General features: G+C 46.2%; 4 protein-coding genes across 7 annotated transcripts; 1 reads left to right on the top strand and 3 right to left on the bottom strand.

Moving 5' to 3' along the window:
- Positions 1–1,254: 1,254 nt before the first annotated feature.
- Positions 1,255–20,311, bottom strand: NCF2 (neutrophil cytosolic factor 2). 2 transcript variants are annotated; one of them, XM_006126913.5, is made up of 15 exons: positions 20,018–20,309; positions 19,010–19,092; positions 18,251–18,359; positions 16,079–16,213; positions 15,647–15,754; positions 14,673–14,732; positions 14,182–14,225; positions 11,860–12,001; positions 10,771–10,833; positions 10,318–10,396; positions 8,826–8,872; positions 8,014–8,165; positions 7,817–7,928; positions 6,309–6,480; positions 1,286–2,694 (listed from the first exon to the last, which is right to left on the bottom strand). In XM_006126913.5, exons 1-15 carry the CDS (start codon positions 20,189–20,191, stop codon positions 2,597–2,599), a joined length of 1,578 nt encoding a protein of 525 aa, XP_006126975.3. In that variant the 5' UTR covers positions 20,192–20,309; the 3' UTR covers positions 1,286–2,596. The 2 variants fall into 2 exon arrangements, with proteins under 2 accessions (XP_075792893.2, XP_006126975.3); XM_075936778.2 differs by lacking the exon at positions 15,647–15,754 and having other exon boundaries at positions 1,255–2,694; positions 20,018–20,311.
- A 20,090-nt stretch (positions 20,312–40,401) lies between these two features.
- Positions 40,402–46,197, bottom strand: ARPC5 (actin related protein 2/3 complex subunit 5). The gene is made up of 4 exons (XM_075936786.2): positions 45,946–46,197; positions 43,737–43,809; positions 42,253–42,429; positions 40,402–41,655 (listed from the first exon to the last, which is right to left on the bottom strand). Exons 1-4 carry the CDS (start codon positions 46,086–46,088, stop codon positions 41,593–41,595), a joined length of 456 nt encoding a protein of 151 aa, XP_075792901.1. The 5' UTR covers positions 46,089–46,197; the 3' UTR covers positions 40,402–41,592.
- Positions 46,198–46,384: 187 nt separating this feature from the next.
- RGL1 (ral guanine nucleotide dissociation stimulator like 1) lies at positions 46,385–196,327 on the top strand. 3 transcript variants are annotated; one of them, XM_014575423.4, is made up of 19 exons: positions 46,385–46,479; positions 81,294–81,452; positions 101,481–101,591; positions 127,496–127,704; positions 146,635–146,712; positions 158,561–158,745; positions 162,015–162,139; positions 163,063–163,278; positions 168,282–168,385; positions 169,894–169,978; positions 175,333–175,422; positions 176,920–177,006; positions 179,237–179,269; positions 180,859–180,980; positions 181,617–181,706; positions 185,040–185,226; positions 189,935–190,186; positions 192,358–192,472; positions 194,657–196,327. In XM_014575423.4, exons 2-19 carry the CDS (start codon positions 81,408–81,410, stop codon positions 194,842–194,844), a joined length of 2,322 nt encoding a protein of 773 aa, XP_014430909.1. In that variant the 5' UTR covers positions 46,385–46,479; positions 81,294–81,407; the 3' UTR covers positions 194,845–196,327. The 3 variants fall into 3 exon arrangements, with proteins under 3 accessions (XP_014430909.1, XP_089636723.1, XP_006126974.1); XM_089780597.1 differs by lacking the exon at positions 46,385–46,479 and adding an exon at positions 79,913–79,965; XM_006126912.5 differs by lacking the exons at positions 46,385–46,479; positions 81,294–81,452 and adding an exon at positions 100,220–100,459.
- On the bottom strand, positions 50,515–77,175 carry APOBEC4 (apolipoprotein B mRNA editing enzyme catalytic polypeptide like 4). Its single transcript, XM_075937113.2, is given in 4 exon segments — positions 50,515–50,769; positions 50,771–51,372; positions 52,023–52,159; positions 77,117–77,175. Coding segments are annotated over 4 exon segments (1,053 nt in total).
- Positions 196,328–226,044: the final 29,717 nt, after the last annotated feature.

Here is a 226,044-nt window from a genome sequence, read left to right as displayed (position 1 = left end):
AGCTGTTAAGTGGCTCCCAGTAGAAGACAATTACAGGAGCCAGGTGGGGAGATTGGTGAGCTGGAAAATCCCTTATGACCCAGGAAGGGTTAATGAAGAAGATGATGTGAGTTCAGGGTCCAGGTAGGAGCAGACTTATGTGAGGTCAGAAGTGCAGTGGGGCTGGCAGCTCCTTCGCTCAGAGAGAATTAATGGGGAACTGGGAACCCGAAGCCTTAGAACAAGAGTAAACTGGCTGAAGCTTTTTAGTGTTCCGGTATAGTCCCGGATATTCAGCTACGTCTCCCTCCCCCCTCTGCCTCTCTGCTCTTGGATGTGTTCTCACCACCAGAGCCCTCGTACACTCAGCCAGAACCTGTATCCTCCATCTAACGCCATTGGAGCTGGGAAGGAAATGGTGTTCTGCCCCGTGAGACGTTGTACTATTTCAGAACATCCCCATTCTGCATCATGATGGAACTGAGCTCTTCCGGAGTGTGTGTGAAACAGAGTGAGAGCCCACCCCAAAACCGCCAGTAACTTGGTGGGCAGGGCAGAGCGCTCACCTGGGATGGGGGAGACCCAGGTTCAGGTCTCTGGTTTGAATTTTAGGTTGGATGTCTCTCCTTTTGGAGCTGTTGTAGAAATAATGTTAGATATTCAGTGGAATAGGGATTGGAGCGTGTGTGTGTGTGTGTGTGTGTGTGTGTGTGTGTGTGTGTGTGTGTGTGTTCAAAAAACCAAAATCCTGACCAATTCTAACCCTCCTGGCCTCTAACATAGCACCCAGACTCCCCCAGCCAAATTCCAGATCTCACCTTAATTCAACGCTTCCTTTACTGGGTTTGTAAGTACTCCAGGTGAGCCTAATAGGGTCTAAAATAAATGTGCACAAAAGGAGAAGTGTGCACGTGGTACTTCAACCCTTAGTTTCATTTGAAGGTGGGATGTGAATCAATAACGTTTGGGATTGATTCCAATAGGCAGATCCTTTTTCCCCACAAGCCATTGTTCCAGATACGTACCAGGGTGGCATGAGGGATGTGTTGTCTCCGTTCAAGTCCCAGCAGCCTAGGTCTCGCTACCATTTTTAGAACCTTGTTCTTGCAATAATTCTAATTTGGGGCCAGTTCTTAAATGAGCTTTGGCAGCGGAATTGCCATGTCTGAGTCTGACACCTCTATCGGTTTTGGGGCACGTTAGTGGGGCTGTGCCGGCAAGCCAGCACTGTACTGATGTGAGAGCTGCCATGCTTCTGTTCTCAGACGTCTTTCGAAAACAATCAACTTGAAAACAAGTATCAATATTTACACTGCTAGGGGGGTGTAGGGTCAGAGGTGTCCCCTGTCACCCGTCGCCACCTCAAGTGCAGGACACCCAATCGCATACATATCCGTGCAGAGAGCGACAAGGGAAAAGGGTCCCTCTTAAGGGAGTGAGCAATCCCAGCTGCTGGTCAGTGAAGGTGAAGCACGGTGAAAGAGGAGCCATTTTATTGGATGATGGAGTACTACAATACATGCATGTTGGAGGGGGAAAGGCGGGGTTGTGTTGGCTGCACACAGGCAGGGTAGCAGTGTTGCTAAATTCTGTGCTGTTTTTCCTTAAAGCCTCATCTCCGGGCTTTCTTTTTTAAAAAGGCTTCGAGCCCTTATGGTTGCTGCAAAGAGCTTGAAAACATGATCCCAAAAGACTGAGTCTAGGTGGAATTTAAAAGCTATGAGCTACATCTACACTGGCATGATTTTCCGGAAATGCTTTTAACGGAAAAGTTTTCCGTTAAAAGCATTTTCGGAAAAGCGCGTATAGCTTGGCAGGACGCTTTTCCGCAAAAGCACTTTTTGCAGAAAAGCATCCGTGGCCAATCTAGACGCGCTTTTCCACAAAAAAGCCCCGATCGCCATTTTCGCGATCAGGGCTTTTTTGCGGAAAACAAATCTCTGCTGTCTACAGTGGCCCTTTTGCGCAAAAGTTTTTCGGAAAAAGACTTTTGCCTGAATGGGAGCAGCATAGTATTTCCACAAAAGCACTGACAATCTTACATGAGATCGTCGGTGCTTTTGCGGAAATTCAAGCGGCCAGTGTAGACAGCTGGCAAGTTTTTCCGCAAAAGCAGATGATTTTGCGGAAAAACTTGCCAGTCTAGACACAGCCATGGTGTTTGAGTCAGGCGGGGAGGATAATCCATGATGTCTGAATGCTGGGTTTGCTGGCAATGCTGTGTCAGGTGACTATAATGATGTGGCAGAATTATCCTGGTCTGATCCGTAGCTCTCAGCCACCAGCCCCTTTTCCGTTCTTGCTGACAGTGCTATAAATACACCAGCGCTGCCCTTGAGAAGCAGTTTTCCCCATTCTTGACTTAGGAGGAATAGATGAGGGGACAGCTGCTGCTTCTCAATGGTCTAGGAGCACGGCTGTTCAGGCATGGCTGGCTGGCTGGCTGGTGGTCTCCTTGGAAGACAGTTCATAAACCAGGTGCTGACTGGTACATCTTTAAGAGCTGGGGCACAGCAACAGGTGACACGCGAGGATAACATGCCTATTTGCAGTGGCTAACGAGACACCTCTTAAATGCAGCTGTTGCACGTCCTGGGATCTTTAGGCTTCTCTGGAATTAGATTTCAGGGTCTTTAGCCACACTTTCTTCAACAAAAGCTATGGGGAAAATGCCAATCTTCCCCTGGCACTGGCCTTCCAACCACTCTTCATTCACTAGAAGAGAAAATACAGGGAGCAGGTTTTTCACACGGAATAAGTTTAAGACCAACATGGGCTTCACACCCTACAAACGGATCTGTGGCTGAGTTCACAAGTGAGGCCCCCCCAGATAGGTAGGTAGATGTTGGTGAAAACGTGGCTAAATAAGGAGCTGAAGGAGCCAGGATGGACAGCTCCGGAGCTGGCAAGAACCGGGGAAGATGGGTACACAGTAAGGATGTTAAATATCAGTTAATTTACTAGTTGAGTGGTTAATGGAATTTCCATCAACTGCTCACTAGTCGATAGGCACCTCCGCAATCCTCCTTTGAAACGTACAAGAGTCTGAGCGGGAGCTCTTGTACATTTCAAAGTTGGAACTCCATGTGCAGCCTGAGCCAGCGAGAAGTCCCGCTGACTCCGGGCTCCACACACAGAGGAATGCACAAGAGCCCGAGGGCTCTTGCGTATTTCAAAGCGGAAGCGCCCGCACGGAGCCTGGAGTCAGCGGGACTTCCCGCTGGCTCCGGACTGCATGCAGGGATGCCAGCTTTGAAATGTACAAGAGTCCCCAGCAGGAGCTTTTGCTCATTTCAAAGCAGAAGTGCCAGCATGGAGCCTGGGCTCAGTGGGGAACTCAGTCCCCTGCTGACCCTGAGCCTCATGCTGTGCTGCCACTTTGAAATGACACATGGAGCCGGGGTCAGCTCGGGAGTCCCCAGCTGATCTGTGGCTCCGTGCGGCATTTCCATGGGACCTGGGATCAGCTGCGGATTCTCCAGCTGACTCCAGGTTCCGGGGAAATGCCGCATGCAGCCTGGGATCAGCTAGGGAGTCCCCAGCTGAACCTGGGCTCCACACGGTGCTGCCCCTTTGAAATGCTGTGGCAGCGTTTCAAAGCGGCAGCGCTGCAAAGAGCCCTTACTGGGCTTCATGTGGCACTGCTGCTTTGAAGTATCCCCTTTCCTCCCCCTGTGCGGCCTGTATGTAGACTAGTTCTTAACATCCTTAGTACGAAGATGGGAAAGCACGAGTGAAACACAACAGGAAACAAAAGTATACAGAAGGAATAAACGAAGCAGGCAGGCCCTTGGCAGAGGGGAAAGAAAGCAATCTCGCACTGTTCGCTTAAAGGAAAAAAATTAATTCGTGAGAGCCAAGGGCTGACTGGAAATGTGGAAGGGAGATACCAGAAGTAGGTGGATGCAGAGGTATTACCTTAGATACTATGGTGAGAGGCACTAGTGCTGTTCATTGTACTGGGAAGACATTCAGGCCTGGTCCTCAGTCAGCTTAAGATCCGTCACCCAGATATGCAAAATGCTGAGCTGGATTCGGCTTAACTTAAGCCGAGCTGTCACTGACGACATGGTGGGAGGCCAACGGGAACACACGCTTCCGTCCACTTTCCTTATCCTCACAGAATGAGGAGTACCAGATACCAACAGGGGCTGCCCATAGCGTTTGATTTTGGGGGCTTACACTAGACTAGTTTATATGAAACCCTGAATGTCTTCTGGGTAAAATCAATAGCAATAGCGAAGGCTCTGACTCCCTTTCGGAGCAAAATCTGATCTTCCGTGTAACCTTGTGCCCAGAACGAGGCGAGAACAATGAAGGCAAGCTCCTCAAAGGTACAAAAGCCTTTGTATAAAAGACAATGGAATGAATTTTAAGGGGCAAACCCCAACATGGTGTGGCCAGAGCCAGGTGCCCTGGGAGCTGCCTGTCACCCATTACATTGGAGAAGACAAACCAAAGCAACTGCGATGAACAAAAACCAGCGAGCGTCACAATGAGGAGAGCAGCTGGGGTGCCAGTCCAATGAAGCGGCGTGTGTGAATTTCTGAGAAATGAAGGGAAGGAAGAGGAGCTTTTTCCAGGCAAGGACTCAGTAGAGAGAAGCAAGAGGAGCCTGGGGTGCTGGAGAGCGTGTTCCCTGTGCAGTGTGGGTGGACATACAAAAGCAAAGCAAAAGAACCTGCGTGGGACAAGGAGGAAGACGAGACCCTTTGTTAACAGCCACCAAGCTCATTCTGCCGAGAGCGAGCGTCCGAGCGAAGATGCAGCTACAGGCCTCACGTACTGAGAGATTTGCTAAACCCCCAACGCCAGCCATGCTCAGTCTCTGCCAAATCCTCCCGCTTTGAAGCTGCGCTCTTGAGAGCAAGGGAGGGGCTGCAGCAGCCCCGGGCAGAGGACTTGGCCTGATTTGTGCCTGGTGTCGGCCCTGTTCCTAACTGCACTGGCGCACACCAGCCTCGCGTACAGACTGAAAGAGTCAAGGCCAAAGCGTCCCTCCTCGAGGCCCGTTCTGTAGCCTCACACGCTGTAAAGCTGGACTGGAAACGCCGTGGGTTGGTGTTGGGAAGACGAGGGGCAGACGCCGTTCTCCCCGATAACAATCTGTGCCAGAGACTTGGGGCAGCACGCACGGAATTTGATTAGGGGAGAGAGGACTTGGGGAACAATGGGGGGGCTTTGTGCCTGTGCTGGTGGGTGGTAGCGTAACACCGCCAGGCAGAACGGAGCCCGGGACCGCTGGCGCTTAGTGCGGGTCTCTAGAGCTTGAGCTAAAAGCAGCAGGCGCTCAGCTAAAGCTGTAGAGGAAGCTCGTTCTGTGTCTGTCTGTAAGTGGTCTAAGTGCCACTACCTGGGAGAGTGACGCACACCCACTGTGGGGAGGGGGAGGGGGGTATGGTAGCAGTGGCCCATCCTTGATTTCAAAAAGCAAATTCTGAGCAAGTGACTAGCAGGCTCAAGCATGAGAGTGCTCCAGGGTCTGACTGACGCCAGCTGAGCTTGGAATCCAAAGCTTGTGTGGCTGTTTCCTGGCCATGGGACAGGGCTGCTCGGAGGTGGATTGGAAAGGGAGCCTGGTGCCATCGAATACTGTTAAGGAAGCTGGGAAGTGGGCTGAGAACTGCAGGGTCAGCGTGTGGGCCTTGGCTATGGTAAAAAAAGTCTGCCACCGTGTCAATAAATGGCTGGAGTTACTGGTACGATTGCAAAAAACGATCCACGGCTCTAAAGCGGAGGCCACAAATTTGCAGGGTGCTAGTGACACAAGATTGTATCCACCTCTGTGAAAACGGTCTGTGGATATCGGCATTTACCTCTGCGCCCGCGGACACCAGCCAGCACCCTGCTCTGAGCCCCTCAATGACCTGAGCAATGCCAGGTAAAGGTGCGTGTATTATTGTAAGGGCCAGCGAGGGTGAAGTGTCACATGCAGCGGTGGCTTTTGCAGCAACGTGATTACTCCCTGCAGGCCGGCCAGAGGGAAATCTGTCCCTCGGCCGGGGGGCTGGAAGCAGGAGAGGTCAACTGGTCTCGATTTGATGTGTGGCTGAGCTGACTAAGCACAAAATGCAGGGCAAGACCCAACCGGTTGGGGAAGAGGCCAGAGAAGTTCTCGGTTGGCTTGTCCGTGCCCAGCAGAAAGGTGACCTGCTGACAAGCTACCATGAGGTGGCAGCTGGTGGAATTAACCCCCACGGGGTGTGCCATGATTTTTAGAGAAACTGGCTATTCATGACACCCGCTGAGCTCCCTGGCACCGCTGAGATCAGGCCAGTGGGCCACCAGAACTGGGAGCCCCTGTCAAGGTCACGGTGGCATAAACCTACCTTTGGATAAGATGAGTATCACATCTCCGGCCTGGAACGCCAGGTCCTCAGGCTGGGTGGCTTCATAACTGTAGCGTGCTACCACTTGGTTTGCTTCCAGCTGTGGAGAGGGTGTCTTCTGGGTGCCCTCCACAGTTCGGCTGTCTCCCGTGCTCAGTAAACCCTGGTCTCCCTAAGGTAGGAAACAGCCTGCTGAAAATGCCAGTTTGTTTTTTTTAATGTGCATCTCTGTAAGAAAAGCTGCTGGCTGAATTGCGCTGCGGGAGGTCGCAATGCAGCCACACGGCAAGTCCCCTGGAGGGGATTCCTAGGGGCAGGTGCCTTCCTCTATCCAGACAGACCCGTTTTGTAGTTCTTGGCCAATGCAACTGTCCTTGCTGACAGCCGCTCCTCGCGTGCCCCCAATCCGTTTGCAGGGGGAGGGGACGCGACTGTCTGCGCGCAGGCAGCTCTGATCCAAGTGAGTGTGCTTAGCACGCCGGCGCAGGCCGGCTCTGTGGTGCCCAAAGGGGTCGCTGCGGAAAGCTGCCTCAGGAACACAATGTGGGGGATCAGTTTCAAGGCCGCTCAGTGGTCAGACCCAACCGTAGGTGGGTGTGTGGCGACAGGCCAGCTCCTGCTCTAAACCACAGCGTTTGGAGGGGCCTGCGTGGTACAGCGGCGTGCTGTGAGCCTCAACTTCACACGCCCCCAGCGGGGGGCACCAGCCCCAGAGCTCCCCCACCACCCTGCAGGCAGTGGGGCCCGTTTCCCTTCGGACGGCGGGGGCCTGACTGCTCGTGGCCATTACAGGGCCCCTCGCCCTCTTCTGCTAACTCCCGGCCCCATTTCACCTCAGCACTGCCACTGGGGTAACGTTCCCTAGGGCGGTGGAGCGTTGCCTTTGGGGTGCAGCACAGCTGTGGGCAAACAGCACTGCGGGGGCCAGCGAAGCTCCTACGCTACTTTGCCCGAAGCGGGCAGCATGGAGCGTGCACACGGCGGCTTTGCAAAGCGGGCGGAGCGCCTGGGGGAGGCGTCACGTGGGCCCCTTGTCTGCACTGGGGAGAGAGTCGACTTGGGATGCGCAACTCCAGCTATGAGAACAGCGCTGCTGGAGTCGATGCACCTTAGGTCGAAGGGCGTCTTCCTTGTGGGAGGTCGATGGGAGAAAGGGTCACGCACAGCCCCCTTCTCCCCACTCGCACACCCCTCGGGATGCCCTGGTGAGCTGTTCCGAGCGCGTCCATGCCAGGGGAACTCGCTCACCCAGGCTGTGTGTTTGGGCCAGAGGGTACCACACTCTGAAGACCGAGGGGAGTCTTATGCAGCATCAACGTAGCACCTTGGAGTTGGGCCCACGGCTCTGGGTTCACCATGTTCACTCTCTCCCTGTCCCTCATTGGCTTTCCAATCTCCAGCGCCAGATTTCTCTCCCGCCGGCAGCAGCCAGGTGGGCCCAAGCTAGGCAGGCTGGTGCCAGAAGAGCTGTGCACAGTCAGCGAGGGCTACAACCAGCGGTTACTGACCTCGGTGACGTCGCACCACAGCGTCAAGCAATAGTCCTTGGCGTGGCTCCATATTGTCTTCATGCTGTCCTTGCTCAGCGTCACCAGCGCCTCGCTGTCGGCAGGCCGATACCTGTGCCGGGGGAGGGGGATTTGCATGAGACTAAAATCCCCCTGGAGATGCGGCTGCTGCTGAGACCGGGCGGTCGCTCACTCACCTCAGGTTGGTGTGCTCTGGTGAGAGCTCCAGTTTCTCGCACACCATCTCCAGGAGTTCACCGTAGGTGATGCCAAGCCAGACGGGCATTGCGACTGTGTACTTGTAGTGCACCTTGAGAACGTAGGAGCTCGGGGAGCCTGAGCCCGCGTCCTGCAAGGGGAAAGTGGAACTGAACGCTGCAAAGACTTTTCCACGGAAATCCGGCTAGTTAGGACTCGTTAAAAGAGGAGCACTGAGGCCTGCCTACGTCAGGGGACTGGCATGAGAAATGAAATGTTCGTCACTAAGCCGCTGGGTCCAGTCGGACTCCAGTAATCTGCCAGCTGGAGCTTGGAGTCGCTTTCGCAGTAGGAAAGTCCCAAAATTCACCATCACAACAAAGGCCAATTGGCTAATGCTCTGGCAATTGGGAGGGAAGCCAAGCCACTCGGTCACTCTGACAGCAACTCCCACTGGTCGCTCAGGGCTTGCTCGTGCAGATACATGTGTGTTGCTCTGGCGGGGCGGGGATAAAGGATCTCTCCCAAAAGGCTGCCCCAATCATGAACTTACCAGCACTGCACAGAGTCAAAGAGCGAGCTCAGAGGCACTAACAGACCCAGTTCCTGCTGGCCAGCTCCCTGTAGCCTGCCTATAGCTCCTATAGGGGACTATTGGTCTAGTCGGTGACAAGCTCAAAAAGGTGGTTGTGGCACTTGAATGAGTGCAAACATCAGACACGGTACATGCTTGTGTCCGATCGGCAGGGCTGTATTCACCATGCAGTGGTTCCTCTCCTCAAACCCACAAGCACACAGACACACCCATTACCTTTGGAACATCTTGCTGCTGTTTTTCAGAAGTACCAGGCCCAGGAACTGAATGGGAGAGCGAAGGGAAAAGTAGCTGAATGACACCAACCAGGTAACTACTGTCACCCTGCACGCAAATGTATCCTGGGATTCACGGCCGCCCTTTCACCACTCATCCCTCAGTACGTTAAACAATGACATTAGTTGGTTGCTGCTAAAAGGAGTGACGCGACTGAAGTGTTTCAGTGTTAATTCCCCACTGAGAGGAACGGAAGCAGCCTAATTTCTCTGACTCAGGCAGACGGCTTTGCCACGGCAAAGGTTATTTTTGCAACCGGAGGGCACAGAGGCTTAATTTTTAAAACAACGGAAGCCCACATGAAGGGGCGACTTAAAATAATGAGCAAGATGTGGCTGAGTGAGCTGTGTAACCGCTGGTTGGTGCACCCCGAAGAGGAGCTTGGCCCCCGGTGTATTTGTAACACTGGATGAAATGTCAGACCTGCTCATGGTTCTGTTTTTAATGGTCTCTCCTAGAGACTGAGGGGGCTGACGAGACTCCAAGTTCCAGCCCTAATGCGAGCCAAGTCCGCCCCAGAGGCAGAGGGCTGGGGTTTTGGAGCGGCGGGGAAGTTAGACTCCCCATGGGGCGCGTGTCTGTGTAGACCGATAACCTGGCGATCGGGGTGTAAAAACCTGCCTGTCAAACTAGTGACATTCTGTGTTCAGGGCTTGGGGTCTGTGGTCTCTGTTAATGGATGGTCTGGGAGCTGTCACAGAGCCACACCCCCTGGCTTCTGCTCCCCTGCCTTGTGGCGTGACCTCAGGCAAGTCACTGCAAAGTCCCCATCGCTCAGGGCCTTGGCATCTTTGGACCTGCTCTCTCTGTGCGTTTGTTTCCTTCTCCATGGACCACAGAGAACTCTTCCCGCACAGGGTCTGACAAAGTTAAACTGGTGGGCTTTGTGACTGCATTGTCAAGGCTTCACCAGGGGCTGGCTGCCCACAGGCAGGCTCCTGCGAGCAGCGGTAAGCTCCTTCGCTTAGAGGTAAGCTCAGGTGTTGTGTGTCCTGCACACGATAAGCTTTCTAATCCCCGAGGGTTGTGCTACTAGAGCGCGAGCAGGGGAAAATTCCAGTGATGCTGGACGTAAGAATGGGATTAACGACAGAACTAAGGATGGGGTGGTCTCAAGTGCCCATGGGATTTAGGAGCACACAGGCCCCAACGTGCCACGGAGCCATTTGACTGTTTGATTCCATTGCCAGTGCTATGATGAAGATCATGTCCCTTGCTCCAGCCTCCCTCTACTGCTCCAGTAGCGCCCAGGAAACAAGCAAGAGCTACAGCTGGCTGGGGATAAATTCCCCCGGTATAAACAGTTGTGTGGGGGCGGCTGGGGGCTGCAGGAGCGAGGGGGCACAACAGCTGGGGGGGGATACTAATGCCGAAGGCCTTTTTCCACCAGGTGCTCCCGTCTCCGCAATCCCCGAGCGAGACAGCCACTGACCTGATGCCGGAGGCCTGGGTTTTTCCGGAGCAGTGGAAGTGGGTGGGGCGGGGATGTCCGACTCTGGAGGGGGTTCCTCCTGTGTGGGGTGTGATTGCAGTTAGTGTTATCAGCAGGGGGCAGCACTGAAGAGCTGGGGCCCTGCCGCCCTGCCTGTGCAATTCCCTTTCAGCGCACCGGGCAGAGCGGCTGATTTGGGATCCTGGGCGGGTGGGGCTCACTGGCCACGGCATGGGTAGCCCTCGCTTAGCTCCACGCCATGCGTGGTAGCGCTGCACTGCTGGGCGGTGCCCTGCAGGGGGCAGTCTGAGCAGGGTGGGAAATGCCTTGCAGTAGCCGCTACATCTCTCGGACGGAGAGTGGTTGGGGGGGGAGGGGATGAGGAAACACTTGTCTGCCCCACTCCCAGCAGCCCTGGTGTGAGACCCCCCCCCCCCCCCCCCGCTGCCTTACCCGGGCCAGCGTCTGGTTCTGAAGCTCCATGGCCTCCAAGTAGTTGCAGGGCACGATCCCTTTCTGCGCAGAGGGGAGGCCCAAAGACAAAGGCGAGCGGTTAGGAGGAGCCCCGTTAACACCTGGGCAAATCACAGGCTGGGCAGGAGCAACTCGGCCAGGCCCATCAGTCGGGTTGGGAGGGGAGGGTCTCCCCTGCACCTGGTGCCTGGCAGAGTGGAGGTTTGTTTCCTGAAACCCTTGTGGCCTCTCGCAGTTCAGAGGAGCATCCGAGTAGCCCCGGGCTGAAGCTACTGTACCAGGAGGAGGGTCTAAGACCCGGCAGCCTGTCATCTGACCAGCCTGCTCTTGGCGGCCTCGCTCAGCTGGTGCCTGAGACTTGGCTTTCGAGTCCGAGATGAGCCTCCGGACTCTCACACTTTGGGTTGGGGGGTGCGAGGAGCACCCGGCACCGGAGCAGTCCCTGGAGAAAGGGCAAGGCGGGGTCTGGATGGCCTTGGGGTGAGGAGAGAGTGCAGGAGGGGGATACAGACAGGCCTGGGAGCCAAGAGCCCGGCATCCCCTTCCTGCCTTTACCCCTCACTGGCTGTGTTACCATGGCAATGCCCCGTCAGGCGAACCGGCCCTCCTGGGGGTGGTGTGCGAGGGGCTGGTCGAGGGCCCAGTGTGGCTGTAGCCATGCAGGCGAGGGAGCAGGCAGTGAGAGGAAAGGCACAAGCGGGAGGACCTGGGTGGAAATGCTGTGGGTGGGGTGGACGAGGGAGGCAGGCTGCACTCAGATGCCGGCTAGTGGGAATTGGAGGATGCTGGGAAGGAACCCAGAGTAGGAAAAGACCCTACCCAGCCCAGAAGCATGGCTGGGCTTGCATCACTTTGCAGCCCGGGCACCAAGGTGCAGGGAGACCCCCAAAGCACGTGGGTCCGGCAACAGGAGAAAAGCATCGACAAGGACCCCAGCAAACCCACCCAGGCAGTGGGGCTTGGCCCTGCCCCAGGGGCTCTGGCGTTGCCTTCGATGGAGCCGGAGCAGGCCCAGAGGAGCGCCAGCTCAGGCCTGGCAAAGCCGGGTGTGGAAGGGGCTGCGAGTACCTTCCCGTTGAATATCACGGTGGCCCAGTTGTCCTTCCCCTTCTTCAGCACGAAGACGATGTTTCCCGGCAGGACCTGCAGCTCCTCTTTGGTCTCAGGCGTGAACTCGTAGAGCACGCGGTGGGGGTCCCCTTCCAGGGCCCTGCAAGGGGAGGTAGCGGCAGAGTGAGTGCTGCTGCCTGCCTTAGCTGGCTCAGATCTCTTGTTCTCCTGGGCTGCTCCTCCCCTCCCGCAGGGCTGAGGCTGTCCCAGTCGCGGTGGCAGAAGAACGTCGCCTTACGCCCCAGTCTGCTCCCTTCACCCTGCTCCTGCTGCAGCGAGACCACGGAGGGCTGGAGTTTAGCCCAGTGCCCCCCTTCTCATCGCATTGGGGGTGCACCATCCCCATAGGTACACAGCATGCTTCATTCATACGCCTCCAGGCACGTCACAAAGCCGGCAAGGGGTGAGTATCTTTACCTAATGGCTCCATTTTACAGCTGGGGAAACTAAGGCAAAGTGACTTGCTCAAGGTCAGTGGCAGGGCTGGGAGAGAGCCCAGCACTTCTGGCTCCCACCCAGCCTCCCCTACATGAAGGAAGAGCTGACGGCCCCGTCTGGTCAGGTGCTGAGGTGAGAGGCAGCAGGAATGCTGGACCCTGGGAACTGGGAGGCCAGTAGTGAACTGGAGCATTTGATCTAGGAACTGGTGTCAAGAGTGAGAGAATAAATAGGGACCCCCCCCCCCCACATACACACACACAAGCCCTTTCTCTGAGTACAGCCAGGCTCCCGTTCCCCTGCTAAGCCCCTCGTCATTTCTTCAGCCTCTTACGTTTGGCGGCTTTATGGGGCCTTTCACCTGAGGGGTTTGCTGAGGTGGGAATACAAGGGTTGCGGCTAAGGAGAGAGGAGGGAGGCTGAGCTGGGGAAGGGCCAGGGAAGAGTAATTCTGGACCCTGAGGCGGTCAGCTTCCCGTGCTTGTACACAGCCGGCCGGCAGGGCACAGCTCGGGTTAGGAGAGCAGGGCTCTGGGGGAACGCAGGGCTGGGGTAGCATGGTGAGGCCTGGGGGAGCGCGATAAAGAGCAAGTGGGTGTCCATGGCACGCCGGGGGATATAGGCTGAGCCCCTCGGAAGGCAGAACCAAGGCCCCTGGGCTAGGGTGGAAGTTGCTAGGTCAGGCAAACGGAACAAGACCTTTGTGCTGTTGCAATGGGGCTACTGCCTGATGCCACCCATTACCCGCCATCTCCCTCCTTGCATCGCTCCCGCAGACAGCCTCCCGGGAGCTGAGCAGGCAGGAAGCGGAACCTGTCTGGCCTTACAGGTGTGAGTCCGTCACCGACTCCTGCGAGGGATGACGTCGCGGTGAACCCCACCAGCCCCTGAACAGGAAGAAATCCGGCAACCCGCGCAGCACGAGGGCGCGTGTCTCGGGGCCGGCCTGTGAGCCTGGGGCAGGCCCCATGGGCCCAGGGCAGCACCTGGCTTACACGGGGGTCTCCCGCGCCCCCAGGAATTTGGGAAGCATCATCCCCCTTTCACAGTGGGCTACGAGGAGGCGGAGAGTTGACTTCAAGGTGAGCAGGAGCAGTCAGTGGCGGAGCTGGGATGAGAACCCCACTTCTCTCCTGCCGGCTTTCACCCTTGCGGGGGTGTCAATCGACAGAGGGGCTCTAGTAGCACCCGGCGGCACTAGGGCTTCATTCTGTGGCCTAGGAAGACACTGGCTCCACAAGGGAGATTTACCCTCCCCCCCCCCGCCCCTCCCAGTTGCAGCTGGTTATTCCATTGGAATAGGTAGAACTAATCGCTCTGCCGTGCCTAGCACAGCTCACCAGCCCTCCCTTGCCCCACCCCGGCCGCGCTCTACTGCTGCCCCTAATTGCACATTCTCCTCCTCCTCACCCCTGCTGCTACAGCCTTCGCCAGCTGCCCCCGGTGGTCCTCTCCCCTCTCCTCCAGCCCAGGAGCAGCTGTCTCCTTCCCTGTCCGTGCCCTAGAGCCCTTCGCAGCACAAACGCCGCTCTCGCCCTGTCATTCCAGGTCCCTGTTGCCTCGGTGTCTCTGTTCTTGGGGGGTGATGGTGCAAGACGGATCAATTCACGCAGCTGCACGACTGTAGCCGTAGCCTGCTCGCGGCAACGCCAGGCTGGCTCCGTGCATTACTGTTATCCCTGCCGTTTTCTCGTGCCTTCGTCGCACGCTCCGACAGCCCATGGCAGAGCAGGCAGGAAGCGGAACCCGCCTGGCCGTTCAGCGGCAAGTCCGGGCCCGAGTCCATGACGTCGCGGTGAAACCCACCAGCCCCAGATTGGTGACCCCTAGACTTAAACGCACCTGAGGATTTCTGGGGTCTTTGGCCTGGGCGGAGGGCTACTCGTCTGTAAAAAAACAAAAACAACCCTGAGGAACCCTGCTCTCTGCAGAACGAACCCCGCCAGGCGCTCCAAGTCCCATCACCCTTCTTGGGTGGTTTCCTGTCTCCCAGCAGTTGTAGACGAGGTGATTCAGACTGACGGAAGACATCCAGGGGAGGCCTGGATCTTCCTGGCGTGTGGCTGCACCAATCAGGTGAGCCTGCCGCACGGGAGGACATGCTGCTCGAGCTAGTCGCATGACGATGGGAACGCAGTCCCGGGAGCAGCTCAGCCAGGCTGCGACCCGGGCTCCTGCACCTTCCCAGCCCTGCCGCTCGAGCTAACGCGGTGCGGTGGAGCTGCGGTGGCATCCGGGATTGCACTGCAGACCCGCGCCCATGTTCTCCCCGTGGCAGCGCTCGCTGTCTTGCGCTACGCGGGTGACGACATGCCCAGCCCACGCGGCCTCACCTGCGGCTGCAGCGCAGCAAACCCGGAAAAGCTGTCCTTGTCGACCACCGACGCCACCACCTGCAAAGAGGGGAAGGCCGTGACGGCCGGGACTTGGTTCTTCCTGGCTCTCCTCAGCTCCCGCTCCCCCTCGGGGTCCCTCACGCCCACGCTTTGGCTTCCAGCTCGCCGTAATCTACCCTCCCCCGGCCTTGCCTCTGGCTTTGGAAAATCCCGGCCGATTGCTCTGGCTCCCATGTACTCCTGAGTCCACCACCAGGAGGGGCCACTGTTCCTAGTGGTTCAAACCCCCGGCCCCTGGTCCAGGGCAGCAGGTCTTCAGCCTAAACATTTTCACCTGCCCTGTGGGCCTCTCCTGGGGGAGAGCTCTCAGGACCACTCAAAGGGACACTGATGCCTGGAATCTCAGCTATATTTTTAGCCTAAGCTTCTCAAAGCAGCTGGGGAGAGTGAGGATCCCAGTTCCTTTCAGTGGGACTTGGGTACTTTAACTCCCTTTGGGCTCTCTTGACGATCCCGGCCTTCGAAATCAGATGCGCTTGTGTGTGTTGCTGGCAGGCCGGGGGTTGGCGGATGGGCTTTGCCCCTCCATGGCGGCTGTTTTATTTTCTGGCTCAGATAGTGGCGAGGGAGTTGGCCATTCCCTTCCCAGATCCCGCACGCTAGCTCAGTGCTGCTGTTTGGCTCCCACGCGCTGAAGGGGGCCTGAAAACCTGGTCACCCACCAGCCTGTTCCATTGTTCTGCTCACGCAGCTTCCACATTTTAAACTGGATTTCCACTGACTTCCCTCCCCCTTCCTGTGGCTGAGCGGGTCAGGGCAGAGACTGTCTTCGACCCCCTGCTCTCCTCCCTGCTGCCAAGACCCCGCAGTAAGAGCAAAGGGGGGATCCCTGGCCAGACGCCCGCGAGTGGGCTCCTCTGCCCCACAGCCGAACAGCACATTAATTCCTCCCGACGGGCTGAATTCCCTACCGTAGCTTTTCCCAGGTAATCCTTCTTCTCCAGCTGAGCCACTTGCTTTTCATTGGGCCTGAACAGCTTCCCGGGGGGGATCACGACTGGCTCAAAGAGTTTCTGCTTCTGCGGCGCACACAAATCCCAGTGCTTTCAGGAGCATGCGGCTTGCTCCAGCATGGCCTGCTTTTCCGGTTAGCTCCCTGCCTGTAAACTCGGCCCATCGCCTGTGTCAACACCAGGTCGTCGCCGTCCCCTCCTGTCCACTCACTCCAACTACCCCCCCACACACAAACCCCATTCAATCCAACTGCCCCCTACCCCATGACTCAGCCCCTCCCCAGACCCTCCTGGAAATCCGAGTGTCTCTCGTCCCTACAGCTCCCTGCCTTTCCCCAGTGAGCTCTGGTAGGAACAACCCCCCGAGCAGCCCCTCATGATATTCTTTACCAAGATGGCTTCCATCGCCCTGTCAATCTTGCTGTGCCGGGGCTCGGTCTTCATGCTTATCGCCAGCGTCAGGTGCTCTTCGGCTTTTCTCCAGTCCTCCAGCTTGGCATAGAGCAGGGCTATGTTGTACAGCACCTGCGAGGCGGACAGGGAGCAGAGGATGGGGGATCTCCACAGAGCCACTCCTACAGCAACCCACCGGCCTGCGCCAGAGCCCTGGGATGGGCCCTCGCTGCTGCATCCGAAACCTGCTTCCTGAGGACACCGCTGAGCAGTCAGCTTGTCCTCTGGCCCCAGGCGGGTCCCGAAAGCTCCCTCTGGAGATGATGTGTGACTGAGGGGGGATGGGAAAGGAGGAGAGGACTCGCTTTGCTATTTAAGAGTTCTGCTCTCTGCTAGGAACCTTCCTAACATTTGATCGTGTGCTTTACAGGGGCTCACGTGACTTGTCCCTGGCGGGGCCGACTCTTCTCCCTTTGCAGGGGGATTTGGATATAAAGAGGCTAGTTTTACGTCTCTAAAATTACTGGGCCTAGAGAGCAGCCTTCAGAAATCAGCCCCCGCTCCCTGACTCTGCAGCCATCTCTTGGCTGTCTCCAATTCTGGGAGGCAGAACCTGCCCCGCAAGGGCAGGCTAGAGAAGACCCCTTTCCTTCAGGGTCTGCGTCTTCCTGCTGCCGCCTAATTGCCAATGATCATCAGTAGGGCCCTACCAAATTTACGGTCTAATTTCGGTCAGTTTCCCGGTCATAGGATTTTAAATAGCATCAGTGTCTCCGTTTCAGTTGTTTAAATCTGAAATTTCCTGGTATTGTAACCATGGAGGACCTCAACCCCAAACGGGGTCAGCGGGGGAGGGGGAAGGGCCGCAAGGCTATTGTAGGGGTCATGGTATTGCCACTCCGACTTCGGTGCTGCTGCCTTCCGAGCTGGGCAACGGCTCCTCATCCCTACCTCCATGGCCCAGACACGGGGCCTGTGGCAACACCCTCCACCCAAGGGCCACCCCTGCCCCACCTCTTCCGAACCCTGTTCCACACCATCCCACCCTCACTCCACCCCTTCCCCAAAGAACCGCCCCTGCTCCGCCCCATCTCTTCCCACCTCTGCTCCGCCCCTTTTGTCCCAAAGCCCCCTCCCCCAAGAGACGGCAAAGCAGGGCGCCTAGTGCAGGGCAGCAGCAGGGGTCGGGCCTCCAGCGCTCACCACAGCAGTGTGGGCCGAAGGAAACGGAGCAACGCAACCAGCAGCCGGCTCTGCTCCAGCACCACCTCCCCGCCAGGTTGCTCCGCTTTTCTGTGGAGCAGGAAGCAGCGCCCCCCAGCCTCTGCCCGCTCCCTCAAGCGACACAGGGCTTCTGGGGGAGCAGGCGGGGGGCTCTGCTTCCTGCCGCCGTGGTGAAGTGACCCACATGGCTGCAAGATGGAGATGGAGCAGAGCAGGCTGTTGGCTGCATTGCCCCATTTCCGCGAGTGGGGGGGGGGGGGGCTTGACCCCTGCTGCTCGCCCTAGGCCACCTTCAGGCTAGTGTCCATGTGGGGGACCATCCCATCCATAGGACAGTTGGGGTAACCACTGTGGGCCAAAGCTTGGGGCTGGGGTGGTCATCCCGAACTGTCCTGTGGATTGGATGGCTGTGGCTATTGATCAGCAGCTGCTGCTCTCCAACCGCCCAGCTCTGGGGTCCCCCCTACAGAGCCAGATTTCACGAGGGAGATCAGATTTCATGGCCCATGATGAATGTTTCCCAGCCATGATTTTGGTAGGCCCCTACTAATCCGGGTACAGAGGCTGATGTCTCGGGGGAGGCTCATGGTGGTGGTGGGACCCGTCCCGGACTGAGAGAGAGAAAAGACCAGGCCGCAGAGAGCTCTTCCGCTTCTCTCCCCAGATCTGAGTGCCCACAGCCAGCCCTCACTGGCTATCGCGAGGGGCTCTCTCAACCCCTTTTTGACCTGCCAACCATCCATGGGGGATGGGTGTATGTACCTGGAGTCCTGGGATTCTGCTGCTTTCACTACCACTGTGCTTTGTGTCCCCTGGTGACCCCTTGTGTGTGGCACCCACTGGCTGAGTGATGCTGGGTTAGCTTCCAACCCCATTCCCTCCCCTCCTGCGCTTCCCAGCTGCCCTTGCTTGTCTCAGGGACTCTCAGCCCCTGCACGCCCTCACCTCACAAGCAAACAGCCGGAACTGCAGCCCCAGGATCTTGTAGTCTATCAGCTGGTTCCCTCGCAGCTGGGCCAGTGCCTCTTTGAAGTCCTCAATAGCCAGTTCGTAGCTGTAGAGCAAAGAAAGGTGCAAACTCTCCGGGCACGGCTCTGGGCTGCCTGCCATCTTTCACGCCCTCAGAGCCCGGCTCTAGCCTGAGTTGCTGGGAGACGACCCCCGCCAGCCCGTGGAGTACTGATGGCCGTTTACCATTACCCGACTCCTGGGGCCAGCTGGAGTGGTTCTCTGCCTCGAGGGACTCAGCTGTCAGATATTTTTGGTGTGACTGTGTCCATGGCGGTTTGCCAGCCTGCTTGCCAGCTTGGAAGTCTGTCCCCCTCTTCCCTCCATCCAGGCTCTTTCCAAACCCACAATCGGGGTGAGCAGCATCGTCGCTGCGCTAGGCGGCTGTACAATGTGCCAGACAGGCCCTGCCCTGCAGGCTTTAGCCAGCTCATCGTCTTTGTTTTTGGGGGTGTCTTTAAAGGCACTGGGGTATTCCCCAGGTTCCCATCCCCACTCGCCACCCACTAGGCCTCCGCCTCTAAGAGAACCTGCTTCTCTTGGGAGGTGAGTCCTGGCTCTAGTTACTCAGCTTTGGCAGCACAACAGGCCGGCCTTGCCAAATGGCTGCTCTCAGCCAGCCGGGAACCAGAAATGGCTCTGTCTAGAAGCAGCACGACCCCCCTCCCCCCCAGCTGGAGATTGCCAAACACTCACTTTTCTCTCCTGTAATACACGGTCCCCCGCTGGAAATAGGCCACGGCCAAGTGCTTGTCGCAGTGAATGCTCCTGGAAAACGCCTGCAGAGAGCAGAAGGTGGTTCAGACCTGGCACAGGCAGACTGGCCGAGAGAGGCAGGAGGAGACCTGGACACTGACGGGAAGGTCAGGGTGGAGCCTGTGCCCATGCAGAGCAGTGGAACGTGCTGAGGGGAGACCCTCCCAGTGCTGAGGGGAGCCACGAGGGCAGCGTGAAGAAGAAAGGGGAACATGGAGAGAGGGGAGACAAGGGGAACCCCCCCACACACCCTGCCTGCCCCTCCGTTACATGCCTGCCGGGTTTCCCCTGACCAGTGTTTCTGATGCCCCAAGTGGAGACTAGAGCTGAGTGGGAAACTGGAAAGGCCGCCTAGGCCCACGTTGGAATTTCTCTCCCCGACCCCCCATTGCTCTAGGGCAGCCAATAGCCTGGTGCCCAAGGCACTCGCTGGGGCCTGGATATCTGGGAGCAAGTCCCTGCTCTGAATCAAAAGAAAACCATTTTCTGCCCGGCTCTTGCTGGGTCCCATGTGTCAGCTGAATTTGAGCCGAGCGGAAGGCATGAACTGGGCAAATGGAGGCACTGTCGGCTCCCTCTCTTCCGAACCAGGCCCATGCACTCTCAGGCCAGCAGTAGCTGAATGTGCACTGAATGCCCCCTCTCCTGCACCCCCCCGCCCGCGCTGCACACGGTCTGGCCAGTTTGCCAGCCAGCTCCTCGGGGTCGTGCCGAGGGCCCTGCTGCCCGTCAGGCGACAGCACAAGCCAGGGGCTGCACCTGCTTGTCCGCAAGTCGTCCCAGGGGCCAGCCACCCGCCTCAGTCCCTCGGCGTGTCAGGGGCGCGGTAGCTGCCGTCTGGGCTTTGTGGTGCACCAGTCAGACCAGCCTGTGGAAGGGGCCTGTGACAGGAGGAGTGTGTGTGGGTGGGGGTGGGGGGGGGGGGGGGTAGGGAGGGGGGGTTCTTACCTCCTCCGCCTCAGTCAAATTCCCCAGGGTCAGGTGGATGCAGCCAATGTTAAAGCAGAGTTTGGAAGGGGGGTTCTGCACTGTGGTGAAAGCACCCTGCGCGGCTGCCCAGTCCTTCCGGTCAGCCGCACACACTCCCTCGTTCCACAGTCGGATGGTCTCCGCCAGAGCCATGGTGCAGCAATGGGGTCAGGACGGGCCTCCCCTTGCTGCAGCCCTGCTTTGCTCTCTACAGCCTGCCCCTGCCCCTCTGCACCGCTCCTACTTGTACTTCTGTGTTTCCCCCGGAGCCCGCAGTGTCGCAAACCAACCAGGAAGTGTCCCCACTGGTAGTTACTGACTCAGCCCTGCTGTGATGGGGAAGTGGAGCAGATGCTGGCCAGGGTGAATTATTTCCTAAACGTATTCTTGGTGTGTCACTCTAACTGCCCCCCCCCCCCACACACACTCTCCCCCTCGCCACGGCCGCCCCCACTGCTTTCGACTTTGCTTTGCAGGGATCTTCAGCTGAAGTCATGCACATCTGTCAGAGGGTGGTTGTGACTTGGGGGGTTGTGCTTGTCATAGTGAGTGTGACCCTGAAGTCGTGGCTGAGTCACAGCGCACTGACAATGCAGCCTGGAGGAATCGGAGCATCAATGCCAAGGCCCCTTGAAAGGCAGCCTGAAATGTCCCCACGGCTTCCCCAGGCAGCACCTAGCCGCCCTCTGGTGCTGGGTGCATCCTCTTCACTGCCCTCCAGGTGTGGGAGGGGAAGTGCAACCCATCTAGCAGGCTGAGGTGACTTAAAACAGGGCTGAAATGCCAAGGTGTGTTTGCAGCAATTGTGGGACCAGGCCTGTCACTTTGGCTGAACTCAGCCTGCAACAGCTTCTCCCCAGAAATGAAAATGCTAAAACTCCTGCTCTTGTCCTGCTTTAATGCTGGTTTTTCACAGTATCATGACTCCATCGCTTCTTTGGCCTGTGCTTCAAGTGCACTTGTTCTGTCACTAGGGTTACCAGGGGGTTTCCAAAAAAAATACCGGACACACTTCATCTCAGATTGGGGAGGGGGACCAGCCAGGAGGGGAGTGAGGCTGGCTGGGAGGAGGTGGAGAACCAGCCAGCGGGAAGCAGGGCTGGCGGGGTTGGGGGCAGTGGGGCTGGCCGGGGGAGACCGGAGAGGGGAGGAAGTAGGGCTGGCCGGGAGGGGGTCAGGGAGAGTGGAGCTGGCCAGGGGAGAGCAGGAGGATTGGGGGGAGAACCAGCCGGCGGGAAGCAGGGGAGATCAGAGGAGGGGCGGACCAGCAGGGCTGGCTGGGAGGGGAGTGGGGAGAGTGGGGCTGGCCGGGGAGGAAGTGTGGGGAGAGAATTGGCCAGCAGGGAGCGGGACTGATCCGGTTGCACGCAGATCCCAGGGCGCTGCCCATCCCGCGCATGGTCCCGGTGAAGTACAAGCAAGTCTGGCCCCGGGGATTCCCTCCCGTCCTGGCCCCGTGCCCCCCTCGTGTAGTTTCGTACTGCCTGGCTGGTAGACATACTCACGCAGCGTGAACGTGTCTACAGCCAGGCAGTTCTCAACTACACACTGATACGCCTAATAATAATCAAACGTACCGAATTAGAAAATACCAGACAGTTTATACGTCCGGTATTTTCTCAATTTGTTTCCTGGACAGAACCCTCAAATACCAGACTGTCCGGTTCAAAACCGTGCACCTGGCCACCCTATCTGTCACGAGCAGCACAGGCTGGATCTTTTGAGGGCTTTGTTCAACCTCCGGCAACTCCTTTCTATGTGAGAAGAACCGTTTCCTCTCTTTTCTGTGCCTTGCATTCTTCCTGGCTCAGGGCCCAGCTCTGTTTGGGCCTACAGTTTCCATCACAAGATAAGAACCAGCCTGCAGAGGATTTTGGTCCTCAAAAGCTGTGAATTTGACCCTTTTTCCGAGCACTAAATTGACCTGACAGGAGGCAGCACAGACCAGTGCAGAGAATATTAACCTGGGCGTCCAGCAACCTGTGCTCTGTTCCCAGATCTGCCACTTACTTTCCTTGGCACTGGAGCCCTGTATTCTTGGGCAAATGACTGCCCCTTTCTGCCTGAGTTTCCCCATGTTTAAAATAGGGATATTTATATTCACCTTCCTTCCTAAAATAGTGTGAGATCGGGGAACGCAACTGTTGTTAAAACTCCAGCACCGTGGCTACATCCTAAGTAACTCTCATGCAGCCCTGGATAAACCTGTCAGAAATTCTTTTGTCTGATTTCTGCTTTTGCGTGGGTGGCGGGGGAATCTGTATTCCTGAGAAACGGTGACTCATTTGTAATCAGAAATACAATACAGAGCATCTCAATCTCTCTCTCTCTCTCTGGCTCTTAGGTAACAAGCTCAGCACCATCAGCATCTACTCAGGCACAGCTTGGGGACTATGATCTCCTGCTTCCGGAAAAGCGCCTTTGCACGGGTGAAGAGGCATCGAAGGAACGGGGTGGGAAAACAAACTCCGTGTGAGTGTGGAAACTCTTCTCTGTGGGGCCCGTGGTCGCCTTTTGTGCAGGAGTCATTTAAAATGTGTTTAAAATAGACATTTAAATGCTCAGCAGCAGCGAAGCTGCTTCTTACTTCCTCCTGACTGTTCCTTCCATCTTCTGGCTCGCCATGCAAAGCAGCTTGTTATTGGGCCCTGTGACGCTGGTCAAGTTGCTTCACCTCACTTCTGTCTGCCAGCTTCCCCTCCCGTCAGTTTGTGTAGGTGGTTAGCTCTGCTAGTGCCTGGGGCCCTGCGCTCAGCTGGCGCTGCTGGCTGCCACGGTAATAGAAATAAAATCAATACGAGAGACAAAGACCTTTCGTTCCAAAGGACCAGGAGCTTTATCCATGAGAGCAGCAGCTTTTCTTATGCCACATCAGCTGACAGAAAGGTGAGAGCATCTGAAAGGTACAGTACATGCAGGGGTGGCCAACCCATTCCGGACAAAGAGCCAAAATAGCAGTGGATACAGCGCGAAGAGCCAGGGCAAAGTAGTTGAGGAAAAGAAAAAAAAAAAGTCCCTCCACACCCCTCCCCCCAAGTTGTTGGGGGGGAAAAAAAAAGGACTGCCCCCTTAAGAAACGCATTTAAAGGCTCCCACTGGTCACCGCCATCTTGAAGATGCCATTTTGAATGGCCATGCTGGACGGCTCCCCTGATCCAGAGAGCACAGGGAGCCGGGGACCATTTTCAGAGGTGCAGGGGCGGCTTCGTGAGCAGCACTTTCGGGGGGGAAGAGCTGCATGCAGCTCGCGAGCTGCGGGTTGGCCATGCCTGGCCTAGTGCATCCATTTTCCCTCTATTAAAACAAAAACTAAGCAAACGACCAACCCCAGCAGGTAGGTATTCATCTCGACTTTCAGTGCTGGAGCGGGTGTCTTCCTCGTGGTACCTGCTTGACATAATTGATTTGATGTAATTGTTTCATTCTATGAGGTGGTAAACTTCAAGAAAACCTGGCACTTCCATTTGCTAGCATCTTGCTTCCTAAAATCCACTACAAACACTGGGGCTGTGTCTAGACTGGCAAGTTTTTCCGCAAAATCACATGATTTTGCGGAAAAACTTGCCAGCTGTCTACACTGGCCGCTTGAATTTCCGTAAAAGCACTGACGATCTCCTGTAAAATCATCAGTGCTTTTCCGGAAATATTATGTTGCTCCCGTTCGGGCAAAAGTCTTTTTCCGAAAGACTTTTGCGCAAAAGGGCCAGTGTAGACAGCATAGTATTGTTTTCTGCAAAAAAGCCCTGATCGCGAAAATGGCGATCGGGGCTTTTTTGCGGAAAACCGCATCTAGATTGGCACGGACGCTTTTCCGCAAAAAGTGCTTTTGCAGAAAAGCATCCTACCAATCTATACGTGCTTTTCCGAAAATGCTTTTAACGGAAAACTTTTCGGTTAAAAGCATTTTCAGAAAATCATGCCAGTGTAGACGTAGCCTAGGCTTCACAGCACCCCTGTGAGACAGCGTAGGCTACAGTGGCCTTCCTGAAATGCAGCCACTTCTGGGGCTAGAATGCAGCTGTTTTCTGTGTACACAGTGCAATACACAATAGCTGAGTAGTTTTACCTTTCAGACTGGTAAGGGGGGAGGGATGCAGAGCAGTGACACTGAAACCTTCCGCTAAGCGCTTTGTGTGCCATGAGTTTTATCTGCTAGGGATGATCGTAGACTCACAGGAGTGTAGGAGAAGCAAAATGCAGGACAATGTAGCACTTTAAAGACTAACAAGATGGTTTATTAGGTGATGAGCTTTCGTGGGCCAGACCCACTTCCTCAGATCAAATAGTGGAAGAAAATAGTCACAACCATATATACCAAAGGATACAATTAAAAAAATGAACACACATGAAAAGGACAAATCACATTTCAGAACAGAAGGGGGATGCGGGGGGGGGGGGGGAGGAAGGAAGGTAAGTGTCTGTGAATTGATATTAGAGGTGGGGAGAGTGGGATGTTTGTGAGTTAATGGTATTAGAGGTGATAACTGGGGAAGCTATCTTGGTAATGGGTAAGATAGTTCGAGTGTTTGTTCATTCCTTTTTGGAGAGTGTCGAATTTTAACATGAATGACAGTGTAGGACTGGAAGGGAACGCAAGAGGCTGTCTAGTCCAGTCCCCTGCCCTCAGGGCAGACGTACATAACCAGATTGTTCCTGACAGGTGCTTATCCATCCTGAAGCAAACGTGGCAACTACTTTGCTGCATGCTGGGGAGATTCAACGTCCATGCCATGATGCCTTTCTGAGGAATCTCTCCTTTCCCATTGCCCGGCAGATGCAAGCGGCCAGAGCAGACACTATGGTGCAGCCTGGATCCCTGGGATACCTCCAGGGTGGAGAGAGCAGTGATAGGTGCACCCAGCTGCGTCATTGGTACAGCCACCGACTTTCACCCCACGGACCCTTTGAAGGTCAGTGCCAAGTCCAAAGGCTGGGTATTAAGGACTGACAGGCTGGATTGGCCTGCTTCAGAATCTGCACCCATCTCAGCTCAGCCCGTGAGCCGCAACGAAAGCGTGTCTGGGTTGATTTGGGGAGGAGAGGTCGTGCTTCTGCCCCTTCCGCCACAGGCTGAATTCTGCGCAGGCTCACCCAGGGCTACCCGCCAAAGCTGATGGGCTCTCACAGGGCATAGGAGTTCAGTGGGACTGGGCCCTGTTCATTCAGCTGGGGAGTGCAGGGCCCATCAGGGAGGCACCCGTAATTAGTAAGGTTGTAAGAGGTTTTGGGGGAGGAAATGGAATGGGGAAGGGGCTAGTGAGAGCTAGTAGGGGACGTGAAGGGTGTGAGGGAAGCTGGTCGTGAAATAACAGAAGGAGCTGGCTGGTATATTGTGGGGCAGACCTGCAGAAAATATGGCCTGTGGGCAGGATCTGGACTGCCAAGCCACCAGATCCGGCCTGTGGACATAGCGGGGAGCCCCAGACAGGCTCCCCACTTGCCTCGCCGCATCCGCACACTGCTCGGAAATGGGGCTGCAGGGAGGTTTCACTTTAAAAATCTGTCAGCCCGGAGGGGAGGGGGAAGGCTTTTGGAGCTGCTCCTACCCCCAGCACAATCCCATTGGCTGGCTTTTGGCCAGAAACTGGCCAATGGGAGCTGTCTGTTTCAATAACAGGCAGACAAAAAGCTCCATGCCCCTCACCTCCGGGGCTCATAGTTATTCACAGCGCACATGGCTGCAGCTTGTGCGGGGATGGGGGAGGCTGATTCAGGAAAGTGCTGGGCTACTGGCTGGTAAGTCTCCTGGCCAGACCCTGCCTCTGGCACCCCAGCCCCTCACCCTACCCTTTGCCCCCCCCCCACTCTTGCCTCCTACTCCACATACCAAATCTTCTGCCCCATTCCTGCACCCATATCCCCTCTCAGATCTGGCTCCTCAATCCCCTGCCCCAGATCACAATCCCCTCCTACCCTAGCTCACAACCCAAATCCCTTCATCTCAAGCCCCTGCATCCCCTGCTGTACCCCAATTCCCTGCCCTAGGTCACAGTCCAACCCTCTGCACCCTAGTCCATTGCCCCAGGTCATAACCACCTCCTTCACCCAAACGCCCTACCTTATCCCAAGTTCCCTTCTGCATCTAACCTCCATCCCAGACCCCACACCTCCTCCATTAATATCATGGAAGAGTGCAGCCCTCGACCACTTTCCAAAATCTTGGAGTGGCCCCCCTGTCAAAAATTATTGCCCACCCTTGTTGTGGGGGGAACTCAGAAAGGGACTCAGTGGCGTGGCACTTCCTAGCGCACCTCCGTGGCAGGCTGGTACAGGTGCAGTGGTTCTGAATACGAGTGAGTCGTTCCAGATGTATATTCTGCACTTTCTAAACCCTGTCAAATGCCAGGCTATACTGCTAAAATCTCCCCCCAGGGAACCCTGAACCTATAATACAAACGCTCCTCCGCTGTAGCAATGCAAGGAGCATGATGGCAGGGGCCAAGAATAATGCAAGCACCCTGGGAGCAGGTGACTCAGAGGGACTGGGGCAAGGCCTGTTGGCTGCACAGCAATGGCTGCATATTTGGGCACTGCCGTTATCATTGCCAAGATGTGATGACTAACATCCCACATCTAGCATGAACCCTTTGGGCCAAAGCACTTGGCAAACTCCGTACCGCCCTCACTCCCAAACCTACCCCCCTAGGGTCACGAAGGAGCTCCCTGTTTTACGGCTCTTAACTCCTCCCGGCCAAACGAACTCACTGAATCGTTGTTATGCAGCGCTACTGAAATGTGCACTCTCAGGTGGGAAGAAAATCGATCAGCGCAAAGCGCGAGGGTGGGGGGACAGAGAGGGAAGGGGAGGATTTTTCCATGAACACCTGGGCTAATAATTTTGTTCTCATACGAAACAATGGGCTCTTCAACCTTTAGTCAGGGCAGATGGGACACACCTGAAACATACACAGCACCTGACATGAAACACAATTGATCTGCATCAGGAGGGGCTGAGTCAGAAAGGGCCAGGCCTTCCACAGTTTTATTTGATAGCTTTAAGGAAGCCAGGCACATCAAGCTGGAGTCTATTAGAGGGTCTCCTTCCACTACCCCAGGAGATGGCTTTAAAGTAACGGTGACAAGTGAGAATCTAGCAACCCGGAATGAAGCTACTGAACAGGCAACAAGGCAGCCCTGCTGAATGAGATACATGAGCAGCTGGGGCTGAAAGGAATGTTTTAACAAGACCATCTCTTGAACCTGTAGCTTATGTCAGTAATTACCCTCATGTCTGCCTGACAAGCGCATGGCCCGCGTGCTTCAATTCTGGCAGCAAACGTTCCACTTTGCACTTGGCTGATGCCAGTCACGTTGGTTAACGGGTCTCTGTCCGATCGGCAGGTACCACGGTGACGGGCGAGGGTAAGAAGCTGCACGAAAGGGTTGGTGAAGTGGCTTAGAGGGAAAAGGCATTTCCACTCCAGGCAAAATCTTCCCTTCCTGGTGGGCCTGGCAGCATTGCACCAAGCTCATATAAACCGTTAGAAGGAATTAGAAGCTAAGGGGCAGGTTTTCCGTCCCCTCGCAGTGAGATTCAGCATGGGGACAGGCTGGCAGGCCTGTGCAGGCAGCCTGGAAGCCAACACATGGTGTTCCCAAGGCAGCCCCACATCCACAGGAAGTCTGCTCTGTCAGCCACAGGAAGTTTGCTCTGTCGACCCGACACCTGTACACCAAAGCCATCATTGACACTCCCTGGCTACGTCTAGACTGGCATGATTTTCTGCAAATACTTTTAACGGAAAAGTTTTCCGTTAAAAGCATTTGCGGAAAAGAGCGTCTAGATTGGCACGGATGCTTTTCCGCAAAAGCACTTTTTGTGGAAAAGCGTCCATGCCAATCTAGACACGCTTTTCTGCAAAAAAAAAAAAAAAAAAAACCCGATCGCCATTTTCGCAATCGGGGCTTTTTTGCTCAAAACAAATCTGAGCTGTCTACACTGGCCCTTTTGTGCAAAAGGACTTTTGCCCGAATGGGAGCAGCATAGTATTTCCGCAAGAAGCACTGATTTCTTACATGAGATCGTCAGTGTTCTTGCGGAAATTCAAGCGGCCAGTGTAGACAGCTGGAAAGTTTTTCCGTAAAAGCAGCTGCTTTTGCGGAAAAACTTGCCAGTCTAGACACAGCCCCTTAGTATCAAGGAATCACAGCTCCCAGGTGAAGGCCTTTCCCAGTTTCCCTCTGCTTTGCATTGCTTCTTCTGCAATGAAGTGGGGCAAATTCCCCACAACTCCATTTCCCCACTTCAAGGAGGGGGTTGGTAACAGTGGGATGTAGCTGGGCCTGGCTGAACATGAGGGCCACGGGTTAAGCCTCAGACTGGGTGCTCTGCTTCTGTAGGAGGGATTGCAGAAGGAAATGGCTCTCTCTCTCTTTGCAGCAGCTGTGGGCAGGCGCAGCCTCTGACCCCCACTCCTGACTCATGCTGATATGGCTGCAAGCCTCGAGGGAGCCAGCTGTTCAAACACCGGCAGGGGGACACGGCCTCCTGGGGTTGCTTTGGAGTTTTCAAAGCAAAACGTGGGTGGTGATGCTCGGTTCTCAACAGCAGGAGCCCAGGCTGTCTGAGCACACAGGGCCCAGCCCAATGTCCGACTCCTGCCATCGTCAGAGCCGCGCTCCTAGCATAGCCCTTTTTCCTGCTAGTAAATGTCAGAGCGTCCTCCCCTGCCCTATACAAGGTACTTCAAGACGCTCAGTAAGTTCTTGGCCCTCCTCCACCTTCGAACTGCTAGGGGAATTTTTCAGTTTTCAGAATGGACGAGGTAACTAGTGGTGTCCCACACAGGGTTGCCAGATCCTTTCACAAAAAATCCTGAACATGGCGGGGAAAAAAATTGGTTGAGAAAACACCACCACCAACAAAAAACAAATGGGGAACCAAACTTTTTGAGAGAAAAAAAAAAAAAAAAAAGGACACTGCACCTTTAAATTCCCGCACTCCCTGCTCTCCCCAGACACAACAGGGGAAGAATGTCCCCTCCGGCCTTCTGTCCCAGAAAAACAGAAACTATTTTTGTTTTTGTTTTTTTTAACCAGACAGAAGACTCAATTACTGGACTGTCCAGGCGAAAACTGGACACCTGGCAACCCTAGTCCCACAGGGGTCTGTACTATGGATGTGAACAGGTAACGGGTTAATGGGTACTCAGGCTGTTCCAGCCCTTGGGGTAGCTGGCCCAGGGTCAGCAGAAGCTGGCTGCCCATGCGTGAGGGAGCCAAGAGACCCCCTCCACATTGGGTGGGTGGCTCCTGATGCCCCTCTCTCCACGCAAGAGGGGAGTGGCAGTAGTAGCATCATGCACAGGGTGGGGAGGGAATAGGATCCCGGTTAACCAGTTAAACGTAAAGTTTAATCAGTTAATTGATTAATCAGGATTTTACATCGCTAATCTGTATTGGGGCCAATCCTATTCAACACATTCATAAAGGATCTGGAAAAAGGGGTAAACAGCGAGGTGGCAACATTGACAAAATGGCAGATGAACTTTAACCTCGAGAAATGCAAAGTAATGCACATTGGAACGTAGAATTCCAAATATACATACAACATAATGGGGACTGAATTAGTTGTTACCACTCAAGAGAGAGATCTTGGAATCATTGTGGATAGTTCTCTGAAAACACCCACTGACTGTGAAACAGCAGTCGAAAAAGCCATCAGAATTTTAAAAATAATTGTAAAAGGCATGGAGTGTTTTTATTTTTATTTGACTGAGAATATCTTATTGCCTCTATAAAAATCCATGGTATGCCCACATCTTGACTACTGTGTGGGCCTCTCATCTGAAAAAAGATATCTCGGCTTTGGAAAAAGTTCACAAAAGAGAAACAAAAATGATTAGGGGTCTGGAACAGCTGCCCTATGAGGAGAGATTAAAGATTTGGACTTTTCAGCGTAGAAAAAAGAAGCTAATGGGGATATGATAGAGGGCTATAAGATCATGATTGGTGTGGAAAACGTAGGGATGTTAAATTTAGATTAATTGGCTAATCAAATAGTCAATGCAATTTGCATCAACTATTCGATTAGTCATTAAGGGCGCCTCCGATTCTGCAGGCGCCCCAGGCCCGTTGCTACACTTCAAAGGCAAAAGCGCTGCAGGGAGCACGGGGCCAGCGGGAGACTCACGCTGTCCTCCACTGGCCCCGTGCTCCCTGCAGCGTTTCAAAGCAGCAGTGCCACATGGACCTCAAGGTCAGCTGGGGAGTACCCCGGGCTCTATGCGGCGCTGCCGCTTTGAAACACGGCAGCAAGCCCAGCATCAGGCTCCACACGGCATTTCAAAGCGGCAGCGCAGCATGGAGCCAAGGGTCTACCCCTGGGCTCAACGCGGCACTGCCACTTTGAAGCACCCATTCCTCATCCCTCACCCTTTGTTGCCTCTTTCTGATAGAGGCAGCAAAGGGGGGGAAGTGACTAGTCAATTTGCTTATCAGATAGTCGACTAGTCATTCACATCTCTAAGAGAAAGTAGATAAGGAAAAATTATGTACTTCCTTCCATAACACAAAACCTAGGGGTCACTGAAAGAAATTAACAGGGAGCAGATTTAAAACAAACAAAAGGAAGTATTTCTTCACACAATGCACAGTCAACCTGTGGAACTCCCTGCCAGAGGATATTGTGAAGATCAGGATTTTAACAGAGTTCAAGAAAGAACTAGAAAAGTTCACCGAGGGTATGGCCATCAATGGCTATTAGAGGTGTCCCTACCCTCTAATTGTCAGGAGCTGGGAATGGTGACAGTGGAGGGATCACTTGATGATTCCCTGTTCTGTTCATTCCTCTGGGGCACCTGGCATTGGCCACTGTCGGCAGACAGGACACTGGGCTAGCTGGATCTTTGGTCTGAGACAGTCTGGCCGTTCTTATGTTTTTATGAGGAACCAGTTGGTAGAGAAGTTTCTCATTGGCTGTTCCAAGTGATAGTAAAGTGGCTTTCAGCAGTCTGTGCTCTGCCATTGCAGAAGAGGGCTGGGAAGCAGATAAGGGACTTCTGCAACATACCAAGGCCAATTGAGGCAGGGTAGGAAGTGCCCCTGCCAGAATCTGCAGGGCATCTGGTGCCATGCGAATCAGGCAGCAGGCAGGCTCTGTGCCACAGGTGTGCCCCAGATGTCAAAAATGATCTGAGCTGCTCGCGGTACACAAGATATTTCTCAAGAGAGGTGTAAAAAGGCACCAAAGCAACTTTCAAAAACCAAAACTATATTGGCTTCCAGTTTTTTCAACCCTGCCTCCTCCTCTTGCTGTTTTCCCTCCCTCCTCCCCTTTCAGGTTTTCTCCATTGCTTTGATAAAGTGCATCTCACAGCCTGCCTCTCCTGCTTCCCTGCCTACATCCAGTGAATCTACTCCCACTCCAGCTGTTATAAATAGCAGCCCTTTGTGCCTCTTCACTGCTTCCTGCCTCTCTCACTTTCTCACTGTAACTGCTGTTAGAGAAGTTCATGATAGGCACACGCCAGCCGGTTTAATCTGCACCACCTGGGTGCAACGACGAGTTCCCAAAACCAAAATGTTCGTGGCTTTGTTATCGACAACTACTCTGTGCAGGGTCCCTGATACAAAGTGTGCATCTTGTTCATGTTACAGTGAACTCAGTGCTTATGAAAGGTGCCACGTGCACAGCCTTGAAATGGGAAGCCCTGTGCTTATCCAGAGAAGAGGCACAGCAGGGACAGTGGCAGCTGACCACTAGCTGTGACCACCAGTTGTGTATCTCAACCTGTTTTGAGGGGAATATTTATAGAGGGGACTGGAGGAACATGGTCAGTATCCATGACCCCTCCAGTCCTTGGAGGCTCTGTCCAGAAGGGGTCACGCTACGATGAAGGATTTTGGTTTGGACGCCCGTCCACTAAGAACTGGGATGAAATCTCACAAACTTATGTCAGACTTATCCTCAAACTGCCAGTAAACTGTAACAACCACTGACCTGGACTGATATAGTGAGCTAGAGTTAAAGGCTCCATAGCCCCAAATCCCCTAAACTAGCCATTTCCTGCCAAATGTTGTTAGATTGTAAGGTTTTTTTTGGTGAAGGGGCCTTCTTTTAGTTCGGTGTCTGCACAGAGCCTCCCACGGTGGAGTTCTGCTCCATGGCTGGGACTCCAAGGTTCTACCACAAGAGGAATCTTACTATTTATTTTAGAAGAGTGTGTCCGTCTGTCCGTCCAAGAACTCCTCCTAAACGGTAAGAGCTACGACCACCAAATTTGGTAGGCAGCTTCCGCTTGTCATACCTTAAAGCGACGTAAGGGGTTGGTTGTGTTAGGACAATGGGATGTGCCTGGAATTTGATAGTTTCTCATAGAATGGACAGGCAGGGATTTGGTAGGAGGGAGTGATACTGCAGAATACAAAAGGGTGGCAGTAAAAGGCCAGAGATGGGGATTAGGACAACTATGACCCCATCGGGCCAGCGGGGGAAGGAGGGAGAGGACGGGGGTGGGTTGGACGGACAGCAAGTTTTATATTTCAGAGTGAGTCCGCTTACCTGTCTGTCTTCCAGTTGGGAGACTTGAACCTCTTTTCTAGCTGGCAGGTCAGTGACCAAGGAGAGGTACTTATCTGGCTCCAAGCTGGCCCCCGACTGAACCCTCATCCCTTGCTCTACCCCAGACCCATGATTTAAATGAAAAAAAAAAAACACCACCAAATTAATTGAGTCAAGGGCCTGAGTAACACTGAGCAATTCTTCCAGTACTAAATCACTTGTTCAATTCATTTCCCTCCGTGCTTGTGCTGCCAATCTAATAACACAGCCTGCAGGCCTCCAGCCCCCACTAATATCCTGACTGGCTGAAAAAGGGATTACTCCCATCCTCTTCCATTTTGATTAGCAGGTTTGATGGAAGGCCTCTGCGACCCATAGAGCATGTGTTCTCTCCCTTTCCCTCACAACCAGGCTTGACGCAGTAGAGCTCTGCCTTTGCTGGAGGGGAAAAGGAGCCTTAATAGGCTCTAATACTACTGGTAAGCAGTCAGGCATTTCCTGGTGCATGATGGGGCAAGCATAAAGCCCAACAATTCCACAGCTCAGGAAGCAAGCGTGCACAGCATGCCCAAAGGTCACATTAAACAACTTGCCAGGGACCCCAGATCACACCGAATTTGCTTAGAATGCAGACTGCAGGGCAATATGGCTTGTAGCTCCAGCATGCGCCAAGTGTCCTTCAGTTAATATATATATATATATATATATATATATATATATATATATGGAGATATACGTATCTCATAAAACTGGAAGGGACCTTAAGAGGTCATTGAGTCCAGTCCCCTGCCCTCATGGCAGGACCATGTACCATCCCTGAGAGATTTACCCCAGATCCCTAAGTGACCCCTCAAGGGTTGAACTCACAACCCTGGGTTTAGCAGGCCAATGCTCAACCCCTCCAAAGCTCAAGTGAATACACTGCCTGCTTGACCTTTCAGCCCAGGAGTCAACAGATGGCCACAACTGGTAGGAAGATATTATGGCTGTCCATGAATGTAGGGCCGGGCCAGGGAGTTGGGGTGCAAGAGAGGTTGCTGGCTCCAGCCCGGCACTGCTTACCTTGAGCAGCTCCAGGGTGGCAGGTTCCCTTCCTCCGCATGGCTCCTGGAAGTGGCCAGCCTATGTGGCAGTGGCTCCTGGGAAGTAGAGAGAAGGGGAAGAGGGCAGGTAGTTCTGTGCACTGCTGCTGTTTGCAGGCACTACCCCAACAGCTCCCATTGGCTGTGGTTTTCTGGGGCTGGCCAATAGGAGGTGCTGTGGACGATGCTGCAGAGACAAGCCGGTCACTTCTGGGAGCAGCATGGGACTACGGATTTAGCCCCACTGCCCCCCTGGACTGGTAATCCCACAGGCCAGATTAAAAGTCCCCAGCGGCCAGATACAGGCTGCAGTGTGCCCGCCCCTGGTGTGGCCTTTACAGATTGCAGGTCCATCGACGAGATGAAGAGCCAGGCCACACCGTAGAACTCAGGTTCTGATTTGTTCCCAGGGTGCACGTGGGTCATAGGAAGAGGTCCTGGCCATCCACTCCCTGTGCTGTATTAGTAAATTGGCCTCCGCAAGAGATCCCAGCAGAGACGGCGAAAGGTTCAGCTTGTCCGACTAAGAACAGTTTGATCTGCATGTTTACTGTCAGGCCCCAACTAATCTGGTGCGTGTTGCCCTTTTCTTCCTGCTACTCCTCCCCAGATGTGGCACCATGCGAAGCAGCTGCGATCTCCGCTCTGAAAAAACCCTCGCCACTGTATTGGGAAGAGCTGGTCGATATCTGCAGCTTACCTGACAATTCAGGGCTATGACCATCTGTTCCCAACAACTGCATCCAAAACCATTCAGACATGCTCAGGTAAGGTGATCCTCATTAATATCTATGTGTAGTAAAAGGAGATGGCCGAGCCAAAGGGAGCAAAGAATAGCACCACTTCATCCATCCAGGGGCGTTTTTGTCATTGGGCCTTCTAACCAACCCTGTGTGCCAACACTGGGCTATAGAGTACACGTGCTGGGATGCCTCTTGTTCTCACACTGATGGTGTCCTGTGGGAGGGAGGCCTGTACACGCAGCTGGCAAGTTGGTTACACTGTATGAGCAGGGGGTGGAACTGTTTGGGGTTTGAATGACAAACCATCTTGCCTGAAGTCCGGGGTGTTGAGGGAGCACCCTTCTCTTATTTCCATTGTGAAAGGCTTGTGGCGGGTCCTTTGTGGAGATGGATGGAAGGGCTGCTGCCTAGACCCTTGGGAACACGGCTGAATTCTGGGGGATGGGAAAATCAGGCAGCAAATTCAACTCTGATATTTGACTAACTGAAGTGTAGGAGCATAAGTTTTCGTGGGCAAAGACCCACTTTGTCAGATGCATGTAGTCATCTGACGAAGTGGGTCTTTGCCCACAAAAGCTTATGCTCCTACACTTCAGTTAGTCTATAAGGTGCCACAGGACTCCTCGCCGCTTTTGCAGATCCAGACTAACATGGCTACCCCTCTGATATCTGATATTTGAGTTGTGCTCAGGCCTGCAAACATTTCAGCTGTGGATCCCAGAAAACAAAGAGCCCTTCAGACACACCCAAGAATCTTCCTCAAAGCAACATTTTTATTTCTGAAGTGCCAACTCAGTTTTTAAAGATCCTATTTGTTTTAATTCCTTAGGCTTAAGAGCAGAGAATGATAAAACCCATTCTCTTAGGTTAAAAGGTTAATAATATTGTATGTAGCTAAATACCCTCTGTAATTTCAGTAGACAAGAGTATTCCTATAAAAAAATGCTGTTTTGCATTGTTAACAGCTGCTGCCTTTCATCTCAGAGGTGGCTGAATTTCAGTGGTGCACAAAGTGATCATTGTATACACTATGTCTTAATAAAGCCTCAACCGTCATTTAGTAGTGAGAACATGTTGCTGAAGTTAAAAATTACTATAGAATTTCTAAAAAAAAAAAAAAAACCTTATTTCCTCCGTTGGATTCTAGCAGATTCTTTCTTCTCTGAATCAACTGATTCTCTTATTTGTTTCAGGACACCAGGAATATCTATTTTAAAATTTGAGATTATTCCCCCTTTTTCTGATGACTAGAACTTTGGAGCCCTAACTAATGTTTATCCCGCGCTCTCACACATCTATACACATCTTCTCTTAATACATCACCACAGAAGACACACAGATATTTATAGAATGCATGTAATTTACATCCCACTTTGCAACCAATCCATGGAACCTACATGGTCTAAGGCAGAAAGGACAGCTACTTCTAGTGCCATCTAGAGGTAGCTAATATATCCTAGCATCAAGTTGATTCTAAAGATGTGTGCACGGCTTCCAAGGCCAGGATGACAAGCGTGACCATTTCGTCTGACCTCCTGTGTAGCACAAACCTTAGAATGTACCCAAAATAATTCTGAGTGCAAATCTTTTAGAAAAAACTCCAATCTTGATTTTAAAATTGTGAGTTACTGGGAATTCACAAGTCTTGGTAAATTGTTCCAATGGCTAATTAGTCTCGGTGATAAATTTACACCTTATTTCCACACTGAAGCTATGTCTAGACTGCAGGCTTCTTTCGGAAGAAACTTTTTTTGGAAGAGATCTTCCGAAAAAACTTCTTCTGAAAGAGTGTCCACACACAAAAGCGCATCGAAAAAGCGATCTGCTTTTTCGAAAGATAGTGTCCACACTGAATGGAGGCTATCTCGCATTTAAGTTGTGATTACTATAGACGGAGTGGCCAGCAGAGCACCTGTGCTTTTTCCTTTCTTCTTCTTTCGAAAGAACTCCCTCTTCCCCATCCATACATGCCTTTTTCCGAAAGAGCTCTTTCAGAAAAAGGGTTCTTCCTTGTTGAAAGAGGATTACCAATGCCGGAAAAACCTCTGTTCTTTTGATTTACTTTAGGAAGAATGCGATTGCAATGTGGATGTAACTCAGGTTTTGTCAGAAAAATGGCCGTTTTTCCGACAAAACTCTGTAGTGTAGACATACCCTGAATGTGTCTAGCTTCAAATTCCACCCAATGGATAGTATTAGACCTTTCTCTGTTAGACTGAAGAGCCCATTACTAAATAGTTGGTCCCTAGGCAGATACTCAGCCTAATCAAGTCACCTCTTAATCTTCTCTTTAAGCTAAATAGATGCAGCTCTTTGAGTCTACACTCTAAAGCATGTTTTCTGTTCCTTTAATCATTCTTGGGGCTTTTCTCTGAACTCACTCCAATTTACCAGCAACCTTCACCACTTGTGGTCATCAGAACTGGCCACAGCATTCAGACCAGTGCCAAATACAGAGGAGGAATCACCTTTCTGCTTCTACTCAAGATTCCTGTTTAGGTACCCAAGGATGGCATTTGCTCTTTAAGCCACAGCATCACCCTTGGAACTCATGGTCAACTGATTATCTACAATGGCTCCACTAAATCTTTTTCACAGTGGCTGCTTGCCAGGATAGTATCTCCCATATTCCTCTAGGTGCTGCTGTAGTAGATGTGTGCGTGTGAATCTCATGAGACAAGTTGGGTGTTTACACAATGTTATGTATAAAGATCCATCCCTTTCATCAGGTCTTTGCCTGAATTTAGGATGGAGGAAAGGGAGGCACCAATAACATTGACTAGAAGGAAGAATGGCTGAGTCAGGTACGATGGACTTTTGTGAGAGAGGGTGTAGAGGGATAGTGAAGAAAAAGCATCTAGTGAGGGTAACTAGCCAGAAGAGCACAAGCGTGAGCAAGGGTCAGAGGGAACAGGAGGTGAGGAGGATGACATATTAGGAGAGAGGAGCCTGCCTATTAACTTTGTACAGGTGAATGATTTTAATGACACTTTGGGAAGGAAGAATGAACTTTCCCTTAAGGAACTGGGTTTGAGTTGTATTTACCTTGCTGAAAACGTGGCAACCCTAAAAGCCTATGAATATGCATACAAGTTTCCCCCTTTGCTAGGCTAGGTCTGTCTTTTGTAAAAGGTGGATATGTTGTAGGAATACAGGAAGATCCCATTAGAAAAAAAACTGTGTATAAGGCAATGTGAAAGGCCTTGGTTCCTTAGAGGGTAAGTAGTGCACGTTACCAGACAGTCACTGCAAGAAAAACTGAACATTATAGGAAGGAGACAAATGATGCCATCTTTTCTCTATTAATAGAGCTTGGTTTGGGGCCATTCAGGCTACATCTAAACTACAATGCTCTTTTGGGATCTCAGAGTACCCCGAAATAGCTATCCTGTATCTTAACTGCAAGCTCATTATTTCCGGCTCGCTATTCCGACGTCCCTGTAAACCTCTCCATGAGGAGTAAGGGATGTTTCGAAACAGTGGGTTATTTCAAAATTTGGCACTGCGTAAACAGCGCCAAATTACAAAATAAGCTATTTCAAAATAAGATATGGAATTTGCGTAGCTCAAATTGTGTATCTTTTTTCAAACAGTGCAGCATTGACAGCCTCACAGAGCAACATGCTGTGAATTATCCTAGCCTGATTTCACATTAGAACCAGTCATTTCTTACCCGCACCCTCTTATTAGTCAAGAGTACAGCTGACATGTTGTAGCCATCTTCTGTACGTCAGGACCCGGGTGACCTTGTTACGCCTTACACCCTTGTTCTCTCTCAGCCATTCAAATAAAGGCAGAATAATTTCAATATTGAGTTTTTTCCTCTTTAATACCATGCCCTCAGAAGGGCAGTGTTCTTTCAGTAACGAGCTTCCGCACCCAACTCCTCACTGGTACCTCAAAGACAGCTAGAACTGCACCTGATTTATCGGTGTCTATGAATCAAATGTACTGCCAGTCATTCTTAAATAACTTATCTAATACCATTAAAATGAGCAAGAGACTACCACTGCATGACTTAGTGGAAGTGGGAATTTCTATTGTCCAGATAGGGTTGGGGCTAGGGCAAGCTGTAGATAAAACATGCAATAGATCATTCTGCTAGGAGAGTGGTTTTTGTGGACAGTAAATAGGGCAGAGAACTGTTCTCCATAAGTTGTGAGAGGAGTCACTTAATGCCTTTTGAGAAATACTGAACAGGGAAAATGAAAGACTTTAGCCTGGGAGAGAAACTTGATTTTGCCCAGTTGGCTTTTACCTTTAATGCTGTGTAATATGAACTGGGCCTTGACTACCAAAGCCTTCTGTAGCGTTCAACTAGCCAAAGGTATTTTGCGTCTAGCCCTGTTTGTGGTTTTCTTTTTATAATTTGTCAATACATTTTGGTTTTGTTTAAGGCAAGGGTAAGTGACCCTGTGGCCACCCTGCCACTCCCTCACCCCCCAGGCCAATCGAGACCTGGGGAAGAGGAAGCACACAAAGTCTCTATAAAAGTACACAGGTCTATAAAATCATGAGTGGTGTGGAGAGGGCTGATAAAGAAAAGTTATTTATTAGTTCCCATAATAGAAGAACTAGAGGACACCAAATGAAATTAATGGGTAGCAGGTTTAAAACTAATAAAAGGAAGTTCTTCTTCACACAGCGAGTTGTCAACCTGTGGAACTCCTTGCCAGAGGAGGCTGTGAAGGCTAGGACTATAATAGAGTTTAAAGAGAAGCTGGATAAATTCATGGAGGTTAGGTCCATAAAAGGCTATTAGCCAGGGGATAAAATGGTGTCCTTGGCCTCTGTTTGTCAGAGGCTGGAGAGGGATGGCAGGAGACAAATCGCTTGATCATTGTCTTCGGTCCACCCTCTCTGGGGCACCTGGTGCTGGCCACTGTTGGCAGACAGGATACTGGGCTAGATGGACCTTTGGTCTGACCCAGTACGGCCGTTCTTATGTTCTCCACCCATCCCTCGTTTCCTGCTCCTGCTCTGCCAGGGGCATGCAGTGCCTAGAGTGAACCACCAGCTATTTTGAACAGCTGGCAATTCTCTCTACGTGCCTGGAGGTTGGGGGCAGAGACTTCATGCACCCCTGCTCCCCCAGACCAATCAGGGTCTATGGGCAGTTAATCAAAGGAAGTGTCCTGGTCCCACCCCCTCTAAGGCCCTGCCCCTTCTGGGGGCAGCCCAAGGCCCCTTTACAAATTTGTGAAGTGGCCTCCCTTTTAAAATTCTTGCCAACCCGAGTTTAAGAGCAAATACTAATAGAGTGGGGCAAATCACTACTACAGGGATGGGGAAGCTAAGGCCTGGAGGCTGGATGCAGCCCCTAGCTTGCCTGGATCTGGCCCCTGAGGGTTGGGGCTACCCTCCCCGCACTGAGGAGCCTGTGCCGGCGCTCCAGCCTCCCCCGCCCCTGCCATCCTCCGGCAGGGCTTGAGCACACAAATATTCTAGCCTGGGCAGTGGGGAGCGTCTTTCTGTTCCTCAGTCAGGAGGCCACGTCAGTGACTAATAACTAAGTCCTATTCACAGAACAACTACAGTACATCCCTACTTGAAAGTGACAGTGCAAGGTTGCACGGAGTGTACTCCACTAGTCAATGATGGAGCATTTCTTTAGGAGTTAGGGTAGGATGAAATAGTCAAATAGACCCAGTTAGACATGAAGTAGCTACAAAGTTTTCAGTAGTTGGTGTGTTTTAAAAGATCTTCATAGTTCTTACTGACATGTCAGCCTCCCCCCTGCCCCCAAAAGTTCATAAATTGGAAAGGCCAATCACATTTTTAAATAGTGTTGATGTTCCACCTAAATCAAGATATGTGGACATTCAAGACTGCTATAGGCCTGAATCTTCCTGTAACAATTATTTACTTGTGCAAAGTGCTGCTGCAGAAACAACTGTGGCTGGAAAAAGAGATGAAGGGCAGAAGTTGAGTGACTATTTCTGCTTTTTTTTCCCCTTCCTCAATCCAATGTGGAGTTCCCAAGTTCAGGAATAAAGCTTTCAGAACACTAAATACCAAGGAATTTGAAACATTAGGTAAATATTCAGTGACAATTTTATTATCTGATCTTTTATCAGTTTACAAAAAAAGCAGGTATCAAAAAACAGCAAAGACTTTCACAAGTTCCTCACCAGTTTTACACAGCTGAACTGGTATAAAATGTGAATGCAAGACACAGGTTGGCTTTGCTCCTGGTCATACACATTCAAGGTTATCCCTGGGGTGGGATGCACTGGGCCTTCGGAAAATTTAAAAAAGCACCTGTGTTGTTTTGGGGTCTTGACTTGATTCATCCAAGTCACTTTGTACTGAAATATAACATGGAATGTGTACCTGTTGGGATCAGAAATTACTCTTCTGGATCCCATGTACCTGAACAAGGATCAAGCAGCTTTGCAATGAACACATTAGGCCCCAGTTTGCATTTCTCAGATTACCAAAAGGCAGCTATTATATTGCGATAGCTACAATCACTTTCTCCTCAGCCCCAATAGGTTACAATGGGATTTAACTATACAGCCCCTTCTACCTTTCCTCATCAAAATATCAGGTCCAAAACAGGAAAACTTCACTTCATCCTTACATGCGTCATATGACTGTGTTGTGATGCCTTAGAGTTTAGACAATTCTACAGCATAAACTCTCCCATTGGGGACTTGAATGATCGAAGTAAACCAAGATAAACCGTAAATGTGACATAGGAAAAAAATATTCAACTCACTGGATGGATATTCTGATTTTTGAGCCAAAACTTGCTCTTCTACCATATTTGCTGCTGTGGGGTTCAGAGTTTGACCAGGAGAAGCACGGCCCAGTTTCCATTAATAGCTGCACCATCTTCTCGAACATACAGCTTACAATGAACACTGCCTGGTTAGCCAAAGAATTAAGACACTGCCCTGAGTCCCTCAGCAACTGCTTGGAAAGTCAGGTCAAAATCTGCCATGATTATACATGAATGCAAGTCATCCTAAACAAAGACTTCTGTATGTGTCACTGAAATCTTTTGAGTACACCAAATACTCCTATTAGAAATAAAATGGCATCTCTTGTTACCCAAACAACAACAGGAAATCAGATATGTATATTTTGTCAGATATGAAAGAGGAAGCAAGAAGGCAAGCTGAGACACAGACCCTACCCCCAGGGCAGCAGTGGCATTTGGTTGTTTTGGTCATTGTACCAGCATTTTGCACACCCACAGCAAGCAGTCACTGGCTGTTGGACTTAAACCGTTTTTCTGGCAGTCAAGACACGGACAATGGACCCTACACCTCCAGCAGCGAGAGCCTGGAGGGAGAGAGGAGGAGGAAAGAAAAAAAGAGAAGTAACAGTTAATACAAGCCATGATAACCACAGATGGAAACAGTTACTACCTGGACTTCAGTGAGTTTCATCTGAACACTGCAGTGTGCTCTATAGATACTAAAGATCAGCTTTCTTCAATCAGGAAGCATTACTATATTCATTTTATATAGGGAAATGGACCGAAGCATTAGATAATTTGCATAAGTCAGTCACTGGGGGTATTGGGAGTCTTGGGTTCTATTCCCAGCTACGTCCCCTGTTTTAACCTTTAGATTAGTATGCTCTTGTACGGAGACAGTATAGCTTTTAGGAAATGTACAATGGATCATTTTCATTCGTATCTAATACACAATAAAACTTCATCTCTAGAGTTTATGTGAATCAATATATAATAGGAAGTGTGCATTAATTTCACATGGTTCTCTAGGGTACCATGTCCTTTCCACCCCAACTGTTGTAACATGAATAATAGACTTAAGGGAAAGAAGGATGATTCCTACTGGACTCAAGACAGAATCCTGGATGCCAGAGTCTCTGTCCATGCAAATTATCCAGCCAAAAGCAACAGACTTCACACACCTTTTCATGCCACTGCAATAACACAGCACTGCTGTTGTCAGAGGGGCTCTCAAACCCCTTGTAGATGTATTTCATTAGCAGATCAACTCCATTCTTGTCCAGAGACTGTACTGCCTTTTCAATATCATTGGCTTTGAATGAGATGAGGACTTTTAGGACGATGCTTTCTGCACGATCCTGTAAACAAGGGGAAAAGTCATAACTTGGAATAACATGACTGACAGCCAAATGTTAATGATCTCCCAGGAGGTAAAGCTTTTATATTCTTAATTCAAAAAGCCAAGGCAGCTCGAACACATACCAAGTTGTCAAGCATACTGTTCAACAGACATTCACCTCTGCCCTACGACAGTATGACCTCCATGGACTTTGCTATAGCCATTTAATTCTAAATAAATTTCAATTTACAGTTAACATATGCAATTAATTTGAAATCAAGTTTTAGATAAATTAAAGGGCAGCACATCGCCACTGAGGTGAAGGAAGCTAGTCTCAAACAAGAGACTCATTCTCGTCACTGCATTTGTAACAAGTTTGTTCTAGGTTTCTATCTTTGCTTATTAAGACTAGCTTTTGTTTGCAGGACTCCACCCATAGCATAAGGGTGGTACTGAACTTTCTCGACTGGACAGTTCAAAAGTCGTCGGAAATTACAGGTCTGATTGGCTTCCCTCTCACCAACTAAGCAACCTCTTATTTTTACATTGTCTAGATGGACAGCACTTCTGTGGACCAAAAGAGATCTTAAAGGAGAAGTATTTCTACTGAGCACTGAGTTCTGTTCAGCTGAGATCTGTTTTTACTCTGCATTATCTTTCTCTTCCCTCACTGTGTACTGTATTATAACTAAGGAAGTTAAAATGTGTTTATTTACGTAAATGTATAACCTCTGAACACTTCAGCAGTTACATGCAGGGGGAGGTGGCTGCCATCTGGACCCCTCTTCCCTCCTCCCTGCCAGAGAGGAAGCAGCACCAGGCCTGGGGTGAGGGGGAGCATGGAGGGGAAGTTGGCTCCCTGGGAGCTGGTACGCATGGGAAGCCAGCTTAAAAATTCCTTGTTAGCTAGAACTATGGACTGGACACAGCCAGTCAGTGCTTACTAGTCTGAGGTGATTTTTTTGGTAAGTTCACAGGCCATGTATCACTAAGTCCAAGATACATTACAAAAAAACCTTGGATTTATAGCAAAACAACTTGAAGCAGGGAATTCCCCCTCTCCCCCAGCTGACTTTCATTTGTGCATTTTTTTTTGCACAACTGAAGAGCAGGGAAATGAAAGGACTAATCATGCCTCTGTTCCTACAAGCTTAAATGACTTTAGTGCAGAATGGATGTGTATGAGGGATGCCCTGTACTTGGGCTGAGTATACAGGAAGAGCTTAATCACCTCAGAGAGGAATAGTGAGCAATCTGTAGAAGTCTTAGGGAATTAGGAAAGAATTTACAGCATGGCACATGAATGTGAGTTATTAACTACTTCACCTTTACTGCTTGGTTCTTGGTATTGATTGGAGGATTCTTTAGGGCTGCCTGCAATGCAGCCATCATGTTTCCTGTAAACATGAGTTAAGGAAAGATGGGGAAACAAGGACATAGAAAGCAGCAGAGATAGTCACAATAGAGTGGGATTCACAAGTAACCTGTTTCTTACTGGGAATATCAAGCATGGATTTGTGGAGAGAATATTTTCCATACTGTTGCACCTACTGAAGTGTTCAATGTAGCAAGTATTACCCAGTCATTTAAAGCAATGGGACCAATACTAAGGTGGTACAGTTGTCAGCATCAAAGTGCACCAAATCACACAACAAAGATCCAAATATAAATAATTCTAAGTTGACCTCTTTTATCTTCAAACTCCACACAGATTGGCAAAATATCATGCAACAAGTTATAACATGGCTGTTTGACACACACACACACACACACAAAAAGAAGAAGATGTGATTGCTGAAACAAGCTGGTGAATGAGAACATACTTTGTACATACATCGGAAAAATATCATCAGTTAGGGCCTCAGATTGAACATCAACAGGAAAGGAAAGGTCAATCTATCAGTCAATTCATCACACTGTAGTTGGTTATGATTCAGAAGAGTTTTCTATTAAGATTCTTATAATGCATCATCTAGAAACCTCCCAGTAGTGCATTAAGTGACACAACTAATGGGTATCACCAGGGCTCGCCGAACTACGGGGAGCCCTGCTTGCCAGCTGCGCTGTCTGGTGATCTGTGCATGGGCCTTCCAGGTTACCGTCTACTCACCATGGGCGAGTAGATTGTATTATTTGTCGAGCCCTGGGTATCAGAGGGGAGTACTCAACTTTGGAAGCCCCAGGAGCCACAATGATACATACAGCACATGCTAAGGGCTGCAACTTAAGTGTGGTTGCATATACATGCAAATTTATATGCAAATAGCTTCTTTCACACTGACGGGCATGAATACAAAGATTAAGGCAAGACTACATAACACGCAGGTCCCATTTAAGTCAGTTCAGGTGAATATTGCATTTTATTAATATCAGCAGATTTTCACCCATACGACAGCACTTTTAATGAACAATGAGAGTCCAGGAATTTAACTACTAACACATATCAACAACAGACCATTATATGGAGTTGCTGTTGTGGAGCATGTTCCTAATGGAAGCCCTGTTCAAAGGACCCGCAACGCTGAGCGCAAACAAACGGGCTGCATGCAGCCTACGGGGCGTGCGCCTTGAGTAGCCCTGTTATAGAACAATGAGATCCCAAGACTGCCTCCATTATTGTCATGAACTAGAACAAAACATGCTCTAGAAACACAGCTAATTCAGGCTTCCGGCAGATTGTACAGAAAAGGATACTAAGCAGCTCCCATTTGAATTTTCTTAAAGGGTCTCATGGTTTTGAGCAAACATTTCTCTTTTGTTTTTTTTTCCTCCAGGTTTTTCCCCTCACCTCAAATTTGAAACCATAAAACCCACTTACAAGCTAACCTTATCAAGTGCAGCCTCACCCAGAAAGGGCACATCTGAAGCTAAAGGCACTAATATGTGGAAGTAAAAAGCAACTAGATTATCACAGACTAGGTGCAATTATTCCCATAAAAGGAAAACTTCACAGAGAGCACACTTCCTCCAACTCTGCAGTGCAAGAGGGGTTTGGGGGCAGGGCTCTTTCGCTGGCCCTCCCTCCTGCTCTCGTGAGGTCAGACAGGACCACATCCTCCAGCGCATGCATGCCCATGAAAACTGGGAACCAAAGAGCTGGCGGATATGAACTTACATACAGGTCTAACGGTCTCTCTGGGCAGCAGGGCGCTCACCCCAGGGCCTAGACACAGGCAGGCCGGGGAATTGAAGGCTGTTTGTAACAAGTTGCATAGACGGGCCTGGGGGTGAGGACCGAGCACCCCTGGGCTGTCAGCGCCCCCCAGCCCTGCACGTCACTCTCTGGGGCCGGGCGGGCCGGCCCCGCTCGCAGCCTGCTCCCGGGGGCGCAGCTAAGAGGCAGGGCTGCGGGACGCGGCGGGGGCACGGAGGAGGCCGCCCCTGTCCACGCCGCAGAGCCCCGGCAGGCTCAGGGCCGGGGGCGCAGCGTCCCGCGTCCCGCCTGTGCCCTCGGGTCCCCCGGGCTCGCGACAGGGCTGGGCGCCCCTCCCCCGTCCAGGCCGGGACTCTTTCCCCGGCGCCCGCGGAAGGATATTGCCGCAGGCAGGAGTCCACCTCGCCCTCGTCGGGCCCGGCCTGGCCGTCGCCTCCCTCCTCCTCGTCCACGAACTTGTTCTCGTCGTACTCGTCCACGTCCACCCGGCGGAAGCGCGCAGACGACACCGTGTTCTTCGCCATCGCCCCGGAACCTGCCGGCGCCTCCCGCCCGCTCCCCTCCGCAGGGCGGTGCCCGCCCCCTGCTGCCCGCAGCAAGCAGCAGCGCGCATGCGCAGCGCTCCTTCCGCCTCTCACTTCCGATCATGCGCACTAGGAAAAAGTCGCTCTTGAGCGACTTTCTCTTCCTACGGTTTAGCCGCTCGCGCTTGACACTCGTGGGTGAGCGCATGCGCGTCGTAATGCCGTCTCTTTTTTTTTTTTTAACGCACGCGCACTTTAAAACCGCACCCCTTCTTCTCTGCGCATGCGTTCTGCACGGACTTCCTTTTTCCTCTGCGGCAGCCGGTGGGCCCTTGAGCGCAGACGCAGAACAGGCAAGTGGGCGGAGGAAGGCAGGGTCGGGGAGGAGCAGGTGAGTTGTTGCGATTGGTCGGCAGGGGGTGGTCACGTGCTCTCCTGGGCCGAAGGGGGCCCGTTTCCATAGGAGCGGCCTCCCGTCGCTAACGGGCGCTCGCAGTATGGTGGGTCGTGGCGGGCGGGGTGTGAAGCGCCGCTACCGGCCCCGCCGCGCTCGGCTGAGTCGCTGCCCCACACGTGGGTGTGAGGCGCGGGGACGCGCCGGGAGCCCCCTGCCCCCCTCCGTGCTCAGGGGCGAGCGCCCGCCCCCCAGGTCTGTCTCCCAGCGCCGGTCAGTGGGGCTCCCGGCCCGAGCGCTTCCCCTGCGGACTCCCCGCCTAGCCCCCGGGAGCAGGCCTCGCGCTCGCAGACCCGTTTTCTAGATGGGGAAACTGAGGCACCCGTTGAGCGCTGCCCCATGTCTCTGGTTGCCGCGGTTTCTCCAGGTGGGCAGGTTTCAGTGTCACTCGTCTCCTTTCGGTGCGGGCACGCTCAGCCTCGCTGGCAATCTCACCCACCGTGCCCCAGACCAGGCTCATAAATAAATTAGGTGCCCACAAGAAGGGGCCCCTTTGGAAATGTGGGTGGTAGTGAGTGGGTCGTGGTGAATCAGTGGTAGAACTGAGACTAAAACCCAAGCATCTGGACTCCCGGTTCCTGCTTTTTTCTGCAAATAGTAATCCCCTTCTTTATATTGCTATAAACATCTTAAATGATCTTTGAGGCCTATGAAGATCAGATTGAATTGAAGTATAAATTATATTAGTATTGTATGTAAAATAGACATTAGTAAATGTGAGTAAAAAATCTTGAGTTTACAAAAAGTATTTTGCAGAATCTAATACGAATCATGATACTTGCATAATACTCAAAACATACATTGTTTTAGCAGATTAAACTTTGTCCCGTGGTACTGGGAATCCAAACGCAAAAGCATTAGGTTAATACTATACAAGGAGAAAGTGAAATGGACTTTTACAGTGCAAGCTGAGGAAGTACAGAGAGTGAAGTAATATAGAAATAGTGAAAAGTACATTTTAAAAAAAACCCTCGATATTAATAACATAAGAACGGTGAGACTGAGTCAGACCCAAGGTCCATCTGTCTCAGTATTCTGTCTTCTGACTGTGGCCAATGCCAAGTGTCCCAGAGGGCATGAACAGAACACGTAATCATCAAGTGATTTCTCCCCTGTCACTCATTCCCAGCTTCTGATAAACAGGCTCAGTGCACTATTTCTGTCCACCCTGGCTAATAGCCAAAACTAGACTTATCCCCCATGAATTTATCTAGTTCTTTTTTAAACCCTGTTAAACTCCTGGTCTTCACAACATCTAGCAAGGAGTACCACAGGTTGACTGCATTATGTGAAGAAACACTTCCTTTTGTTTGTTTTAAATCTGTCAGTTTAATTCAGTGACCTTTCTTGCATTATGGGAGCAAGTGCATAATTTTTCCTTATCTACTTTCTCCACACTGGTCATGATTTTATAAAACTTTATCATATCCCAATTTAGTCTTCTCTTTTCTAAGCTTAGTCTTTCTTTTCCAGTCTTTTTAATCTCTCCTCATATGGCAGCCATTGGCAACCAAAATGATAAGGGGCTTACCTTTTCTGAACTTTTTCCAATGCCAATATATAAAAAAATCTTTCAAAATATTTTATCACATGTTCCCTTAACTGTATTTTGTCATGTTTTAAAAATACAATTAAGTGATGTCAGTGGGAGTTGAAGTAGGCCCCGGAGCACTTAACGTTGTTAAGATATAGAAGCAAGGAGTTCTACGGATGTAAGCAAGTAGTTGACTAGTTGAGTAACAGATAAGCCTAGGCTTATTGGTTAATTTAGTTGACTACTTGCTTCTTCCCCCTTGCTGCCTTTTTGAGGGTCTGTCTACACTTTCACCCTCTTTTGAGAGAGGGATGCAAATGCAGCTGAGCGAAATTGCAAATGAAGCGTGGATTTGAATTTCCCATGCTTCATTTGCATTATCGAAGTCTGCCGCTATTTTGAATTACCCTATTTTGAAATAACAAACGCTGTGTAGACGTGATTATTTCGGGAGAAAACCCTTCTTCTGAAATAACCCTTATTCCTCATACAGCGAGGTTTACCGGTTATTTTGTTCTGGCCGTGCAGGCAACCAAGCTCATTCTCATCTCCCGCTAAGTCTGGGACCTACTCCTGCTGCAGCTTTGCCATTTTAGGGTATGTCTAAACTACATCCTTTTTATCGAAAAAGGGATGCAGTTTAGACATAGCCTCAATGTACTAAGAGCCAAGCGGATAAGCAGCCCGGCTCTTCCTGCATCTAAAATGCAGAGCTGCAGTGGGGGTAGGTTCCAGACCTGGCTTAAACCGGGACTGAGCTGGGCTGCCTGCCCACCTGGCTCTTAGTACATTTAAACTGCAGAGCCACAGAGGGGGTAGGTCCCAAATCTGGTGCAAGCTGGAACTGGGCCGAGCTGCCTTTCTTTATTAGCTAATCAAGTAGTTGATAAAAATTCTGTCCACTACTTGATTAGCCATTAACCGCATCTTACCATCCTTAGGGAGTTCTGATACTGAGACCCTAACCCTTCCCAAACTACGGAACATGCTTGACTTCATTCAAGTATATTGTACAACTGAAGTGAAAGTACAGTAAAACTCCGGTGGTCCGGCATCCAGTGGTCCGGTATGCCTGATGGTCCGGCACCAACTGCAACCCGGAAGTGCTCCGGCAGTTGCTTCAAGTTGTTAGAGTAATTGATTAACTGCGGCAGGATCCACAGCCGACACGCAGTTAATGTAACTTTCCTCTCTACTGCCGGGAGGAGGGGGGGGGTAGGGGTCGGTGGGGGAGGAGGAGGGGGCGAGGGTGTGCCAAAGCAGCCGCATTCAGGACGTTCTGGTCAGTTACAGTCACTCCGGCTGGATCCACAGCCAACACGCTGTTAATGTAACTTTCCTCTCTACTGCTGGGAGGGGGGAGGATGGGGGGGGGGCAGGGGTCCCTCTCCCACCGACCCCTACCTTCCCCTGCCCCCCCCTCCTCCCGGCAGTAGAGAGGAAAGTTACATTAACTGCGTGTCGGCTGTGGATCCAGCCGGAGTGACTGTAACTGACCAGAACGTCCTGAATGCGGCTGCCTGCCTGTCACCGCCTCTCCTCTCCCACCACTCGCAGGCTCTGCCTCCCTGCAGCAGGAGGGAGGGTTTGGCACACCCCCGCCCCCTCCCCCGCTTCCCCTCTGACGAGACCCGCCCCTGCCAGAGTACTTCCTGATAGTCCGGCATTTCTGATAATCCGGCACCACCTGGGTCCCAAGGGTGCCGGATTATCGGAAGTCTACTGTACTCAGCAACTTGCAGTATCAAGCATCAGAGGGGATAGTGTGCATTTCTTGGATACAGAATTTGTGTTGCTATGTTGCATGGAAAAGTGAGAAGCTAAGTGGAGTTACCAACTTTTCTTTAGTTGCAGTATTTTATAACATTAAATATTAATAACAAATAATTGTATAGTGCTTTCAGTATTGTAATAATTTAAGCTTCATACTGTATATAATTTCAGCACTACCTTTTCAAACTTTATATAAAAGTTTCATATAATTCTGTTATATTTTTAAATATAACTTAAAAATCATACTGTGTGAACTTCTGGGAGGTGAGAGGTAGCAGCCTTGGAGGGTGAAGGCTTTTTTATTCACAGGATCGGTACTGAGAGCATAGTATTTCCCAGGTTATGCCCACTCTTAGCTGAAGGAATCATTTCTGCAGATCCAGGTAGAGTTTGGGCCATATTGTCCATTTCATCTTTGCCATATGCTGATGCTTCTAATAAAGATATTAATTATGCTGGTGTCTTGTATAATGTGGATATCTCTCTGGTGAAAATCGGATTGAGACCCGTCAATTCCATTTTTTGTACATCACTAAAAGTCATTAGTGGGTCCTGAATTTTCATCATTACTGGCCTAGTTTGGATTTAAATGAGTATTCAAAAGGTAAAAGTTTCCAGATCCACAACATCAGTTTTCTGACCCATCTAGACCCCCTGCTTGTATATTAACTTTCGTAAGAGATGCCTTTACTTCTTTTCCCCCCTTTGATATCTGTAGTCTTACTACTTAAAAGTCGTTCAGTGATTTCTACCATCTGAATCGGTCTTCCATGGGAAAAGGTTTGTGAATGACTGGTATCATTAGATAACCCCTTAGACATTTTTAAATGCCTTACAATATTGTTAGGTTTGGGATCTGAATATTGCCCCCCAAAGGGCAGAAACTTGCTTGCAAAAGGTACCAAATGGCTGTGAGTCAGTCATAAGTGGTGGCAATCTGCCATCCATCATTGCTGAAGGTGGGTGAGCAAAATAATATTTGCTGCAAATTCTACTGATCTTTTTGATTTTCATATATGTTGCCTGGGGAGATGCTTTCATGAAATAAGATTTCATTCCTGTTATGTTGTTAATTGTATGTGAATTTTGATGATCAGCTAACGCTCTTGCAGGTAAAACTGGATAGTAAAGGGTTGCTTCTGGCATACCACTCACAAAATTGCAAAGGAGGGAATGTCAGATCCTACCACATAATGGGTTTAGAGTCACATAAGGCCATAAGCTGGCAAGGCTTCGTAAAGCTTCACAGTTCCATATGGACACAGGGAAATCATCCTCAGTGTAATAAAGCTGAGAGAAATAAATACAGAAGATAATGTCTCGGTACTTTGTCAAGAAGTTGTAGATCTTGCTTATGCAGCAGTGCTCAGCCTCATTACAAGGAGAATAGTTTGAATAAAGAATTATATACCCAATGCCGTCATAATCGTATGTAACTACATGCAGATAACCACACATCTCAAACAACATAGACTCTGGATGGATGTTACACTTAAGGCAGTTGGTTGCATGGCCCTTTTGGACTAGTGTCCCAGTAGGGTTGCCAGATGGTTGAAACAAAAATTCTGAACACTCTTCTCTCCCCCCCCCCCCCAAAAAAAAAAAAACCACCAGGAAAAAATTCTGTTGAAGGGGGGGAAAAAAGGGTTAGGGTTAGAGACCAAAGGGTTAGAGACCAAAGTAGTTGAGCAAAAAATAAAATAAAATAAAACGGCATTAAAACAGCATGTCCCCTTTAAGAGTGAGTGCAGGGATAGGAACAGGGGAGGAGGTGAGCACTAAGACCCAGTGGAAGCATTGCTTCCCCTTGGTCGGCAGTCATTTTGTGCAGGCAGCCTTGTGGAACCAGGTAAGCATGGGGACTGGGGTGGGGGGGGGGGGGGGGGGGGGGGCTGGGTGTGTTGGGAGCCGGGGAGAGGGGGTGTCGGGGGGGGGGGGGAAGGCCAGGTGCTGAGTGTTTGTAGGGTTGCCAGGTGCCCAGCATTTTTGCATCCTGGCCAGGGAAAAAATCAGAAAATACTGGACTGTTCAGGTGAATACTGGACACCTGGTAACCCTATGTCCCAGAGAAGCTCCTCAGTTCATAGAATATGTTTGTTTTGAGGACTCAGTAGCCCATATGGGAATCCAAAGGCCATATGAAATTCCACATAAGGAACTCTTTCTTCTTCACCTGTCCGTATATGATAGGGGCATTTAGCACAGCTCTGTGTCTGCCAGTAGTAGGACTTTACTGCTGTTCCTTGATTTGTCAGATATTCCTGGAAAAAAGTTTGCCTTTCTGGGTTCATATTTCTGTAATTAACAATCCTGAAAGAAGAAAAAAGAAACTCATAATTTATCCCTCCCATTTCCTTTACATGTACACTGCTAATATAATGCATATTCTCCTCTGAATATACTGCTGCTCAAGTAGAGACTAGAAAGCTTTGTGGATGGCAGTCTCAAATTAAGAGAGGTAAAGTTGGAAGCATAAGATCCAAGATTGTCCTTGATTTTGTGGGCCTGCCTTCTTTGTTTAAAAAAAAACCCAAAACATAACAGAAAATGTCTCTACCTGCTACTACCCCCGTCCCATAAAAGTGCAAAGTATGTAATAAAAGCATTGCATACTGTTCAGAAATTGAATCACTAGGTTTTCCATATACAACCTGATTACATCTATGCAAAATCGAATAGTTTAAAATGTATAATTACCATCAGTACATCGCCAGACCAGGATAGTCGTCAATTTGTATGTAGTCCACTTCATAGTCTTTTCTGGGACCAATTATTGAGTCCAATTTTAGTCTAATCAATTTGTAAACTTTGGTGGGGAGAGGTTAGATAATTTGTTCAATGTAGGAAAAATCTTGTTCTTGTCGCCTATCTACCAACTTGTAGTTTTGTTGTATAACTTTGCTGAGGCGTGGCAACCCTGCTATAGTGTAGCCAGACAAACTCTCCCCCCCCCCCCCCACATCCATCTTATTTGTCTCTCTGAGGTTCCTGAAGCATACAGGGCAGAGAAGGAGCAATAAAATCAGCATAGTCTATGCTGGCTTATCTGTTCCTGAGAAGCTGAAAACATAGATATGAGAAAAGAGCGATTAAGGCAATAAGCTGACCTCGAGACTGCGAGAACTGCCCCGGCTGGCACCCATGTTGATATGATCACACACAGTTGTCCCTGGGAGAGGAATCTCCCACTGAGAAAAGAATCTCCAGTACTTCCAATTTAGTTATCTCTCTTACAAGTGTAAATTAAGTTCACAACTCCCTTGTAAGAACTGGTGTCATAAGACAGACCAGCATCATTTGGCATCACAGATAAGAAAGAGATATACGTGACCCCATGGGTATAAAGATGGGTCCAGCAGCACACTCACTTTGAGTGTCAATCTACAATCTACCTGCTGGTCGGGTTAGGTGTTTGACCTCCCGAGGTTCCACGGGGATGCCCACCTCGTATTTTCGTCTTTCCTAGGAATTGAGGGACTGGCCCTGGCCTGACACGCTGGAGTCAAAAGGCACAGAAGGGGGTAAAAATTGTACCTGGATGTGGTCCTTTGTCTTAAGTGTACACATAGACTTAGAGCTCTTTAAAGATTAATCTGTCACTTGGTAACATTATTTCTATTTTCTATCTTTATTTTCTGTGTAACCATTTTTTAAGAACTATATTTGCTAGCAGTTAAGAAAGAGAGCAATAGCCATTGTAACCATATGATTTATAAGCTTCTTTAATAAACCTGTAACTGATTAAGCTTTAACCTGACTCCTTCAGTTGCTGTAACAGAACCAAGCACAATTTAAAAGAACTTTAGCCGGTTGTAAGGGACAGGTATAGGAAGAACTTGGGCACTTGGATCGTGTCACTCCCAGGTGACAGATCCGTTGGGGCATCTCTCAGTCTTCCCTAGACTGCCCGCTGCGAAGGGATCCTGTATCCTACCAGCTGAAATCTGAGATGTAATAAGCTCTTCCTATAAACTCGGGGCATCTGTCAGCCTGTTGGCTGCCCTCTGCGACGGGACCCCGGTCCTAGCAGTAAAGTCACGGACGTTAGACTCTTTTCGGGTTGCCCTCCAGCCTCCTAGGCTGCCCACTGCAACGAGACCTTGCGTCTCAGCAGTTGAAGACTTGGGTGTAACACACACGCACACACTGCCCTGACCGTCAGCTGACATATAGTCATGGTGAAGACTCTAAAGGCAACCTCATTTTATTGTTTGCCAGTGGCAAATGCTAGGGTGCGCATGCACACGCACACACACACACACACATTCTCTCTCTCTCTCTCTCTCTTTCATTTGTGTTTCAAACTGTCTGTTGGGTGTAGCTTTCTTTCCTTTGCCTCTCAGCATTTCATTTTCCCCTTTCATTATTAAGTTCCTTTAATTTTTTCCAGATATTTTAGTACAAGATTTTTTTGATAGAATAAACCAAAATATTGACTTGTTCGGTGGTGACTTCATAGGGAACATCAATACCAAGTTATTATTTATCTGTAGCGCGAAATTGAAAGGGGCACCATCGTTTTAGATATTGTATACACACATAACACAAAATAGTCCCTGCTTCAATTTTGACTTTGCTAAAGTCCTTGCATAGGTGTAAGATCATTGGACCTCTAATAAATATTTCTGGTACACAGTGGGCGAAATCATGCTAATCATACTCTCAGAAAACTCCAAATTGGAGTTAATAGGAGTTTTCCATAAGGAAAGCAAGATTTGGCTTAAAAGATGCTCTGGCAATTTTTTTTCCTTAATCAGCTGGAAAGGGGGAACTCCAGTGGGCTCCCCCTTTTCCCACCAATTCAAGTTTAAATTTCCTATTATTGCTTTCAAGGCCTCGCTTGACTATCCTCCTTCCACTGCATCTTGGATCTTACTGTGTTCCTGCAAATCCTCTTTGCTCTGTTGACTTGTGCTGTCACTACTGCTTTTGTTTCCATGTCCCACTCCTGTCTTTGTGCCAAATTCCTTGCTCTTTTCTGTGCATGGAATAACTTCCTGAAGCAGGCCTCATCCGCTTCTCCTAAAAGGTCTCTTTTTGAAGCCCATGAACACCGTCCTTGTGATCTTAACAGTATTCACTCAGAGTGTCCTTTTGTGTTCAGTCTGGAACACCGTAATCAGGACAAGGACTGTCTGTATCTGTCTACATTCTACATTGATGTGCACATTGGTGCTTAAATAGAACTCAAAATGAAAAAGGGTGATTCTGAGGAAGAAAAAAAATCTTCCGTTTGGAGAAACATCTGTTGAGAGGCCTATCTTCACCTGTCCACAAGACCTCCTGCAGTTTGTCAATACTAGCACATGGAAAGAAGGTGAAACATTTGGACAAAGGTGTGCTTTACTGTTGCCTTCAATGAGCACCCAGATTGGCCACAGGATGGCAGCAACGCACACATGTGCTGATCGGCATTTTATACTCACCATCAGGGTGGTTTGAACTTTATTCTGTGTTGTTTGCAGAGTTGTAGCCATGTCAACTTTATTCTGTGTATGCAGCGCTACTGCAGCCAGGTTGGTCCCAGGATACTATAGATGAATTAGTATTTGTTATAGTCCAAAAAAAAGATAAAACTACACATATCTTGTAACTATTATACAACATTTAACAAGATGCTGCAAAAAAGACCTTTACTCTGATCTTTCCCCTTAAAACTTGCATTTTTATTTCAATGTAGCTGTGTGATACAGCAACAGCATATCTTCCAGCCTCCCAGATTAGTGCTGCAGTATTCTAACTGAAGAGCTGGGAACCCCAAAGAAATGCATCAAGGGCTCTGGTTTTAATTGGCATGTGTGCATGTGACTTGAGTGCATATGTTCATTAGCCCTCTGCTTCCCTGCCAGCTCTGTCCCTGTGAGCCTGCAGGGGCTTAAATTGACAAGGATTCTGCACTGTAGTGCTTCAAGCTGTAGCATTTTCATCAATTTAAATCCCCTGCCAGGTTAGAACAAAACTGACAGGGAAGCGGAATCCAAAGGAATCAGTGACCACCGCAGAGCTTTGCTTCTCATTTGCCACATACTTTATTTTCATATTAGAGGATTGTGTGTCAAAAGAGGAAGGGTGGAAAGAAAAAGCAAAATGGAACAAAACTGAGCACTTGGCAAGTCCTGAGGGGAAGTCAGTTTCTGTGCCCCGATTTTTTAATGGTCAAAAAAAAGGGTGGGGGAAAGGCTAGATGCAAGTGTAGCTGTACAAACTCTATATAACTTTCTTAAATACCAGGTCTGGTGCATAAAGCAGCTAGTGACCTTATGGAGCTCTCTCCACAAAAAGAAATCCTTGTCAAGTGTACAGCTGTCGTCAATAAAACTAAGCACTTACCTAGCACATCTCATTCTCACAGTGCTTTATAAACATTAGCAAATGATCTAGGTTAAAATACACTGTGCTTATAGGGGAACTATTCCCAGCATTGCCTCTCTGAGGCTAGGTCTATACTGTGGTGTTTTTGTGGAAAAAGCTACACAAAATGCACTCTACATTTGCATAGTTTTTTCCGCTTTTTTTTTGGAAGTTTTTCCACCATTTGGCCCCATCTAGACGTAGCCTGTGTGTGCCACTGGGGTAGATTGCTTATAGAGGAAATGTCAGAAGTGGCTTCTGATTCTGGGAACCAGAGATGAGATACTGTGGCTTGTTCATTCTTCTTTTGGTATATACCAAGCACCTTAAAACTCTAGGGCTACGTCTAGACTGGCATGATTTTCCAGAAATGCTTTTAACGGAAAACTTTTCCGTTAAAAGCATTTTCAGAAAAGCGCGTCTAGATTGGCAGAACGCTTTCCCACAAAAGCACTTTTTGCGGAAAAGTGTCCGTGGCCAATCTAGACGTGCTTTTCCGCAAAAAAGCCCCGATCGCCATTTTCGCGATGGGGGCTTTTTTGCGGAAAACAGTACTGTGCTGTTTACACTGTCCCTCTTGCACAAATGATTTGCGCAAGAGGGCTTTTGCCTGAACGGGAGCAGCACAGTATTTCCGCACGAACACTGACGATCTTACATGAGATTGTCAGTGTTCTTGTGGAAATCCAAGCGGCCAGGGTAGACAGCTGGCAAGTTTTTCCGCAAAAGCAGATGATTTTGCGGAAAAACTTGCCAGCTGTCTACCCTGGCCACTTGGATTTCCACAAGAACACTGACAATCTAGACACAGCCTAGCGGTAGTTAATGGATGTTGTGGGTTCCCAGGATTTCTGAAAATCAGATTCAGTGTGTATCAAATTGGACATTCAATTTGAGGAACTCCCAGTCCGTGATCAATTTTATTAGCCTCAATGCAATATTTTGCCATCTTTACTCAGGGAAAACGATGTTGATTCCAGTTGGATTTTTGCCCAATTAAAATGCCAGGGATTGGCCCTATAGTTCTGTGTTTGTTTCCTCTTTTATAAAATAGGGTTATAGTACTTATACACAGCACCTTGCAGGGGTGAGGAGTCGTGAGACCCATTAATATCTGTAAAGTGCTCTGAGTTCCTTAGATAATGCTGTAGAAATCTAAATATTTTATTATGTTTCTGTTTATTCAGAACAGTTAACCGATGCACAGGCTTAGGGAACAATTAGAGCCATCAGAAGTCTTTTGTTTTGTTTTGTCTGGCTGCCCCGGTGTCCAATAAAATGCTCCTGCAGCACCCTCTCTTCTGTTTATCCAGTTTCCTTATGGATTTAATCTTGTATTGGTGGTGGGGAAAGGGGGGAGTTTTCTATCCACAGTAGGCACACAGGATTTTTGGGCTGCAGTGGTGTAAAGAGTGGGTCTTGGTTTTAGAAAACAAGTCTGCAAGTGTCTCTAAAAATCATGTTGCATGCAATGTGGTTACATTGCATAAAGTACAGTGATAGGCATGATATACTCTAGGCATCCAAAAGTCATTCCAATAAAACCTTTAAATCATATCACACAAACATTTATTCTGTATATAGAGGGGTCCCTTTATCTATCCCTGAAATGCAGCCGTCTCCGGGGCAGAAAGTAGCTACCATTTAATGGTGCACAACACCACTATGCAACCCTTTATGAAAGGAAGTGAAGAGGATTACTATATTTAGTCAAAACAACAGGAGGAATTTCAGTAGTCATAATATAACTACTCAAGTTGGAAATTTGGCCACACCATAGATCACTTATTTTTGAGGGAAATATACCTACTGGTCTCACTTCCACATCTTCTCCAGGTACTAGATGCAGTCATGCATCTCTCTAGAATCTGTGAACCTCTTTATAGTCAATCTATCTTAAATTTGCCAGTTTTCAGTGAAATGACTGATACTGGTTTTATTTACTTAAAATAAGGATCACGTGGTTTATCAAGACATTTTTTGCATTAAAGATTAAGAGTTTATAGAAGTAGGCAAAAGTTTATCTCTTAATATAATGAGTTCCAGAAGTGTGGTAGTGATTTTTCTTCGTTAATTAGCCGAAGGGTTGTCTGCTTTCTTTAGTACGCATATACTTACGCTTACAAAAGGGTATCTAGTGTTCCTTCTCTAAGTAATGCCCTTTGTACAAGAATGGTTCTTTTTTAAACTGCTGAAATCTCTGACAATTGAAATTTCTTAGCATTGCCTGGTTCAAAATAATCTCCACTGGAAAGCATTTTACACATGACTTCATTCAGTAATAAGTTTATCTGGGTTCAAAGTACAGGAGGGTCATGTGGTCCTTAAGCAAGATAGGACAGAAACATTAAGTTTCCAATTTAGACTTTAAATATAAGGTAGAAGGAGGAGTGGAAAAGAAGCAGCATGTGATCTGAAGCTGGGTTTTTTTTTTTAATGGTTTAGTTTCATTTGGCGACTTAGTGCTGCAAAGTACTGTGTGCCCTCAAGTTCCATATATTCTGATGCTTGTTGTGTTTTGACACAGGTTACAAAGACTTCAGGGGAGTCGCTCCCAATATACACGGCAATAAATGAAATCAGAATCAAGCCCACTGATCCAAATATTATGGTGAACAGTGGAAGCTGTAACTAAGGGAAGATGAGATGGCATCTCTTTGATGTTTATAACAGCAGCAATAGGCAGTTAATGAAAATATAGTTGGGGGCTGGAGAAAAGTGAAAGCCAGAGTGCGTAGGGCATGCAAAGGTAGGAAAATGCTCTGGTTTTGAATCAGGAATGCCAAAGCTTCTTAATGCTCATCTATACTGCTCCAAATATTTCAGTGCTGCTCCTTTGAGCAGACTGTGCTAATGATATTTATGAAATTGATAGTGGAGACTAGGGTCGAGCTACTAACATTTTTACTGACAAACTGAACCAGGATTTGCAAATCGGACTCAGAATGAAAGGCTGGTGCAGTGCACCACGCAGGGTACGTCACACAGCAGTGTTATTTAGGAATAACTGACGTTATTCTGAAATAACATAGACCGCGTCTGCACTACAAGCAGTTATTTCGACATAATGTCGAGGTGAAGGGCTTCTTACCCCGACTCCCTTACTCCTCATAAAATGAGAGTTACAGGAAGTCGGAAGAGGAGTGCTCTTTCTCCGACTTTCTGCTGTGTAGGCAGTGCCAAAAGCTGAAATAAGCTATTTTGACTTAAGCTACGCAATTGACGTAGCTCTAGTTGTGTAGCTTATTTCGGCATTAGCCTTGCTGTGTAGACATGCCCTTAGGCTCCAAATAATTTAGCTTTTTGGGGAGAATCTGTATAACTACCTTTTTAACATAGTTTTAAAATCATCAGGTCATGTTACTATTTGTGCAATTTACACTAAATTTTTTTCCCCTTAAAGAATTAGGCTGTTCCCTTTACCCTGTGTTCTGTCCTCTTGAGAGAAAATACAAAAATATGAGAGATCTGTAGCCCTTCAGGCTTGGAAAAGACAATATATGAATATATGGACCAAAGCTTACTGTGGAGGGCACAGTGGAAAATGGGAGCCTAAAGAATTCAGTCTAGATAAATTTGTAATTCAGTGTAATGAAGAAATCACTATTTCTAAGTACGCTTTACTTTCCCATGCAAATTCTGATTAAGGCTCTGCTCCTACAAAAGAACAAATGTGTGTTTTCCTGTTGACGTCACTGGGACTGCTCACGTGAATAAAGTTAAGCACAGGTGTCTTTGCAGGATATGGGACAAAAGTAGTAATGCCATCTAAAGGGGGTTTGTTAATTGTACATGAGGTGAGAACAGACCTCTAAGAGCAGTAATAAATACAGGCAGTCCCCGAGTTACGCGGATCCGACTTACGTCGGATCCGCAGTTACGAACGGGGCCCTCTGCCTGGTCTCCAGCAGACCAGGGAGAGGAAGCAAAGCGGCGGAGCACGCGGGCAGCGGACAGCCCAGACGCGTCTGGGCTGTCCTCTGCCCGCGTGTTCCGCCGCTTTGCTCTGCTTTGCTCCCCGTCCCCCTGGTCTGCAGACCAGAAGGACGGGGAGCAAAGCGGCGGAACACGCGGGCAGCAGACAGCCCAGACCAGGGGGACGGGGAGCAAAGCAGAGCAGAGCCCCGGAGCCCGAGGGCAGCAGGACAGCCATGGCGTGTCTGGGCTGTCCCGCTGCCCCCGTGCTCCGCAGCTTTGCTCCAGACGCCTGTGGTACAGCAGCTGGGGCGCTGCCGGTTGGTCCTGTAGCGCCACTCTGGGCGCTACTGGACCAACCCAGCAGCACCCTAGCTGCTCTGCCCCAGGCGTCCTGATTCAGCCACTGCTGGTCAGTTTCAGCAGCGGCTGAATCAGGACGCCTGGGGCAGAGCAGCTTGGGTGCTGCTGGGTTGGTCCAGTAGCACCGAGGAGCGGCGGCGCTACTGGAGCAACTCAGCAGCACCCCAGCTGCTCTGCCCCAGGCATCCCCAAGTCAGCCGCTGCTGAAACTGACCAGTGGCTGACTACAGGAAGCCCCTGCCCCGGGCTTCCTGGAATCAGCCGCTGATAAGTTTCAGCAGTGGCTGACTTGGGGATGCCTGGGGTTCTTAAGTTGAATCTGTATGTAAGTCAGAAGTGGCATCCAGATTCAGCTGCTGTTGAAACTGATCAGTTTCAGCAGCGGCTGAATCTGGACGCCAGTTCCGACTTACATACAGATTCAACTTAAGAACAAACCTACAGTCCCTATCTTGTACGTAACCCGGGGACTGCCTGTAGTGCAGAGAGCTAGCCAAATTCATACTTAGAGATAAATTTGGCTCAATATGTGTAAATGGAAGCCAGAGGCAAGATACCTTGAATCACAAGTTCAAATTTCAGGATTCTGCGTCTTCTCAACATAAATAAATTTAGTGTGTGCATTTTGCTTTGGCAGAATTGCCACTCTTAAGCACTAGAAAAATCACAAGATTTAAAAAAAATGCCTGGGGGGAGGAAGACAGTGGTTTCTTTGCCTTCTGGTGTTGGTACACTTAGGCTTCACATCTTCAAGCTTTTTTCTTTAGCCACGAGGGCTAGAAAACTACCTTTTGGGGGGTTTGTTATTGTTGCTTGTTGTTGTTGTTTTTTAAGGAAAGCTGAGCTTCTTACATAGTAACCTGATTCCACCAGCTAGGACTCTAACAAAAGCACCAAAACATGTGAGACTTGCGGCATTCACATTACAAACCACCCAGAGCTTAAAAATCTTAGCCCTCTCCATGCTGTATGAACATTAAAGTGCCCGTGATATTTCTGTAATGTTAAGGATTTGCCAGCATTTTTCTTTTTCCACACTGTGGGTGGTGTATTGCTACTCTCACGCTGTCAACTCCAGCTTGGCTGCCTGTATACCAGTGTAAGGGAGGTGAGGCTGGAAGATCTGTTGCTATATAGACTGGTTTATCCTCCCCACTGTGATATCGGCACATTATGTATCTGGGGCAAATGCACGTCTATATAATTTCTTTTCTAAATGACTTGGTTGAGGATCTAGTCCCAGCTTTCCAGCGGAGGAGAGGGAGAGCTGTTTGCTTCACATCACTAGAAAAACAGAGGCTACGTCTAGACTGCAAAGTTCAATCAGAAAAAGAAACACAATTTGTGGTACACAATTGTGTATCTTTTTGCACTTAACTGTCGAAAGTCTTTTCTGAAATTTCCGCTTTATTGTCGAAAGAGGCTTTTCCGAAATTTGGTGTTTCTACATGGCGCCAAATTTTGGAAAAAACTGCTCTTTTGACACATCCTTTATTCCTTGTAAAATGAGGTTTACAGGGATGGCAAAAGAGCACATTCGCTTTTTCGGAAACTTTTTTGGAAAAGTGGACTCATTCCTTGGACACGGCATTGCTTTTCCAGGATACGTCCAGAATCCCGGAAAAGCAATGCAGTCTAGACGTAGCCTGATCCTGATTCTCTTCTTATTTCTAACCCAGGTATAAATCAAGAATAACTCCATTAAAGTCAATAGACTTACAGAATCAGATCCTGAGTGTGTGCCACCAAAGTGTTGCTTAGCCTTAACAGTCCATATGTATGTATTAATTTAGGATATTCTGCTTTCTTTTTATTGTGAACAGTGTCCATAAGTGATGTCACCAGAGCTGCTTGGACATTTTTCAACAGAAGATACTGATTTGGTGAATCTGAAACTTTTTATGGATACGTATTAGTTTCAACCCAGATTTTGTCAGAAAGGCTTCCTGGGTTCTGGATAGAAAACAGAGACCTTCATTCCCCTCAGAATAGCCAATTGTTGGGTTGTTTGGGTGCTCATCTTGTTCTCTTCTGCATCTCCCACATCCTAGGTAAGTGTCTCACCAATGGCATACTAGCTAAGGATGTAAATAGCTACCTGGTAAGCCTCACTCATGAATGGGTGAGGCTTACCAGTTCTGGTTAACTGGTGGGGACTGGAGCAACTCCCTGCTCACAGCATGCAGGGGGCTGCTCCAGCACCATGGGGCCTGCTGCAGGCAGGAGCACTTCAGATGGCCGAAGCAACTCCTGTTCATGGTGTAGGGGCTGCTCCAACCTGGTCACAGTGAGCAGAGGGGTCACTCCAGCTCAACCGGTCTGGAGCGGCACCCTCCCGCCGTTCACGTCCCCTTTAATCGGTTAACCAGTTAACCAACTAAATGGGATTTTATATCGCTAGAATTGGCTATTCTGGGGATGACTATTTCTCTACTTTAAATTTTTGAAAGGTTTAAGTTTTGTTCTGCTGCACAATGACAACAAATGCCAAAACCGCAACATTTTTTGTGAAAATGAATGTTTGTTTTCTGGCCAGCTCTGTATGTCACATCCATGATTGGTAAAGATCAGAACTCTGGATACATATTGTTTGTTTTAACATTACAAAAAAGCTGTCTTGTACTATCTATTTGGCTAGCCAATCTAAAATGAAATCACAGCAATTGAAATCTGTACAAAGAATTTACTGAACATATTTAAATGGGGATTGCTGAACAATGAAGTATGCTAGTTGCGTGAGAGCCCAAGTGCTAAGCTGATGAATTATTTGTCAGTGTCCTATTTCTGGCCAAGTATAATAAATGCTGTAGAAACAATATGGACTCATAAATCGAACCGTGCAAGGCTCTTCTTTTTACTCTGGCTTTTGCTTGTGCCATATTCGGATTTTGGCCACTGCAGGCAAAATGTGGAATAGCTCACTTGATGGAGTTACTCTGATATCAGGATCTGGCCTGAGTTTTTAGAGTTATGTATATGTGCTCTGAAATGTGTAATTGAGCACATTATACAAACCAATAAATATATTAAAATTATTGGCTGAGCTGAAACTGTGTTTGCCACATGATTTTATTCATTACTCTTCCAGCATTGAACAGACTTTTTAAACAAATAGCTGGCAATTCCCTCTGGCTGTGCACAGATATTCAACCTAAGGAAATGGAAGATGTGTTCCAGCTTGGAGAGAGTGGTAAAATGAAAAGGCACAAATTGTCCCATATGGTCAAATACTTTATAAGATGGACAGAAAAACTGAATTTCTGCATTTCTCCTCCTAACGAATATATGCTATCGATGTTCCGCTTAGTTGAAACTGACCTTGTTAAATCAGATTTCCCACTCTGCCTATGATAACCCAGTGCACCTAGGGCGTATAGAGACCTGGAGAATATTTAATTTGTTTGCAGCAGGAACCACGGTAATCTCTGTTGGCTGGATCCTGCTCCCATTAAAATCAATGATTAAAAAAAGACACCGTTCATGTGAAACAACAAAAGAGCAAAGAAACTGAAAACTAAGAAAAGAGAGCTGCTACCATTGTATCACTCTTCTATTTTAAAAAGGGGTGTGAAGGTGCTAAGGTGGTACTGGGACATGAAAACCAATGAGCCATACCTGAGTACTAGAAAAAATAATTAAGAAAATAAAAATCTGGGGTCACACACCTAGCTGGTGTTACTCAATGGATCTCCAATGAATCTCAGATATGGTCTAAACCGTAGTTAGGTTGACCTAAGGTCTACACTTAAATTTCACTCCTTCTAGCATAACTGCTGTGCTGTGCTGTCTTAACTCTACCTCCATGGGCTGTGTAGAATCAAGGTCGGTGTTGTCAGGTCAATGCAGAGTAGACACTGCATTGTGTATACTGACTGTTATGGGATCTCATGAGCTGTTCTGCAATGCACTACGCTACAAGTGCTCCTGGTGTGGATGAACACTGCCAATGCAAGGAACACAAATGATGTGTTCTCTTTTCCAGCTAAACAAGCCCAATTCTTTCAGTCTTCCCTCATAGCTCATGTTTTCTAGACCTTTAATCATTTTTGTTGCTCTTCTCTGGACCTTCTTCAATTTCTCACATGCATTAGGTCTGATGTTCATTTATAGTAAGGCCCCTTTATACCACTCTGAGCCATGATAAGATGCTTAGAATAATTGAGAATCAAGCCCCCTTGTCTTCATTTTACAGGGGAAAACTGAGGCACAAGTTCATAGCCTTGCAAATATTTGTTGCCCAGTGAGTTGGTGACTAGGCTAGGAGCAGAACTTAGGTAGTCCAACTCCCAGATTTGTGTGTCAACCATAAGACTACCCTGCCCCAAAACATACAGAATGCAAGTCCTTCCATAGACCAATTCTTATCCTTGCCTGGGTCCGTAGAGCAATTCTACAGAATAGGTGCTCATAGTAGATACAGGATGCAGATCTCGCTGGCATCCTACCCTCCTATCTGCTCACCAGTTTGGCCTTTGGGAAATAAGAACAGTTATTGCAGAACTAATCAACAGCCAGTCTGGATCAATATCAGATCTCCACCAGTGACCAGTGTTAGATGTTTCAAAGGTGCCCGTTGCCTTTCATAATTCACTGGATTGTGCATTACTGTCCTGAAGCAGGAACGTTGATAGTTCATATCATTTTCAGTATAGCTAGTGTAAGGCGGGTATGATTCTTATTCATATAAGTGTCTAATCCTTGATAAAGTTCACTAATCCTGCTTGCTACAGTTCTGGTTTTCAATGTGTTCAGACCATGTGCCCCCACCACCATGGGCTTTTTGTGAGTCTTGCGTTAATCAACACGATGCTTTCCACTGTTTATTATGCAGGTCGAACCTCCCTTGATTGGCACCCTCGGGACCTGAGTGGTCCTGAACCACAGAGTTTTCCAGACAAGGGGAGGTTAAGGCTGGGCCTCCACCGTGCCGTCTGTGACCGGGGCTGTCTCCCCCACTGGGCCAGCCCTGCTGCCTCTCGCCCCAGTCAGGGCTGTGCTCCTACGGTGTCGGTCTGGGTTGTGTACCTAGCTGCCAGTCCCGCTCATTCCAGCCCTAGTCGGGGTTGCGCACCCTGCTGCCAGCCCCAGCCACAACTGTGCTCTTGGCTGCTCACCATGCTGCTTCCAGCCCTGGCTGGGGCTGCACTCCACAGGGCCAGCCCTAACCGGGGCTGCGGCTTCCCCCCCCTCCCCCAGCTCTGACTAAGGCTGTTTCCCACCATGCCATGCTGGCTGCTGACCCCACTGCCTCCAGCCCTGGCTGGGGCTGTGCTCTTTGCTGTCAGTCCTGGCCATGGCTGTGATCCCTAACGCACCAGCGCCAGTGGGGATACGCTCCCCACCTCTAGCCCAGAGCAGGCTGTGCTTCTGGACCTGGCCATCTGGGGCTCTCTGGTCCAGCAATATCCATGCTGCTGCCAGACCACGGATGTTGCCAGATCAGAAAGTCCCAGATTTTAGAGGTTCAGCCTGTAATTACATGTTTTCAGTGATTTGTGTACAAAATACACAGCCTGATTCCCTCCAGACAATTGTACTGCAGCTTCCGGGGTTTGTTCACAGTGCAGTGCATCGTAAACCAAATTCATAATTCTCACTATTGTGCGTATGCAGCACAGCCTGCTAAATCTACCCCACAAAATGGAGAGGGAAAGCAGGGAGCACATCTGGAACCTAGGAGTGTGTGTGTGTGTGGGGGGGGGGGGGGAACACTGCAGCACCCCCTGGCTTGAAGTGGTTTCCATTATATCTAGGCTTTACAGTTTTGGTTCAATGGCTCTCAGCACCACCTTTATACAAATTGTTCCAGCCCTCCTGTATTCCCCATGCAAGAAGCAGGACTGGATATCTGCATGCTCTTTAGAGAGCTACATAAGAAGGACCATGCTGGATGAGACCACTGGTCCAATTAGGCCAGTATCCTGTCTTCTGGCAGAGGGAATGAACAGAACAAGGGAATTGTTGAGTGATCTGCCCCCATCATCCTGTTCTAGCTTCTGCCATTCAGAGGTTTAGGGACACCCAAAGTAATGGAGTTGCATCCCTGACCATAGTGGTTAATAGCTATTGATACGTACCTGCCGTGAACTTAAATACGTCTATACTTCTCATGAGGGGCCAGAAGCTTAATTCACTAATAATGCTTTAGAAGCGCTTTGCAATCGTCCAATAAAAGGTATCTTAGAAGTGCTTAATATTATTAATTATAAAAATAAAGCAAGGTGTGTTGTCCAGACTGTGCATTAGTTCACGGGGAGTGCTTTGTGTTGTGGTGGCTTGCCTACAAAGTCAGTGGATAACTGTACGGTATGTAATTCAGAGCTCTGTACGTGGTGCTTTGATACACTGCAGTGTGAAAAGTACCGTGTAAAACCAAATTCCATTCCAAGGAAAACTAACCTAGATTTGATAAAAAATTGCTAGACAGTCACCTCATACTGTCTGCAAAGAAGCCAGGACTGTTTTCCTCTTAGGTATGGGAGAAGGGTCTAGCTGTGATATGTTAAATGCTTAAAGAACTGGAACGTACTTCTTTTTCCTTAAGATTTCAAATGCTTGAGCAGGACTGTGTCTGGATTTCTCATCAGCTTTTCATAATACTTGGATAAGCCATAACAGCATTCTCAAAGGCAATGCAGAATGACTTGTGTGTGTCTCTGTTTGATCCTAGCTTATGTTTTCCTTAGGTTAAGGGTTAAAGTTTTGATAGATGTGGCTGTTCTCTAATTGGCCCCTTTTATCTCTCTTTTTATATACAAGCGTGTGATAGCTCAATTTGTGAAAAACAGCGTCTCCATTTTGGTTCCAGTCTGGAATGCACGCGATGGAATATTTTGCTGTCCCTCAGTTTCCTAGTCTGCACAGTATGGTTTATTACTTCCAGTGCACAAGACAGAGGATATTCCTGCTCTGTATCACTGTAACGGTGACACACGATTTCAGTTCTGCTCGCCTCAGGGTTGCGCGGGGTAAGATCATTTAAAAAAATGTTATGTGTATTTCTTCCCTTCCACCCACATCAGCAGATTTTTGATGAAGGGCCCTTTCCCATAATCCACCATACCAGCCCTTGACAGTGTTTCTCTTCATCCAACCCTGCAGCCTTTGAAGAGAGGCCTTTTCCTTCATCTGGATTTGGCAGACAAAATTGCACATGGAATCTCTTTCTTTGTGGTAGTGAAACACTGCCAAGTAAAGTTCAACTGGTTAAGTAAAATGACTGATTAAAATACAAATACGTGAAAGTGAACCATGCCTATAAACATGAATTGATAGCAAACATAAATCAGCTATTAAATTTATTACAAGTGTGTAGCTTTATTCTGCTACGGATCAGGTATCATGCACTGAGTCATAGATAAATTAGATTTCCCACCCAGAATATGGTTTGAATTGCAGTAGCTGTAGTTGTGTTCTGTATGCAGCATAATTCATTTGTCTGGAAGAAAAAAGATCTCTTTAGCCTACAATTCATAATAATAATTTGGTATCTTCTGTACCTTCTGCCCTTGCATTACAGAGCATTCCACAAACATTAAAGGTAAGCTCTTTGGGGCAGAGGCCATGCTGTCATATGTGTTTGGACAGTGCTTAACACTAAGGACGTTGAGCTTGATTGTGCCCTTTGGACACTATTATAATACAAATAATAGATACAAGTAAGAACACTGTGCCTAGCCCTGCCTGGGTGTCTAAGAGTAGAGAGCACAGAAGGAGATTCCCTCCTGTTTAGGGTCTGAACACAAATGCAGAATAACAGCCCTGAAGCGGATCTTTAAAAAGCCACAGCTAGGTTGACAAGTCTGGGTCATTTGCTGCTGTAGGAAATTTCATTATGTGGTCCACTCCATAAACTTATTAAGCTCAGTCTTAAAACTAGTTAATTTTTTTTGCCCCACTACTCCCCTGGGAAGGCTAATTCAGAACTTCACATGGCCAATGGTTAGAAACCTTCAAACCTAAATTTGTTGACTGACAATTTATATCCATTTGTTCTTGGGCCAGTATTGGATCTTAAATTGCATAATGTGTCTGATGTTGTTATACAGTGCAATCGTATTTCCCCTTAGCCTTTACTTTGTTAGGCTAAATAAATCAATTCTATTAAGCTGCCCCTCATAAAAGCGGGTTTGTCCATTCTTCTGTTCATCCTAGTAGTCTTTCTCTGTACCTGCTCCACTTTGAATGAATTTTTCTGAAACATGGAAATTCAGAATTGACCACAGTATTCCAGATGAAGTCTTGTCAGTACCTTGTATAATAGTAATACAGATTGAACCTCTCTGGTCTGACAACGTCCGTGGTCTGGAATGATTTTGATTAGCTGGATGTCAACTCATCATGAGTGTGGCCAAGTTTCCTGCCGAGTTTGTTTACAACCGCCAGTCCTGGCTCTCAGTGAGGTAGGTAGGTAGCTAGCTAGCTAGCTTCCGCTTCTCCTAACTTAATGCAAGGTCAGGGTTTGGTTGTGCAAGGACAAGCAGAAGTCCCAGGAAAAGGACAGTTTTCCATAACATGCAAAAGGAGTGGCGGCTCTTCAGAGGGATGCGATATGAGAGTGGCCACTGGAGGCAGCGACCCCTCAGGGGAGAACTATCCTGCAGAGTGGTCACTGGAGGCAGCCGCACCACCAAAGGAGTGGCCAGCAGGGCTGGGGATCTGCCATCTTGCCTGCCCACACACCAAGATAGTAGCCCCCCGCCCCAAACCCTTTCTCCCACTCCTAGCCCTTGGCCACAGCACCGATGGAGAGGGGAGAAAAAAGGCCCCTGGGGGCTGAGATGCTGGGGGGGGGGGGTGAAAAACACCACAGGCGCTGGAGGGAGGCTGGGGGATAGAAAACACCCCTGAAAAGTGGGAGGAGGGGGACTGGGGGAAGAGAAAAGGTGAAACCCTGCCCTCTGCCCTGAGCCCCTTCTCACCTCCCAACCCTCACTCTAGCACCCAGCCTCCTGCACTCCCCCCTTCTCCAAAGCCCTGCCCTGAGTTCTGCACCCCTTCCCCCACTGCCAGCCCCCTGCCCTGAAGGACTCGGGCAACACCAGGTAAGTCTGCTAGTAGGCTTCTATAGAGTGTATCCGTACAGTCATGCATTTTTAAGTAGCACTGCAACAATTATTCCATTTATTCCCCTAAACAAAATAAAAATAAAGAGGCCTGCTTGCTACAAGATAGACCTCCCATGTTTCGGTAAATTCTCTGCTTTAGCACCTGTCAAGTCCTAAGGGTGCTGGACTAGAGGGATTCAACCTACAACACGTCCTTATATCTCCTGGAAATACCACCTGATGCAACTAGGATTGCATTAGCCTTTTTCATGGCCACATCACACTGGCGGCTCATAGTCCTTATGTGACTGTTCTGTCATATCCAGTTGATATGTCTCCAGCTTATAGCAACAATTCTTGTTAGTCCCTAAATACACGAATGTATACTATTTAAATTTCATTTCATTTCTATTGCTTCAGTTTTCAAGGTTATCGAATGTTCTTGTATGATATTCTGATCCTTCTTTGTATTGGCGATATCCCCTGACTTAGTGTCATCCATAACTTTTATTAGCACATTATCACTTTTTGTGTTAAGGTCATTAATACAACTGAAAAAATAAGATTGATCCCAAGACTAATTCTTGTGGAACTCCACTAGAAACCTGCCTCTAGCCTGACAATTCACCTTGAAACATGACCTGTTGCAGTCTCCCCTTTAACAGGTTTGCTTGCCTTTCAGTTCTTGTACTAATCCTCCATCTTCTCCAATTTAAATAATTTCCTGTGTGGACCTGTATCAAATGCTTTACTAAAATCCAGAGAGATTATATGTTCGGGGGTGAAAGTAATTTACATTTCCTATATGATTTGTTGCACTGCTTCTGGGAGGGGGGGGTGTCAGGGCAGGAGTTTAGGGGGTTGCCATACAACTAGGAATGTAAGCAACTAATCAAGTAGTTGACTGTCTGAAGAGCAAAAGCTTATTGGCTAGTCGACAGGATACTCAACTAGTCCCTTCCCGCCCTTGCTGCCTCTATCACAAAGAGACAGCAAGAGGGGGAAGAGGAGTGGGTGTTAAAAGCCAGTTCCCTCCAGCTCCAGCTCTGTGAGAGGGGGCAAGGATGCAGCGGCGGCCAACTTTGAAATGTACGAGTCCCCCCCAACTAGGGCTCTTGTACATTTCAAGGCTGGCACCCCACGTGGAGCCCAGGGCCAGCGGGGAGTCCCCCATGGACCCCAGGCTCCATGCAGGTGCTTCTGCTTTGAAATATACTTCAGGACCCGCTGGGGCTCTTGTACATTTCAAAGGCAAAACGCAGAAGTTCTAATAGTTGATGGAAATCCCATTGACAATTTGATTAGTTAATTAATTGAAATGTAACATCCCTACATACGACAGTACCTGTAAGAAATATAAGTGTGATTCGAAGAGGTGGGACTCATAGCAGGGTATTGTGTGTGTGGGGCGGGGGGAGGCGGGGGCGTTCAGAGTAGGAGATGGGAATGAGAAAACAGGAAAGAGATCTCTGTCCGTATCCAAACTGGATTCTGGAGGTCTGTAGAAGACCCCAATCTCTGTGTCAAAGGTCTGTTACTTTTCTTCTCTAAAAGCATTTTGACCCACATGATTGCCTTAAAAATTATATACAGGCAGTCCCCGAGTTACGCAGATCCGACTTATGTCGGATCCGCAGTTACGAACGGGGCTTTTCTCGCCCCGGAGGACTGGAGCGGCAGGACGCCCAGATGCGCTGCAGTCCCGCCGCCCCCGTCCTCCGGGGCGAGAAAAGCTGCTCCACGTCTCCCTGGTCTGCTGGGGGGGGGGGGGGAGCCCCCTCAGCAGACCAGAGAGACGCGGAGCAAAGCCTTGGAGCACGCCCGCAGCGGGACAGCCTGGGCGCGCCCGGGCTGTTCTGCTGCGGGCACACTCCGCGGCTTTAATCCCGGTCTCCCTGGTCTGCGGGCATTCTCTAAGGCTTTGCTCCCCGTCTCCCTGCAGACCAGGGAGACCGGGAGCAAAGTCGTGGAGCGCGCCCGCAGCGGGACAGCCCGGGCGCGCCTGGGCTGTCCCGCTGCGGGCATGCTCCAAGGCTTTGCTCCCCGTCTCCCTGGTCAGCAGACCAGGGAGACGGAGCAAAGCCGTGGAGGACGCGGGCGGTCCCATCACCCGCGTTTCCCTGGTCTGCTGGGAGGGGGTGCAGCTAGTGCCCTCCATTCTCCCCCCCCAGCAGACCAGGCTTTTCTTGCCTACCCCTGGGGTAGAGCAGCTGGGGCGCTGCCGGGTTGGTCCCGCAGCGCCGCTCCTTGGCACTACTGTTCCAACCGGGCAGCACCCCAGCTGCTCTGCCCCAGGCGTCCTGATTCAGCCGCTGCTGGTCAGTTTCAGCAGTGGCTGAATCAGGACGCCTGGGGCAGAGCAGCTGGGGTGCTGCTGGGTTGCTCCAGTAGCGCCGCTCCTCGGCGCTACTGGAGCAACCTAGCAGCACCCCAGCTGCTCTGCCCCAGGCGTCCCCAAGTCAGCCGCTGCTGAAACTGACCAGCGGCTGACTACAGGAAGCCCGAGGCAGAGTTGCTCTGCCCCGGGCTTCCTGGAATCAGCCGCTGATCAGTTTCAGCAGCAGCTGACTTGGGGACGCCTGGGTTTCCTAAGTTGAATCCTACGTAAGTCAGAACTGGCGTCCAGATTCAGCCGCTGTTGAAACTGATCAGTTTCAGCAGCGGCTGAATCTGGATGCCAGTTCCGACTTACATACAGATTCAACTTAAGAACAAACCTACAGTCCCTATCTTGTACGTAACCCGGGGACTGCTTGTATGTTACGTTTTTTTGTTTGCTTTCTCATGTGGGTGTCTTCAGTGTTCATGTTCTCAAATTTTTCTCATGAGGTCTGAAATCTTCTCCCTCTCTTTTTTTTTTTTTTTTATAATTTTTTAGGCCAGAACATGGTTCCATAAGTTGGGACTTCTAGGAAAATTTGAGATATGACACAGGCAATAAAATTGTGAAATTTGACAACATGGCACTGAAAATTTATTAGTGGTTTGTATGATGCAAATTTGAATTACTAACAGATATATACACATATATAATCTTAGTAATTCAGATTTGCGTCAGACAAAACATTAAACAATATCATGTGACAGTCCTATGTTATTTTGTGTCTCTGCAGCATTGATTTGTAAGTCGGTGATGACATAGGGCTTGGTAGGTCACATGATATCATTGTTTAATTTTTATATTACAGTAGTGCCTAGAGACTCCTGTCAGGTTTGGTGCTAGATGCTGATCATACACAAACAAAGATATTATCCTGTTTACTAATTGATCAGTCTGTCATTAAAGTCACAATCCAATCCTCTTAAAGTTGACCAGAAACTTCCTATTGACTCCAGGGCAGCTGAATCAGGCCCTTAATCCATTAGATCTGTATTATCATTAGATTTTTATTGTGTTATTTATTTAATAAATGAGCCATAAACAATGTTTTTCAAAAAAACTGAGCGGCTTTCTTTGAACCCTGAATGAATCCTTGTTGTTTTAGCCCCAGTCTTGAAAAAAATAAAAAAATAAAAATTGTTACTAGGCCACCAGGCCTGAATGGAGAATAGGAAGGATAGGAAGTCATTCCAGCTGTTTTCCTTTTGTTGGCACTCAGCGCTCTGAGCAGGAATTGCTGAGCAAAGAACATCATTTCCCAAGAGAGGTTCATAGGGGTAGCACAAACGCTGTCTGGCTGTTTTTTAATTAAAAGCTCCTGCCAAATACTATCATGGGGAGAGGGTGGGGGGAAGCAGAGGAATGCAAAAAGACTGGAGTCCACTTGGAAAAGAAAGAAACCTGCCTCAGAAATCAGCAGTACAGAGTGGTTTTTCTCATCTAAACTCTTGCTTTTTAACATTTAATCCCATAACAAGAAGAGACCTGCTTCTGCCCTCCTCTTCTCGCTCCTCCATCTCTATTTTGACTCGTGCTTCTCAACAGAGAAATTAACTTGGAGAAGGATTGTGCCACTTTGGAAATGGTTTTGGATCAGCTAGTGGAACAAATAATAAGCAAATTCCTTCTCTAAGGAGGTTGCCAAATTATTGACTTACACATCAGGCTACGTTTAGAGCGATGAATGCACATCTGGTCCTGGTGTGCTGTGTGTGTCTTAAACCAGCTTTTAAAGCAAAAAAGTGCAGTGATTTCTTTGCTTCTCCCTTGCTCTCCAAATAAAGGTTAAGAAAACAAACCATAAAAAGTAATTGAATGGTGTTTACAGTGGGATACTGCGCCTCTTCACCTCTAGCTTCCTGGTTTTAATCCAGAATAACTCGGTAATGACTGAAAGCTATTACCACGTAATAGCAGTTTTGTAGCTAGTGTGAAATGAATTTGGTGATTTAATTCAAGTCCTCGGTGGGCAGTTGTCAGTGATACCTGTATCACTACTGGTAATCTTATTCGGCATACTTATTGGCAATCTCAGCAGAGAGATTGAGGGCAAGTAAGAATTGAGGAATATTGGCAAGATATTATGGTGAAGCTTGCGTTGCAGCAATCTGTGCTGTGTATCTTTTCTGTGACTTGAGATCTTAAGCCTTCAAGGACTCTAATTTGGCTCTGTTCAACAGTACTGTAAAAAAGTGAAAAGTCCTATACTTCCTATATATCAGTACAGGTTGGACCTCCCTGGTCCGGCACCTTTGGGACCTGATGGGTCTTGGATGAGGGATTTTTCCAGACCAAGGGGAGTCATTTCTGGCCCCCTCCCATTGGGCTACCTGGCTCCTGGCCACCCTCTCCCCCTGCAGTCCAGTTGAACTGCATGCCAGTTCCTGGCCTTCACCCCCCGCAGTCCAGCTAAGCCACACACCGACTTCCCTCCCCTTCTCCCCCAGCCCAGCTGACCCTTGTGCCAGCTCCCAGTCCCCCCTGCAGCTGGATCATGTGTTGTCCCCTCACCTGCCCTGCAGTGTGCTGGGACTCTGTGATCCTGGAACATCTGTGGTTCTTCCAGAGCATGGATGTTGCTGGACTAGAGAGTTCCAGTTTATAGTGGTGCAACCTGTACTAGAAGATTTACCTGGTGTGACTCGGGTCCTTAATTCACTTTTGTGTTTTAGAAAATAAAACGTACATTCTTCATTTAAATCATTGCTTTGGAGTGTGGCAGGATATGAGGGGTTCAGTATGCAGGTTGCCCTAGGGAGAGAGGACAAACCCAGCCCTTTCACCACAGCAGCTTGGGGCAGGTGAGAAGCGCCTCTCTATGGCCACCGCAACTCCAGCAGGTGCAGCCAGGGGAGGGGTGCATGTTCCCCGACTGAGGCAGGTCAGAATCATCTGCCCCCTGCACTCCCCAGCAAGAGCGAGGAATGTAGCAAACTGTTAACTTTCCCCTCACTCCCTGATGAAGGGGAACAACCAGCAATGTTCCCTTATGAATTGGGGGGGAGGAGCTTCAGCCCCCTGCACCTAGGGGATGGGAGGCTCAAGGTTGGGATAGTCCTGGGTGGGGGTGCACTCTCCACCAGCCCTTTTCACCTGCCTGCAGATTCTGTCTCATAGAATCATAGAACCATAGAGCTGGAAAAGACCTCAGGAGGTCATCAAGTCCAGCCCCCTGCTCTAGGCAGGACCAATCCCAACTAAATCAACCCAGCCAGGGCTTTGTCAAGCCGAGACTTAAACACCTCTAGGGATGGAGACTCTACTACTTTCCTAGGTAACCCATTCCAGCGCTTCATCACTTTCCTAGTGAAATAGTTTTTCCTAATATCCAACCTGGACCTCTCCCACCACAACTTGAGCCCATTGCTCCTTGTTCTGCCATCTGTCACTACTGTGAACAGCCTCTCTCCATCCTCTTTGGAACCTCCCTTTAGGAAGTTGAAGGCTGCTATTAAATCCCCCCTCACTCTTTGCTTCTGCAGACTAAACAGACCCAACTCCCTCAGCCTCTCCTCATAGGTCATATGCTCCGTCCTCCTAATCATTTTGGTTGCCCTCCGCAAGACCCTCTCCAATGCGTCCACATCCTTTTTCTAGTGGGGGACCCAGAACTGGACACAATACTCCAGATGTGGCCTCACCAGAGCCGAATAAAGGGGAATAATCACTTCTCTGGATCTGCTGGCAATGCTCCTCCTAATGCAACCTAATATGCCATTAGCCTTCTTGGCTACAAGGGCACACTGTTGACTCATATCCAGCTTCTCATTCACTGTAACCCTCAGGTCCTTTTCTGCAGAACTACTACTTAGCTGGTTGGTCCCCAGCCTGTAACAATGTTTGGGATTCTTCTGTCCCAAGTGCAGGACTCTGCACTTGTCCTTGTTGAACCTCATCAGATTTCTTGTGGCCCAATCCTCCAATTTGTCTGTGTCACTCTGGACCCTATCTCTGCCCTCAAGCATATCTACCTCTCCCCCTAGCTTAGTGTCATCTGCAAACTTGCTGAGGGTGCAATCCATCCCCTCATCCAGGTCATTAATAAAGATATCGAACAAAACCAGTCCTAGAACTGAACCTTGGGGCACTCTGCTAGAAACCGACTGCCATCCTGACATCGAGCCGTTGATCACTACCCTCTGGGCCCGGCCTTCTAGCCAACTTTCTATCCATCTTACCATCCATTTATCCAATCCACATTCCCTTAACTTGCTGGCAAGAATATTGTGGGAGACCGTATCAAAAGCCTTGCTAAAGTCAAGGTATATAACATCCACTGACTTCCCCATGTCCACTGAGCCAGTTACCTCATCATAGAAGCTAATCAGATTGGTCAGGCACGACTTGCCCTTTGTGAATCCATGCTGACTATTCCTGATCACTTTCCTCTCTTCCAAGTGCCTCAAAATGGATTCCTTGAGGATTCCCTCCATGATTTTTCCAGGAACGGGGGTAACACTGACCGGCCTATAGTTCCCTGGATCGTCCTTCTTCCCTTTTTTGAAGATGGGCACTACATTTGCCTTTTTCCAATCATCTGGTATCTCACCCGATCTCCACGACTTTACAAAGATATTGGCTGAAGGCTCTTCAATGACATTTGCCAACTCCCTCAGTACCCTCAGATGCATTAAGTCCGGATCCAGGGGCGGATGAGGATTTTGCGGGGCCCAGGGCAGCACAATTTCGTGGGGGCCCCCCCTTTGACATGGTGCATGTGCGGGGCTTCTTGAAGAGCGGGGCCCGGGGCAGCCGCCCCGCTCGCCCTGCCCTATATCCACCACTGTCCGGACCCATGGATTTGTGTACGTTTAGCTTTTCTAAATAGTTCCTAACCAGTTCTTTACCCACCAAAAGCTGTCCATCTTCATCCCATGTTGCATCACTTAGCGCATTAGTCCAGGAGCCGACCTGGGCCGTGAATACAGAGGCAAAGAAAGCATTGCGTACTCCAGCTTTCCCCACATCATCTGTCACTAGGTTTCCTCCTTCATCCAGTAGGGGCCCCACACCCTCTCTGATCACCTTCTTCTTGTTAAGATGCCTGTAGAAACCTTTCTTGTTATCCTTCACATCCTTAGCCAGTCACAATTCCATTTGCGCTTTTGCCTTCCTGATAACCCCCCGGCATTCTCGAGCTATACCTTTAAACCCCTCCCTGGTCATTTGTCCAAGGCACATCCCATTTTCCTGGCACAACTGAACCCTTACCTTGCTAGTTTGTTACGATAAAAAGAAGCTGTATACTGAATGTAGTGTTCCTCACTCATACTGTTTAGGGGTGGTGAACCTTTTTTGGGTCAGGGGCCACTGACCCACAGAAAAATCAGTGAGAAGCAAAAAAACAAAACCAGAACAAGCCAAACCCTCACTGACGTGGCCCCACCCGATAAGGAGAAAGATGGAGAACTCAGCCCCGTAGATTTTATGGGTTTCAGCCTTGCTGTGGGGTGGCAGAGGAGGGGGAGGCTGGAATGACAGCACAGGGTCTCCAATGTTGGCGGGGGAGCCCTCAGTCTCAGGGGCTGGATCCAGACAAGCCAAGAGCCGCATCCAGACCTCAGATTCCCCATCCCTGGTTTAGGAGGAGTTCTTGAACAAACAGACAGACAGACAGACAAACTCTCTCAAATATATAGTAGATGGAACACCTATCATTAACCTGCTGGAATAATAGTTTATTTTAATGCATTTTGATCACCAGGATGGGCCAGATTCTGAAGATGGTAGTCAAGTTTTTACTCAAGCAAAACTTTCATTGACTTCAGCGGGCGTTTTACCTATGTACAAATTTTCTAGATTTCATCTCATATATTTATTAATGTCTTATCAGTCCTGAGAATAGGGTTTGATTTGCTAGCTAGTTCTCTTAGTTTGTCAGCTGCTGCTTGTGCAAATAATCATAAAACACTATGAATTGTCTCATGCTGTATATTTTTTTTGAACTTCTTGCTAACACTGGTGGGGTTAGTAATTATTATTTTTGAATATATGTTTAAAATCCAAAGGGCACTCCTCACCAGATCACTTTGGGACTTCAGCTACCTGAAATGTTCTGTTACCATGTTTGCCTATGACAGCAACAGGCATGCTGAAAATACCTAAAACAGATACTTGCCATTGTCCTTTTTAGTGCCAAGCGTTTAAAATTAATAGGTAGCAGTTTTAAAACAAACAAAAGAAAGTTTTTTTTCTTCCTGCAGCGAACAGTCAACCTGTGGAACTCCTTGCCAGAAGATGTTGTGAGGACCAGGACTTTAACAGGGTTCGAAAAAGGTCCATCAGTGGCTATTAGCCAGGATGGGTAGACATGGTATCTGTAGCCTCTGTTTGTCAGAGGCTGGAAATGGGTGACAGGAGAGGGATCAAGTGGAGATTCCCTGTTCTGTTCACTCCCTCTAGGGCATCTGGCATTGGCCACTGGTGGAAGACAGGATACTGGGCTAGATGGACCTTTGGTCTGACCCAGCATGGCAGTTCTTATGTTGTTATAATATATTAGAGTATTTTATAGCTTTTAGTTTTTTTAATAGTCAGACAATAATTCTTGATGTAGTGAATTGAAGTATTTGTTTCTGTTACATGTAGCTATCCCTCTATTCTTATCCTAAATTGTTATTATATCTCATATTTGGTGCTACTGCCTGTTCCAGATTTGGGTTCTCTTTAACTTCTTCCATCATCAAGGTATCTGAACAAAGAAGGATTTCCTTCTATTGCACTTTGTTTTTGGTTTTGTTTTCCTTTTGGCCTTTGGTTGGATCTTAAGGAGGCATCAACCATTCAGGAATAAAGTGTATGTTCAAAGCCTGGTCAGTTTCCGGTAATTGTAGGGTGTCTCTAGCATTGTGGACCTTCCTGTCTTTTGTCACTGTGTGTCTTTATTTAAAGTGGAAATAATAGAGGTCAGATGGCTGGAAATAGAATCTAGCATCCTCAAATGAATATTTTGTCATACAAATACAAATGTGTCAAAAATAATAAAACAACTTTATCCCAAAGGACCCTAAATGTTTACAAACTGTGGTTCAAAACCTGCCACTTTCAAATAATTCCCTTGAAGTCCATAGTAGTACTTGTGTACAAAATGTGAACCAGATTTGGCCTTGTGTATGTACTTGCAGCAGAACTGTAATGCGGCTGCCAAACAGCAAAGAGGCATAAGTGACGACAAGAAAAACGTTGGTGAAGGACACTGGGGCATATTCTTCCCCAAAATACAGTTAGATCTGTAAATAGCTTAGTCAATCATATGGGACCAAAGTTTGTAAAGTCTCATCCAGGGATCCAAACTCATTGGACTGCATAATATTCTGTTAGCTTACATCAGAAGGGCAAAAGATTGAGTTGATGGGATTTAACCCCATATTTATTAAAAGTATTGAGGTAGCACCCAAAGTCCCTGTCAGGGTTGGGACCTCATTGTGCTAGAATCTTTACAAATATCTAGGAAGACACAATCCCTATCTTAAAACACTGTCACTCTAATGAAAGGCAAGATGTGGCAAGAATGCATAGGAGAATGGATATGGGACAGAGAACCATGGTAGCAGAAATAAGAACATACATTTAAATAGCCTAGATGCATAACTTGGTGGTTCTAAATCATTTCAACTTTTGTTTTTAACATAAATAAGCATAAAGCAGTCCTCGCTGCCCCTGTACTTAGCCACAGTGAATTGGTGATCTCTTGTAGACATCACAAGAGAAGGAGATCTTGAAAAGAGATCCAATGGAGGAAAAGACAGTTTAAAGTAGGTGTAGTGGGAAAAGCAGACCAATCAAAGGGCAAACCTGGCATCGTTGGTAGAAAGGATGAGGCTGCAGGAGTGGGAAGGCTCAAAAAAAGAGCAAATAAGTTGGGGGGGAGCAGAATTTTGAGGGTTTACAGGTGAGATGATTGAATTCAGTGCAGCAGAAAATGGGAGCGGAGAGATCCAGGGAGGGGATGTGTTTAGAACAGTGACCAAAGAAGACCATTTTTGCAGACGCATTTTGAATGGACTGGAAGAGGAGTGATATGTGCTGCCAAGGAGACTAGAAAGGAGAACATTGCAGAGGTAGGACGGGAGACAAAGGCTTGTAATTTTAGCAGTGTGGGCAGAAAGAGAAGGGTGGACCTGATGGGTGTTTGACCTGCCTTCCTAGTCTAGATAAGATTTTATGTGAGAATGTGTTCCTAACCTATTTTTCCTAGTCTAGATGTATCCTTGTGGAGGAAGAAACAGGAAGATAGGTGGTAGGGTGGCCAACTCTGAGGCTATTCTGGGAGCTATTGTCCCCACCATGATGTCATGTCATTTTCTTAAAGTATCCTATTACAATCTCCAAGATGGCTTTCCATAGTCACCGGGAGGTTGATGCCAGGGAGGTTGATGTTCTGGGACACTCCAGGCCAATCCGGAGGGTTGGCAACCTTAATCTTGCATGTATGGTGCAAGCAAGCAAGAGATGTCTGATATGACACTCAGGTTGCTGGCCCTAGCGACAAAGGGGCTAATGATGCCTTCAGCAATGACAGAGAAAGAAGGGAGTTTGTAGGGTTGGAAATGGAGATTTGAGACATAATCCACTATGCCATCAACTCTTGACCAGTGGCTTTCCATGTAACTAACAAATATACATGGTTCTCCCTCCTTATCTACACAATGACTGTATTCAGGGAAGTAATCTCATAGAAAGAGACCATGAGAACATATCTTCCTTACTCTGTATTTTAGAAATGTGCATCTGTCTATCTGTCCATCCATCTGTGAGTCTGTTTGTTCAAGAACTCCTAAATGGTAGGAGCTAGTTCCCTCAAATTTGGTAGTCAGCTTCTTATCATAACTTAAGGCAAGGTCAGGATTTGATTGTACCAGAATGGGATGTGCCTGGAATTCTATGGTTTCTCACAAAATGGAAAGGGAGGGGGTCTGATAGAGGAACAACTTTATTGTAGTATGGCCTTAGGAGGACAGCAAGCGCCCCACTGAGCAGCCATTGGCTGGCAGCACCTGTCACCCCAGCCTGCCTCAGGGAGCAGACCGGCCCCTTCGGCCCAGGGGAACACTAGCGGTCAGCCTACATGGCCCCACCACATCCCAGGGAGAAGCTGTCGGGCAGGGTGTGCAGTTGCCCCACACTAGCTCCAATAAGAAGCCATCCCCACTTCCTGTCCTGAGCCCCCCACACCCTCTTCGGAGCTTCCCCTCCCAACCCCCTGCCTTGACTCCTGCACCCTCACCTCTTGCCTGAGCCCCTTCTCAACCCCAACCCTGACTTCTGCCCCCTCACATTGCTAGCCCCCTGCCCTGAAGGACCAAAGCAATGCTGGATAAGCCTTCAAGTAAGGGAAGTGTGTTATTGTTTGTGTTTAAAACATATTGCCCGTACTCTTTTCACACAGATACAGAATTCCTCCTGCCGGCATCTGCTTCTACAGAGATTTAATAGACAACTGTACAAGCAGCATCTAGAACCAAAGCTCCCACTAAGCCTGGAGAGTACACAGCACTGATGTATGGACCACTATACCCGATTATGGGATACTTCAGAGATGGATGAGGTAAATCAAATTGCTATGGCTGCTCCCTTTTTGCCCTGTCTAATTTAATAGATCTATAATTCTATTCTGAATTATGATAATCAATAAAGCCCTGACATTTGTTAAGAAATGATAAGTATATGTAATTATAGAGAGCAGTGTATTAATTTAAATGTTATTCTGTATGTCTTTTTATTTCCATTATTTAGATTTAAAGGAGAGGGCAAGGAGCAGCGCTTGAAAGAAAATTGTGAAGAGAAGGGAGCTCTGATATAAAGGTGTATAATGTTGTGTTCAGCTCTGGAGCAGGGCTAGAAGGAGGCAATAAAGTTATACAGACTGGGATGAAATGGGGTAGAATGAATGTTGCAAAATAGATCCACAGGGGGACACCAATAGGTAATGAATTTCTTTCTTCACTTTTCCACTTTGTTCCGGTGAAGCAGAAGTTGCTACTTTGAGGTTGAACTCTAAGAAAAAGAAACGATGTGTTTCTAATTCAGCTGTTGACTTCAAGGAGAGTTGGACTGAGCCCTAAATCCTGCTTTCAGTTAAACCAGTGAGATTCCATTGGATTCACACCATGGTAACTGAGAACAGAATTAGGCTTTCTAGGCCCATGTTAAGAATTAGGTGGCATGCGGGGAAGGTTAAGGAAACTAACTGCAGAGCTCTACATTTCTGGACATTTTGATGTCCTCTTATTTTTCTAAAGATTGCCAGCTGGCAGCACTCTCAAAATGCTGCATTTCTGAATGCTTGGCCAGGAAGCAAACTGTTTATTTCCTGTTGGAAGTAATCGGTGTGGTCTCTACTAAAAAAAACCAACACAACTCTCTATTAGCTGTAATAGAACCACCGAATAACGTAAAGGTTGATTAGCAGTTGCTCATGGCGGTGAAAGTAACTTAAAATTTCTTACAAGTGCTGTCCTATTGCAACCCAGGTGTATGCCAGCTCTTTAAATAGCTCCCTGCTGGCTCTTGCCAGAGCTGCGCTCCAGGGCACACCTGTTTTACTGTCACCTCTGGTTGCTCACCATTATTGAAGTATTGATTCCTGCCATCTAAGGAATAAGAAGGTGGTGTCAGCAACTGGCTCAGTTTCTGGGCTGGTCCTTACACCTACACAGTTCACAAGTGGATACTTTAATGCTGTGATTAAACTTTTTGAACCAAAAGTGCAGAGTTAATTTGGGGATTTAAATCCTGATCTTTGAAATAGATATTTCAGAAGCTACTGACTACTTCTTAGGGTAGTAGCTGTTCTATGGGCATGTAAGAAAACTAATCTCTGGACTAGTCTTTTGAGAAGTAATAAAACTAAATTATTCAGTTGGCCTCTTTTGAAATCTGTGCCTCTTCAAAGTGAATGAGTCAAACTAAAGACAAGCTAACTGACTGCAGTTGAATGGATGGGAGGGGCAAAGTCCTTGTGCTTTGAACTAGGTAAGATATAAAGGCAGAGCTAGCTGGCAAAAGTCTGCTCCAGAGCAGAGAGAGGCCCCAGATATAGTGAAAGATACTGATAGTGTTTCCTGTAAGCTGTGATCTTGTGCAGCTGCTCAGGAGAGATTCAAATGCTGTCCACTGATTAGCGCAGTGCCCACAGCTACGTTTTTTGTTTCTCCTGCTGGTGCACATTCGCACATGCCTTGGTGCACATAAAAATTATTCCACATACAGATGGAAGAGATTAGAAGGAGCATTGTTGATAATGCCACTAAATAAGGGAGCCCACAATGTAATCATTAAATTGCACATTACATTTTAGAAAAGGGAATTACATTAAAAATTAGGACGCTAATAAAACAGATCCTAGAATCAAAATTAAGGAAATTTAAAATCTTTAGTCAGCATGGATACTACTTAGCCATGCCCTAATAGAGTAAAAAAGGGTAAGCAGGAAAGCAAGAAGAAACACATGATTAAGTAGGAAGTTTCAGAAGGTTATTCAGACTGAATTGTCCTTTAGAAAATGGAAATCAAACCAGAAGAGAGCCAACAGAAAGCATAAAGTATGGCATTTAAGATGGAAATTATGAGGATGTTTGAGAAGTAAACAGCCAAAGACATAACCCTCTCCCCAACTTTGTGTGTATACCAAAAATAAGAAGCTTGCTAGTGAATTTGTGGGTCTATTAGACTACCAGGGAATTAGGGGAGCAATTAAGGAAGATGAGGAATTTGCAAAGATTTTAACCATTTCTTTGTCGTGGTTTTCACCACAGTGAATATGTTTGTGCCTGATCCTGATTATAGTACAGGCAGTCCCCGGGTTACGTACAAGATAGGGACTGTAGGTTTGTTCTTAAGTTGAATTTGTATGTAAGTTGGAACTGGTACATATTGTAGGGGAAACTCTAGCCAAACATTTCTCCAGAGCTCAGTTTTATTCTCCCACACCTCACTTCCCTCAGTCCTTTATTCTCAAGCTGAGGTGTCTGCTGAGAAAAGCCGCTCCGCGTCTCCCTGGTCTGCTGGGGGGGGGGGGGGGGCGCTAGCTTCATGTCTCCCTGGTCTGCTGGGGGGAAGCAGCTAGTGCAGGGTTGCCTCTCCCCGTTTGTAAGTAGGGATCTGATGTAAGTCGGATCCATGTAACCCGGGGACTGCCTGTATTGACAATTACTTGAGTTAGGGGGGAAAATCCTAATGGTGGTATACAGAGAAGGAAACAGTATAGTGGACAAACTTAAAAAACAACAAATAGTCTAGTAGCACCTTAAAGAATAACAGTACATGTAGATGAAACAAACTACAGGACTATGTAGCACTTTAAAGACTAACAAGATGGTTTATTAGATGATGAGCTTTCGTGGGCCAGACCCACTTCCTCAGAACAAGTAGTGGAAGAAAATAGTCACAACCATATATACCAAAGGATACAATTAAAAAAAATGAGCACATATGAAAGGGACAAATCAAATTTCAGAACAGAAGGGGGATGCGGGGAGGGGGGGAAGGTAAATGTCTGTGAGCTAATGATATTAGAGGTGATAATTGGGGAGGCTATCTTTGTAATGGGTAAGATAGCCAGAGTCTTTGTTGAGACCCAAGCATAGAGTGTCGAATTTTAGCATGAATGACAGTTCAGAGGATTCCCTTTCAAGTGCAGATTTAAAAGGCTTCTGAAGCAGGATGCAGGTAATTAAGTCGTTGAGACAGTGTCCTTTCTGGTTGAAATGGCAAGAAACTGTTTTTTCTTTGTGATCCTGTCTAATATCTGTTTTTTGGGCATTGATCCTTTCTATCTTACCCATTACAAAATTAGCCTTTGTAAGCCTTTGCTATTTTACCCATTACAAAGATAGCCTCCCCAATTATCACCTCTAATACCATTAGCTCACAGCCCCCCGCATCCCTCTTCTGTTCTGAAATTTGATTTGTTCTTTTCATATGTGTTCATTTTTTTTTAATTGTATCCTTTGGTATATATGGTTGTGACTATTTTCTTCCACTATTTGATCTGAGGAAGTGGGTCTCGCCCACGAAAGCTCATAATCTAATAAACCATCTTGTTAGTCTTTAAAGTGCTGCATAGTCCTGTATTTTGTTTCAGCTACACCAAGACTAACACGGCTACATTTCTATCACTATAGTACATGTAGATGGTATCATGAGCTTTCGTGGGCAACACCCACTTCTTCAGATGACCCATTTAAAAGTATACTGGAAGTTACTTTTAAATGGGTACTTGTACCAGAGTCTAGTTTGGGTTTCAAACCATGAATAAGCATTTTTGTGTTTTGTTTTGTTTTTCTTTTCCCCTGAATTCAACTTTGCAAGCAAAAGAAGGAACTGCTTGCTTCACCATTAAAAATATATTTCTTTCTCAGTAGCATGCTATCCCATTAAGGTGTCTTTTTGTGTAGGACTTGATAATAGGATGTTTGTTTGTAATGGAGGAGGAAATCTAGTTTGCATGCCTTTCTGATATCTAAGGGGTTCGGGAAGAGGATGAAGAACCCAGTTCTTTCTCCAAAAGAAAGGAGGAGAAATGAGTAAAGCTCCCTTTCCTTCTCTAGCAATCCACACTTGGCTCTCCCATCTGGGGTCAGTAGTGAGATGAAGAGAGGGTGGGTGGATTGTTGGCTGTCCTGTTGTTTTCTGGGGAAATGGTCTCTGAAAATTTGAGCAATTTGTAGATTATTATACTTTTGAGAGAAAAAGGAACTTATTCCAAAGTACAATAAATCTATAAATCATGGATGGTCCCAAAGTGGTAACAGTCACTGGGCTAAATCCATGGTGTGGTTAAATTTGCTTTTTGCTACTCTGGCAGCACAAAGCAGACTTAAAGCTAGCTTAAGACATTAGCTCAGTCCTCCCACTGCATAGAGGAATCCTCCAGTATCCTAGAACCTGTCTACTTTTCTGTAGTTCCCTCACAGTCCAACTTATATGCAGTATAACTAGGAGAAAAGGGGGTATGGCCAATCCATGGCTGCTGGAATGACTCTGGAGGCTGTGGCAACGAGAGGAGCCTACTCTTTGGCACCAGCCTGGCTGTTCAAGGATCAGTGAACCACGAAGACTTAGAGCCATATTTTGCTGTCTTCCCCCAAGAAATGGGGGAAGAAATGATAGTCGCAAGGATCTGACCTGAAGTGTCTAGCACTTTGCTTTGGGATACTCAGGGTAAGAAAAGCCCCGTATGAAACCAGATTGTAACCTGGTCCGCGTGAAATGAGAAGATTGTGTGTACAGAGTGGGCTGAAATATTGTTGCAGAAATAAAAACCAATGGGAACTAAACCCCAACAACTAAAAAAAGAACAAGAGGATAAATCAGAAAGGGAGGGAAGAGTGAGTATCCGGAAAAGAGACATTGAGGGAAATGGAGCTCATAATTGAAGATAACAAAAATGCAGAGCAGAGATTTGTGATATGGAACTTTGGAGGAAAAGTAAGAGCAAGAACCAAATAAAACTAAGGCAGGAGGGCCAAGATGTTTAAATGCAGGATTTTGAACATCTCCCAAAAGCAACAGATAACATGACTAAGAAATGCTAGCAAATATTACTATATAATCTGTTTTAACCTGAGTATGAAATGCAAACAAGATGATATGTTTGTATATAATTTCTGGCTAGATTAGATTTGACAAAGACTGAAGAATTTGTAAGTCCCTTTAGGTGTGATTCTCTCTTTAATGTCTAGATGTTCTCTTTCAGAGAGTTGTTGGGTGAGGTGTTGGTCCAATGTTATCAATATCTCACAAGGGCAGAAATCTACTAAGTTGACCAAAGATATTTAAAAAGGAAAATCTGTCTTAACAGTTTGGAATTTTACAAAACCGCTGACTTTCGTGAGAGAAACATTTTTAACCTCTTTTGAAAACAACCGTTTTTTAACAAAGAAATTAATTTGAATGGAGCTTGTTCATTTTTGCTTTGTGTTATAAGGTAACAGTGGAATGGCAGTGACCACTGTTGCTAAAGAGATATAAAGGTTTCCAAATTACAATATTAATTTTGAGTAGCTGGAGTTTTCCTGTTATTAGGATGGATTCTGATCCCCCAGCTATGTAAATTGAAAGGAGCTCCATTGATGTCAATTGAGTTACCTATAATCAAACAGAAATGTAACAGTGTCTTGGTATCTGCTAAAAGTTTGCACAGTACAAATTGAGTTTTTAAAATAGTGCAACAGAGAGGAGAATCAGTTCTCTGGCCAGATTTTTTCTTTTATGAAAACTTGAGCAAAACATTTCATCCGTTTGGGTACGAGGGGAGAGAAAAATACTTTTTACTTCCTTCTTTTGAACAGCTTTACAACTTAAGTGGCGGGGCGGGTGGGATGGGGGGGGAGGAGCTGTACGCTAAGATCTGGCATGGAAATAGCCTTAATGGTGGCTAAGTGCATGAGTTTTTGGCTTTGACCTGATCAAATAATGAGCCTTAGAAAATCATGTATAAAGGTATGCACTTTATATCAGTCTTTAAAGCTTGTAAAGGCTGCAGCGGAGAGGGGATTTGCTGTAAATGCATGTCATGACCAGCTAGGTCATAAACACTAGAGAAAGATACTGCTGGAAAGAGATAGGGGCTACCTGGAGCTGGAGAAAGGGCTGCAGACCTCATATGTCAGAGGGGTTGAGGGAAGATTCTTAAACTCTGTCACATCTCAGCCACTCTGCACAAGGGCTCCTTGGAGCTCTTCCCTCTGCTCTTACAGATACTTTAAGTCCTGGCATGGCAGGGGAGCAGTTCTGTGGCTCTTGTAAGGAGTGGCGGAGGTGAGAGAGGATTCCTGTGCACTTTTGTAATATCCATTGGACAGAGTTACACTCTGCTACGTCTAGACTGCAAGCTTCTTTTCTCAGCTTCTTCTGCTTGCTTGCCTATCTCTCCGAGGACAGCAAAGCAGTTGTCGTGCATGCTCGGGCTGCCCTGCTTCAGGACACCACAGCACTCTTTGCCATGGTGCCAGAGCTGCCTCTGGACACGCGATGGCCCCATACTGCCATGCTGCATTCCTGCTGTCTTCGTGTCCCTGCATGAGCTCTGCTCCGAGCTCATCCTTGAGAACCTCTGTCTGTGTGCGGCAGCAATCCCCTTGCAACCGCACCCCATGGTAGAGAGACAGTTCTGGAGGCTGGATACCAGTTCCGACTAGTGGGACCAGCTGGTGATTGAGCGGTGGGACGGCCAGCAGTGGCTTCACGACTTCAGAATGAGGAAGGAGACGTTCATGGAGCTGTGTGCCTGGCTTGCCTCTGCTCTCCATCCATGTGACACCCACCTGTGGCCCGCCACGTCCCTGGAGAACTGGGTTGCCATCGCCATCTGGAAGCTCGCCATGCCAGACAGTTAACAGTCTGTGGGCAGCCAGTTTGGCGTGGGAAAGTCCGCCGTCGGGGCGCTCCTCATGGAGGTAAGGCACTCTCGGGCTGCAGTCCCTGGGAGTGGGGGGAGGAGTACTGGAAAGGGGGACCTTAGGAAAAGGGGGAATGGAGTGTTGGGGGGTGGGCTGGAAGGGGTGGAGGGAAGCCCTGTGCCTGGGGGGTTCTGCAGTTTCATCCTCACACAGCCCTGCAGGGGGAAGGAATCTTCAAAGGAAGTGGCTCCTGGGGTGCTTGTATAAGGTGGGGGGGGGGGGGGGAGGTCTTGGGGACCTCCCAAGGGCTTAGGCATCCCCTTTGATTCTCTGTGTCGTGTTTTTGTTTCCTTCTGCAGGTGGGAAGGGCCAATAACACCGTCCTCCTGCCCAGGGTTGTCCACCTGGGAGACCTCGAACCGATCGCGGCCAGAATTCCTGTCCTGGGCTTCCCCAGCTGTGAAGGTGTGTGTCTGTGTGTGAGGTAGATGGAACCCACTTCCCCATCCTTGCCCCCGACCACTGTGCCGCCCAGTACGTAAACAGAAAAGGATATTTCTCGATAGTCCTGCAGGCCCTCATCGACCACTGCGGACAGTTCAGGGACATTTTCTTTAGCTGGTCGGAGAAGGTGCACGACGCCCGGGTGTTCAGAAACTCCAGCCTCTACTAGAAGCGGGAGGCTGCCACATTCTTCCCCCAGCGCATGTCCTCTGGGACATGGAGAAGCCTCTGTGCACGGGGGAATGCAGCCTATCCCTTCATGCCGTGGCTGATGAAGCCGTACACCGGCCACCTGGACCCAAGCAGGGACTGTTTCAATGTCTGCATGGGCAGGGCCCGCATCCAGGCAGAATGCGCCTTTGGGCCTTAGGGCGTGGTTCAGGGTCCTCACCCGCCTCGATGTGGGGGAGCACGACATCCCCCAGGTAATCTCTGCATGTTCTGTTCTCCACAACACTGTGGAGAGGAAGGGTGAGGCCGTCCTTTCAGAGTGGGGGGCAGAGGCCGGTGGGGAGGGACGGGCCTTTGAGCAGCTGCACACAGCTGCCATCCACCAAGCCCATCAAGTGGGGGTGCGCATCCGGGAGTCCCTGAGAACGAGTTTCTCTGAAGGACCCCAGTAACTCTCCCCAGGCCTCCCCACTAGGGGCCTGTGCCTTGCCCCTCTGCCTTTCCCATAACTCCTCCCTTCCCTGAACACGCAATAAAAACAAGCTTTGTTTTCAAAAAAATAAGTCTTTGTTTTTTTGTAATAAAGGTAACTGGGGAGGAGCGGGGGCTGAGAACCTGGATATGGGGAGGGGAGGCTCAGAGCTGTGGCTGAGACTGGTACGTGATTTGGGTGGTAGTTAAACCTCTTATCTGGGGACCTCGGCAACCTTGGGGGTGGGAGAACAGTGGGATAGGCAGGAGGGGAGGCTGGTGCAGGGTCAGGCATAGCAGGGGGAGAAGGACTGGCATGGGGGGCAGAGACAGGCATGGATGGGGGGTGCAAGGACAGGAGCTGGGTACGCCATCAGATGTTGCGGCCCTGCTGCAGCAGCTCGGTCCGCATCTGGGCCCGCCATTGTGCATCATCCCAGATCTTCTGAGCCAGCATTTACTGCATGTCCCAGAGGGTGGACATGTACTCCCTCATTAGGTCCTCATGGACCCTCCGGCACCTGCGGCTCCCTCGGAGTCAGGTGGCTGGATCAGCTGGTGATGATCCCCCACAGTCACAGCTGGTCCCGCTGGGGAGAATTAAGAGATTTGGTCAGTCATCTATGGACACCCTATCCCCGAGGCCTTGCCCTCATCAATGAGGTGAGGGCAACAGTCCTCGGGCCAGAGGACAGTGATGTCCTGGGAGCAAGGCCATGTGTGGCCTGGACAGCGGGCCCTGCCTCACAGGGACTCAAAGGTGCCCAGGGACCATGCTTTCCACCCTTGGCCCTGGCATAGTCCTGTCAGAGCTCTTACTTTTTTGGAAAAAGCCTTATTCCTCATAGAATCAGGTTTACCGCCGTTGGAAAGAGCCCTCCATTATTTCAGGTTTTTTTGAAATAATGCTATTGCAGTGTGGACGCAAGTATTGTTTTTCCGGAATAACGGCCATTATTCTGGAAAAATGCTGCAGTGTAGATGTACCCGCTGACATACCTGAGCAGCTCCATAATTTATATGGCTGACAGGAGAGGGACTTAAACTTAGGTACTTCCCAAAGTGCATAGAATGGAATAATCCAGTATTTCTAGATATACTGTTACACATTATGAAGTTTTTTTGCAAGTAGCTTTGTTTCAGAGGCTTACAAGTGAAACTCCTTAGGTGCTACATGTGCAGGAAAAGTATATCCTATTATATTATGTACACTGAGAATATATATATGTCATAAGAACGGCTGTACTGGGTCAGACCAAAAGTCCATCTAGCCCAGTATCCTATTTTCCAACAGTGGCCAATGCCAGATGCCCCACAGGGAGTGAACAGAACAGGTAATGATCAATTGATCTCTCTCCTGTCATCCATTTCCAGCCCCTGAAAAACAGAGGCTAGGGACACCATTCCTACATCCTGGCTAATAGCCATTGATGGACGTAACCTCCATTAATTTGTCTAGTTCTTTTTTGAACCCTGTTACAGTCCTGGTCTTCACAACATCCTCTGGCAAGGAGTTCCACAGGTTGACTGTGTGCTGCATGAGGATCCTAGTCTCACTCTAAACTCCATGTAACTCTAGTCTCATGCACATAAATATACACAAGTGGTAGAGCTATGGTTGCATGCTCATTCTTAACTTTCGTATTTCCTGCTTTAGAGCTTTTAATTATGCATCCTTAATTTTCTGTTTGCATAGTTTTATATAGGGAATATATACTGTATTCCCGTTGGCATTTTACAATCACGCTAGGGAATTCTTAAATGACTGGAAGGCTTCTGTTACCTATCTTCATAAACTTGCGAATCATCTTTTGTGCACATTTATTTAACTTTATTTTAAAATGGTTTCAGTCTCAGGAATTCTATAGAACTCCGACCAAGGCTTCCCTGCATGTGCTGATTTGCAGTCTGGTCCGTGTCTTCTCTCCCTGTGCTGATGTTTTGCTGGTGCTTGGTTCCCTTCTCTCCTGCAGATGCTGTCTAGCCACTAAGTGCCTGCCCTTCACCTGCTGCTTAGAGTCTGGCAACCTTGTTCCTCTTTCCATTACCCTCCTGGGCATTCTTCTGCTATTGCAGAGGTGGGGTCCAGAGGCCCTTTGCTTGCCTGCATTTGGCCCCTGAGGCTCAGGGCTCCTCCCCTAGCATTGGGGAGCCTGTGCTGGCACTCCAGCTCCCAACCCCACACGGGACTGGAGCACAAAACATCTACTAGTCTGGGCCCCTCTAGGCTCTGGTGTGTGAGGAGAATGTGGAGTTTCTTTCTGCTTTTCAGTTGGGGGCCACGTCAGTGAGGATTTTGGTGTTTTTTTTTTTTTTTTTTTTTTTTTGCTTTCCACTTGTGTGCGGCTCCCAACTGATTTTTCTGTGGGTCAGTGGCCTCTGACCCAAAAAAAGGTTCCCCACCCTGTGCTAGTGGCAGGTCATTCTAGCCCCTGAGGATAAACCACTTCCCTGTCCTCCTGCTTGGCAGGAGTGGCCTCTATAAGGCAGCAAGGTTGGTTTCTCCTTGTTTTCGGGTGCTGTTACAGGTGTTTTGACGTGTCTTTTCAGTGAAGAATCTGAATACTAGCTATGGCAACAACTAAAAATGAAGTGGGGTCAGCCCTTTGTAGCTACCTTAGTTCTCTGTGGACCATCCGTAAGTGTTCCATGAGGTACATGCCAGTGATCCATGGTCCACAGCTTGGGAACTTTCCAAGGTTAACGATATTTTATAGTGTCACACAGTGAAGATGGTGAGTTTGTATTCACATATGGATTTATAGTTCGTTCTCCTTGCAAAGATGAAAGAATGCACAAAGAGAACGCACATATAATTTGTATGGCAGAAGTGGCAACAACATAATGGGACTTGTCTTCACTAGAAAATATTATTGTGTTTCAACACTATTATGAAGAGTCAGATTAGCTAACACAACACTGATCCTGGCTAACCAACCAGTACAGACCATGGCAGATCTTGTTTAACTAAGCATTATTAACCCTTGCTAGAAATAAAAAATATTAGTTGTTATAAACCAAGCTGCAGCTTGTTCAGAATAGTTATTTTTTGTATTGCCTTCAGTTTCTGAGATCTTTATGGAACATCCTTTATATTGATCAGAGCCTGGATCCTCTTAGTATTGTATATACCTTCTGATCTCTGCTTCTCATCTTGGTTGTCAGATACTACAGTGATGAGGGTCTTATAATTTCCTAGATGGGCAGAAGAGAAATCTTCCTTGTAGCACTTTATAGGGGGCTCTGGGCATCTCTCTGTATTGAACCTCAGTGTTCATATACCAGGTAGGTCTTTATGTACCTACATTTCAGCAGACACTGACTGTGTGGTTACTAGAAGGTTAAAGTAAAATGAGTTAATTGCTAGAACAACATTTACAATTGTCTCTATTAAACTCTACTAGTTAGATTTATAGCCTGTACAGTGGCCATGATTAAATGTTTCCTCCCTCATGAAAAATGCTACTGGTTTGAGAGAAATTTCCTGCACTTAATGTGGAGAACACCACAGCAACCCAGCATCTCTCAAAATAGAAGTTTAAAGCAGAGAATTTTCAAGCTGACTAGGAGAGTTGGACACTAAGTTTTTAATTAGGCATCCAGATCCCTTAGTTGGCTTTTACAGTCTATTTAAAGTGTGGTCATTGTTCAATAATATAACTGATGTAATTGTGGTGGATAGAGGGTCTAAGGTGGAGTGGGCAATAATTTTGGAAGGGGGGCCACTTCACAAATTTTGGAAGTGGTTGTGGGCCGACCTGGAAGGGGCGGGGCCTTAGGCGGAAGGGGTGGGGTTGAGAACTACCCTGCTGGGTCCGGTGACCTTATTTTCTGAACCAGCTGCTGCTAGTGAGAACCGTTTAATTTAAATTATGAAATAGATGAAGCGTTTTAACTCTCATGTTAGTTTATCAAACTTAATTTTAAATAAAGTAAAATATCATGTCCAACACAAAAGGTTTCAATATTTTCTTTATTTATGTCAGGGTTGGGTGGGGTCACTGACCCAAAAAGAATCAATTGGGGACCACACAAGTGAGAAGCAACAAAATCCTCCAACACTCACTGATGAGGCCCCAACTGAGACACCTCACTCCTCTGGTGCCCCAGCCTCACAGGGTGAGGGGAAGGGAAGGAGGGAACTGAGGTTCAGGGCTTTCCATAGACCAGATTTACTTTTCTGGGGTTTTAGAGTTAGTGGATTTTATGGATCCCGTTAGGCTCTGGGGTAGGGACAACAATGAGGGGCACAGTGCAAGAGACAGGGCTGCCAGCAAGTAGGATAGGTATGGGGGTGCAGGATTTGGGAGGGAGGGAGGGTGCAGAAGCAGGCTGGGAGTAGCGTGTCTGGCCAGGTGGAGGGAGCAGGAACAAGGGAGGGTGCAGTGTATGGCCAGGAGAGAGGGTGCAAGAACAAGGGAGAGTGTCGGAGCAAGTGAGGGTGCCAGGTCTTGGGGGGAGGGGAGCAAAGTGACTGGATTGGGGTAGGGGAGGTCTGGGCATGAGGGGGAATCCTGCACCCCCAAATCCTGCACCCCCATACCTATCCTACTTGCTGGCTTCTTGCCCCTTTGCAGCAACAGCTACAGTCACACTGCCGCAGCCACGGAGTCCTGAAGGCTGGAGACATCACTGCCGCAGCCACACAGTCCAGGGGCTGGCACCATGGCCACAGGCCACTCCAGAGGCTGTAGGTGCCGCTGCCATGGTCATGCGGCCTAGGGCCAACCCCAGAGGCACCCCAGGCCATCCCAGAGGTGCCCCAGGCTGCCCCAGAGGTGCCACGGCCACGGCCACGCAGTTTGGGACCAGCCCTGGAGGCACCGAAACCATGCATCCCCAGGCCGCCCCAAAAACCAGAGGTACGCTGGCCCCAGAGGCACTGTTACCATGCCCACACACCCTGGGGCCGACCCAGAGATGCGTGACCATGGCCCGGGGCCAGCCCCAGAGGTGCTGCTACTGCGCCCATGTGGCCTGGAGCTGTCCCCGAAGGCACTGTGGCAGCAGCACCTCTAAGCTCCTGGGCCAGGCCCAGACTGTGTGGCTATGGTAGCGGCACCTCCGGGGCTGGCCCAGTTGAGGAGCCTTAGCTCCAGCGCTGCCTCGTCTTCAGAGGCTGCACGGGGGGAGGAGAGGTGGGGCCGAGCTCCTTCCCCCGCAGCACACACTGGTTAGGGGGTGGGGCCTGGACTTGCCTTGCGGGCCGGATCAGAGCCCAAGTGGGGCTGGATTCGGCCTGCTGAGAGGCTTTTGCTCACCCCTGGTCTAAGCCCATTAAGTGTTGAGCTCTCTCAGTTCCATTGACTTCAGGGTATAGGAGGAGTAAGTTCAGCAAAATACTTACGCATAGGCCACCATTAGGTGTGAAACACGTAATTAACTTTATGTATATATTTAAATTCTTTGCTAAATTGGTGCCCCAGGTAGGGACACAGTTAAGTTCAAATGAGTTGGTTATCCCAGGCTCCATGTTACATTTTGATTAGGCTTGGCCATGTTCATTTTAATTTTTTCCTAGCTACTGTACTAGTGTGGGGAAATAACTTTAAACATTTAAAAAGAATGACCTACAATGATTTAAGGAGCTAGGTAAACAAAAGTTTAATTTTAAGTCTCAATTCTGATCATGTAAACATTCAAGATTTCCAGATAAGACTATTGTATTTTTATCTTGTTTTCCATTTCCCCTCTTCTCTATGAAGCAATAACTCTTACTGTGGAATCTAACTTCTTCCTCCAAGCTGATGCTGACACTTCCCCTCAGGATTAGCTGACGGCGGGCACTAGGGACCGAACAAGCTTTGTCCTATTCCCTACTTCCTTTTGGCTGCATACACTTCACCTCCACGACTCACTCAGAAATCTACTGCTTTTAAAATATGTTTAATTATGAGTGAAGTTAGTACTGAGAGATGGAAAATGCTGGAAAGAACTGGATTTCAATCTTTCAGTATTCCCTGCCTCATTGGGAAAAGAATAAGATTGGCATAGAAGGGTATTGGTATGATAGGTACATACTCTTACATGCTTACTTAAATAAGGGCATGTCTGCACTACATTCCTCTTCCGAAAGAGGAATGTAAATGAGCCTGATCGAAAATGCAAATGTAGCGCAGATTTACAAATCTCACGTTCATTTGCATAATTGCATGAGTGCGCTTTTTTGAAAAAGGATTTTTTGAAAAAGAAACCGCAGTCTAGACGGGGTTCTTTCGGGGGGAAAAAACCATTTTTTGAAAGAACCTGTTCTGAAAAAACGAGGTGTAAGGTTTCTTTTTTATTCTGAAAGAACCCCATCTAAACTGTGGTTACTTTTTCAAAAAAACCTTTTTAAAAAAAGCGCACTCACGTGATTATGCACATGAAGCTTGAGATTTGTAAATCTGCGCTACATTTGCATTTTTGATCGGGCTCATTTACATTCCTCTTTCGGAAGAGGAATGTCTCTTAGACATAGCCTAAGTAGCTGTGTCTGATAATAAATCTGACATACTGTACTTAGACTCTGCGAAATCACAGGTTCAAACCTAGGAGAGTCCAGTTAATCCTTCATCCTTGCAAGCTAGATAAATTTAGTTTTATATAGATTATGGTGTGGTGATTTTTTTGAATCAGTCCTTAAAATAGAGCTTCTGTCAACTTTGTATTGATATTAGATCCCACGACGCTCTGCTGCTCTTGACCAAAAATTTCCCTTTCCCACACTGTTGTGAAGTGTTCTGTCTGCATTATATGTGTTGCTGCTGAGGCGGCGGCATTTCTGTGGTGCAATTTGTCTAGTATATAGTTACCGAAGCACTTTGCTGTCCTTTGGGATGAAAGTTGAGGTATAAATGCAAATTGCTGTTATAAAAAGCAAATGCATGCTTGAATATTATCCTCCCTTCTACTCATTGATTTATTTATTTTATGGCTTGTAGGTTTAAAATTTATGTATATCCATGCCACCTTGGCACATTACATCATTAAAAATAACAATTTACAAAATAGTCAATTTTGCAAGCCCTTTAAAGTTTCATTGAACAACTCCTTCTGCACTAATAGAATGTCCATCTTGACTCCTGCTATTAAATAAATCCATGGATCTGTCAAAATGATAACCAAATAAATAATGGCCAGTTGAATCAGTTACAAGGGTGGCTGCCTGTCCCACCTACTAATCTGGATGTGGAAGTGTTAACTGATGTTCCTGCCTTACCGCAACCTCCATTTCTTTCAGATATTGGCAACCAATAGGATTCACAGATATGCGCAGGAGCAGGGATTATACCCTATTTTGAGTGCAGTGTGCTGAGTTTGACTTTCAGAGGTGGGGCAATCACAAATGCCCCGATGGTTGTCACTGGGAATCAATGAATTTGGAGAAAAATATGGTCAGATATGGGGTGTTTTCTTGAAGTTGTATCAACTTATTGCCAGCTTCTTGCTATGGCAACACAATAGATTAGAAGTAATTATCTCTTTGGTGACGGCTAGCTGTGATGCTGGACTATCCTATTTCATTGCAGTGAAAACTGGACAGCTGACCAAAACCTTATCTTTTTTTTTATAATAAATAATTTCCCATAACATAAGAACATAAGAATGGCCGTACTGGGTCAGACCAAAGGTCCATCTAGCCCAGTATCCTGCCTGCCGACAGTGGCCAGTACCAGGTGCCCCAGAGAGGGTGGACCGAAGACAATGATCAAGCGATTTGTCTCCTGCCATCCCTCTCCAGCCTCTGACAAACAGAGGCCAAGGACACCATTTTATCCCTTGGCTAATAGCCTTTTATGGACCTAACCTCCATGAAATTATCTAGCTTCTCTTTAAACTCTATTATAGTCCTAGCCTTCACAGCCTCCTCTGGCAAGGAGTTCCACAGGTTGACTACACGCTGTGTGAAGAAGAACTTTCTTTTATTAGTTTTAAACCTGCTACCCATTAATTTCATTTGGTGTCCTCTAGTTCTTCTATTTAGGGAGCTAATAAATAACTTTTCTTTATCGGCCCTCTCCACACCACTCATGATTTTATATACCTCTATCATATCCCCCCTCAGTCTCCTCTTTTCTAAACTGAAAAGTCCCAGTCGCTTTAACCTCTCCTCATATGGGACCCGTTCCAAACCCCTAATCATTTTAGTTGCCCTTTTCTGAACCCTTTCCAAGGCCAAAATATCTTTTTTGAGGTGAGGAGACCACATCTGTACACAGTATTTAAGATGTGGGTGTACCATAGTTTTATACAGGGGCAGTAAGATATTCTGGGTCTTATTTTCTATCCCTTTCTTAATAATTCCTAGCATTCTATTTGCCTTTTTGACCGCTGCTGCACACTGCGTGGAAGTTTTCAGCGAACTGTCCACGATAACTCCAAGATCTCTTTCCTGATTTGTCGTAGCCAAATTAGCCCCCAAGACTTAGCTTTCTATTCCTGGCAGAAAGAATTCTCTCTTCTTCACTTGATAACCTGTTATATTTTGCTTCTTAATGAGACAGTTTTTAAGAAACAGTTTATAAAATTGCTGACTTAGTTTTGTGTATTCAACACAGATCCAGGTGTTCGCATGTAGAAAAATGTGAATGAGAAAAATTAGGTGCCAGCATTCAGCATGCAGAATTTTAGGTGCAGTTTTACAGGCGAGCTGAGCTGAAAACGGTATAGCACACAGAAGGATATGATCTGATCTAGGACAGAACCTATCATGGATCATTTTGTTATTATTATTATTTGTTATTATACAACCAAAAAATAAACACACATACAGTCTGGAAAATAGTCAGATCAACTCAACCATGGCAATGCACCCCTTTCTTAGTTTCATAGTTTAAAATAATATTTCTTATTTCCTGTTGTTAGCAGCTGCAAATGATAGTCTCCCTAAGTTAGTACTATAGTTGCCCTAACTGGTAATAATATACATACGCAAATCTGCTGGCTCTTAGAGCAGGGGGGTCTCCGCACTTCTATTCGTCCTTGGCTCTGTCACTGTCTCAGTGTTCCTGTATGCTTGAGTTTATTGATCTGAAATACTATTTACTTGTCTCACTGAAATGGTCTGAGGAGAACTTAATTACTGTCAGTAAAGTGCTTGAGACCCTAGATGAGGCACATTCATGTCTTTGCTTAGTATTTGTATAGTGAAAATGTTCAGAGTTGATATCTGATCGAATGTGAAGGGTGAGGTGTCTAAGACCCCCCCCTTATGAAGAAAAGTAAGTAGCGTTTGTACAGCTCCTACCCACAAGGGATTTTCAGTTCACGACTAGCACTCTTAGGCACCATGACAATACAATCATAAATAGGGGTTTCTAATCTATATAGAGAAGGTGGTGAGGGTAGTTAGGGTTTCTGGTAGATTTGAGTCAATGTTGTTTATAAATTGTATCTAGAGAGTAGGATGCAAAAATGTTTTCTTGATTAAGAGTCGGAAGGTGGCTTAAAAAGAGAAGGTGAATTGAAAGAGCTAGAGCTGATTTTGGGGGATGGATGGCTCTTACCTGCAGTGTTGGGTGGCTGGTGTGCATTAGTGTGTCAAACATGGGTCATGGGAGTGGGTGGTTTATGTTGCAAAGGCTGAAGACATATAGTGCATAACAATAAGTTTTGATCTTGTTAGGTCAAGTGTACCTGGTATATCATCCATACTAACTGTAGTTTGAGCTATCTTGAGTCATGCTTTCAAACTTCTGGAAATATTGAATATGTAAACTTAGCTTTGAATGTGCTAATGTTTGGTTATTTGTTTCTGAAACTAGAACACTTGGCTAGTTTCTCCCCTTGTGGCACGACTATATATTCACAACCAGAACTCTTCAGACTACCTGAGCTTTTGATGCTTATAGAAATTGGCCTCCTTTGTTTAAAAAGCAAACCCAATGTTTGTGACTTGCTTGTGACATTTCCATGAACATTACTGATCTTGAAAATGGACTACAAATATTTCTGTATTTGTGAAGAACTAATATGGTGTGATCCTCCAAAAGGACTCCTGGCAATTCTTACCATCTCATAATTAGAAACAATTTAGCCCAAAAGCTCTAAATTTGGCTTAATTTTCTGTCCATAAGGATTCTGCATCTTCTTGGTGTCCAGAGAACTGCACTGTGTATCACATTGTTCTGTGCAAGGCTGTCATCTTATGCTTTTTCTGTAAAGTGCTTTGTACACTCATTGTGTACAACGCAGGTTTCTCATGATTGTTTCTAGAATCATCACTGAAAAACTTTTGAGTTTTCTTATTAGGGAAAAAATAACCTCTCTTGTTTGATGGAAACTCTCCTAGCTCTCATTTTGCTGAAGTAAGAACATGTTACGTGTAAATCTTTTAAGTAAAATTTTCAGAAAGTAATGATCTTCTGTTCTGCCAGCAGATCAGTGCATTATTAAACAAACACATTTTACATGTTTTGATTATAATAGTTTTCAATTCTGAAGGCTTTTAGAATACTGAGGTACCATTTTTGTCTTTCTGAAAGATAAACATACTCCTCATGGTATTGCAGCTTTACATTGTTATTGCCTGGCTGGAGTCACTGTGATTTAATTACTCAAAGAAGTCTATTTAATTACTCAAAGAAGTCTACACAAGTGGATAATAGCAGTTTATTTAACCCTCCCCCTTCTCCACTCCCCTCTCTTTGTCTCTTATAGTTAAGGAAGGGGAGGGGAAATTACTTTGGTACTTAATATCTATGAGGAAACTAAGTTAAACTTCAGAGCCTTAGCACAGTGCTGAAGGGTCTTTAAGCATTGAAAGATTATAGTAACTTTTATATGTAGTGGAGCGTGGGGGGGGGGGTGCTCATAAGCATAAACAGGAAAACCTTACATCACAGTGTATGTGTGGTGGGGGAGGAGTCTCTTTCCTCTCTGTCTCTGCACACCACTCACAGTTCTTTGTGGTTATGAATTGGACTGCAGAACCCAAGCAATAGAGGCAGAGTGGAGTCTACTGAGTTGAGAGAGGATGTGAGAGGATTGTAAAAGCTTTTTTGCATCAGAACAGGATCCATCATGTCTCCGCGATGTCCTGAAGAGGAAACTAAGAATGAAATTGCTTTGGAAAGCTAAAATGGTAACTAGAGCTCCCTTACTTCTTTAAAGACTTCCTAGATGGAGAATCCCTGTTTCAGGGCTGGATTGTACTCTTTCTGCGTGCATCTGGCACACTGATGACATATTTACGTGCAACTTTTTTTGTGTCCGCAATCTCTTGAGACTCACTTTAAAAGTCTCCTTCTCATTGTTCTGTATTATTACCTCGGTGTGCATTACTGCTTTTAAAATGATGCTTATCTGCAAAGTAATTGCCTTTCTGTGTGTCTTTGTGGAGTGGCACAGAAGAGGAAAACATTTGAGAAGGGGAAGTTAGATGAATCCTTAAGGATGAATTGAGAATTTTTTTTCCTGGCTCAGTAATACTGTGTTTGTTCTTGTTTTTATATTATATATTGTTTAAATTAGGAAATTTAAAATGGAGAATTATTTCAGGTTGTGTTTCAATTAAAGTTTTAGTGTGATATTATGGTGCTATTTCTGGTTTCTGATATTTGTAATTTTCAAAGTCTTAGCCCAGTGAACTTTTTGTAGCCTGAAATAAATATTGAAAACCAAACCAAAACAGAGTAGCTTTTAGTCCCTCATGTAAAAAGAAATAGATAAACTGATTTTTAAATATGTTTTAGTTTCTGAGTTTAAATAATCTCAACCTATGTAAAACTTCTGTTTTAAAGCACAGTTCTTTCCATAAAGGAAAACCAAAGAGGTGAATTGCTTTTAAAAATGTTTACTTATCAAAACTGAATCATTTCCTTCAAAAAGACTTTAAATTATGCACAAGTAGCGGAAAAAGAACTAAATGGAAAGTCAGGGTATCCTGGTACCACAGGAAAGGGAAGTTTGCCAAGAATATTTCAGCATTCCCTCAATCGAAAAGTGTCCTGTATTGTTTTGATTTTATATTTACTTTGCACAGCCCATTTTGTGTCCTGAGCTCTGCAATAAGCAGTACAGCACCTGGGACAGATTATGGTTATCAGAGAAGGGGAAAAATGTACCTTTTTTATTCTTTCTCTCCCCACCCCCTTCCATGGCAGAGCTCCATTCAGGACGGGGGAGAAGAAGTAGAGGAAGGAGCTGTTTACCATGTCACCCTCAAAAGAGTGCAGATTCAACAGGCTGCCAATAAAGGAGCAAGATGGCTAGGGGTGAGTAAAACCAGCACAGTGGCATCTTGAATGATTACTTGTAGACTTTGGAGCCCTGGTTCAAAGAGCTGAATTCCACAGAACAGTTATGGTATTAACTTTTAGCAGACACTGGTTTTAGCATTAAAGAATAACTAGATATCTGCGTTGTCTGAAAAAAAGCTCTTGTGTGTTTAACTCTTTCCCTTTTGGATGATATATAAAACTAGGAGTTGATCAGTTGTGGTCATGGATCCCATAGTACTTTTTGCAGGAGTAGGGATTTTACTCCGGAGTCAGAAAATTACTGAGCATTCTGTCATTTCAGTATGAGTTATGTGTGTGCAATACCCCTAGGCTCAGGTCCCTGGACCTGGCCACATTTTAACTACAGTACCTACATTCTGCCTGCTCAAATCCCTTTGAAGTGCATGAAAAAACTCTCATTAATTAACATGGGAGCAGAACCGGGCTATAATTCCCACCGCTTTGTCAGTTGCACAACATTCATCAGCATTGCTGTGTGCTGTTATACAAGTGCTGTGTTTCATCCTAAAGACATGTGCCTTTTCGTGGTAAGTGAAACAAGGCCTGTATAGAAGGCCAAATATTGCAAGGTACTGAGTACCCTCAACTCCCATAAGGTCATCCCCTTCCTTGGTATCAAATGCTATCACTCCATTAAAGCCAATGGAGCTATGCCAGTATGCCACCTGCGGATCTGGCCCATATCTTTATCTATTTGTAGATTTCCTTTGGAATGAAAGACATATTTTAGGTCAGATTTATTTCCTAGTTTGAAAAACATCTTCTCTCAATTCATGAAAAATCCATAATTTAAAGACTCTTAGAGCTACCTTGAGGTTTAAATCAAATAGATTTCTGGTCAAGTTTCATGGCATAAAGCATCCAGTGAGACAGCAGCCCTGAAAACAGTCATGGAAGATAAGCAAACTTTGCCCTCCATTCAGATAGTGTTCAGATTTTCCCCTTTCCATATTTCCAAGAAGTACACAGAGTTCTAAGCAGAACAGATTCTTTCAAATCTGCTTCCTTTGATGAGTGGCAGATTTCCCATTTCTGCCTCCTGTTTATAGCAGGGTTGGGGAAAAATATCTGACTGTAATTTTGAGATCCTGTTAATTGCCCAGATGGTAATTTTGCCAGAGGTCAAAACCGTTTTGAGTGAGAGTGTGTCCCACAGACGGAGTCATCACAATGGAAGCACTTTTCAAATTGGAGTCGCGTCTGTTTAGTAGCATCTGTGTATTGGCAGACCTTTCTCAGACCTGTAATAGGTAGACAAGAGTCCATGTTACAGAGACCACCACCACAATTGGCTGGAATCGGTATGCTATTTTGATTATAGGGAAAGGCAAGGACTAAGTGTTGAAAATGAATTAGCCTTTTACTGTTGGATAGAATTGGTCCCTCCAGGTCAGAGTTGAGGTATATTTGTCTGCAGGGGGTCAGCATGTCAGAAAGTCTGAAGCTGTTCTATTCTTAAGTGGATACATTCGGTCTCCTGAGCTGTCAGGCTGGCCCCTTTCATGAGCAATAATTCCACGCAATTATTTTAAAATAAAAACAAACCGTCCCACAACCTGTTTGTTAACTTGAAGCACTTCAGAACTAAAAATATTTTAAGCCCTTAAGGCTTTATGCACATGGGGCCTGAGCATGCTCTAGTGCAGGGGTGGCCAACCCATTTAACAAAGAGAGCCGAAACAACAGCGGAAAAAATGCGAAGAGCAGCACCAGAATTGTCGAGACAGAGACAAAAAAAAAAAAAAAAAAAAAGGAAAGCCCCTCCCCCCTGAATTGTCAAGCAAAAAAAGGCAACTGCCTTTTTAAGAAACAAGCTTAGGCTTTTTGGCCATATCAGGCGCCCGTCGACGGCTGCCATCTTGGGCACCATTTTGAATCGCCGCCCCGGTGAGCATACGGGGGCTGGGAGGGGGGAACCAGGGGCGGGAGGACTGTTGGGGGAGGGCACACAGGAGCGGCTTCGTGAGCCGCACTTTTGGGGGACAAGAGCCGCATGCGGCTCGCAAGCCGTGGGTTGGCCGCCCCTGCTTTAGTGGTTGATTTTAGTGGAAGCAGGACTGGTCCCCTGGGTCAATAAACAGCCCTTCTGCTAGAGCATTGGTAATTAATGTGCAGACCATCAGCACTTCTGCCTAGAAAAGCAGAACTGTTATTACACGTGTCATCAGTTTTGTTTTGCTTTACTTTGAAATCTGGAGTTGATGTGGTTTTATTACTCTACGTAGTCAACTTTTTCAGTGGTTTGTAATTCATAGCACTCTATAAAATGAATTCCTACCCAAAAGTCATTGGGTTTTCCAGTGCTGGTTCTCTTTCTTTCTAATGATGCTGTAAATCCTGCCTGCATGGGTTGCTGATTTGGGGCCAAATTGAAGACAAAGGGAGAGTATTGCATACATATCGGACAGCAGGATTTGGGCCTTTAGTTTGGTAAATAAAGGCAGGCAAATACAGGAACTCTTTATGATTAGAGGTTCCCTGGACCTACTGATGCAAATCCTGTAAAGGTCTACGCAATCTTTCATCCTTCTAAGACAGAGAAATTGAGTTCCTTGTAATCTATTGCAGTGAGAGAGATGTCTTTCCTTTGTGATTTTAAAAATCGAAGGCCTGTCTACTCTCTGTATGGATATTAAATATCCTGTGGCATTTTTCATCTGAGTAGTGCTTTGACCCAGTGACCCCAAAATAGCTGCTTTTCAGTGGTGCTGTGTGTACAAAGTGTTTTGTAATCCTTTTATAGGAAAGGCACTACCTTAGAAATGTAAACGATTGTTTCCCACGTTGTAGAGAACTCATCAGAATTCATACTGAAAATGTAGGTGAATTAGAAATCTGCTTATTTATTTTAGTTATGTCCAAATTTTACGCTTAACAAAGTACCATTGAGTACTGACAGGCTTGAAATCTTAGACAAATTCATTCCTTCATAAAGAGACAAAAAACAACAGAGTGGGACCATGTATGAATCTAGTCCATTTGCTCTGTTTCAGTCTTTCATGTTTAAACGTCTTAAAAAAAAAAGCCCAAAATATCCCACCCTAAGAGAGTATCCAGTGACACTCTTCCCACTGGACCCATTACAACTGAGCAGTCCACAAAAAGGTCAGAGGGTGTCATTTAAGCATCTTAACGTTTTGCATCCCTACAACTCTAATTTTTGGTGTTTCAAATTTTTGTAATAATAATAAAAGGGCTCGTTGGCTGAGGCTGAGTAAGCAAAGTTCTTCCAAGGGAAAAATCTGTAGAGCAGTAATAAAACAGAAGACTGGTATATAAACATCCAACTAGTCAGCTTTTGTTTTAGCAGAAGACTGTGTGTGTGTAAGAAGCTATCCTTCATCAGAGGAATGGTATGAAAGCTAGCTGTAATTCTGTAAATCTTCATAAGAACATCTGTTTGATCCACTAGATTTAGTTTTAAGTGGTCTTAAAACATATAGCTTTTTATTATTAATTATTTACTGTAGGGCCAAAGGATCAGGATCCTGTTGTGCTACATGCTGTAGAAACATTTGCTCTTCACCCAGAGAGCTTTCTGTCTCTATATAGATGGATACAGAGAAGCAGAGAGGAGGGGAGGGGAGGGGAGGGAAGTACCAGGAAACAATGAGACTGTGTTGGTCTGCAGGATACTTTCTGCGTACCAGCAGCTTAACTATTTTATGGGGAGGTCCTCCTGGGCATAAGAGGCAGTATGAGAAAACATGAAGATGCTTGTTTGAAAATGTAACAAGTGGGTGAGGGAGACCTCTTAGAGGCAGGAGTCAAGCTCTCAATAGTCAGTGACAGATGATGGCTAGGGTGGAAGTGGAGAGAGGAATGCCAGGCAGCAACTGTAAACAACCTGCTCAAGAGCTTGGAGAGGAAAGGGGTGGCAGATGGAGAGGCAGGTGGGGTCATGGGTGGGCAAAGATTAACATATGCTTGTATTGCCAATTGAAAGAGCCATTCAAGCATGAGAGGTTAAGGAGAAAAGTAAAATAGAGGACAAGAGGTGGAGCAGGAGTCAGGACAGGATTTCCAGGGCAAGTGGAAGCCATGCTCCAGCCTCAAAAGATCTGGTTGGGAGAGGGGCAGAACACTTTAGAACAGGAGTGGCTCTCTGGTGCTTTAAGATAGAAACTATCTGAAGCTGATTTCCTTCACCTTACAAATGGTGTCTAAGCTTTGAGAGACAGCCTTCAAAGCATATTGTCTCCATTTTTGATGGGAGATACAGACTAGCATACTGCACCAGTGGTTCTTACAAAGGATCTCAGTTGTGGCTTAAGAAGACAGAGTTCCTGCTAAATATATAGCTCGCCAATGAGATCAATTTCATTGGCTCATTCAGTCTAATTCATTTAGCTTTATGACTTTGTTTATTTCCAAAGTGTGAGGTTTCGGAGATGTGGATATTTCTTTTTGCTTTGTTTTTTTGGCTCTTGTCCTGTGGGGTTCATTCAAGCAGGGTTTTATCATTTGGATCAACCTGTCTGGAGGTCTCTTTGATGTTGTTGGATTGGGTATAGAGTTGAGCCATGCTCCTCTTTTAGATGCTAATATATAAATGAGATAAACATTCAATGGCAGTGGGAGGAAGGTACCTTAATTACAGAGCTGGCCACATCCAGTTTTGTGTTGGCACTGAAGGGCTGTGGAGTATTTTGGTAAATATCTTTTCTAAGAATCTCATATTTTTGTTTCAAAACTGGATTATGAACAATTGCCTCATACAAGAAAGCTGGATATTATGCTGTGCTTGGCTCCTAAATATAACTGCACTCACAGACATTTCTACTGAGGTTATATTGTGTAATTTGCTCAGAAAAATATCATTGGAACGTTAATCTGACTTTCTGAGCAATCCTCCTATTGGGTTCTGGGAAACATGTTATATCTTAGACTGGGTTTTTGTCTTTCCAGCCCCTGCCTGCCAGAGGTGGGTTAAGACTTCAGGGTGCCTTGTGCCACCAAAACTTCAGGAATATCTAGAACTTAAAGACCCTTGGCTTGGCTTGGCATTTCTTCTGTCCCTGGCTTACTGCTACATCTGGGCCATTTCTGATAAAGGCAGCTCAGATTCCTGTGGTGTGTCCCTCCTCTCCCCCGCACAATTGAAGGCAGGAACTGGTGGGAGCAGTTCTAATGATGTATTTGGCAAAAGCATCAGAATAGTTCCTGAGGACCTGGCAGGCATTATCCCAGCACAAATCATGCTTGGTTACCGTCTATACGATAGTGAGAGAGTTTTCACCTTCCACCTTCCTTCCTCTGGAACTCTTTTGTGGATGAGCAGGACCCCATCCTCCTTGTCTGACTCTGTAAGAACATCTCTCACCTGCTGTAGCTTTGCTCCCTGTACACTGGGGAGCACAAAGACTATCGGTACTCTTTCCTGTTTCTTCCCTTCCCATCACCTTCAAGAATGAGCCATCAAAAAGAAGAAAATAAACATCTTGCCACCATCCAGAATGATTTCTTACTGAGCTTTGGTCATTTTCCAATCTTGCAACAGAAGGTCTGGTAGTTATGTTAGAGATCTGACTTGAGGGAACTGCTTGTGACATACTTCTGGGATGTACAAGAACATAACAGCACCTTACACTATAACTGAATGCCATCTTTCTCAGGAAGTCTGTGGTGCTCACCTGCCTACGTGCATCATTCTCAGGGGATCAGAAGTTTTCTCCTACTTGCAGTGTCTGTCTTGGGTGATCTGCAGAAATAATTGCGGTGCTGTTAACTAGCAGGATAAAATTAAATGATATCATTTCTTTCAGGATCGGATAAACAGGAGAAATAATAAATTAGTTTATTGTGAAAGGATATTTCCATTTTCTTTCTGAATGTTATAAAATGTAGGTCACTGTTAGGGTTAAAGGAGTGTTGGCAAGCAGTGTGGTTATGTGTCATTGGAAAGCCTCAGAGAGGCAACATATGAGCTGCATTGAGACATTGTAAAGAGAGGAGTTCTGGAGTAACTATTAGTTTACATTTGTGGATGTTTTCATTTGAGGAACAGGCAGTTGTACACTGGGTATGTTAGTTTTAAATTTAGTCTTTGTAAAGTTGATTAAAAATATGTTCAGACACAACCTAGAAATGCAGACTTTCAACGTGTATTGTTCATTGCTGCTTTAGAAATATACTTGCTAAATAAATACTCTACTACAAAAGTATTCTGACAGTCAGAAATCAAGAGGGAAATACAGCTCCTGAGGGTGCCTCAGTAAGCAAATGTTAGAGCACTACTTGTCATCAGATTAAGAACTATGCTAGAATTTGTAAAATTAATTCTTAAAACATAGTTCTAGTCTCCAAACACCAGAAAATACTTATGAGGTTCTGAACATTAGATCCATCAGGGACTAGAGATGTAATAGTGCAGTCGATTAACTGATTAACCAATATGCAAAAGCTTATAGGTTAATGCTGTAGACTACACACATTTCCTCCCCTTCTCTCCCACCAGTACATTTTTAGTAGGCTGATCAGCAGCCCCGCTCAGTCCTGTCTCACGTCAGGTCCAGGACCTCCCCCTGCTGCAGCTCTGCATTTAAAGTGTATTAGGAACCAGAAAGGCAGGCAGCCTGGCTCAGTTCCGGCTCGCGCTGTATCCTGGAGCTCAGACCCTCCACGCTGGACAGGGGCTGCTGCCACCCCATGTGTGGTGACAGGCAGACGGACTGCGATGGGAGCTATTTTTTAAACTGGCAACTGCCTGGTACCCCATGTTGCTGCCTCTGTTTCAGAGGCAGCAGCACAGAGTAGCAGGGGACATCCTGGGGGTGGGGCCGGAGTGCACTATAGAAGAGTAAGCAGCAAGAATTCATGAGGTTAATCGACTATTCAATTAACCGATATTTAACATCCCTATCGGGGACCAGTTCAGAGCCCATTAAATTCAGAGGCAAAACTGCCATTCGTTCACTGGTGCCGACTGCTGATGGGCGATGGCAAAGGGGGCAATTGCCCTGGGGCCTGGCCATTCAAAGGGGCCTGGGGCTCCCGGCTGCCGCCGCTGTTCCCATGGCAACAGAGGCAGCCAGAGCCCTGGCCCCTTTGAATTGTTGCCAGAGCGCCATGTCAAGTGTGTCACATGGCTTTGAGGGCTGGGGGTGGGAGCCAGCGCCATGGTCCAGGTGGCACTAAGGACTGACTGCAGGGTGACCAGAGCAGCCCCTCTCCATGGCAGGCCCTGCGGCGCTGGAGTAGCCCACTGCTCGCGGCGGGCAGGGAGCTGCTCCAGCCTCAACTGGTTAACCAGTTATCCTTTTACTTCCCTGGTTAGGACCTTGTTATAACTTACGTGTTGATTGCTCCGTGGGCCTGTTTTCCAGAACTGCTGAACACCTGCAGCCTCATTTCAAGTCAGTGCGTGCTGTGAGTACCCAGCTCCACTGACATTAGGTCCTGTATTATTTTCTTTCTGCAAACAGGCTGTGTCTCATACTGTTCTGTGGGGGTTTGTGTGTATCCAGGAATCATGTGGCTTGCTCTTTGCTTTCCTCTATCCAGCTTTATAATAGCCCTTATTAAAAAAAGGCAGCTAGAACTGAGCGTAGCACTCTACATGTGGCCTCATCAGGCCCTTACGCAGTGGAAGAATAATGTCCTTTGACTTGTGTTCAATACCCTTTATTTATACACTGCAGAATTGTGTTTGCTTTTTGTTACTGCTTCTAAGCATTGTGCTGAAAGATTTAATGTTCTGCCCACTCTCACCCCCTCCTATCCATCCTCCGATCTGTGTTCAGTAGAGCATGACCTTTGAGGGTAATACTTTGGACAGATTTCCAAGCTAGCCTCTTACATTTCTCTACATTTAGTTGCATAAGCCATCTGTTGCCCATTCTCCTAACTCATCAGGATGTGGTTGCCCTTTGATTTTGATGACAGCTTTTGAAAGTAAAGTGAAATTGGCAAATTTGGTAGTTCCCACCTGGGTGTGAAAAGGTCTGCTATTTTGCATTGTAGCACTGACCTGTGGTCAGGCATTTGCTCCATCAAATAACTGTGGCTAAGGCCTGACAGATTTTGTTGGTCCCAGTGTGATACTGATGTACAAACTAAGACCTGATTCCTCATTCTGATTCTGTGTGGGCAGAATTTTGCACTAGTACGGTGCTTATTGCTGGCTTGAGGCACAAATGAGTTTATTGCTGCCATTCCAAAACACTCCTTTCTGTGTCTTTACATCTCCTATGAGTTGTAAAATAATGTGAGATAATTATTACCAGTGTTCACTAAGAATAAACTATTTCATTCTTGAATACATAATATATTATTTACTTATTAACTGTGCACATCTATGGAGAACATGACTATCTGAAACATATCTCTAAGCTGGAGATGCATCATGATCTGGGAGTCAGGAGACACAGATTCTGTTTCCAATTGCTACAGACTCAGCGGGTGCCCTTGAACAAGCTATTTGACCTCGCTGTGCTTTCATTTCTTCATATATGATAGGCTTGTCCATGTTTGTAAACTACTTCGAGATCCTTGGATATAATAAAATATTATATTTTATTATCGTGGCATAGTGTACACGCCTCAGAAAAAAAGTCTCATATAGGACATGTGTTACAACAAAGCAGTTCGTGCAAGGGAGCCCTGAGCCTCTGACTGGGAAGGGCTGATTAATCACCTGTGAAGCTGTGCTGCCCCGCAGCTTACAGGGAACAGAGATCCACACTATGAAACTTTAATAATGCAGTGACTACATAGATAAATACACTCAAAAGCTCACCCACAGGGACAGTATTGAATATTAAAACCAGTTTTGTTAAGTGAAAGACTTTTGGCAAAGACACTGGGTGTTGATCCCCCCACTGTTTCTAGAAACAGCCCTTCGACTTCCACGCAGACCCCACCAGAGTAGAGATAATGGCATAGTTTAACATATACAGGATATATGTTATATATACATATACAGTGGGCTGCTGTACCAGCATTTGTGGGTTCGCATGGGACCTGTACCCTCAGCCTCATTGGCTAGAGCCAAGAATGCTACCCACTGAATTATAAAGACACCAATTAGGTGTCGGGCATTTCAAACATGTCATCTGTGTGACAGTGTTGTTACACTCCACTCTTCCATCCATTTTTCCTTTTCACATTCTTCCCACCCTTTGCTCTGGGGAATAATTTAACTTCTAAGGTCCCCCCTCCCCACTTTGTTATATATTACAGACCTTCCTTGGAGGTTCCCTTCTCGTGCCTGTTCTTCTCTCCTCTCCATTAGTTTGAGATACATACCCTGTAACTCTTTCTTCCTTCTTGGATAGTTCCTGGATAGTTCTGTTTGTTCAGGTTTTATTTATCTATAATAAATACTAGAATAACAAACGTTATATATTTCAGTTATATAAAGTAGCATCTTTCATTCAAGGATCTCAAAATTATTTACCAGCATTAATTAAGCTTCGTAATAGGCACGTACCCAAAAGTAGGCATAAGTCAACCCACTTTGTAGAGCCCCTATGTCAACTTTTCAAAGAGCCTCAATGCCCATTACCCCAGCATTAAAGCTTACATAATAACTACTGTCACATACACTAAGTTGGGATTTAGTTGAGATTCTTCCTTCTTTGGGCAGGGGGTGGACTCAATGACCTTCTGAGGTCTCTTCCAGCCCTATGATACTAAGACCAGACTAGCGACGAGGAGTCCTGTGGCACCTTATAGACTAACTGAAGTGTAGGAGCATAAGCTTTCGTGGGCAAAGACCCACTTCGTCAGATGCATGAGTGGGTCTTTGCCCACGAAAGCTTATGCTCCTACACTTCAGTTAGTCTATAAGGTGCCACAGGACTCCTCGTCGCTTTTGCAGATTCAGACTAACACGGCTACCCCTCCGATACTTAAGACCAGACTAGAGTCTCTCAACTAAGCTGCTCCAAAAGGCAACTGTATGTTGTATTCACCTGGGTATAACGTCATTAGAGGAACTGATGAAACTCTTGGGCTGCAGTGTTATCTGAGTGCAGATGAGAATTCTGTGTACATTTCTGAATTAATCCAGATTCCACAGTTTCCTTACTTCCTTGATGTGTATAAAACATGTGTTGAATAATGGCATGCAAGAGAGGCAGTTGGAGGACAGTTTAAGTATCCAGTAAAATACACACCACCAATATTTAATTGTGAAGATACAGCCATTCATTGCTTTGTCTGCTTTCTTTTTACGTTGTACCTCATACTCCTACTCTTTATCTATTTGTCTTTTCGAACTGGAAGCTCTCCAGCACAGAGACAGTGTCTTTTATTTTGATACAGCAGCTAATGTGGGTTCTGTGGGAAACAAATAGTAAGTACTAATAATGCACGCCATTGGGAAATCAAGTTCCTTGCATTTTTAAATCCCAATTCTCTTCTCCCATGGAGTGCTCCACATTGCTGCTGGCTGCATCATCAGCATGCTGGCTGCATTTAGTGTACAAAATGTGAATGAACTCTTGTGCACTTAACGAGACTTTCATTCTTCCCTGTGCGAAAACAATTCTCTGTTTAGAAGTGGGCAAAAAGAGCTAGAGAAGAGAGGAAGACGAGTGTCAACTCCTGTTGTGAAATATTAAAAATGTTTATAACGGGAAGATGTAAGAACGTGGGGGACCACCTTCTTTGTCTCGCATCCTCATGCAAATTGCTTTTCATGTAGCTCTACTTGTTTTACATCCCTGTTCAATGCTATCACGTGATTTAGTTTAAGTGTTGTGAGCTAAAGTAAAATAAGCCACTTTTAAAATAAGTGGCTACACAGCGTTCTGCACTGCCTAAACCAAATTAACCAATTTACATTTAAGTAGTGCAATTTTCTCATGTAGACGAGACCTATGTCTTGAGGAGATGCAGGGGTGGGAAACCTTTATTGGGTCAAGGACTGCTGGCCCATAGAAAAGTTAGTCAGGGGCTGCACACAGATGAGAGGCAAAACCAAAAATCAAGCCCTCACTGATGTGGCCCCTGACTGAGAAAGATACTCCCCATATTGCCCTCACATACCACAGCTTAGGGGGGCCCAGCCTAGTAGATTTTGTGTGCTTCTGTCCTGCAGTGTGGGGGGGAGGGTTGGAGCACCAACCTGGGCTCCCCAATGTTGGGGTGGGCATGAGCCTCAGGGGCTGAATCCAAGCAAGGCAGGGGCCTGAGGTTCCCTACCCCTGGATTAGTGGGTAAGTGATGCAGTCATGGATATGTTATAATTTGCACAGATAAGTGCTCTCTTTGTTAACCTGCCTGTGCAATGTACCACAATCCTTCAACATTTAGAGCAGGGATATTACCTACACATATATGAAGATATATGTGTTATATATCAGGAGTGGGCAATAGTTTTCACAGGGGGGCCACTTAATGAATTTTGGTACATGGTCACAGGCTGGCTCCACCCCTGGGAGGGGCAGGACCTAGGGTGGAAGGGATGGGACTGGTGACTTACCCCGGAGTTGTATGGGGCTGGAGGCTTTCAATTAAAAACACAAGGAAGGGCTCGTAGCTCCCGGCCCCGCCGCTATCACGTTGCCTGGCAGCCACCGGGGGCTGCTGTGGCTATTTAAAGGGGTCGCGGTTCTGGCCTCTGCTGGGGTGGCACTGCGACCAGGAGCTGGGAGCCATTTAAATAGGATCCTGCTGCCTGAGCCACTGCCTAGAAATTCGGTGGCACAAGAAGCAAGATATAAATAGAGAGCAGCCGGATACAGTCTGCGGGCTGGATCAAAGCATTAGGTGGGCCAGATCTGGCCCCTGAGCCACATCTTGTGAGGAAACAATCTTTCGCGTGTGCATAATCAAATCTCGTGTGACTAACAGTAGTTAATTGCATTTTGATCATGTTAATTCTCTTGAGAAGTAAACAGGTATATTTGGACTCTATGTTTAAAGAATTTCTGAAGATGATAATGTTTAGTATTGGGTAATAACATCATCTTATTACTTTCTCTGCTGTGGCCCCACCCTTGAGAAATCACTCATCGTTTCAAAATACAGGGCAGTAAAAGAAAAAGCCGCGGAAATGGACAGATCCTTTATTTATGCTTAGTTATGCAAATTCTTTAATGCTGACCTGTTTTTTTTTATAAAGGCTCATGATAGACCTTGCATTGAGTAATTGATATAAAACATGTCAGACATTTCCTTTTACCTTTTTTCTCAACATAATCGTTTACCTTACCTGTTCAGTTTAATTTAAAATACGTCCTTGCACAACTCTCTTTCAAAACCACCCCAGCTACAGTTTTGTTTTCCTGCTCTCCATTCAGTGAAAATCTATCACACCTGCATGATTGTTTATTTGGGTACAATAGCAGTTTTCCCTGATTTCTTGAGTCATTTTCATTTTATTTTTCATTCTGTGCTGTACAATGCCATGCACTGTTTAAATAAGCTTTGTAATCTGAAAGCAAAGCCACAAATCCAATCAGGGTAAATAAAGAAAGCTATTTAGACTTATGCAATAGGTGTATATGCAGCAGTTCTGCAGTAGAATTCCTACTTGCAGCATCTTAAATCCCTCTCAAGTTCAGCAGCATTGTTTACTGTCTCCCACAGTAGTTCTTTGTTTCTAGCAAGTGATTAGGAAGTGATTATTAGCTTAACAATTACCTTAAATCACATTCCTGGAAAGAAAAATATTGTAACTTTTCTTTTCATGGGGGAATATGTTGCAGTTTTGAGAGCCCAAAAATATAACTACTACTTAATGTAAGGACTTAACGTCCTTACTTCCTTTGACTACATCTGGCTCTTGATGCTGACATTGTATATTCATACAACAAAGTGATTCTTGCCACATTAAAGCTATCTGAATATATTTGCTGTATTGATAATTCCTGTGTCCAAACAGGAGAGTGCAGATCTAGAGGAAACTATCCCTGCAAGCAAATGTTGAGTGTGGTTAAGAGGTTAGAACTCTACTTTGACAAATTAGAGCATGTCTATGCTTGCTATTTAAAGTGGAAAAAGTCTCTCTCTTTTTTTGTGCGGAAACCATGGGAGCATCTACACTTGCCAATGGCCATAGCCTTAGTTTCTGTTTCTGCATGTTACGTTGTACGCAGGCTCCTGCAGTGGAAGCTTTGCGTGAGTAAGTAGAACAGAATCGTTCCCTGGAACCGCTCCACTCTGCACGCACCATGTAATCATTGTAACCTGCCACGTCTGAACAGGTCGAGAAGGTGAGGATTATAGAGAACTTTGGAACACAGAGCATGAGTTTGCTTAAGGCAACTTGGGAAAGGCGTGAGTTCATAGCGTGCAGCCGGACAAGGGGATGGATTTCAGAAAAGCCTGCACTGGGAAATGATGACGCATAAGGCCATGTTGTCCTCTCTTCTGGTAAAATCAGTGGGAGTAGCACAGCCGATCAGTCTCTTGCCAGGTTTTGTAATGAAGGCTCCCCCCAAAACAGAGGGGGTAGGGGACTGCTGATGAGCTAGGGGATTACTTATTTTATTATTTTACAGCACATAGTAGAGTGCTGGGTATTTCGCAATACAGATAAGGCGTTATCCCGGCACTCAAAAAATTCCAGTCTATTTTGAGACAATGGTAGAATGAAGGAATGACAAAACAAACGGGTGGAGATTAGAGAGGGGGAGAAAACAATATAGTAAGATAGTAGTTAGGAAAGGCATGTGCCCAGCATGGCAAAGCTGACTCACTTCTTGTGGCAAGATACAAACGAGTCTTCAGGAGGGATTTGAGTGTGGTCTCAAGGGGTGAACTCCAGAAGGGCAGTTCATCTGAATGGGGTGATACAGGAAAAGAGATAGGGATAGCTGAGGGAGAAGCGGACAAATGGGGCACCGAAGCTGGCATCATTGCTAAACGAGGATAAGAAAAACCAAATGAGATAGAGAAGGGGAAGCTGATGTAAAATTTCAAAGATGGGTTCGGCACAAGCAGATTGACAGACAAAGATCATTTTATCAGCTGCATGCTGCATAGCAGGGAGGGGCAATAATTTTTGACAGGGAGCCACGCTAACATTTGGGTAAGTGGTCAAGGGCCGCACTTTTCTATGGACGAGATGCGGGGTCTGGGATGGAGGTTGGGTGCAGAAGGGGGCTTGGGGTAAGGAATTGAGGTCAGGAGAGGGTATAAGGTCTGAGAGAGCGTTTGGGTGAAGGAGAGGATTGTGCCCTGGGGCAGGAGATTGGGGTGCAAGGCAGTGTTCCCTGTAAGCGGTGCACTTCTGTGGCCACTCAGGAGAGGTTCAGATGCTGCCCAGTTGATTAGCAGAGCGCTCACAGCTAAGTTTTTTGTTTCTACTGATGGTGCACATTTGTACATGCCTCAGTGCACAGAAAAAAATTATTCTGCACACAAATGGAAAAAAATCCACGTGCGGATGGAAAAGATTAGAGGGAACATTGGAGCAAGGTCCAGGAGGGATTATGGGTGCAGGAGAGGATTCTGACCTGGGCAATGAATGTAGGGTGGGATGCAAGGTCTGGAAGGGTGTTGTGACTTGGGACGGGGGGAGGAGAGGTACAGAGTGTTTGAGGGTGTGTGGGTGCAAGAGAGGATTCTGAATTTGGGGAGTGGTATAGAAGGGGCTGGAGGCGTTGAGAGGGAGTTGTGAGTGCAGAAGATTTGGGTTGTAACCTGGGACAGGGAATTGGCGGTGTGGGAGGGGGTAGGGTGCCAGATGCAGGCTCAGTCCAGTAGGCCTCTATCTAAGCTGCTCCCACCCAGCAGTCCAGCAGGAACCTCAGACTGGCTCTCTGCCTGCCACAGCCCCAGGCCACTCAAAGTGTCTGGCTGCTCTCTCCATGTGCCTCTCTGTGCAATGTGCTGGGGATGAGCGGGGAGGACTTTGCATGCTGCACCTGCCCCCAGGCCAATCATGGCAGCTCCCCTCCAGCCAATGGGAGTTGGCCTGAGGGTCCTGTTGGTGAGGGCCGCAGGCCAGATGCAAGGGCTTAGCGGGCGGGATCCCAAGGTTTGGTGGGCAGTATCTTGCCCGCCCCTGCTACAGATTGGTGAGTGGTGATGTGGATGTCTTGAAGCTCTATCATGGGACTTCTAAAACTAGATTAGATACAACACGGAAAACATATCGTGGGAAACTAAGCTGCCGTAATAGGCGTATGGTTAGATTAGCTAACTGGTATTTGTCTGTAGCTTCTATAATTCTGCCTATAAGGATCTTCCTAATACACACAGAAAACATGGTTCTGGAAAACCAAAAGGGAATAAGGATAATTGGTGTTTTCAGATCTGCTCTTCAGACTAAGCTGTATAACTGGTTCAAGTCAAATAGAAAGATTGCTAGTAATGGACATTAGTTGGACTTGCATATAAATTGCACCAGATTAGCAGTTAGCCATTTAAGCAACCTTTTTGCTTAGTTAGCCACATGATATATTGTATAGCTATGCCTCTGCAGCACATACGTATCTAAGTGTATTGTGAAAAAGCACTATGACGGTGGGGGCGAAGGCCAATATTTTATATTAAAAGTATATGGTTTTGACAGTTAATTTTTTTGTTCTTTTGGGCTAGTGGGATTTGTGCTATTGCCTCTTTATAGGCCTTTTTACTGTATCCCCATTTCCTGACCTGCCTTCTCATCCTGTCAGGAAGGGTTATGATGGCATTCTGTAATCAGTCTTTTGTGTCACTAGAAGTTTTTAAGTCTCGGCTTGACAAAGCCCTGGCTGGGTTGATTTAATTGGGATTGGTCCTGCCTTGGGCAAGGGGCTGGACTTGATGACCTCCTGAGGTCTCTTCCAGTTCTATGATTCTATGTAGCAGTAGCAGACTCTGAAGCTCAGTAGGAACTCGGGGCTCTTTTGTTGAGATCGCTCACATGCTAACATCCAGTGCAAAGATCTAGACTAGTTATTGCTGCATCATACTGGCTCCTACAAACATATCAAGGGGGCAAAGAGGTTCTGGGAATTAGAGACGGTTTTGGAAGGAAATCCTAAGAGCAGCCAAGTTTGGGAAGGAAATCCCCCAGGAAAGAGGCAATTAGCATAATGCCCAGAGCTGCTCATGACACAATCTGCTATTTAACTATGGGTGGGAGAGTTGGTGTTGCTCCACCTGGTCAAGGTAAAAGAGGGCTTTTCCCTTACCCTGATACAGAGGCAGAAGCGTGAGGCAGAGGGGGCAGGCAGGAGCCAGTACACGCAGGAAGCTGTGTTTCAAACCAGCTCCCCCTGTGGGCCAGCTCCCATGGAACCACCTTTCCCCCCACGCTGCTGCCTCTTATGTAGTCCTGCGTGTACTACATACCTGTAACCTTCAGAGGGCAAGCAACTCAATATGCAGTTTATGAAGCATATTTAGTATGAAGAACACTGTAAATGTTAGTTTCTTGTTATTAATTATCTTTAAAGCAATTCTTTATAATAAAATTGACCACAGTGAGGTGTACGGTTTACCTTGAACACTGTTAGAGTTATAGTTGCGTGGGAGGTGCCTTTTCTGACACTCTTTGCTAATTCAGTTGTATTATTATTTCATTACACTTGTCTTGGGTTTAATCTCTTTTCATGACAGTTTACAAAGCTGTATTTATCCTTGTAGTTTCCTTTTCATGTTTCTCTGAGCAATGTATGAATTTATGAATCTGTCTATGAAGATTTCCTTTGTTCTCCCAAGATGAGTGGCAGGTCTGCTTGTACTTCTGACTGTTGTGCTTGTGATAATTTAAAGAAAATGGTGGAACGATTTATTCTTAACATCTCTACAGATGGAAGTAGTTATGCAGAAATGTGTTGGCTATTCTGTCAAGTTAAAGGTCATGGGTAAAATTTTTAAAAGCATCTGAATCCCATTTCCAGAAGTGCTGTAGGTACTTAATACACTAAATCTCAACTCAAGTCAGTGACACTTAGGTTCTTATGTAAGGCTGTTGTAAATAGGTCTTAAGGGTTAATCATATAGGATGTTAAGAGGCGGGTAACAGGGTAGTCGTGTAATCGATACAATTTATATAGACTACACGATTAGTCAATAAGGGAAGGTGCTCAGAAGGAGCTACCCCCGCTGCAGCTCTGCAGTTTAACTGTAGAAAAAGCTGGGTACGCAGGCAGCCCGGCACTTAGTACATTTAAACTGCAGAGCTGTAGCGGGAATAGCTCCTGGTCCTGGCATGAACTGGGGGACTGACCCGGGCTCGCTCAGTCCCCACTTGCGCCGGGTCCAGCAGCAGCCCCTGTTCGTGGGGGTCCCAGCAGGGAGTTGGGACCCCCTCACAAACAGGGGCTCACCACAGCAGCTCCTGTCTGCAGGGGGGGGGGGGAGTCCCAACTCCCTGTTGGGCCTCCCTGCAGATGAGACTGCTCTCCCAGCAGCCCCTGCCTGGCTCTCAGCGCAGGGGGTGGGGCAGTGGGCACTGCGGGGATGGTGCTGTGGGAACCAACTTTTAAGCCAATTCCCCCCAGCACCGGCTTCTGCTCCTCTCACCCCGCTGCCTCTGATATAGAGGCAGCGGGTGAGGGGAGAATGCAAGTAGTCAACTCGACTACTCTTACATCCCTAGTCCCTACTACTAAGATACACCATTAACAGAGTGACACCTACACACCACCCCTTTGTAATGCCATAGCTTGATGGGTAACGTTCTTGCCTTTGGCTCACAGGTTTGTGGATTTAAGTCCTGTGCCATGACTTGGGCACATAATGAGTGCTTAAACTAGTGGACTGGGATAGCCTAGTGCTGTTTCCTTTCTGTGTGTCTTTGTGGAAATTAAAAGCTTCTCTGGCATTTTCTTTAAAGAGCAGGAGATAACCTCAGACTCCTGGCCACTACCCTCAATGGCGGTGGGAGGGCTGGGAAAGGCTGTAATATGAAAGACTGCATGTTCTGTTATTGAATTCATAATGGCTGTCACATTTTCCTTTACTTTCCTGCTGTGCCAGTAGGGACATTCTGAGTATAGTTCTGTATTTATTTATTTATTTGCTTGTTTATTTATTGAGTTCAGAAAGTGTAAGTTGAGTTCTATGCTAAAAGAGGAACTGGCGCACTCATTGCCCTAAGGCTGGGGTTGGGGAACCTTTTTATGTTCGGGGGCTGCTGACCACACACAAGTGAGAAGCAAAACAAAAAACAACAACCCAAACCCTCACTGCTTCACCGCAGCAGCTCCTGTCTGTGGGGGTTCCAGTTCCCCGCTGGGCCCCCCCTACGGACGGGGGCTGCTGGGAGAGCAGCCTCGCCTGGCTCCCCACATTGCTGCCTCCAACGGGGGATGAGGAGTGGGGCTGGATCCAGGAGAGCCAGGGGCCACATCCTGAGGTCCTTCCCCTTGCCCTAAAGAGTTTACAGTCTATGGCCCCAATCCTGCAATGCGATGGGTCTTTGCATCTACGTAGAGCTCAGATAAGTCAGTGTGGCTCCATCTGATGGTAGTTACAGCTGAGGCCTTGAACCTGCAAGTTACTATGAAACCAAATGCTGTTCTGTGATCAGGGTTTGTCTAGTCTGCATTTCTCTCTTGAAAGAGGAATGCAACTGAAGCACATCAAAAATTCAAATGAAGCATGGATTTACAAATCTCGTGCCTCATTTGCATAATCGTGTCCAAGTGCTTTTTCAAAAAAGGGTTTTTTAGGAAAAAAACCCTGCAGTGTAGACAGGGTTCTTTCAAAAAACCAAACCCTTTTTCGAAAGAAGCCGTACTTCTGAGAAAATGAGGTGTACGGGTTCTTTTGAAAAAGGTGGAGGCTTTTTCGAAAGAACACTGTCTAGACTGTGGGTTTTTTCAAAAAACCGTTTTTCGAAAAAGTGCTAGGATGCGATTATGCAAATGAAGCATGAGATTTGCAAATCTGCACTTCATTTGAATTTTCGATCCGCTTCGTTTGCATTCCTCTTTCGAGACAGGAATGCAGGCTAGACCTAGCCTGATTGTACTACTCTTTTTGAAGTCCCTGTGAGTTGAGGGAGTTCAGAATCTCACAGGATCTTAATCCAAGGGACTTTCAATCCACATGGAGCACCATTGGTGTGGGGGGGGAGTTGTACATATGGATGAAGTTGCATGCTATACACCGCTAAGTGTGCAATATTAAAATGGGATTGGCCCTTCAGAGTAGAGGTGGTTGAAAGAGATGGTTAGAAACATGTCAGTTTAATAGCTACCTATTCTGATGAACAATGGGTATGCATATACCTCAGTTTATTCTTACACAATTTCATCAGGTGTTGATTCATTCTCCTTTCCTAATCGGAAGCTGTTTGCTCATTAAGCAGCTCACAGAATATCTGTGCTGGCATTCTTTTGATTGGAGGAAGTCACTGTGAAATTGAGATAGTTGGCCTGGTTTTCACAGTTGTTGCAGTCCGGTGAATCCCAGCAAAGTCAATGCAAGCTAGAGGTGTTCAGCATCTTTGAAAGCCAAATCATTAGACATCCATGTTGAAGGAAATGTTGGTGGTAAACTTTTCAGAACCAAGCTTTTGGAAATGGCATGTGACCTCCAGTGACTTTAATGGGTGTTATGTGTCAGCAATCGCTGTGTAGCACTCTGAAAACTTGTCCAAGAGGTTTAAAGGCTCCTTTTAAAAAGCAGTAGATTCTCCTAGGCAAATAGCTGGTCCAAAGCAAACATGAAAACTCCTCTTGCTTTTGGGTTCCTACTCATGTCAGTAAAGAGAAGGTCTCTGATTAAATCCAGATTGAGGAGTTTCCTGTTAGCGTGCTAGATCAGCCCACAAGGTCTTATTCTGTAAATCTGTGTTATTCAACTCTTGTCTGCCAAGTCTTTTTTCCTTTTAAACTTCAAGGCAGAGTTGCTGAAATAATGCAAATAAAAATGGTTCCTAAAAGTCGCTTAAAATGATTTCTAGCAGCTTGCTGTTTTGCTGACAAACTCAATTTTGGGTTGTCAGCGGTTTTTTGTTAGCATTCTCGCAGTATGATGCCTTGAGCAAGTTACAATTAAAGTGTATTTTTGTGTGCATTTCAATCTTAGAGCCAAATTCTCCCCTTCATCTGCATGCTGACGTGAATGGGAGTTTTGCATGTGGAACAAGAGTAGACTATGGCCCTAAATTAATGCCTCAGAAAAAAATGTAATTAAATACAGTGAAGCACATTTTCCCTTTAACGAATTGAAGGGACCTGTGTTATATAATAATTAGGTGATTTGAAAATCAAAACTTTAACAGTGAAGTGTCAGAAATGAAGTTCAACTTTTTACATGCAAATTTATTGGTTTAGTATAGTCACAAAATTTAAGCATTGCTTAGAAAAAAGCTTTTTACTTACAACAATAATATTAGTAATAACATTGGCTGTGTCTACACTAGGCCACTTATTTCGGAAAATCAGCCGCTTTTCCGGAATAAGCTGTGAGCTGTCTATACTGGCCGCTTGAATTTCCGGAAAAGCAACGACGCTCTACTGCACAAAATCAGCCGCTATTCCGGAAAAACTATTCTGCTCTCGCTCGGGCATAAGTCCTTATTCCGGAACACTGTTCCAGAAAAGGGCCAATGTAGACAGCCCAGTAGTCTTTTCCCGAAAAAAGCCCCGATCGCGAAAATGGCGATCGGGGCTCTTTTCCGGAAAAGCGCGTCTACATTGGCCACAGACGCTTTTCCGGAAAAAGGGCTTTTCTGGAAAAGCAGCCTGCCAATGTAGACGCTCCTTTTCCGGAAAAACTGAAAACAGAATAGTATTCCGTTTTAAGCAGTTCTGGAAATTCATGCCAGTGTAGACACAGCCAACGTGTTTCTTTATGCCTTTTCTGGTGGGGTTGTCGAGTGCCATGACAAATTATATATTTTTTAACAGAAAAGATTAACAAGTGGCAATTCTAAGATTTTTGTAATAAAAATAAATAAATATAAAATAAAGTGGTGTAGCTCCATTTACTTCAGTGGGATTGCTTTGGCATACCTGAGATCAGGTTCTGACCCTATACCTTCTATCCGTGGGGCAGGTACTCCATGACAGTGAGTTCACGGTAAGGTTCTAATCTGTTTATAATGTTAACGTTACTTTATGTGATGTAAAGATGTGGTTATTAAAGCCCTTGGCCCTCTAGTTACCTGCTGTATCCTTTCTCATCCTTGGTTGCTCTTTTATTGCCCCAGTCCTGTATGCTGCTCCCAGTAGGTAGAAATCAGTGGGATTTCTACAGTGGTATGGTGATCCAGCCACAAGCAACATGCAAGATTTTGGCCTCAGATTACGACCTCCTTAGGTCAAAGATTGTGCTTTCTTTGCAGTTTAAAAAGCGTAGCGCATTGTGGGATGCTACTGGAAATAAATGACGATAATAAATAATTTCCCACGGACTTTAGGTTTGCACAAGCTATTGCCCATTGCTGTTTGGTTCCCTGCCTGCATCATCTGTATAAGAACAGCTAATGATATTTTAATGCAGTGAGGAAGGCATTATTATATAGTGCTTACACTAAAACAAAAGAGATGTCCTCATTTACAAGTTAGATGCTGGTGCTTTAAAAATTTCAGATAACAATCCTTTTCTCAAATTGAAGGAAAGATTTCATTTAAGTGATTCATATTAAAAAAAAAAGTGTAATATAAATATAAAAATGATTTGCAGTTAGGAATTAAAAGTCATTTAAAGGGAAATTTAGCTAACAAAAGGATTTGCAGTTATCTTTTAAGCCTGCGTTCACCTATTACTGAATGATACAAATCCACAGTTTTTCCCGAAGTTGATTTCTTACCACTTTTTGAGATTGTTCATCATTAGTAAGTTTTCAAACTGGCTGGACTGTTTTAAGTTACTGAAGTAAAATATATCTAAAATGTTTTGTTAATCTCCGGTCTAAAACATGACCGTGACCAAACCTATATCAAAAATAGAACTAAAGACTAAGAAAGATTGCTAGTTAGATCCCTTATTATAAATGGAAAAGAATGCACAGCAGAAGTTCTCCTCCCATGCCAGGGAAGTCTGGGAGATATTGTACCACCCTGAGATACAAAAGCTGCCACAGTTCCTACTGAGTCAGTAGCCCTATGTCTCCCCCAAGCGAGGGGTTAATGACACAGTCTATCCATTATGGACTAGCCTTAGCCATGCAATGAACCGTTGGCAGAGTTGGAACTAGGACATAAAGCCCTAACTCCCGCTTTCCAGTCCTCACCCCCAGAAAACAGTCTTCCTTCTTTACCAGTTATGCTACCAAGAAAGAAGGAAGGAGTTTCTTCTTGAAGTGAATGAAGTTCCACTGATATCTATCGCTATGTAACCAATACTTGTACAAAGTTGTGTCCGCAGTCAAGAGCCCTGTAAAAATGATCTGACTGGGAAGCAGTCGAGAAGAGAACTCAAGTATTAGGCTAACTCAGGAGCCTTATAGGAGGAAGATCACCACACCAGGGTCGCAGATAAAGGTCTGATTCAGCATACCATTAAAATAAAAGGGAGTTGGACTAGTCTCCAAATCATGACTTGGTTACCCAAGTAGTCCTGGTAAAGCCAACAGGACTGCTTGTGTGAGCCAGGCCTTGTCTACACATACAATTGTATTGATTTAACTAAAGGTGTGTTTTAAAGTTAGATTTAGTTAAATCAGTGGAACTTTGCCTGTGGACACTTTTAAATCAGAAACTATCATTTTGTTTGGTGTTTGTACTTCATCTAGGACAGTGGAGTCCTAGTCCTTTAACTGGGGCTTCTAGGCACTACTATATTACTACCGGAGAGAGGGAGGCTGAGCATGGGCAAAAGAGATGGAGCTGGAGTTTCCGTTTCGGTGGAACATCTGGTGTAAGCTTACATCTGAAAGCTCACCGGAAAATGGATTGTTCAGTGTTGTAATGCTAGAATGCAAAGGAAATGGCTTGAAATCCTCCAATTCTATCTTGAGCCCATAGGAAAAATTAATGATAGATAAGACTAATTAGATCATTTAGACCACCCTGGGTCAGTGCAGGGCTATTCCCTACAGCATATTCATTAGTGTTCTATGCAGTGTAATTTTAAATTAGAATTAAAATGTCTTAACAATGGGGCTTCCACCACTTCCTATGGGAGGTCATGTTGCAGTCTAATAGACCACCTGGTCAAGAAAAGTTTCTAGATAGCTTAAGTCTCCCTTTGCATGATTCATTCATTCATTCATTCATTCATTATTAATCAATACATGCATTTTCCTGCCCTAAATTGTATGCATCTTGCACTTCTGTAAAAGTAACTTTATCTTCAAAAGAACTATTTTCATTTCTGCAAACTGTATTTCAATTGTTAATGTACACAAATCAGATCATGTTGCTTTCAGGGAGTTAACACACTTTTTTTTTTTTCACCTGGGATTGCAGACTCTCCCAGACAAGTATGAACCATCTGCTTTTTCTTTTTATTCATGGAAAGCTTATTGGTATTAGCAGTAGATATGCTGAATGGCCTAAACACAGTAGGGATTTGATAGTGTAAACGTGTAAATGGTTACAGGTAACTCCTTCTCCACCCCCTCCCCAATGCTGCTGTCTGTATATCAGAGTGGGGAGAAGGTGGGTACATGTTTACCAAAATAAACATGTTTTTTACATCCCTAGTGCACACACTATTCATTACAAGATAACCGAGGAGAAGCGTTTCAGTATGCATTCCCCAAGCTGAATCTACAGTACAGGCAGTTCCCCGGTTACGTACAAGATAGGGACTGTAGGTTTGTTCTTAAGTTGAATCTGTATGTAAGTCGGAACTGGCATCCAGATTCAGCCGCTGCTGAAACTGACCAGCGGCTGACTACAGGAAGCCCGAGGCAGAGTTGCTCTGCCTCGGGCTTCCTGGAATCAGCCGCTGATCAGTTTCAACAGGCTGAATCTGGATGCCAGTTCTTACATACAGATTCAACTTAAGAACCCCAGGCGTCCCCAAGTCAGCTGCTGCTGAAACTGATCAGCGGCTGATTCCAGGAAGCCCTGGGCAGAGCAACTCTGCCTCGGGCTTCCTGTAGTCCGTGCTGGTCAGTTTCAGCAGCGGCTGACTTGGGGACGCCTGGGGCAGAGCAGCTTGGGTGCTGCTGGGTTGGTCCAGTAGCGCCGCTCCTTGGCGCTACTGGACCAACCCAGCAGCACCCAAGCTGCTCTGCCCCAGGCGTCCTGATTCAGCCGCTGCTGAAACTGACCAGCAGTGGCTGAATCAGGACGCCTGGGGCAGAGCAGCTGGGGTGCTGCCGGCTTGGTCCAGTAGTGCCCAGAGCGGCGCTACGGGACCAACCGGCAGCGCCCCAGCTGCTGTACCACAGGCGTCCGGAGCAAAGCCGCGGAGCACGGGGGCAGCGGGATAGCCCAGACGCACTGCAGCTGTCCTGCTGCCCGCATGCTCCACGGCTTTGCTCCCCGTCTCCCTGGTCTGCTGGAGGGGAGCAAAGCCGTCTCCCTGGTCTGCTGGAGGGGAGCAGACGCGGCGCGTCTGGGCTGTCCGCTGCCCGCGTGCTCCGCGGCTTTGCTCCCCGTCTCCCTGGTCTGCTGGAGGGGAGCAAAGCCGTCTCCCTGGTCTGCTGGAGGGGAGCAGACGCGGCGCGTCTGGGCTGTCCGCTGCCCGCGTGCTCCGTGGCTTTGCTCCGCTTTGCTCCCTGTCTCCCTGGTCTGTTGGTCTCCAGCAGACCAGGGAGACTGGGAGCAAAGCCGCGGAACACGCCGGCAGCAGGACAGCCGCGGCGCGTCTGGGCTGTCTGCTGCCCGCGTGCTCCCCGGCTTTGCTCCCCGTCTCCCTGGTCTGGGGAGACGTGGAGCAAAGCCCCAGAGCACGCGGGCAGCGGACAGCCCAGACGCACTGCGGCTGTCCCGCTGCCGGCGTCCTCAGAGGCTTTGCTACCCGTCTCCCTGGTCTGCTGGTCTCCAGCAGACCAGGGAGACGGGCAGCTAACCCAGTTCGTAACTGCAGATCCGACATAAGTCGGATCCGCGTAACTCGGGGACTGCCTGTACTTAAAGTAACATTGGCACTTCTTTAAAAAAGAAAAAACTGTACACTCTTCCTGAAATCTCTCTTGCCCAATCTCTGCCGTTTTATCCCAATAGTTCTGAATAAAATTGGGCAATTTAAAAGCAAAAGGGGCAACTTCTCTTCAAATCGATGGAGTCACTTTTATATTTTATTTATTAGCGTGTGTGTTTGTAGTTTCATCTATATAGCATTTTTATCTCTATATGAACTATTCACAAGAATAATTTTCCATTACTGAAATATAATGTGGTAATGACAGCCCTCTAAGGCTGGATCGAAAAGCCACTGGAACTCTTTCCATTGACTTCAGCAAACTTTAGATTAGGCTCTAAACCATGGATAAAATCATTGTACAAAAATTTAGACATGATGAGAAATATTGTGCCTAATTGAAACTAAGAAATGGTGACAGAATGTAATGATACATTTGGAGTTTGACCAGGACGCTAGCATTAACACCTTCCTCTTGTGAAAAGTATTATGGAATATTGAATGACCATAAGTGTTCAGGACATCACTCAGTTTTACGTGTCATCTAAAATTGTCACCTTCAGCAGCATAATTTCCACCCTATTCCCTGCAAACACCCAGTTGTGTGTATTGGTTTTAATACTGATTTAGAAATACTGAATCGCCAGTATTATTTCCTCTCACACTTAGCTGTTCCTTATAGGTCTGTTGTCCAAATAGTCATCTGGTTTATATACTAAGATCTAATGGCATCGTTATAACATCTGGTGATTTGACTTCTGTCAGCTACTGAAACATTAGGTGAAGAATGTCAAAGAAGGATAAACAATTCTAAAGTGTCGCATCTATAAACCCATCTTCTAGAGTTTAATAGCCATCAAAAATGACAGAAAGGAGTTGAAGATATGTTGTCATTTATTCCTTACCCCAAAACATAATTTAACTTGTTGTTTGTTATGGTGATTTTTCTCATTTGGGGTATTTGGAGTCTCCCATGCTTTTGATCCTTTATTTCATAGGTTGAAGGGGACCAATTGCCTCCAGGACATACGGTCAGCCAGTACGAAACATGTAAGATCAGAACTATAAAAGCTGGCACTTTGGAGAAACTTGTGGAGAACCTGCTGACAGCTTTTGGGAACAATGACTTTACCTACGTCAGCATTTTTCTGTCAACGTACAGGGGTTTTGCCTCTACTAAAGAAGTACTGGAACGTCTCCTCGACAGGTATGTGAATAGACAGCTGTAGAGAAAATAATGATGTGGGAAACTATCATGTCTTGTACATGACACGGGACATTGCAAGGAGTTACCTCGCATCTATTGAAGGAGATGTATTTGAAAGGCTACATGATATTTAGATGTGTCGGCATTGGTGCTGATTCCTAGAGGCTTGAAAATTCCAGTATTTCAGCTTCCCTAATGGGTGATCTTCTCACAGCCCAGTACTTTATAACACATGGCTGTCAACAGAGAAAGCTGGCTATTTTGAGCTGCTAAAGAACCAAATTTTGACCACTCTTAAGGGAAAGTGGTATAACTAGGACCCTACCAAATTCACACCCGTGGAAAAAAAAACACAGAATGGACAAATCTGGCCTGCCTCCATGAAATCTGGTCTTTTTGGTGCTTTTAGCCTATATCATGGGGGTCCTGACCCAAAAGGGATTTGCGGGGGAGGGTTGCAAGTTTATTTTAGGGGGGTTGCAGTATGCCACTCTTATTTCTGTGCTGTCTTCGGAGCTCGGCAGCCAGAGAGCAGTGGTTGTTGGCCGAGCGCTCAGTTCTGGACGCAGCCCCCAGACAGCCGCAACACGGAAGTAGGAGCGTTCGTGCCTTAGCATGCCACCCTCACTTCTCCACTGATGACTTCAGAGCTGGGTCCATGACGTTTCAGATTTATGGAATGTATTATTTTTTAAAATCCTATGATTGGGACTATAACAGGGCTCTAGATATAACTGATCCCAAATAACTGAACAAATAGATTGCAAAATGAGCGTTGTAACCAGATTCAAGATATTTTTCAACTAGTTATCTAAGGTGTTTGCACACGAATGCAAAAAGCCTGGGAAACAAACAGGAAGAATTAGAAGCCTTGGTACAGTCAAAGAACTATGATTTGATTGGAATAACAGATGACTTGGGATGACTCACATAATTGGAGCGCTGTCATGAAAGGGTATAAACTGTTCAGGAAGAACAATGCAGGACAATGTAATCTCTATCACTATTCAGGAAGAACAGGCAGAGGAGAAAATGAGGAGGAGTTGCACTGTATGCAAGAGAGCAGTAAGATTGCTCAGAGGTCCCGTATGTAGAGGGCAAAAAGTCTTTGGGTTAAGGTTAGAGGGAGGAGCAACAGGGGTGATGTTGTGGTCGGTGTCTACTATAGACTACCAGATCAGGTGGATGAGATAGATGAGGATTTCTTCAGACCACTAAGAGAAGCTTCCAGATTGCAGGCCCTGGTTCTCATGGGGGACTTTAATCGCCCTGAAATCTGTTGGGAGACCAGTACAGCAGGACACAGACAATCCAAGAAGTTTTTGGCGAATGTTAGGAATAACTTCCTGATACAAGTGCTGAAGGAACTGACCAGGGGCCATGCACAGCTTGACCTGCTGCTCACAAACAGGGAGGAAGTAGGAGGGAAAGTAGATATGGGTGGCAACCTGGGAAGCAGTGATCATGAGATGGTCGATTCAGGATCCTGACCAAAGGAAGAAAGGAGAATAGCAAAACACACACCCGGGACTTCAGAAAAGCAGACTTTGGCTGTGTTTATACTGCTTCCTTTTTGCACAAAAGCTTATGCAAATGAAGCATGGATTAGCATATTGCCATGCTTCATTTGCATAATTAATTAGGGGCTGCTTTTGCGCGAAAAGGAGCTGTGTAGATGGCTCCTTTTTGCACAAAAAACCCCTCTTGTGCAAGAGCCGGTCTTCCTGAAAAAATGAGGAAGAACGGCTCTTGCACAAGAGGGGGCTTTTGCATAAAAAGGAGTCGTCTACACCGCTCCTTTTTGTGTAAATGCCTCTGCGTAAAAACGGCCCCTAATTAATTATGCAAATGAAGCACAGCAATATGCACTTCATTTGCATAAGCTTTTGTGCAAGAAGGAAGACGTAGCCTTTGACTCCCTCAGAGAACTGATGGGCAGAATCCCTGGGATGCTAACATGAAGGGGAAAGGAGTCCAGGAGAACTGGCAGTATTTTAAAAGAAGCGTTATTGAAGGCACAGGAAGAAACCATCCCAAGGCACAGTAAGAAAAGCAAATATGGTAGGCGACCAGATTGGCTTACTGGGGACATCCTTGGTGAGCTTAAACCCCAAAAGAAAGCTTACAAGAAGTGGAAACTTGAAAAGATGACTAGGGAGGAGTATAAATATATTGCTTGAGAATGCAGGGGAGTTATCAGGAAGGTGAAAGCACAATTGGAATTGCAGCTGGCAAGGGATGTGAAGGGTAAGAAGAAAGGTTTTTACAGGCATGCTAGCAATAAGAGGGTGATCAGAGAGGGTGTGGGGCCTTTACTGGATGAGGGAGGAAACCTAGGGCCAGATGATGTGGGAAAAGCTGAAGTACTCAATGTGGTTTTTTTGCCTCTGTCTTCACAGACAAGGTCAGCTCCCAGACTACTGCAATAGGCAACACAATATGGGAAGGAGGTGGGCAGCCCTCAGTGGAGAAAGAACAGGTTAAGAACTATTTAGAAAAGCAGCACATACATGAATTCATGGATCCGAATTTAATGTAGTGCCCATCTTTAAAAAAGGGGATGAAGGACAATACAGGGAACTATAAACAAGTCAGCCGTACCTCAGTCCCTGGAAAAATCATGGAGGGGATCCTCAAGGAATCCATTTAGAAGCACTTGGAAGAGGGGAAAGTGATCAGGAATAGTCAACGTGGATTCACGAAGGGCAAGTCGTGCCTGACTAATCTGATTAGCTTCTATGATGAGGTAACTGGCTCTGTGGATATGGAAAAGTCAGTGGATTTGACATACCTTGACTTTAGTGAGGCTTTTGATACGGTCTCCCACAATATTCTTGCCAGCAAGTTAAGGAAGTATGGATTGGATAAATGGAGTATAAGATGGATAGAAACCTGGCTAGATTGTTGGGCCCAACAGGTAGTGATCAATGGCTCGATGTCTGGTTGGCGGTTGGTTTCGAGGGGAGTGTCCCAAGGATCGGTTCTGGGACCAGTTTTGTTTAACATCTTTATTAATGGCCTGGATAAGGGGAAAGATTGCACCCTCAGCAAGATGGTAGATGACACTGAGCTAGGGGGAGAGGTAGATACATTGGAGGGCAGGGATAAAATCCAGAAGGACCTAGACAAACTGGAGAATTGGGCCAAAAGAAATCTGATGTGGTTCAACAAGGAAAAGTGCAGAGTCCTGCACTTGGGACGGAAGAATCCCAAGTATTGTTACAGGCTGGGGAAAAAATGTCTAAGTAGCAGTTCAGCAGAAAAGGACCTGGAGGTTACAGGGGATGAGAAGCTGGAGATGAGTCAACAGTGTGCCCTTGTAGCCAAGAAAACTAATGGCATATTAAGGTGCATTAGGAGGAGCACTGCCAGCAGATCTAGAGATGTTTTTATTCCCCTTTATTCAGCACTGGTGAGGTCACATCTGGAGTATTGTGCCCAGTTCTGGGCCCCCCCTATGGAAAGGATGTGGATGCATTGGAGAGGGTCCAGCGGAGGGCAACCAAAATGATTAGAAGGCTGGAGCATATGACCTACGAGGAGAGGCTGAGGGATTTGGGTTTATTTAGTCTACAGAAGAGAAGAGTGAGGGGGGATTTGATAGCAGCCTTCAGCTTCCTGAAGGGAGGTTCCAAAGAGGATGGAGAGAGGCTGTTCTCAGCAGTGATGGATGGCAGAACAAGGAGCAATGGCCTCAAGTTACAGTGGGGGAGTTCTAGGTTGGATATTAGGAAAAACTATTTCCCTAGGAGGGTGGTGAAGCACTGGGATGGGTTACCTAGGGAGATGGTGGAATCTCCATCCCTGGAGGTTTTTAAGTCTCGGCTTGACAAAGCCCTGAATGGGATAATTTAGTTGGGGTTGGTCCTGCTTTGGGCAGGGGGCTGGACTCGATGACTCCTGAGGTCTCTTCCAGCCCTAGGATTCTATGACTCTATGGTTAGTACTCCCACACCTAGTTTCCTATATGTATGCTGAACAGAAGGGGGCCCTGGCATGTCAGGACATGGAGTGTACAAGCATGAGCACAGAAGCCTATTCCATAGCTCACTACACTACTCCGGAAAACTGATCCTTATCTCCTGTCCTGGAAGGACAGCAGATTGGCCTCTTTGATTTTTGAGGAAAGCCATGAGAGAGGCACTTTTTTTTCTGAGAGTTCTGTGGTTTCAGAAAACAAAATCTAAGGTAGAAAACCATTTAACCTCAAAAGAATCCAGGTTTAGGTGGAGTTAGAAAGGGTGATTGGTCCATACACAACAGACATCAGCTATCAGTCTGTAATATCCCATGCTCTTTATTTGGCTTGTAAGTTAGGAATGGCTTTTTTGTTAGGAGTACACTAAGCTGCTTACATCACCACCGTGTAATCATTTTGGGGTCTTAGCTGGGATGAAAGGAACTTAATTTCTTATAGATACTGTTGTCATGGAGGTACGCTCAGGGCAGGAGGATGGGGGACATGCAGTGCGACAATACCTGTAAGAAATTTAAGTGGAGTGGGGGGGCTAATGGCAGGGAGGTTGTGGGGGGGCCATAGGAGGAGTTAGGATAGGAGCTTGGGGGTGAGGAGGAGCTCAGGGCAGGGGGCTGGAGGAGTGGGGGATGCAGGAGTCAGAGCTGGGGATGTGGGGGATGCAAGGGTTGGGGTTTTAGGTATGAGGAGGGGCTCAGGGCAGGGGGCTGAGAGTGTGGGGGTGCAGGAGTCAAGGTTGGGGGTGTGAGGAGTGACTCAAGGCAGGGGGTTGAGGTGTGGGGAGTCAGGGCAGGGGGCTAGGTATATACAGGAGTGAGTGCGGGGGGGGGGGCAAAGGCACCATTTCAGGGGGTGTGGAGGCTGCAGCCACAACTATTGGGTCTTTGTTTTTTTTCCTGCTTCCTGTGACTGGGGAGCGAGGGGAAAGTGCAGAGCCTGCTGCATTCCTCTCTCCTGGCTGCCCAGGGGTGGGCAGAGAAGGAACGCAGCAGGCTATGCCCTTTCCCCTTGCTCCCTAATAGGGGTGTCTTATTTCTTGTGCTTAGTTAGTTAGCATGTTGTCAAAGTCTGCTGATGTACAGCAAAAGCTCTTGCATAGTCTAGACAGGAGGCTGGGAGTTGGGACTCCTGATTTTTTTATTCTCGGCTATCTCACTGACTTCTTATGTGGTACCGGGCAAGACATACACCTTTTCCTCTAGGCTTGAGTGTGTTCCCTCTGGAAAATGAGTATAATAAGGCATACAGGGCTGGCCCGAGTCCTTTTGGTGCCCCGGGGCGCACGGCGCATGCACGAGCCGGCCACAGCTGCTGGCGCACAGCCCAGGGTCCGCCCCCTGGGGTGCATGGCATATGCGCTGCCCAACCTGGCCTAGCCTGTGCTGCTGGCACGTGCGCCGGGCTGTGCAGGGCCCCGCGGCCATGGGGGGAAGGGCGCTGCTGGCCTGCGCCGCGGGGTGGGGGTGGAGGGGCCAGCATTGCGGGAGCCAGGCGCGCGGCACCTGATGGCAGCTATAAGGGACGCCATGCGCCCCTTACAGATGCCATCAGGCGCCCCCCATTTGTTGGCGCCCTGGGCAGCTGCCCGGCTCGCCCATGCCTCAGTCTGGCTCTGAAGGCATATCTCACATGGCAGTTGTGCGACTTCATTAATAATGATGCTAACATGCTTAGAAGGCAGGCCCAGTGTGACTCTTAGGATACATAATACTGTTGTTCAGTACAAGAGCAGTGGGAGCATAAAAGCCATGTAGCATGTTGGAGTGGTGAAAGAGAAGCCGCACCGGGGAACAAGAATACAAGTTTGGCTTTCCACTTCAGAACGTTGCTGTCAATCTCCTCCCAGTTCACATGCTGCGCATTTGTAACTTGCCAATGTGCAAAAACAGTTGTGCTCTGAGGAGCAAATCCAGAACCCACTGCCATACTTTGGAGACTGGACCGGATGCTGAGCAGATGTTTTGGGGTGGGAAGGAAGGAATCCGCTCCAGGCGGCAGTGCAACTTTCTGGAGAATAGTACAGGCTGGTAGCTGGAGTAACCTCGGCAGATCCTTATGTACTGCCTGAGAATTTACAGTAACTCTTGTTCTGTCTGTTACAGGGGGCTCTTGAGGACTGGTAGTGCATGGGTTGTGCTTGCCATGTGTAGCCTGCCAATATCAAGTTTCAGTCCCTCTGCAGCCAAAAATGCTTCTGTTCCACTGCCACTGTCTAAGGCCAGATCGAAGAATGCTGGATTAGAACCTTATTGCTGGGCACTCTGCTTGATTTGTACGTTCCCTGCAATTTCTTGTGATTCATGCCACAGGTCACTATGGAAAAGGAACAAGTAAGGACAGCCCATCCATTAGGAAACTGTTGTAGAAGGGGGACACCGCTAAGGATATGTTTTTCATTATAAGCCACTATCTGTGTTTTCCCACGACATGAGTTCTTACATCTTAAAACAAAGGGCCACAACTGTTTGCACTGTTGGCCAAAGGACCAAGAATTGATCATCCCTGGGGAGGCGGTTAAGTCAGGGTTCCTGGAGGCACATTAGCAGGGTTGGAGGCCTGCACTGCAGTTGCTCATGCGGTTCCTGTTTTGTGGTTCAGTAGAGAACATTAAGCTCCCAAGTTGTCACTCCAGCACTTTTGTGAGCACCAAAATAGATACAGTAAAATTAATGCTTTGGGGCTGGGGATTTAAGAACTCTAAGTTGAGGGACAGAAGGAGGGTGATAATTCTTTGCAATTATCCATACCAAAGGTTAGCAAGGTTTTGGTTGGTTCGGGTGGATGCTTGACGTTTTGGGGTGTTCAGGATTTTTAGGGTTAAAAACCAAACCCAGATAAGCTACATTTATTTAATGGCGTCACGAAAATCGTTTGGAGACTTTTGCTTTGCCAGGGAAGCTTCTAGGGCAGAGCTACTCAACTTTGGAAGCCCCAGGGGCCACAATGATACTCAGAGCACATGCCGAGGGCCACAACTTAAGTGTAGTTGCATATACATGCAAATATATATGCAAATATATGCAAATAGCTTTCCACACTGATGGGAATAAATACAAAGCACTTCCCTCAGGTGCCCCGGCACCTCCTCCCTGGGGGTGAGAAACGCTGACACCTTGTACACATCTGTTTAAGCCAGCCCATCCACTTGCGTCTTTCAGTGCTCACCCTGCCTTGCCGTTGTGGTGCATGTTCCCAGTGGAGGCCATGTCCAAGGATCCCACCCACAGGCCGCGTGTTGAGCCCTGCGTAAACCAAAACCACACCGCGGGTCGCAAACAAACAGGGCATGGGCCACATGCGGCCCACGAGCCACATGTTGAGTAGTCCTGTTCTAGGGTCTCTCAGATTCCTCTGGATTTTTTTTCCTCCTGAGGGAAGATGGACCCAAGGAAATTAAAAGTCTAAACTGTGCATGTTAATGTAATGTTGAGGTTATGATTTTAGATATACAAAGGTCAGAAAATAGAAAAAAATAACGTCATCATCCCCTGGTCTACATTAGGGGATAAGTTTGAATTAAGATATGCAACTTCATCTATGTTAATTGCGTAGTTTAAATTGAAGTAATCTTAACTTGACTTTTGGCGCCATCCACACTGCGAGAAGTTGAAGGAAGCACATTCTCCCTTCGGCTTCCCTTACTTCTCAAAGAAGCTGGACTACCAGCATTGATGGAAATGCCCTCTCAGTTTGAATTAGCGTGTCTTCACTAGACCCACTAATTTGAACCCTGGAAGATTGACTGTGCCTGCTTCAATTTTATCGTTCGTGTAGACATGGCCCATTGGAAACGTAACAGATCAAGGATTGTCGTTTCTGTTCCTATGTGGCTTTGTAAATCTCTTATAAATGGGATTTTCAAAGCTGACTAAAGGAGTGAGATACCCAGATTCCACTGGGTACCTAATCCCAAGCGTTCCCTGAAAATCCCAGCCTAATATATTAATGTTTATTGCTAAACCTATCCCCTAATTGAACAGTTTGTGCATTAGGGCTGAGTTAACATTACTGCAAAGTCCTTAATATTTTCATATCCTTGTTTTTGACAATTCAGTTTTAATATTAGACTGATCAGTGCTCTTGTGTAGTAGTATATTTTATACCACCCACTTGAAATGTACTCACTCGTCCATACTTCAGTACAAAGAGTACAAAAAAGGAGGAAGGCTTGGGGGAAAGGGAGTTTAAAGAATATATTTGCATACAGGGCTAAATCTTTTGTCATCTTTTAAATTTGAGAATGTGCATTTTGTGTGACCTCCATTGAAAAGGTCCCGATTTTCATTTGACTGTTCAAATAGTTAGATATGCAGCATGGGAAACTAAGTGCTTATGCATCATTGGAGCCCACTTCTAAAAATGAGCCCCTTATTGTCAGTGACCTACAGCTGAACCCAGACCCAGCTCACTGGCCTCTGCTGATTCAGCTAATGACTAGCTGGCTGAAGCCTGGGGCCCTGGCTGTGCAGTATTGCTCCACTCCCACAGCTGTGTCCTGCCTCTAGCTCCTGCTCTCAGGTCCTTCTTTGCTTCTCCTGGCTTTTGTCCCTGATTTCTGCTCCTGCCTCCAGCTTCTTGTTCCTGGCGTCCAGTTCCTAGTTGCTGCTCCTCACGCCTGCTCTTGCTCTGGATGAAACTCTGGTTTTGAGCCTTGGCTCCTGATTCTTGGCTCTTGGCACCATCTCGCTCCCTGGACTTGGTATTTGGCCTCTGACCATGGCGCTGACTCCTGGCTACTGGCTCTTGCTCAGACTCACTCCTTTTACTTGGCAACTTGGTTCCTGATCCAGGGTCTGGCCTCAAGGCCTGGTCACATCTCTTCCATCCATTAGGTCAGTCTCCTCCCCTGACCATTAGGAGAGGCCACCTACAGCCCAGTTTCTAATACCATAGTCACTGCTTTTAGCTAAGGTGAAGAACACAGTGGAAACCTCCTTCCAAAGTGGTGCCCGTGGGCGCCATGGTGCTCGCCGGGCCATTTCTGTGCACCCGCCAAGTGATCGGGGCTGCCCCTGCCCCCGGGCACGTGGCGCATGGACGGTGCCGGCCCTTCGGCATGCAGCATATGGGCGGCCCTGCCCCTGGGCGCGGTGTGCATGGGCTGTTCCAGCCCCTGGTGCGTGGCATACGGGTGGCCCCACCCCTGGGAACGTGGCACAGGAGCAGCACCAGCAGCGGGCACATGGCGTATGGGCAGCCCTACCCCTGGGCGTGCGGCACAGGAGCAGCGCCAGCCCCGGGAGTGCGGCGCATGGGTGGTGCAGGCACTGAGCACATGGCGTATGGGTGGCCCTGCCCCTCCTCTGGGTGCGTGTGCGACCCCGCCCCTTGGCTTGTGTGCGGCTCCGTCTCCAAGTGCCCAGCATGTGAATGGCCCCGCCCCGGGGTGCCCGGCAGCCCCAAAAGGTTGGGGACCCCTGTTGTAGTACCTAGAAACCCTTTTCACCAATCTCATTGCACTTGGCGCTGGAAAACACAGGCCTTGTTTTTTTTTTGCTCAACAAAAAATCCTGGGTGGGTAGGGCCCAAACTGTTCGAATTGGGCCCCGCATTTCCTAAGGGCTCCCAGTGCTGATCGTGCCCCGCCTCCCAGCCACTCCCTCCGCCCTCGCTAGGCTTCTGTCGGGTGCCCAGCCAGAAAACCAGAAAATACCAGACATTGACCATGTCAGGTATTTTCTGAATTTTTTAACCGGACAGAGGGCCCCAAAACTGGACTGACTGGTTGAATACCGGATACCTGGCAACCCTAGCCACCACCGATGTAGCCAGTGTAAAGAGCCTAATCACTTCTAGTTACCTGGAGCAGGACGTGTGGATCAATTCTGCCTATTGTTCTTACTCAAAGCAATTTATAGCAGAGAGAGACGTGGTCGCTCTAATAATATTTACCAATTGATTACGTATTGTGTAGGATACGTTAGAAGTCCAGTGCCCCTATTTGGGGTACATCCCGCTGCTCAGAATGGTACTGCTCTGTGCGCAGTTAACAGTTTCATGGCTGCATCTGTACTTTTTGCTTATCAGAAACAGACGTACCAGTACAAGGCTGCTTGTCCTGTGTCCTTAATGTGGTCTCGCGTACCAGGCTTTATCTGCATTGTTATGCAAAACAATTCCTGACTCTCCGGCCTTGCCCTGCGTGTTTTGTCACACAGACCTGAGACAGGCCGGAAATACACACATTGGACCAAGCAGACATCACCATTTATTGCCAAGGCAGGGTAGTGCATGCTTCCCTACACATTCACATATCAGACACGGTCTGCAGGGTATCATATTTGATGTATTACATGCATGATACACATTAATTATGCCGAAAACCCCTACTGTAAGCTGTGCTTGATGCTGTGAATAGGAAAACAATAAAGATAGCTGATGCCATAGAGCAACAAGTCAGAAAAGGTGTTTTGATATGTGTGCAAAAGTTCAAAATAACTTGTGCTTTTGTTAAATCAACCGGACGCTTGGTGAGATTTTTGTGTGATCTTCTCCCTAAGAAACGGCAGAAATGCAGGTTTATCCCTGTTTTTCCAACGCACACTTTTCCTAAAGCACTCCAGTGATTAAAATGTGGTTGTAACTGTGTCTTAACAGCACTAAGAAACAATTATGTTGTACAGAATCTTACTAGGGCTTCCCAGACTACACATTGTGCTTTTCTTTTCATATATGAACATGAGGGATTTGGTTATTTTTTCTCTCATATACGGCTGAATGCACAAAGAGACGCATGTAATTTATGCTCCTTTTAATCCTCTCCACATGACATAGGAAAGCAGGACCTTGCTCTCAGGAGAAGGTCCCCCAAAACTGAAACACACATGGGCTCAGTCTTCTCAGGCAAGAGACTCATAGTGACATGACGTTTGCACTGACTGTTTTCAACTCCAGCATCAACCACTTGTGCTGCTGCCTTAGAGATGCACCGAACCAATTGTTCAAAGAGAAAGGAGGAAAATGTTGAATAGTCTGTGGGACGTGGACTAAGGAAGAAAACATCAGATGTAAAAAAAAAAGGGGGGGGGGAATTGAATTGTAACAAAGGCAGATTGCATTTGCACATTAGCATAGAAAAACTCAGGAGAAAATTCTGCCTCAATTTACACTGCTGACATAAATAACATTGCACAGGATGCAAGACCAGTCAGAAAAGATCATTTCAGATCTAACTTTAAAACTTTTTAATATTTATCATTAAAACAAATGCAGTTTCCAGATGAAATAAAGATCTCAGGTTATTTTAATATGTATAATACAGTTTTTGATTTTTCAGCTGAAGCGGGGTTTAAATCCTTTGGGAAAGTCTGCCACTGACTTCAATAAGCTTTACATTAGGCTCCTTACCAAAATAAATATTAATCATAGCCAAGGTTGTACCACATATTCTTTGAGTAATATTTATATTTTCTGGAAGATAAATTGTAAATCCACTCAACACTTAAGAGGTCAAGGGAGGTTTTGTGTTAGAAATTCAAGAAGAAATTTAATAAATTCAAGTCTTAATTTTTTTTTATATTTCCAAAGTTTTTCTGTGACACTTTAGATTAAAGTAGCTCTAAACAAAATCTTGTCCTTAGGTAAGTTCATTAACAAAATAAAAAAACAACAATGGTTTGGTTTTTCAAAGCTACCTAAAAGGAATTTGATGTTCCAGCTCTTAAAATTAATGTTTTAGGTACCTAACCCCTCTAGAGCAGTGTTTCCCCATAACTGCTGTGTGAACTGACGCCAGTCCCTAAGATCTCCCTGATGCAGTTTAGGAAGGCAGCAAGCCAGTTCTGGTATAAAAAAGTTGGGAAACACTGTTCAAATGGCTTTAAAACTCTCTGCCCAGGTAACTAGCAGAACAGTTTTTGTTTGCTCAGCAGAAGCTAGTGAATTAAATGAATTTAGGATCTGTACTCCCATTAAACTTAGAAACACAACACAACTCCTCTTAAATCGCTCAAAGAGAGGAGCCCAGTTGGCTTATACTTCCTGGTAATGTAGAGAATGGATGGATAAATATTTTCTACGGGAAATTCTAGGACTTTGATGGTAGGTCATCTATCTGGCTATTGGCAATATAGATGTGAAAATTGGCCTTATGCATTCCAGTAACCTGCAAATCATACCTCCCCCTTTTTCAGTGTAGCATCTCTGGTTACACTTACATGGTTCAAAACATACACATAGGTTGGCTTAAGAGAATTCAATTTTTTATCATTTTAATGGACAATAATATTTATTTTTATGCACTTTTCCAGTGTTTATCCGTTTTACATTTTCAGAGTTGTGCAAAATTATGGATTTTTAAGCATTTTCTTTTCTTTCTTTTTTTTGGTCATTTTAAATTTTCACAGTTGCAGGAAATTGGGAGAGGAGTCACACAATAATTATTTAACAATAGTAGATGTTCAGATTTAAAAAGTTAGATTCACTGTGGGCTGTGCCCCCTGCTCGCTACACTCGCCAACCCCCCCCTTTCTCCGGCAGCTTTCCTGGCCAGAGAGCGTGAGAACTATGCTCACCAACCCCCTTCTCTTGGGGGGAGGGTGCAAGAGCAGGGGAGGGGGCAGGAGCTAGCTGGAGGTGGGTGTCTGGCCAGGGGGAAGGGTGCAGGAGCAGGCTGGGTGTGTGGGGTCTTGGCTTGGGAGGTATGAGTGGCAGGGGAGGGGGTGCGAGGTCTCTATGAAGGAAGGGAGGGAGGGGGCTGAGAGTGTGGGGTCTCAGCAGGACAGTGAGTGAGGGGGCCAGGGGTGCGGGGTCTTGGCAGGGTGGTGATTGAGCAGGCTGGGAATGCGGGTCTCAGCTGGGAGGTATGAGTGAGGGCAGTGGGGTGCGGGGTCTTGGCTTGGGGGGGTATGAATGAGGTGAGTGGGGGTGGGGGTCTTGGTGGAGGGGTGATGGGGCTGGGGGGATGAGGTCTCAGCAGGGCAGTGTGTGAGAGAGCTGGGGGTGTGGGCTCTTGGCTTGGGGGAGTGGGGGCTCATACCCTGAGCCTGCCCTGCTGCAGACATGTTTAAAACTTCCCCCGGACACCTAAGGCAGGCACCGATTCACCGCTGCCCCAGGATGGGGTCAGGGTGCAAGAAGCACCATACACAGCAGGGGTGCACATAGCACTGAGGAGGCAGGAGGCCGCGCGTCTCCCCAAGGCGCCAGGGAGAAGGGAGGGGGGCCAGAGAAGCTGCCTGGAGTGAAACTCCAGCTGGGGGCGAGGTGACACTGGTGACTTGATGATGTCACTTTGTTGTCACACAGGAAAAAAAAGTGTGTGTAGAGAGAGAGAACTGATAAACACAAACTGTCAATGTCACGTATCAAAATATAGAATCAGCTTCAGTTTGATCAAAATCAAGCTGAGTTCTCAGGCAGCATTTTTCTTACTATTTACTATGTATGTATACATTTTGATGATCATTAATAGAAAGATTTTTTTCCATTGTTTTGCATGTCTATAGTGAAATTGACATTTTACCAACATTTACTGATTATAAAGATTTAATTCTTCCAACTCTCCATACATCAGTAATGGATATGCCAACAGAGTGTTTCTTTGATTCAGGCTTTTATTGGAATGGTTAGGTGAATTTTCACATCAGTAGTATTTTCATCCAAATGTCTGGGTCTTAAGTGAAATGTTATATGTATGTAAGTATCTCATTGACATTTGCCTGACATTAATAACCTTTTTTGTATGGGAATAATAAATGGTGGATGGATCTCTGAGATTCTTAAACCTGTGGTACTGCTCCTTATCCATGAACATTAAGGATCCCATGGCACTTTTCTTAAGAAAAGGGAGTAGGCCTAGTGTCAAAATATCTTCCCCTTCTATATTGTTTTTCTGTATACTGACTGGTTGCCTTCTTTCACTTCAGTGGCTGCATTTCAGTAGGGTAGTATTTAAATCGTTTGAAAGCACATTAGGATCCTTAGTGAATGAGAGAAGATATACAATGTCTGCTTATTGGTTAGGAAGTTATAAAAATGTGGCTCTTAGTGCAGATCCCAAACATAAACCCAAACAAAACATATCACACTATAACTGGATGGGACCTTGAGAGGTCATCGAATCCAGTCCCCTGCCCTCACGGCAGGACCAAGCACCATCTAGATCAGGGGGGTTAATAAAACAGTGGCTTTTCACTAGGATTACCCCCTGGAGGGCTGCCGCTGCTAAATTTACCTGTGCCTGTGCAGGTATTGGTGATCACAGCTCCTGTTAGCCGCAAATCACAATTCCTGGCCAATGGGAACAGCGAGAAGCAGTCCAGACTGGGACACCGCTTCCCACAGCTCCCATTGGCCAGGAATGGTGATCTGCGGCCAATGGGAGCAGTGATCGTCCATACCTGTGGAGACACAGGTGTATATATAGCAGTGGAGGTCCACCAGAACTGGATCTGGCCCAGGGGCCGGTATTTGCCCACCCCTGATTTAGATAATCCCTGACTGGTGTCTGTCTAACCTGCTCTTAAAAATCTCCAGTGACGGAGATTCCACAACCTCCCTAGGCAATTTATTCCAGTGTTTCACCACCCTGACAGGAAGTTTTTCCAAATGTCCAACCTAAACCTCCCTTGCTGCAATTTAATCCCATTACTTCTTGTCCTATCCTCATAGGTTAAGTATCCATGTGACAAAATATACTTTACATAACTAATGTCATATTATGGGTTTATGTTTGGGGTCTACACTAAGGGCCACACTTTTATGACTTCCTAACTAATAAGTGGTTAAATAGTACTTCCCCCTCTCTCCTCCCCCCACAATTTTTATTCCATTGTTCAGCATTTAAAACTTAAATTCTGTGACTCACATTCTGGTGTCATTTGTTCATTTAGTCCCTCTGCTTGAAGTGTATAACCTTCCAAACCCTGGACAAGGCTGAAAAGTTCCACGGTCTTTGGGATCCTTTTGTTTCTCATGTCTCTCTTTGTATGCAAAGCATTCATACACCACTATTCAGTGAATAGATCTTTGTGCAGGACCTGATGAGGGCAGAGCAGTGGAAGTCTGAGGCAATGCTGTTCTGTATGTTAGAAGCATTGTAAACTCCTCCTCACCCATATTTAATGTTCTGTTGTTCGTCCAAAGCCCTTTCATAGTGAGACAGGCTGTGATTTGGGTTTTGGAAAACCAGCAGAGTATTATGTTCTGTTCTGTTTTGTTATGGATAACTGCCTGCTAGTATTGCTATTCTATTATTAAGTTCAACGTTTGTCTCACTAATGGGATTTAGATGTGTGTTCCTGACATTCTGCAAGTATTTCGCTAACATTTCACATAAGGAGGATTTCTGGTATTGGAATAATGACACTGTTCTACTGCGTATTCAGTTTTGCTGAAAGAATTAGTGGTGAACTATAAAAACCAATGTCTATAGGTATTCATTTGCTACTGTTCAGAACTGAAGTATCTTTGCTACTGCTTTCAGAGAAGGTTTCTGCTTTTGTAAACTATTTGCTTATTACAGGAGTCCTCCCCATTTTACCTTTAAAATATTCTCTTTTGTGAGTTTATTGCTGGCGTAGGGCACTGATGACACGGAAGAGTAAAATCCTCAGAAATTGGGCTGCAAACACGGCATGCTTGCAATGTGCCTGGCCCCTCATCCGGAGGGCTGACCCCTCAGGGTAGGGAAGAGCAAAGCTTATTCTCTAAGCTCATTTCATGGCGGTTAGCTGAGACTGACAACAGTGGTGCAAATGATCAACAGTCACTGTAGTAACCTTGTGATATGGGATCAAATTTATACTGAAGCTAATTAATATGCTGAATTTTATCCCTACTTTTAAAAAAAAATATGGAATCAATTAAAATATATTTAGGGTAAGGCTTGTATGGTCTTATTTCATTGCTGCAATCAATCATTAAGAGGTATAGCAAAGAGTTATTAGTGTTGTTATTGCAAATGCTGGAAATACTGGAATCAAGGATTGACGGTAACACTGAGAACTATCAGAGGCCAAGTAGGTGAGGCAGTCTTAGATACCAGAAACGTAGAAAGATAACACACTTATAAAAAAGGTTATGTATCAAATTATGCACCAGTAGCAGTGACGCTCCATGAATGGTTACCTAGACTTCAGGGGCGCTGTAAGGATGTAAAACTCTGCTCCTATCAGTTTAGCCATGCTTATTTTTTTGGATAGGTTCAAATTTGTTCAATGAAAGCGTGAAAGTTCTAAGCAAAACTGAATACACTTGTATTGATGTCTAAGGGCTCATTCAAAGGTGGAGTGAGTGGTGAAATTTCAGAAAGTTTGAACACTAACATGGGCAGGGCTTAACAAACCCCGGCGAGAGCTACTCGCCAGTTCCGCACCACGCATGTGCCAGACCGGCATTGCGCATGCGCGAAGCGCTGGTGAATGGGGCACACGGAGCGACCGGCTGAAATCTACTTGCCACGGGTGAGTAGATTCAGCGGTTTGTCGAGCCCTGAACTTGGGTGTAGAGTAGACCTCGAGTAAGAAGCAGTGTAGTTTAGCAGTTAGAGTAAAGCACTGCGGAGGTCAGGAAATCAGGATTTTATTTCCAGTTTTGTCACAGACTTGCTGTGAGAACTTGAATAAGTCGGGGTACATCTGCACGGTGCACTTACTTGGAAATAAGTGATTCTGGAAGAAATACTCCAAAATAGCTTATTTTGAAATAGCACATCTACACTACAGGGAAGCCTCAAAATTAGTCTGAGGCAGGCTCCCTAATGTGGACGTGCTACCTCGATTTAGAGCCCCAGGAGGCACTGGGGAGTAATTAGTTTGAATGGTCTTGGTGGGGTGCTATTTTGAAATAGCAGTAGTGAAGCATCCTCACTATAGCTATTTCGAAATAGCTGTTTTGGAATAGGCATTATTCCTCGTGGAATGAGGTTTACAGAAGTCAGACTAAGCCATCCGTTATTTTGAATTGATTTTGAAATAATGGAATTTCTGTGTAGACACTTGCATTGTTATTTCGAAATAACAGTACTGTGTAGATGCACCCTCAGTTACCCTCTCTGCGCCTTGGTTTCTCCATCTGTAAAACAGGACTGATGAGATTACACCTGCCTGACACGTGAGACTTAGCTCATTGCTATCTGTAAAGTGCTTTGGCTGTCTCAGATGAAATGTGCTATAGAAGAGCAAGTCATTTATACCATTATGGACAATAATGCTCAAACATACCTTGCAGCACATAGGTGACAGCGGCTGGCAAGGGGGGGAGCAATTGAGAAATTTCCCACATCATCAACCTCGTGGGGGCGGGGCGAGGCTGGAGCGCCGGTGCCGTCTTGCTGCAGGGGGGAGAAAGCCCCAAGGCTGCTCACATGCAACTGCTTGCCTTGCTCCTCCCTCAGCTGTAGGAACAGCAGTGTAGGGGCATGTTTCAAGGAGGCTTTTTCTGCTGCTTGGCAGGGTGGTGAGTGAGGGGGAGTCGGATGCGGGGTCTTGGCTGCAGGAGGGAGGGCAAGGCTGGAGCACCAGTGTGGGCTCCCAGCATAGCCCCAGCTCCCTCACTCACTGCCCTACCAAGACCCCATACTTCCAGCCCCCTCACTTATTAACCTGCCGAGACCCTGCGCCCCCGCCCTATCCTCATCCCCTCCACCAAGACCCTGCACCCCCCATCCTCATCCCCTCCACCAAGACCCTGCGCCCCCGCTATCCTCATCCCCTCCACCAAGACCTCATCCCCTCCACCAAGACCCTGCCCCCCCATCCTCATCCCCTCCACCAAGACCCTGCACCCCCCATCCTCATCCCCTCCACCAAGACCCTGCACCCCCATCCTCATCCCCTCCACCAAGACCCTGCGCCCCCCGCCCTATCCTCATCCCCTCCACCAAGACCCTGCGCCCCCGCTTTATCCTCATCCCCTCCACCAAGACCCTGCGCCCCCGCCCCCCCCTCACCAAGACCCTGCACCCCCCATCCTCATCCCCTCCACCAAGACCCTGCGCCCCCGCTTTATCTTCATCCCCTCCACCAAGACCCTGCACCCCCCATCCTCATCCCCTCCACCAAGACCCTGCGCCCCCTCATTATCCTCATCCCCTCCACCAAGACCCTGCGCCCCTCTCCCCTCATCCCCTCCATAAAGACCCTGCGCCCCTCGCCCTATCCTCATCCCCTCCACCAAGACCCTGCACCCCCCCATCCTCATCCCCTCCACCAAGACCCTGCGCCCCCGCTTTATCTTCATCCCCTCCACCAAGACCCTGCACCCCCCATCCTCATCCCCTCCACCAAGACCCTGCGCCCCCCCTCTCCCCATCCTCATCCCCCTCCACCAAGACCCTGCGCCCCTCGCCCTATCCTCATCCCCTCCACCAAGACCCTGCGCCCCCCCATCCTCATCCCCCTCCACCAAGACCCTGCGCCCCCCATCCTCATCCCCTCCACCAAGACCCTGTGCCCCCCCCCCCCCCCTCCATCCTCATCCCCTCCACCAAGACCCTGCGCCCCGCTATATCCTCATCCCCTCCACCAAGACCCTGCACCCCTATTCCCCTTATTCATACCCCGCAAACCGAGCCCCTGCACCCCAACCCGCTCACTCACTGCCCTGCTGAGACCCTGCACCCCAGTGTCTTCACACACCCTCTGCCGACACCCCAGACGCCCACCCTGCTCACTCACTGCTGTGACCTCGCACCCCCCTCATAAACCCTCTCTACCAAGACCCTGTACCCCCATTCCTCTCTAGCACCCTCCCCCTGGCCAAATACCTACCCCTAGCCTGGTCCTCCCCCCTCCTCCCTGGCCAGACATCTACCCCCAGAGAGAGGGAGTTGGCAAGTGTAGTTCTCGCTCTCTCTGGCCACAAAAGCCTCCAGAGAGAGGGGGTTGGCAAGCCCCCTACTTGTAATATACCAATATTCCATTCTGTGGCCACTAAGGCCTTATTACCTTTGAATCCTTATTATTTAAACTTGATTTTTAATAACAGCCTAAAATATCCATCTTGTTGTATAGGTATGGAAGCCTGGAGACATCAGACTGTGAAGAAGATGGGAGCCACAATTCCCCAGAGTCCAAAACAGTGCTCAGGAAGTAAGTGTGGCTTTCTGCTGTACAGCAAAACCTCACTCAGGATGTGGTCACCATAATCTTCTTTTCCTTTGAAAATATGCAGCAGTCAGTATTAACTTTGATAACACAAAGCAGTAACTCTATCCTAACTCTAACATGCTACACACTTCAGATCTCTGAGGGAGACAGGGAAGCAGATCAGACAATGTATCTTGAGGTGGCCAACACAGTGAGAAACTAAGCATGTTTGTTTCCCTTGCTCTTCTTATCCCCAAAAATACATGACTATGTATTACTGATTTTTATATTGTATTATAGTGATAGAAATGTAGCCGTGTTAGTCTGGTGTAGCTGAAACAAAAAACAGGACTATGTAGCACTTTAAAGACTAACAAGATGGTTTATTAGGTGATGAGCTTTCGTGGGCCAGACCCACTTCCTCAGATCAAATAGTGGAAGAAAATTGTCACAACCATATATATCAAAGGATTCAATTAAAAAAATGAACACATATGAAAAGGACAAACTAAATTTCGAACAGAAGGGGGAGGGGGGGGGAGGTAAATGTCTGTGAGCTAATGATATTAGAGGTGATAATTGGGGAGGCTATCTTTGTAATGGGTAAGATAATTAGCGTCTTTATTCAAACTTGAGTGTAAAGTGTTGAATTTAAGCATGAATGACAGTTCAGATGATTCTCTTTCAAGTGAAGTCTATTTGATCTGAGGAAGTGGGTCTGGCCCAGGAAAGCTCATCGTCTATTAAACCATCTTGTTAGTCTTTAAAGTGCTACATAGTCCTGTATATTGTATTATAGTAGTGTCTTTGGTCCTCTTCTTCCCTCTACCCCTCCAGAGACAAGTGTGTGCATGTGCCATTTAAAGTTTTGGTGGCATAGCATGCAGGTGCAAAATAGTGAGGCTATTTAAAAATGTATGTTGTCTTCCTTTTTGGTTGTATGTAGAATATTATTTAACTTTAAAAGTCAAGAGTGCAACTAATCTTATGTCACAGCATTTGTACTTTGGCCTCTGCATGATCTACAATTTGCATGTGCAACAGCAGCATAAAATCACTGGATGATTTTATTTGATTGCCCTGCCTAACGATCTTTGATGCTCTTCCACTCTGTCTAGTGTAAATGCTGTCAGCTTCCCCATAAAGCTGTTCTCAATTCCATCAATAGGAGCATTACTAAAAGCTTCTTAATTTCATTGTGCTGGTTTGTCTGTGGCATAACAAAAGAAAGGAGTCCTCACAGCTTTCAAGTTCTTCAGTTTGTTTTGAAAAAATAAGTCCAACACTCCTTTCCTGTCCCTATTTCAGCTTTGTATAGTCCTAAAACCATAGGTACGTGTGTTTAATAGAGTGTGGCATCATTTTTTTCAAAACAACATTATATTCTAAAATACTGCCACTCAGCTAACATGCCAGTGCCACCCCAGGCCGGCTCCTTACTCTGCTGGCTCTCTATGCTGACGGTAATGTCACAGCATAGCATGTTGTGGGGCATCTTACTGAAGCCGAATTGGTGAATCTTGAGGTGGTTTAAACCCTACTCAGTTGTGATGGCGGGCTCCATCCCTTGCTGCTCTGTGCTGTGTGGATTTAACAAGGAAGGAGTGTGGCTTAGTGGTTAAGGGAACATGCTTTGGAAATCAAGACTTCCTGCTTCTAATGCTCACCCTGAAACTGAGGGTGTCTCCATGTGAAACACTCTGGTAGCACAGCTGCAGCATTACCTCTATAGTATTTCAACATAAACACTACCTATGCTTAATGGTAGGGCTTCTCTCGTCAGCCTAAGAAATCCACCACCCCAAGAGGTGGGAGCTAGGTTGAGGGAAAGAATCCTTCTGACAACTTAGCATTGTCTACATTGGGACTTACGTGGGCTTACCTATATTGCTCAGGTGTGTGGATTTTTCACACCTTGGAGTAACATAGCTGGGTCAATCTAATTGTGTAGTGTAGGCCACTCCTGATTTGCTTAGAGACCTTAGGCAAATTGTTTAACCTCTCTGGGCCTTACAGTTTCCCCAGTAACAAAACTTACCTTACAGTGTAGTGGGGTTTAATTAATGTTTGTAAAATACGATGAAATCCCCAATAGGAAGTTCTACTCAGAGTCAAAGTATTATCCTATATTAATTGCTATACCCTTGCTGATGACCTTTAAATAAATGAGGTCAGAAATTAAGAGCCAGCCATTGACAGAGTTGTGTGTCTGGAAGAAGAAATATACTGTCAAGGCATTTGTACTGGGCTCACACAGCAACTTGACTCTCTGATTCCTCTCTGCATGTGGGAAAACATATTGTCATAAAGCGCTCTTCCAAGCGTACATGCTAGTTCTTAAATATGTCAGAAATACAGAGAAGGCAGTAAAATGTGGTGGGTAGAAAAAATGGCTGAAGGCCAAAGATACTGGGCTCCAATCCAAGCTGAGCTATTGAATCTCTTACGACTTTGGGCAAGCCATTTGACCTCTCTGAATTTGGGTCGGCCCCTTCATAAAATTTGAGAGAGAGCAAGATCTTGTGGCAACGCAGATGATGGATTTGAGTGAGTTTCATGGGAAAATAAACGGCTGTTGACCAAATATATATGTGAAATATAGGGAATATGTAGTGGTGTGGGGTAGCATGTGGGCTTTTGTCAGCATGAGTTTGAGGTGCTTCTGTTACTCATGAGTGATGAATTTTAAAATGTACTATCGGTACCCATAGGAAAAATGGATATTGGAAATGTGATTGGAAAATATACCGAGATAGAAGGAAAAAAACCTTACTAAATATTTTAAAAATATGTATCTGTCTGTCTGTCCCATCTGTGAGTCTGTTTGTTTGTTCAGGAACTCCTCCTAAACAGTAAGAACTAGGACCTTCAGATTTGGGGTGTAGCTTCCTTTTATCAGTTAAAGCAAGGTCAGGGTTAGGTTGTGCCAGGCTAATGGGATGTACATGGAATTTGATTGTTTTTCATAAACTGGAAGGGAAAGGGTCTGGCAGGAGGGCTGTATACTGCAGAATGACCACGGGGGCAGCAAGGAGCCAGAAATGGGGTCTGGGACAACTATAACCCCACCGGGCCAACAGGTGAGAGGTGGAGAAAGGGACGGCTATCTACTATAATCTCAGAGAGTTTGTCTGTTTGTATGTCTATCCCCCGGCCAGGGGACACGTATGCCTCCCCCCGGGTATGCCAGTTGGAGCTGCAGCGGCCATAGAGAAGCGCTTTTCACATGGCTCCAAGCTGCTGCGGTGAGAGAGGATTGTGTTTGTCCTCTCTTTCTGGGACCGCCTGCCTACTGAACCCCTCATCCCCAACCCCACCCCGAACAATGATTTAAATGAAGAAAAACAAAACTTATTTGAGTTAAGGACTTGAGCAATGCCAGGTAAATCTTCTAATATAATATAAGGAAAAAAACTGAATGGAGGAGAGGAAAAGAGGAGAGAACAAAAATGGAGAAGGTACTTTCACCACCGTAAATGCAGAGGGACCCCAATGGCTTTATGGAATTACTCTGGATTTAGACCTGTGTAAGAGTAAAATTTGACCCTGGATGTAAATTTGAGAGAAAATAGGTGAAAATAGTAAGATTGTGTCTTTTGCTTATTGTCATTCAACATATGTGCAAATTGAGAAGTAGCAATTAACAGGAGCATGTGTGTGTGTGTTAAGCAGAAATGCCTTGTACACTTTATCAGGCTCCCTCCTGCTATTTGCTTTTCCTGTTACACCCTTAGCTTCCTCCCTCTCGATATGTAATTAATGCTCTTTTACACAGCCCCTGAATTCCAAATTGGTGCAAGTTGCACTGCTTTAGTACTTAAATGTGTCTTCTGAGGAATTGACATCCATCACGTAACTTACATTATCATTTCCAGCACTGTCGAATTTGATCCCAAGAGCTCCATGGGAGTGGTAACTTCTTACAGCATGGTTGAATTTTATCCATGTTCTTTTTTTAAAATTAATTTACATTAAGTTTCATGCTAAAAATTATAACAAAACACAGCTGATTATGAAATCTATAAGATGTATACATGCTTTACACAGATACTTTATAACTACAAATTCCCATTCATTCCCAATGCGTCTCCCTTGGCTACTTGTTTCTAACCTGAATCATAAATTATAAGAAGAGAATAGCTTTCTGGTCATCTTGTGTGTCATGTGGTGCTGGTGACTCAGACTTTCTCTTGGCTTACAGTTCTAATTCAGATATAATTTCATGAACTCATTTCTCTTAGAAGAGAAAACCAATACATCTTGTGTTCACATTTCTATAAGGATGAAAGAAATAAGAGGAAGAAGCAGCCGTGTTAGTGGCTAGAAATAACCCATCGCAACATTTCTTTGTGGACAGTCTCACATAGGGAATCATATAATCAACCATTTTTTTCTTCTGTTTTACCAGCCTCCTCGTGTGATAATTCAGAGATTCAAAGTTGCACCTGGGATTTTAGAACTTCATCATAAAATGTCAAACCACGCTTCCGCTGGTTTTGTGCAGATATGCTACATACGAGTTGTTTTTAAAATCATAACTTTAGAATCAGACTTTAAAAAACAAGAGCCAGTCTGCTCTTCATGTCTATTAAAGATCACATGGTTATTTTTTAAACAGAGGTTTGCTCTAAGTCATAACAACCCTGTCCCACATGGTTGGGCAAACAAGGAGTATGGCAGTTCAGTATAAAATAATACATGAAGCAAGGCAAAATACAAATAATCTGTAGCAAGAGTAGAACTAAGAGAAGAAATGAGAGAGCTTAATAAAGGTATAACACTATGATAGTCAGGCCCACTGACAGGTTGGAGAGACAGAGGGGCCCTGAGCCCTTTAAATTGCCACTGGAGCGCCACGCGGCGCATTCCAGGTGGCTGTGAGGGCTGAGGGAAGCGCTGCGTTCCGGATGGCATGGAGAGCTGGCTTCTCCTTGACCCTATCCCGCTGCCCAAGGCTCCGCCCTTGTGGGAGTGTGAAGCTGCCCCCCTCCATCTTACCTCCCATCACGCAGGCTGTTCAGCTCCCCTGGTGATAGTATAGAATTAATGGAATGCCAAGAAGTTCACACATTAGGCTAGTTACCTTTTGACAGCTAGCCTGTATAGTTCAGGTGTGTGCCTGGGTTGTCTTGTGACCTTGTAACCAATATATAGGAAAATTCCACATCATTTTCTGCTGTATCAGTATTCCCAGTGCACATCTGGTGCAAAGACCCTCCAGGCTACCGTGGCATTAGCTGTGGGACACTAGAAAGAAAAAGTTATGCGAAAGTTAAGAGACATTGCAGGCCTCTTGTAAGTACTTTGTGGAGAGGCTTTGTGAAATTGCTTTGTGTATTGTGCATAAGGTAAACGAGACCAAGTTTTCAAGAGACGACCTTCGATAACAGAATAGGTCTCGTAGCGATAGTGCACAGATCCTCAATCAACTTCTTGGCATTGATAGAGGTTGTAACTCTCTTCAAATATCTTTGAAGAAGCTCATTCTCCATATCTACCCCCAAGAACAGGGGCGGGCAATAATTTTTGATGGGGGGGGGGCATTCCAAGACTTTGGAAAGTGGTCAAGTGCCACACTTTCTGAAGAAGTGGGCTACGCCCACGAAAGCTCATGTTTTGCTAGTCTATAAAGTGCTACCAGACTATTTGTTGTTTTTTAAGTTTATCCCGTACAGACTAACTCGGCTACCCCCTGAAGCTTATGATATTAATGGAAGAGGTGTGGTTTCTGGGATGGAGAGTGGGTGCAGAAGGCAGCTTGGGATAAGGGTCTTGAGTGAAGAGGAGGTGTGGGGTCTAGGAGGGAGTTTGGATGAAGGAGGCAGTGAGTGGTGACCTGGGGCAGGGAACAGAGTGCAGACGGAGATGCAGGCATTTGGATTGTGACATAGGGCAGGAGAGGGTTGTGACCGGGGACAGGGGATTGGGGCTCAGGAGAGGGTGCAGGGGTTTGGGTTGTGACCTGGGGCAGGGGACTGGGATGCAGGGGTTTGGGTTGTGTAGGGTAGGGAGGTAGGAGTGTGGGGCATAGAGCTGGGGGGGAAGACTGAGCTGAGGTGCCAGAGGCAGGCTCTGGCTGGGAGACATACCTAGGTGATTCTTAGCCAGCAGCCCAGCACGTTTCTCCTTCCCCTGCAAGGTTTTGTGAGTCTGTGAATAGCTCCGAGCCTGAGGGAATAGGTGGGAGGGGTGCTTCATGCGGTGCTTGGGATAGGCGATTGGGGCTCAGGAGGGGCTGCAGGGGTTTGAGTTGTAGAAGGTAGGGAGGTAGGAGTGTGGGGCAAACAGGCCACTTCCATTGGCCCAAAGCTCCAATTGGGGCTGTGGGTGGAAGCCTCCCCCCCTTCCATGGGTCACAGCTGTTCAAAGACATACAGCGCCTGGCAGCTGCTTTTCTGAAAGGCATGAGAGATGGGGCAGGCAGGGAGCGTGACTAAGGCTCCGTGCTGCGTCCATGGGCCAGATCCAGTGGCCTGGAAGGCCATTTTTCCCAGCTCTGCCCAAGAAGATAGTTTTAAGTTTGAATTCAGGGCTACTTTAGTGCTGACAGACTGCTGTACGAATACCTACAACCTAGATATATGGGCGCACTCCTAGATATGCTAAAGAGGCATTTCTCATACTTAGGACTGCAAGAGTTCAGAGCTGGCCAGAACTAATTCAGGGTAGATTGCAGGCTAGTAAAGCTTTTGCCATACAAAGTGTTGCATCTTCTTGTCCGTGTTGCAGATCGGCTTTAAATGGATACTGGAGAATGTTTTTACTAGTTGTCAGGGTCAAGGTAGTGCTGAGACCATGTGCCCGTGGTTCACTGCTGGAGCTGTGACACTGGGAGTACTCAGTAAGTGCACATTATGCACTCCAGCAAAAAGTGCTTTGACTGTAGCCATCAACTTGAAAGGTTCCTAGTAAAGTTTATAGAAGTGGTGAATCAGGCTTCTGCACTGCAGATAAGAAGCCTTTAGTCTAAATGTAGAGGTTCATTTGCAATGTTTGCAGTAAAGGAGGACCAGTAGTTTAATATTAATAGGTTGTCACAAAGCCACTCATTTGGTCATATTTATTCTGTGTCCTGATACTTGTGTATGTCCACAGAGAAATGCTGAATCCAGTTAGGCATTTCATTGAGTAATTTGATTTGGAGAGATGCCAGAGAATGTTGCCTATAAACAATACGATGTTATATTCTTACTTATCCATAGAAATGCCTCATATATTTAGCCAGTGAAATTACTACTCCAATGGTATCAATAGACAGATCAAACAGAATCTAATAACAGTAATAATGGAAATGTTTTATTTATGTTTCAGAGTAAAGAAGGTGAATCACATTTGAATCCATTGATTTACACTGATATTCTTGAGCTGCAATTGTAAAACTAAGAGGTTCGGTCCAAAGTTCTGTTTCTCAAAGATACTGAAAAGAAAGCTTCTGAGTCAGAAAATCAGTCTCCTAAATGTGGAATCAGATGTTTTGTAGGCCTTGTAGTTAGCTTTAGTGATTTTAATTATATGATTTTACATTGAAGCATGTGAATCCACATTAAGGGCGCTATGAAAAAGCCATTACATTTCTCAGCCAGACTAACTGAGATTTGGGAAATAAACAAACTTGCTTTTGTAGTGCAAAGAATCAGTGAGCTTCAAACCCACTTGTAGCCCTCAAATAGTTCCCTTCTCCCAGGAACCTAGACATTACTGCTGCACCAGCATGACACAAGATTGAGGTTTGAATCCCAGCTGAATTGGAGCACAGTAGAATTCCTTTAAAGCCACATCCAGGAAGATGGAAACAGAAAAGCTGTACTTTTACTTCATAAGTTGGTTTCAGTTTACCAGTTTGTGACATCCCCTCTGTATCTGTCAAGCGATAGGGAGAGAAAGGGAACCAAAATGCCTCCAAATGCTTGGTGCCTTTGTTCATTCAGCTAATGTCAAACCCCATCGAAACTTCTTTAGCTAGAACTATAAAAGAAGCTTGGAATCTGATGCAGGAAATGAATCAATTTAATGTCTAACCCTTCCATCTCCTGCTGTGCAGGGACTTCCACAAAGCCTCTCACTAATAACAACCATGAGACATTCCTAGAGGTTCAGCTCTAATAAAATATTACTGTGTTCCATGTTAATTATCTAAAGCACGAGAACCCGCAATACCAATGCTGTAAAGTTTTGGGCTCTTGTTATAGAATGCTTGGGGATGGGGTAGGCTATTTGTATTTGATCCAGACCTTTTTGTGTCTTTAGATGTTTGTGACAGAGAATTTGTCTTTTGTTACCTGTTGAGCTTATTATTTCAGCTGGAAAGCACCATGTGCAGTTACGGTGCTTAACAATGCCAAAACACTGGACTTTAGGGAAGCAGATGTTGAAAGAATGTGAGACAATTGATAGAAAATTGGCTGGAATTTTCTCATGCCTGCGAAATCCATAGTGAGAAGCATTAAAGATTCATATGGGGAAGGTACAATCAACATTTATTCCAGGAAAGACAATTAAGCTAAAAAACGTCAACAGAAACAAATGTAGTTAAGAGAAGTATAGAGTCAAATGGAAGGCAACTGGAGGTCTGGAGGAGTGGGAGAGTTGAAAACCGAGTAAAATAAATCGATAGAGGTGCAAATAGAAATGTAGAGGCACCCTCAGCTAACATGAAGAAGAACCAGCAGCGCTGTTCAGTCAGTGAATTCGCACCCGTCTTTTAAGGAGAAGGTGAGGATCTCCCAGCAACAATAATCCTGCCCAATAAATGTCTTGCAGGGCCAAGAAACAAGATATTCTACAGGTAGCAATTGCATTGCTTATAGAAGGGTTTGGTATACTTAAAGAACCAACTACCATGGGAAGGAAATCTATGAACCTGTCGCTGATGTGTACAAGGTTTTCCCTGGCTTCAGGAGCTGTTCCTAAGGATTTGAAAATAGCAAACAACATGGTCCCCATATTACTTTAGAAAAGATAAAACTGATACACTAGAAATTGGGTTGACTTCATTTCTGAGGGGAAATCTTGGAAAGCATGTGAAAAGAGATCAGTGAGACTGGCCCTCGCAAAGCACAGTTCAGTGGTTGGTTTATAGCATGGATTTAGGAAAGGAGAGGTAATAGGAACAAATGCTTCCTGTTTGGCTGGCTGCTACAGTAGGAAACTAGTCAGCCATCTCATATAATCCCTTTTGCAACTATAACTGGTGCTGTGCAGAGTTGAAGGTGTAACTAAGGCTCATAAAATTTTCTCATCCTGGGGACAATAGTTGTGGACTTAGCAGAGTTCTTTAACCCCAACCAAGGCACCAAGTTCCCCAACTCATTTGTTAGTGCCAGTTGGGGTAAGACACATGCTGCATAGCTGCCTTTGCAGAGAGAGGGCCTCAGAATTCCTTTCTGGACCCAAGGATTCCACGGCTTGACTTCTGCATCCACGCTCGCTCCATCAAGGCCCCACATCATAGCTGTCCTTCCCGTTATGGAGGAGGAAGCTCACTTTGTAACATGTCAGTGCCACTCTAGAAGGAAGTGATGGTGTTGCTGTTAGGAGATACGAGGGACTCTTTCCTTCTGGCTGTCCATATGCTTCCTGTCCTACTAGTGCTGCTTTCTGGGTATAAAAGAATCGTTGGGGGCTGCTGCACGAACTTAATAGTATGGCACAGCATTGGGATATTGCATCGTGCTGGGGGAAGACATAATATGAGGTGATAAGTGGTGGCCTGTGGACCCATTTTGGCAGGCGAGAAAACTACAGCTCTTGGCCCACCCCACAATGGGCTGTGTGAGGATTTTAAAATGTTAGGGACGGTGTTTATACCATTGAGCAAGGAAGACCTCTAGGCTCGTGAATGACAGCTTGAAAGCATTACAGAATAGAGCCTGCATTGCGTGGCTCTCAAGAGAGGAATTTAAAATCAGGCATCCCATGGCAGCCCACAAAATATGCCGTACACTGTATAACGTGGGGAGAGTCCGAGATTTATGGCTTGCAATCCCCACATGAAGAACAGATTCTATGATGTTGATTTCCTGTCTGAGATCTTGGCGGTCTCACATTCCTATCTGTTTCTTGGCCTATCAAGTACAGCGAGTTTCTTCCCAGGGACATCAAACATAAAGCTGCTACAAGATTGGGCACGTATCCAGCCTTTCTCCAGAATGCTTCCCTCCCTAATATACTGATTAAACAATCAGCCAATAGGAGGTCAGTGGGATACAGCCGTTGTCTGTACAATGTACTTTTTTTTCTTTCCCCTCTTGACTGAAATTATTTTGCTGGCAAAATCAGTGTCTGTAACTGCTGTGAACTTTTCAACTCCACTCCGAGAGACTGCGCTTGTGTTAAACTCTGTTTATTTTTCAGTATATGAAAGCGCCCATCATCAAAGCCTCTGGAAACAGCACTAAATATAAAAATGTGTTGGGTAGTATTAGCACTAAAAAAAACCCTACCATCCTTCTCAGAGCTATAAATGAGCTCTCCATTCCAAGTTCCAATTCATTCCTAAATGGGCAGAAGACTTGAAAGGTCAATTTACCATAGCTGCTGAAATTCAACAGACCAGTTGTTTATTGTAAAACTCAGTTAAGCCACTGGTACACGAGGTGAGCATAGAGAGCCTAATTCGAACTACCTACTCTGTGCCGCATGTAGCCGCGGGCACGGAGTCCGCACTAAGGGGGATTTAAAAATGGCGGCGCCCGGCAAGATGCAAATGAGGCCCAGGATATTTAAATCCCGGACTTCATTTGCAACTTTGAATGCCTACATTAGCCACCCTAGTTCAAACTAGGGTGGCAGTGTAGACATACCCCTACTGAGGAATGACTGAGCTTGTTTAGGGAAATGAAAGAAGCTGTGAAAAAAAATAAAACTGATTATCACAAAAAGCTTAGATCCTGAAGTCCTTATTCAGTATGTAATCAAAGGGATTGTTGATTGAGTGAGGATGTGGCCCCAAGTGAACCACCTGAGTTGTACAGTCTGTTTTGAGTTTGTAATGAAGCCCCAAACCAAAAGAGTTTTGCTTGTGTTCATCCTTGGTTGTTAATATTTTGTGCAGCTCTGTTCCTGTAATTCTATAGTTACTCCTGCTGGCTGCTCTAACCAAGTAATATTACAGCCAACCTTCAAAGCACTCTTTCTGATCAAAAAAGCAGGTTGCTTGCCATATTATAGAAGGAAATAGAAAAGACAGTTGAAAATACAGAAATGTTTGTAAAACAGCAAGTCATCATAGTCTTAAAAACATATTGGCTATTTGGAGAAAGACAATGGAGTATGGCTAGAACACGGAACAGAGGGTGGTAGACAAATCTGTAAAGCTTAAGCATTTGGGTTTATTTTGCATGCTTAGCTAAGCTTATCCAAACAATTTGCATTTCTTGTGTCTGCTATACTGAAAGAGAAACACTGCACAAATCGATGCAAACACTGAAGTACAAAAGTGCAAAGAAATTATTAATAAGATAAGAACAAGTATTTGGTTTGCATTTTGGATGAAGGTGGTGCTTGAAGGAGGGCAGTTTCTGTTATTATCTGAACTGTTTTACCTATGCCTTGTTTGATAGACATCCTGAATGGATAGGAGGGGTTTGGTGCTGCTGAAAATAATGGATCTGATTCGCTATTGCCTTCTGGGGTATGATTGAGCACCTATTTATAATGGTATATATACAGAATAACTCCACTGTGGTCAAAGGTAAAATCTGTGTAAATGAAATTAGAATAAAGCCTCATGCAAAAATGCCCCCCTCTCAGAATTCCATGCTCACTGACAGCAGTGGGAATATATCATATTATTCTGTCCCCTCTTTACGCTGGCATAAATGACAATCAACCTTTTCCAATTTCTGTTCAGTGCAATAGCCTCAATCTTGAGAGCCTGGCTTGACCAATGCTCTGAAGACTTCAGAGAGCCACCCAGTTACCCTTGTTTGCAGAAACTGCTAGATTATCTTAAACGGATCATGCCTGGCTCTGACCCGGAGAAAAGGGCACTAAACCTCTTGGAGCAGTTTCAGAAGCAAGAAGTGAAACATGAGAGTAAGTTACATTTTTATACTGATGTTGTTACTGCCTACTCTCCCAGACTATCTTGTAGAGCGGGGGGGTGTGATTTTTGATCATTGTAGGTCAAGAGTAATTCCACTGAGGTCAATTGGGTTACATTTGGTCTAGAATCCAGCCCTTTGGACTTTTGCTTAGCTGTTTGCTTGTTGAATCTCACAGGGAGTGTAGTTACCATCAGGGATGAAGTACGAACATGCAGCGTGGAATCGTATGTCTAATAATTCTGATAGAAATTTGGGAACACCAGCATTTCTAAGAACTTTGCCAGGGCATAGAAGTTGCTGCAGCAGTCATATAGTTAACTGCCATTTCATTCTCTGTCTTCAGAGTAAAACCACAGCTGCTCTCCAATTAGTTTTCTCAATAAATAAATTAATTAATTTAAAATCCCTTCAACTGTTACTGTGCTGGGACCAAATGCAGCTTCAGTCACAAGCCTATTTGTCATGAAGGCTTCTCTTCCTGCTACCGCCATGTCAAAGGAAATGTGTGTGGCTGTTTTTTCCTATTTGAGTGGCGGGCTCCTGATGTCCAAGGACAGAGGAAAAAATTGCCTTACCAGGTCAAAGATCCACTGAAACAATAGTGAGCTGTAGTAACACACAGATGCTCTGTATAGTATCAAACCTGGCATGTAGTCCGTACCCCAGATAAAAAATTTCCTGTGACATAATTAGCATAGCTAGAAAGTTACTGGAATTTGTGCAATGTGCGAACCACTTTCAGTGAACATCTTTGAGAGATGAGTGAAAGGAAATGATACATGGAATAAAAGGGGAAAAAGGCAAACAACAAAAAAGTGGCATTACAACCATTATCTGCCGGATGTTCCAGAAATGAAGAATTATTGCATAACCAGACACAGTGCCAAATGAATTCATTATTCATTTAAATCTGTTCCTTATTAGAAACATGCAAGTCTACAGTGTTGCTAATATGTGTCTAATGATGTACTTTCCTGGATTTAGTTCCAGCAAGCCAAACAATGGAAGTCCAAAGACTTAATATTTTTAGCTCTAACTGTTGTCCAAAAGGAAAAGCAGTTCCCAGGCACTCGGCTCCTGCATTAGTTTCCTGAAGTAACCCTTGAAAAGGTTCCTATTTGAATCACAGGCACTTCACTTAAATGAGAGCTGCTTCATAGTGGTCACTCATTTTATTCCATGTCCATTCTGGGTCTGCTCACCTTAGGCAAAATGGAAACAATAATACGTTTCAAAAGTTCAGATTTGAATAAATAATAATAATAATAATAATAGTTATAAATTCAGTGCTAGCTCATGCTATGAATTGTCATGAACTTTACATATGTAGACCCAGATCTGGTTGGATATGGGCAGACTCCTGTAGGGCTTTGTGGATTAGACTGCCAGATCGCAGCCATAGAGACTATGTGTTCTCTGTCCCAAAGAGCTTGCTACTTAATAAGACACAAGCAGACAAGCACAGGATGGCAGTTCAGGAGCAGGAGTGTACCGAGTTCATTAGTGATGTTGGAAAGAGAATAGCTGGATTAGAGAGATGGGTATTGAAGGATTTGAAGGAGCAGAGTATTCTTCACAGATGGGGACTGGGTGACTGCTTCAAGGGTAAAAACAGCAAGACAGAAGGTGTCAAAATGAGATTGGGTAAAGAAGATAAAGGGGCTGTAAAGGAAAAGGCTGGGGAGGGGCAGGAAGGTGGGTAAAGGGAATGAAAGCAGAATTGAAGACAAGATTATTTAAACTCTTGTTGTGGTCATGGAGTTGAATTTGATGATCTAGGAGGCGGACCGGCAGCAGGAGGATTCCAGGAGGGGGAAAGTCTAGTCAAAAAAGAAGAGAGGTGATTTTCATAAACATTTGTAATGAAAATTCATTTTCATGTGCTTATTTTTGTAAAATATCTGCAGATAAGGCTGAAGCAGACGTTTCCACATTCTTCTTTTAGCTCTGTCAGTAAATCGGTGTATCTAGATTCCGGTTTCTACCTTCCAGTAGTTTTAATTTGTCACAGTGTAGAGTCTTTTCCTAATGACTGGGAGACCTGATGTGAATTACTGGAGTTTGCAAAGTAGTGAACAAGGAGAAAAAAAAACCATTGCGGGGGAGACCCATCACGTAATATCCTTTATTTTAAGTGATAGAGATGTAGCCGTGTTAGTCTGGGGTAGCTGAAGCAAAATGCAGGACAATGTAGCACTTTAAAGACTAACAAGATGGTTTATTAGATGATGAGCTTTCGTGGGCCAGACCCACTTCTTTGATCTGAGGAAGTGGGTCTGGCCCACGAAAGCTCATCATCTAATAAACCATCTTGTTAGTCTTTAAAGTGCTACATTGTCCTGCATTTTGCTTTATTTTAAGAATTGCTTAGTCGTGATTTGGTATGAAATGCTTCAAGAGATACTCTGAAATGTATATTTCCCTTTGCTGTTCAGTCTTTGTTGAGATGTGGGAGAGTCCACCCTTAATTTATTTATTGGACTGGGTCTCCTCTTCCTGCAGAAAAATCCATGGGAGGGGGACTTAGAATGAAATATCTTCATGGAGAGTTGAGACCCTCCCATATCCTTAAGTGATGGGAAATGTTTTCGTGATGGAATAAACCATGGTTTTGCTCCCAACCCTGGAGAGTTCTCTAGGATCTTTGTGCACCTTGGGAGAGTCACAGACTGTCAGAGCCATCTGCATGGCGTCCCTGTGTCCTTGCATCAGCTCTGTGCCCCTATTCCTAGGTAATGCTGCTCAAGAGGAGTCTGAAAAGGAGTATCTTGCAGGAAGGAGAACCATATTGGGCTACTCTCCTCCCCAGCTTGATCCACACCAGGACGTCTAGAGGGACCTAGGAAGGCGGGGCTGCCCCAAGGAAATGTCTGGTACCCCACCCTTCCATGAAGAATAGTCTAAATCTGAATGCATATCCTATGCAGGGAATGTGGGACGCAGTGTGGCCCTTTGCTGTTTTGATTTTTTTAGGTTAGAAAGCATCCTGAAAATCGAAGGTCAGCGGACTAATGAGGTTCTGTTGTAGGAGGGAGAAACTTTTATACCTGCAAGTCTTGTCGTAATTTCTTTAGAGGAAGGACTCTCTTGCCCTATGTGTGTCACTACAATGCCTAGCATGGTAGAGCCCCGACCTCAGATAAGATTTGTTGGCTCCACTATAATACAGATAAATACGGTAATAATAAAGAGTAGCTTTAATGCACTGTTTTGCACATGTATTTTTTCAAGTCATGTTATAATTTCTATGCTGGACAGATGGGTTCCACAGCACCTTCACTTTCAGCCTTGATGAGGAAGACGAAATGGAGACTGGAAGGTCAGAAGAGTTCTCTTTTTTCCCAGAAGACCTTGTGGCAGAGCAGTTAACATACATGGATGCAGTAAGTGCTGTGTACATTTAGGGGCAGACACTACTGGGGAAAATGCCAGGGTACTTAGTGTTGTGTATTTTCATTTTCTTTTAAATCATGTTAACCAATACAAGTGTAGTGTTCCATAAAGCTTACCAGGGCAGTAGCACACAACTGTTTTAGGCTACCTGATCCTATTTCAGCCAGGTGGATTATTTAACTCGGCCAAGTGTTTTTAAAATTGCTGGTGCATGTATATATTGCTACTTCATAGCCTTTTTGCAAAGATAAAGGATAACATAGAACTAGTTTAATATCTGGTACTTGAGGCCTCCTCAGCTGTGACTGTGTCACTCTTCCGTAGACATCTATAATTACTATGCTCATACTAGTCTGTTCGTATGGATAATATTGGTATCTTTTGATATGCAGATACAGGGGGGTGCACGCCTCACTAGATATGTTCATACTGTATATATAATATGTGATGTGTGTTTGGACAAGACCCTCCCCCTTAGCTTTTTGCCTGCCAGGGTGGAAAATACTTAACTACCACCCCATATATACACGCACTCACACACACGCACGCCAATCAGTGAACCGAAGAAAAGAGGGCTGACCAATCAGCATGGTGGTGGGAGAAAAACCCAGCTAAAAGCGTCAGTGGTACAGTGCCTTCACTGGAGGAAGGCACCCAGGGCAACTTCCTGGCTTTCCCTCCCCTGAGAACCAGCCCTTTGCTAAATGTTCTAAGTACTTTTTAGCTGACTATGCTATATTTCCTTTTTGTTGTCAAGTATATGTAGAGCAAAGGAAACTTTCCTATCCGAGGAAATGAGCATTTATCTATTGTCAGTTTTAGCTCCAACATACTTTTAAAAGGTGCATTTCTGCATATTAGCAAGAGAGATCTCTGAGAGTCCTGCTGATTTACAAACCTCTTCTTGTTCTAGAAGCTCTTTAAGAAAGTGGTGCCCCACCACTGCTTGGGATGCATCTGGTCTCGGAGAGATAAGAAAGAAAACAAACACTTGGCACCCACCATACGAGCCACCATCTCCCAGTTCAATGCAGTTACCAAATGTGTCGTCAGCACCATCTTGAAGGGCAAGGACCTCAAAACTCAGCATAGAGCCAAGATCATTGAAAAGTGGATTCATATTGCACATGTAAAGCATTTTGCTCTGTCTTCTTTCAGTCAATGGTTGTTTGGGAGGTGGGGGTCATGTGCTTTGTCCACAGGTTATTTTTGAGACTGATTCTCTTGGTGGTCTTGTGCAAGATTTTGCATTGTCCCATCTTTAAAATGGGGATGTTAACACTGCCTTATCCCAGTGTTGTGAGTGGATCCATGTGTTTCAAAGATAGGAAGTGCTGTGTTGGGACTATTATTATGGTGAGGAAGGTTTGCAAAGTCAAACAATTCATTTTCCTCAGGAAAGAAAAATGATTAATCTTCTTGAAGGGAGTAGAACTCTGTCGAGGTCCTCTTAAAATTAGACATATGAGGCCGTGTTTTCTAAGCAAAGTGTAACAAGAATGTAATAAGGGCATTGATGGTGCCTAGGACTGCCAGCTCAGAGGGAGTTTAACCATTAACTGGAATTGATAAACATCAGATTATCGGTTAACCTCTTAGGATGTGTCTAGACTACAGGGTTTTGTCGACAAAAGTGGACTTTTGTCGACTAAACTATACCTTGTCGACAAAACTACACTGCCGCTGAGTTCTGTCGACATAATGTCGACAGAACTCAGTAGTTTTGTCGACGGCTGTAAACCTCATTTTACGAGGAATAACGCCTTTTGTTGACAGAGTTCTGTCGACAGAAGGTGTTATTGCATCTACGCTGTCCTTTGCATCTACACTGTTATGTCGACAAAGCACTTTGCTTTGTCGACAGAACTGAATGTAGTCTAGACACTCTTTGTCGACAGAAGCTTTGTCGACAGTATCTGTCGACAAAACTTCTGTCGACAAAAGCCTGTAGTCTAGACGTACCCTTACATCCCTAGTCACAGTGTCCACTAGAATGAGTTCCACAGGTTAACTGTGTTATGTGGAAAAAGTGCTTCCTTGTTTGTATTAAAACTATTGCCTATTCATTTAATTAAGAACATAACATAAGAACGGCCATATGGGGTCAAACCAAAGGTCCATCCAGCCCAGTATACTGTCTGCCAACAGTGGCCAATGCCAGGTGCCCCAGAGGGAGGGAACAGAACAGGTAATCCTAATGTGATCCCTCCCCTGTCACTCATTTCCTGACAAAATGGGTAACCCGTTGCTTTTGTATCCTATAAAAGGGTAAATAATACTTCTCTATTCACTTTTTGACACCATTCATGATTTTACAGACCAATATCATATCCCCCCAGTCATCACTTTTCTAATCTGAACAGCCTTAGTCTTTTTAGTCTCTCCCTGTATGGAAGCCATTGCATAACCGTGATCATCTGAGTTGTCTTCTCTGAATCTTTTCTAGTTCCACTGTATCCTTTAAGATGGGGCAAACAGAACTAGACACAATATTCAAGGGATGGCCAAAGAAATACGAGTAAAACAGTAAAAGATGCTTCCTGTGCCCTTTGCTTTAATCCCAGTTTGCATTTCTCCTATTCTAAATGGAAAATTGAGCTTTTGAGCAAATTGAAGGTATTTTGAAGGGATCGAATGCAAGTGAAATTCTATGTATCTGCTACCAGAAATACAAAATCACTTAGAAATAATTTGTCTTCAACAAGTAATTGTAATTTATTTCCTTCCCCATCTATAAATCCCATAAAACTAGAATTTAAAACATGAGATCACCAAACTAGATATTTTCTTCGACACAAACGTATTTCAGAGTAAAGTGAATGGTGAGATTTAGGTAAATGATTACAGTCACAAAATTGGTAATAGTAATAATAAAAGTATTATGAGAGAAAGGCAGAAAAAATAAATTATTGCTCATTGTGTGTTGACACTGCAATATATTTGCTTACTCTATCATTTTCTGTTTCCTTTGAGCATGCTCACTAGCGTGTAGTCAACAGATTTACTCAAACGGAACAGAAGAAATGTTAGAAAAGGTCGTCTGGCTCAATTTGCCTACCCTTTCTTTAGTTCATCTTAATCCTATTTCTCTGCTTTTTCTCCATACCCCAGGTGTCTCTTGAACTCCTTTTTACTCTTTGCTTCAGTTGTTTTCCCTTGTGATTGATTCCATATGTGTCTCGCTCTTTTGAATGATATCATCTTCTCTGAGTTCCTTCAGCAACCCTAGTTTCCTAATTTTTTATATTTATCTTCTATTTGCCGGATGCTTCGTGAACTGATTTCATGAGGGCTGGGCTGCTGGCACTGAGAGAGTTTTGTTTCAGTGCTTCAGTGTTCTTTTAAAAATAAATCTAATGTGCTTTAAAGAATCATGGATTCTTGCAAAGAGATAGAAAATAAGCAATACTTAAAGAATCAGGACAAATATTGAGTTTTCCAGTCTTAATGTGTTTTCATGTCTCTAGAACCAAATTTGTTAGTATTACCTAAACCAGGGGTTCTCAAACTTTGTGATTCCGCGACCCCCCTCTAAGTTGCTCGCGACCACCCGGGGGGTCGGGACCCACAGTTTGAGAAACGCGGACCTAAACAGATGAGACTGGATGGCTCATGGAACTCTGCCACTGGCCAGCTAGCTGATTCTGGGCACGTTGCGTCAACATTGTGCCTCAGTTTATCCATATGTAAAATGGAGTTAATGATCCCTCTTTTCTAAAGCACTTTGAGCTTGACTAATGAAAATTGCTCATAAGGGCAAAGTAATATTAATGGGGAGTATTTCACCTCTTCCTTGGCGGTTCTAATTCAACCTAAATCAGTAGTTGACCAGCTTCTGTTTGATGGCCCATGTGAAGTAGCTTTGATGGTGTCAGTCTTGTTTCCAAGTATGCAGGTGTCCATCATAAAAACTATCATCCAAAGGTATTAACTGAGCACTTGTTGGGATGCGTAGAGGCCAAGGATTGAAAGGACATTAAGCTACTACCCATTTCACTCCTCAAGAGCAGGAGATACATATTGAGAAGGTCGTGGGAGTGGCAGGGGAAATCTGGACTGTCACTGCCCACATAGTAACTCCTCTTTGGACTTCAGCTGCCAGGATGGTCAATTCAGCATTTTTCACCAGTAATAAATTCACATACAAAATGAAATACTGCTGCCTTAGTTGAGTCCTAGTTGAAGAATGCATGTGCATACTTGGTCAAGTAATTGCACAGGCAGAATGGCTAGTCACGCACACAGTTACCTGCTTCTAAATGGAATTGCTTATTTTGCAGGTAGAAATGACTGTTTTGCATATTTAGGTACCCGTGTTTGAGAATCTGACCAGGAAAGTGGAATTATTCACTAACAAGTGCGCTCTGGGACGTGGCTTGCTTTTCATCTCGATCCCCGACGCTAAAGGAGTGAGGGGAATGTGCCTGCATTCCGTGCATGCCTCTCACACCTGGCTGGTGAGTTCCCTTCACTCCTTTAGCCTTGGAGATTGGGATGAAAAGCTACCTGCATCCAGGAGCTCATGGCTGCTGCCCCTTCCACCCTCCTGAAATGGTGCCCTTGCCTTTAGAGCCAGTGTGTGTGTGTGTGTGTGTGTGTGTGTGTGTGTGTGTGTGTGTGTGTGTGTGTGTGTGTGTGTGTGTGTGTGTGTGTGTGTTTTCTAGCTGCCAGCCCTTCAGACGCCACCTTGGACCTAAACTTACTAAGCAAGAACAGCCAATTTTCTACATAAAATAAAAGGACTCACTAATTGCCTTTTTGAAATGAAGATTATTTTTGAATATTTAAAGTACAGAAAAATCTGATTATTTCATGTTTGAGGCATTTAAAAAAAGGCAATTTTAAAAAAATTGAGACAGAAAAATAATGTTTACTACAGTTTAGCATGTAATGGATAAAATAAACTTCTGAAAACATGGATACATAACGGAAGTCCTGGTGTTTTTCTTAAATAGGATGGAAGCTATAAGCTAAAGATGGGTCCATGCTGGGACCCATTATCCCAACTCCTTTCACATTTAGTAGCAGAATGTGTCAGGTTCAGATTTCTGGATCTAAACCATCCTCTATGGTTTGGGTTCTGAGTTGAGCCTGAACAGAGCAGAAGCCTGTTTTCTACTGTTGCCAAAGACCTTGTGGGAAAAGCTGGTTTGCGAGAAATCTTGCAAGAATAGCTTTTGAGCTTTTGGTCTCATCCAGCCTAACCCTGAACTTGAATAATGGCTTTAGCCCCAACTATAGTCTTTTGACACCAACCTTAGTACAAACCTAGACCAAATGCCATCTCTATGTGCCCTGCTCCTCTCCAATATTAAACACTATTAGATAAATTCTTAAAAAGCATCTAAAGATGTGCACAGCTCATGCTTACAAACACGAGGGTAATTTTGGAGACTGTTTTTGAAATGTGACTTTTAATGTTAATACTAGAGACCGGGAGAGTGGGTAGTGTTTGCATTTGCATCCATGAACTGTTGGGCTGTGGACACACTTTCATGAGTTCTTTGGAGAGCTAGTTAGCCACAGGTTGCTTGCTCTTTTTCCAGCTCCTCTTTGCTTCCATGTAAGCCTCTGTGTTATAGTTGCCACAAAGATGGGAGAAAAATGTCTAGGAGCCAGCTTTCTATTCAGATGTGCTTCACCCTCTGGAGAGGCTTGAGAGCTCTTATCTTGAACAACTTTCATGCCTGAATATATTGATCCCTTGTGTGTATTTTTAAATTGTCGCTTAGTTTGGCAAGGTTTATCACTTAAAATTCCTCTCACAAACAGGCAGGCCCCAACAGTCTCTGTCAAGGGGCAAAGGTAATTATAAAGTGCTTTTTACTAGGATACGGTTTGCTTTCTTTAGCTTGACTTCAGAGACCCACCTCCACTAGTATTTTTACTAGGAGAGCTGGAAGCTATAAAAAAATATGAAAGTGAAGAAAACAAGGTTTGAGTGCCAAAACCTATAAAGGTTTTGATAGGCGGGGAGAGGAAGGAGCCATTTTTGATGCTCTGTATTTGTACAGCTGCCTATTTAGCAGTAAGAATTCACAGCAGCTGTGCTATTAGTACAACAGGAAATTGCCAGCTCGCGTGCACTATTGATCTTTAACTCTCCTTTATTTTTAATCCCTCCCTTTATAGGAATGTAGGATCCTGAAGAATTTTTCCTCCTTGAGGGCCATTGTTTCAGCACTGCAGTCCAACTCCATCTACCGGTTGAAGAAGACCTGGGCATCTGTTCCAAAGTAATCTTCCCATTGTCTTTTTAGCTCCTTTCCTCTGTGACTGGCCCACAACAAAAACAAAGTACAGTTATGCTTAGAGCATGTCTACGGCACAGTCTTTTGCCGACACAAATTATGTCAGCGTAAGGCTACTGCAATTAGTATATTGTTTGGGAATGTGCCTGTTTGGCTTCTTGTGTTAGTGGTGGGCGTACTCAGCCCGAGTGCTTATATCCAAGCACATTATTTATAATGACACCTCCCCTCACTACCCAGTGTGCTGTCTTTTGGGAAGTTTTGGCAATGCACGAAGGGGCAGATGGGAGTCACACAGGCATGACTGGGAGTGAGGGGTCAGTTTCCCAGCATGCAACTGTCTCTGTGCCATACTGTTATCTATATCTTATAAATTCCGTGACTTTTTTAAAAATCCCACCAACCCACATGACCCTCCTTGCTCTCCCCCATCTCTGGCAGAAGCATGGAGCTCTGCACTGCTGTCATAAGTCCTTGTAGCAAGCACAGAATGTACAATCCTCTGGTATGTGCAGAGCCAGACGAAAAAACTAATCCGTGTGGTACATGAGGATTTCTTGGGAGGCAGATTGGTATAGGACAGTGAAAACCAAATCCAGGAGATGGGTGGCTTTCACAGAGTAGCTGCCAGTGGTGGAGTGCCATTCCTGAGCCTGAGAAACAAGCACTGACTGGTGGGATCACATCGTAATGCAGACTAGGAATGACGAGCAATGGCTGCAGAACTTTTGATACTCAAAGCCATGTTCCTGGATCTATGTGCCATGCTCATCCCAGCCCACCAGAGCAGGGACACCAAGATGAGAGCTGCACTGACAGCAAGGGAGCGAGTAGCAATCACTCTATGGAAACTTAAAAATGCTGGATTGCTACTGGTCAGTGAGCAATCGTTTTGGAGCTGGAAAATCCACCGTGGAGCCTATTGTGTGTGCGGGGCCATTACGACTGTGACTCTGAGCAACATGCAGGACATAGTGGATTTGAAATACTGTGGTTCCCAGGCTGCAGGGGAGCAATGAACAGTACCTGTTTTGGCACCAAATAACCGTACCACACAGAACATCAACAGAAAGGTTTGTGAAATCATACACTGAGCCAGCTGCAAAAGGAGTTGGGGAGGTTCAGCCCCTCAGTTCTGATCTATACTAGACCCGAAAGTTTGGCTTAAGGAATGCAACTCCAGCTACGTAAATAACATAGCTGGAGTCGACATACCTCATGCTGAACTTAGCACCGTCTTCACAGTGGGGCTTCCCTTCTCACGACTGCGAGGAGTACCGACGCCGGTCTTAACTAGACCCACTAAATCGAACATCAGAAGAACAATCTCCAGCATGTCAGTACAGATGTGGTCTCAATTCTGACACACCTTTTACTTGGTTGGTTGTTGTCTAATCCTTCATCACTGGGAAACTGGATAATAATGATGTAGGGTTGAGTTAGGATGCTACATAATCAATTATTGACTTTCCGGTAATTCCTCTTCTGTCTAGGGACAGGGTGCTGATGTTTGAAGAGCTATCTGATATCTTCTCAGACCATGACAACTATCTGACGAGTAGAGAGCTGCTAATGAAGGTGAGAATGAGCTGAGAGCAAGAGTTATGATCTATGTCAGTGCTGAACTCGGCCCTTTTCCTATCCAGTTGCCAAAACCCATCCTCCCAGGCTCTATTATAGAGGGAGCCTCATAGAGCACAATTTTGTGGCGCACAAGAAGTGTGCATGCCTGTTTCCTATGTGACACCTCTGCCCACTGGCCCAACAGAATTGCATTGGTTCCACTGACACTGAGACCACACACATCTGGAAGGTTGGGATGGGTCATAGATTTGTCTGCTCGCAAACAGCTGCCATGGAAGGTGTCTTGTGGTTTCACTGAGGACTGCAGTCAAAAGAAGTTGCAAAATAGCACAACGGCAAAGGATGCAGAGGTACTTCCCCCAAATGCAGCTGTCCTAGACAGCCTTGCACACAAGTTCATCTAGAAAGGTTTGCATCATAAGGTTTGTACGGATGAGCATAAAAAATTCAGAAGCCAAATTTTTCTCAGCTGTAAATTGCCATAGCTCCTTTGACAGCAGCGGGAGTGATGCCAGTTTACTCCAGCTGGCGATTTAATCCAAGATTCTTGTCCAAAATATCCTCACCATTTTGGAACTGCAAAACAGGGCTGGGGATTTGGAAGGAGCAGGCTTCCTGCGATGTGTGTGGTCAGAAACCACCACAAAACAGTCTGTGTTTCAGTAGCTTCAGAATCCTGCTGTCAGACCCAGATGTAGCCCAAACGTTCACAGGCCCCTTAAATGAGAAATACTGGCAGTGAAGCATTTTGGTATGAACCTTTTAGAAACTTAAGGGAATGTGCAGTTAGATTTCTGTAAGCTCCAATTCAATCTATTTCTGTCTAGTCTCTATATTTCTGTCTAGTCTCTATCTAGTCCATCTAGGAATTTAAAATTCGCCTCAACGTTGTAATGTCTAGTGCTGAGTTTTGGGCAAAGATTCAGTGGTGGTGGCTGATTATATTCAAACTTAGTGACCTGTAATTATTTATGAGCCATTTATAAAAAACAAAAAGATGAAGCAGTAATAAATATTGAGAGAAGTCAATATCTACCCAGAGCAGTTAACTAAATGTTAAACATCCTTGAGATCAGACCAATTGGTGTCTGTCAGATCCCACTATGCAGTTGTTGTAGGCAGGTTTACAAACTGTCTGAAGGCAATGAAGTGAGCTTATGATGATCTCACTCAGCTGTTTTACTAACTTCATTCCACTCATGAAAACATCAAGACGAGCTTCAGATGAAGCCTGGAAGTTTCTCTCTTTCCTAATTGTCAGGACTGCGACATCATTGTCTAGTCTCCCCAAGGAAGTTGTGTCCAATCCATCAAGACATCTAAAGCAGGAGTGGACCAAAACAACTGAATATACATTTGACAGGGCAGTGTCTCACTCCAGTCTCTTTTCTAGATAGAAACTGTTTGGGAACCTTCTTCTATTCAAACACCTTGTGCAATTTATTTAGTGTTCTCCCCATCACCATTACAGACTTGTCCAGTATTGTGATTACAAGCATACAGTCCTTAGCTCACTCAGCCAAGGAGCAGGAAGGGGACGAGATCTCTCCTGATTCTGACTTGCAAAAGCCTGCCATTCTTTCTCTGCTCCCCTGAGCCTTTCCTTCCTGTGCCTTTTCAATTTTCTAGTCTAATTAGCTTATTAGCCTTTTGGACTCTCCTCAGCCCAGCCCATCTTATCAATTAGTCTTAGTTCTGCCCCTCATGTTTATTCTGGATTGCTATAATTGATGGCCAGTGATCAGAGTGCTGGTACAACTGCTGTTGCCCGGCACTCTGTCACAATACTATATGGAATAACCCAAAAGTGCATGGTGGGTCAACCAAGAGTTCTTTTCCATCTCTAATATTTAGAGCACTGCAAATCTTTTTGCACCATGTGCATTAATAATTCATCTATGGTTTGTAAGCTATCCCTTAAATCCGCCTTTGTACCAAATGACAGGAGGCTATCCAACGTGATGTCAATTTTTACAAAAAAAGGCTCTAGATGTGATACTGGCAATTACAGGTCAGTAAGTCTGATTTCATTACTAGGCAAATTGTTTGGAAACTATAGTAAAGAACAGAAGTGTCAGTCTCATAGATGAACATAATTTGTTGGGAAAAAGTCAACATGGTTTGTGTGTAAAGGGAAATCATGCCTCACCGGTCTAACAAGAATTCTTTGAGGGTGTCAACAAGCATGTGGACGAAGGGGTTCCAGTGGATATAGCATTCTTAGATTTCCAGACAGCCTTTGACAAGATTCCTTGCCAAAGAAACTTAAGCAAAGTAAGCTGTCATGGGATAAGAGGGGGAAGGCCCGCTCATGAATTGGTAACTGTTGAAAAGATAAAGAACAGAATAAATGGTTAGTTTTTAGAATGGAGAGAGATGTCTCCCAGAAGTCTGTACTGGGACTAGTCCTATTCAACATTTTTATAAATGACCTGGAAAAAGTGGCAAACAATGAGGTGGGAAAATATGCAGATGATACAAAACTACTCAAGATAGTTAAGTCCGAAGCAGATGGCACAGATGTGCAAAGGGATCTCTCAAAACTGGGTGACTGAGCAACAAAATGGCAGGTGATAGCGTTGATAAATGCATGTTGGAAAACAACCCCAATTATCCATATAATGATGGGGTCTAAATAAGCTGTTACCACTCAGGAGACAGATCTTGGTGTCATTTTGGTTAGTTATCTGAAAACATCTACTCCATGTGCTGTGGTAGTCAAAAAAGCAAACAGAATATTGGTCCTCATTAAGAAATGGTAGATAATAAAACAGAAAATATCTTATTGCTGCCTCTATATAAATCCATGTTATGTCCACATCTTGAATACTGTGTACAGATGTGGTAACCCATCTCAAAAAAAACTATATTGGAATTGGAAAAGTTTCAGAAAAGGACAATGACAATTATTAGGGGTATGGAACTGCTGTCATACAAGGAGAGATTAATAAGATTGAGACTTTTCAGCATGGAAAAGACGATTAAGGAGGGATTTGATGATAGAAGGCTATAAAATCATAGAATACTAGAACTAGAAGGACCCTCAAGAGGTCATCGAGTCCAGACCTCTGCACATCGAGTCCAGACCTCTGCAGACCAGGGAGACGGGGAGCGAAGCAGAGCAAAGCGGCGGAGCACGCGGGCAGCGACAGCCCAGATGCGTCTGGGCTGTCCGCTGCCCGCGTGCTCCGCCGCTTTGCTTCCTCTCCCTGGTCTGCTGGAGACCAGGGAGACGGGCCCCGTTCGTAACTGCGGATCCGACATAAGTTGGATCCGCGTAACTCGGGGACTGCCTGTATTTATCTAACTTGCTCTTAAAAATCTCCAATGATGCAGATTCCACAACCTCCCTAGGCAATTTATTCCAGTATTTAACCACCCCGACAGTTAGGAAGTTTTCCCGAATGTCCAACTTAAATCCCCCTTGCTGCAATTTAAGGTTCTTATCCTATTATCTGAGGTTAAGGAGAATAATTTTTCTCCCTTCTTCTTGTAACAAACTTTTAGGTACTATCCCCTCTCAGTCTTCTCTTTTCCAGACTAAACAAACCCAATTTTTTCAATCTTTTTTTCAGAGGTCATGTTTCCTAGACTTTTAATTACTTTCTTCCTCTTCTCTGGACTCTCTCCAGTTTGTCCATGTCTTTCCTGAAATGTGGAACCCAGAACTGGTGAAAGTATTCCATTTGAGGGGTGATCAGTGCAGAGCAGCGTGGAAGAATTACTTCTTTTGTCTTGCTTACAACAGTCCTGTTAATACAACCCAGAATCGTGTTTGCTTTTGTTTTGTTTTGTTTTGCAACCGTGTCACACTGTTGATTTATATTTAGCTTGTGTTCTGCTATGACCCCTAGATCCTTTTCCAGAGTATTCCTTCCTTTCCTATTTTGTATGTGTGGAACTGATTATTCCTTCCTAAGTGGAGTACTTTGCCTTTGTCCTTATTGAATTTCATCCTATTTACCTCAGACTATTTCTCCAGTTTATCCAGATGATTTTGAATTATAATCCTATCCTCCAAAGCACTTGCAACCCCTTCCAGCTTGATATCATCTACAAAATAAAAGCATGCTCTCAACGCCATTATCTAAATTATCGATGAAGCTATTCAACAGAAGCAATCCCCAAAACTGATCCCTGCAGAACTCCACTTGTTATGCCCTTCCAGTATGAATGTGAACCATTGATAACTACTCTCTGGGAACGATTATCCAGACAGTTATGCACCCACCTTATAGTAGCCTTGTGTAGGTTGTATTTTTCTAGTTTATTGATAAGAAAGTCATGCGAGACTGTATCAAATGCTTTACTAAAGTCGAGGTATACTACATCTATCACTTTTCTCTCATCCACAAGGCTTGTTATCCTACCAAAGAAAGCTGTCAGGTTGGTCTGACACAATTTGTTCCCTACACATACATGCTGACTACTACTTATCACCTTATTATCTTCCAGATGCTTGGAAACTGATTCCTTAATTATTTGCTCCATTATCTTTTCTGGCACAGAATTTAAGATGACTGGTCTGTAGTTTCTTGGGTTGTTCTTATTTCCCTTTTTATAGATGGGCACTATATTTGACGCTTTCCAATTTTATGGAATCTCTCCCATCTTTCATGAATTTTCAAAGGTTGTAGCTAATGACTCTCATATCTCCTCTGCGAACTCCTTGAATATTTTAGGATGCGTTTGATCAGGCCCCAATGCCTTGAAGATATCAAACTTTTCTAAGTAATTTTCAACTTGTTCTTTTCCTATTTTAACTTCTGAACCTACCTCATTTTCTCCAGCATTCTCTATGCTAGGCGTCCAATCAGCACCAACCTTCTCTATGCTAGGCATCACTTTTCTTTCCTGAATGTCTCTGTATTGCTCGGAAAAACATAGAGGTTAGTCATCATATCATAGAGTCACTGTGTTAAAATTAAGAAAGCCACCAGTGTGTTACCTAACAGAGGGAAGATGTTTATTTGCAAAACTGATGATTGTGAACTAAGTTAGTGGTCTAAGGACAAAAGACCCAGGGGCTGCATTCAAATGAGAATCCAAATGTATGACATGTATTCAAGCTTCTTGAATTTGGAAATATCAAGGGATTTGTGGTTCTTCTAAGCTTTGCCAGGGCCAGAACTGTTTTGCAGACAAAATCCCTTATGGTAATGTGGTACAATTGTCTCCAATAAACCCCAGAAATGCTGAAGCCTCAACATATTTTTAAACAAGCAAAAAGTTAAGCTTGCATTACTGAATCTCAGGGCAATGTGGATTGGGCTTGGTTGGTTGAATTTGTGTGTATTTCAGTCCTAGCACTATGTCCTCCATTAACTGCCCTTGCGTTCCCCCCATAGGAAGGAACATCCAAGTTTGCAAATCTGGACAGTAGCGTGAAAGAGAACCAGAAAAGGACTCAAAGGCGGCTTCAGCTACAGAAAGATATGGTGTGTGCAGCATTCTGTTCTCTAAGCTCGGACATTATGCATGTGATAATGCTGTCTTTAATGAATCATACACAGAAGCAAAGTCCAGAAATGCATCTTAAGAAATAGAGCATATGGCACATTATACACTTAAAGATTGCAAAACCTGTACTATCCCGTGCAAAACCTGAGAGTTAATACAACAGCAAGGTTGATCAGTCAAGGACACAGTATTAAGGAACATAAACAGTGATGACTAAACCCTCAGCCTTAACACTGTCCTCTTTCACATATAGTCTTTCTGTTTACATTTCTGTGTATTAATAAACAGACATTACAGTATATAACAGAACATGAACTGGAGCTTGTAATACATCTTTATGTACTACAGTGTGTGTGGTATGTGCTAAACTGCCAACTGCAACAGCATTATGGTATGCAGAGGTGTCATAGCCATGTCAGGGCCCAGGATATTAGGGAGACAAGCCCGGAAGAGGTACTCAGACTCCCGTAGCAATCTCTGTTGCATTTGAAACAAAGCTATGTGAAAATAATCAATTTTCACTCTGTAAAATGTGTGCTGCAAAAAACCCGAACATTTGATAATATTATAGGAAAATTAGTTCTAGTCAAAGGGAACATTTCATTACTTCAGTGAGCTCATGAAACACAGACACTTCCAGATTTTTGAGCAATCCCAGGATTTTTGAGAAATGTTTATGGAATTTGCACAGATTTTTACAGGAGATAATTTCATAAGACGTGCCTGTTTCCATTTTTGCCAGTGAAAACTTTTTTTTACCCAGTGAAACAATGAGTGGAACATTTGCAGATCAATAGTATTCTCAGATAAACGGACTAGGAGAAGAGATGTGGAAACTGGGGGAAATGGAGACCAAAATTACATTTTGGTTGACTGGAAAATATACAAAGCTGTTTGCTGGTCTTAGTAGCTGAGAGAATTTTTCCTAACAGATGTAGAAACAACTCAGACTCCAAACAATGGAGAAGGCTTAGGAAGATTAAAAGTTGAGTCTTGAGTTAATTAGATCACAGTGACTATTCCAAGGAAGACATAGCCAGCTCAGAGTTAAAAAATGTGAATGCAGTCACGTGATTTGATAACTTCATTGTAAAATAAAGAGCCATCAAGATGAGCCGTAGAAAAGACAGTTTCCAGAGTGTTGGAGACAGCTGCACAGTCTGAAAAAAGCTGTGAGGTGCTGGCATTTGAGCTCTTTCTGGCATATTCCGCCTGTGGGAGGGCAGTAAAGATTTTGCGTGCAGGAGTTAGTGTTGCATAGGCCATGGATATGTGAATAACAGTGACCCTTATCCCACTGTTATTGAAGTCAATGGCAAAATCCCCATTGATTTAACTGGAACAGAATCAGGCCCAGAATTTTGCTGCAGGATTTTGGCTGACTACTCATTATAATATTTTATATCAAAATGTACCAGCTGGAATTCATAGCCTTTCTCTGACAATTAACCAGAGACTGCTCTGATTTTCTGCAGGGAGTCATGCAGGGTACGGTCCCCTACCTTGGCACCTTTCTTACAGACTTGACCATGCTGGACACAGCACTGCAGGATTATATCGAGGTAGGTTTGTGCAGCTTCTTGAGTTCTAATCCCTCTCCCTGCTGTTGTGATAATTGGACCAACAAGTTTACTAGCCACCACTGAGTAGAAATCCTGATGGTCCTGTATGGTTTGCTAATTTCTCACCACCTCATATGAAGCATTGACAAACTGAGAGAGGAGTTTGTGATGTTAAAAATGTAGATGGACAGAATGAACAATGCTTTTATTAGGAAAAAAAGGAGCTCTACTGAATTTAATAATGGAGCTTATTTATGAGGACATTCTTAAACGGGGTGGGCAAAAGGGTCTCTGCGGGCTGGATTCAGCCTGCCAAACAGGTTGATCTGGCCTGCGGAGGCCCTGCCGCTTCCTCGCCCCCAGGCCAATCAGGGCCTAGGGACCGGGAACGTGCAGTGCTTAGAGTCATCCCTGGCGGTTGACTCTCTAAGCACTGCGCCCCTTGCAAGGTGGGAGGAGACTTAGAAGCACCGTGTACTTCTTGCAGGATGGGGGCAGAGCGGGAGGAGACTTCACACACCTCCCCCACCTCCAAGCTCTGATTGGCCTGGGGGTGGAGGGAGCCCATGAAGTCTCCTCCCACCCTGCAAGGAGCACAGTGCTTCTAAGCACCGCACACTCACGCACTCTCCCCACCCCCAGGCCAATCAGGGTCTGTGGACGGGGAAGCACAGAAGTGTCCTGGCCCCGCCCCTGGGGCCACTTCAGACATTTTTGAAGTGGCCCCCAGTCAAAAATGATTGCCCACTCCTGTTCTTAAGTGTGGTGGTTTATGCTCAAAATTTACGGTTTGTTTGAAAACCCTTAATGAGAGTAAAAATATTTTTTTATTATTTTATTTCAATTAAAACTTTATGAAAAATATAAACATCCCCCTTCCATGCTGGGAAACTCCACACCACAACACTGTCTTAGATTCAGCTCTTCAACTTGAGTACAGGCAGTCCCCGGGTTACATGGATCCGACTTACATCGGATCCCTACTTACAAACGGGGTGAGGCAACCCCGCACTAGCTGCTTCCCCCCAGCAGACCAGGGAGACGCGAAGCTAGCGCCTCCCCCCCACAGCAGACCAGGGAGACGCGGAGCTATCGCCCCCCCCCCCCCCCAGCAGACCAGGGAGACGCGGAGCGGCTTTTCTCAGCAGACACCTCAGCTTGAGAATAAAGGACTGAGGGAAGTGAGGTGTGGGAGAATAAAATTGAGCTCTGGAGAAATGTTTGGCTAGAGTTTCCCCTACAATATGTACCAGTTCCGACTTACATACAAATTCAACTTAAGAACAAACCTACAGTCCCTATCTTGAACGTAACCCGGGGACTGCCTGTAGTTAAGTTCTTCAGCATGGTCTTAGTTCATGGCCCTTCCTCCTCAGCTTGGCCAGACTTAGTGTAGGACAGGCCCCAGAGATCCTGCCTAGGAAACAGAGGCTCCATAGCATTTCAAAGAGTGAAAATGTGAAGGTCAGAAACGGGCAAATCGCAAGTGAATTATGAGTGAATGAGACGTGTGTGTCAGAGGAGTGATGAGAGAGACCGTGGGGAAATGGGTTGCAATGTTGGTCCGGAATTTTGAAACTTTGCTGTTTGAAGTTAGGCAGCTAAATCTGTATTTAGGCACCTAACAATAAAAATGACCTGATTTTCAGAAGTTTTAGAAAAATCATTGGGAACTGCAAGTACTCAACACCTTTGAAAATCAGCACATTATGGGGATCCTTTAAATATGGAGTTAGGTGCTACGCTTTCGGTATTCAAGTTTAAATATTTTGCTATTGGTGTTTGTAGCAAAGATGGGCTAGAAAGTTCTTGGCTGGGCTGGTAAACTTTCTTGTAGTTTTGCATGGCTGATCTAATGGAAGCAGCTGTGACTCAGAATCACAGACTAGGTTTGTTTGCCAGTTGTGTGTGTTCACATGGTGCTAACAAACTCAAGATTTGGGAATACTAGCTTGAGCCATTTCTTGTGCTGGCAGAAGTCAAGCAGAATTCTCTCACACAAAGCTCTGTCAGTGCACATCGTGAAACATGCTCTTCTTAATCAGACTGCTAGGCAGCCTAGGGCAGTTCTCCTGCAGGGACCAGTGTTCAATTCCCAAATTCTTTACCGGCCAGAAAACTCAGGACCTGCTTGAATTCAGCATTTCTGATCTTCGACTGTATTACCCTGCCATTGACTATATGCACTTTGGATTCTTACACTGGTCCTTGTTTTCTTTGCTGCATCCAGGGTGGGCTGATAAACTTTGAGAAGAGGAGACGGGTAAGTCTGAACTTCTTCCTCCACTAGCATTTTACTGCCACCCTTTTGCAGAGAATCTTCTATTATACTTTTAGGGTAGGGACTTACTCATTTAGCCTGGTGCATTCCAAACAACTATAAACTTCAGTTTACCGGCAAGGATGGGTAGTGTATGTGAGAGCCCACCCAAGCCTAAAGAGGATGAGCAGTGAAGGAAGGATTGTCATTAATTAGTTGGATGGTACAGGGGGAAAGGAAGTCCTGTGCACCAGTCAGTATACTTATCGGACATTTATGCATGAAGACTGTACATTCACTGCCATGAGCATCAGTGGAAGAAGTCTGTCATCTCAGAAGCCAATGTCTCAAAACAGACAGGCCTGTTAGAAAGTGAGGTATGCCTTTTCAGAAGCATAGCATGAGTCTCATCCACTTCCTTAGTCTGCTTCATTATTCTGCTTCACTGGAGCCAAAAAATGGATGCAGAGGAGAATGAAGGGGTGATACGGGGTGAAGAAATAAATGCTGTCAGCCTGCCCATTCAGTCTTCTCTGCATTGGTTGCACAGAAAGAGGAAAAGAAAAGCCATGTAGAAAGCAGTCTACATAAAGTCACATCTGTCTGCATAAAGTCAAGCCAACAGCAAATCTCCTTTCACAGTACTCAGTGCGGAATTCGATTTTGCTGTGATAGGGCCCATTTCCCTACTTTTAACTAATTTCCCAGTTCCATAAACCAGATTTTAAACTTGCCTTTTAGTTATGACTGGACAGCTCAGGGTATTGCTTAGTGGGGCACAAAAGCTCCTGGGTCTAAGTCCAGATTGGTAATAAATGAAAGCTGTTTCCATTACCTGGTTGATAATCTCAGTCCAGTTCCTAGGTGTTGAGTGTGCGCCACCTTCCCCCTGTGCTGTAATTTACGTGGCAGCAGAGCGTGTGTAAAACAATTCCAAATCTGAGCTCTCAACTCATGCGCACCAGGGGTGGAATTTCACACTCACACCTCACAAATATAATTGGCTGCATACTGTACAAGGCAGATTTCTTCATCACTGTCAGCACTAGTGAGCACCCTCGTTTGTAGTCTCAGCAACAAAAGGGCCGAATAAGCACAGACAATGAACTCTCAATGGAAAGGGGGTCCATTTGGGTCAGCCATGCGTGAGTGGGACAACACAGGGAAACTTTCATGCTGTTTTCCATGATGGCTCGAGGCTATGACTTTAGTGTGCAACACTGTCATTTTGGCATCTTATGCCAGTGCAAAACTCACAGTAGAATTTGTCTCTCTCTCAAAATCAACCGCGCTGAAAGGCAGGATTGTCCTGTTTTTCCATATTGTAATAATCTGTGGCGCTTTGATAAAACTTCAAACATCAAAACCTGTTGGGGAAAACAAAAGACGGGTTTTGTCGTTGAAAAACTGTGTCACAGTTGTCTAAAATTGCCTGGGTATTCAGTTAAGAATGAAGCAGTCTTTAGTTTGTCCTGTGATTATTGGTGCATGTGTCGTGTCCATTTATCCTTGCTTTGTACGTTGAATGAGTCTGTGTTTGGCCTTGTTGTGATTTCTAATTAAAATTCCTATTTGCTTATTTCTTTCCTTAGGAGTTTGAAGTAATCGCCCAAATTAAGCTCTTGCAATCTGCCTGTAATAGCTATTGCATGATGCCAGACCAAAAATTCATCCGATGGTTCCGGAGACAGCGGCTATTAACAGAAGAGGAGAGGTGAGGCTGTCAATGCAGCTAAGGGAGCTTTTTTCACATCCAGTCTCACATCTCTGTGAGCTGTGTCTGGCTAAGATATTCTCACAGCATCTTAAATATACCGTAAACCAAGGGAACAGCATGAACGTGTGCTTTATGTCATACAGCTGGTGAAAACCTAGTTAACACATAGCAGTTTTGAGATTGGAAATTTGGTTTTCAACTTTGAAATGTTATAGCATGTTGCATCTGACCCATCTGTCTGTTGGCCATGTATGTGCTCACGTACACACTCAGTGTTACATAGAGGTGTGAACCTATGATACCTTCTTCAGAGCACTGTAAATTTCATTGTCAAAGGACACTGGTTTCAACTGACACAGTGATCGTGTTCAGTCCTGTGCTGCACTGAATATCCCTTTTCTTAAAATGCTTTTATGAGCTGGTTAATATGATCAAAAAACCCATTTGAATTCTTTTGAAACTATTGTAAAAAAAGGTAAAATGTTTATTTGTGCTGCCTTGCAATAACCTATTATTGCAGTTGGAGAAACTGAATATCTCTCTGTTTAAATTATTTCTAGTCTGAGGCCATATTGAGTGATGATAAAATGATATTTAACTCCCTGAAATAAATAAATCTTCCTTGTTGTGTAGTTATAGCCTCTCGTGTGAGATAGAAGCAGCTGCTGACACTAATACTACGTCACCGAAACCTCGGAAGAGTATGGTGAAAAGACTCAGCTTGTGAGTATGGCAGAAGGGGGTAATGGCATCTGGCAAATTAGTAGAGAAATGACGTGAATAAATCACAAGAAATATGTATTCCACCAGACGAGGAACTTGACAGGGAATCTGATCTCTTCAACAAGACATTGTTGCTAAACTAAAAGTTGCTAATTATGCCTGCAACCGTTTACTGATTATTGTTCCAAGTATTACTTAGGATGACTATAGCTAAAAAAGTTTAAAAACAAATCATTCCATGATTACAAGCCTTTTTGGGTTGTAGGAGAAGGAGCACATTTAGGGCCCGCTTATAACCTCGGTGACATTGATGTTGGTCAGGAATAAAGTCACCAAATACAATGGAATTACACTGATGCAAAAGCAGAGTGAATGAGAGAAAATTTCCTGCAGAGTTTTAACATGCAAATTAGAGCCACCCACAACAGGACCACACCTAGTAATCTAAATAATCTGCAACTCAGCCTATACGGTAGGTACGTGCTATTGTCCCAGTCAGATGTTCGGTCTAATTCACGCAGATGAGCGTGCAGCGTTGCTTAGCAATTCAAGCACCAGGGTATGGGGAGGTGGAGAAAGAGCATGGAGCAGAGAGCTGACAAAAGAAACAAAGATTAGAGAAAGGAAAGAATGAGAGAGGATTGGAAGCAACACAGGGTAAGTGGGGGAATGGGAGCAGAAATCAAGGGAGTTCAGGAAAAATGTAGAGCCTCCAAGGTGAGCATGATATGAGAGATGACAGGAAAATATTCACGGAAGAGATGACATGGTCAGGACCAGAGGGTAGATCAGCTTTACAGCCAATATCAGAATGCATGTGAAGACTAAAACCTGCCTATTAACACCTCCCTTCCTGCCTTGGTCTTTCCCTGGGTTTCTCAGAACAGTGAACAAACCATATATTCCACACAAGCTCTGTGGCAATCTAGGATCCTCCACAATAGACACTTGGTGGCTGAGTATGTTAGTTCTGGTCCTGGTAAGATCAGGGAAGCTGTTTGGACAGGAGGATGTGTGTGTTTGTTTTTGTCCCTTTGAATTGGTTGTGAAGAGGTGTGGGAATGGGAGAGTAGGAGACTGAAGTTGCTGTGTCTGAATCAAGTTGTCTAATTCTTTCTCCTTGGCATTTTGCCTGGACTGTGTATGCTCAGTGTCTGTTGAGAGCTGAACTTCTCTTTCCGTTTCCCACCACATTCCACTGTAGCTCTTGTAAATTAGCATAGGATAGATACGGTGAGATGTGTGTGTTTGCTGTGCAGTCTTTCTTGTAAAGTTTGTGGTACCTGCAATCTGAATATATATTGCAAATGAAGATTGTAACAGTACTTGGCATGATTCTTTGCTGGATGTTCTGTGGCACTTTTCTGGGTTCTGTTTGCTGATGAGATGCTATTTCAGCACCAACTTAATTTGCCTCACCCCTTCAACACATTCTTATACCAAATTGGATTTCTTCTAGACTCCTTAGATTGACTTAGAGCCAAACTCTGAGGTGAATCTGTGAATCTAAGTGAATCTTGAAGAATATACAATAATGTAATGTGCATCTTCTGGCCTCCACATTCTGTATTTAAATTAGATTAGAGTTGTAGAGAGAAATTAATCTCTGGTATAACCCTGTTGAAATCATTAAAGTCACACAAGGGATTCATTTTGTCTCTATAGACTTAGTGTGAGTCCTTTATTCGGTTAGACTCTCATCCACTCACTGACGTGTCTTAAACTTTACACTCATTTCTGAAATTTGCCCCTCCCGCCCGTCTGCATGCAAAAGATTGTAAGATGTTGTAATTCACAGGTCAGAAGGTCAAGAAAAACTAACAGGAGAGTGTAGAAATGTGTGCGCTGAAGTAGCCTGCACCTTACTTTAACTTACACCTTCTTCCAGCTTGTTGGGAAGTGAGTTACACCACACTAATCACTCATTTGGCAGTGAGTCTAGGGGCAGGTCTACACCATGAGGGAACGCTGGCTTAAGGTACGCAATTCCAGCAAGGTAAATAATGTCCTGGAGTCGATGTACCATAAGCTGAGTTCTGGTGCCATCCTTACTACAGAAGGTTGATGAGAGAAATGCTCCCCTAGACTTCCCTTACGCCTCACAATGGCCACGAGTACCAGTGTCAACGGTGGTGCCCTCAGTGTTCGATTTAGCATGTCCCCCTTAGACCTCCTAAATCAAACGCTGGAAGATCAAACATCACAGCATCGATCTTCCCAGCAATGTAGATGTGCGCTGAGGGAATTAAAGAGTGTAATGGAGTCTAACTTACACCATCTAGTACGGGGTGGACAATAATTTTTGCCCCGGGGGCCATTTCAAAAAATTTTGAAGTAGCCCCGGGACATCCCTGAAGGGGCGGGGCCTAAACAGGAAGGGGAGGGGCTACCCGCTCCCAGACCATAATTGGTCTGGGTGTGGGAGAGCCCCTTTGCCCCCCCTTCCCACTAAGCACCCTTGCCCTGGAATTGGCTTGGCACGCTCCCCCACCCCCAAACCAATCAGGGCCTGGGGGCAGGAGAGCGCGCGAAGCCTCCTCCCGCCCTGCAAGGAGCACATGGCACTTTGAAGTGCTGCAGGCTCCTTGCAGGGCCGGGGCAGGGCAAAGGAAGCTTCATGCAGCTCCACACCGTGATTAGCCTGGGGGCAGGGGAGTGCACAAAGCCTCTTCGCTCTCTCCCCAGCCTTCAAAGCACCATGTGCTCCTGGCAGGGAAGAAGGAGGCTTCGCACACTCCCCTGCGCCCAGGCCTTAATTGGCGGACTGAATCTAGCCTGCGGAGGCCCTTTTGCCCACCTCTGATCTAGTACATTACCCTTGAGTTTGACTAGAAGATTTACCCGGTGTTACTTGGGTCCTTTCCACAATTAATTTTGCTTTTTTGGAAAATAAAATGGAAATGTCCCTGCTTCATTTAAATCCTTGCTTTGGGGTGGGGCGGGGCATGAGGGGTTCAGTGTGCAGGCTGGCCGTGTGAGAGAGGACTGTCCCAGCCCTCTCTCACCACAATAGTTTGGGGTCAGCCTCTCCATGGCTGCTGTAATGGGCACAGTCATGGGAGGGGGGTGCCTGTCCCTCGGCTGGAGTAGGTCCAGGTTTGTCTGCCCCTTGCGCTCCCCAGCCAGAGCGAGGAATGCAGCAAACAGCACTTCCCCTTATTCCCTAATGAAAGCTTCAGCCTCCCTCCACACCCTCCCTAAAGGGTGCCTGGAGGCGGGAGGCCGGGGCTGGGGCACAATGGGGCCATTCGAATGAAGTGTCCTCTCTTTGCTCCGTCCCATGACAGTCTGTAGTTGTATTATTGACCTGGTCTATTTTGTATTCTTTGGCAGACTGTTTCTGGGAGCAGATATGATCCCCAATAGCACCCCCACCAAAGAGCAGCCCAAATCCACTCCCGGCGGGAGCTCTGGAGAAAGCATGGATTCCGTCAGCGTATCCTCGTGTGAGTCGAACCATTCTGAGGGTGAAGACGTGTGCATCACCCCCATAGACACGCCTGATGAGCCTCAGAAAAAGGTACAGTCTAGATCATTGGTTCAGAAGGCAGGCAGCAGGAACACCCCTGAAGAACTGTTGATGCTTGTAGTATAAGCAATAGCTGAATTTTCAAGTGCATTGCACACTCATGTCTGCTGTTATAGCTGACCAAGGCACTGCTCTTACAGGAACGGGAGTATCCTTAAAAATAGATGTGATGAAAGTAGAAAAGATCCAGGTCAGGCTTTTTACATGATTCCTTTTATCAGTAGATTTTTGGTGTTCCCAGGTCTATAGTATGAACACGGGAACAGTTTTTAATTTCCTGGCATCAGCTGTTCTTTTGGGGATCTGGTTGGGGTTAGGCTATCATGTGTCCATTTAACAACACACTGCTCTCTCTCTCGCTCTCTCTTTCTATCTCTCTCGCTTAAGACACCAGGGCTATGTCTACACTGGCATGATTTTCCGGAAATGCTTTTAACGGAAAAGTTTTCCGTTAAAAGCATTTTTGGAAAAGAACGTCTAGATTGGCAGGACGCTTTTCCACAAAAGCACTTTTTGCGGAAAAGCGTCCACGGCCAATCTAGACACGCTTTTGCACAAAAAAGCCCCGATCGCCATTTTTGCAATTGGGGCTCTTTTGCGCAAAACAAATCTCAGCTGTCTACACTGACCCTTTTGCGCAAAAGTTTTGTGCAAAAGGGTTTTTTGCCTGAACGGCAGCAGCATAGTATTTCTGCAAAAAGCGCTGATTTCTTACAGTAGGAAGTCAGTGCTTTTGCGGAAATTGAAGCGGCCAGTGTAGACAGCTGGCAAGTTTTTCTGGAAAAGCGGCTGATTTTCCGGAAAAACTGGCCAGTCTAGACCCAGCCCACTTGTGTGAGTGACTGAGCTGTCTGTAATGGTATATTTATGGTAATATAACAGTATGGGATGATTGTTGGTCCCATAGCTGGGAAACCAAAGTGAAGCATGTGTGCATATAGCAGATAGTTTGCAACATTCCGGAGAATAGGAAAATGGCAATGAGAGGCAGAGCCTAGAACATCTCAGGTTAAATGAGCTCTTAGGACCTAGCCATTTTCACGCAGCTGCTTCCACAAGAGACAAATCAGTAGCCGAATCAGGGGCTTAGCAGAAAGTCCGATCATCCTTCAGAAAAAGCCAAGTTTTTCCAGTGAGAGAACTCATCTGCATTAACTAAGTGGCTGAAAACCCTCATAGGGAGAAGGGCTTCTGTAGTTTTTACCATGAGGAGGCTAGGTGAGGCCAGTGCTATCCTGCTGCCTGTGGTGACCTCACCTCTTCACCATGCAGTTAACATAGCAGGACAGCTAATGCTCGTGCTATTCTGAGGTAAAAACACCCCTTTTTGGCCGCAAGGACAAGGCCTAAGGCATTGTGCAGTAGAAGCTGAGGATGCGGGAAAGTGGGTTGCAGCCGTGACACAAATGGGCGTGGGTAAATGTCGGAACATATCTGAGTCACAATAGGGTATATACGGGCCATACTATTGGTCCCAGGGAGCCTCCCCCAAGCCAGCGGGAGGAGAGAAGAAAATATTACAATGAGAAGCCATCAGAGGAATTGGAGAAGGAACAAATCAACAGTGAGGGCCTGTTGTCAACACAAGAACTTGCACCGGTTTAACTCTACTGCTTTAATGAAATTGGTGGGAGTCGTACGGAGCCTTATTTCAGTGGAAGAGTTCTTGGAGTGATTGTACATGTGCATTCCCGTCGTGGCATCTGTGCCCTGAGGGCAGGGCTCTCCAGCCTTTTTAAGCACAAGATCAGTATTTGAATTTAAGTGCAATCCAAACCCAAATAGCCTGGCCCCGCCTCCTTTGTCCCCCTTCTGCGAGGCCCTGCCCCTGCTCACTGCATCCTCCTTCCCTTCCCCATCCTCCCTCCCTTCCACCAGGCAGGGGCAGAGGTTGGGGCACAGGGTCTGGTCTTGGGCTAAGGGATCTGGAGTGTGAGGAACACTTAGCTTGGGGCAGGGAGTTGGGGTGCAGGAGCGGGTTCAGGGTAAGGCTCTGTAAGGGAGTTGGGGTCCAGGGGGCTCAGAGGTAGGGCAGGGGTTTGGGGTGCCAGAGGGGGTTGATAACTGGGGCCGGGGTTCAGAGCTGGCTCTAGCTGGGCCCTACTTACCTCCGGTGGCTCCTGGGTGGGGGGTGCAGTGGGGCTAAGGCAGGCTCACCCCTGCCCTGCACCACTCCCAAAAGCAGCCAGCAAACCAACTTCATCCCAAGCCCTGTTGTGCCCCCCCACCCCCGTTCTGTAGAGACAGTATGTAGGGTGGGAGAGGGGCACCCTGAGATCAGCTCCCCCTTCTCTTCCTCCCCTGCCCTGCCCAGCCCAGCAAGCTGGAGGTTGGGGGTGGGGGGGAGCTCCAAGGCAAAGGGCAGGAGGTGCGCCGTAGTGGGGGAAGGGGCAGCTGAAGTGCCAGCTCCTGACAGCCTCTTGGCCAAACCAGTCAGGATCCCCTGTCAGAGGCGCCAAGATCTACCAGTCGATCCTGGTCTACCGCTTGGTGACCACTGCCCTGGGGTGTGGCCTTCGGAACTGCTTTCCCTAAGCAGCACTCTGTGTGGCACAAGCACCCTCTGCTGTCGCCTGCTGCTGTGTGCAAGTATGGAGGGCAGAGCTGCCCCTATCCCCTAGTTCTCCTTACCGCGGGCAGTGCTCGTTGGAACACTCTCTGCCCAGAAACGGTACCCTCCTGGCCTCTGTAAACTGCATGTGTGTGGTTAGCTCTGGAGTCCCCACCGCCAGGTTCATGCACATGACAGCAGCTAATCTGAGAGAGCAAGAAGGGCACCAGCCTGCCACCTCAGTTGCCAGTGAGGAAACGTTTGTTTGGGGGCTATTTGGCTGTTTGTGTTTCTCCTAATAAAAGAGCCCACTGCTCTTTGGGAAGGCCCGTGCTCCAGGCGTTATGCCAGAGATTTCTGCTGTGCTATCCCTGCTCTTCCGGGCGTCTTCCCAAGCCACTTCCATTCTGCAGTCTGGCATCCCACAGCTCCCTTTGATTTGTTAAACCTGCTGCCACCTGCTGGTCTGTTTGCCAACGAGCAGCAGAAAACGGAAAGGCTGTGTCTACAGTGGCAAGTTATTCCGGAAAATCAGCCGCTTTTCCGGAAAAACTTGCCAGCTGTCTACACTGGCCGCTTGAATTTCCAGAAAAGCACTGACGATCTAATGTAAAATCATCAGTGCTTTTCCGGAAAAACTATGCTGCTCCCGTTCGGGCAAAAGTCTTTTTCCGGAAAACTGTTCCGAAAAAGGGCCAGTGTAGACAGCACAGTAGTGTTTTCCGCAAAAAAGCTCCGATCGCGAAAATGACGATCGGGGCTTTTTTGCGGAAAAGCGCGTCTAGATTGGCCACGGACGCTTTTCCGGAAAAAGTGCTTTTCCGGAAAAGCGTCCTGCCAATCTAGACGCGCTTTTCCGAAAATGCTTTTAACGGAAAACTTTTCCGTTAAAAGCATTTCTGGAAAATCATGCCAGTGTAGACGTAGCCAAAGTGTATATAGCAGGGGTGGCCAAACTGCAGCTTCCAAGCCACATGGCTAGTTCAGAGCCCCCCGTGCACCCCTTTCTCTGCCAAAGAGATTTGAGGGGAGAGCTTGAGGCTGATCCCCTGTAGCAGAGTCGTGGGGTCTGTGGCTTCTGCCGGATAGAAGTGCCTGCCGAGGGGGGGAAGGACAATTTAAAGGTTCAACTCCCTTGCTTGAGTCATGGGCTCCCCTAGGCATGCCCTCTCTCAGGCCACGTCTCTACTTACTGCACAGAGATCGATCTGCTGGTGTTCAATTTAGCGAGTCTAGTAAGGACCTGCTAAACCGAATGCCGAGGGTGCCACCCATCAACGGCAGTACTCCTCAATTTGCAAGGAGTAAGGGAAGCCAATGGGAGCTCCCATCCACCTCCCGCTGTGGAGATGAGGAATGCCGTCTCCAGCTGGACTTGCGTCTCTTAAGCCAACCTGCCGGGTGTAGCATAGACCTGGCCTTACCCTCAGCAGCTCCTCCCAGGAGTTAGCTCTGCATGGAGAGGCAGCAGCAAATGGCTCAGAGCTGCTGCTTTAGCTCAGCCAGAAGAGACAGCAGCACAAGCAGCCACTTTCCCTGCAGCTCTCAGCTGTTTGCTGCAGCCTCTCCCCATGGCTGCAGGTCCTGGCTTACTGGCTCCAGAAGCTGCCATGCAGGGAGAGGGCCCCAGCAGCACCATGTGATTGAGCAGGGTCAGCAAAGCCTGCCAGAAATCTGGGGGGGCAATGGCATGTCATCTCACATGTACCTTCACGCGTCACCTCTGATTGCTGCCCACCCAGGAGAGGGGCCTCTGGGCTTCCACAGTAGCAGGTGACTCCTGCAGGAAGTCCCCATTCCTTGCACGGAGGGACATCACATGGGCTGACGCCCACTGCCCCATGGAGCCAGAGCCCCAGCAGGTGCAGCCTGCCTTTCAGACTTCTGCAGATTGTCATATGTAAGTTTGGTCACCCTTGGTATAGTCAAAGTGGAGTCCAGCAGCACCCATATAGGACTGGCTGGGAATGGTTGTTAATGTGAACAGAGGAGGTGAGAATGCCACTAAGAACTTTAGAAAACCTGGCATGGACTTTCCAGTAACTGAATTCCTGATCGTGCCTCTCTTGCCTGGCCCCCACCCTAGAAATGAATATTCCATGACCGTGTTTCTAATTGTATGTTTTTTTCTTATTTTTCATTATTTAGCTCTCTGAATCCTCTTCTTGTTCCTCCATCCATTCCATGGACACGTCTTCCTCAGGGGTGTCATCTTTAACCAACACTATCTCACCCCCTCCTTCCTTAACTTCCAATCCCAAGATCCACAAGCGCTCCATCTCTGTCACGTCCATTACCTCAACAGTGTTGCCTCCCGTTTACAACCAGCAGAACGAAGACACCTGCATAATCCGGATCAGCATAGAAGACAACAATGGCAACATGTACAAGAGCATCATGGTCAGTGACGGGGAAGAGCTAAATCTTTTAGTCATTACCGATGTGATTTTGTTTAGGGTAACAGTTGTGGTGCAAATCAAAGCTGCCAAGGGCTATGGGCCATGTCATGCCTTTGATTCCTGCATTCCAATATTCCCAGTACAGACCATCTTCTGAAATCCCTCTGGGGTTTCAGTTAGCTCCAGTTCATTGCTTGTTCCAAAATGCTGTGTAAATCACCCGGCACTGGGGCAATCGTCACTGGTCAGCAGCCCTGTTATATGACTAATACCTAGCACTTGCCTACAGAGTTCTCAAAGGGCATGTAATTGGAAGGTGGTGTTATAATACAATAACCTTCTACCATATCTCTTCTATTTCTCATGCATCCACCATTATGAGATCTGGGTTTTTATCATAATCTTTGTCCCAAAATCTAAAGTTTTATGTGTATTTATTAGTATTGGTTGAAAAATCAAAATAAGTTTTGAGAAAACTTCAAACGGGATTTTGTTGTGTGGATTTTGGAAGTGATCTGTTTTCAGTTTATCAAAATTTCTCCAGCAGTTTTCAAAAATTGTAATACAATATTTTTTTCAATCTCAAAGACGATACAATTTTCAAAAATAAATATTTTCAATTTTGAAAAAAAAGCTCACCACATGATTGAGCTAATGAGTCCTGAAGCTTGAAAACCAAAATGACACATGGAACCCCCATGCTCCTCAAATCATAAACAATGAAAAACAATAAAGGAAACTTGAGAATGAACATTTTAAAAATGGGAAAATAACAAGAATATCAGAATATTTTTTGGAAAATTTCATTTTGAAAAATGTCCAGACTTCATTCAGATTTTCTCCAAATGAAAAATGATAAGCAAGTCTAGTGTTGGTTTTGGAGAGGAAAGTTCCGTCTCTAGACATAGAAGAAAGCAGCCTTCATCGTGGTCTCTTATACTAGGGACTGAGAAGACTTAGGGTACGTCTACACTAGCCCCCTAGTTCAAACTAGGGAGGCTAGTGAGGGCGACCGAAATTGCAAATGAAGTGCGGGATTTAAATATCCCGTGCTTCATTAGCATGTTCCCGGGCAGTCGCCGTTTTGGAAACTGACTAGCCCGGAATAACTACCCACGTCCAAGATAAACCCCTTAGTTCGAATTAACAGTTAAACCTCATTCCATAACAGTTCCAAAATTCGATATCTTAAATGGGTGAATCAAATATTTTGCCACTTGCAGGACACTTTTTCTTTTAAAGGAATTGATCCCTCAGGAGCAGCAAACTGAACTATGGGCCTGAACCAAATCTAACTGAACACTATGGGAATTTTTCTGCTGATTTCAGTGTGTTTCAGACAGGGCCCTAGGTTAATCCAGACCATGTGACACTTCCATGGCAGGCTGCAAACCAGATACAAGGCCAAAAAATATTCCCAAGATTTCAAAGTAAGCATTTGCCCCATTAGAGTCCCAATTAATTGCTGTCTATGAGCAACAGATGGAGAAATTATTTGTGTGGAATTTTTATGGCTCATACAAATGACATCTCATCTCCAAACACATTTGCTCAAGGGAGCTGGTGATGTTATTTACTGCTCTCTCAGCGGGTGCATTATTCATCTTCCTGAATAAAACTGACTTTTCAAAAAAGTCACAAGTAGCACAGTTTAGTGCCCACCAGTAGGGATGTAAAATCCCAGTTAATCAGTTAACTAGTTAAATGTTAGGTTGACCCAACCTTTAACCAGTTAACCGACTGAATGGGAGCTCACCACTCTGGCCCCCAGTGTGGGGCTGGCTCTGCCAGCTTCTGGCCCCAGCTCCCTACCGCGGCTGGGCTGCCACAAAGAGGGACTACTCCAGACACCCAGAGTAGCCCCTGTGGGGCTGGAGCAGCCCTCTGCCCACAGCGGGCAGGGAGCCACTCCAGCCCTCAGTGGTTAACTGGAACGGGTAAGCATCACCCATTCAGGGTGATGTTTACCGGTTAACTGGTTAACCTTTCATATCTCTACCCACTAGTTGCTTCTATTTCATTCCTAAGAGGCAATAGTTTCTCAGTGCTTTGCAAAACTCACCCCCAGACTTAGTGATTAATTCAAAGCAAACTTTTATACATCAGGTACAATGTTTAGATAATGAGTAAAGGGAAAAAGAAAAACCCATCATTGCAAAATTCTTTTTCCAGTTAACCAGCCAAGACAAAACTCCAGCTGTCATTCAGAGAGCTATGTCAAAACACAACCTAGAGGCTGATCCAGTCGAGGATTATGAGCTTGTTCAGGTCATCGCCGAGGACAAAGGTAAGAAAACAGAGCAGCTTGCTGCTTAAAAAGTTCTTCAGACTTTTCAGGAAGAAAGTGACTATGAAGCAACTTCAGAAACACAGAGCATTTTAATTCTGACAGCCACGGTAGCTCTACCATAGAGCCGCTGATCGTGACTGGCCTTGCTTCCGCTTTGGACATGAGCATGTGCAGATGGGGAGAATGTACAGTCAGATCCCAGTGTTAGCGTGTAAAGAGGTTTGAAGTCAGGGCCACATGGGAATGGACAAAGAGCTGGGAATGCGGCCTGCAGCGTGTATGCTGCCCAACGCTTCCCAGGGAGCACGTGGCCATTTCCCTGGTATCCCTGGACACACAGTTTGCTTGGCAGCATACCCCACCCTGCCCCTCCACTGACAGCAAGGCAATTTCCCATGAGCTGGACTCCCCACAAATGTGTTCCCACCTTGTCAATGGTATGTGCAAGCCACAGCGGGTAAGTTTCTCTGCCTTGAACAGCAGTGATCTCTGCAGCAGTTGACCATGAAAATTCTCTGGTATACAGCACAGAGAGCCTGACTCCCCTCACTCAGCCAAGCCTGCCTCCCACAGAGGGTTAGCATGCAGGTTTTCCTTGCCCTGCACCCCCACCTACTGGTCATCCAACTTCCCTGCCATTTGATTTCCCTCCATGGTGGAGCAGAGCGGAGCCTACCTGCCTCTCCATATAATACAGACCCGTGAAGGAGAGAGCATTCGGTGATAGATGATCATTAATGTTGTGCCACACGTGCTTTCGCCTTGTACCTCTGTCGGAGCAGATAATATAAAAATGTTTTGTAATTAGGAGGTAAGAGGTCTTATTATTTGTATAGCTCCATTAAAATACCAGACAACAAAACATTGCTCATCCCCAGCCCACCAGGTATTACGTGGTGCAAGCAGATTCATGCTGTTATGAAACGACAGACTTTTACTTCAACTGAAGGCAAAAAAGTACAGGACAATGCACACAGATTATCTGGGGCTGAAACTTGGCAAAACATTTCTATTTTGAGTGCACTGGTGCATTATTTGTTTATTTTGAAGCTTTCTGCCATTGTTGGTCAAAATTAAAGAGTGAGTTATGGCCCTTTTTGTGATCTTCATGATTTTTCCCGGATTGGATATGGATAACATTATGGCATTTAGGAAATCTTCTCCACATCCAACATCTAAAGCCACGCTGGCGATCACCACCTATATCTGTGCCTAACAGAGGGTAGCAATGACATGGGCACCCCTTAGTTCCCAAACCAGGTGCAGGCCGATAGGGGCTTTTCTTCATAATCTAACATAGTCATCCTGGAACGTTTTCTTTCCTCTTGGTATATTATCCCACGGAGACACCTCCCTGGGTCTCTTTGTCCACTAGATCTTCCTACAGAGAAAAGCATTTGTGGGGGCCATATGTGCTGAGAGTGGCAGCAGCTCAAGGTGATGTAGTGCTTGCCCTGAAAAGTACAGTTTCAGTCGTCAGACAGAGCTGCCGTGGGATAGCCAGGCCCAGGTCCAACAAACTCCCTTGTGCACATACTTTACTCATTGACCGCTTGCAGGATCAGAGTCTAATAGTGTCTGTGGTTTTTTGGAGGCTGGGTTGAGGACAGAGGAGCACCAAAATAACTGAACACAGCTGCAGCTGCATGTAAAAGGGAAAAACCAAATTCTGTTAATAAAAACACAAAAGACATGCCCATACCCAAAGCCTTTCAAGCCGCATGCATTCAAAGTTCATTAAAAACACATGATCGTAAAGCCAAGCACTGGTCAGTTAGGAAACGTCAGATTTACAGTTGTCTATGCAGTCCTAATGCAGACCCTTTGTTCATCTGCATTATGCTTGTCTTGAATTACATGATCAAATCCTATTTCTCCCCGCCTCCACACACACACACATACACATGGCTTGGTTCACACAGTGCACAGGATAGCTCCATAAGAGCTGAAATATAGACACATGAGCAACTAGTAAATGCACTTGAAAGTTGTACAACTGGCTTGATTTTTTTACAACCTAAATCTTTTTTAATTTAGTTTTTTCTCATAACATATTCATAAGGGGAAAGTGTGAGAGGACAAAATCCACTGTTGCCAAACCAAAGCAGCATGTGAGCGTTGCAACCAGCTAGTCTCAATAGTACAGCACCTCACCACTGACTTTGTTTCTTCTCTTTACAGAGTTAGTCATCCCAGACAGTGCTAATGTATTTTATGCCATGAACAGCCAGGTGAACTTTGACTTCATCCTCCGGAAAAAAAACTCCCTTGATGGGCAAGTAAAGATGCGGAGCCGATCTAGCTTGACGCTTCCCAGAACTGCCAAAAGGGGGTGCTGGACTAACAGACACAGCAAAATTACACTTTGAGGAGAAAGAGCTAACACAAAGGAGATTTCGTTTGGAAAAAAGAAAAGACCTTTGATACCATCCAGTATTACCAAGTCATGGAGGATGAATGTAGCAATGTTTGACTTTGGAAACATGTAAGGCTGGAATGCAAAGAGCGCATTCACCATAGATACAGGTAGAGATAAACATCTCTAGAGAGAGAAAGAGATTTTTTTTTATGGAAGAGTCATTATGGAAATATATTTTGCACATGGGCCTAAGAAGGTGAGGTCGCATTTACAGGGAAAAATGGAACCACCAAACTTGTCTTAACAATTCCACGTAAACTAAATCGCCTCTTTGGAAAACAGATTCTCCTTTGTGCCAGTATTACCTAGAACAGAACTTTAAATTTATTTTTATACATTGGAGAAGAAAACTGTTGTGTTGCAATTAAATTCCACCTGAATCAAGTGGGAGGATCCAACCAGCCGTCCACTGAATGATAACACCGATTTCCAAAAGGTGTCGATGAGTTGATGGCTGCTAGTTCCTCACTGTGTCTTGATAAGTGTTGCCTCTAGGAGGCATTCACATCTGTGAAGAAGGAAGGGTCGAGACCCTCCCAAAATGCTGGGCTAGAGACACAAGGAAGAATGCAATTGTGTGCACGTAGGTTGGTTTCACAGAACTGACAAACATTATTTGCAGTTGTGCAAAGCCAGAAAATACATGTTGGTTTTTTTCCAAAGAAAATGGGCCATGGCTGCTTTTTGATGAATGTCACGTTTTGTGGATGAACAAGACAAGTAAACTCAACCAACACTGCTTGTCTGGGCTTTGTTCTCCTCTTATTGCCACTATCTTGTATTCTTCCTTATGCTTAGCTACTCTGTTTAACAAGAATCAAGGCCTTTTGCATGTTCTCCAAATTCATTGATGTACCTCTTTGTAATGTGCAGTCCCTCTTCATTCATCCACACTGATTATTACCTTGTTTTTTTTAAAAAGTGGTATAAGAGAGACATGTTTATTATTCAGTGCCCAGAATTACCACAGATCCTATAAACTTGTAGCATTTATATACATAATCTTCAACCATGACTCTCTCTTATATGCTTCTGTTATCTGAATACTTTCCTGACATGGTACATCTTTCCAGATGGAATAAAGAATTTAACCTTTTGTAAAGGCTCCCATAGCTGCTATTCTCTGACACTTTAAATAACACATTTCTTAACTCTGAAGATCTGAGTCTCCCTTCAGAACACAAGCATCATTGAAAGGTCACATAAAAGATTTTAATTAAAAGCCATAAATGACATATTGGATTGTAAGCAACACACACTGAATAGATTGTCCTTTCAGAATGCTAGGGTTGATTAAATAAACCAAGACAATGAATTTTATATGCATATAGAACATGTTTTACCAGTTCTGTAGCACTAATTTTCAAAGCTGGGTCTAGATTCCATTACCAAACAGCCATGATGTACCAATAAATGTCTTAAATGATGTTGAATCTTTACTGTGTACAAAATTATTATTCCCATTTGAAAGGCAATTAACTCATTCTTGGTGGTCTGGGTATCTTAAATTCAAGTTGTATTTTTGTTTCCGGGGTGAGTAGGCCAAGTTTGGAATTGAGTCTTAGATGTGTCTAGAAGTGAGTCAGGGTTTGCAACAAAGCTAACATCCAGTTTCCTTTGTACTTCATTGAAGGCAATGCATGAATGTGGGGGTGAGTTTTACAGTAAGTCTATACAAAATGAAATGTAAAGCCATTCACCCGCACAATACATAGAGAGAGCTGCAGAATCTGGACTTTATAATGCCAAGGTTCTGTTGTGGAACATGTCTTTTCCTTTCTCACTGAGAAAGAAACTTCTGTTGGGTAAAAATGGTTTCATTTGTTTAAGAGGGTCAGTTTTAAAAGTGATTTCTCCAAAAAGTTACTAGCGTCAGCTATTTTTTGACTTATGAATTCAGAATGGAACATGCAGGCAGGTGCAGTTTTTTCTCCCTCTTTGATATGTGTAACAAAAATCAAGTGCATTAAATTTGCATCTCCTTTACAAAAAGCATTTACTTCTGATCAACACAAAGCACAAACAACTGCATCTACAGTCTACAGTTTGCTTGAGAGTAACGAGCCACTGCAAAAGAGAAGGGGGAGAAAAGGGTTAATAAAGGAAGTTGGAACAAACATCACATCAGCATGTTCCTGTTCCCACGCCGCTCGTGAAGAAGTTTGGAATAAGTGTGCTGGGAAGAATCTGTTTCATTCTGCAGTGAGACAAGATAGGATGTAATAAATAGGATGAAATTTAATACGGACAAATGCAAAGTGCTCCACTGAGGAAGGAACAATCAGTTCCACACATACAGAATGGGAAGTGACTGTCTAGGAAGGAGAACTGCAGAAACGGATCTAGGGGTCATAGTGGACCAGAAGCTAAATATGAGTCAACAGGGTGACACTGTTGCAAAAAAAGCAAACATGATTCTGGTTGCTGTCGCAGCTCAGTTCCCCAACCTGACACTCTGGCTGTGTCTAGACTGGCAAGTTTTTCCGCAAAATCATCTGCTTTTGCGGAAAAACTTGCCAGCTGTCTACACTGGCCGCTTGAATTTCTGGAAAAGCACTGACGATCTCATGTAAGATCGTCAGTGCTTTTCCAGAAATACTATGCTGCTCCCATTCGGGCAAAAGTCTTTTTCTGAAAGACTTTTGCGCAAAAGGGCCAGTGTAGACAGCAGAGATTTGTTTTCTGCAAAAAAGCCCCGATCGCCATTTTCGCGATCAGGGCTTTTTTGCGGAAAACAAATCTCTGCTGTCTACACTGGCTCTTTTGCGCAAAACTACCTCTAGATTGGCCACGGACGCTTTTCCGCAAAAAGTGCTTTTGCGGAAAAGCATCCTGCCAATCTAGATGCGATTTTTCTGAAAATACTTTTAACGGAAAACTTTTCCGTTAAAAGCATTTCCAGAAAATCATGCCAGTCTAGACGTAGCCTCTGTATGCAGAGTTGGGGGCTAGCTAGCAGGATAGCCTTTGCAAAACCTGCCTCTGTGATTCCCAGAGACAAACTTATTCAATCTCAGTCCTAGAGATCCAAAACAAACAAACAAAAATAAGACAAGATTGGGTCTTCGCTGCCACCACCCAAGTAATTCCAAGAAAATCAGAGAAGAGATCACTTGGGAGTCCCCTCCCGAAGGTAAAGCTCTCCCTCCTGCCCCAACCTCCATTTTACTTGGAGTCGGGTAAACAGAGGAAATCCACAGACAACAAAAGACTCTTCCCTTGTAAGTCGGCACTTAATCCTAATGACACAGCAATCAACCAATCCCGGTTAATTAGAATAAAAAGAAAACTCTTTTATTATCAAAACAAAACTACTGTTGCAAGCATAATACATTGTGGAAAATAGCCGCAATACAGAGTCTCAGGGAAAGTCCCTGGGCTGTAATCCTTCATTACAAAAGAGAAAACCAATTAGCCACCTCAGAAATGATTTCCAAACCCCCAAACAAGGAAAACAATAAACCTTGACAGAGTATCTCAACTTTTCCCTACTTACTCATTTCAAGAAGTCCATTCTTGGAGAGAGAAAGTGTCTCCCATCTCCCTCAATACCTGGGAGAAACTGCTCTGATCTCATACCAAGAAAAGAGAGAGAAAAAAACCCCTCTTTTCCAGTTTGAAATTCCTACCTGTATTGTTATTGGCTGATTGCCCAAACCTCCCCTAACTGACACCTTTGCTAGCTTCCTGAGTTAATCCCTTAGTTACCAGGTGTTGGTTAACACTGCTCCTGATCATGACAGAAGCATTAACAGGAGTGTTGTGAGTAAGACACGAGAAGTCATTCTTCCTTCCGCTCTACTCTGCGCTGTTTAGGCCTCAATTGGCGTATTGTGTCCAGTCCTGGTCACCGCATTTCAAGAAAGATGTGGAGAAACTGGAGAAGATCCAGAGAAGTGCAACAAAAATGATTAAAGGTCTAGAAATCATGAGCTATGAGGGAAGACTGAGAGAATTGGGTTTGATTAGCTTAGAAAAGAGAAGTCTGAGGGGGGACATGATAGCAGTTTTCCAGTATCTAAAAGGGTGTTCCAAAGAAGAGGGAGAAAACTTGTTCTTCTTGACCTCTGATGATAGATCAAGAAGCAATGGGCTTAAACTGCAGCAAGGGAGGTTTAGGTAACTGTCGAGATGGTTACACACTGGAATAAGTTGTCTAGGGAGGCTGTAGAATCTCCATCACTGGAGATATTTAAGAGCAGGTTAGACAGGCATCTGTCAGGGATGGCTAGACCATAGGTTCCCAAACTGGGGGGCATGAAGAAATTCTAGGGGGGGTGCGAGGCAACCCAACCACACACATCCCATCAATTCTACCCCAAGTTTTGCTGCTATTTTTTGGGGAAGGGGGACGTGAGGGTTTCTCAAAAATCAAAAAGAGGGGCGTGATGCCAAAAAGTTTGGGAACCACTGACCTAGACGGCACTGGGTCCTGCCACAAGACTTGATATCCTGTCAAAGAAAGCTACTGGATTTGTTTGGCATGGTTTGTTCTTTACAAATCCATGCTGGCTGTTACCTATCACCTTATCTTCCAGATGTTTGCAGATGAATTCCTTAATTACTTGCTCTGTTATCTTCCCTAGTACAGAAGTTAATCTTGGCTGGACTGTAGTCTCCTGGGTTATTTCTCTTTTTATAGATGGGCACTAGATTTGCCCTTTTGCAGTCTTCTGGAATCTCTCCTGTCTTCTATAATTTTTCAAAGATGATGGCTAAAGGCTCAGATACCTCCTATCAGCTCCTTGAGTATTCTAGAATACATTTCATCAGGCCCTGGTGACTTGAAGACATCTAACCTTTCTAAGTAATTTGTAACTTGTTCTTTAACTTTTAAATCTACCCCATTTCCACTAGCATTCGCATTTTAGGTATCCCATCACCATCAAACATCTTGGTGAAAACCAAAGCAAAAGTCATTAAGCACCTCTGCCATTTTGCCCATTTCCAAATTTTCTGTCTTCAATAAGCAATTGGTTTACCCTGTCCTTGATCTTTCTCTTTAATATATTTATAGAAGGTCTTCTTGTTACCCTTGTCTCTAGCTAGACTGAGTGGCTGTGTCTACATTGGCACCCTTTTCCGGAAAAGGGATGCTAATGAGACCAGTCGGAATTGCAAATTCCGCGGGCATTTAAATATCCCCCGCGGCATTTGCATGAACATGGCTGCCGCTTTTTTCCAGCTCGGGGCTTTGCCGGAGAAAAGCACCAGTCTAGACGGGATCTTTCAGAAAATAAAACCTTTTCCATAAGATCTCTTATTCCTGATTTTAAGAGGAATAAGGGATCTTCCGGAAAAGGCTGTATTTTCCGAAAGATCCCGTCTAGACTGGCGCTTTTCTCCGGCAAAGCCCCGAGCTGGAAAAAAGCGGCAGCCATGTTCATGCAAATGCCGCGGGGGATATTTAAATCCCCGGGGCATTTGAAATTCCGACTGGTCTCATTAGCATCCCTTTTCCGGAAGAGGGTGCCAATGTAGACACAGCCAGCTTGTTTTGTGCCTTTGTCGTTCTAATCTTGCCCTTGCATATGTGTGTTTGCTTATATTCTTTCTTTGCAAATTGATCTAGTCTCCACTTTTTATATAGCTCCTGTTTGGTTTTTTAGATCATATAAAAACTTCTGGTTGATCCAAGGTGGTCTCCTGACATACTTTCTGTCTTTCCTACACAGTGGAATAGTTTGCTTCTGGGCCCTTAGTAATGTCCCTTTACAAAACTGCCAGCTCTCTTTGCTTGTTTTTTCTTACTCTTGCTTCCCATGGGACCTTACCTACCATCTCTCTGAGTTTACTAAAATCTGCCTTAAATCTATTGTCTTTATTTTGTTTTTCCCCTTCTACCATTCCTTAGAATCATGTACTCTATGATTTCATGATCACTTTCACCCAAGCTGTCTTCCAGTTCCTCCCTATTTGTTAAAATCAAATCTAGAACAGCTTTCCCCCAGTAGCTCTCTCAGCCTTCTGAAATAATAAATTGTCTCCAGTGCAGTCCAAGAACTTATTGCATAATCTATGCCCTGCAGTGTTAGTTTTCCCACAGATGCCTGGATAGTTGAAGTCCCCCATCACCACCAAATGCTGTGCTTTGGATGATTTTTTTTAGTTGTTTAAAAAAAGCCTCATCCACCCCTTCTGCCTGGGTAGGTGGTCTGTATTAGACCCCTAGCATGACATCACCCTTGTTTTTACCACTTTTAACCTAACCCAGAGACTCTCAACAAGTCTGTCTCCTGTGTCCATCTCCACCTAAATCGAAGTGTATATATTTTTAATATATAAGGCGACATTCCCTCCCATTTTCTGTGCCTAATCTTCCTGAACAAGCTTTCTCCTTCTCTATCAATATTCCAGTTGTGTGTATTGCCCCACCAAGTTGGTGCTACCAACTATATCATAGTTCTGTTTGTTTATTAGCACTTCAAGATCTTCCTGCTTATTCCCCTACTTCTTGCATTTGTATATGGGGATCTAAGGGTACGTCTAGACTACCGCGTTTTGTCGACGGAAGTTTTGTCGACAGTATCTGTCGACAAAACTTCCGTCGACAAAGAGCGTCCAGACACATTGATTTCTGTCGACAAAGCAAGCTGCTTTGTCGACAGAACCCCGTAGTCTGGACGCAACCCTACAGGCAATAACACCTTCTGTCGACAGAACTCTGTCGACAGAAGGTGTTATGCCTCGTAAAATGAGGTTTACCAGCGTCGACAAAACTGCTGAGTTCTGTCGACGTTATGTCGACAGAACTCAGCGGTAGTGTAGACGCTGGTATAGTTTTGTCGACAAAAATCCACTTTTGTCGACAAAACTCAGTAGTCTAGACACACCCTGAGGCTGTGTCCAGACTCCATGCCTCCTTCGACGGAGGCATGTAGATTAGCCACATCGGAAGAGGGAAATGAAGCCGCGATTAAAATAATCGCGGCTTCATTTAAATTTAAATGGCTGCCCCGATCTGCCGATCAGCTGTTTGTCGGCAGATCGGGAGAGTCTGGACGCGATGCCCCGACAAAGAAGCCTTTCTTCATCGACACAGGTAAACCTGGTTTCACGAGGCTTACCTGTGTCGATGAAGAAAGGCTTCTTTGTCGGGGCATCGCGTCCAGACTCTCCCGATCTGCCGACAAACAGCTGATCGGCAGATCGGGGCAGCCATTTAAATTTAAATGAAGCCGCGATTATTTTAATCGCGGCTTCATTTCCCTCTTCCGATGTGGCTAATCTACATGCCTCCGTCGACGGAGGCATGGAGTCTGGACACAGCCTAAGACACTGATCTGACTTTTGCCCCCCAGTTCTGCCTTCTTTCTCCTTACTCTGCTATTATAGCCCTTGCTCCCTCCATTTGAGCCATCTCCCAGGTCTTGATGTCTTTCACTTACCTATGGGCTTTGTTCACCTGCCAGAAAGCCTTTGACAAGGTCCCTCACCAAAGGCTCTTTAGACAAATTAGTTCTTATGTTCTTAGTTGTCATGGGATAAGAGGGAAGGTCCTCTCATGGATTGATAACTGGTTGTAAGACAGGCAACAGACTAGGAATAAATGGTTAGTTTTCAGAATGGAGAGAGGTAATGAGTGGTGTCATCCAAGGGTCTGTACTGGGACTGATCCTATTCAACCTATTTTATAAATGATCTGGAGAAAGGGCTAAACAGTGAGGTGGCAAAAATATGCAGGTGACACTAAACTGCTCAAGATAGTTAAGAGCAAAACAGACTGTGAAGAGCTTCTAAAAGATCTCACCAAACTAAGTGATTTGGGAACAAAATGGCAAATGAAAGTTCATGTGGATAAATAAAGGAATGCACATTGGAAAAAAATCCCAACTATCCATACAGTATGATGGGGGCGCATTTAGCTCTAACCACTCAAGAGAGATTGTGGCATCATTGTGGACAATTCTCTGAAAACATCCACTCAATGTGCAGCAGCAGTCGAAGCCCACAGAATGTTAGGCATCATTAAAAAGGGATAGAGAAGAAGATAGCACATCTTATTGCCCTATAAAACCATGGTTCACACACATCTTGAATACTATGTGCAGATGTGGTCGCCTCATCTCAAAAAAGATGTATTGGCATTGGAAAAGGTTCAGAAAAAAGCACAAAAACCCTGAGGGGTTTGGAATGGGTCCCCTATGAAGAGGGATTAAAAAGACTGGGACTATTCATCTTAGAAAAAGAGGAGATGCATGATCTATAAAATCATGACCGGGGTGGAAAAGGTGAATAAGGAAACATTATTTACTCTTTCCCATAAGAACTAGGGTTCACCAAATGAAATTAATAGGCAGCAGGTTTAACACAAAAGGAAGCTTTTCTTCACACAGCACACAATCGACTTGCAGAACTCCTTGCCAGAGGAGACTGTGAAGACCAGGACTTTTCATGTGGTTCAGAAAAAAATCTCTATAAATTCACTGAGGTTAGGTACATCAATGGCTGTTAGCCAGGATCGGTAGGAATGGTGTTCATAGCCTCTGTTTGTCAGAGGCTGGGAATGGCTGACTGGAGAGCAATTGCTTATTGTTACTTGTTTTGTTCGCTCCCTCTGGGGCATCTGGCATCCACCATTGTCAGAAGACAGGATACTGGGCTCCACAGACCTTTGGTCTGACCCAGTATGGTCCTTCTCATATTGTGTTCAGACATTCAACCTGTAGCTAGTACTAACGAAAAAGATTAAGCACCACTGTAGTGAAAAGTGGTTCAGTTTAATGCTTTTCTACTTCAAAATACTCCTACACACTAACACCCAGGAAGTCTGAGCCCTAATCATATATCAGAAATTAAAATGCTAACCCATTATGAAAGTTGATAGGGACACAGCCTTCTTAAATTATTTCACTCTCTGAAGAAATGTTTGTTTTATGTTTCAATTGGGATGTTAAAAGGTAATTTGGTGTGGCGGGGTTAACATGCAACTACTGAATTTTTCAGCGGTTACACATTTACACGTCCGGTGGAGGGTGGCTCCACAGGAGCTGGTGTGTGTGGAGAACCTGCTTTTAAGCCAGCTCCCTGCATACATTGGCTCCCTCCTCCCCTCCCCATCATCCTGCTGCCTCTGATACAGAGGCGGGGGGTGGCTGGCATATAACAGTGAAGGTTAACAGTAAACTATCACATCCCTACTTTACAATTCTCATTTTAAAATATCCTCCCAGAATATCCCCCTGCGCAACCTAGATGACAATCAAGAGTAACTGCTGCAACCATTTGTCAATATTTAGTACTAAGCCAACCCCTTACAATATTGTGGCATTCTAATTCATTTAAGAACACCTGACACATTTAATCAAGTTAAAAATGAAAATATGCATTGTTTTTCCAAAACACTTTCCTAATCAATATTACATGAAAAATAAAAAAGTTATCAAAGCTACGTCATCATGGAAAATATTAGGCTTCTTATTCATCAGTAGGTACCCATGTTCTTCTGCATAGAGAAACAATTAGGCAAAATTTTAAAATATAACATGAAAACCAGTTGTGGAACTTATCTATAGAGCTCTTCGAGTGCTTGCCTACGTCCATTTCACTAGGTGCATGCACGCTGCGTGCACGATTTCCGGAACTTTTTTACCCTTAGCAGTACCTGTTGGGCCAGCCTAGGGAGCTCCCTACAGTGGTGCCGCTATAGCCATGCATATATAGTCCTGCTGGCCCCAACGCCCGATCAGTTCCTTCTTGCTGGACAGTCCGACAAAGAGGAGGCAGGCGGGAATGGAATGGACATAAGCAATACATCTCAAAGAACAAGTTATAAGGTAAATAACAGTTTTTTCTTCTTCGAGTGCTTGTTTATGTCCATTCCACCAAGTGATTCTCAAGCTATACCAACGGCGGTGGGGTCAGAAACCTAGCAAGAAACGGACTGCCGCACTGCTACCCCTACAGCTACATCCTGTCTAGCCTGCTGCATGATTGCATAGTGCAGTGGTCCTCAACTCGTTTCAGTCCACGGACCACCAGGCCAATCAAAAAATTTTCGTGGACCACCTCCAGCACATGTAGCACAGGACGAACGACACAGCAACCGCTCAGCACGACAGCGGCAGCTACACTGATGCTCAGAGCCTCAGACGGAAGTTACTGGTGACACAACGCGGTTGCATCCTAGGTGTCGCTATGGATGACGTGCCGCGTGCTTGTGAACACGGCGTAAAACAGCCTAACAGCGGCGCCTGCTCACACTGTGTGACTTTGGATAATGTTCCTGTGGACCACCGAAAAAGTCACCATGGACCACCAGTGGAGAACTACAGGCATAGTGGGAAGTAAACGTGTGAACCGATGACCACATGGCCACACTACAGATGTCCAAGATTGACACCTGTGCCAGAAAGGCTGTGGAGGATGCCCAGGTTGAGTGGACCATAACTGGGGGCGCTGGCTTCCCTTGCAGGTCGTAATATGCCCCGATACAAGCAGTAATCCCCAAGGACAGACATTGCGCTGACACTGGGGAACCCTTCCATCCTTTCAGCTGTGGAGACAAAGAGCTGTGTGGACTTACGGAATTGTCTCATTATTTCCAAATAAAAAGCAAGTGCCCTCCTGACATCTCGTATGTGTACGACCTGTTCTTTCCCGTCCGCGTATGGTTTTGGGTAGAACACCGGAAGGTAGATTTCCTGGGACATGTGAAAGGGGGACACCATCTTGGGCGGGAAGGCCGGACGTGGCTGCAGGGTCGCTCTGTCCCTAGAAAACACTGTGTACAGGGGCTCTGAGGAGAGGGCATGTTACTCCGAAACCCTTCTGGCTGAAGTGATGGCTACCGGGAATGCCACCTTCCATGACAGATGGGATATGGAGCAGGATGCCATTGGCTCGAATGGGGCCCTCATGAGGCTGCAAAGAACCAGATTCAGGTCCCGCTGAGGGATAGGTTGTCTGATGTGGGGGTACAGCCTGTCCAACCCCTTGCGGAACCTCTTAACCATGGGTAAGGCAAATACCGAGCAGCCACCCTCACCTGGTAGAAGTCCGCAATAGCCGCCAGGTGGCCCCTAATTGAGGAGGAGGACAGCCGTTGCTGCCTGAGGTCCAGGAGGTAGTCTAAAATCCTCTGGGTGAGACCATACTCCGGGGTCCCACCCTTCTTGGCAACCCAAGCCGAGAACCTGCACCATTTGGCTCCATAGTTGGCCCTGGTGGAGGGTTTCCTGCTTTCCATCAGGACCCTCTTCATCTGCTCAGAGCATAGGAGTTCCTCCCCCCTGAGCCACTGATCTTCCAGGCTGTGAGATGCAGGGAGCGGCGGTCCGGATGGCACAGGAGGCCCTGCCCTACATCCTGCGTCAGCAAGTCCAGGACCGAGGGAAGCGGGATGGGATCCTCCACGAGGAGGTTCCAGAGGGTGGTGAACCAATGTTGGCGAGGCCATGCTGGCGCAATGAGGATTAGTGTCACTCCGTAACTCCTGACCCTTATGAGTACCTCGTGAAGGAGGGGAAAGGAGGGGAAGGCGTACAGCAGACGTTTCGGCCACCGTAACCTCGGGGCGTCCCCCAGAGACCCCCGATAGGAACAGAACTTGGGGCATTTCCTGTTGCATCTCGTAGCAAATAAGTCGAGGAGGGGAGTCCCCCACCTGTGGAAAAGCGAGCTGGCCACTTCCTGTTTGAGGGCCCACTCATGGGCTGCAAAGGCCCTGCTGAGGTGGTCCGCTAGTGTATTGTGAACCCCAGGGAGAGAAGTTGCATGCAGAAAGACATCGTGTGCAATGCAGAGCTCCCAGAGGGCTACCGCCTCCTTGCAGAGGGGAGAGGAGCGAGCACCACCCTGTCTGTTGATATAATACATGGCAACCATGTGGTCTATAAGAACGGACACACAGGCGCCCCGCAGATGGGGAAGGAATGCCAAGCATGCAAGCCTCATGCCCTGAGTTCCTTGACATTGATATGACAATTCCTCTCTGCCTCGGACCACATACCTTGTGCCCCGAGCTCCCCCAGGTGGGCTCCCCATCCAGCATCTGAGGCGTCCGTCCCCAGCTGCAGTGCAGGAAGGGGCTGTATGAACGGAACTCCGCTGCACACCTCGCCCTCCCTCCTCCACCAGTTCCAGGCCGACGGGACATCGGGAGGAACGGTGACTAGTCTGTCTATACGGTTGCGAGCTGGCTTGTACACCTTCACCAGCAAGGCCTGCATACGCCATAGTTGCAGCCTGGTGTGCCTCATAATGTAGGTACACGCCGCCATATGGCCTATCAGCCTCAGGCATTGCCTCGCCATAGTCAAAGGGGCGGACTGCAGTTCGTGGACCATTGTCCTTATGGTCTGGAACCTCCTGCTCTGCCTGCCTGAAGCTTCACGAGCAAAATCCCTCCAACATCGCACCAGTATGCATGCCCCAGATGATCAGGGGCCTCATACACAGGTGACGGGTGTTAGAACCCAATCTCACCTACCCCGAACAAGTTCTATCCGGTTCCAAGAAACCTGCCACAGTTCCCAGGTCAACTTACACCCTGGATCTTACCCACAAATCACGCTGAGCCAATCCTTTAGAATCTAACATCGAAAGGTTTATTACTACAAGAAAGAAAAGCATGAGAGTAAGGCTGTTAAAGTATCATACATTACATGCATTGAATCTCCCAGTTCTCGATGCAGGCTTGCAGCAGAGATGTTATAGCTGCTGGCTTACGAGTCTTTGGTGCACATCCTATGCCAGGATGGGTCTGCAGTTCTTCCTGGCTCGTGATTCCCTACGAGGCCGCATCTGGGGTCAGAAGCAGAGCTGAAGACCAAGATGGAGTCATCCACATGGTCTATTTATACCTCCTTCCAGGTTTCTTCCAAGCTGTCTAGAGTCACACAGCCAGTGGCCAGGTGCATCTTTGGACTCCAGAGATCCATTGTTCCCTGGAGACTTGCTCATTAACATGTCCATAACATTCCTGACCCATTACTCAATGACATACAGAGAAACTTCCAGTCTCCATACAGAGTACATATTCATAACTCCACACACAGACATTATACAGATATATGAAGAGCATACACGGAACCAGTAGAAAGTAAGCTTTTGTTTGACACCTAACACGGCCCTCTTTGTGCCAATTTGGGGCTAATACCTTCCCCCCACCCCATGGATGCACCATCTCAATGTCCTTTTACATGCCACCTGTCATTTCGTACATCTCCTGACAGATTACATGGTATTTCTGTAAGATCATGCATGTTGTATACCTTTACAATTCTCTGCAATAATGATACATCAGTTACAAGAATTAACATCTGTTAGAAGCAGAATCCTATATCAGGTGTATATTGACAACATTCTCCAGCAGGCCACGTCTTTGGCTCCACACCATTGCAGTTTTGGCCTTTCAGGTTTAATCTGTGAGTCGTCTTCACCAAAGCAAGTCCTGCCCCTCCCCCTTGTCCTGTGGGCTCATAACCTGAATCCTCTGGCCTGACCAGGACAAAGGGCTGGCTGCGTGCGACTCCCTGGCTCACAATGGCCCTGGAATTCTCCCCCTTCCCCCACTCAGCGGGGGAAGAGCAGTAAGCTGTAGACTCCCAGGTCTCTCCTTTGTCCACCTCCAACCTCTGTTTCCACATGTAACTAGATATCCAAATCCCTGAGGGTATGTCTACACTACCCCCCTAGTTCGAACTAGGGGGGGTAATGTAGTCATACGGAGCTCCAAATGAAGCCCGGGATTTGAATTTCCCGGGCTTCATTTGCATAAAGCCGGCTGGCGCCATTTTTAAATGCCGGCTAGGTCGGACCCCGTGCTGTGCGGCTACACGCGGCATGGACTAGCTAATTCGGATTAGGCTTCCTAGTCTGAACTAGTTGTACGCCTCGTTCCACTAGCTAGTTCGGAAGCCTAATCCGAACTAGCTAGTCCGTGACGTGTGTAGCCGCGCGGCACGGGTCCGACCTAGCCGGCATTTAAAAATGGCGCCGGCCGGCTTTATGCAAATGAACTAGGGGGGTAGTGTAGACATACCCTCAGGGAGTTGGATATCTAGTTCCATGTGGAAACATACCCTGATTGATTATGAGTGTCCACCATGTCCAGAGACGGGAGCTTAACTTCCATCTCCTGCATCCTGGAGAGAGGAACCACACAGCTGTTCTGCCTGCAAACTTAGCTCCACCGTCCTTCTCCTGAATCTGGTTATAATAGGTTAACCTTTGTGGTTACACGCACAACTCCCCACCTCCTGCCCTGCTGCCTCTGTATCAGAGAGAAGCAGCAGTGGGGAGGCTGCAAGGGCCAGGCGGCTCTTTGGGAGCAGATATGCAGGCAGAGCCTATTTAAAACTGGCTCTCATATGTACTGGTCCCCCCGTCTCCCCACACCTCTGTCTTTGATACAGAGGCTGCAGCGCAGGGGGTGGGGAGGCTGTATCAGAGGTAGATGTGCGGGGGGTCAGGCAGCTCCTCTGGAACTGGTACTTGCAGGGAGCCTGCTTAAAATCCATTCTTTCTTCCGGGAGGAAGACAAACATGGCACACGCTCTGCAGGTCACAACAGCAGACCTATCGCCATCCATCCCTGCTGTCCTGGAGAAAGGTCTGATCCTCCTCGTACTTCTTGTCATCGTAGCGGTTCTGTGCGTTCACCAGCGAGATCTTAATTAACGAGGTCAGGTCCAGGCCGACCCTGCTCTGGGAGCCCGGCAGGAGCCCGGTGCCGCCCAAGGGATTCATCCATCCACTCTGGTTCTCCAGGTAGCGGAGCAGTGGCAGCCTGGTCACCTCAGCCGAGAAGTTTATTGTTTACTGCGTGGTGGGGACTGCAGCCTCCGGCTCCGGCCTCGCCGCCGTGCCTCGGTTCCTGATGTTGAGGCAGCGGGTACGGGTCGGGCTCGACCTCCGTGGCTGCTGCGGCGGCTGTGGTTGTAGCTGTTGCTGGGAAGCGCGGAGGCGGGATTTGGGCAAGGGACCGGTCCTTCCCTGGGGCGCCCCGCGCGGATTCCTCTCCCTGGGTGGCGGTGCTGGATTTTTCAGAGCCACCTGCTTCTTAGGCTGCGCACGGGTGGTGGCGGGGCCAGAGGCCGCAGCAGCGGGAGGCTGGATAGGCGGTAGGGGCTTGGCAGTGCCGCGTGACCCCTCTGCTCTGCCCGCCGACTCAGAACGGATCCCGCGGAACGGATCCTTCTCCGGGCTTGAGATACGCTCCCATACGTGAGAACAGCACTGCTGCAACTGGCGGGGGCCCTGGCTCAGTAACTTAGACAGGCGACAGCAGCAGGGCTGAGCCGGAGGACTGGGGGTGGGGACGGGAGGAGCGGGTGGCAGGGCCAGGGAAGCTCCCACCCGGGAGAGCTGCGGAGCCACCATACAGGGGAGATGCGATGTCCCCTGCGATGGCTGCGATGCCACCACCTTAGAGTGCTGTGGTGCCACTGCCTGAGAGGTCTGTGGCGCTGTCACCCGGGAGAACTGCGATGTCCTCTGGAAGGGCTGCTGCGACACTGTCACCCGGGAGGGCTTCTGTGACGCTACCACCTTGGAGGGCCGTGACGTCCCCAATGCTGGAGTCTGAACAGCGCTGAAAAAGAAGGGATGGGTTAAAATAGTACTCCAAGGACAGACAACTCTGACAGAGCAAGAGGTGTCAAAAGATAATCCTGGAAACGTTCACAAGAACAAACTCTACAGGCAGTTTGAGCAAGGCTGGAGCATTTACAGCTCTGAAATATTAGAGGGACTTGTAGTTTAGCTTCTAATACTCTGGCACTGACCAGTATTTTCAGCCCACTAGGGCACATCCTACTGCTCTTCCTCTGCACTCCTTGGTGAATAGGGGAACTGCTTTTTACATTTTAAAACAGTCATTTGCACTCGACATCTTTTGATAATGATTAGTTCATGTGGCTATGTCTACACTACCGGGTTGGTTAGAAATAAGTTGTTTTGAAATATCTTCTGTTTCTGAAGAATAACTCGTAACTATTTTGAAATAATGGGGGTATTTTGAAATAAGCTTATTTCACAACAGGCTTGATAATATGGATGATCGCCTTCTTATTTTGAAATAACGCCCCAGTGTAGACATGTACTAATATGTGAAAAGAACACTGATTTTATTGTTCAGTTTTTGAAAAGATAAATGGTTCCCTCAACTATTCAGACACCTTTGTCTTTTGCCATCTCCTGGAAGTACTCCTCACTCTTACAGTAGCTATTTATAAAACTTGGTCATTATCTTCAGTTCACCCTCTTTGACTACTGCTATTGGAGAGAGGGAAACTAAGAACTTTCAGACACCTAAAAATTAGAACCTAGGCTGTCTACTCTAGCTTCAGGACCATCATAGTCTTGTTATGTCTTACTAGCAGAAGTTGGAAAAAAATATTTCAATCACACCTTTTCTCTAAAAATACTTTCATAGAAGCTAAGTAAAGGATATTGAGCATATTCCATGTAACCACTTCATCTACATGAACCTCTGAGGAGCATTTTATCAGAATACGATTAAAATTAAAGGTGCTTTAAAGCAGGGATGGGCATTAATTATTGATAGGGAGGACGTTCCAAGTGTTCAAGGGCCACACTTCTCTATTATTGGGCCCAGAAAAAAACAAGGCCTGGTCAACATTATGCTAAGGAAAGTTAACAAGGGCTAATTTCATAGGCCTCTGAATATTCTTGACCAGAACCACGATGTCCACACTAGCCCAGGCGGGTGCCCGCCTCTTGCGGTCCCGGGCAAGCTCCCGGGAGCTGCCAGCCTGGTTCCGGGAAGAGGGGGAGGGCTGGGGGGCATCGGGTGGGTGGCTCTGTGCCGTGCCAGGTGCAGGGTCTGCTGGCTGGGTGCTGGCAGGCTTGCACCTGGCACGGGCACCGTAGCCAGCCCGTGCCCCTTTAAGGGGTCCGGGGCCGGGAGGGGGGCAATAGAGTTTCCCTGGTGTTGGCCAGAGTGGCCACCAGGGAAACCTGGGGAGGGCTAGCCTCCCTCTAGTTCGAATTAAGGGGCTACACACCCCTTAATTCGAACTAGCTAGTTCGAACTAGGCTTAATCCTCATAAAATGAGGATTACCTAGTTCGAACTAGCGGAGCGCTAGTGTAGCGCCTATGAAAGTTAGTTCGAACTAACTCTGTAGTGTAGACATACCCTGGGTTCCCCCAGGCCAACCATGATTGTGCTGGGTGTGGGGGAGCATGCCAAGCCTCTTCAGGGCATGGGTGCCTAGTGGGAAGGGGGGCAACGGGGCTCCCCCACCTGCAGACCAGTTGTGGCCTGGGGCTATTTAAATTTAAAAACATTTTTAAGTGGCTCCTGGGAACAATTATTGCCTACCCCTGTCCTAAGCTCAACACTGAAGGGCCAGATCCTGCAAATGGAAATGGATATGGAGTCTGCTCCAGCTGACTGCTTTTTCTCTCTTTTTTTCAAGGCCCTTTCTATCAGGGATTTAATAGATTTAATAGTGTAGTCGATTAACCAATTAATTTGTTATCAGGCTGGCCAGCAGCCTAGCTGAGCCGGGGCCGGGCCCTACCCCTGCTATGGCTCTGAATTTAAAGTGTATTAGGAGCCGGGCGGGCAGGCAGCCTGGCTCAGTTCTGGTTTGCGCTTGGTCCGGGAGCTCAGACCACTTCCCCCCGGACAGAGACTGCGGCCACCCTGCACTGCTGCCTCTTTAGCAGACGCAGCTGCACAGAGTAACAAGAAGCTGGTCCCCAAGAGGAGCTGGCTTTTAAACTGGCTTTCTCTCAGACTTCCTCCCGACTGGCACCCTGTGCTGCTGCTGGCCCAGCCCCTGGGGCTTATCGAATAGTCGACTAACCACTAAGAATTCATGAGGTTACTCGACTAGTTAAGTAACATCCCTGTTTTCTAACTCATTTATGCAGTAGGTAGGGGAACAAACTCATGCAAATTGTAAAGACTGATTTGTCTGCTTCTATAAACATGCCCATTCTGTCCATGCAATCCCTTATGGGTTAATGAAGCATTCCACGCATACGTCTACTGCTCTCTCCAAGGATGCAGTGACGGCTGGGTGTGGAGAAATTACAGGAAAGGTGAATTTCAAATACGATTGGAGTGTCAAGGCTGCAACATACCTAATCTGTGTAACCGCATGATTCAGTTTTTTACTCGTGTCCTCTCCTGTAGTGTACATGCAGCATATGCCAACAACATTTTCTGAGATGTAGGAATATCTCCTTCCCAGCTGTGTTGACACAAGGCCTCTTTCAGAGACAGTTGGGAGATGCTCATGAAGACTTGTCATCTCAGTCTAATATTGATTGGAAATAAAATCAAGAGAGATAATATAGCAATGGAGAAAAGGAACAGCAGTGGGTAGGAGAATAGACATTAAGAGGAAAGATAGCTTCAATGGCATTTGCACTAACAGAGAGGCAATATTGACTGTAGAATGACTGAATCTAATCCGAGGAAGAATGTGGGCAAGCCAAGCAGAAACAACAAAGATGTGTGGGTAACAAACGGGAACTAGAACTACTGGCACAGGAAGTGATTATAGGGTTAACGGAAACAGTGGAATAGTAGTCATGACTGGAGCATAGGTACTGAAGAGCATGTGCTATTCAGGAAATAAAGATAAAAATGGTGGAGCAGCATTGTGTATTAATGGGAAGATAAATTGTGAAAAAATTAGAAGTGATGGAATCGATAAAACAGTCTGGGTCAAAATCTCTTTGGAGTGGGGGGGCGAAGAGAGGGAGAAGGGGGGGAAAGCTACCATAGGCTCCCCAAGTACAGTGGTTGGGTTATGCTACCAGACCACCAAGATCGGATTTGGATATGGATAAAGATCTCTAATGTTTTTACTGAAATAGCGGCGAGGAGTCCTGTGGCACATTATAAACTAACTGAAGTGTAGGAGCATAAGCTTTCGTGGGCAAAGACCCACTTCGTCAGATATGCCACAGGACTCCTCACCACTTTTGCAGATTCAGATTAACACGGCTACCCCTCTGATACTTTACTGAAATAGATACTGCTGGCACTAAGGGGATTATAGGAGTCTGTAATTTCCAAGATATAGATTGAAGAAGAAGTGCTCCTAATAATGGCAGGGCTCAAGTTTTCTTGGATGTGTGATGGCTGACAAAGTTCTTCACCATAAACTCACCATTCCAAGAAGAGGTGGTGCTATATTAAATTTGATATTGAGGAGTGAAGCCTCTTGAAAAAGTTGGTTATAGGAGAAAACCTTGGTTGAAGTGATCATGAGCTATTTGAAATGAAATAGAAGGATAAATAAAGTAAGTGTACAACTAAGGTTCTTGATTTCAAAAGGACGAACTTGAAAACAGGAATTAGTATTGGAAGTGGACTGGAGCAAAGAACTTGAGGATCTGAGTGTGGAAGAGGTTTGGAATTTAAATCCAAATTGCAGACCAAGCAGAATGAGCAAGATCTCAAGCATGTTATGAAGAGAAAGCAGAAAGCCTGCGAGCAGTGGAAGAGAGATGTACCAGCATGAAAACCAACTTCTTGGTTAGAAAGTGTAGCGGAAGAATGGACGGCCAAAAGCCAGGCAGAGCTGGATCTTGCAAAGGAAGTTAAAACCAATAATAAAAGGTTTGCAGCCACATAGGTAAAAAGAAAACAAGGTTAAGAAGGCTAACCGCCAAGGACGGGGTGGCCAGTAAGGAGAATCTAGGCATATCTCAATATCTAATACGTGGTCCTGAATGAGGAGTTTGCTGGACCTGGGGAGGTCACTTCCACTTCTCTGCTGACTGGCTCTAGACTTTCCCACTGCTATGTTCCCCTGTCCCCTAAGAAACCATAGGATGGTTAATTTGACCTCCATTGTATGCAGAGTCTTGGAACAAATTTTGAAAGAGTAGTTAAGAAAATTGAGGTGTAAGGTAACAGATAAAATACACCATGGTTTTACACAAGGCAGGGTGTGCCAGACCAACCTGATCTGTCTGAGAAGATTGGGTTTTTTAGATGCAGGCAATGCAGTAAATTTGATCTGCCTGGACTTCAGTAAGGTATTTGATAGATACATTGGAAATCATTCAATTGGAGCAGATGGGAATTAATGAGACTTGAAAGATGGATAAGGAACCTGTGGGTTATAATGAACGGTGAACTGTCAAGCTGGAGTGAGGTTATTAGTGAAATTCCTTAAGGGTGGGTATTGGAACCAATCTTGTTTAACATTTGTATTCATGCTCGTGGCACAAGAAGTGGGACTATCCTCATAAAATTTGCAGATGACAAAAAGATGCGAATAGTGATAGAATTGTAGCCGTGCTAGTCTGGTGTAGCTGAAACAAAATCCACATATTCACTCTGCTGATACCATTATTGGACCTAACCAAGTGAATTATAAGATCAAGAACACATATTCCTGCGCATCCAGAAATATAATTTATGCTATCATGTGCCGAAAGTGTCCGTCTGCTATGTACATTGGACAAACATCTCAGACACTTCGCCAAAGGATCAATGCGCACAAAACAGATATTAGATAGGATCACAAAGAAAAAACAGTTTCTTGCCATTTCAACCAGAAAGGACATTGTCTCAACGACTTAATTACCTGCATCCTGCTTCAAAAACCTTTTAAGATTGCACTTGAAAGAGAATCCTCCGAATTGTCATTCATGCTAAAATTTGACACTTTATACCGGGGTCTTAAAGACTCTAGTTATCTTACCAATTACAAAGATAGCTTCCCCAATTATCACCTCTAACATCATTAGCCCCCCCCCCCCCATCCTCCGCATCCCCCTTCTGTTCTGAAATTTAATTTATCCATTTCATATGTGTTCATTTTTTTAATTGTATCCTTTGGTATATATGGTTGTGACTATTTTCTTCCACTATTTGATCTGAGGAAGTGGGTCTGGCCCATGAAAGCTCATCATCTAATAAACCATCTTGTTAGTCTTTAAAGTGCTACATAGTCTTGTATTTTGTAAAAAGATGAGAGGTATTCTGGTCCTTCTCCATATTGGCAATATCATGCAATAAGGTCTGGATGATCTTCAAAACTGGAATGGAATGAAATTTAGCAGTGCAGGGAGGAACAAAGATTTTTTGGCTATAAATTGGGGCCTTGACAGTAACAAAAGAGGAAATTGGTCGGTTAAGAGATGAAACTGGTTGGTTATGGGTGGTGATCAACGGCTCGATGGCAGGTTGGCGGTCGGTTTCTAGCAGAGTGCCCCGAGCATCTGTTTTAGGACTGGTTTTGTTCAACATCTTTATTAATGACCTGGATGAAGGGATGGATTGCACCTTTAGCAAGGACACAACTGGTCCTGTCCAGACAGACAACGGGCAGCATAGGGGAGACCCGGGCAACGGACCCAGCTGGTTCCAGCAAGGGGAGAACTATGGGGAGAGGAGAGCGACCCAGCCAACCCTGTTACCTGGAGAGAAGACAATGGACAGGGGAGGGGCTGGTGCTGGGATACCGGGGGCTCTGACATAAGACTGTGAGGGCTTTCGGGGACAGACAGCAGAGCAGGAAGGACTCAGGTAGCTGCAGGGGAGACTGATGTGTAGGGCTGAGGGCCCAGGCCTAAGAGACGCTTTGCTGTCTTCAAGGCCGGCCCGAGATATTCTGGCGCCCTGGGTGTAGGGTAAACTGAGGCAGCCCATGGTATCTTGCTGAGAACTGACAAATTCAAATCTCAAGTCGTCAGACCAGCCCTGGGAAGCATACAGTACAGCAGCTACTGGCACCCTGGTTTCCCTGGCAACCACATTCCAAAAGGGCCTCATTTCGATAAGGCCGGGCCCAGCACTAGGCTCAGCTCCTTCCAACCTGAGATTTAGTTTCCCTGGCGCTCTCCCACTGAAGGCAGGCAGTGTCGCACTGAACACTGCCACCAGCTGGCCAGCCAGGCACAACATGGACGTCAGTCTGTCCTGCTGGCTGCAGACCTGATTATGGGAGATTTTCAAGAGGGAAAAACAACAATTAGTTTGTGCCAGATCCTGGCAATTCATAGCCCTGGAATGTCTGGGTTTGTGGTGAATGTAAAGAAATTGCTTGAGTTCTAGCATCTCTTTCCTTACAACTTAAATCCTGCTGGAAACCCCTCCCCCGAGTCACTCACTATGGGCCGAGTTTCATGACTAAGTGTGACGGCGCGTTGGGGGTTCCCCGTCTCCTGCACCCCGAAATGGCACAAACAGACTGCACCAGCCAGTGGAATTGAGGGTGGTTTATTGCTCCTCCAGCACAGCGCAGCACAGATGTAATCTGGTCACAGGAACTGGGCTAGGATGCCTCAGGCCCCCTTGAGATGGGGGAGACTGGGCCCCTAAACTCCAGCCCCTTCTCCTAGGCTCTCCTCCATGCCCTCCGACAGCCAACAACCAACTCCCTAACTTCCAGCCCTGCCCCCCAGCCAAGGCAGCATTCCACCTTCCTTTGTTCCTCTCCATGGGGGGTGTCTGGCCACTGGTTTGCATAGTGACTCATCCTGTTTTGCTGGGTCGTGGTACCCACGGCAGCCAGTGGGGGTTCCCCCAGAGCCAGCAGCATAGAAACCAGCCAGGTACCCCCACTACGTCACACTAAGCTACTTTCTTCAGCCTGGGGTGTGGAAGAGGCTGAGCCACAGGGGCAGAAGCACAGTTGTTACTTAGGGGAGGGTCTCACAATCTGAAATGCAGGATGGATTTTAGTCCCCATTGACATTTAAGTGCACGTGTTATAGATGTGACTTTTGTCCAGGGCTGGGCCCAACAGGTATTTCTCTCCTGCCCACCCAGTGGATTAGCAAAGACAGCAGAGGCAGAGTGAGTGTAGCACAAAGTCTCTCTCTCTCACACACAGACACAGACACACACTTTCTCCCTGTAGCCCCAGCCCAACCCCTTCCTCCTGAGACCCTGCACCTTCTGGGAGGGCTAGAGCCAGCCTGCTACCACATATCAAAATTTGTGAACTGGGTCCCCCCTGAAAACTTATTTCCCACCCCTGAGCCTTTTTCAACACCACTTCAAAGATGCCCCAGAGCAGCATGGCAAGCCCCCCCCATCCTATTCTCCCGACATTCCCAGTCCAAGAGCTCTCTGGCAAAGTTCCAGGAGTCCAGCTTAGCACCATGCAAATTGAGACTATGCACAGCTAGTCAGCTTGCATCCAGTTCTATGTATCATCAGACCTGCTGACAGACAGTAACATGTCTTCTTTAGGAAAGAGCACAACGTTATCAGCAATTGTTAAAAAAAAAAGCCAACCACGCGCTCCAATGTACAGATCATTTAGAGGGTGGAAAAAAATCTCTTTACATTTCAGGCCAGGAAGACTTTTTTCCCCTTTTTCCAAAAATGTTGTGTTGTACAGTAAAGGGTATGCATGTGTTCATTCTAACCAACATGTGCTTTGGAAAGTGGGTGTGCATGAAGGAACAGCCTAGAAAAGGCCAAGGGGAGGGGAGTGAGCTCCACATGTGGAGTGGAGAAGTACAAGCAGGTGACAAACAAAGCCATATATGGAAAGGTTAAATCTGATTGGTTTAGAGGTTTGTGTTATGTAACTTGTTATGTAACCTCTTATGTAACTGCCATGTGCTGTAAAACAGCAAGGGGAGGGGCTCCTTGCTCGAGGGGCTCTGGCTGATTTTGTACCAGGGACTCTCCCTTCGTGCATAGTGAATAAAGTCTTGTTGAATTGAATTGAAGTATCAAAGACCCTTGATTCTGCCCAGCATCTGACTCTCTGGGAACCACAAAATCCCAACAACACAAAGAGATCTGAATCTACATCAGAAAAATCTAAAAGCAAACCAGATCACCTGCCATTTGGGACACTTACATACATGGTTTACTATGCTGACATCTTACCCAATACTGAGTACACTGAAACTCATCCAAAACAGGGTAAGATCACTTGTCACAGTGAAACAGCTATAAAAGGCAAGTTGCATTTTTGTCCTGCAATACACAACTCTAATGCAGCCGTCCAACAAAGTACAGCAGACTTGACACCGTTAACATGTTCCTGGTTTTCTTATTAAAAAAACAGAAATGGCCTCAGTGTTAAAAAGCACACTGGATTTTAAAAGATTATTAAAACTGAAACCGCTAAGGCACAGCATTGAAACTGCACTAAACTAAACTTTGCTGCCCCAATTTGCTTGAATTCCGTGAGATCCAATTTTCTTTGCCGCTCAAGATGGCGGGAAGGCGACCGCGTTAATGCCTCTAGACGCTTCAAGGTGAAAGCGAAATTGTGAGGCAGGTTCTGCGGCTGCAGCTGTCAGAGTCACTCAGCGGGAGGGGAGGCCGTCAAAGTTCATCCCTCGAGGACGATGCATCGAGAGGTGGCTGGGGGACCAAGGCATCTTTGTTCTGGGCATTGCTGTGGATCTGGCCCTGTTGCCGGGACTTCCAGGAACGGGCTCTGTCCCAGTCAGTTGACACAGTCTCATTGTCCCAGATCGTGGATGTCTCTTTGTCACTGAGGTAACCCGGCTGCCCTGTGGAATGGGTTGGAGAAACAAGCAAGGGCTCTGCTGAGAAGGCTTTCAGGCCTCTGGGCTCATAATATTCCTTGTATTTCTCTCTAGAGAGCGTGGGGTTAAAAAAAAAGAAACCAACAGCGATTAGTGTTATGCAGCAACACAAGGACAACTATCTGGAAAGGATCGCACACATCCAGCTCAGAACACACCTGTATAAATACAAAGATTCTACACTGGGAATTGTGGAAAGACATTTCTGGTGTAGAAACCAAATACCTATGGCCGAAATAATTCACCCAGCCCCACCATGCTTGCTTTGCCTTTCCATGACTTATGAGCTAATCTGCTGAACTAGGACCAGTCGGTAGGGTTAGATGCTCATCATCTGGGCAAAATAACTGAAAGCTTGAGGTGAACTGAGCAGTGAGGATAGTATTAGTCCTTCTGGAAAAGATATTTTTATGCAAGAAAAGAAAGGATCCCAAAGAATCACAAAGAAATTCAAAAGACACAAACTTTGCTCCCAACTAGAAAGCAACCAACTCTGCAACAGGACTGTCATGGCTTCTTCCCCACTCTGGGACGATAAATGCAGGAGTGGGAGCCAGGAAAAGTACCCAAAACCCTTATCTACCAGGCTTTGGCATAAAACTTCCTCCCAAAATCTTAAAGTGTACAGATATCAGATCCAGTTTCGCAAACCATATAATGGATTTATCTAAACTTTACCCTACTTACAGAAAGTGAAGAATGAAAGAATTCCTTTGTCCCAGTTTGAAATTCCTACCTACGTTTCTATTGGCTGCCTGACACCTGGTTTAGGTAAGGGACATAGTTAACTCCTTAATCCCCAGGATGCTGGCTAACCCTCCTGATCATGACAGAGAAATACAGTTATTTGAACAGCATATTTGCATAACAGTGTTTGGAAGCATATCAGGCCCATCTGGAAATTCTCCTGGGACTGTAGACCCACGGTGACAGAGATTCCTGGGAGTTGGCATTTGATATGCCAATGAAAAATTAATTCTTCATTTCTGATTTGCACTAGTTGGGTGGGATTTTTAGACGAGTTATGGGTTGGCCTAACTCTGCTGCCACTGAAGTCAGTGGTAAAACTCCCCTCGTCTCCCATGGGAGCAGAGGTAGCCGAGAGATAACAGAGGTTACGTCCATGCCAACAGTTTTCTCACAATCTCCACCAGGCATCGGTTCCAGCACAGCTCTGCCAGGGCTCTCAAACTGGTTACTGATGTTTCAAATGCCACAACTTCCAATCCCCTCTAGACCTATTCAGGGCCACCCAGTGGTTACGATCACTAAGCCTGTATACAGGACAAGATGACAATTGCCAAAAGGGACCCTGCAGTACCTGTTGGAAATAGAGACCAATGATGCTGCACCCCAAGTTCTTGTAGGGAGATGTCAGACTGGATAACTGGCCTCTTGGGAACACAATTACAGGGAATTTGAGGAGAGCATTTAAAAACAGTTGGCTGGATTTGAATTTTGGAATTACTGTGGGAAAGCTAGCTTAATGAATAAGAATTTGCTGTGAAATTAGTGATGTGAGTTATTCTGTCTTTCGGTAACTAATCTACTTCTCCAAAATCTCATTTTGATTGTTGCATGGAGCCTTTTTGATATTGAAGCTACACAGCACGTGGCAGCTCCCTCTAACAGTTTTAATTGGTAGAGGCTAGGATTTAGGAACAAAAGAAAGAAGATCTTGAGAGAGTCTTTAAAAGAGGCTGTTGGCTATGGGTGGAAGGAGGTGTGAATGATGTGCTGAAAAAGTAACACAATTTCCAGTTGCATTGTCCTTAGAAGAAATGTCTGTCTCTCTTTTTAGGTCTCTCTTAAATGTACCTAAATGTAGTAGATTCCAAATGTCTAGAACTAGTTCACAAGGTTTTATCAAAGAGACTGAACCGAAGATAATGGCCAAGTTTTATAAACAGCTACTGCAAGAGTGAGGAGTGCTTGCAGGAGATGGCAAAAGAGAATGGTGACTGAATAGTTAAGGAAACCAATTTATCTTTTAAAAACCAAGAATAAAATCAGTGTTCTTTTCACGTACTAGTGCATGTCTACACTGGGGCGTTATTTCAAAATAACAAAGCGAGCATCCATACTAGGTCTGTCCTAGCGATAGACATGTCCTTGCACCAACCCAAGGTAGAACTTGGCAAGAACCACAGCTACTTGGATCTGCTTTTGCAGCATGATCCCTAAGTGTGTCAGGTGGTTTTGCCCAGAGCTGAGGAAAATAGTGAATTTATCCAGGCCAGCTCTGGCAATTCTTTGAAGAACAATTAACATTGTGTGAATGCAAGTATTCTTATCCCAAATAGTGTAGACATCGTTGCATTTAGCCATGAAGACAAAATGGTGGTGTGCCTCAGTTTCCCTTCTCACACAACACCTTCTGGCTGGAACCTTTTTTGCCCTGTAAGAAGTTCCAAGATCCGTTACATGCATTAATAATGAAATAGCACCATTACAATGTCCTTTTACATAACATATGTCGTTTAGTACAGCTCCTGACAAAAGCAGCGAGGAGTCCTGTGGCACCTTATAGACTAACTGAAATGTTGGAGCATAGGCTTTCCTGGGCAAGACCCACTTCGTCAGATGCATGTAGTGGAAATTTCCAGAGGCAGGTATAAATATGCAGGCCAGAATCCGGCTGGAGATGACGAGGTGGATCTAATCAAGGAGGATGAGGCCCACTTCTAGTAGCTGATCTGGAGGTGTGAATTCCAAGAGAGGAGAAGCTGCTTTTGTAGTTAGCAAGCCATTCATAGTCTTTGTTTAATCCAGAGGTGATTGTATCAAACTTGTAGCTTCACAAGGATCCCTAGCCAATGAGTCACCACTCTCCAGAACTTTATCTTTTTTCTTAGCTAAAACTCCACTCTGGCCAGCCACTCCAGACTGCCCTAGGGAAACCCTTCCCTGTTGTCTGGCCTTTTTCCACCACGGTTTTGATTTCAGCCTCGCCTTTGAGGCAGTAGACAGGCCCTCACTTACCGGCTCACTGCCCCCCTGCACAGACAAACATTTGGAGACACTTTCCCCTTGGTTACAGTAAGACTGACCAGCCCCAGAAAACTTCCCAGAGTCACCTGTCCCCCTTCACAGCCCCCATACATGCTTTACAACATTATACTATTTGCTGGGTTAAAACCATTTGCCATGTCATAGTCACACAACATACCCACACGGATATACATCAATCTTTTGTGCTTCTGTTTTCTTAGGCTGAAGTCCAAATCCAGAAGCTTTTTCCTCAGCTTGTCTGATTTCTCTGTACAACTTTGCCTTTTTCTCTGTATGTTCTCGGTCTAGCCTCTGTTCTATTTCAGCAGATTCTTGGTCTAGCCTCCGTCTTCTCTGTTCTGCTAGCAGACAAAACTCCACTTCTTGTTTATATTTAAATTGCATTCTCCTCACTGGATCCTGCACTCTTATTTCTTCTGCAGCATTTCTGGCCATTAACAAAGATGCCAGCTCTGGATTAGAAACTTCCTCATTAAATGCAATGCTTCCTTCCAAGCACAAGACTTCCAGACCCTCTCTGTCCAGCTTTTCATACTGTAGCTGACTCATTACAGCTGCTCTTTACCCAAACAAACTCTCAACACCAAAAAACAAATTTAGACAGCGTGGGGTCCTGACCCAAAGTCCCTCCACCTACCAAGGCTCAGCCAATAAGCAGAGCCTTCTAGAATTCAAACTTTAATTAGAAGCCAACAGTTTCCACCTAACAGTCATAGCACACACTCCGTGAAGGAGAGGGGGAGGGAAAAGGGGACATGGGAAAAAAAAAACCTCACACCAACCTTCAGTCACAAACACAAGCTCAGCACACAGCAAGAAAGCCCCAAACACAACACTCACTTCCTCAAGAGTCCTGTATCTGCTTCTCCTTTACCTGGAGAACTCCCTCTCTAAAGCCTCACTCACAAACACAGTGGGAAGAAAATGGCATGAGCCACGTTGCCTATCAACTAATCAAGTAGTCAATAATTCTATTAAGTACTCGATTAGTTAAATACCTGCCTCTTTACTCAACTATATGGAATAGGGATGTTATCAGTCTTCCAGGATCCAAGTTGAGAATCTTAGGTGATAGTAAATCTCCATATTCTCTTTTGTAGTAGAATTCATAGTTAGTGAAAGTTAAGTTCTATATAGCAACACTGATAAAAAAGAAAAGAAAATCTCTTGGCAGTACACTTAGTTCTTGAAGAATTCGTGAAGTGGATATAATTTGAATATGTAATCCTATTACATGGTTTATTATAGCAGACAGCAACAAAAATAGGCTATGTCTAGACTGCAGGCTTATTTCGAAAGAGCCTCTTTCGAAAGCATCTTTCGAAAGAGGCTCTTTCGAAAGAGCGCGTCTAGACTGCAGGCGGATCTTTCGAAAGAAAAATCCGCTTTTTTGAAAGAGAGCACCCAGTGAGTCTGGATGCTCTCTTTCGAAGACAGCCTCTTTACATTGAAGAACGCCTTCCTTCGAAAGAGGAACTTTCGAAGGAAGGCGTTCTTCCTCGTGAAATGAGGTTTACCGCCATCGAAAGAAAAGCCGCGTTTTTTCGAAATAATTTCGAAAGAACGCGGCTTGAGTCTGGACGCAGGGGAAGTTTTTTCGGGAAAAGGCTACTTTTCCCGAAAAAACTCCTGAGTCTGGACACGGCCATAGTGAATTGATATGTAGAAAAGAAATTAAACATTTCAAATTTTAAGTACCTTTTCCTCCTTTGCAGGTATAGTCTCTCATATATTCCTTATGCAAGATGAGTCACCATTAATTGAGCTCCTTCTACAAAAATAAGTTAGTCAGTTCAGTCCTAATTTTTTTCAAAAGTGTAATTTTCTTAAATCACACTCTTTCAACTTTCTAATTTTGAAAAGCCAGATGTAGCCCCCATATTTTATATATATCTTACCTTTTGGATGGAGGGTAACTGTTTGAATTGAAATGTCTACCATTAACAGGTTATAATTAAGACTGGAACTTTGCAGCTTAGAAAAGAGGAGACTAAGGGGGCATAAGACAAAAGTCCATAAAATCGTGACCGGTGTAGAAAAAGTGAACAAGAAAAAAGTTATTTACTTGTTCCCATAACTGTTACCTCAGTTTGTATGTTATATGTTTATTGATTGTGCGGATGGGAAATTGTAGTGCTATGAGTGCTGTCCTGACCAGACTAAGGGTGTGTCTAGACTACCTAGTTTTGTCGACAAAAGTGGACTTTTGTCGACAAAACAATACCAGCGTCTACACTACCATGGAGTTCTGTCGACATAACGTCGACAGAACTCCGCGGTTTTGTCGACGCTGGTATACCTCATTTTACGAGGCATAACACTTTCTGTCGACAGAACTCTGTCGACAGAAGGTGTTATTGCCTGTAACACTGCGTCCAGACTATGGAGTTCTGTCGACAAAGCAAGCCGCTTTGTCGACAGAACTCCATGTGTCTGGACGCAAATTGTCGACAGAAGTTTTGTCGACAGTATCTGTCGACAAAACTTCCGTCGACAAAACGCGGTAGTCTAGACGTACCCTAAGGCAGTGAATCAAACTATCAATGCTAATTCGAACTAAGGAAGCCTGCCATAAGAGGGGGGTTCCCGCCTTTTCCCTAGTTGCACACGGTACTAGTGCTCTGCACCCCATTCTAATTGCTCTGCACTCGGCTCAAAATAGCTGCTCACGGTTCAGAATGTTATTCACCCCACCCGCAAAAGAGTGCACTCAGCCCCTTTGGAATCTTCCCGCCGGAGAGTGCTTAAATACCCCCGTTCAGTAGCAGTTTGGGGGGGTCCTTTTTCTGTTTGGGTTCCTGATTGCATTTGGTTCTGTGTATGTCTCTCTGTAGTAGCATGGATGGTGGGCTGGAGGAGTGAGAGAGTGTGAGAGCGTGAGCCTGGACAGTGTAGTGTGGGTGTGAGTGTGGAGGGTGTTTGGGGTTTTCTTATTTACCTGTGGAGAATTCCCGGGGGAAACCTGTCGGATCCCATTGGATTATCATTGGAGAGCGGAAGGTCTTCGATCCATAGTTCACTCCTCATCCACCGCCCGACCAGAAGGCAGATCCTGCGACATCAAGGCATAGAGGTCGTGAGCGCCTCAACTATCTTAGGCCACAAGTGTGCGTGTAAAGTATAATCCTATTGTTTGTCTAGGGGTCTTTACTGTCTGCTTTATCTCTGGGGATTGGGGATTGAGTTGCTGTTACATGCTGTTCTATATTTTAAATTGACAATATATGGTTTGGCCCTAAATTGAGACTTGGAGTTTTATTTGAAAACCACGCGCCGGTGACAGATACCGCCACGAGTAATCGGCCTCAGGCGATCCCTTCTTCTGGGACTTGGGACATTTACCATCCATAATCTAAGTCAGGGCACGTCCAATTAGGGTTTTAAATTATTTGTTACTGCGTCCCAGGGTAACATAACAGCATAACACAAGAACTAGAGGTCACGGAATGAAATTAGCAAGTAGCAGGTTCAAAACAGACAAAAGGAAGTATTTCTTCATACACGGTGTCCCTAGCCGCTGTCAGTCAGAGACTGGCAATTGGTGACAGTGGAGTGATCACTTGATGATTACCTGTTCTGTTCATTCCTCTGGAGCACCTGTCATGGGTCACTGTTGGGAGACAGGACATTGGGCTACATCAGGGGTGGGCAAAAAGCCCTCTGCAGGCCAGATCTGG

This window comes from Pelodiscus sinensis, chromosome 9 (assembly GCF_052426305.1).
Source record: "Pelodiscus sinensis isolate ZL-2025 chromosome 9, ASM5242630v1, whole genome shotgun sequence".
Classification (NCBI taxonomy): Eukaryota; Metazoa; Chordata; order Testudines; family Trionychidae; genus Pelodiscus; species Pelodiscus sinensis.
The sequence above is the reverse complement of the archived record's forward strand: the minus strand, read 5'-3'. Positions and strand labels throughout refer to the sequence as shown.

Bases quoted from the DNA above. Each gene is read 5' to 3' on its own strand.
- NCF2 (XM_006126913.5), bottom strand. From the start codon at position 20,191: ATGGCTCTGGCGGAGACCATCCGACTGTGGAACGAGGGAGTGTGTGCG. The intron at 15,755-16,078 runs GTAAAGAATATC...TGTGCGCCGCAG, and splicing joins GGGCGATGGAAGCCATCTTG to AAGCAGAAACTCTTTGAGCC. The intron at 10,397-10,770 runs GTAAGGCAGCGG...CACCCCACACAG, and splicing joins AGAACCAGACGCTGGCCCGG to GAGGAACCCCCTCCAGAGTC.
- RGL1 (XM_014575423.4), top strand. From the start codon at position 81,408: ATGGACCACTATACCCGATTATGGGATACTTCAGAGATGGATGAG. The intron at 146,713-158,560 runs GTAAGTGTGGCT...ATTTCTGTTCAG, and splicing joins TCCAAAACAGTGCTCAGGAA to TGCAATAGCCTCAATCTTGA. The intron at 177,007-179,236 runs GTAGGTTTGTGC...TGCTGCATCCAG, and splicing joins CACTGCAGGATTATATCGAG to GGTGGGCTGATAAACTTTGA.
- ARPC5 (XM_075936786.2), bottom strand. From the start codon at position 46,088: ATGGCGAAGAACACGGTGTCGTCTGCGCGCTTCCGCCGGGTGGACGTG. The intron at 43,810-45,945 runs ATATCCTTCCGC...ACTCATGTTTAC, and splicing joins GTGGACTCCTGCCTGCGGCA to AGGAAACATGATGGCTGCAT. The intron at 42,430-43,736 runs GTGAAGTAGTTA...CCTTGTTTACAG, and splicing joins CCAAGAACCAAGCAGTAAAG to GATCGTGCAGAAAGCATCGT.